General features: G+C 38.9%; 14 protein-coding genes across 18 annotated transcripts; 6 read left to right on the forward strand and 8 right to left on the reverse strand.

Moving 5' to 3' along the window:
• The first annotated feature begins 13,523 nt into the window (after positions 1–13,523).
• LOC131969601 (galactosylgalactosylxylosylprotein 3-beta-glucuronosyltransferase 1) lies at positions 13,524–106,451 on the forward strand. Of its 2 annotated transcripts, XM_059330685.1 has the most exons (8): positions 13,524–13,777; positions 64,226–64,454; positions 84,704–84,871; positions 87,930–88,072; positions 90,941–91,452; positions 98,596–98,892; positions 101,745–101,851; positions 102,908–106,451. In XM_059330685.1, the coding sequence occupies exons 4-7, from the start codon at positions 87,961–87,963 to the stop codon at positions 101,829–101,831; spliced, it is 1,008 nt and encodes a 335-aa protein (XP_059186668.1). In that variant the 5' UTR covers positions 13,524–13,777; positions 64,226–64,454; positions 84,704–84,871; positions 87,930–87,960; the 3' UTR covers positions 101,832–101,851; positions 102,908–106,451. The 2 variants fall into 2 exon arrangements, with proteins under 2 accessions (XP_059186668.1, XP_059186669.1); XM_059330686.1 differs by lacking the exons at positions 13,524–13,777; positions 64,226–64,454; positions 84,704–84,871 and having other exon boundaries at positions 87,525–88,072.
• Positions 106,452–108,091: 1,640 nt separating this feature from the next.
• LOC131970570 (beta-galactosidase-1-like protein 2) lies at positions 108,092–134,780 on the reverse strand. The gene is made up of 19 exons (XM_059331995.1): positions 134,304–134,780; positions 132,316–132,501; positions 132,022–132,090; positions 131,467–131,562; positions 129,717–129,825; positions 128,583–128,675; positions 128,284–128,365; positions 127,279–127,343; positions 126,287–126,371; positions 123,285–123,428; positions 122,072–122,152; positions 119,860–119,966; positions 116,179–116,325; positions 115,152–115,223; positions 114,694–114,772; positions 114,435–114,522; positions 111,373–111,487; positions 110,655–110,771; positions 108,092–109,157 (listed from the first exon to the last, which is right to left on the reverse strand). Exons 1-19 carry the CDS (start codon positions 134,384–134,386, stop codon positions 109,071–109,073), a joined length of 1,905 nt encoding a protein of 634 aa, XP_059187978.1. The 5' UTR covers positions 134,387–134,780; the 3' UTR covers positions 108,092–109,070.
• A 1,214-nt stretch (positions 134,781–135,994) lies between these two features.
• LOC131970058 (beta-galactosidase-1-like protein 2) lies at positions 135,995–143,072 on the forward strand. The gene is made up of 19 exons (XM_059331318.1): positions 135,995–136,006; positions 136,259–136,444; positions 136,567–136,635; positions 136,745–136,840; positions 136,937–137,045; positions 137,148–137,240; positions 137,343–137,424; positions 137,997–138,061; positions 138,580–138,664; positions 138,926–139,063; positions 139,184–139,264; positions 139,769–139,875; positions 140,338–140,484; positions 140,625–140,696; positions 141,143–141,221; positions 141,482–141,569; positions 141,869–141,983; positions 142,266–142,382; positions 142,547–143,072. Exons 2-19 carry the CDS (start codon positions 136,281–136,283, stop codon positions 142,655–142,657), a joined length of 1,818 nt encoding a protein of 605 aa, XP_059187301.1. The 5' UTR covers positions 135,995–136,006; positions 136,259–136,280; the 3' UTR covers positions 142,658–143,072.
• A 246-nt stretch (positions 143,073–143,318) lies between these two features.
• ilvbl (ilvB (bacterial acetolactate synthase)-like) lies at positions 143,319–151,322 on the forward strand. Its single transcript, XM_059332033.1, has 14 exons — positions 143,319–143,730; positions 144,255–144,456; positions 145,951–146,078; positions 146,169–146,419; positions 147,011–147,110; positions 147,269–147,366; positions 147,554–147,690; positions 147,860–147,994; positions 148,265–148,379; positions 148,739–148,908; positions 149,193–149,263; positions 149,347–149,418; positions 149,842–149,947; positions 150,036–151,322. The coding sequence occupies exons 1-14, from the start codon at positions 143,587–143,589 to the stop codon at positions 150,212–150,214; spliced, it is 1,908 nt and encodes a 635-aa protein (XP_059188016.1). The 5' UTR covers positions 143,319–143,586; the 3' UTR covers positions 150,215–151,322.
• Positions 151,323–153,952: 2,630 nt separating this feature from the next.
• Positions 153,953–164,754, forward strand: fam118b (family with sequence similarity 118 member B). Of its 2 annotated transcripts, XM_059331031.1 has the most exons (9): positions 153,953–154,477; positions 154,722–154,789; positions 155,040–155,129; positions 155,350–155,602; positions 160,200–160,427; positions 161,585–161,713; positions 161,899–162,196; positions 163,288–163,353; positions 163,651–164,754. In XM_059331031.1, exons 3-9 carry the CDS (start codon positions 155,047–155,049, stop codon positions 163,662–163,664), a joined length of 1,071 nt encoding a protein of 356 aa, XP_059187014.1. In that variant the 5' UTR covers positions 153,953–154,477; positions 154,722–154,789; positions 155,040–155,046; the 3' UTR covers positions 163,665–164,754. The 2 variants fall into 2 exon arrangements, with proteins under 2 accessions (XP_059187014.1, XP_059187013.1); XM_059331030.1 differs by lacking the exon at positions 154,722–154,789 and having other exon boundaries at positions 153,955–154,477.
• A 1-nt stretch (position 164,755) lies between these two features.
• Positions 164,756–171,991, reverse strand: srpra (SRP receptor subunit alpha). The gene is made up of 15 exons (XM_059331029.1): positions 171,911–171,991; positions 171,656–171,793; positions 171,265–171,348; positions 171,001–171,164; positions 170,647–170,807; positions 170,389–170,554; positions 170,092–170,242; positions 169,844–169,968; positions 169,552–169,673; positions 169,360–169,446; positions 168,534–168,706; positions 168,147–168,360; positions 167,840–168,003; positions 166,647–166,745; positions 164,756–165,819 (listed from the first exon to the last, which is right to left on the reverse strand). The coding sequence occupies exons 2-15, from the start codon at positions 171,776–171,778 to the stop codon at positions 165,691–165,693; spliced, it is 1,962 nt and encodes a 653-aa protein (XP_059187012.1). The 5' UTR covers positions 171,779–171,793; positions 171,911–171,991; the 3' UTR covers positions 164,756–165,690.
• A 1,454-nt stretch (positions 171,992–173,445) lies between these two features.
• tirap (toll-interleukin 1 receptor (TIR) domain containing adaptor protein) lies at positions 173,446–175,997 on the forward strand. Its single transcript, XM_059331767.1, has 3 exons — positions 173,446–173,662; positions 173,878–174,465; positions 175,414–175,997. Exons 1-3 carry the CDS (start codon positions 173,596–173,598, stop codon positions 175,563–175,565), a joined length of 807 nt encoding a protein of 268 aa, XP_059187750.1. The 5' UTR covers positions 173,446–173,595; the 3' UTR covers positions 175,566–175,997.
• Positions 175,998–180,946: 4,949 nt separating this feature from the next.
• On the reverse strand, positions 180,947–190,980 carry LOC131970345 (TRPM8 channel-associated factor homolog). The gene is made up of 12 exons (XM_059331718.1): positions 190,971–190,980; positions 190,232–190,871; positions 188,715–188,931; positions 188,025–188,322; positions 187,000–187,301; positions 186,569–186,743; positions 186,310–186,404; positions 185,384–185,594; positions 183,154–183,390; positions 182,388–182,608; positions 182,132–182,245; positions 180,947–181,608 (listed from the first exon to the last, which is right to left on the reverse strand). Exons 1-12 carry the CDS (start codon positions 190,978–190,980, stop codon positions 181,366–181,368), a joined length of 2,763 nt encoding a protein of 920 aa, XP_059187701.1. The 3' UTR covers positions 180,947–181,365.
• A 3,390-nt stretch (positions 190,981–194,370) lies between these two features.
• On the reverse strand, positions 194,371–197,475 carry LOC131970034 (proproteinase E-like). Its single transcript, XM_059331289.1, has 8 exons — positions 197,436–197,475; positions 197,231–197,319; positions 196,812–196,909; positions 196,409–196,534; positions 195,771–195,907; positions 195,006–195,148; positions 194,767–194,919; positions 194,371–194,654 (listed from the first exon to the last, which is right to left on the reverse strand). Exons 1-8 carry the CDS (start codon positions 197,473–197,475, stop codon positions 194,637–194,639), a joined length of 804 nt encoding a protein of 267 aa, XP_059187272.1. The 3' UTR covers positions 194,371–194,636.
• A 2,406-nt stretch (positions 197,476–199,881) lies between these two features.
• LOC131970775 (TRPM8 channel-associated factor homolog) lies at positions 199,882–210,937 on the reverse strand. The gene is made up of 11 exons (XM_059332220.1): positions 210,276–210,937; positions 208,939–209,152; positions 208,482–208,776; positions 206,562–206,863; positions 206,306–206,480; positions 206,120–206,214; positions 205,305–205,515; positions 204,490–204,726; positions 203,005–203,228; positions 202,078–202,191; positions 199,882–201,327 (listed from the first exon to the last, which is right to left on the reverse strand). Exons 1-11 carry the CDS (start codon positions 210,920–210,922, stop codon positions 201,085–201,087), a joined length of 2,757 nt encoding a protein of 918 aa, XP_059188203.1. The 5' UTR covers positions 210,923–210,937; the 3' UTR covers positions 199,882–201,084.
• A 1,919-nt stretch (positions 210,938–212,856) lies between these two features.
• pnkp (polynucleotide kinase 3'-phosphatase) lies at positions 212,857–222,871 on the forward strand. The gene is made up of 17 exons (XM_059332193.1): positions 212,857–213,261; positions 215,078–215,124; positions 215,396–215,677; positions 215,775–216,068; positions 217,462–217,541; positions 217,632–217,689; positions 218,308–218,415; positions 218,495–218,566; positions 218,788–218,836; positions 219,232–219,302; positions 219,538–219,630; positions 219,754–219,850; positions 219,942–220,003; positions 220,990–221,099; positions 222,058–222,145; positions 222,234–222,301; positions 222,512–222,871. Exons 1-17 carry the CDS (start codon positions 213,141–213,143, stop codon positions 222,630–222,632), a joined length of 1,821 nt encoding a protein of 606 aa, XP_059188176.1. The 5' UTR covers positions 212,857–213,140; the 3' UTR covers positions 222,633–222,871.
• A 3,308-nt stretch (positions 222,872–226,179) lies between these two features.
• Positions 226,180–232,103, reverse strand: LOC131970186 (CD5 antigen-like). Of its 2 annotated transcripts, XM_059331512.1 has the most exons (11): positions 232,013–232,103; positions 231,166–231,286; positions 230,816–230,848; positions 229,900–230,181; positions 229,305–229,610; positions 228,921–229,211; positions 227,696–228,010; positions 227,328–227,609; positions 226,932–226,973; positions 226,618–226,703; positions 226,180–226,516 (listed from the first exon to the last, which is right to left on the reverse strand). In XM_059331512.1, exons 2-11 carry the CDS (start codon positions 231,209–231,211, stop codon positions 226,466–226,468), a joined length of 1,734 nt encoding a protein of 577 aa, XP_059187495.1. In that variant the 5' UTR covers positions 231,212–231,286; positions 232,013–232,103; the 3' UTR covers positions 226,180–226,465. The 2 variants fall into 2 exon arrangements, with proteins under 2 accessions (XP_059187495.1, XP_059187494.1); XM_059331511.1 differs by having other exon boundaries at positions 231,166–232,086.
• Positions 232,104–232,595: 492 nt separating this feature from the next.
• On the reverse strand, positions 232,596–245,385 carry zgc:162872 (BAR_ACAPs and ArfGap_ACAP domain-containing protein). Its single transcript, XM_059331832.1, has 23 exons — positions 245,298–245,385; positions 245,058–245,143; positions 244,915–244,972; positions 242,677–242,796; positions 242,450–242,503; positions 241,894–241,952; positions 241,481–241,664; positions 241,316–241,360; positions 241,100–241,195; positions 240,905–240,979; positions 239,778–239,881; positions 239,635–239,686; positions 239,159–239,259; positions 238,972–239,083; positions 238,600–238,787; positions 238,266–238,335; positions 237,899–237,993; positions 237,228–237,304; positions 236,717–236,871; positions 236,059–236,168; positions 235,868–235,978; positions 235,186–235,247; positions 232,596–235,084 (listed from the first exon to the last, which is right to left on the reverse strand). The coding sequence occupies exons 1-23, from the start codon at positions 245,316–245,318 to the stop codon at positions 234,900–234,902; spliced, it is 2,220 nt and encodes a 739-aa protein (XP_059187815.1). The 5' UTR covers positions 245,319–245,385; the 3' UTR covers positions 232,596–234,899.
• A 1,420-nt stretch (positions 245,386–246,805) lies between these two features.
• ilkap (integrin-linked kinase-associated serine/threonine phosphatase) lies at positions 246,806–251,241 on the reverse strand. 2 transcript variants are annotated; one of them, XM_059331420.1, is made up of 10 exons: positions 250,959–251,241; positions 249,672–249,815; positions 249,431–249,548; positions 249,250–249,356; positions 248,679–248,772; positions 248,344–248,431; positions 248,095–248,234; positions 247,840–247,959; positions 247,632–247,713; positions 246,806–246,998 (listed from the first exon to the last, which is right to left on the reverse strand). In XM_059331420.1, exons 1-10 carry the CDS (start codon positions 250,999–251,001, stop codon positions 246,858–246,860), a joined length of 1,077 nt encoding a protein of 358 aa, XP_059187403.1. In that variant the 5' UTR covers positions 251,002–251,241; the 3' UTR covers positions 246,806–246,857. The 2 variants fall into 2 exon arrangements, with proteins under 2 accessions (XP_059187403.1, XP_059187405.1); XM_059331422.1 differs by lacking the exon at positions 250,959–251,241 and having other exon boundaries at positions 249,649–249,808.
• Between the last annotated feature and the right edge of the window lie 19,300 nt (positions 251,242–270,541).

Consider the following 270,541-nt stretch of genomic DNA (forward strand, 5'->3'; position numbering starts at 1 on the left):
ACGGCTGAGGTGCCCTTGATCAAGACAGGAAACAGCCCCTTCGCTCCAGTGGAGCTGCTGATTGGCCGACTGTGGTTGCGCTGGGAAACCCCCAGACATGTCGTTGCCTTGAATACATGTAACACTGTGTATATGAAGTGCAGAAAAAAAGACATGCATGGTAATAGGACTCGGGTAAAGGTTTAAAAGAAGGTGAAGAAATTATTATTTATTCACGACTGTGTGTGTGTGTTGATTTTCCAATTGATGTTTTTGATTTCTTTCAGCGCATTTTACTCTGTTTGAACACAAACTGGCTCTTGTCTTTAGTGAGACTTCTCCATGTGAATCTTGGCATGATGTCAATAATGTATCGTATTTAATGTACAGTCAGAAGCATAATTTATTTAAGTGCTGAAACAAGAATATCTCCCTCTGAACAATTGATCTTCACATCAATAAAGTGGATTGAATTACCTTTTTAACCTTGCCATCCTTGCTATAAACCTACAGAAAAGGGAAATCAGCAACACACTGAAGTGCATTTGCACTTAACACACATCCACATCTTTACATCTGGGAGCTGCGTTCAGTCAACCATAATCTTACCGCGCTGTCACTCAGCACATGTTGGGGGTTAAATGCCTGACTTCAGTGCTTGACATTGCATGCTGTGGAAGAGTTTCTCATGATATTACCGGTGGTTAGTCCAGGCATTCAGTTACAGCTGTATGAATTTTATATTTTATGTTTAAAACAAGATAATCAATATAAAACAAATGTTGTTCCCCATTCAGTTTCACAAGAATGCTCTTGTTTATTCTTGTTTTATAAATCCGGTGTACCCTGACTGTAATAGGTTGAGTATAGTTTAGCAAAATGTTGAATATATATTAAGGAGCTTTCAGTCAGTTTTGGTAGTGGTAGTGGTTCACTTTTTGTTAGGTCACTGCCAGCTTTGTTCACATTGAAAACCCCACAAACACAGTTCCAGCTATTTTTGAAAACAGGTCTTACTTCCGACGTCATTATGCAATATTACTGCACAAATCCCAAACTATTCAGGGACAGCGAGGGATTAGTGTTGAGATTTTGGGAATATGTAACATATGTCAGCTATAGTCCTTTAATCAGACACTGGCGACGCACATAATTCCTCATCTGTCCACTGTGCATTTCCCTCTACTGCATTTATTAAAGATCTAAAGTGAGATGAGCTTTGATCCTGTGATGAAACAAAAAAATGGCTGAATTCAATATTTCAGATTTTGTTTGTGCATGTGTGTGTGTGTGAGAGAGAGAGAGGCTGGTGGAAAGAGAGGGGGCTAAAAGGAGCGTCTTTGTTTGTTTGAAGCCAGTGCTTCATTGATTACCTCACCGGTTTCAAGGTAGCTGAGGATTTTCCTTTTCCTGCATTTTCTCACAAAGCTTTCTGCAGGTCTCCCACTGCACACCAGTAACCTCATCCATAAATTTGAAACAAACCTGCCTTGCAAGCAAATTGCGAGCTTGTGAGGCGAAACTGCAAACTCCATTCAAATGCAGAGGCTGAATGTTGTTTTTATGCTGCTGTTGCTCTTAGCAGTAATGAATATAATAAACATTCATATACAGCAGTACATAGTGTACGGTACAAACAATGTACTCTCTGGTTTTATCTGTCACATAAAGAGGCTTAGTTATGCAATTATTAAATATTAAGAAATTATTTCTCAATCATTAAGGATTTATTCTCAAGCATTTGAACATAATATTTACTGCACTGTATGAAATTATAATGTAAACTAAATTATTTTTTTATTGTAACTACCGGTCATTATGGAAGTCCATTTCATTCAATATTAAATAAATAAATGAAAATTCCTTTGAAAACCATAAATAGGTATGCCTATAAAACAAGTAAATATGCATATACACTAAATACTGAAACAGATAAATGAAGTAATACAAATATAAACAAATATAAACAAATATATACACAAATATATAAATTAGTCAATATAGCTTAATACAAAAAAAAGTTTATTTTATAAAAAAATGTATAAAAAGTTTTCAAATGACTACTTTTATTTATATCATGGGAATTTTATTTTAAAATTTTGCATTTATTTATTAAATTTCATTTTTGATTTTACAAAAGCCGCATTTATTTCATTAAGAAATATGAAATAAAAGTCCCCTGAAATGAGTAATAGTGTCTATTGAAATACAAGTCTGATAGCCCTGATATAATTAGGTAGTCCTTTGAAAAACATCCTTTTTTATCGTTTATTATTCGTATCCATTCGTTTATTTATTTGTTGGACTTTTCCAACTATTTTTTATATTAATTGCCTCATTTATTTTATCATAGACATATTTATATGTTTCAAAGGCATGATTATTTATTTATATATTTTTTTAAATGTAATATTGTATGAAATAGCATCACACGCTGTAACTTTTATCATTTGTTGGATGGAAAGAGATGTTTAATTCCACCCCATCTGTTTTCTCCACACCTATGAAACCCTAAAGCTCTCTTAAAAGGAGACAGGCGTATCTCACTTATGTATGAACAAAAATCCAAGCGTTGCCTTGCTGACAAACTCAGATAGAAAGTGCTGCCTTTGGATTTCATCTATTAGGGAGGAGCGAAGAGAAGAGATATTGCTTTCTCAAAACAGAGTGTGTCGGGTTTCTCAGATATGGAAAGCAGCGCTGGGGTCACTGGATAGATCCTCTAATATATGCAGCTGATGTTGAGTTCAGTTTTGAGTCATTCTGCCTGTTTACAGCTCTGCTTCCAAACTGCCAGCCATCGATGATCCTATTTTCTTGGACTCTAACCACTTGCCAATGCATACTGATGAAACAGCATCTACTCTGCGGCAGATGGAAACAATGTGATCGTATCCTATATCACCGCCTGACATCACACCTTTCACCACTTCTGAGCTCTCACACATAAAGCAGTATATTCTTAGAAAATTGAACACGGACTGTGGCATCACAATAGCAGCCCTGGGTGAGCATATTTAAAAGTAGATACCTCCCGTATTTGTGTAGCGGTGCATAATTCCAGGAAGTGTAGTGTTTGAATCTGAGATGAGATATACACATTTCTGTCCTCATTAATGATGCAGTGTAAAAAAAACCACACAGACTGCAGGTCATGTTATCAGAATAAAATGAAATAGAAGATTACGGAATTAGTTATGGAAATGTTTTTTTATTCTGTTCTAATCATCAAAAATGCATACAGATGTGTCAAATAAATGGTACATTTTAAGATTGCTGTGATTTTTTGTGTGAAGTCATGCACACAAACAAACACCCACAGAAATATGGTTGCATATATTAAATGATCCATCTCAGATCTCAGAAAAAACAGTGTCTGCTCAAGCGATATTGACCCATTTAACCATGCTTTTCCAGTGAGACCGCCTCTACACACAGTTAGAGGCTATAGCAATGAGGGCCTGATCGATCATTTTGCTAAATCATATTCCACCTTATGTTTGACCTTTGTGACTAATGGGCAAACGGCAATTCGCAGCTTCACCGTAAGAGGCAACGGAGTCAGCGATGGTGAGACAACATGACAATTTAAAAAGGTTTTCTGGTCAGGACAGAAAAGAACATCCTCATTATTAAGTTACAGTTGTCTGCTACACCAAATACATTCTTTCAGAAGGCCATGAGGTTACACACACACAGTGAATGATTCATAGGGTCTGATTTATCAAAGGTGGTATTAAAGCAGTGTGAGCACCTGCTCAGGGACCTGTCAGAGAAGGGGAAGGGTTAAGTCAGCTGTCAATGTAAGATGTCAGCGGGTTAGAAATATGGTAGACATTGGTGTAAGGAGGTTGCAATGGGCCCAAGTACACACTATGCACAACTGGTACAGGGTAGCAACTTGTTAAGAAGCACACACACACACACACACACACAAACACACACACACACACACACACACACACACACACACACACACAGCATTAAGTGTACATGTATTTTACCAACAATGTGATGGATTCTGCAGTCAATGAGTCAGTTGACATTGACAATTGCATTGGCTCATGTACTGGGAAGTACAAAGGTCAAAGATAAAGCTGACAAAGATTTTCCGTTCCTGGTTTGTTTTGTCTTACTGACACTTTCATGTTTGAAAGCATGACTGCTGGCTGTGCTTGAAGAGGTGCTCAGTTTGACAGATTTTCTTCCTCAACCAGCCATTAGGGACAGTTCCATCAACTGGTTTAGAGCGAATAAACAGAGCTGCATAAACCTACTTTGGTCAGACGATGGTAGTGTAATGTGTTGCTGTAGGCTAATCCATCAAATAAAAAGTAGAAGAAGTAGAGATTGAGCAAGAAAGAACTAACAACTACAAAAAAGAGGTTGCTAATCGGACAACTCTGGCCACCTGCGAGAGAAATGGAGAGAAGTCTTCAAGAATTGGATTCAATTGGGCAACTTCTAATTATTCTTTCATGTCAGCTTGGAAACAGCTGATCAGTCATGTGAGTTAAATGTTCAATACGTCACAACTAGTTTAGAAAAAGTGTTTCCATCTCTGGTTTGGCGCATTAAGTATTTTTCCCAAAAAAAAACAAAAAACACCTCAAGCGAGTGTTAAAACTTTTCTGCACATTTTAAAGTTTTATAAATTTTTGGCATTTCCATCAAGCTTTTCTCGTGCAAATCTTCAAAACGTGCATCAAAACTCGTTAATGTAAAAATGACTACTTCACACTCACATACACATACATATTGCCCAACACACATCATTGTATATCTATATAACAGAAATATAAAAGAAAATGGTAAATTATTAAAACATTTTGTAGTTTATTTATAGTTTTAATAGTTTATATAGAATAATCAGCAAACGGCACCATTTCTTTCTACATAAGTTCCTCTTTAAGCACAGGTATATTTCCAAGGTGGCAATGTGAATCACTTGCAAGGGCCCTTTAATTCCAAAGTAAACTTGCTTATCAAAAAAATAATGGCATTCACAAATTTGTTGTTCAAAAAAATGTGTCCACACCTGAACAGCTTTGATTTGCTTTGTTTTTCTCTTTCATTTTGTCCATTTGGAATGTGTTAAGCCAAAAGGACAAGCAGTTATAGGTGTGAAGTTTGGAATAAATGTTAGTTTCCTGATATGCTCAACTGTTTTTTTTTTTTGTTTGTTTTTTACAAAGACACAATTACTCAGATGCTACACCTTTAATTTATTTGCATGGAAAAAAGGTTTTGCATTCAGAACACAATGAACATCACAATTTCCGAGTTAGAGCACTTTAAATAAGTCATCAGGTCTGATTTATCCTTGAAGTTAACATCAAACCAATGACAGCACTGGCTTGGAAGAGTCTCTAGAAAAATCTGAAAAAATTCAGCTTTCTATGACAATTACTAAATCTACTAGTCACCTAATGTTTTAGTCGCAGTGATGAAAAACCCTAGAGATTCTGCATTAACAATTTTTTGGGGTAAGAAAACTTCACAGTTTATGAATAAGTTTTGTCATCAGCCATTAAGAACTGAGATTTTCCAGCTTCCTTGACTTCTACTGATGTCATTTTTGGTCTAGTGAAAAATAGTAATAAACCTCTAAAACTAAAGAGTAGGTGTCTACATTGCTGGGCTTGGTGGTGGCTTAGGAGTCTCTACTGTAAAAGGTAGAATTACAGACACACGCAGCATTTTTATCTGCACTAGTGTGTGTCAGCAGCTCAGCTCTCTTACAGATTCATGATTGTCATGCTGTGATTTCTAGATGTCTAAGGATTCGCCCTTGAATCTAAAAGCGTCCGACAGCTGTTTGTAGATGTGTCTGAGTCTCTTGTATGCTGAGGACCCTGTCCAACTGATGGTCTAATTCAATGTAAATACAGTCCCTCCTCAGTCTCCCTGCTGTTGCCAAAGACAGCTGTTCATCGGGCAGACTTGGCCTCCCGCCACTCCCCTCTGAGCTTTTGAAAACACTGTAAACCACATTTCTCCCATCAATGAAAGGATGATTCAGATTATTTTTAGTCCCATTTTATAATTGTCTTCATTCATTTAATTATGGTCATAGGGTTATAAATTGTTTTATAGTGGCGCTTTATGAACCTCCACTTTGGCACATCTACATATACTATATTGTTAACATTCTTGCCTATGTACTACTCGTGTTACTGGATGATTACACTGGACGGCACCCCCCAGAGAACTTAGAACGTACAGAACTTCTAGATTTGCATGGTGTTAACAACTCAGAAATTACACATCATACAGGTGCGGACTTGGTCTAGTAGCTTGTCTTCCAAACTTTCTGCCGAAACACGAGCGAATCCCCATACAAAAACATTTAAAAAGCACATTAAAAGCAAGTTTATCTCTGGCTTTATATGAACTGCTAGGTGAGGAAAGCTAATTTGTAAATTATTGTGCCGGGGGGAGTGTTTAAGCATTTTTTGGGGTTGAACTTTCATTGAATTCGTCACAAAGATGACCAAAACTCATTCGTAGCCAGGGACTCTAAATTGGATTTTTCACAAGCACATAATTCTGAATCCCACAATGTTTCTCAGCAAGAAGCATGTAGCATTCAAGCGCTAAGATTGGCCAGGGCTCCATACCCTAGGTAGTACGAGGTAATACGAGGTACTTGATCCCAGTTTATTCAGGTCCTATCACCTGACCAAAGGACAATCCTGTCCTTCACCACTCAAAGTCAATGCCTAACCTCAGCAAATCAGGCTGCTGTGCAGGGCAGGTCTTGCCATCCTAGGAGGTTTTATTTGCTAACTACAACTAATGAAATTAGCATTAGTACATAGTTTGGTCTCGGATAAGAGGTAATGCTGGAGTTATGTGTAAACTTCCCTGAATCTAATGAAGAGCAGGATATAACTGCTAATGTTAGCTTGAACTGTGATGACGGACTGTCAAAGACGAAAGATTTGTTCACCGATTCATACAGTGCTTAACTGGAGCTATGACTGCCTATCAGAACTCACTAAGCTGAAACACGGCAGAGCGTTCTTGAATACGTCAGTAAGCTGAGAATTCAGTTGGCTAAAGCTAAAATGTGCAAACTGAAAGCTGCAATAACAATCCAATAGTTGGCAGTACTTCTTACCTGAGCGACAGCAACTCTCACAGGGCTCCCATTCACTTCACTAGTATGTTCAGTACACAAAACGAAACACTGACTGAAAAACTGCATGCCTACAGGGAATGGCAGTTTCTTCGAGAGGGAGAGAGGGAACTCTGGGGCAGAAGGTGGCGTTAGTGCACCTTTTACGCTGGTTGCCAACCACCAGTAAAACACAACAAAAGAAGAAAAAGAAAAAAGAAGAAGTTTGCAGTGATGGGCGGGCTGGAGCAACTTCATGCTAACGTTTCTTGGCACTTACAAGCGAGACATTACTAGTATTTTTTGCTTTTCAGTGATGCAGGTCATTATTATCTTACTGTAAGACATTCAGCTGGACTGAGGCATGTGACAAAAACATGTGAAGTTTGAAATTAATTTATGTTAAAACAAAATAAAATAATACACATCAGTGATTAACTAGATTTTTTAAACTGAATTTAAATGTCAACAAAACATGATGGAATTGCTATGATCTTTAGAAAACCAGTTGTTTTAATGTTTCGGTGACGTACTATTTTGGGGGGAATTTGTGTCAACACACAAAGTATCATGTATGTTCCCAAAGCTCATGCTGCCAAGGGACAATCTCATAACCACACACCCATTCGACATCATTTCCTACATCACAGTGAATAAACATGACGACAACCGTCCAGCTGCCCACAGATGCACTACACCCGTCTGGACAAACACTGTGAGGAAGACTCAGTGATTCCCCGCCCAGGACAAAGTACAACTTTTAATAATAATCTGCTTTTACTCGTTTCTACTAATAAACTTTTTTTTTTACAAAATAGAGGTCAGAGCAGTTAATATTTTAGTCCAATGATAAGGTTTACTCTCACTTCCACAGCTGCTCTCTAATTCTGGATGCAGGAAGGCCACTATTTGTTATCAGGAAACAGGGCCAGTGCGTCTTCACTATCTATCAGTCTTGGGGCCTGTCTGAGGGGGTCACCTGGCAACACACTCACCTCCACGTAATGATACAGCCCAAGGCCGTAGACGCAGGGAAGCTATAACACAGGCTGTTATTGGGCCAGCCACCTGCCCATGTATCAGTTTAATGTTCTTTATAACCATCACATATGAGCTGGTGCCATTCATCCACACCAGGGAGAGTTTATCGTAGAGGTGTCTGCTTTAGAGACACATATGAGTCAGACATTTTGGGAAACAGTGACAAGCTGCCACAGCCTGTGTATACTCGCTGTTTTATTGGTCATATTTGCACTCTCTTGTGTGCTGCTCGGAGAAATAGCATAACTGTGTCTGACACGGGCCTGACACTAACCCTTTTCCATTCTCACTCTGTCGTTCCTCTTCCAAGGTAAGTGTGTGCCTCTAGGCCATCCTGCACGACATGGAAAACACAATTGTGTGAAAGTTAGTGTGAATTCAGAAAGCTTTTGACTATTTTTTTTTTTTACTGAAAGGGAAAGATGATCACTGTAATTGTTCAGACACTGCAGGGAGCTTTTTTCTCCCTCGCACCGAGATGTGGGGCACTTGAAAGATGTTTTTCTTCCAAATTGCCATGTATGATGGCAATTTCTGAGAAGCATAAAAGCAAGACATTGTTGTAAGAAAAAGCTTGTTTTTTCAGCATTTTGTCGCTGATTGCATGTTGTAATTATTTTTGTAATAATGTTCAATTGGGTTGTACTGCACATGCAATGTTTTTCAAATTAAAGTGAGTCAGTGTGAGCGAAGAGGAATTTGCATGTTTGCAAAAACATATTAGAACAAATGCAAAACAAAGATGTATGACAGTCAGATGAGTTAATTTGTTAATTATATATATATATATATATATATATATATATACATATATATATATATGTATATATATGTATATATATGTGTATATATATATATATTTATATATATATATATATATATATATATATATATATATATATATATATATATATTCAATTTGAAAACTTGCTTCGGATTGTCCTTACTTCAAAAGGCACTACTAATTTTTGCTTATTTATGTTTTATGTATTTGTTTTGTATGTGTACCTTAGCAGTACAAGTTGAAAATGACCAAAATATACTTAAAATTTAGGGGGGGAGATTGGTTTGGTCAAAGTTAAAATACAAAAACAAGACTGTATGTAGATCATAATGCAGCATCTGCTGCATTATGATGTTGAGTGATGTTGATGTTGAGTTAAATTATTTTAGTTGAAATGGTAAGTAACATCAGCCTGCATACAGCACTGATAACGACTTTTTAAATGAAGTGAACTCTGTTTCAGTGGTGTTAAATGATTAATTATTTTATTTCAAAATTAATTTTAAGTAGTTTGGAATGGATGATAACTCCTCTTATAACTCCACTTATCATCCACCAAAGAAATGCAATTGTGTAACAACTCCCAAAGTGAGTCTAGTTTGCCAGGCAAAGAAAAAGTGACATTCTCTGGATGCAAATCCCCGCTTCAAAGTCTGTCAGAACATTAGATATCAATGGACCCCCAGTGAGGCTAGTGGGGCCTGCCCACCGGGCCCGGGTCCAGTACCGGCAGCATATCGGGGCCCCTTCCATCTGTTGCCCTTGCCTTGTGTGTGTGTGTGTGTGTGTGTGTGTGTGTGTGTGTGTGTGTGTGTGCTGGCCTACTCAGCTCCAATCTCTATCATCTGCTGAACTCCAATGCCTTTCTGTTTCCCTCTTATTAGGCCTGAAAAGATGCACCAGATGGCTTGTGGGGAAAAAAAAAAGAAAAAGAAAAATCATACTCCTCCAAAAGGGAAATCGGCACCACCTACAGCCATGGTGAAGCTCTGAAAGATTTAAGACATGCATGGCATACTTGAAACACACACATGCATAAAGACCTCATTGGTTCCTGCTTGAGATGTACAGACTGAAGAAAGGATTGACAACAGGACATAAATCAAACGATCAAGATGGATTCTTGATATATCGACCTAGCACGTATGACCTTGACTCTGTGGCTGCATGGTATGTCAGGACAGACACTGTGTGTGTTCTGTCCGCAAACTGACTAGTCATGTCAAGTTTATTTATAGTACTTTACACAGGCATGTTTCAAAGGATTCATATATCAAACACACTCGAGCTCACATTCACACTGATGGGTCATTTGGAGTCCCCAGTACACCTGACCTGCATTTGAGAGCATGAAAACTCCACAGAGCATTTAGAGTGAGGCTTCCATTGAATTCACACATCTTTTTTTTTGTTTAGAGGCAACCAAAATGTGAGATTTTTGTCTTTTTTTTAATTATAAAGTAGATCTAGGTTCTATTTACTTACTGTGAACATATCAAAATGCTAAATCCATGAAGAAATCCAGCCCGTATTCAGAATCTGCATGCATTTAAAGACCCATAAGGTTGTGATGTTACAGCTATGCTATATATTTGTTTCGAAATTGCTGCTACAGTGCCTTCATTCCCCAGCTGCAATGATGGTGCAGGGCTTGAGTGCATAAAGTATAAGGTGTATAAATACTCAAGAATATACTTCCTCAATATGGGCCCAAGGAGCAAGCACACTATTGTTTCCTTCAACCAATCAATTTTACATAAGGACATATCAGAGCTATGTCTCAAAATAAATTAACTGCTGACAGATGTTTCATTCACAATGTTGATTTGTAAAAAGTCGTGGCATTGCAAGACTGACCTGGAAGTTCAGATTCCACGGTTTGGCCACTATGTCACATTGGCCTCTTGGCACTCTTCCTGGGGCTTAGTGCAGAGACGAAGGGAGCGCAGATATACAGATGACCCGGAAATACTGATAAATCAGAGCATATGTTTGGATGGCTCTTGCTCTTGCCTTTTCAGATTTATATTGTTTAATGAGTCCAGAAAGCCAGGTTTACTGAAGAGATAAGAACACTTTGATTTGCTAAAGCCAAACAGAAAAAGAGCAGGTTGTTGTCTTCCACTGTTTTGTAGTTAATCCTATGCAATGTAAAGCATTATAATTTGTAGGTAACCCACATATAGGGAGCCAGGAGTCACATTTCAGTTCAATATATTGAAATTTGTTGTTAGTGTGCCCATCTTTAGTGGCGGAAGTAATTATGACCTGAGGGAAAAGAGGAAGTGATGCGATGTAAACAATGGCTAAGAAATTACTTTTAGGGTGAGAAGTGGTGCGAACACAGGACTTTGATTCAGGAGACCCGTTTATGTGTCCTCTTTACAACCAAAAAGTCCCAGTAATTACAGTGCATACGAAAGGGCTTATTTTAACCTAAACAAAGTAATTTCCTGACCTTAACCAAGTTCTCTTGTTGCCTTAACTTAACCAAGTAGTTCCTTCTAACAACGTTAACCATGTATTATTAATGGTGATGTTTAGAAAAGCGATCATGCAACATTAAATACAATGATCATACTTTGCAAGAAACCATCCGAATCATTGTGCATACGTTTTTGTAAGATATCACACAAACCTGTTCATGAGAATACATTGAAAACAGTAAAAAAAAAATACTAAACTGAATCCTCTTTAGATGCTTTACTACAGTTTCATGATAACAATAATGGGAACTCACTGTTTTTTTGCACTTATTGTAGGTTCAAACCACACAAGCATCTAAGAAAAACATACATGCACTTTTCGACTAAAACACCCTGAGAAGATGTGATTCTCCCTGAACCCTCCAACAGCCCCTTTTTTCTCCAAATAATGAAGCCACTCTGGAACACTCATCCATTCCAGTAAATTGTTCTGTCGAACGCCCTTGTCACACTCTCATGATTTTTGATTCAGCAACTCAAGTCATGAGAGTCCGAGCCGACTGCCGGACCGAAGCTCAAAATACCGCATGACACTATGCTGAGAAATGTAGCACACAGTCATGAGATCATCTGACGGCTTTTCTTCAGGTTATCCAGGCTTACAGACACGTACATACCATCACATTAGTGGCTGCGCTCTTAACAGCAATTTAGTGATTTCAATTCCCTCTTGGCAGCTGCCTGCTTTTTTTCATTTGTCTGTAAGGGCGAGATGAAAGATTGCCTGTGAGGTTTCATATATTAGACGTAATTAAAAACACAAATGTGTTGAGATGTCTGTATATGGGTTCATTTTCATGCATGTGATACACTTGGGGGAATTCTTTCTTTCTCTATCTTCCTCTCCCCTTGAATTATGTCACGATGTATTATCCAAGACTGTGGTTCCCTTGAGCAGGGCCACCTCTGTGTCCCTCTCGTCTCTCTGGTCTGGCCGAGCTCCTCTCAGACCCAGGTCTGGTCTCCGGGCTCAGAGGAGGTGAGCTGGCCGAGGTGATGCTTTTTGATCCTCACACCAGACGCTGTCTCACCTCCACAGCAGACAGGCTCTTTATTCAGTGACGCCTGAAATTAGATGGTGCATGTTTTTTAAAGGGATGGAAATGTCGTGGTGGATTTGGCATTAAGTGAGCCCCTGTCAATCACTGAAACTAGCAGCTGCAGATACACATATCTGCTGTGGGCTTTCTACCATCCAGAACAAAATGACTTTTGTATGTGCATGCAGAATTTGGTTCATTTCACCCAATTTCAGCAATATGTTTTCTGCATGTGTGTTATTGTATTGTGCAGCCAGTCATGCATGAGAAAATGCTTTATCTGTGACACAATTGCAGCTCTTCCAGAAATAATTCACCACTGCCAAAACCAACATATGCTCTCGTCTTATACGGTGATTCTGCATATGTCCAAGCTGTTGTCTTTAAACGTCTTTATCAGGGATGAAAGATCTGTACAGTGAGGTCATGTGTGCATCTGCGAAAGGTTAGAGGAAGAAGGGTAGAGCTTGTACACTTTGTCACTTTCTTAATTATTACACATGAAAAAACAGGAATCACATTCAGTCTTTGACCACATCTTCACTACCTCTCTCTCTCTCTCTCCTTCTCTCCGAGCAACTCCCCCTCTCCTTTTTCTCTCTCTCTCCCCCTCTCTCCTTTCAGTGCTGCAGCCCACCCTGCTCCGAGCGTTAATGGTACATGCCATTAGAAAGCCCATCTCTGGAAGGGAGGAGGGGAGGGTGGTCTCAATCTCTGCTAAGAGGCTACTTTAGTCCCCCAACATAAGCACATTCACAGATGTCTCTGCACGCGTATAGAGCCGTGTCACCCGTCACGACAGAGCAGCCTGCTTCTGTGTGAGCCAACAAGCTGCGGACAGACAGAGACAGAGAGGGACAGAGAGATACAAAGAGTGGATAAGGGAGGGAGGCAGAGCAGGAGAAAAGAAGAGGTGAAGAGCCACGGAGCAAAAAACACATACATCGCTGCCACTCTGACGTCTCCCCCCTTTCATGCGCCTGTTTCGGCTTGTGTGAGCGCAAGAAGAGGAGAGAGAGAGGAGAGAAGGAGAGAGGGGAAGGGAGGAAAATAAATCCTGGGAGCTTGTGTCCTCTCTTTGCTTTTTATTCCCTTCTCTTTTTTTTCTTCATCTCCATCATCCAAGGCATGAAGGCGGGTGTCAGCTGGCACGGCAGAATAAAAGAAAGGGATGCTTTGACTGCTGCCTCTCTTTCGGCAAGGGACAAGGAAGAGGAAGGGGGGGACAACACACAGCAGGGACAAAAACAGGATTTCTAGAATGAATTGGAGTCCTTCTGCCGCATGCGCTGGGAATAGCAGTCTTACGCTGAAGTCTCTGAATGAGGTAAAAATAATGATACCACTTTATCTTCCTTTTGTTTGCTCTGTGTGTGATTGGTCAGCAGGGTCAGGTATACATCTCAGAGGCACTTTGAAAGCATGCACAGCAGTGTGATAGAGGTGAAGCAATTTCCATGCTGATCAGGTTTGGAACAGCAGAGGCGAGATTGCCATCTTTGTCCCTGGGTCGCTGCGTGCAGCAGCAGAGTGGAAGTGAGAGGGAAAATCTATGCATGTTGCATGCTGCAGAGAGGCAGCATGAGCCGGGGGAAGGGGGAAGAGTCAGTGTCGGCCAGATGAAAAGAATTGCTGATAATCCCCATGATGAGCATTTGGGTGCTGAGATAGCAGAGGAGGACGGAGGGAGATTTTCTCCTAACTGCCCAGTAGTGCTGCTGCAGCCGCACAAGGTCCAATTAGAGTTAAAATTCAGTGAGTTCAGCTGATAAATGCAAATTAAATTCATAAAATATGAGCTATATATGGATTTCACCCCCTATGGTACACATTAAAAGCCATGTGGAATACATAAAATATATGAAGACTCAAAAGAAGGAGAAAAAAAGGAGGTTGAGGGATAGAACAAAATAAAAAAAACAATTTGAAAGCAAAGTCTGACAGCACTTTCACTGGTTACCCTGGGGAGCGTACACTACCTTCCAGTCAGAAAATAACAACTTGTCCACGGGAGCGAACAAAAAAGGGGCACTGGCTTGAGAAAAGGAAAGCTTGAGTCGAAGTTAAGTGGGCTGTACGTTCTCATTTCTGACACTTACAGTAGGCTACCTAGGAAGCCCTGGCTGTTTGTGAAAAGATGCAGTGTAGTGGTAGTCTCTTTACCAACACAGGTGCATGAGCAACTCCCTGATCCTGGAGAGAACACAACAGTGCTTTGTTTCAACCCGTGCTCCACTTCTGTCCACTAATGATGCCATGTTTTGGCTGTTGTGGTTACGATTTGGAAAAAAAAAGAAGGAAGTATTGCTCCAGTAAAGTGGTAGCAGTCTTGAATCTGCATTGGTAATATCAATATTGCAGGGTTCAGTGCTTAATTATATGTATGTTTGTAGTAAGCAGGGAGTTTCTCAGTGGAAAATCTTGCAAAGTGCTGTTCCAGCGCCAAAGGTCTGGGCTCCTGTCCTAAGTCTTTACTCATGTGTCAGGAAACGTCAACCTGACTCTCCCTGGAAGTTCTGACTGGTCCAGCCTGCTGACACCCATCATGACATCAGGCATATTGGGCGAACATGCTGTCTCTCAAGCTCATATTTTCACAGACAAGCTACTGTTAAGAGAGGGACACATAACAAGTCAGAGGCCTTTGTTGCTATCATTTTTTGTGGAATTCTCAGTATTAGCATAAGCTATTTGCAGCAACTGAATTGGAGAAAAAAGGTGCTAGTACCGTTATTCAGCAGTTGCATGACATGATCATTGCACGTGTCTTGGATATATTCATGTTAGTATATCATGGTAATTTGGTTTGATTTAGAATAACCTATATATATAGCTTTTGATAAATATGCTATGATAAAACCAACTTTTGATATATCCTAAATATTGAATTGGATATTGAGAAGGAATACCAAAGGAATTTTCAGTTCCGTCAACACTTTCTATGATGCCAGTATCTGTAATGCAGTATAAACATACATATAATGTATTATAATGTGCTTATAGCACTTTGAAATTATAGTTATGAACACTCATAAATGCTCAATCAAATACAACCCTCATACCTCATAACCTTATAAGTCATTACAAAATTAATTAGAGTGATTATTGTTTTAAAGCATTATGAGTGCTATGATTATACATTGTTATAAGACTATAATGCATTATAAGTATGTTTAGACTTGCTCAACATTAAGCTAGCTATGTATTTTCACAAAGAAGCAGTAATGCGGTGATGTAAGGGTATTAATGTGGACAAAATCAGAAGTATCAGTGCTGATGAGCCAGGCACTGGCTATGTGATAGATATTATAGTGCATATGTATTACTGACATTATATAGGGAAATGAAACCAAATCTTTGGTGAGTGCAGAGCTGTGATTCTGTTCATCCACACTGAAATACAGAAATACAATAAACACACAAAATAGATTTCTCCATAGACAGCTGAATTTGTGCGGCTCCTTCTCCCTTTCCAAACTGCTCCTCATCTGTTCCACAGTCCACATACAGGATGGCAGCAACACCTGGCACCCGCTTCTCAGCCTGTGCTGTACAGTACACTCACATGTAATGAAGCTGTGTGTGTTCCCAGCTGCTCCTCACACGGGTGTTACCATGCTTCTGTAGCGCTGCACTCTCCGACCATGTATATATTTAGTTTCTGGTCAGTCTGGCAATGTCAGCAGATAACATCCAGATCTCATTTATGGAAGCGGATTGCTTGTCATTTCATTCTGTGTTCATAGTTGCCCCTCGCCTCGGCCATACAATACACAAAGTGCTGAGGGGCCAGAAACACACACACACACACACACACACACACACACACACACACACACACACACAAACATACACAAAATGCTGCTGCAGTTCTGCCACTGTAACTCAAGATTACAGTATGAAATAGAATAGAATAGGGCATACTTACAGGGTAACAAATGTATAAATTCTAATTTATTTCCGTTTGGCACATTATAAATCTATGAATTCTTTATCTGTAGTTATTCACCATTATAATTCATAAATGGAAATAACTTTGGTTTGTTACTATCATAAATACAGCTATTACAGCATTTTATCTCTTTAATCAAGATGGAAAAGCCCTATCTAACTATCTTCTATCTGGAAGAAGGTCAAACTGAAATTTTACTAGAGAGCTGAGCTATTGTGAAGTGGAAGAACCCATAACTCTGAATTAATAAAGCTTGAGACTCTATAATGAGCACTGAATTGTGAAGCAATAAATGTAAGGAACTCAGAAGGACAAAGAAAGCTCCATGGGCACACATACTGTTTCTACACTACAATGCATTATATAGTATCATTAAGTCTTAGTAAACATTTTTTAATGCCTTAATGGAAAGTAGAATTACAATTTACCATTTTTGCTCATATAGAGTAAAAAAAAAAAAGAAGGGAACAATGTGCAATAAATGTTATCATAATTATCCAATACAGAGATGCATCATCTTGTAGAAATGCAGGTGTTGCATGTCCATATGTGGAGGACACATGTTCATTACCGATAGCTCACCAGCATTTCACACATCGTTGCACAGTGTAATAATGTGCATGAAACCCGACAAGAGGAAGGATTAGACTTTACACAACTGCTTTGAAAGCTATTGACAAGGATGCGGAGGTTTAAAAACAGAGGGCAGTGTGTGGGTGCATGTAAAGCATGTCTACCTACACTGAGAGCCCACAGATCCAGGTTTCTGAACCCCTCTCCACTGGGCAAAATTCATTTATGTTTGATGTCTGTGCAGGGTTCTCTTTGAAGGTAACTGAACTTCTCTGCAGATTCACTCATGGAGCTGTCCAGCCTTAGGCAACAGAGGGGCGAAGGAGCCGTCATGAGAATAAAACATTGCCTTCATAACATACAAAAGATCTACTCTATATGGCTGAGCAACCAACAGTACAGAACTGTGTGTGCATATATGGGTGCATACATGCTCACACAAACAGCTACATGGGGGTCTTGCTATTGTAAATATGCTCTTTTGAAAAATACACCTAAAGAAGTGCAGTGATTGAGGCTGTATAAAAATGAAATAGTAAATAGACTGTATAGCGCTTTCTAGTCTTTGCAACCACTCAAAGAGCTTTAACACTCTAGACGCTGTCATTCATCCATTCACACACTTTCACACTGGTGGCCAAGGCTACCCTAAACGGTGCCACCTGCTACCATCAGGATTTCATTCATCTGGAGCAATTTGGGGTTCAGTATCTTGCCCAAGGATACTTTGACATGTAGGCTGCTGTCAGGGGTCGAACCACCGACCTTCTGATAAGTGGGCGATCGATCTACCAACTGAGCCACTGAAAGACATAGTCACCATGATAACACCCATAGGTTTGTGGACTCCAGTTTTGAAAGCTTGACATTGATATAGTACCATCTTCGTTTGTTGCAACCAGCGCATGTCCAGAATGAATCAGACGATAACCTATTTGCTAGTGCTAGCTAGCTGGCATGGTTAGCAAGGTGCTAAACATCTGTTGTTCAGAATGAACGGGTGACTCCTTGTGTCTTTAGGCACATTTCCATTAGGTATTTTTCCCTCTGGTGATCCGCTATGGGTGTGGCTTGGGAGATAGGATCTGCCAAAGATCCGCCCAACTTCACCAGATATCGGCAAAGGTGACTCAGGCCGCTAGTCGACGCTGATTGGATACGCTTGAGGCAGGATATAACGTGAGTAGAACTCAACACAACCACAACATTTTTAAAAGAAATAAGCAGAGCAGACTGAGACGAGAGAATCAAAGACCTGGCGTACAAACACGACAAACAGTAACATAGAAACCATCTCCTCTCCTTACATGTTGATGTCTTGACATCTTGTTTGGACTTGCCGCGTCGGTCTGTGGTCAAAATTGTCACTTAATAATCATGTCAGTATTGCAGAATAATTTATGTCACATTCAAACTCCATGGTTTAGCCCCTACAAAATCACCTGTATTGGAACAGAAGCAGGGGAACTAATTAGTGGACATAGCCAAAACACTCAGCTGCTTTCCAAAAAGTACTCAAAAAGTACTCGGTTGAAACATGCTTTACATTAATTACTCCATTACTCATTACTCCAACGGGATGCAAAACAAGACATTTTTAACCGACCAAAATGTTACAGATAATCTTGGAAGTGAAAAACACTGAAACCTCACTCCAACATACTCTAAAAAGACTTGAAACAAGTGATTGACACCATAAAGTCATTAGGGAAATGTTTACTGAGGTAATAAATCAAGTGAATTACAGGTCGGGTAAATTTCATAGACTTTTTATAACCAGTGGAGTCGCCACCTGTTGGTCATTAGAAGCAATGCAGGTTATTTAAACATACATAAAATATTTGTTGTATTTCCAAGAAAAAATCACCATTTTAAGTGTTTTTTTTTTCTTTTTCATTTTTATATATCAGCAGTCAATGAGTATTTATTATGTATGATCATGTAAGTGTAGCTTGGCTGAATCATGACTCATAAGGATCAGTATTTCGCAAAGCATTTCAGTTCACGGAAAAATAACACCGTAAGAATTTTAAGGAGAAGATTAGTAAGAAAATTACTTTTACTCATTTTACGACCTAGGAAGGCAGTAAAGAACATTTTGTTTTTCAAAAAGAAAAGGCAAAAATAATTGGCATTTGAAGTGCTATCCATTTGTGAAGTTACTAGCTCTGCCTGCAAATTCCTTTACAAGGCTACACTATCCTTTTTCACTTGTTTTGATTTGAATCCAAATTAGAGGGAAGTGAGATCTTTATTAATAAGTAAAGGTTGCTTGTAACAGCAGTGTTTGCTCAATAATGTAAGTCAGTCTGATTAACAATGTCAAAACTGAGGTCTAGATTATATGAAAATATGTGATTGCGTGGTTTCTTTATGGCCTGTGGTGGTCCCAAAGGCAAGGGCTTAAAACACATGCCCTTTTTAATGAACAGCTTAGAAGCGAAGTTATAACAAAACGAAACTAAGATCAATCTGTCGGGCCTTGCAGCAGTGCTGTCGTACCTCCATGGATTACACTCCACGGGGCACTTAAAATCTGTCTGGCTGCCCATTAAGACAGCCACTATCCTGGCTCATTAATGTCCTGCAGAGGAATTAGAATAAACTGTGCTCCACATACTTGTGCTGGCAGAGGCTCTCTGCCTTCTCTCCAGCAGCTTTTCTCCTTCCAGGGACAGCAGTTTGTTTGCCCGCGGTACATCAGAGCAGCTTGGAGTGACCAGCAGCACAGAATAATTAGATGTTCAATTCCTCCAAACTGCTGTAGCTGTTGAATTCATCCTGACTTGTTTCAGCAATTTCAGCAAAGGTTGCCAAAGATAATCACTATGTAGGACATCACCACTCACTTAAATAGGAAATCGGGTTTGAAAACCACGGATTATAAGAGGAGGATGGGACGCTATCCTGGAAGTAGTGAAGCAATACGAGTTGCAGTCAAGTGCATTAAAATCAAAGGGATGGAGTGCTTCAAGTGCGATAAAAGCTGTATTTTAATGCATTTTTTGTTTGTAATTTTTTTGTGCTGTAGATTTACATGTACAGCAGATGGCAAGTGGAACCTTGTTATCAGGCAAAGATGCATTAAACTAAATTCCTAACAATGGAAAATAAACCCGCCCATACACATGCTGATTGGTCATTATGTGAGGAAATCTGAGATTAGACACTATCGGAAGTTGACAAAAGCTGCAGGATTGCATTGCATCTCCAAGAAAAAAGACATTCTTTTTTACATTTATAACATTATTCGTTTTGAGACAGGACATTATATTACTTTAATGGTCAAATTCTTGCATTATTTGGTTATGTGCAATTGTTACATTTTCAAGAAATGATTACATTATTGCTACAAGGCTGCTTGTTGTTTGTGACACTGTAACTTTTGTAATCCTAGTCAAACTCGATAAGACACTAGCTACTAGAAAAGCGTTCTCTTAATTATTGCTCATTCCAAGAGAGGAGACGCTTTTGTCTGATTGTTCTTTTGTTGTTGCTGTTTCAGTTCAACTGAGTCAGCAGACCTCTACTTCACATTTATATCGTCATTGACAAATGAAAGTTAAAATGTTTTTTAAGCCACAAATAAACCATTGTGCTGGTTAGAACAGCTGCACTTACAGAGCAGTTTCAAATCTTGCAGAGAAATGTTACTGCAAATAAAGACCTGTAAGATGTTAGCAGATGACTGGTTTTGCATCCGCTGAACAAGTTAGTGTCAATAAAAAGAACAGTATAATTTGTGTTTCACAGGGATTTGCTGCTAAGGCTTGTAATGCTGTTTACTGGTTCAATCAGCAATGCTGTACGATTCAAATAAGTTTCCCCCTTTTTCTTAATGATTTTTTTTTTTCTATAATCTCATTATGTGTATTTGTGGTTACCCATGGTCCCCGGGGGCAAAACTACTGCGTTAGAAAAAAAAAGAAGGTATTAGGGACAGCTGGCAGTGTGGTATCAGTAGTGTTCACATTCATCAGGCCTGCTGGAGATTATAAGACGGAGCAGGGATGCTACTGGAGGCGTATAGTATGTGCAGTCACACAATGTACTGTATGCATGCACACAAAGACACACACAGTCTACACTGACGCATAAACACTAAGCGAAGCCCCTGACCCAGCCCCCGAGCCTTACCTCCCCCACTGTCAAACCATATTCTGCCACACACAGTGACCGAGAATAAAGAGGAAACCGTTCATCTCTCCTATCTTGAGCTATTTTCTTTGAGTGTTACAATTACATAACATAAGAGAGCAGACAGGAAGAGCCTACTCTGCGTTCATGGCAAAATGAGCTTAACCTATAATCAACGTGGTGGAGATGGCACAGCCGAGTGCTCCGCTCAGAGGGAGGAGGAGCGAAATGTGAGGCTTTAGTATACTATATGTTGTGCCTAACAGTAGGTGTCTGCAGGTCAGGAGACTGAAATGATCATCTCACATAATGACAGAGGGCTTCCCTTCTCGTCACCCTGTACACGTAATGATGATGTGACCTGACAGCGGTGATGAACACTGTGGGTGAGCTCTGTGTTAGTTAGACACGATGTGATGAATACATCTAAGCTGACCTCGAAAATCAAAATAACACGTTCTATAAGGCATGGGACACAATGAAAATATCATGTCATGATTATACTGACCAATATAATAGAAAACAATATTATCCTGATAATCAGCAATTAAAAATAAATGAATGCAGTAATGAACTAGACAGCTTTTTCAAGTAACTCATTAGGTATTCTCGATTATCTCGATAATGAAAATTCCCTAGGATAAAGTTATTGTGAGTGTTTTTATTGCGATTTGTGATAAAATGACGTATTGCCACATACCTACTTTCTATGAAGCCTGCAAGGTAAAGTCAAGCCAGGTTAATTTATATAGTACATTTCATACGACAGGCATAGACTCAATGTGATTCAATAAATTAAAAACAAAACAAACAAAAGAAAATAGGCAAATATATATAACAAAAGAAACAAAAATACAAATATAAAAGCAGACAGTATAAGGTCAGTCAACATGAAGTAGGTTATTAAAGATATAAACCATTAAAATGAACAAACATGTATGATGCAAATGTATTTCAATTAAAAGGATATACAATTTAAATAAAAGGGAAATTAAAAACCTAATTAAAAGCTAATGAAAACAGATATGTTCTAGAAGTCACAGATGTAGCAGACCTTATTTCGTGTGGTAGGAAGTTCCAGAGATTCAGGACATAATGACTAAAAGCACCATGAGCTGATCTCAAAGGGGTGAAATTTTCGGAATATACACTTTAAACTGATTTTGGAATACCTTTTTGTGGTGGCCCCCAATGTCACCAAACAGTAATAATTTTACCTAGCAGAACACAGGAGCTGATGGTGTACCGATGCTTTAGTTTGTTCGTGTTATTGTGTGACTTCCCGCCTCAGATCCAAACTAACGTGGCATCCACAGCAGTACATTGCTTAGCTTCTGTGCCAGTACTCTGCTTTTCTCAGCTGGCTGTGTACCGACCACTGAAGGTATTGCAGGATATATATGTAGCAATGTCATCATCCAAAAACCGAAAAAAAATTCAGGGCTTGGGAAAGCAGCATTTCAATGCTAAAACATGCATACTTTGTCCAAAACATAAATGTTTTATTTAATATCTAAGGAACACTGCTAGAAGTTACATAATGATAAATGTGGTCTTCATATAAAGTGTTACTGAAAAATGTGTAAAACCTAAACCTGAAGTTCATAATGGATGTTAAATGGAGTCTTTTCACAGCTAAGTCCATCAAATATGAATGATTTTGGCAGCGAATCTATTTTATGCTTTTTTTCGTCTGTTTGATAAACATCCAGTTCCTTCCAGGGATAGCTGCTGTAATCACTCACAGATTAGGCAACGGCAATGGCAAACACACGGCGCAACAAAAAGTCCTGGTTTTGAGGCACAAACAAGCTCTCTCAATTACCCTCTTGAGAAAATCCTCGAGGCTTTGTGGTAAATCCCCCAGCTTTAACAAGAACTAAGTGTCCCTCCACCTCTGCAGGGGGAAAGGATCACTCTATGAACATGCTGGGAGATTATTTCAGTAACCTCTTAAAGACAACACTGGCCAGTGATCATCACTAGCTGGTGCTGCTCCATGTAAACATTTAAAACAACAGTTGAATCTAATAAAAGAATCTAATAAAAGAATCAATGACTGGACAACACTCTATCCACAGTAACAAGAATATCCATCCCACTGAATAAAGAGATCATATCTTAAAGAGGCTGTCCTGTTACAGAAAGTACAATACACAAACAATAAACTCAAAGTGAGTGACATTTATAGATGAACATCTCCGTAGCACCCAATAAACCATATGCTGATCGACAAAATGGATCAGTAAAAGCAGTAATAGGAGGAAAGTGGATCGCAGACAGACAAGGGGACACGAATATGTCCTGCTCTAGTCAACTTTTCACCCCACAAAGTGTGTTTACACTGTAAAAATATCCATCTTTCCAAGTGTTGTTTGATCTCTTCAGTGGCGGACTCAGACTGTTTGAAGGGCAGGGGCGAAAAAATAAAAAGGGCACATTCTGCACAACATGGAGCCCCACCAGCACGCTAAAAGCCATGATGCATCATGTATGATAAAGTATTAGCATTAAGCCTAATAGATCCAGATCAAAGTAATTAATGATATGGTACTGACAATTAAAAGTATTGAACCAAACCAACTAGGGGGGTCTGGGGGCAATTTTCTTGCACTAGAGGGCACATCATCATAATTTATTATATGAAGGGGCACACTAGAGGGCACCAAATAATTTTTTGCACGTGTAAAGAGCAGCCAATAAGGCACTTCCTCTCGTTTTCACCACTCTAGAGGGCACTTTAGCGCAATTTTTCAACCATGGAGGCATGAGGGGGGGCGGTCGCCCCTCCTGCCCCCCTCTTGAGTTCGCCACTGGATCTCTTTCAAATACAAAAAACACAAGATAATTCTACTTTTTCGTATATGTGCTAGCGAACTAACACGTATAATTCTACTTTTTCAAGTGTAAACTTCACTCAAGAATTGGCTTCAATCACCAAAACTATGTGGTTAGGTTCAGGAAAAGCTCATGGTTTAGATTAAAATAAGTACATGAAATAATTTTGCAGCTTGTTATTGGTGTGCTGTTATTACTCTGAGCAGCATGCATGGGCATTAATTACAATAGCATTTTTCTATCTTTTATTTATCGCTAGAAATAAAGTCATTAAGAGGGTGTTTATAGTCGCTAAATCTAGCGAGAAAGTCACCAAGTTTGGTTAGGGTTAGTGTTAGGGTGTAAATCAACCTCATTCAAGAAATGACTCCGATCACCTGCCATTTGATTGATTACACACTATGGCATCAGGATTAATATTGCAAAAAATGCTCCACCCCTTTGACCACATTGGTTGTTTGTTTCCTGCCCTGTAATACCAACCACAAAAGAGTTCCCCCTAAGGAGATCTACGCATCCTTCTACTTAAATGTAATCAAGGCAGTTTTAAAAATGTGGTTAACTTTGTACAACAGCTGCAGTTTGGTTAGGTTTCAGCACCGAAACTATGTGGTTGTGGTTTAGATTAAAATAAGTACATGATAGTATAGTTATGCAGCTTGTTATTGGTGTGTGCTGTGATTACTCTAAGCAGGATGCATGGGAATTAATTACAAAAGCGTATTTCTATCTTTTCCCGCTATTGCTATATTTATCGCTAGAAATAAAGTCAATAAGAGGGTGTTCATATTCGCTAAATCAAGCAAGAAAGTCACCAAGTTGGCAACACTGTTTCTTTGGGGGAGGACAGCTGTACTTTTCTCTCTGTAATACAAAATAAGGGAAAAACAAAAACAAAACATGCCAAAATCTTTCTCCAGGTCATCTTGGCTATCCTCACCTCCTCGTCTTCTGTAGGAGGACTCCATAGTGTGTTCCAACTGTTGCCTTGCGTTGGTAGAGGACTTACATGGCCTGAAAGACTGAAAACTTGTGCAGATTTTTTCTTCATGGATTTTACTTGATATTTCACTGTACAGCAGCACAGACTTGCCATTGCTTTATAGAGTATTATGCAAATGTAGATGCAATGTAAAAAAAAGACACTCTCCTTGTTAATAAGCAGGGTCTTTATGTATGCTGGGAATCCATTGTGAGTGATAATGATGCTACCAAGATATAAGAATTCATCAGATTTTTATCACTGAATTATGCCTTTAGGCTGGATGGGGATGCTTAGTGCTTTCACAACCCAAGTCCATTTGGTTAGTCCGAATCAGAGTGAAATGAATACATTTGGATCGTTTTTTATTTAGTCTGGTTTACTTTCACAGTGCAGAAATGTAAGTGGACCAAATTTTTAAAAAAAGATTTGAAGAGGGGCGTGTGCGAAGGAAGAGGGCTGGAAAACTACTCCCACTATTACTTATTACTTATTGGTTGAAAAGTTGGTAGTGAAGAATGTAAACACGGAAATAAACAAAGCAACGTGGAACCGAGCGCAGACCGAGTACGTTTAATTATACTGGCCGTATTCTACTCTGGTGTTCCGACCAAAGAAACTCTCACAATGAGCTCCTGTTGAGGCTCCGGGTCGTCAATAATGTGTTGATCCATTATTTCCACAGACAATGAGCACCTGTATAACCAGGGAGGGCGAGCCTTAACCCTTTATCGGACGAAGAACTATATTTGGTACAATACAAACTCTGTTTGGTCGTAGAACCACATTAGATTAGATTAGATTAGATTAGATTAGATTAGATTAGATTCAACTTTATTGTCATTGAACAGAGTACAAGTACTATGACAATGAAATGTAGTTTAGCATCTAACCAGAAGTGCAGAGTAGTAAAGTGCAAGGTATTTACATATGAACACAGTGTATAAATATAGTGCAGGTATGAATTGAATATGCTATAGGATATGTCTCAGAGAAGAGATGAGAAGTTTTGTTTTGAAACAAAATTTTGAACTGAGCCATGTTGGTTTTGAAAAAGATGACTCTTCAGAATGAAACAGACATGGACTTGTACGAGGAGAACTTGACTATGATGGCATATTAAGGCCAAGTATGAATAAAAATAAAAATACAAACCAGGGGGGGAGTTGCAAATTTACTAGATTAAAGTGCCAAATCTACAAGAAAAATATGTGCAGATTTAAGAGATTTAAAGTGGCAAATCTGCTCAAAAAAGTTTCAGATTTACGAGACAAAAGTGAGGAAAAAAAACAAACTTTTTTCTCACATATTCTCCACTTTAAATCTCATAAATCTGCACATTTTTTTCTTGTAGATTTGACACCTTAATCTTGTAAACTTTTTTCTCAAAATATCACCCCCCTCCCCCGGGTCTGTATGTTGTTTTTTTTACACATTCTGGCAGTATGTAATATCCTCCAATATTCTCTAGGGTTGAAATTTGGAATTTACAAGTATTTCAATGAGTGCCCTATTAAGGGTTAATCCGCCTACCACGATCTGCTATTTTGAGCAATACGTTGATAATTCTACAATGACAAATTATCTTTAGCTCAGTGGTAGTTTACAGAGTGAAACTGAAAGACACAGATTTCATCTTTATGCTATTATCTGTGTACATTTCACAAAATGCCCATGCAGGTAGCCCACAATCAACTGCGTTTTGGTCCATTTCCTTTAATTGGGTCGGATTTTTGTTGGATTACGTTCACAGTGCAATGGAACCGCACTAGGGTCCGTTTGGAAAACGTCTCGGAACAATTGCTTAGGTGCCCACCAGAGTACAATTGGAGCGTTCACAAGCAACCAAACAATCCGTAACAAGGATTTAACCACACCAGAGTTCAATTAAAACTGATTCAACTTTGGGTTGTGAAAGCGCCCTTAGATGGCTATTTGTTGTTTATCAAGTGAGAATGGTGCACATCTTCGACTTACATACCATTTCACAGTGGGAGGAAGTAGGACAGTGTAGAGTGTTTCTGTCATTGCATTATGTATAATTTCAACCAAATGGCTGTAAACACAAACACATGGGTGTGACCCAAATTATCTTTCCAATTACCATCCATTTGCATTTTCTGTCATGCTTTTAAGATGTAGTTGTTTGATTGACTGTATTTCTGAGGGTGTTTGTGAGATGTGAAGTAGTTTGAAGTAGCGTGAACAAATCAAATACAGCTGCACACCTTCTACCCTGCAGCTCAGCCCAGCATTGTTGTGTAAGCTGCAACTCTGAACCTCTGCAAACAGCGGATGAGTGCAAAAGAAGAAGTGCCAGGTTTAGTGCATTATGGCTTCTATTTTGTAAATGATTTTCGAGATCTGAGACCAATCTGATTCACTAATCTACCCCATGGAAACACTATTAAAACCATGACAGTTTTTTTTTATTTTTTTATCCATCGACACTGAATGTGCTGAACTCATTTTCTGCCATGGTGCAATCATCCTTGTTACACAGTATGAAATAGGATTGGCACAGAGAGGGCTGTCTGGTTTTGCCATTCAGAGTTACTAGAGGTAATGTAGGCAGCAGTTGTGACTGTTTTGACTGAGTGAGATGGATAAACACTCATTTGCAGCAGGGAATTACTCTAGATTAAATATTGATGATTGTTTTTCCTTGTGGGGTATATTTACATTTCCAAGACCAACAATACCAACACAGCAAAAAAAACCAACAACTAATAATAAATACGGACGGAAATGTGTCAGTGCAGAGAGGAATTCATTTCTATTTCACTTCTGTTTCCAAACATCCAACTTTCTGTCAAGGCTAGAAATAGTGAAATTAATTGTGTGGAAGTTTAAACACTTTAAGGTGTGTGAGAGGTAGAAGAAGTCAGCGTTTCTGCAGCTCAGAGCTGCCAAACAGTGTCGTGCATCATGCTGAGGAGAGAGATGACTGGTCTTAGCTAGCCTGTTGTTATTGTTCTTGTCATTGCTTCCATGACATTTCATGTGCAGTAGGTGCCAGTTACCTCTCACTCAGTCTTGCATCTCTGAATCACACTGTCACACTAGTAATGAAGGCAAAGTGTCCCTGTGTCCCTCATGAATGCTGAGTAGCTGTCACTAGTATATCAGAGCAGTACTCAGATTTTTCTTGGAATTTGCAATGAAATGAAATATGAAATATTTACCCTTATTCCCTCCAGCACCTGAAGAGCAGAATCATCTTACCTGTGCCTCTAGAAATCCATCTAATTTCCAAAAAAAAAAAAAATAATTTGAAAAAGTTTAAAAGAACATTGTGACCTGTCTGAGCATTTACCATGCACATTTATCGCCTTTCTGCTTTGGACTTTAATTAATAGTTTAAAAAAAGCAATAAGCAGCAAGTCTGACCTGCCTTGCACCAGCATTAATTTGTTGAGCTCCTTGGCTATAAGAATTAATTACCGTGAACAAGCTGTAAAATATGGATACAAAATAAAGAGCTTAAACTGTTCATGCACATAATCACTTTCATAATCATTTTATAAGTGTGCTAAAGCAGATTGGCAAGGTGGACTTTTACTAATAGTGATTTAAGGTTTATTGATACGTTTTGATTTCACAACACATGGAAACACTGACAGATGCCCACCCTCAGCCCTCTAGGATAAATACTAACCAGTAGGTTTAATATACAGACCTGAGGGCTGCAGCGTGATGCCCCTCAGGCAACATCTACTGAGGCTGCCTGTACCATCTGACTACAGACATGATGAATCTGCATAATAACATTGGTCAGAATATGTGGGAATTATTGGAGCAGAAGTTTAGCAATTGCTTGTGCGGTCATAGTATGCAAGCAGTATCAACTGGGATTTAGTGCCCCCTTACAACATGTCCTTCACGTTCATATTAAAGGGACAGGTCAGATTTATTGAAGTGGGGTTGTATGAGGTACTTGACCATAGTCAGTGTATTACCAATGGCGATCAGCATGCCTCCAGTTTGGAGAAGCATGCAGGAGCACAGACACGGAGGCTAAGCTAAGGATGCATATTTTAGCCCCCAAAATAACTAAATAATATCGTTTTAAGTGTACGTTATATATAGAATATTTTCACTGCTTTACCTTGCCGTCTGACAGCCCTGTTTAAGTTCACATGGGGAGAACTAAAGCTGATTTATGCCCTCATCAAAGCCACTAGACTCCACTAACAAAACCAGTAAGTTTACCCTGCAGTTGAAGGTCTCTTCCTGCCTTGATTTCTTAGTTTGTTTGTGTTATTGTGTGGCCTTGGTGTTGTAAAGGAGTTCGGATTCACACAATAACACAAACAAACTAAACGGTTGAGTCAGCGGTAGACCAGCAACTCCCATGTTCTACAAGGTAAACTTGTTATTTTTGTCAATGGAGTCTGGTGGCTTCGACGAGAGCGCAGAACAACTTCAACAGGGCTTAAATAGGCCATTAAATGAGAATCCAAACACAATGACATAATTGTCAGCTACTGTCACTGAATCTTTCCATGATTTCTGAATGGCTCTGTCTCATTTTGTTTTTAACAGATCAGCAGAACTTTGCACTGAGGGACCGATTATATTCTCTCCTCTCAAAACTCTAGTACACTTTGAGAGCATTTCAGTGAGAATGAATCAGTATTGTAGTCATTTTGTTCCCATGAGAGGCTCAAGTGACTGTTTTGTTTATGTCTGCCTCGTCTTTATTAAGTACAGAGGGAACGGAGGAAAAGCATGTTGCTGGAGCCATTTGTGGCAAATTACTACTGCAAACCTCTGTTTGCTGAGCAGATAAAGTGTTTATTCCATTAAATGTCAGAGAAATAATTTGTTTGTGCTTCCTGGTGACGTACGTATGTGGCCATCCGGTGAATCAGGCAAAGGCAATGCTTTCAACACTTGACTTTAACCTGAACTGTAGTGATTCTGTTTCCAGTTTTTACCTCATTAATACCTGCTTTTGCATTTTTTGTTTAAATTTGGTGATCAAGTTTGATATGGTATAACCTCATAAAATGTGGGGAAATGGTTATGATTTGATAAAGTAGTAGTACATACTACTAGTCAAAATGAACAGCTAGTTACAGTAATTACTCTTCTAAGAGTCATGAGAACATGTCAGAATGAGTACAGGTGTGTGTATGTGTGCACATGCTTCATGCACATGTAATTTTTGTCCGCTGAAACCACATTATTGAAACAAGATCATTTGAACGATTGCCAAGAGCCTGTGCTCAGTTACATGCAGCTCAGCGTATCGTCATCGTTAAAGACAACTGTAGACAGAACAGTGTTTGCACTGAGGATAGGAGTTGAGTTATAATATGCAGTGGGTTGGAGGCCCGAAACAAATGCCCTTGTGTGATTGATTACACGCTACAAGCTAATGAGATAAACAGAGCTTGAATCGATTCAGTCGGGGAGGAATCATGCCAGAGGGGCATATGCAGCCGTGTGCAATGGCTGTATTGACACGCTCATATTCAAGAGCCAGTGAAAAAGACCAAGCTGCGCATTTTGGCTGAGAACAGATCTGTGTCCTCTTCCGCTGCATGGAGACGCTTCGCCCACCACTGCAATCAGGGTCAATGCTGCTCAAATCAAATGCTACCAATGGGATCTGACAAGTTGGGTACTTACCGTTTTACAATCACCGCTACGAAAACCTTTTTCTAGTCAAAGGCAAACAAGACATGGGCTGTGTAGCAGCCATTCTTGCATTAACAGATGGGAACCTTTAACTGTAGTTAGTGACAAAGCAAATTACAGTACGAGCATGGATGACCATCAGCCTAATTTAGGGACTAACTGCTGAAGATGCCGCAGTCCTTGGCTCATTGGCTAATGACAGACTCACTGATATTCCAAGTGGAGTGGTTAACCAATTAAAACTTTCATGCTTCACCAAGATGACTCTAAGAGGATAAGCAGGGCAGGACACCATGTGGGATGTTGGGCATGTCCTATCTGCACGCAGTGACAAGGGCAGAGAGGGAGCACAGGGCTCTGGAGAAGTCTTCTTCTTAACTGTTCTCTTGCAATTTAACCAGTGGTGGAATTTAACTAAATACATTTACTCAAGTACTGTGCTTTAGTGCAATTTTGAGGTACCTGTCATTTATTTGAGCATTTCTACATATGTAACTTCTACTTCTACTTCACTACATTTTAAAGGCAAGTATCGTACTTTTTACTCCACTAGATTTAGCTGACAGCTTTAGTTACTTTTCTGGTTGAGATTCAACATAAAAAAACATGATCGATTTAAAATGATTATGCCTTTTTTATAAATTAAACCACATAACAGTATATTAAGTAGTTAAAATTAGCCCTATATTTATTAAATTAAAATGCTGCTTACATCAATGCAAATGATCTCATAACATATTTGGAATATATAAAACAATCTGATTGGGTCCATTCTGCATAACGAGTACTTTTACTTTGATACGTTTAGTACATTTTGATGATGTACTTTTGTACTTTTACTTTAGTAAGTTTTGAATGCAGGACTTTTAATTGTAGTGGAGCATAATACTGCAGTGAAAATGCAATTCCTTTCTTCTCTCAAGTATAATTCATTTTGTGGTTGTGTTCTTCATAAATCAACAAGGCTAGGGTAAAAGAACAGTGTTGGGCCTAAAAACAACAACTTCAGCACTTAACAAGTTGGTGCAATTATGCAAATGTATTAAAAATTACACGTTCACGCTTTTTTCACAAAAAAAACACAAACGATTTCACAAAGGTTTCACAAAAGACACAAAGAACATCCTCCTGCTGTCAAAGTCAAATGTTTGTTTCCATTGAACTGAATAGGTGCCATCTTTGAGTCTGGTATCCAGTTCTTAAAATTCATCCATTCTACAATTGGACTTTTTTGCATCAAGTAGAGTCGCCCCCTGCTGGCCATTGGAAAGAAAGCAGGTTTAAAGCACTTCACTAGCTTCACTAGGCTGTTGCTTGGATTTTATGTTTTAATTTAAAGGATCAAGTTGTCGCTTAATTTTCACAAACAATGACGTTTTTTTTTTACGTGGAATCACCAAAGTGAATTTTAAGCCTTGTGATGCTCTTTTATAAGCATGACAGCAGAGAAATACGAAGACTCCTGGAAGGACATTTAGGAGGTGGGTTTAATTGATTGCTTTATGATTGTGTCACTCAAGTCTTGTCTACACACCAAAAGACACGAGGGAGCGAGTCATCAGTCACGGGAGAGAGAGGAGGAGAGGAGAATCTGGCAGCACTGACTCTTTGTTTTTATACACAGAGGACAAAGGGGCAAGAGTCTGTGTTGTTTATGTGCTACTAAACACTTGGAGGGAAACTACAAAATTTCATCAGTGTCCAATTGCATAAAAATTCATTTGCCGTAGTGTTTGATCATAAGCCTTGGGCAGGAAGGCAACAAGGGAGCAGGGGGGGTCAGTGCAATTCCTCTACAGTCGAGCATTTCAACGAAAAAGGCTGGCCTCTTTTTCATGTGATTCCAGATTTGCCCTTTGAGGGTGACATTTCCTTTTGCTGCAAAGGATTTAGTGTGTGCATGAGTGCATGTGTCGTCTATGGCCATTAGTCTTAATATTTTTATATGCTTTTTACACCCTTTGTAAAATTAACTTGAGAGGCTCATGTTTATTATGCAAGCTGGATTCCTGGCTGTAAATGAGGCTTAATTAAAGCCAAACGCATAAAATAGTTAAAGAGTAAAAACACAACAACAACGACCCCTGCTTCCTTTCAATTTACGAGCCCTGCATTCAAAACAGCTCTACATGCTTCTCCGAGTTATTCATTAGATAAACAATCTGCAAATTAGGCATCCACGTGCAAAAAGACACAATGAAGGAAGATCTTCACCCACTTGATGAGTCATGAAAACGCATATTTGACGACACATACGCAGCATTTGGAAAAACAGTTGTCACAAGAAACTCCCAACACAAGAGAAACTGTTTCCAGGGGATAATTAAAAGTGTTGCACTTGGCTGGGAAACAGCGCTCCATGAATTGTTATGAAGGGTTTGTATGTCTTACGAAATATAAAGCAATAACTGTTTTAAACACATTCATTTTGTGAGACATGGTAAGGCACCAAAACTACTTGGTTACGTTTGGGAAAAAAGAAAAGGTTTTGGGTTAAAAAACAGTCAAGAGGCAGTTATGTAGACAAGTTGTTGAAGATGTTTTAATTACATTTTTTATTAATTTGCTTGTGTTTTTGCCTATTTGAATGTTTTTTGTTTTGTCATTTTGCAGTGTGGTAAGCTCTCAGGGCCACTGTTGTAAAACCTAAATAGTGTTTTCTTTATTTCAAGATCAACAGTCAACATCATTATCCTTTACTGCTTTTATTATTAAAATTAGCGAATGAGGGATTTCCATATTTTTTGGCACATGTAATAAACATAGCAATAATACTCATAATTAAACTTTTTTTTGCCAAAAGTACTAGCATGTTCTCAGTGGAGAGTTAGAAAAATCCCACCTTACAAGTCACTGATCAAACAGCCTTTGGGGAAAATGACTTTCAAATAAAACAAAATCTGTCGACTCTATGGATCACTGGCTGTACAACGAGTTCACTGCACCAGTGATAATCACCTGTGATTGATAGGTACTGTCTAAATGTGGTTTCTAACATGCTGAATTCAAATAGAGAGGAGGAAAACAAGCTTTTACACCATGTACAAAGCAGGGGAAAGGGATGAAAATCAATATGGCTCCCGCCACGCCATGCTGCAAATGAAAAGCATGCATGCCACGATAATGGATATGGATTTCTGGGTGTGTGGCTCATGTTTTATTCCTGTGCAGTGCTGAAATCTTTATATATAGTGCTGCAAAAATTGATTGATGAGTGCACGAGACAGGGAGAGTAATTCTACATATTGTGACTTTCATTACAAGGTGTTCAGTCACTGGTTAAAGGAGCAGAGAAATAGCCACTTTGTGTGCTTTATATATATACCTTTTTTTAGTGTAACAGACTACATATACATGTACCGTAAATGTGGTTTTCTCTAGTTGAGGAGACGGCTGCCGGAGCTGCCAACTCTTGTATAATTAGTGGCTGTTGGAGGCTCAGGCAAAGACAGAATACAGATGAACTTATACTTGTGTCTAAACGGTGAGTGAGACTTAGAGAGAAAGCCAAACACTGTGTGGAAAAGTGCATCAAGGAATAAAGAGAGCGAGAGCGACATTACAATATTTACCATGCTGAGAGAAGCAGGATAGCAGCCTTGAGATGTCTCATATTGTTTGTAATCAGTAAGACACCCGCTCTGCATCGGGCTTCCTGGTGCGCCTTTGTGAGTGTGTGAGAGCCTTTCATAGCAGTGTGTGTGTGTGTGTGTGTGTGTGTGTGTGTGTGTGCGTGTGCGTGTGTGAGGGTCACACTGTTATATCCCTGTTTGTTTTGTTGAATAGGTTGTGTGTTATTTGTGGCTGTTGTGATGTGGTTGTCGTCCAACCCATCTTACATTTCAGTGATCCGGTCAGATAAAGAAAGGGACAAATACAATAGGACATGGATACATTTTCTGATTGGTTTACTGCATTAACAAAAGCCAAGGCATCCCTGAATTAATTTGAAATTCTGAATAGTTTTCAATATTTGTAAGTCCACCGCACATATTTATTGTGTCACCATCATTAGTGACTCATGGCGAGACTGACATATACTCAATCAATCAGCCATGGTACAGTATATTTACTGAGTGTTATTTATGAGACCGGGCTGCCTATAAAATGGGTCACACCTGCTCTTATTTATGTGGCTTTAACATGGATGTTGTCGTTGCTGCTATAACTCAGCTGAGAGTTACACATACAGTAATTTTTAAAGTGATCCTTTGTGTCTACTTGGTCAAAATGAATCACCAAGAAGAAAAGATTGATACAATCAAGAAAGTTTTATTTGAGATTTTTGTTGTGACATTGTTATTGCTAATTGCATTGGTGCAATATTTGTATATGAAGGCACCTAAAGTGTTGCTGTTGGACCCCAAGCTGGCCCCGATGCTACGTTCATCGGTGTGTGAATGAATTCCTGAAGGTGTCAGGTGGCACCTTGTAGGGTAGCCTCTGCCACCAGTATAAATGTGTGTGTGAATGGGTGAATGAGCGCTGTCTGTAGTGTAAAGAGCTTTGAGTGCTGTCAAAGACGAGAAAATCGCTATATAAATGCAGTCCATTGAATAGCCCCACAGTAACCATCCATTATCAAAAAGTGACATCTTGGTTCAGGGCTAACCATAGACTGCATAAACCATTAACTAGTTTCCATGATGCACCCATAAGTTTCTAAAGAGCTATTTTGAAGCAGCTAAGTGTGGTGGCTACTGTGAGGTGGAGCATGGCTGTCACTCAAAGTGGCTACAAACATCATAATGTGTTTTAAACCCTAATATAGTTGTGAGTTTTTTAAAAAATGAATGTCCCTCAGTGGAGAAGGACACCAAATCTGCTTTTTGTACTAGGCTGTAAACTTGTTTATTTGTGCTGACAGTTGGGTATTTTAACACGGGGATCTATGGGGACTGACTCACTTTTGAAGTCAGCCTCAAGTGGCCATTTGAGGAACTGCAGATTTTGGCACCTCTGCTTTTTCTCAGCTTTATTTCTCAGTGCTGAATTTTGCTATTTGGGAGGCTAAGGGGAGCTTCAACTTTCCGTGTGGCAAATAACATAAAGTTAGAATAAAATATTTGGAACTTGTTCCATGAAATGATTGTGACAATGTGATTTATTCTTGACAGATAAAGTGTATATCTTTTCAAAACATGATTAATCACTCACTTCGAAACATATCACAATGAAAATGAAACCACAATTAACAGAGGATTGTGTCTGAAAACAAAATTATTCCAACTTTATGTGCGACTGTGTAGTTAACCTAGCTTCTTTATTCTAAGTGGATTACAAATTTAACAGCATGATGGGTCCCCCAAATTATGAATGTTGTAAATGTACAAGCAGCGTAGTACATAAAATATAACAAAATTCTGATTAAAAACAACAGAACATCAACAAAAGTAAACTTTATAACTCACATAAAAGATATTAATTCTGTATTTAACACATTACCATAAGTCAAATTAGCATGAATGTTATGATGTGTGAAGAGAATTAAAATCCAGATACCATTTGCTTCATTTTTCAGCTTTATTCGGGACAAGATTACAACATTTGTAGCCATCGCACCTGGTTGAATATGACCTGTTCCATCACCTGCTCTCTAAATCTTCCCCTCAGTGGTGAGAGATAAAAATATGGATCAGTTTTGTTGCACCAAACCAAATAGGTGGAATCACACACTGATTCATAAGTAAAATTACCTTCACTCTGCTTTACAGAGAGAAATGTAAAACCTTAATTTTAAGGAGAATGGCATCACAGGGAAGTGTAGAGTACTTTTTTCACACTACATTTCTCCCTTTGGTTCTTCTGAAATGTAAGCCCCGGCTGAGAAGTTCCACTTTCAAAATCTCATCAACTTTCAATTCAGTGTGGGTACATTTCCCTTCCCTTTGTAAGGCTCTCTAGAAATATGAACTACACGGGAGAATTTGCTATTGGGCTTTGTTCACACTTTGGTTACAGTCAGAAGACTCAGGGTGGTGTTGGAAATGAGCTGTCACTTTCTGTAAGGTGCACTTTCAGTTCATCCAACTGAGTTCAAACTAGAATGCACTTTGTGCCTTGCGTAAAAGTATGTTAAAAAAAAATAGGCATTATGTATTTTTATCTGTGCATTATTTCAATGTTTAGTTATTCTATCAGAGCAACTAATGCAACAGTATAAAAACATAAGGGCAATGCAACAGCTGCAAGATATATGATACATAACTAATAAGAGCCTTTATTTAATAAAACCATACACAGGCTCAGCTTTCAAGCAGCTTAATGATTTCAGTGTAATTTTCTTTTTATAGAATATGCTTCCTCTAGTCCAAAACGTTGATGTATGAGACAGTATAAGGCCACATATAAGGTACTGTATATGAGATATGAGGTTGCAGCTGCTTAAATGAAGCAGCGTTAACGTTTTGGTTGCTGAAAGCTGTGTAATGAGAGGTTAGTGAGGCTGCACCCGGCACTAGTGGTGCATTACGTCAAACAAAGGGCTGAATCTAAGAAGGTTTAAGCCATTTAAATAAAGAGGAAAGGCCTTTAAAGTGTGGCTGGTGTTAAGCTTCACACCAATCTGATAAGTGCACTGTGCTCAAAGTAGCTTTGCATAAACTGATCTCACAGCAGCACTAGACAAGCAGAAATCTGAAGGTTTTCTCAAACAAGAACATGAGACTTTTAAATTCAAAGTCAGTATTGATCAATAAGTCATACAATATTACAGAACCCATTTAAAAAAGACACCCTGCACCCAACAGCAGTTTTGCTAACCACTCAATCAATAAAATCCCATTCACACGGTTCCTTATTGGCATCAGACACAGATTGAGACATCAGTGTTGCTTTTACTGGAAGCCAATCAAGACAATATTTTTCATCAAGATTTTAGCTGAAGTCACAAAGGAAAGGTCTCCAAGATGTCATCGCTAAATCATAAGACAAGCGATGATTTATGGTTTGACCTTTGTATCAATTAAATACTATCAAAGGGACACTGCATTTTTTATCCACAAAAACACATTTTATAAGAAAGAAAGAAAGAAAGAAAGAAAGAAAGAAAGAAAGAAAGAAAGAAAGAAAGAAAGAAAATACACAGTGGCTCATAGTTTTAACGTGTCCCATCCTGAGCCCAGAGGTGCCTTGATAACACTTCAGGCCCAGAGGCTACGGACGTGTTGGAGGCTCACAATATGTCATGGCAACATTCATTCAGAACCCTCCGTCAATGGACAGCAACATTTAGTTAAGGGAGTGCCTTCCTAATCAATTAAGAGCATCTAAAACTCATCAATATAAGGCTGTAGGGGTATCTGGTTCAGATACACATTGCCTCCAGCAGGGGTACCAAAATATTTAGAGGTAAAGCTAATTTAGGTCAATTTTGCTATCGGAAATTGACTAAATTAATATTTAATACTTTAAATGAATTAAAGTTACTCAAGGGGCACCACCTATTCACTTAGGAATAGGAAAAGATAGCAAATCATAGTTAATCAGTCTCATAAAGTTAACAAATTATTAATTTGGAACATTGATTATTAATTATGAATATAATTATAATCGAATTACCTTATTAATATTTAGTAACGGTTGAAGGAATTTTGAGTTCTTTTCATAGCAGAGGTTTAGCAAATCATTCATTCATGTGCAACATTAAAGGGAGAAGCATATTAATCCAAAAACATATTTATTCTAAATAAAGCAAAGCAAACAGAACACACAATAACTAATCTAAAAGACTATTTACAGGGGAAATGTGGTTGAGAAAGAATGTGTAACAAAATGGCGGCCGAAAGGCGGTCATTTAAATAAATCAAAATGGCGGAAGCCCTTTTGTTCTTGAAGAACAATAGACCATGCGGTCTTGAAGGTCTATGTGTTGTAGGAAGCCAGATTAAAGTATATTTCATGTGGATTAGTGTGTGAGCAAATCAAATGAGTTATAGTTAATTTACATGTACAACTTGAGATATGTAGAGCAACATTAATCATACAACTTCAAATGATCTAACTACACAAAATATCCCAACAAATATACTTAAACACACAACAGATCAACACTATTGATTAAAGCTTAACACACTTGTTCTTGCTTACTAACTGCCCAGTACTATACCACAGAGTCCAGAGTTGAAAGAGAAGCAGAAATCCTTTTAGAGAAGAATCTGGTTCCTGGTTGGGTTTTGGTGGTGGTAGCGTTGGTTGCTGTTGTTGGCTCCAGAAGCTTGGTGAGGGTCTCTGTGATTATGTCCAGTATAGATCACAGGCAGGAAACTTAGAAGCGTCGTGGTGGGCCCACTTGGTTTGGGCCTCACCGGCCTTCCCTTAGAGCTGGAGACAGAGGGAAGGTGTCTGATCTTCAGATCAGATCAGATCAGACCAGGACAGCAGGCATGCTGTTCCTCAGGGAGTTGAGAAGAGAAGAGAGGGAAGGGGTGGCTGCAGGACACTTTTGTGTCTCAACCTGGAAGTTGTATTTCCTGTTGGTATCAGCCAATGAGACGCCTTTAGGTATCTCCAGATACCTGTGGGGGTGGGGGTCGTTTGTCTTTGTTTGGAGGGGGACAAAGAACGACCTCCATCTTGAAGCATGGAGAGAATTTGTTGACAATAATAATCACTGCATTCAGTCTTTAATCCAAATGAACCTTCTGGAGTAGCTGTGAGCCCTACAAGGCCAATTTGCCAACAATGAGTCAAAAGCTAATTTATCAGCCAAGTAGACCTGTATGAACAGCAGCAACATGAGAAGAACCGTGTTTGCTACTAGGCTTAAACCTGCAGACATCCGGACTAGTATAAAAATGGCTGTTGTCTGACCTTTATGAGTTTGGTTTCTCCTGTAAGTGTAAGTTAGGAGGCAACAATCATATTAATGAAATTATTTTTGTGTAGGTTGTTGTCCTACAGCTTTTAGATTAGTAAAAAATAATTGTCTTTTTCAGTGTATGTTTGCCAATACTGAGTAATTGATGTACAGTATATGAAAGAATAGAATAAAATGTCCTCTGAGCTGTGATTGATAATAGAGATGCGCAAAGACCACAAATAATGTAATAGAATAAAAAATACATACGTAATGACCAAAACCGTATGCATGCCAACTACAGTCAACCCATAAAGACTACAAAGACGCACAAAACAACCATGAGAAACTGCTGAAATTGATGCAGATCGACTAAAAATACATGCAAAACAATCACAGAGATGAAAAAAAAAAAAACCAACCAACAACACAGAGATGCAAAAAGACACAAAGTAAAAGTAATTAAAAAATGATGCTAAACAAGGACACGGACATGCAAAATACCACAAAAGTTATCCAAAGTGATGTGAAATGAATAAAAAATAGATGAAATAATGACAAGGATGCAAGAAACAACTACGATTAAAAGTACAACCTCCACAAAATATGCAAAAGGACTAAAAATAGATGCAAAACAAATTAATAAAGTTACTTAAAAAGGATCCAAAATGACTGCAAGTCAACTCTTTTAGAGTTTGGGTGTCTTAGTCCTCAGTAAAAAGTGAGGCAAGCCTCTTGCATGTCTGTGGCTAGAGACCCATTGTCTCATAATCCATCAGTCTTAATCATGCTTGTTTGATATATAGTGCTGTCCGTGGTGCTGACCAGGCATCTGTCACAATTTTGTTAGTGACTTTGTTTGGACTAATAACTGACTCAGGCCCTGGACTGATTCAATTGTGGGTTTAATAGTGAGGTGATATTACGTGACTTGCAAAGGGGTGGACATTTTTCTTTTTTTTTTTAATATTACAGATCGGATATATATTGGAATTAACTGGAGCTTGGGGTAATTTAAACAAAGTGTATCATATCCAAAGATAAATCTAAACATTTTGTTTTGTCATAAGCAGACATCCATACAAAACAATACAATTATACATTTCAACATATTTTTTTAGAACTTTATCAAGTTTTAAATATTTTATTGAAAAGTCAATTTTTTCATTGAACAACAAAAACATGGTTGACTTAAATGGCCTCAGTAGCCCTGCAGTAAGTGCATGTGATTGAGGAATAGCAGATATTCAAGTGTACTTCCATAAAAAGTAGTTGTTTTAGTCAAGATTGTGCTAAAAATATATTTTTCCCAACTATTTAAGTTCCGTGTTAATGGTCAACCTTCAGTTTTGTAAATTCCCTGTTCATTCCCATGAATTCCCATTAATTCCCATGGAAAGTTTCCAACTTTGAAAATTCCCGGAATTTTGCAACCCTAGTGCTGACTGAGTGTGACGGCTCGTGAGGCTCCTTGAACTCAGTCGGAGGCCCGGGACTTTGGACTTAAGCCCTAGTATTAATGCATCAATGCCTATTTGTTTCTCTTTTGTGTGATGAAGTCTGTGGACTCTCTTTATTTCCTAATTGCCGACTCATTATTCAACACTCCCATAAAAGCTATTAAAAATAATTAATAAAACAAAAACAAGCTGTGAAAAGTGTGCTTGCGTCATAATCAAAACAATAAAACTAATAAACTCTGAAAAGTGGTATTTATTCCACCAGCAGTGACTGAATCCAAACATATTGTGCGATTGTGGAAGGAGGGGACATCCCTTTATCAAAACATCCCTGGTGGTCCAGAGGAAGAAGAAAAGACAAAGACTGAACATCGTCTTCCAGCCCAGATAAGCACACACGGCACGTAGCCCGCAGAGATACAAACACTTTTCCTGCAGCCGAATTATGACAGGAAATGTTAACTCAAATCTATTTGCCCAAGGTAATATCTCAAGGTTAAGAGAAGCCATGCATGATGTCTTTATTCTGTAAAGAGAGACCTGCTTCTTAAGGGGCACCAACCTACATCTCCAACCAGCCTTCTAAAGAAACGAAAAGGGTCTTCGTTCTGCTTGATGTGCTGAGGTTGATTCAGTGTCAGCTGAAGAGTCCCGCCACCGGTTGGAGGTCACGGTGAACACGCAGGTGTTTTCTCACATGGTGTCACCTTGACACAGCCACCCCTGATACCACTGAGCTGTAATGTAATTGCAACACAGCCTGGTGTTAGGGAGCTAAAGCTGGGATGGGCTGTCAGGATGAACGGACAAGAGGCAATATGCCCAGGCCCTATTACTGTTAATTGAAGTGGAGAAAGAAAGAGGGATGGGGACGACTGAGAGGCGTGATGGGGGAGACGGATAGAGAAAGAGGTAGAGAACCTGCCTTGATAGTACCCTTATCTCCAGATGAACCTTTGCAGGTATGCAAGAGGTTAATTCACTGTCATGTCAGGGAGATGTACAGGGTCCATTCTACTGTCTCATTCGGGAGATAGAGGAGAGATTGTATCCCGCCCCCCATCTGGGGAAAAAGCAGTTTGTTTAAGGATTTATAGCTAATTGTAGATGCATGAAATCCTAAAGGAAGCTTATGCATTTCAACTTGAAAATGAAGTGCCATCCACCATAATCCTCTGTCTCAGAAGTTGCAGAATAACAAGCTCACGAAAATTAATATTTTTTTTCCATAACCTTTTTTTTATATAAAGGGATAGCCAAGCTGTCTATAGATTATGATGCATTAATCCAAATTACATTTACACTATGGACATTTCCCAAAGGTGTGACACACAAGGGGGGAGAGGAGATGAGAGCCTCATTTATGCTCATACTGTCCTGGAGAGACTTGTGTTGATGTATTAGGATTTCTGCAAAACCTGGGCTCCATTTTTTATTTAAAGTTCTCTGTCGAAGCGGTTCACTTGCAGAATGTAGTGTTGACTTATCCGTGACACTTGAAGAGAGGTTGAATAAGCAGGACCAGTGTGTCCAAAGACCAGGAGACTCAAAGTTTTTACACAGGTTTCACATTTCTGAGTCTGAGCTGTCACAAAGTTTCCATCCAAGGACAACAGTCTGACAGATTGTGTAAATGTTTCACGAGAAACAAGCTTGTTTTGCCTTTGTAGCTATTTTGAGCGACACTTCCCAGAGAAAACAATTCAACCCTACACCTAACATATGTTTAGAGCTGCTACAGGCTAAGCAATGGGGGGAAAAATACAAAACATAAAATAAAATACTTCCATAGTGTGTATACAAGTGACATGCTTTCACTCTCACAAACCTGCTATACTGCAGGTGAAAAATGCTGCAGAAAAGGATGATGTCTGAGAGAATTGTATCACATGATTGTTCCTGTGGAGGCATCACGTGATGATGATATTAATCCAAATTCATTGGATTAAATTGTATAGAGGTTGAGTCATCAGGAAAGTTAAGCCTGTATTTTACTTTTTTCAGACAAACACATGGAAGTGTAAACAGGTGAGCACTGACACTGGCTAATAAAAAACTGTTTTTGTGGAAGAGCACAAAGAGAAAGCTATGAAAAAGTAGCTTGTGACCTCATACAACAGTTTGTATTATATCTTACAAAATATGTCTGCAGCCTCACAATCACTGCTTCAAACATGTGACAGTTGCAGTTTTAAACGTGTGGATAACGTCAAACTAAACTATTTAGGTAGGATAGGTGTTTAAGCTTTCAGTTTTTGTTGGACGATACATAGTGAAAAACTATATTATTGTCATTTCAAGACCATTCTATTATCTATAATATAATAGCATAATAATGTAAGTACACCCTTTCAAAAAAGCTTTTAACTTTTAACCAACTAGTAGTATTCAGAAATTGGAATTGTAATGTGAAAAAACATATCCTAAAAAAATTAAACATAGATAAAATACCACAGAAACAAAACAAAAGATAAAATGGACTTTGTTAACAAAAAATACACTGAATTAAATACAAATTTTCTATGAAACTATGACACTACTCATTGACTCAGTTATGTAGAACATAACGAAGAACATAATTCCATCCATATATCCATTTTCCTGCATCGCTTATCAAAACTCAGGTCGCGGGGGGCTGAAGCCAATCCAAGTTTGGCAAGAGGCAGGGTACACCCTGGACAGGTCAGACTATCACAGGGCTGACACAGAGAGATAGACAGTCACACTCTCATTCACTCCTACGGGCAATTTAGTGTCACCAATAAAACCTAAACTGCATGTCTTTGGACTGTGGGAGGAAGCCGGAGTACCCGATAAGAACCCACGCTGACACGGGGTGAACATGCAAACTCCACACTGAAGAGCTGCAGGCCGGAGATAACCTGGCAACCCTCTTGTTGTGAGGCGAGGCGCCCTAACATAGCTCAAGTATATTAATGCGTCACTTAATATTTAACTTTCTTTCACAGGGGATATAAACACCAGTCTCCTTGGTGAAAGTCCTGTATTTTTCGACTTACCTTCCCACCCCAACTTCTTTCCTTTGTGGACTTTCTTGCTCTTTATACTACATCACCTGGCTTTCATCTTTCCCACCATAATTAACCATAAAACCAAAATTGACAATAAGGATTACAATAAACTGCGCCTCCTGGTAATGATTTTGTGGATTAGAACAACCAGCTCTGAGCAAGGTATAGTATGTAGATGTGTTCAAAAAGATAATACATGCCGTGAAGTTTAAACAACCAAAAATACAAGCCCTACTCTAGCCAGAACCCGACCTGAATCTTTCAAGAACCATGTCACACCAATCTTGAACCAGATTCCCAGCAAGAGTTGTTTGTCTTTAATGCTGTACGTTCTCAGAAATTGATGGATTGCAGAGTGAGGACAGAAGCCCTCGCTCCATTCATCAAAACCAGACAACCCTCTTCGGGGCTGGTGGCACAGGTGACAAATGAGAACCGAAGCCCCTGCTGGGGGGTGAAAAGGGTAGAAGCTTTGGAAGAAATCCCAGCTTGGTCAAAAAGGACAGAGACCACTTATATTTGATCCATATGCTCTCCCTTAGCCGCTTATTACACCCAGAGTTCATGAAATGCCTATGAATTTTTTTGTCTTGAGCTATGAATTGCATGACGAATCGCTCTTTGCACTTTAAGCCGGGTTCAATAAGACCCCAAATTGGTACTTAAAAGTGTGCAGTGAGAATGACACAGATGCGTCTGAAGGAGGCTATGGAGACTTGGGTCGACGTAAATCACATTTTGCATTTGGAAGCGCGAGGAGGCGGCAGGCAGCAGGGAGAAGTGATTCTATTTGAAGCTCCGTATCAACTGGAGGCTTCAATGCATATTGTTAGAAGTCTGCTGAAATGGGAGGAGAGAGTGCTGGTCGGAGTGGAGAAAAGACGCATTAACTTTAACGTCTCGGCCGAGAATCAGGAATAATGCACGTTCCCTTCAAAGCCCTGAAAAGTCCTCTGAAAAATGACTGCTTTTCTAAACATCCTAATTCACCCATTCAGCTGCATACTGAGCAGTAACAGATTTACACTTTAAATATTTCATTCAGAAATAATAATTTACTATACATATATTTTTTATACCCTTAGAAGACAGCTCACTGTGTTGCTGCTAAGCTGCTAAACCTAGTAAAACAGTCTATTCTTAACATTTATGTTACAGCTTCACAGAGCCCATAAATAAGTTGAGGGGGAAAAAAGGGGGCTTTATTGCTTTCTTTACCGCCACATTGTGCTGTATATTGTGAAACAGAAGCAGAGCAGTCAAGGCGTTACGCTCCGTGTTACCGCGACACTGCCTTAGTGCTCCAATCTGCAGAGTTCTTTCCAGCACATTACGGGTCGACACAGGGAGAATGAGACCATGAAGACTGAATTGTATGATGTTCCTTTCAGCTGTCCTTATGTGGGGATAGGCTTAAAGGGAGAAAGAGACAGGCCCCTTGTTGCTGTCAGAGAGAGTGTGTTCTGTTTGCTGAAAGCTACGTAGTCTGAATCATGTTGGTCTGTCAGTGTTTGGATTATACTGGGAGAACACACACTTCATCATCACTTTGGGTTACGTATCTTATTCAAGGGCACCTTGGCTGTGATTGATGGTGAAGGAGCAGAGTCGGTTTATTTGTCTTCCTCATCATTATTATTATTACACAGCTACAGTAAGGATTCTCATCAGTCATATTTTCATGCCTTGTGCATTACTGTAAAACATTTAATTAAACTGGTTTCCATTGCTGGGCATTGAGACTACTTAAAGGAGCATTGTGTAGGATGAAGGGGGATCTATTTGTAGAAATAGAATATTCATTATTCTTTTTAATTATATTAACAAACCTGAAACAAATAATTGTTGTGTTTTTATTAGCTTGCAATTTTTCTCTACAGAACGGGTCCTTTTCCACAGAGTCCGTCAATCTGCATTAGTCCAGAAGGGACAAACCAAACACTTGATCTAATGGTGTTCTTTCGTGATTTTATATTACTCGAAAATCACTGTAGGTTCTCTGACATGCTTGGAAAGGGACAGAAAAGCAGATCAGTGTCCTGTTGGTTCCGATCTGCATCTCCATTATGCTCCATGACAGCTAATTGCTCACCTCATTCTTTTATTTAACTCAATAAGCTATATGATCATTTATCTAGTGGCTTTTGTTATCTTAAAGCTGCATTAATCATTGTGTGGCACCATTTGGACATTAGGGGTTGGAAAATTACCAAAAAAAGCTAAAAGGTACTCAACCACCACCACATTGCTAGCTAAAAGTTGTAATGGCTAAATTTAAGAAAACATTGCCTTCTTTCAAAACCAGCAGATATAAATTATAATTTTTCTTGCCTAAGGAATATAAGTCCATTATTCACCTTATTCTTATGTTCTCCACCACCCCCTGACTGGACTGTGTTCCCTAGCTAGTTGCTAGCTTTGTCTCTCTGACGCAGATAGTCAAAGAAATGTTATTAGCGCTTTGTCACATTGTCAGACATTTTGAGCAAAATTACAGCAGGTCTGAATTATTTTCATGGAAACCAATCCAACAGGTGTTATAAGAAGTCAGCCACACAATGAGTTTAAAGCCGAAAGAATGAGATTTTTAAAAAAAGAGGCTAAGAACCTTCATAGACCTGTTGGCATATAATTATATTATAATTATCATTTTAGCACTATGATCGACTCTTTCATGCTTCACGGTTATTCTATTCAACATCAGTATTAAAACTGATGAGTGATGCAGGTTTGAATTTAAATGTGAGGGGAAAACTGGTCACTTTCTCCATTTATGACAAGAGAGAAGAACTGTGCATGCACACAGTCTGTCTTACACACACATGCAAGGACATACGCAAGCACACACTTTGTGTCGACTTAATTATGAACTGACTTTGACTTTCATTTCGCAGCTAAACCCTCCATGTCCCAAATGCAAAGGAATCCATATAAGTCTTAAACTTCCCAGGATAATTCTTATCACTAGTGGCTCTGTGCAGTTTGGAGGATTGTTTTTTTACCCTCTGCATTTGTTTTATGAAGACTGATCTTGTTTAGTTTGATGTTTGCACATGTTATTGATTTTTGCTGAGTGCTCAGGGTGGTAAATAATCACAGTGGATATATTGCCTTCCATGCAAGTTTAGCTTTGTTTACCAAGGAGGGACTGTTTAATTGCTTTTTGTGCTTCATGCTCAAAACGCTGCAGCTTCATATAGCAATCTATTGGGTTTTAGAAATTTGTTCAGTTTAATTGAATTTATTCAAAAAGATTATTGGAAAACTGCAGTATCATAGCATTGCACCTCGTTTACATTATACAACCTCTCGGACCATTATGATGCACTTTAGTTGCTCAGTAAACTGAAACCAGCAGTTATCATGATTCCCCTCGGAGTCAACATGAAGCGCTATGCATTCTTAATATTCTGAGGACTTAATGACTGTTTACATTTTCAAATTGCAAAATACCAGCTAAACTGAGAGCAACTAATCTTCTCCACTTCTAGCATGACTGTCTTTAAGAGGCTGCAGTAGGCTCTATCATAAAGCTGAAATGATAACATATGAAACTAGCCAAGTTTGAGCACTGACACTGGCTAATAAAAAACTGTTTTTGTGGAAGTGCACAAAGAGAAAGCTATGAAAAAGTAGCTTGTGAGAACACTGAAAGTATCCTCATACAACAGTTTGTATTATATCTTACAAAATATGTCTGCAGCCTCACAATCACTGCTTCAAACATGTGACAGTTGCAGTTTTAAACGTGTGGATAACGTCAAACTAAACTATTTAGGTAGGATAGGTGTTTATGCTTTCAGTTTTTGTTGGACGATACATAGTGAAAAACTATATGTTTGTAATTTCAAGACCATTCTATTATCTATAATATAATAGCATAATAATGTAAGTACACCCTTTCAAGAAAGCTTTAACTTTTAACCAACTAGTAGTATTTAGAAATTGGAATTGGAATGGAAACTAGCCATCCATTGTACCTATCATGTCATGCTACTCATCCTGACAATGGGCCCTTTTAAACTGGAAAACACCACCTCTGATTGGCCAGCTCCACAGGTGGAACTCAGCTTCCCAGGTGGATCCCAATCAGGTCGTTAGTACCTGGGAAGGAAACAGAAAGGAGGGGGAGAGGCAGAAACACACACAACCAGCCCTCTGGCTTTGCTTGGCACGTAACACCACCTTGTTGAGAAGGGGGCTAAATAACTGGCATGCCCATTTTCAAAGGGGTCCCTTGACCCCTGACGTTCTTTGCATGCAGTACAAATGTGTTGTTTGTGCCTAATCTGTCTTGAATTGCATACACTGGATATTAGTAAAAGGCAGAGTCTCTTGTGGATTTAATGAGTTTTATTAATTTGTGAGCTTTAGTAGCCATTTCATTGTCAGGAAACATGTTTTTAAACTTGACCTTGCTGTATATAATGACCTGTTGTGACCTCTATGATAACCACAGCCTCATGAAACTGCACTATAGGACCTCACTACAAACACAAACTACAGATCGAGGGCATTCAGGAGATACTTTGCTTTCCATTATATATCAACAATAAAGGGGTTTCTACTGTTGACCAGCCATTGCCCCCTAAATATCCCTTGTCCCCCTTTTACAAAGGACAAAAATGGGTCAATGTCTAAACTGTGATCTTTGTTTAGTTGCTTAATGTTGTTCACTGGAGTGCAGCCACAAACAGCCAATGGATGAGACTGTAAATTAGCTGTATTTAGCTAACAACATGCACGGATGCCTTGGGCTGTGGAGTGTGCCTATGTATGTGTTTGCTACAGCTCAGATAGCGAGGGATTTTAAACTTGCCTAAAGCTCCAGTCGTTTTACTTATTATCCTGCAGACCCTCTCATTTTACTCCTGTTGTCTCACATATTTTACAAAAACTTTGTATGTGTCTTTACAAAAAAAATGTATTGTTTCGTGTTGCCTCTAATTTTCCCTTCAATTCAGTCTGTAGACACTTTGCAGAGACAGGTTTGAAATAAAAACGAATAGCTACACTTTCCTGCAACAGCAGCCTGTCTGTCGTTTTCAAGGCAACATATTCAAAGAAAAACATTTTCTCCAACCTTTGGAAGTGTGAATTTGATAGAACAGCCCTTCTGTTGCAAGAAATTTAAAGTGCATTTGCTTCTGTAGCTAAAGTGTGTGTGTAATAAGTAGAGAGGCAGCACCGAGAGTGTACTCCTTACCTGCTGATAAATGTTACAGCTGTGTGCTGCAGGCACAATAATATCGGAAATGCAGGCAGTACACCACAGATGCCCCTCTGAGATCAGATAAAAGAGTAAGCTTTAGACCTCCATGCCCTCCAATTCAATGTCAGTCACTCACACTGAGGCCAGTTTTTCTGCGGTAACACTGTGGAGAATTTTAGGTCTCATACCCGTCGCTGCGGTACATTCTATCAGTCACTTCATAAAGCTGCTTTTTTTTCACTTTTGCCTTGAGCGAGTGTTACGCGTGGCTGAGTGCCCACAGGGAGCCTCAGTGAACATGCAGTCTCAGTGTGACAGGTCAGTTCCCAAATAGAGGTTACTCCTACAACACTTAACCACTGAAGACGTACTTGTGTATACCTGCGTTAACACAGCACACTTCCACATACATATTGCATGTATACATACATGTACTATATACACATGTACTGTATGCCATGCTACAGAAAGAAAAAATCTTTTGGCCACTTTTCATATCCATACTGTAATGCATTATAATCTGTTTATAGCATTGTATGATTATAGTTAGTCCCCAAAAATATCATAAAGCTTTTTAACAATAATCATAAACAAATATAAAGCATTTTATTATGACTTATCAGGTAAATTATTATAATATTTCATAATTTATGGTCACTCATTGACTTTTCAATTATATGGTTAGGGTAGGGGGTTGAGCTAATCCTAATATACTGATAACACATTATAAGTGTGCATGTAACATGCATTTCAGTGAGTGACTAGAAGTTGTAAAGCATTGAGATAGTTAAGCTTATAATTATAATGCATTGTAAGTATGCTTATAATGCATTATAAAAGGGTTCATAGAGAGGTTAATCAGAATAGCTATTTAGATCAAGGTGGAAAATGCATGTGAAGTGCATAGTTGGGTAGTAATTAGATTCGACAAGATAATCGAAATTGAAATCTCTCCTGCCATTAATCTATCCAGTGAAATGTGCAGATCAGAGGATTTATCTTTCTTATGATCGACAGCAAACGGATTGTATATGTCTGAAATACATCCAGCCAGCTCTGTTTTTTTTCTTTCTATTCCAGTCAGCAATTAGACCACACTTCTACCTCTGATGTTTGTAATGTGATCTGCTTTATCGGCATACCCCTCCCTTCATTAGAGCGGCTGCCTCACAAAATACTTACAATTAGAGTGAGGATTTTCTTAATGGCAAAAAAAACTCATCCTGCAAGTGAGATGGAGGCTGTTTCTTCCAAAGGACCGAGCTGACATATTGCAGCTCTGCAGCAATTAAGTGGAAGGAACAAAGAAACCGATACAGAGTCATTTTCTCATGCAGGCTCTCCAGGAAACTGGCAGAGGAAAGGCGTCTTTAGGCCCAAATGATGGTGTGTCTCCTGGGTTTGATTGCTTTGAGCCTGGCTGTAATGGCCTGCACTCCAGAGATCTCCCATCTGACAAAAAGCTTTATGTTAAAGCCAAGAGCAAAAGTCTGGACTGGCAGCCATAGGGTATCAAATCAATTAAGCAATCTTTCAACAATCACCAGAGTGTTTTTTATTATTTGTTTAAAGATGACATACTGTAGAGTAGACACCTCATTATGAAATGATCTGACCATTTGAGAGGTTTGTAGAATACATTTTTAAAGACTTTCAGCAAAAAGAGACTCAGAGGAGCATAACATTTGCTAGACTCCGCATTTTAAAAACTTTCCGGTTGAAATAAGCACCCAAATCCTGTCGTCTCAGCTATGAGATGAATGAACCCATACTGTGCCTTCAAGATCTGTCAGTATGGATTTCACCACATGCTTTCTGCACAGTATGTTTCCCTTCTCCACACCCAATGGATAAGAAACGAGTGGCCACATTACTGTATTAAATCAAGATGAAATGCCTCTGTAACTCTCAGCAGCTTTTTCCACCAGTCACCAGCCATTGCACTGTGGTGTTGTGACTATGGAGGAAGCATCATGTAATAGAAAAACGCAGAGGTCAAAATCCCCTGATCGAATGTGAAGTAGTGCCTGAAAGAGCACTGAGTGAACCAGACAGTGCTCTGTCAGGCCCGCTGACGGCGAATGGGGGCGGACGCCTCGTCATTTGTCTCTCTTCTGATCGGAGCTGTCAGCAGGGATTCATCCCGTGAGAAATACGACGTCCGCTTGCGCAGTTTCTGTTACAAGTGCCTATTCTGTCTCGAAAACTTTGACTTAATAACGATAGATAGATAGATAGATAGATAGATAGATAGATAGATAGATAGATAGATAGATAGATAGATAGATAGATAGATAGATAGATAGATAGACAGACAGACAGACAGACAGACAGACAGACAGACAGACGGATAGACATCTTGAAGTATCTAAAACTTTACTACTTGTATATAATTGCAGCCGAGCATTACATAAAGCCCATTGTTATATTTAAACCTGGTGTAGGAGTCAGCATGCTGCTCACACCGCTGCCTGTCAGGCGATGCCGTGAGGGAACTGTTAACCACGTCTTTATCCAAACATGGCAGATTGTCCAAGCTATGCAGTAGCAGTGATCCAAGAAGGACATCCATGTTCTTCTTAATGCCTCCCCTCTCACTAAGATTACTTAAGCCCCCTGTTTTACGACTTGCGGAGCCCTTCAATTTCCCCAAGCCCCTGTAATTATGCAGACTGGGAGTATGAACCATGTGATTGTGTTCTACGGCAGAAGGTATATTACCTTTTTAGGGTGTCAAGGAGAGTACCTTAGGGAACAACTTATAATTGCAGCTGGCACAGGATTCCATTGTTAGAGCATGTAAGAGGGATTTTCTTATTGTTTGCTTGAGTGCACTGGCGCTCGTGTTCAGACTGCCAGTGTGCAGCTATGGAGAGAAACATGTAGGTAATATGATATATGATTAGAGGTCAGCTCTAATGCAGAGGCATCCATTGCTGTGCACTAACACACTTATCTGCCCCAACAGTTGCCAGCTCACTTAGGGGCTTCAAATGTTCCAGACATCTATGCACCTCATTAAATGTGCAGAATATAGGCTGCACCTACACACATTTATGGACACAATTACAAGTGAAAAGACATTAGTTTAACAGTGATTGCATTAACATTTCTCACAGAGGTTTTTAGCCATATTATTTATTACCATGGCTCTATAGAGCTGATGTCACACAACAGCACATTTGACTGTTGAAATCAAAACGATGACATATTGGCAGTTAAGCAGGAGTATCTATCTATAAAGCAAGAAGCGTCTGTGTGTGTGTGTGTGTGTGTGTGTGTGTGTGTGTGTGTGTGTGTGTGTGTGTGTGTGGATGTGTGTCTAGGGCATATCTCACTGACCGTTAGTCAGACTGACCTAAGCTTTCGTATGTGTCTTGCGCATGGCATGAAAGTGTGCATCCTCGATTTTGGAGATTTTTTTATACATTTCTCAAAATATCATTATTTACGTAGGACGTGTTGCGGCATTGCACTGTTTCCGATCGGACGTCTTTTAGGGGAGCTCCGCCCCATTGTCTGATAGGCCTACACCTGGTCAGTAACACAATTCACTCTGGATTTCCACCCTGACTCATCTCATCTGGAAGTCTATTTAGCCTACCTATCTCTCTGAGTTTTAAAGTGTGCTACAAGGTTTGATTTTCCAATAATATTTGAATAGCTTCCAGCAAATATCATTGTTCAATGTGTATGTGCTGGATGGTGTGTGTACCTTATGAAAAGTAAGTGTTTTATGGAGTTGCAGAAGTTGTAGTGTGGCATGTAATGTACGAATACATACTTCCTACAGGCACTGCACTAGTTGTTGAGCAAATAACTGCTAGCAGCTAGTCTTGGCTAGGGCAGCTGTATTAATACAGAGGAATCATGACTTTTGATTGATTGTGTATAATCTTGATAAATCAAAGATAATGTTATAAACCATGTCTCGGTCTAGAGCATTGATAGTTCCGGCTGATTCAATACTTTGGGCCATTGTGAGTATCGGTAATGTTTAATCCATTGTATTTTGCAATATAGCTTTCAATTTCCCTCGAATTAAAGTGCAGTTACAAATTTGAACTCAACCTGTTGTAAAAGGGCTCTGATTGGGACATACCTAATTGTCATCTTTGCTCACGCTTTTCCTGCCAACCTGGTGGTGTAAACAAAATGAGTCACGTGGCGCCCGGAGTCCTATGGTTGGCACTTTTGGTCTGTTAGATGGTCTGTCCACCATATCGGTCCGGACTGAATATATCTCAACAACTATGAGATTAATTCTCATTAAATTTTGTACTGACATCCATGGTCACAGGGGACGTCTTACTGACTTTCCCTTTGCACCACCACAAGGTTGACATGCATTGTAGAGTTTCTTGACAACTATTTGTTGGATTGCCAAATATCACTATGGGCATTCAAGAGGATTAATTGATCCACAAGTTTTTCAACTAACTCCATCATCAGGTGAAAATATAATTTTTTTCAATACTTTGGTTTATGACCAAATGATATGAAATTAGTTTCCCTTATATCATTTTCAGCCGTATTATTTATATAAATATAAGTATCAGATTAGACTGTAATGACGGATACCTGTAATCAAAGGGCTCTGATTGGGACATACCTAATTGTCATTGTGAGCAAATAGTAGCATGCTGATGTTAGCATTTAGCTGAAAGCATCACTTAAGTACAGCCCCTTAGAGCCACTACCATGGCTGTAGCCATAGGTCAAGCTATTTTTAAATGAAGTATGATATCTTACACAAGTGTAAGTGTGAAAGTGAAGAGTGTGGAGAAGGACTGGCACATTCGTAATGGCTACTTTCTTGTTAAATGCATCATGAAACAGCAGATTTTTCACTAGTGCTGAAAGTGACCTCCAGACATAAAGTTACACAGGCCCTGAGGTCAGCAGAGGTGTTGTGACCAATAATTACATCGAGTATGATCCTGTGAAATCACACACCAGGTGACAGGAAGTGATAAATATTTCAAGCAGCACTGGCTTGTTGTCTTTCGACAGCGGCTATACCACAGTAGCGATAATAGCAGCTCATAAACATTCATCACAGGAACAGCAACTAAACTGAAAGCCTGGAGCGTGTCATCACCTCCAAAGTTTCCTAAAGTGTCTGGTGGCCGCTCTTACCATTCTGCTGGTGTAATGCTTCCAACCAGACATGAGAGGCGAAGCTGCCAAGTGCAAACAACAGCAGTTACCGACACTGCCAAGAGTACAAATGACCCTCCCACCCCCCCTTGACTATCTCCCTGGGATCAATTGAACTCCTGCAGAAGCTGAAAATGACCCGGTAGCTTGAGCGACAGCTGTGAAGATGAAAGGCATCTAGAGAAAGGTTGTGGCTGCTTCTTCACTTTGGAAGTGAGTGCGCTATTTATGTAATGATACTTGAAACATCAACACCGGCCTGTCATATCAGCCAAGGGTAAAGGCACTATAGGGATGCAGGGAATTTACACAGCCAGGTGGTTTAAAGGTTTTCTTGTCATTAAAGGCAATATATATATTGATTTTAAAAATGGGAATAAATACATTGAGCTGCTCTTGTTAGTACTGGAAACGATATTCCAGAGTCGTGCTGGGTTCCAAAAGGACACAACCTAGAGCTATTATCTATTTTTACCCCAGAGACCAACTGAGATTGTGGGTGTTTCACCCAGCAGCACCTTCAGGCTGCTGATGTTATTCCTGTACAGCTCTGCAGCTCTGGCTGAGGCTGGAAATTCTTCACAGGGATCAGTGTATTCCAGAAATGCGGGTGGTGGTGTATATGTGTGTCTGTGTGTGTGGCAGGGGGAAGAGAGGTCATATTATAGGGGGATTGCCTGTAAAGCCACAACCTTCTCCTGTCCTCCGTCTCTGTCAGAAGTTCTCCCTGAGGGGGATCAGTAGGTAGTGTTAAGGGGAGGCTGTTCAAAAGTATTTGCCAAACTCCTGGAGGGAGAGGGCTGCACTTAACTCCTACTGCAGTACAAAAAAAATGTCAATTTAAACAAGTAATTCAATTCTTAAGTCAATAATATAAAAATGGAGCTGCCAGTGGGGGAGATAAAATGCTAGTCTTGTCTTTTTAAAAGGTATTTTAATGCATTTACAGCCAGAATGTATTTGATATGACGTATGACAATGGAAGCATGTTAAGTGGCTTCTTTCCATGTTTCATTTATCTAAAGAAAAATAAAAGTTAATTACGCTGTTGTTTGTTAGCACAGCCAAAGTTCAATGATGTAACATGTTTCGTCTTCATCGGGGCTTCAGACGCAATCACATGACCAGGATAATAACATGGCAGGTGAAATAAAATAAAAAACAATGAAAACAACAAAAAACACCAAATGAGATTACAGACATTGACTTGTTTTTCAAAAAGGTCTGTGGAGTCTACTGGTCCTCATTACCAGGTGAACTCAAAGCATCCAGTTGATGGATCCCAAAAAGTTTCTGTATTCCATTTCACTCCCCATTTGCTCAACATAATTTATGCGAAAAAATTCATCATGAATTTCACAATGCTAATGATTCCATATTGTGCACGACAGTGGTTGAAAAATGTCGGCCAGCTGTCTCTTTTTACATGGTGGGTTTATTCTAAGGTGATTTCTGAATATTTAGAAAAATAATTATACATTTTGACTAGTTGTAGGTCAATCAGTTGTAGGTATTTATTAATCATAAATAAAAATCTGTATTTTTGCACGAAAATGTTATTCCACGTCTCCTTCATCCCAACTGCTAATGATAGGTTTAATAGTTGGCTAGATTTACTGCAGTTCCTTACAGATTTGCACTGTTATACAGGTGTACATGGATTGAATTTCCATTTGTGTGTTCTAACTCGTGATTTATTGTTTGGCTCTGTTGCTGAGGTTTTTATATAAACTCTCTCGTGTGAATTTCTCCCAGTGGAACGATGAAAATAACCTTGAACCTTGAACCTATTGCTGCTGGCGTTGTAAAAAAGGCCCTGAGACATTATTTGGGCCATTTTAGACCTAAAGGAATGCAAGAAAACTATAGCCAAACTGCTAAGTAAGCACACAATATATGACAAATCCTAAATATTTAAACATTTTAGAGACTGTATTACATTTTCTTATAGTGGGGTAGTGTTTGCAGTTTAGTAGTCAGTATGTGGCCCGAGCTGGGCAGGTTTAATAGCTCTGGCTCTAAGCCAGAACATGGAGGAGCTTTGGCTTTGGAGAGCCACATGAATCGATGCAGCTACAATGATGCTGAAACCCTGCACCAGGTCCTGATATATACTCCAAGAAATGGCAGCCAGTGGAGCTATAATTTGTGTATTAATGTGTGTAGTATCAGTGGAACTATGCTTGGGCTGGTGGATGTAGTGTTGGAATCTGTGCTGGACTTCATTAAGAGTTAGATTTTTAGGACATGACACAAGGAATATGTAGGACGCACAGCATCATGGCCAATTTTATGTAGGACATGTCCTCCTCTATTCAGCAGAGTTAATTAAATGCAGTTGGACAACATGACGTTTTAAAGCCATAGTGGCAGTTCTTTTTATGTTTGGTATTTTTGTAGTTGCAAGCAGGTTCAGCAGGTGTCTCTTAACACAGTAGGTAACATGAGGTCTTACAGTGGTCAGGATGAAGACAGTAGTAAAAGGTAAATAAATACTTATTTTGAGTCAACCTGTGTTAAGCTTTTTCCAACACGCCATCAGTCGCAGCTGCCGTGCGTCACCATGGCAACCGATGGTCAGGCTATGCTCAGCATAGCACAGTTTTGGACTTGAGAAGAAAAAAAACATAAACAGGAAGGACAAACAAAGACTGCTCTGCAAATCTGTGATGAGAGAGCACAGCACGGTGTTATTGACACCAACCTGCGTATGCAAATGTGCTCGTGTGAAGTCTCGGCTGCATCCATCATTTGCATCTTGTGCTATTTCATTGTGTCATCGCACACAGTGTGCAATTAAGTTGTATACCTCACAGAATGTATGGGGGGCGTCGGGAGATTATCGCTGTAAAATCTTTCATATAAATCACCTTGCAGATAATTACATCACATCATTGCTTAGGCCTCTGACATTTCCTTTATTCTTTAATGTGAGTATAATGAGAGGCTAACATTAAATTCAACGTGCTGATAATCGACTAAATGGGTAATTATGATTTAACTGGATGGCTGTGCGTTCGGGGGGCTGGAGGGCGACCAGTACGCTTGATGATTGTTCTTGTAAAAGGACATCCTGTGCTCTGCGGCTTGGCCTTCATTGAGCTGTCAGGAGCTGTGGGGGATGCAGCGCTGTCAGCCTGCCTGCCCACCTCCACCATCCATGGGATCGATCACGCCGCCGCCTTCTAGAGAAACCCAACCACCACAGCTCCTCCAATTACTGCTGATGGGCCACATCTTTCTATCAGAATGGGCGTCAGAGCCATACGGCGCCTTTCAGAGCCAGGGACAGAAAGAGAGAGGAAAGGATGGGGCAGCGGAAAAGAGGTAGAGAAAGAAAGAGTAAGAATGTGGTGACAAGCGTGCGCAGCTGGTGAAACCTCCTATGTTGAACTTTGCCAAGACGGATGCTGAACTTAGACCCGCGTGTGCATTATTAATATTGACCACTTACACGAGAATAAAGAAGCATTTACTCACCAACTGACATCCCTGAATTAATCATAAAGCCATACTCAAAGGCACGATGAATTCTCTTTCATGACAAACCAGGCAATTTTCACTTAAATGACAGATGTCCTCAGAATGAAAAAAGGCCACCGGGTGTGTCATTATCTCTGGCATTATCAAAGATTCAGCAGACGACAGGCTTTGTTTTTTTTCTCAGCAGGGCATTTTCCACTTGCAGATATTATTTCTCAATAGCAGTCATACATACCTTAAGAGAAGAATACTGCAATCACAAAGTGTTGTATGAGCAGAGATCATCAGTGATGTGACTGATGCATGTCGGGGGAGTTTCTGCAGGGGAGTGCAGCAAAGGTTTGCAAAGATACACATAAAGTCATTTACTACAGTATAGTGGATTCAGCAGAAATAAGCATGTGCTTCTCTTGCCTTTCTTGCCTTGGGCTAGTGAGCCCCTATGTCTACTCTGCTATATATTGCTGTGGGTCCATCTTCTTTAACAGTGTGTGTGTGTGTGTGTGTGTGTGTGTGTGTGTGTGTGTGTGTGTGTGTGTGTGTGTGTGTGTGTGTGTGTGTGTGTGTGTGTGTGTGTGTGTGTGTGTGTTATACTGCACATCACATGGCTCCCTGAGGGTCCATCAGGTGAAAGCAGAATAAGAAAGGATTGTCCCCTCAGTGCTCTCATGGCTTCCTCCTCCAGACTCTGTTAGATTAGAAAATATATAAAAAATCAATCAACAGTCAGGACATATAGAAACATAAATCACAATTAAAACTACATAAAGGAAAAGTGTCAAATAGATGACATATTATTGTAGGCCAACCTGTAGGTTTGGATTGGTTCCTTTTACAGAAAGCCCCTGGGATATGTGTTGATATTGCAGGAAGTAAGTAGTAATAAGTAATAATATATAGAAAATACATTTATGTTACTTCAACAGAAACATAGAATTTTCATAAATAAACATCATCAAAAGAACCTTATAGTTTTACAGTTGTGTCACCTTTTAAGTGTTTATGAGTTTAAGAGTATAAATATATTCTTTTAACTCAATTTTTTTTTAAGTGATATTGGGGCTACATTTAGTTATTTTACATTAATGTATGTATACTTCACCATATAAAATCAAACAAATTTATCATGGTTTAAATATATAATGACACTTTTACAATCAATGTTCATATAATGATTGATTTTGCACAATATATAATATTTTATTCAAACCAAAGAAAGAGGTAATTGAATGTAAACAATGGTAAAATAAGCATGGTAAAGATTCAGGTCATCTTGCAATTTATTTTTTAAATCAGTAATGCACCAAAACAAAACAAAGTAACATTTGTTTTCCATATATTAAATCTTGAGCAATAAAGATTAGTTTTATATTATTTTAGAAAAGTTTTTTTTCCCGTCAAGACAACCTTTGCATGAGAAAGCATCAATTAAATAAATCTCTTTTCTAAAGGGCTACATTATCAGGTTTGAAGTCAGTTAATACCAACACCAGCCTGCCTGGTCTCTCTCTCTCTTTCTTCACTCCATCCATCCAGTCGTCTTCATGTTGTGTCCTCCATCCGTCACTGTCAGATGCACAGACTGGCCATGGCTGCGGTGGTCAGCCCACGTTCGAGCCACAGCTCGCCACACAGCATGAGCTTGTCTGAAAGTGTGCGAATGTGTGTTTGCGTATGCATGTCTGCAGGCACCCACACCAGTCAATTGTGTGTGTGTGTGTGTGTGTGTGTGTGTGTGTGTGTGTGTGTGTGTGTGTGTGTGTGTGTGTGTGTGCGTGCGTGTGCGTGTGTGTGTGTGTGTGTGTGTGTTTGGTGTCTGGTCATAGAGCAGAACATGACAGAATGGAGTCACCTGCTGCAGTCCACAGACTCTGAAGAATGGGGTTTCAGCTGTGACTCCATCATGTCTTGAAGGAGTTAGGGTTAGGGTATTACAGATATTATTAACATGTGAAATGCATCACACAGTCCCAACATATCACAATAGGCTGGAGAGAACTGAAACACAGCAACTGTCTATAATTAAAAAATACTGGGTAACACCACAGAACTAGAATGATTCTAATTCTATGGATAACACTTTCTACCATGCCCATGTCTTTATTGTATCATAAACAAAACATACATAAAACATAGCACTGTATAATTACATTTATAAGCATTCATAATGCTTTATAATAATACAATGCACTGTAAAGCATTATATTTGACTATGATATCTGGTCACTTACTGACAGTGTTTAGCAAGCCCATGTCTATAATGGGTAATGCATTATATGTGTTTTAGAGTAAGAATCAGCCTCACACCCTACACTTAACTCTGTAATCACATTGTTATGCATTATTACAGTGATTGTAATGCATTATACAAATATTATAATATGTTACAACTTTGCAAATACTTGCAAAAAATGTCAATGAGTGGCCACAAATATGATGTAATATGATACTTGACCATATGCCATTGTAAAACGTGGTACAGTTGTTGCTATAAAGCAATTAAAGTATCTATAAAAACATATTACAATAATTATACAGTGCTATAATGTGGTTATGATGTGTGACATGTGATATGTTTATAATGCATTATAGACATGGCCTTCATAGAAAAAGCAGTTATGAAGCAATACAATACTTGACCTTATAAATCATTATAAAATGTTATATATAATGTATATAATGTGTTATTATTGTAATATACAAATACTTACAATATACTAAGATATTTATGAGTGTATATACCTATAATTATATATACCATAAGCTGATTATAACCCATTATAAATGTATATATAATGCATTATAGACATGAGCGAGAAAGTGTTTCCAAATATTAAACTGGAGCATGAAAAGAAAAATTGTTGCGAGTATCTTTCAGTATGTGACGTGTGTTTTTGGTGTTTATATAAGCAAGACAGTTCTTTCAATTCATCCTTTGTCAGGGTCTGTATTAGCAGCCATTCTCTTGTAAATAGAAGGGGCCACTCCCAGTTGTAGCTCATGAATAATGAAGTTATTATATAAATGAGCCCCACACAGCCTGAAGCACACAGACATGTGGGGGGGATTCGGAGTAACTGAGCAAATGTATCAGTCCGCATAAAACATTTAAATAGCTTATTATCCATCCTCATATAAAAATGACATCAGCTTATCTTAAAAACTATCACTATCCTTTGCTTCTCACCATATCACACCCCCTATCAGCAGCTGATTTATATTCAGTGGAGTAACCATAGCTACGCATGGCACAAAAGACACATTTTGGGCTGGTGCCTGGTTTTATCTCTGAGCTTTTAACCCCCTATGAGCAGAGGCACAGCTTGAGATCCTTGGCCTCCTTTGGTCGCTCCACAGTCTAAGCTGACAATTATTGCTGTTTGAGCTTTTTCTATCATAGTCCCTCGGCTCTGAGATGACCTGCTGGGCAACTCAGTTTCCTTTCATATTTTGAAAAACACACTTTTTCAATGCTTCTTTGACTTAAAAATCTGTTCTTGTTTACATCGCATTCTGGGCTTTTGTGCGTTTTTGAATCTATTGAAATTTCATTCATGGCACACAGAAAAACACTGTTATATTTTATAATTATTATTATTATTTATTTATTTTTATTTACCTGACATTTCTATGAAAGGGGTGATGCTGTGATGTATTATATACCTCTGCCATGCAGAAGGTGCAGGTTTGAACAGGTCTTTCAATCTGCATCATGTCAAAACAGAACACAACATGGTGTGACAGTGGAGGAAGGAGTGTGTTTGCGTGTGATGGTGTGATGTGGGCGTGTGGAGTGGGCCACAGGAAATAATGTGCACTTCTTCCAAGTCTTGTAGTTGCTCAAAAATATTTTTAAACAATGTATGTTTGAAGTTACAAGCAAGTTACAATACGTTTAAAATATACAATATGTCAAGAATTTACTCAACTTAACTTTTAAATTACATCAATTTAAGATGCATTAAATTAAAGTTGATGTTGCAATATAATTGACATTAATTGAGTGTATTTATGTACTTTTCCACATTTACAGTTATACTACAGTCTAGCATTCACCATCATCTCATAATTGTCACTTGTGGCCATAGTTTCACTTCAAGTATATTGTTCATTTATCCAAGTTGTGTTATTCACATTATCGCAGAAAAAATAAGCTTTTGCACGCATCTCCTTCATTATTTAGTGTGGAGTGTGTTGCAGCTGATCTGGGCAGATCTGCAGAATTCATAGATGTGCAAGGGTGCAGCAGAAACTTGTGTTTGCCTTTGTGGGCACAGCCAATCATTGCAGACGACTGGTTCGATTGAAAGATGGCTAAAAAAACCCGAATGATTTCCTTCTGACCAAAAAAAATTTGCTCAGTAAAATAGCAACATGCAAATGCAGCCAGGTTTGTGACAAAAACTCTGTTTAAGTCTATGAAACAAAGCAATAAACTGCTAACGACATTAGCATTGTAGCCACATCACCAAGAGTTATGGTGATTAATATCATGCTGACCAATGCTGAATGTATTTTGCAAGACCCTTTTCTTCCCAGAGTAATGACACATATTTACATTGTTCCAAAACAATCTTTTACAGCATTTTATGTACCTTAATTTGTGAACATGAAGGTTGTTATTTTCCTTATATGTACATTTAGAACACTTCACATGATCTCTTCTCTCTGTTTTGATGTTGTCTTCCATGTAAAGATAAGGTTTCTTTACTGAGAGTACTGATAATAGGTTTTTACGTTCAGAAGCCTTTGCAGTGAAATGAATGATCACAAATCTCAATGACACACTAACAGAGCCTGCAGATGTTGTTTTGAATGGGAATCTATATGTTGACCCAGGTAGTGTAGGTTGTTTTTCTCTCACTTTCGCTCTGCGTCCATGTTTATAGTTCAGGTCTTTTGTTGTTGTAATTTGAAGCGATGTAACGCTTGAAGCAGACTACTAGACAACTAGACACAGTATCGACCTTTCACCACAACAAGAATCACACGACCAACCCAGACCTGCCTTGTTATACACTGGTGTCAGAGAGGGGGTTTTGAATACAGGGTGATCTTCCTCAGTATTTGAACACAGAGCAATAGACTCTGTTTAAAATGTGTTTTTATGAAACAAGCTTTATTGAACAACATGCCAATGTGGAAATCAGTAAACTCACTTACTGTTTCATTGTGGTGTCATGCATACCAATGCACTACCAAGGGTTTGACCAGCAGTGTATCAAATATTTTCATAGTGATTCAGTGCTTCAGAAAGCTTCATTCCTCCATCACCAGTAATTTGACTCAAGAGAGCATGTTTAAAATCATGTGGCTCAGTTCCAGATTCTACGAGTCAGCTGGATCTACAGAAGGGGTGTTCCCCATGGTTTGGAGATAATTACTTTCTTCCCTTATGACAACCGTATTGAATTTAGATTAGGACAATAACAAACCTGCGACACTGCGTGGCCTCTGCAACGCGTCTTGTCGATAGGCCGTTAATGTGCCCGACCCTTGTCTCATTTTTTCCTCGCATGGCATCAGCTGGTTCCCTCTGCAACCACAGCGGCTGCCCGCAGGCGAGTACAACCACCACGGTGGCAGATGAGGCAGACAGAGGAAGTCTCATCAATAATTGAGAGCGGTAGCTGGGGGAGAGGAATTGTGGTGATGTGAGTGAGAAGTGCAGCTGGTGTGTTTGTCTTATTTTTTTCCAAATGGAAATTTTGAAATGACACTCCCCAGAGGCCATGCGTAAGAGGAAGGAGGCTATTAATAGCTGATAGGCTGAATAAGTTGTGAAATTTGTGTTTAGATATGCCGCTGGCCATATTTCAGCACTTTTTTTCTTTGCTGTTCTGTCATAATTTCCCCAGGGTGCAGGACAAATAAACTAATAAATAACACAGGAATGAACAGAAATATTACAGAAGAGGATTAAAGAACACATCTGAAGAATTAATTTGAGTTCTGAGTTTATAGTCAGAATTCTGAGATTAAAGTCAGAATTTTGAGATTAAAGTCAGAATTTCGAGTTTAAAGTCACAATTCTGATAATGAAGACTTTAAACTCAGAACATAATTTGATCTAAACCTCCTCTGCAAAATATATCCTTTCTAAGTTAAAAGTATTTAGGTGACATTCATATTATATGAGGACAATGTGAAACACCCAAATAATTACAGAGTTACACTCAGCTACATTGATGTAGTCCTAAAATGCACACCCCACGAAGCCAAAAACAAAAATCTCATCAATTCCCTGTCTGTCAAGCCTCCCTGTAGCTCATCAGAGTCCTCAGAGTAACAGACACACATGATGAACTCTCTTGTCAGCTGTCCACATGCAAACAGAAATGCCGTCACCGAGGCACTGAGAATGACCCGGTGGCTGTTATAGTACGGCAGCATCTCCTCCCAGCTGCCATCCTGCTCATTCCCTTTTCTTCAATGCCCCTCATTGTATTGGGAAGAGGAGGCCCATTCTTACTCACATCTCTCTCGTGCTCTTGTTTCTCCAGGGGCCAGCCCTGAGGAAGTGAAACTGTTGGGAGAGTTTGGATGTCACCGGTGACACAGCTTCCCCAGTGCGTTTGACCACCTTCAACTGCACACATCTCTGCCCTCCAGGCCGCTCCAATTAAGGCAAGGTTGAGACAAAGAGCTGTGACAGTATCAGACGACACAAGGAGGAGAGGAATACACTGGAGGAGGGGCCTGTGGTTGCTGCAGACGAGCAGAGAACTGCTTGTGAGTATCCTATTGTTCTCTTATTGTTGTGGGGGGATCACATTTACATACAACTGACCATTCCCACGCATTTTATGTTTATTTTTTTCAGTAGATCTATAAGAATTTAGTAACCAGCATTCCATTTAAGGCCCAATGCAAGGATTGATGTCTTTGTTAGGAGTAGTGTATTTCTATTCAGAGATTTTTTCACATTTGTGAGGATATTGCTTCATCTCTGTCTAATGCACCGAGACAGCTGGCCTGACCTTGACAATCTTGCTTTGTTCTTTTTCCCACTGTCCCTTGCAACCCACAATAACAAACACAGAGAAGCCTCATTTCTTTCTATTTTTTCTACAAGGCAGCTAAAACTAAAACTCTGAGCATCAAAGGACACGGTTAACGGTAAAAGAAGGATGCAGGTGATAGCACCACCACCCACAATCTCCCTCACTTTATGTCTAACTCTATCATGGCTGCCTTCCTGCTTTCCCTCTCGCTTGGTGTCCAATAGATGTTCCATTTTCACTAGGATATCCAGTAGAGGAATTAAATGGAGGACAGGTGCAAAATGATCTGACAGATCCATTTACCTCCGCTGCCTACGATCCCCCTGGCCTGCAATATTACCAGAGGTTGATATATATGTGGGCATAGTGCACGAGGTGAAGAAGATGGGGAGGGGGGAAGGTGTGAGAGCTCAAGAGCCGATGCTGCTGATGACAAAGCCGAGGAAATAATCTTAAGGTGTGGAGGCAGCAAATGATGAGATAGTGAGGAGAGGAGGGAAGAGAAAAAGAATGAGAGAGGCTTGGCTGTTAAATCGCTTGTAGGCTTTGTTGTCTTCTCACTACCAAAGAAAATATCATGATTTCTTATTGGCAAGCCTAGGGTAAGATGAATCTAAACCCCTATACTCTTATATTACCTTTTGCCCAGTGCAAACAAACACAGCTGAAATAAGACAAGTTAGCACACAGATCTATAAGACTTACATAAACCACAGTGCCCTGGGATCACACCACCGGTCGATAGCAATGTTTCACACTGCACCAAATATTAAGCTTTGTATATTACACCAACTTGTCTCAGACAATGATAAAGAAAGGCATAACAGAGAAACAGAATCGAAACTTTTGTTATAAGGCATATAATTCTTGGATATGCTTTGACAAACTGTAATCATGCAGCATTTTACAATTTTTTGACAATTTTTGGCTTCTAGTGGAATGTCTTGACAGCGAGTGAATATATCTCCATGAAATGTAATACAGATATTTATGACCCGCAGAGGATGAATCCAAATGACTTTTTCTCTAGTGTCACCAGTAGTTCAAAGTCACTTGAAGGTGCAGCATGCGACCATTGAGAAAGAGAGTTGATTGTTGAGTCTCATTTCTAGGTTGGAAGTCGGGCTGAACCACCAACCTATGGCACTGGTATTTGATTATCTGGGAATGAGACTGACCAAATGTCAATATTCAAGGACCGAATAAGACTCACCAGTCCAAAGCCTTGGTATTTGACCACCTGGGAATGAGGCTCGCCAATCTAAAGCATCAGTATTTGAGACCTGGGAATGAGGCTCGCCAGATCAAAGCATTGTCTTTTGATGACCTGGGAATGAGACTGAGTAAGTAGTGTGGGTGTAGCATGGGCCAAAGTAGCACCCATTAAATAAAAATTTGGAGTGGGTCCCAATTATGGGGTCAATACACAAATTATTTTTCACTTCATCAGCAATGCAAGATAAAAGCATTTCTGCTGTGGTGTTGGAATAATTGAGTTCAAGGAACATTACAAGTGGCAGACCTTGGCTTTACAATACAGACGGTGCTCATTCACCCATTCACACACACATTCATACTGGTGGCCGAGGCAACCCTAAACAGTGCCACCTGCCACCATCGGGAATGAATTCACACACTGAGCATCGGTTCGACCTTCCAATCAGTGAGCGGCCACTCTACTAACTGAGCCACAGCTGCCCTGTAGTCTTGTTTGAGGACACAGTTTGTTATGTTGTTTTATTGGGCTTTGATATTCTGCAACCATACTGCATTACATTAAACGTTGTTGCATGCAGTATTCACACAGGCAGCCAGAATTTAGGTGGCTGTCAAACGATCTGTTGGCCTTAATATGTGTTTAACTTGTGAGGCAAGGCACAATTCCATACCATCTTTATGATCATAGATTTATTTACAGTCTCTTTAACGAGCTTTGAGCAGATAGCATATGTTATGTAATAATTTAGATAACACTCCCAACCTCCTTAATTGGTGTGAGCTGAATTAACACTGACTAATCAACATAGCAGCCTCTCATCACAGATTTATAGATGGCTATGATTGCTGCCAGGGTTGAATTAACTATTTCAGTCTGTGGGGATGTGTGGAAGGATGCCTGGCTGAAACACAGTGTGTCCCTCTCTCTCTCTCTCTTTCTCTTTCTCTCTCACACACACACACACACACACACACACACACACACACACACACACACTCACACGTATATGCAGATGAGACTTGTCTGTTCCTTCTGGCTGTCTCTGTAGAGCTGTCACACATGCTGCGTCTTGGAGCACCAGGAGACCGGGGTTGACTTGAATTAAACTGAGAGGATGTCCTTTCCAGATCTGCAGAGGGCCACAGAGACACATCCGCCCCCAGAGAGAGCCAGTCAAAAAGACAGAGGGGGAGGGAAAGAGAGAGAGATGAATGGAGGTAGAGAAGGAAAAAGGGAGGTTGGAGATGGGGTGGAGAGAAGGAGGAAGTACATAAAAAAAGGGAGCAAGAAACTGTCTGTGGGAGAGAGGGATGGAAGATGAGGTCGAAAAAGAGGAGGACACTGGAATAAGAAGCAGGGAAGGAAGATAAACTTGTGTGTGCGTGTGTGCGTGACACAGTTTGATAGAGAGAAGATGAGAGAGAAAGCTCAGAGAACCTAAGGCCACCAGACACACCTACAATATAAATTCTCTTTTCATTCTGCTCTGGCCAACTCTGGCCAAAAAGCATACACATTAAATACATTAAAAGTGATAACAGCTGGTTCAACAGGCAAATGTAATACCTACTGTTATAAGATAATTAAGGTATTCAGATTCCATCATCTAAGACATTTTGTGTATGGAGACCCAGAAAGCTGAAAATTTAATACATAATGAGACGCTAACGCTTTATTTTTGTCATACTGCACTGAAATGATCCGTTTTAGAGCGTGTCTCTTTAAGCCCCCTTCTGCTCTGATTGGTCAGCGCTTCTGGGAGAAGATACACCTTCAAAACTCCTTCTGTCAGAAAGCTTTTCTACCACATGGTTAATGTTGTGAAAGGGTCTATTTTAACACAAACACGATATTTTCCTAAACTTAACCAAGTGGTTTTTGTGCCTTAACCTATAAACTGTGACTGAAAACTGAAAAGAAGCAATAATAACCATAACCATTACCGCCACTATATTACTACCACCACTATACTACTACTAAAGCTTTCAGGCTAAAGGCTTTATCTCACAAAGCCATATCTCCCATGTGCTCAAGCCGTGGGTGGAGAGACTAATATGGGGTGAAGTATATTTTAATGAGCCTGCATGCGAAGGGGAGCCAAAGATGTATGGCTTCTTGAATCCCATTATTTTTTATGATTTAAGAAGACCGCAACAAAATGACTGGGTTGTCATATTTTACAGCTTGTGGGTTGCTGGGCTGTACTCAGTTATCCACAAGTTTGTGTACAATCGCTGAAAAAGTGAGTTTTTTAATGATATGTTCCCTTTAATTTGTATTGTTCTTTTTCATTTTGTCATTTCTTTAAAGTCGGTTTTGGACACTTTACATTTATAGTTTGCTTAAGATCTGCGAAGAGAACAGAGAAAAAAATCAGATGTACTCTTTGTTAGATGTACAAAAAAAACAACACTGTGTATTTTGTGTGTTAATCTGCCTCAGCCTTTATCACAGCTGCAGCCTTCACACTAATCTCCCAAACAGCGGTACACTGTACCAGTGTCTAAAGAGCTAAGTATATACAGAAAAGTGCAGTGTATGTTTAGAATAGATTACAGTAATGTATGTCCTGACCTAAGGCTGCACAAGAGATTTTGAATAGTCCATCATTTCTATATCCCACCTCCAGGCATTGTGATTAACATGAACTGCATTCCCCATTCGGCTGTACTGTCCTGCGTCTTTCTTGCCCTGGATGATAAACACGCTAGAGACCAAGGTTTTTGTAGAACAAGAAATTGGAACATAAATTATTAAGTGAGGATGCGGCTTCCCAAAAAAAGCATCCATTGTATTTTCTCCTTATGCCTGCAAACTACAGTAATGCTGGGATTTTGGTGAAAGGCTGAGCTTGTTACTTTTAATACAGGGAACACACAGCTCATCATTGTCTTCCCTCCAAATCGACTGTGAGCTCTGCGCAGCACATCTTCTGCCCTTTGTTGCACAATCTCTTTGTTCTGTAATGACACAAACCTGCTATGCACAAGTCCTACAGGCGACGTTTTCTCATTTTAATTTCAGAACATTAGCTGCTGAATTATTCTAAGATTAATGATGACATTCCATGCATGACGCATAATCATCGTATGTGATTACTTACACGAAATGAGAAGTTCAGAGATATTAACGCACGCATTTGGTGGTTTTGGGGAAGCGCTTAAATGCATCAATGTTTACTTGGTTTTTCCACCTACACCACAATTACATTTGTCCCCTTGGCAGTTTTCTGGAGCATTAATTCTCACAAGCCGAGTGAGCATACAAATGGCTGACCTAAAAACTTGTGGTGGAAAAAGCGGCTGCTATAAAAATGCTTTGTGAATGCGTTTTTGTGCTTTTTAGTTTATCTTGTATTCCACCAGCTATTTATAAATGTTTTTCAAACCAAGGCAGACATTTGGACTTGTAATTAAGCCACCCACTAATAGCTAACTTCTGAAGACATCCATGGCTTCTTTTTAAAAAATTAAAAAACAGAAAACATGCACAAAAATGCTGAAATTTGTTATTTTTAAATACTTCAACTTACTGTACGAGCTGCTGAAATGACTGTGTGCAGCTTGCAACAACCTCTAAAGCATACTTGCAAAGACACTGATTTCCCAGACATGGATAATGTTGTGTTGTAAGGTTAGAGAGAGGAAAAAAGTGTTGTGGCATGATGCAACTTTTTGCAATTTCATTGTTATCAAGAGAAATGTCTCTTAACGTTTCCCTCTCGAACATTGAATTATTCAGTGCACAGCAACCTGGTTTTGGAGTGTAAACCATTCGCAGAGGAGTTGTATGGCACAGTTACTGTAAAAAAAAAAATCATGCAGAAGATGCCAAACAGAATGCCAAATCGTGGTGAAAAACAAGTATTTTTTAGCACACAAAAGGCTAAAATGAGCACAGTGGATCATTGGAAAGTTCAGCATTTCAACAACTCCATTCCACCCAAACCAACATGACCTAAATAAGTGGTTCAGTCTCCTAGACATTTTGGGATTTATCCACAAGCCAGCTGGCTGCAGCGCTGTATGGTACCTGCACACAGTGAGCTCCTGCAAGATTAGATAACTAGGACTGCTCCAAGACTCAGCGAGGTCCTGGGGAATTGTGAAAGTTGGCGTTGAGTTGTCTGATGAAACCCACACACGTACAGACAACATGCAGCAATATGTGAGCACACAACAACAAAAAAACAAAAAATATCCACTTGCACAGACACACAGAGCTGAAGGCTTTTATAGAACTTAAATCACCCTGAAGCCCATCAGACCACATCAATGTGTATGTGTGTGTCATTAGAGAGCCCTATGGCCAGCCCAAACTAGCAGCAGTTAGCAGGACAACAGCCTTAACTAAAGCACAACCCCCTCCCCTTCCAGACGTGCACCATCTCCGCTGGGAAGCAAACAGGGATACACCAGAATTGTCTCGCCCTGCAGCTATACAGCAACAACAAACCCCTCCGTGCCAATTTTATCGCTCTATTTTCTAGCCCAGCATATGGCCATTGTGTGTGATGTGTGGTGTTTTGGAGAAAAGACAAGGTATTTTTTTATTCCAAAGTATCACAGCTTTGTGCACTGAATTATAGTAAGTCCCTTTCACACATGCACTGCAACCCTGAACTTATCTAGGCATTGCCCCCAGGAGCTCTATGTGAGAATGCAAATGTCCAATTCAGTTGATTTGGACATTAAATGGACTTCACCCTGCCAGCCTGTGAGTACAAAGTCAATCTAATGTCCGTTTGAGCCCATGTGTGAACAAAGCCAGTAATTGGAAAATTCACGGCAAGCAAGTGGGTGTGATGTTTCTGTCATATGATAGGCACAAACCTGAAAGAATGAACAACATTCGAAGGGAGAAGATAGAGGAGGGATCATTCACATGAAGACAGCAATAAAATGTGTTATTGGAGAAATAACATCAGCTCCTCCAAACCATATGACCGCATATGATTTTTGTTTCCTAAATTTCTTCTTTTTTTTGTGTCACAGCCCAGGCCCCAAAGCATCCTTTACTGTGTGCATGAGACGCACCAGTCTTCCCATTGACTGTAATGTTAACCCATCTGCGGCAACACTATACAACTAGAGTAACAGAAGTAATACAAAGAGTGCAAAGGTTTGCTCAGAGTGGACAGAAGGGGAGTTGGATGGAAACCCCCAGACTTTAACCCAAAAGACTGGTGTCAACTTGTGTAACAGCATGTAACTAATCATCCCGACACATCCAAACCTAACCAAAAGGGTTCTGTGTACAGCGGTATCACAAGCTGAGGGTTGTGACAAAGCCGTATATCAGAAGTTGGGATGCATTGGTAAGACATATAGCAATTGAACTCAAGCCTCCGCAGCAAAGACCTACCCTTATTGGCACATCAGTGAGCCACCAGGAAGCTCCAGCATTTGTTTTAAATAAGTGTCCCTAAAGCTGGAAGGAAATCAATATGTTGTCATGCTTAAACGTAAAAGTAACTATTTTACAGTCACAGTGTAAAAGAGTTTGTCACAGTTTGGTTATGTTTAGGCAACAAAACTACTTGCTTAAGGTTAGGGAAATTAGGTACAGGGTTATGTGTTATAAAAGATAGTTAACATAAATGGACGTAACTACCAGAAGTTTGAGGACATAGTTAGTTGTTTGCCCAAATAAACCATTCTGATCTTGAGTGACGGGTTAGCACAAGTACTGAGCCCTGCCACATTAAGGAGCCACAGCACCTCAAAGTCTGCTGTGCACTGAAATTGGTGGTGCTGGAAATATTTTGTATTGTCATCATTTCTGCAGGTGTGAAGGGAGCTGGAAGTTGTGACGCTGCTGCTCGGTCAGCCATGTTTGGAAAAAAGTCTTGATTTACCAAGAAGTTGTGGCAAATTAGTCCTACTGAAGAACTGAACAGCTTTGTTGAAGCTGTGAAGTAGACTTTTGGATTCTGACAAGATAGATCTAAGCCACATTCAAAGTACTTTGTCTCCGTTAATGAAACCCTGTTGTTTTCTTGGTGAGGACAGCCTTAGACAGGAGTGGGAAAGGTTCATGTCAATGTCTCAAGGGAAGAGAATGCATTAATCATTAAAAAAAAAAAAAAAACTGACTGTCTGTTGAGCCTCATCAGACAACCAATCAAACACAGCTTGAGAGCAGGGTTTGGGATGGTCACTAATAATAACTAGAAAATTTCCTCTGGGGAAATTCTGAAAGGGCCACGGGGCTACTGCCGGTGTGTGTACACTATGATGAGATTCTTCAGAGATTTCAAACTATGCCCTTTAACCTCAAAATGTGTGCTTACGCGCATGTGTGTGTGTGTGTGTGTGTGTGTATCTGTAACTATAATCACATCAAAGATCAAAGGCAATCAGATCAAAGCAATCAACAGAATTAACTGACACCTGCCAATGTCCCGGAAGAGTGACAACAGCCAGAGGTGGACAGATTTTCTGGCCTCGAACAGAATCATTGATCCGACTTCACCTTGAGCGTCCTGAGTTCTTCCTGAACGTCTACATATGTTGTTTTTTTTTAAGAAAAATGAAAAAAAAAATAGCTTTGTTAGAATGATCTAAAAAAAACTGTTACATCTCCCTTTTTATCTCTGTTTTTAATATGGGAGCCAATGAGGCTGTCGCGAAAAATTCATATTCTGTAGAGAAAAGTAATAGCACACCGATCCCGATCAAACCGCACGTTTTGATATATAATTTGTCCTGCAACTCTTCAAGTTGTAGGACTAGTAGCGGGACGAAATTGCGTCCGGAAGAGGAAGAAGAAAAAATCCACAGTATAACAGTAGTGCTCGGAGGCTTCGCCCTGGTCCCTACAGCTATTGCTGTATGGGACCAGTGCTCGGTGCAATTGCCCCGAGGCCCCAATAATAATAATAATAATTTAATCTACCAGGTGAAGTGCCTATGGGTCAATCAGTAACAGCTTGTTTTGGTCTGTGATGATTGTGCTGGGAACAACAGCCCAAAACCCAATACTGAGCTGCATTATTATGCAGTTTTGTCAAATTCACACGTCAGTGTCTTCAGATTGTCTTCGGATGCACAAGCAAAGAAACAAACAAGTAAATTGATGAGGATTAATAGTTGTTCTCTGATTTTATCATAGAACACGATCAAAGCAGAGAGGGTGATAATGAACAGCGACATTTGAATGTTCTGAGCTCGCCAACCGTGACAGAACAAACTGACACACAAACTCATCTGGTTTGTCGATTGGTTAAGATATAGATACAGACAACCACACACACATAGAACTGAAGCAATGGCAGGGAAAAGCTGGACAAAGCTGCTTCCTCATGGAGGATTACCATCTGAAAAATGGGATGTGCTGTATGTTTGAGTGTATCTCGAGTTCTCAGTTCTGCCTCCACTCAAAGCTGCAAAAAACCAATGTGTCAGCCTGAATTGGACAAAGAGGCTAATCAATAGTAAGCTGGTGAAAATCCTTTGCGATGCTCAACCAGAGGTTATTCCATAATGCAACAGCATTAGAGACAGAGAGGGTCATTTCTCTGCCCACTGGCATCTCTAAATGCTCAAGACAAATTGAGCATGAGCCAGGCTGGGAAAGCACATCCAACTCAAAAACACATTAAAGGTCTGCTCCACAAATTTTAAAACAGAGGACATGAGGTTGTTTGTTGAAAAGCTGCCACCACAATTTTGGCTCCGTTGTTTGAATGATTTATCACACACAGATAATTCCTGGCATCTGCAAACGAATCAATTCGTAGAGATTGTTTTGTTAAAAAACTGACAGCACCTGAAAAGTAACAATGAGAGACATTTACAACATCAGTAATATTTTAGGTGACATAAAGCAATTGACAGAATGAGCACTCGTGAAAATTGTTAATCAAACCACTCGTACACTGACATTATTACATGACTACAACGCGATGATTGGTTGTGTAAAGCCAATGACCTTTCCTCTTGTGTAACGTCTATACTCCATCCATCCAACTAGAAATCCTAATGCTCTGTTAAAGGTCAAAGGGCCAGAGGGGTCAGTCAAACTTCAGGGATACATTCATCAAACTCATGATGACATGTCGCCTTCAAGGGGTCATAAAACACGTCAGTTTTTTCAGTTACCAACCAAGAAAGATCTGCATTTCAGAAAAGGCTTCACTTAAGGCTAAAATTATGGTAATTATGATAATCTGCAGGCAGACTAAAATGTAATTCAAATGTAATATGTATGTATGGCCATCTGATGTTAAGCTATAACAGTCAGTGACAGTAAAGACACAATTAGTATCATTGTGCTTCAACACGAGAAGCTGTTTGCAGGATTGACTGTGCAATGATATGGGTCTTTAAGCTTGAGGGGAAAAAAGCCTTTGATTTGTGCAATCAGCAGACTTTAAGCAGTGAAAGGAGGCACATGCTAAGAAACAGTGATTGAATGCAGCTCTGATAACACCTGATTGTTGCTCAGTGCCATCGAACAACCTCCCCTCTAACTTTGCTGTTGCCCAACCCTCCCTGGACTTTCCAGCAAGATGGCCTAATTGGAGCCATTTCCACATATAATGTGTCAGCCCCGAGGGGGTTCATTATAGATACTGGGTCGACCCACCTCAGCTATTCTTCAGCCGCCCCCTCATCACGGTCCTCTGGTTCAGCCTAGTGACGGATACAGTTGGGTTTCCCTCAGCCTCCAGGCTATTGATCACCATTAGGCGGAAATAAAGTCATGCTGGCTTTGGTGTGTGCCTGTGTTAGTGTGTATGTGTGTGTCTGTGTCACTACAGGCACAGAACTGCACTGCAGAAATGACTCACCTCCCATGCGTCAAAACTAAACTAAAATGAACATCATAATGGCTGCAGCAGATTTTGATGGAAAAAAAACAAACAATATAGGACTATGGCCAAGATACATGGTGGCACAGAGCTGGTTCAAATACGTAACATTGGAAAATGCTAAATCTTGCTTGATAAAAGTTGACAATCTAATGGAATGGTTTAACATTTTGGGAAATACTATTTCTTGCTGCTTTCTTTTCAAGAGTTAGATAAGAAAATTGATACCAATATAGTATTTGAGGTCTGCTCTGATCATGAATGTGTTAAAGGTCACATTTAGAATGTTGTTTTGGTGTGCTTGAAGTCATGTCCCAAATTATTATTATCACTATGACACAGTATCAACTGTATGTTATCATGGATGCTTGCACAGCACCCATAAAGCTGAAAATCGCCAATGGATTTGGTGGCGGCGTTGCCGTCAGTCACCACCGTGCTCTTTATCTCAGCAAAGTCATTGCTCCGTTGAGTCAGTGACACCTCTGTAAATGTAGCATCAGCAGTCACACAGTCGCTGTGTCAACACTGTTCTGTCGGTGTCATCTTTCTGTGCCCCCGGGTTGCTATTTGAATGCGACTGTGCATAACCGCATGCAAGCAAAGGACAAATAATAATAGTAAGTGATTGGCAATGATTTGAAAGGCTAGCAAAGAACGGATTATCAAGGCTCGGGTTGAAATGTCAAAGGTGCCTTGTTTTTACATTGAGCTGGAAACTGTGCTGACTTGCCACTTCATTAGGCCTGCATTCAACATCATCACTTATTTGACATTTTACCAGAGATCTTTAAATGTCAGTGCTTTTATGTCGGTATTCAAGAAATACCATTTGTGTGAAAGTGGTGCATAGGTGCTAAACTGTCTTTATTAAGGAATTTGAAATAATATGGGATGACAAGCATGTTAAAGTGTTGCTAAGAAGTATTTATTTATGGGATACATGTGCATTAATGAGAATGGGACTGTGTAACTGATACTGACATTGCTTTGCATGTCTAATTAATTCAGTGTTTGGATTGCAGTCATGTCAGCACAAATGGAAATATATCAACTATGACAGAAAAGGTATTTAAGGCTTTTATGTAATCATTGTGTTCAAGAAAAACACTGCAAATGCAATTAGAAACTGGAATAATGCACACATGCAGTAAGCATGAGAAATAATAATAATAATAATGTTGCATCCACTAATTACAAAAGCTATTAAATGAGTCTCCACCACAAATTAGCTGTCTCCTGTGGGCCGTGTTTTACTGGCAGGTTCAAAGCTAATGACAGCATGTCATAGAGGGAAATCACATATACCAACACTCTGACTAATTATGTAATTAGGGAAACACCAAAGATGGACATGAGAAAACTGGCAGCGTCATTGAGTCCATAATTGCTATGTGCCAAGTTCATCTGCATCAGACTTAAAACCTCTACTTATTGTGGGAAGGTTTTGCTGAGCACACATGCTGTCTTCATGATTTGGATCCACACATGTGGCCACGCTGCACTGCTACACACTCTTGACACTGTGGAACCACCCAGTTTACTCATGTTGGTCATGAGGCTCCACTCTGTTATCCCCACTGACTTTTCGGTCCAACCTGAGGCTACTGATGGTCCCATATGCCATTTTACATACCATATGTCTTCCATCTCATTATTCCTTCTTTATGGCCGATGCAGATTAGGGCAAATATTAAATATTTCTTATTAAGTTCCCTTTGTTTGATTGTGATAATTCCTTCAGATGTCAAACAAGCTGAGAGTTTTCTTAACAAAGACTCTCCTTAAGGAAAGTCTTCACGTCTCTTTTTCTTCTCTATTTACACCAATTATTTCCCATCCCAAACAAAACTCGGGGGCTACGCTGTCATTGCATTGGAGCCAATCCCCTAGGTTTAATTAGCGATGATCAGATTCATAATTATATATATTTTCCCTCCACAAGGGCATATAATTGGGGGACTTTGACGCTGGGGAGTTTTTCATTGGAGAAATCCATGCTTCTCACCCTCATTAAGGAGCTCAGCAGAGATAGCATGAAGTCTGAGCGCGAGAAGGTGCAGTAGAGAGTCGAACACCTAAACTCCCACTCAGGAAGCAGCCTTTAATTAGCTAATGAATCTGGAAGTTCCCTCTGCCAACCTTTGACCTTCTGCTGAGACATAATAAGCCTGTTCACTGTGCGAGTCATGTCACATGTGGTTGAAATCAATGCCCTGTACACTGAAACCGATTTTAATGAGATAAATGCTGCACTTTCTCTTTTGTTGTTAGGAACTGTTGAAGTCCACATTCATGAATCATTCCTGGAGCCTTACCAAAGGTTGTACTGTATTGATTAAGTGTCATTTCCAACAAAAGCCTCCTCTTCATGATTGATATTGTTTGTCATGCTGATGGCACACAAAGGATCCAAAGACAATTTGTAATTTACAGTGGAACCAAACCTCTAATGGCAGCGGTGTGAAAACATCAGTGTAAATGTAAGAAAAAGTCATTATTAACATACAAGTTCATTCTGCAAATTCAATTTTGGTCAGTGTTACTTATAAGCAGCATTTATTTTGATTTATCAATTATAAATAGAGTATTTATAGGATTTAATTTGACATATTAGCAAATACACTTTTTGCTTACTGGTGGAGAGCTACACAAGAGTATTGATCTCATATCTATACAGTAACAATAAAACTAAAAAACATTTGGATCGTTCGTTAATTTGTTCGTTAGAGTTGTTTTTTTTGCAGAACAGATGAGAGGAGAGTAAAATAATCCGTGTATCATTTGTTCTTTCCATTTTCAATTGGCAATCAAGAATCAAATAATGAAAAATTGACTGGTTATTTTGTTATTTGTTTTTTATTACAACACAAAAAACAAACAAAATGCTTGTTTTTTCATATTTCAATATTAGGCTCAGATCAAAAATACGAAATGAAAAAACGGGCTGAATTTGATTTTAATATTTAATTATCCGTAGTCAAACCAGCCGTCCCTATATAATGTTTGCCGTATGCTTCCACTAGCTCTGCAGTCTGCTAACACTGCTCTTTCACCGGACAACCTAGCGTGAGCAGCATTTTTTTTTAATGGTAAACCACATTAATACTAGAAATACTAATCACAATATAAACCTTCCTCGATCTGTAGGTTAAATTTACAAAGTCTGAGATAGTTCTTTGCTTTGATGGAGTTGTATACTTTCAATAAGTCTAATCTGTACATCAGTTAATGACTATTAATCAGCTACAGCCTGTAGCAGTCAAAATGAGGAGAAACTATGAGATGGGCTATTTTCCGCCGCTCCCTGTGGTCTCCCCAGGATGACATCTCCCTTGACTCCCTTCTGATCAGAGCTGAGCTGCACTGACCCGACATGGCAGGTCCAGATCTCAGTGGCAGCCTCTGCAATCCTGGCGGAGCCCCTTCAGTCTGCTCAGCCAGCTGTGAGAGGCTGCATCGTGCTCCCAGGTCCAGCATTGGAAATGTGCCCTGGGTGAGCCGGACTATAAATTAGTCAGGATAAGTTAAGGGCAGACTGTGCCGGGCTATCCCCCACGGTTATCAGCAGAGGAGAACCTGCCTGAAGGTTGGTGCTCTTAAATCTTTCATCATTGCTGAGGCAGCCTGATCCAGGCATGGACTGCAGCCATCAATCAGGGCCAATGCTCACAGCTAATGGGTTATTCAAGTTTTCCTGAAAATGAAACAGCCATCCTCATCATCTAAATCAAGCATGCATAACAGCACTTACAGCCGCACTCTCTGGCTAATTTTTTTTTATCAAACAGCATTTACAGTGATTGGGATAGCTGCTGGTCTTGTGCTCTGCAAATAGTGAAAATCTGGCAGATTAAAGGTTGATACGTTCTCTAATGGTTTACATCTGTTAATCACACTTCAGACACTCTTTGAATACTAATTGCTGCATGAATTATTACCATTGTCAGTTCAACTAATATGTTATTACTGTTAGCATGATTTAAGGTAAACTTGACAAGATGGCAAGATAATAAACAGCATAACTGTTCCCCTCACACAACCACAGTATTCATACAGTAGCTTTGAGTGTCTAGAAAAGTGCTATATAAATTAAATACATTATTATTATTATTATTATTATTATTATTATTATTATCATTATTCCCTGCTTTGCTATTATTAGCTTGTATCATAGCAGGTAGTTGTTTCATGTGGAGAGGATCAAATTTTGAAGAGACTTGCTCCACGGCAGGTGTGAATTGGATTGATGAGACAAGTAACACAAAACTAGCATGAGGGCGACCTTTCAATGAACCCAAACCTAGAATATGAATAGCATAGCATAACAAGCACAAACACAGCAGACATAAAAAGATGTACTTTAAAACCGAGGAAATGCTTCCCCCGACAAATTCCTTTTCCTGTCAAATGAAGATCTTTTGATAGTTGAATGGCTCTTTAATTCCAAGAACTTTTCACATTTTGAAAAGTGAAATAATTGCCAACTCTACTCAAGATTTCAGATTAACATTGTACAGTATGTCATCAGTTCCCTCTCTGCTCTAAAATGAGTTTAATTACTTGGTAAAATAAAAAATAAAAAAGACGGAAAGAATTCAAACTGCCTCAGTGCACCCCGCTGTTTAAAACACAACATCCTGCTCAACTACAGCCTCTAATTGTGTTTTTATCCATTTTACAGTTTCTCTGTCTGAGCAGGAAGAGAAACTAATAAACAAAGCCTATTAATAAAAGTGATTCTATTATATGTAGCAAAGTCCTCCTAAAGTCCACTTGCTGCTGGTCGCCAATCACAGCAAAGATATAGTGAAGTAAAAGAACCAATTATTATTTCTGGGCTTCAGTTTTGTACAATTAGTATATATATATATAGTATATGAATTAGCTTAAGAGGGTCTACGAATAGTGCCACATATAGTAAAACACAAAATTCAAGGTATGAAAATATGGCATATAATGCAGGAAGGCCCTCAGGCATTCTGTATTTTACACATGTAGTCTCCATTTCTAAACTCTGGAGGACAGAAAATACAATTCGCCCAAAGAAAAGAAAGAAAATGCTTCATTCGTGCTGTTGTTTATTTGGTTTGTATTACTATCTAAATGTATAGATATGAAACCCTGCAGTTTATTCAGGGCTATATAAATTGCCCAGAAAGCTGCATATAGAGAGGACAGATATAAGTACAGCAGCATATGAGAAGTGCCAATGTGCAAAACGTTTGTAAGTGAACCATTGAGTACTGGGCCACTTGGAGCACTGCTATGATGTATTTAACTGTGTAACATTGTAAGCTGTCAGTTTACATAAAAATGTACCACTCGAGTAACCAAGCCAAACACCTGTACGTTTATTAAACTTTGTGATGATTTTATGATGATTCTGGGCCTGGAAATCTGCTCCTGGCTTCCTGTACATCAAAAGCAATTAAGCCTGTTTGAATCAATGCCCACAGATTCATATTCACTTTTAATGACACCTCTAGGCGAAGCTTTTTGGGGGGCTGTGACAGTAACATCAATAATGATATATTGCAGCAACTTGTCTTCCAAGGTTCCCCAGATATCCCTGAAAACTGTTCTGGGTTTTAACCAAGCTTGTCGGAGACCAATGAATTCATAAACGAACGATTGGACATACCAGGACACACGATCTCCAGAGAGCCTCTTTTTCCTGCCGACTGGAGAGTACATCAAAATGATGCCACAAAGCAAGCAAGGAAAAGATGATCTTATTACTGGGTCCTCGGGAAATAGGAGATGGTCGGGGCCAGGGGAGCTCAGAAGTCAGAGGCAGACTTGATAACAAACTTGGAAACATGCCCCCGCTTAGTCTTTGAAGACTCAACTTTACAAATCTGAGGGAGAGGAGAAGAAAGAGGGAGAATATGTGAGTCTGCCAGTGCTGATCTGATGCCTCTGATATATTTGTCAATGTGAGGGAGTAAGGAATATATTATCAGTTAGGCCTATTAAGGTATTTCTGTGGCCCAAACAACAGTTATATATTTCTATAATGTTGTTAAATGTTAATGGTTAAAATCCTATAAAAAATATTGGTTTAAATTATGCCCATTTCATTACGTAGGATATGTAACTATATCAAATTTTACACCATGTAGCTCACTGCATCATGTCATTACGAGCATAATTATTTTAACCCAGACCTAGATCTTTTCCCAAAGAAAACCAAGTATTTTGGGGTTCCAATAATCAGAAACACTCCTATTAGGGATAGAAAGACTAGGCAGGGTTAAGTTTTCATCACATCATTGTCAAACAATGTTGAAAGTAAATCACATCACATCAAGTTAAGTCCATGACAAGAGAGAAAATTCCATTCATAGAGGAAGACCATGAGATATGGTTGAAAGCCACAAGAAAAAAACAAGTAAGTGGATCTTGAGTTTAGATATTTGAACTCCATGTTAAAAATGAAAGTCTATATCATGCAGTCGTATTAAAGACATCACCAGTCAATTTAATTCAGCAAAGACTTTCAAAGTTATCATTACCAACATAACACTTTATATATTACCAAATAAAACATGGGACATGCTAGAAGAATCCATCTTTACAGTATATGAAATGGAATAAATCTGTCTTAATAGCCCACAAAAAGACACTTGGATCCCTTTTTGTTCCAATTGCTGCTTGGTGAATCCTCATAAGATATTGTTAAAGAATAAAAGATACTTTCCAAAACAAATGAAGCTAGATTCAAAGGAAAGTTTAATGAGGCTCTCTGTATTCTTGTGTAATAGCTTGGAGGTGCTGCATAGTACAGTACCATGTGTTTTCATTATTTTAAAGTTGATGCTACTTTGGGTCTAATATGTTAAGATTTTAGAATTTACTTGATAAGCGAGAGGGAGGATTTAAGATTTAAAATCTCCACAGGAAGGAGCTGCCTTTTTGTTTTTATGTATGCAAAATGTCATCCAATTTATTTTTCGAATAATAGTCAACTCAGTTATAGGAAGGCTATCTTGTAAGATTAGTCAGAGATATGAGGACATAAAACCACATAAGCCCCATCTCACAGAGCACCTGAGACACACAGAACTACTAGAGAAATATGTTGTTTCGCCCCTCACCTCTTGGGACTAATGGTGTTAGTTCAACAATCAGTACAACAGTTTTCACACGTAGCATTGTTGCTGTGATTCTTTATTAATCAGCGGCAGGTGTTCCCTTCACAGCTGGTTAACTCGTGCTGATGTGAAAGGCTGTCAAGCTTCATTGTCTGCCATTGGCTGCTGCAGTCTGTGGTGTGGGATCGACTGTCTGTATTCTTGCCACATCATACAGTTCAGGTGCCAGAGACACAAACGGGCCATCTGAGTGCCTGCTTACTGCCTCTTTACATGACTGTACTTTTGCTTGTGTGTGACTGTTTTGGCGCCTCTTCGGCAGAGATCAAAAGGAAAGTCCTATATTAGTAAGACTACAATTGATTATAAGGCAGTTTCTGAGGAATGTAAGCTACATTATTATTATCATCCACATCAACTTACAACAAAGTCTGAGAGTCTCCAGCAATGTTTGCAGCTCTGAGGTTATACTTGAACAACAGTGCTTGAGCTGAATAAGTTTGAATGCTAATGCTGTTTGTTCCTAACCTCTAATACAACCTAAATTAGCACCCCTACTGGTAGAAAGGCATTAAGACGTTATAGAGTTTTAAACCCATGCCTAATATTGTCAAAACTGTTGTTGGTGGCAGTTTGGTTAGGTAGAGGCAACAAAACTACTTGGTTAAGTTTAGGAAGAAAGATATGTTGGTGTAAAATATGTACTGAATGACGCAAAGTAGTGATTTAGGGGACATAAGACATAATGTTGAATGTGATGTTGCTATGCACGAAGCAGTGTTAGGTTTTGGTTTCACTGGGGATATTAACACCGGTCTCCCAGGTGAAAGTCCAGTTGTAGTCTGACCCCTTTCACTCTCTTTAAGTGGACTTTCTCATTCTTTATATCCTACATATTCACATGCACTTTTGTTTCGGTCATAACTACTTTGCCTGCGTAGCATTTAAGCTCTAGTAATTGGCGAGGAGTGCATGCTTGCAAAGGGTACCAGCATTCAGTCAATACCTAACCTCAACCAATTGGGTTACTACGCAGGGCAGGTCTGGGGTGGAATTCACAATAACGCCCACTAGAGGTCGACACTAAACAGAAACGTAAATATAGGTCGTAATCAGCTGCTATACAAGCAACTTATGGGGTCGTTATGGGTTGGGGGACACTTTCTTATGTTTAGCTGGTAGAGTTAACCACGGTCACCATCTCACTTGAACACAATAGCACTCCAGCAATTGCTAATCAGAACTAAACACACAGAACAGCTGAGGCTGATGGGAATTGGACCAGTTAGAAATGTATTAATGTCAAGATACATTTTCCTTTAAACAAGACGTTATGCATGGGACCAACCCAACTAAAATGTGTAAACAAGTCTGCACCAAAGAATTAATTTAGACTTTTAGTGAATGCATTCATCATTTCACAAAACAAGCATTTATAACTCTGTATATTCTGCTTACATAACAGCAATATGAGTTCCAGTTCCCTTCAGCTGCCAGCGCTTGCTACATTGGTTTATTTTCCAAACATTTTCTTTTTAAAAACGTTTAGCACTGAGATGCTGCAGTGGCCTGTTGGAGAGTCTGAGATTTTGGCAGGTTGTTGTATTATACTGTGTTTCCCTCTGTTTCGCTCCATCACAATGTGTAGAAGAGGGAGTGTTGTACAGAAATCACAGCGACAACACTGTCATTGCGACTTTGCATGCATGACAGTACTTGGCAGCAACTGCAAAGCCTTTCTATCGCGCTAGTGTTTAGTGTTTTTGTCTTTTTTCACGACAGTACTTGCTTGTCGCTATCGTAAAAAAGCAAATAGCCTCCTGCAGAAGCGGCACTAACCCATTAAGACCGTTTCTCTTATTCATCTTTTATTCCTTCAGATGCATGATCCTTCAGTTTGAGGAATTGGACAATGAGTCAGGGCAATCTGAAAATAGATTGTTTTGAAATTTTGTGCCCATCAAGCACAAACACCCTCTACTGCATTACTGGGTCATAGGCAATTTTCTTCTTTATACAACAGTGTGCCTCAGTAAAAATGACTCTGGGATTACTGCTGTTCATTCCCCAAAACCTACATATTTGCAGTTTATATGATTCTCTATTACAAAGCTCCTAAAAAAATACTCTCTTCAGCTATCCAGTTTTGGAGCTGATGCAGCATGCAGACATCACTGGCTGACTGAAGCATAAACCTCCATAGAAGCAGCGCTCCCTCAGATGTATTTGAATAAGACATGATGCCAGTTTATTTTTGTAACATCCCCCACCCAAGACTGTTGGCAAGCAATGGAGTTGTGACTAACCCTCTTCCATTTTCCACATTAGGCGTGTAGAGAAAAAAAAAAGAAAAATAAATACTTCACTGTCTGCTCAGTTCAGATTGGAGTCAATGAGGTAAAATGACTTATCAATATTTACGGTTTCAACCATTTCACACATGAGCAAAAAATGCAGCATTGTAAAGCACAGGGGGAGCGATTCCTGCTCTGAATGTGAATGATGTGCATCCAAATTAGAGTTCATTACTTGATACTGACACATTTTTCCTCTGCTGCATTTTGAGCCCATGCTCTTTGATGTTAAATAATGAATAGGCGTCACACAATGACACCGCTCACAAAAGGTGTCCAAAGCCAAGAATCTCTTTAAGGCATTTGACTCTTAGAGCCTGTCCAAACTGCTATGTTTAAACCTGGCTGACTGTCCTCGGATGTCTCATGCTGGTGTGAGTGAAAGAGTCGGGGGGGCACATGAAGGTACACACTGTGAAAAAACACAAAGAGAGAAACACTCGCAATCTGTCATCACTGAATCATATTCACTGAAGTGTTCTTCTTTTACAGGTCAGGACTCAGTGTCGCCTGTCTGCGTGAGGAGATACGGCAGAGGAAGAGGAAATGGTCGGCTAAAGTGTCATGGAGGACGTCACCACTACGTAGCTCATCAAGTACGCAGTGTGGCCTTCCCAGCTGCGCATCAACAGTGGTGCCATGATCCAGTTATAACTGTGGGTGAGCATCCAAAACCTTTCCTCATTCATTTAGATGTATTAATTACATGCATCAATGTTATTGAAGGGGCATTCCACTACACATCAAGGTCAGTGACAGCGAGTACTACCAAAAACTGCAGTTCCCCGACTGGCCACTTGAGGCTGGCTCCAAACGCCATGTAAAAATGTCAAACTTTACAGCAGAAATAAACATGTTTATAGCCTGCTACAAAATAGTTGTAAATGTTTTCTGTGACTTGGGAGGAGCTTTGTTTGGTCTGAGAAAATAAGCTTGATGTCATAATGATGTCATCAGGGCTATCTCATCTTTGGATTACATACTGCAACTGTAGACATTGGTGTGGAGTTGGAAAAGATGCATTTACCAGACAGGGAGAGGCTCTCAAATTGCATCATGGGTAGTGTAGAAAAGGCAGCAAAGGGCAGACTCTATGCTGAAAACTGGATTTTTGTATTTTGAAAAGTGCCTCGGATAATGGTATAATTTGAAGTTTCTCCCATTTTTCAGTCACCATTATGAAGGTAACAGAGACAGACACTTTGCAATAACAAGGGTATATTCACAAGGTCAAGGAATCCATTACACATAAAATGTAAGCAATAACAATGATGTGTGACGGGTTGATGTTCAGCATTAGTGGGGGATTGTGCTCCCAGAGAGCTATCCAGATTGCATTGTGAATTACTGAAAAGAAGTGTTAGAAATGACTGTATTCACTTCAGAGTAGGCACGGGGTTTACATATTTATAGGCTTTAAAAAGGATTGTTTGCATTTTCAGCGTTTATAAGAAGGTCTAAAGTAACAGGTCTAAAAGGCAGTTTATTCCTCATCTGTGGCATTTACATGGTCACATTTATTTCTTAAAGAAAATCTGTTTCCCATATCCCCCTTCAAAAATGTGTCTCAAATGGATGCATTTACTGTTTTTTATCAGTGAAATTCCTGTATTATTAATTCAACTTTGACTGTTGGTCATTTTCTGTACAACTTACTGTACTGTAGCCGCACACAGAGGACTTTACAGTAAATCACCTTTCCATTAAAGTTATACAGCTTTGTAACTCTGCAAAACACATTTTTTATCAGCATAAAACACTTAATATGGTATATTATATGGTGTGTCAGAACTATTTACGCAAAGGCTGTTCTCAACTGATGGCTTGAGCATTAATGGTGTATTTATTTACAGAGCTTAATAAACATAATTGGCATGTACGATTATGTTAAGCCTCAATATACTGCCACCTTCCCCAGCAGTAGGAGCAAGATCACTGTGGGAAATGTGATGACTTGCTTCCTCATGTGTAAAGCTGTAATGAATACGCCAAACACCTGTGCTCACATTATGTCTGTTTTTCTCCTTTGTTTAATTGAGCAGATCAGTTAATAACTGCATTTTCCCAGTTAGGGCTCGGCGTAATGCCAGAAGCCTATTATGGAGGAGGAGAGACAGTCCCTGGGAGAGACGGGGAGGTCTGTCATCCTTAAATTCAACGTAAATGAGCTACGTGGCAATGATGTAGAGAAGAAGCAGTGGACACAATAATACGCCGGAAATATAATGATGCCGTGCAAAACAATCTGTGAAACAGGATGTGATCATTTTCATTGAGACTGTGTCAGAGTTTTGGGTGAGATTATAGTGAATGGAGTTTATGTCATTATCTTTTTTTCTTTTCCAACTATGTAAAATCTATGTAGCCTCTTGAAAGGCCAAGTCCTAAATTGTTTATTTGACCCTATAAACAGCAAACAAAATTATGAATTTTTGTACGCCAACCCGCAACCATTATTCATATTAATTATTATATTAACCATGATTATTCTCCGATTTTGGATCATGGCAGAAAATAAGTAATGACGTTTAATGTCCCCGACAACCACTGTAGTCTCATTTAGCCACTTTTTAGCAACCGCTTTTTTAAGGACAAAACTTCTAAATTCACAAGTGGGAGTATACAGTAACATATTTTATGTCGTACAACAAAACATGAACCTGAATCTCTTCAGCTTGTGTTAACCACAGACCATATTTCAGGCATCTAACCGAAAACCTATTCAAAATCCTCATTGAGTTTGAGAGGTTAGACCCTGTGGCACTAAAATGCTAACTTACTTCCGGGTTTAAGAACTCTTTCCTGGGGCGCCTCATAGAGATAGAGCGCATTTAAGCCCCGCCCCCAGCAGGGGGAAAATAAACCATCCCTCGCTATTGACTTTGTATTGAAACATGGTACCTCCTTGACAATTTAGCTGCCTGACTGAAAATAATGAACTTGAGAAAAATGTGAGATCCTGAAACTCAATTTATTTAATGTTAACTTTTAGACAACTCCTTGGAGAGACTTGCTACCACTTTTAAATCAAATTGTAACGAATCATGAATAAATGTATTTCAATTCATTCCCAGTGAATGTCTTTCATGCTGTAATTAGATTTTTCAAAGGGATACAAAGTTGAACCAAACATTCTGGACTCAGAGGGAAGGGCACATTTCCCAAACAGTCAACCCGCAGTCTGGTGACATCGTTTCCTGCCATTTGGCCAGTGAATAGCTTCAACACTGGGCATGAAATCACTGCCCCGTCCTCAGTGATGGCACGGATGAGCTCATCTGGTTGGCAGAGGGCACTAGCTCCTGCTCGTTGGCCTCCTCCAGTGCCTTTGACGCCCTTTTTATTTTAACAACTTTTATGCTTTTAACTTCTTAAGGTTTTCTGCAGAGGTTGAACAGCAATAACCTGCTCCATCACCTCACTATAACTATGTTTTGGTGAGGCTGTAATGCGTCTACTGCAGAATCATATTTTATTTCGTTTTAACAGCTCCGAGGACACTATAACACTTTCTGTCAATGACACTTTGGTCCATATGAATAGAGCCTCCCCATTCCAAAGTAATGGAGATTCAACAACTTAAGTGTATGCTTGAATCTTGAACTTGTGTAACAAAAGCACTTCATGGATTTTTTTCAAGGTTCTTAAAGTGACATAACCTGAAACCCCTGTGTGTCATAAAGTACAGAATGATAATACCTCCATCTCTTTCCGCCAGGTAATGCCGAGCCAAATAACCAATCCTGGAGATGCCGAAGAGAAGAGATATTCTTGCCATCGTGTTGATCGTGTTACCCTGGACTCTGCTCATCACTGTTTGGCACCAAAGCGCTATTGCTCCACTCCTCGCCATCCGCAAGGGTACGCACTTCACTGGCAATATCAAACCTGAAGTGGGGTCCTTGAACGTAACACTGCACTTCAGGTTTAGACAACAGGCCGTTCATTTAGAGGCACTCACTAACCATGGCCATCAGCTTCATCAGAGCTCAATAACACTTGTCCAGCCATTGTAAACCTCATCACTCTGGACTATTTAGTGAAGACTGGGAACTTACTATCACAGATTCTCTTTCATATATCTAGGAATTATTTTTTCAGTCCACCAGTTGAACAGAATTGTTCAGCTGTGTCTAATTTGCATTCATCATTCTCGTGCTGGCTTCCAGTACGTTGCAAAATAATGTCCTTTCACAGCCATTTGCAGCCTATGTACTAACATGCCTTGGCACATCAGTCCATAGGCATGTCCAACATTTATTTTATCAATTCAGGTTTCAACTATTCCCCAATTTCACTCACTAAATGTGATGTGAATTCATTTCAGAGTTTATTTGAATCATTAATTTGAATAATAAATGTCTGCTCAATTAGCTTTACAGAATATCCTGCATCCACGTGTAATATCATGTTTGCACACCAGTATGAGTCACCAAGACACGCACTCATGAGCCTCCCAATCGTCCCCCAGAGACCACAAACCAACAGTGTAAAATGTCAAGTACGCTGCCGAGTAAACAAACCCAAATTAGAGCCACAGCAAATCAATAGAGCTCATTGCCCTCTTCTTATAATGTCATGAATGCACATACAGGGGTTAACAAACAAAATAAGTTTACACAAATGCCCCGAGGCAGTCTGGAGTCAACAGAAGCTTCAAATTATGCTAAATAATTGGTTTTCTGCATTTTATCCTCACACCTAAAATAGTGTCTGAGTAGCTGACAATCATAGAAAAAATGCCCAGGTTGTATTAAAACATTTTTTCCCCTCACAAATGTATGTTTTATGGAAACGGTGTTGACAATTAAAAAACAGTGAAGACTATTTTTGCAAGTGTTATCTGACCCAGCTCTGCCCACAGGCCTTCTTTTGTGTATTCTCTTAAAAGAGAAGCTAGAGGGTTTTTTGGCAGCGTGCTCGCTGGCAGCCTCTGTCGAACATCTGGCCATCAGCAGATTGTGTTAATCTATGTGCTGCAGAAAAGTCCTCCTTATGTTGGAGGTGCAACTGAAGCTCGGGCAGAACAGTGACAAAGATTGCCATTAGCTGTGGCACAATGAAAAGAAATTAACTACCTTAATGATTCTATAATCATATTCTATCTGTCATGAGGAAACTATTGGGGCCAGAATATCACCGCCTGTTCCTCTGGAGTCACCTCAGTGTGTTCAAATCCGTTTACATACAAGTCTGAAACAAGTGGTCATATTTTTCACACAGCCTAAAATTGCATTCACCTTATTTCAAAAGCACAACATTGACTCCTGTACTGCAGCAGCTGCTGGGAGCTTTGATTATTCATTCTCAGAGTGACTGTCAAATGCCCAACATGGCCTCAAAAATAGTTCTCCAATCCCAGAGTAAAAAATACAAAAAAAAAAAAAAAAAAAGCAGTTTTCATATTTTTTTAATTTGCTACCTGAATTCCCAGACTCCAGATAAACACTGTGTATTAAAAGCCAGCAATGTGAACATGCCGAACTCCCACACATCAACCCTTTTCTATGGAGTCAATTGAGACAAAATATTTTGGTAGTGCAGTTTTAACCTGTTTTTGATGGTGTTTAGTCCATGCTGACAACCAAGCAGAACACAGGTCTGATTTTCAAGGCCCATACTTGCCCCACTTCCTGCACATATGACCAATTACTTCCCTAATCCAACCTGACTGGAGATCCGTGGCCCGACCCAAAACATTGAATCCCATCGTCACCATGCGTTGTTCCAATAATCCAGTTAGGTTGTTTAAGGTGATCATTTTTGGCCAAGTCATACATGTGAAACTAAGATAATACATTTTTAAAACAAAGGTTATTCAGAAAATACTATTCGAATGTATATTTTTCTTCTTAATGTAACAATTGAGCAGCACATCTCCACAGTTAAGTTGTCTTTTAGTGACACTCCTGAATGAAGCAGCTCACATATTCCAGGTGATGCAGAACAAAGAGCCGACATACAAAGGAATAATAATATTAATGTGGTGAATTAATTTTCTAAATTATCAAAACATATCAAAATAGCATGAGTTTGTTCGTTCACCCCCTTGTTTGACATTCAAAGGATTTATGCATTAAAACATTAAATTGAATATATATGACCATGTCTTATGTTTACCATACCTAGAAATAAAATTAAGATAAAATACCGCCCATGAATCATCATTTTCGAAGGTCACCCGGAGAGTACACGACCCAGTGCAGGACTCTGCAACCAAGTTATCACACTGAAGTTAATAAAAGCAATCTTAATCATGTTTAAGGATCTCTTGGGTAAACAGATAACTCCATGTTTATTGGAAAGTAGTGTAGCAGTAATAAGTTGGTGACATTAAGAGACAGGCATAGAATGAGGTGAGAATGAGTCTGTGGTGGAGTCTAAACATAAAAAGAGGATGCACGTACCCACATTTTTCTTACTTGGGAAAGAAAAGCCCAAAGGCGGTGCTGGGGGAATAGCAAGGCTCATCTCTCCCCTGCCTTTCCTTGCGCTGTCTCTCTGTCCATCAGCTGTGTTATCCTCTCACGGTGCCTGCTTTCACTTTTTGCAGCCTGTCACCACCTAGTAAAAGAGATCTTTATCATTCCAGAGAGGCTTGCAGTCCGCCACCATCGGCTCTCAGGTACACTTTACCCCCATTGGGTTTAAGTCACCTGAGGCAAATATACAAAGGGCAGCCCAAGGTTGCACTAATGCTTACATGTCTTCTTATCCCCAAATCTGCAGATGATGGAGTCGAGGGCAAGAGAGAGGCTGGTGGCCAGGCGCAGGACTCCAAGGAATACTGTGCCTCTGATAAGGACATTGTGGAGGTGGTGAGGACAGAGTATGTGTATACGCGGCCTCCACCCTGGTCCGATGTGCTGCCCACCATCCACATCATCACCCCCACATACAGTCGACCGGTGCAGAAAGCGGAGCTGACACGGCTCGCAAACACCTTCCTCCACGTTCCCAACCTGCACTGGATCCTGGTGGAGGACTCGCAAAGGAGAACGCCTCTTGTCACGCGTCTCCTGCGAGAAACAGGGCTTAACTACACCCACCTCAATGTAGAGACACCCAGGAACTATAAGCTGCGGGGTGACACTCGGGACCCCAGAATCCCCAGGGGGACCATGCAGAGGAATTTGGCCCTGAGGTGGCTGCGGGAAACCTTTAACGCCAACAGCAGCCAAGCTGGGATCGTTTACTTTGCAGACGATGACAACACATACAGCCTGGAGCTGTTTGAAGAGGTTAGAGCTGGTCAAGTTCATTTCATGCAATATTTACAAAATCTCATGAATTAGCTAAAAGAAGATCAGCAAGATTTGGTGCAATGACAGTATGGTTTGATATTTGCTAAATGTTCCTGAATTAGTGGATGTTTGCTAAGTTACATCACCAGCAAACTATGGTTCCTATTTACACATAGCTGAATCATAACTTTATCTTAGTTGATTAAGTCAGTGGTTCCAGAATTGGGGGGTGCAGCAGCCCCTCGAGGCCCGGAGTTATAAAAAGGGGGGTTGCAGTAAGGCTAAATATAAAAGATGCATGGTTCTGCACTGCGAGCAAAACACTGACAAGTTTGTGAAAAAACTGCTGGCTAAAGTCAAAGCAGTGGATGAATCTACACCAAATGGTAAATGGTAAATGGACTGCACTTATATAGCGCTTTTCTAGTCTTTGCGACCACTTAAAACATTTTTCACTACAGACAGCGCTCATTCGCCCATTCATACTGGTGGCCGAGGCAACCCTACAAGGTGCCACCTGCCACCATCAGGAATTCATTCACACATCGATGAACGCAGCATCCGGAGCAATTTGGGGTTCAGTATCTTGCCCAAGGATACTTTCGACATTTAGGCTGCCATGGTCGGGCGACCACTTGACCAACTGAGCCACAGTTGTTCTTTCAGATCCCAATGAAACTACGACTACAAATGGAAGTCCTGCCCACATTCTTACCATAACCCGATGACCTCTAACCTTAATAGGGTGGCCATTTCCTTCATATCAAAAAGGAGGACACTTTGTATACACGGAAGCAGATATTTGTTTGGTGTGATCTGGTTTTAAACAGAGTTGTACTCCGATTAGCTTGATGCTTGTCAGTGCTAGCATGCCTCGATAGCTGCTTTGCCTTTGCTGCTCACATCTACATCGCTTCAACATAATGTACAAAAAAAATGAAACTCATCCCTCTTACTTTTTGTAACAAACCCATGTTCTCTTGCCCATTCCGGGTTAAAGGAGGTCTTTCGTTTGGCATTTTCAGACTGGCTCATTTGAATATTCAAATGAGCCATGTGTTGATAGGTCATGACAGGAAAATGTAACCAATGAAATTTCTTATTTTGACACAGCTTTTTTGACACACAATTTTAGCCAATAAGTATTAAACTAACAAGGTAACGTGTCAAAAGGCGGACCTTTTTGTTATTTTCTCAGAAGGAGGGCAAATGAGTGTCCGGATTAAGGCTGCGCCTGCAGCCGGACAGGGCATTTAAAAGCCGGACTGTCCGGCCTATAGCCGGACGAATGGCCACCCTAAACCTTAAAGGAAACATTCACCCCAAAACAATATGACTTGTAGATAGTACTCACTTCACTAGGTTCTTAATGGTCACAGAAAAGATTTTCAAAAATGAAAGCTATCAGTGCAAACAGGCTTTGATGGAGGACCAGCATAAGACTGAAGAAAAGGTTATAAAACAACTGAAAAATGTTCTGAAAATTCCTGGGAAGCATTATCCAAGTGTCTAGTGTCCATTTGTGGCCTCATGGAAGTCCAACTGCAACTACCTCCCCTAAATAATATTGCTAAACAAAGCATTTCTCGATCATCCCCCTGTAAAGGAATTTGCATGCATGTTTACTTGCTAATTTTGAACAAACCGCCTGCCTCCAAGTGGGCCGGCTTTTAGCCTAACCTCTAAAGTATTTCCAACTTTATGTATAAATTATCTATCAAATCATCATCTTTGCATAGTCATTTGTAATCTTACACAAAATTTAATTCATGGAGCTCAAACAGGTAGCTTGTACTCCCCAAGTATGTTGACAACTCTACACGACTATTGAAAATTCTCAAGCGTTGCACAGTGCAATGCTGATTTCCACTTGAGTCTTTGAAAAACACACAAACCATGCGAAGACGATCGAACCCTTCCCAGCAAAAACACAGAGGCCAGCGAGTTTTGCCTGTTTAGAAAGCATGAAAGCTCAGCAGCCCTTCAGCTAACAGAGGAGTGACTGGAATTGATCAGGAAAGCCAGAAATCAGTGAACCCTCTGCAGTATATTACAACCATTCTGTGCAGAGATCGAGGAAAATAAAACTGACTGCACTTTTTTAATACGCTCTTGGAAAGGTTGAGGTTGATTGAATATTACACGTGTCCATGATTAATTAGTGCATGGCATGAATGTTTGTTTAAAAAAGGGATATTGCCAATGATATTCTCGACTATATATATTTCTTATAGTATTGCATTGGGGGAATAAAAAACATGTCTACACGCACAAGCGTACATTTTTACTCCTTAAATTTCATGCTTCTTTGTGCATCCATCCCTATAATTTCACTTCAAGTAAGTGAAACATACAATCTATTATATGGCACTTCCCAGCTATGTACTGCAGACGTCTCTGACATGCTATTTAACAGCGGGTTGAACTACACATTCTCAGTAACTTGCGGCCTTTTTTCAGCTCTTAACAAGCATAGTCAGGGATCTGGAGCTGTTGGAGTTTGGGCATGTAATCAGTACATCTCAGGCCATCCATCTTAACATCAGCTGAATTACCTGAGCGGACACGGTCTAGGTCCTCTGAGTATTAGCCTCAAGTCTTGTTAGTAGTGCAGACGGGGTCCGTAGTAAATGGAGCGCCCGGTATTGACGGGGCCTGTCATTACCTTTCTCTGGGAATCAGCCGAAGTGCTCCGTCTCCCTCAGAGGCCCTCCATCACCTCCAACGGGCCTATTTATGGGCCAGAGTAACAGCCCTGAGGGGGAACGAGAGAAAGAGGTGGAGAGGTAGAGACAGAAAAAAATGAGAGAAAAAGAGAAGGTGACAGCCAGATAGACAGAAAGCAGAGAGTTGACTGCAACTACAGTATAGTTTACTGACACCGTAGTAAAAATTCAGTTGTTTGCTGACACCATAGTAAATATTCTTCTGTTGAAACAGATAGGTGTTTAAGTCTCCAGGGTGGAGACAAAGCTGAAAGACTGACGTTCACTGCTCCACTCGTAATTCTCTCCTGGTTAATCTAGAATGAGTTAATTGTTTTTAATTTGGAGCAATTCAAATATATTTTGTACTCTAATTGTAAGAAAAATTATAAGAGCAAGTTACGTGCCGATGAGCTGTTGGCATCAAAACAAATGAAAATGTCAAAGGAAAATAGTTTAATCACAAATTAAAACCCACTACTGTTTAAAAACTACAATTAGAAGAGACATTGAAGCACATTTTTATTTGAAACATTTTGAATTAAGTCAAAACTACGTCAAGAAAGTAATGCCAGTACCACAACTGGACATAGAGACTGTATACATATGTTTAAATTGCAAAAATTGGGCGCCACAGGAATGAGTCCTGAAACCCCGGAGGTAAGTTAGCACTTTAGTGCCATGGGGTCTATGCTGTCAAATTCAATGAGGATTTTGAATGGGTTTTTGGTTAGAGACCTGAAATAAGGTCTGTGGTTAACACAAGCTGAAAAGATGTTTGCGTTTTGTTGGAGGACATAAATACCCACTTGTTGTCTGGGAGTTTTTTACATGTCCCTAAAAAGGCGGTTACTAACAAGTAGCTACATGCAGCTACAGTGGTTGTCGGGGACAGATGGCAACCATCTCATTAGTCCAGCTTACAGCCTCTAGTCGTGTTTTTCAAACTCAACATGTCCTTAAAAAGGCGATTTCTAACAAGTGGCTAAATAAACGTTACTTACTCACTAAATGAGACTACAGTGGTTGTCGGGGACATTAAACGCCATCATGCTGGACACGGACGGCAACTTTCTCATTAGTCCGCCCTACAGCCTCTAGTCATGTTTTTCCGTGCTCTTGCAAACTCTTGTAGATTGTTAATTACGGTAATAAGCAATTTATTAGGCTATGGACTCACAAGCTTGTCAAAACTGCTGGTTAGCTTGTCGGAGACCATCTGAAGCTAATGGTAGTGACGTTTAAGTCACGCGACCATGGTGTTGTTCGCTATATCATCACGTTAGCTTTTTACTTTTGTCAGCTGCATTAACACTTTAAACATTATAAAAGTGGTGCATCAGAAAGATGTGTTTGCTACATAACTTATTTTCTGCAATGATCCAATGATGCTACTTCTGGGTCTGGGATCATTTCGTTTGCTCTCTCTCTATGTATATTTTTTTTTTCATATCATATAATTAAAATTAAAATTGGTCATACATCATGTGATAATATATAGCCTATTATAAAGAGGTAGTGCTAAAGTAGTTTGCAAAGACCTTCATCTAAGTTACATTAGGACAAATGCACAGGAAGTGAGTGCTGTACTAATTTGGCGTGGCAAAAAGTTTTAAATTTGAATCAAGGGTAACAAAAGTGTAATATCCAAGCATTAACATTACACTTTGACTACTGACATGCAAATTAAGCCCAAAATTAGGTGGCATTGAGAAGACTACATAATAGCAAATTGCTAACCAGTCTTGTCCGCAGTTCTTGTACAACAGCAGCAGTGACGTACGGAGCAGCAGGAGTTCACCTCGGTACAATTCAGATCACTTCCCTCTGGCACATACACTTCTTTATTAAATTCATACTTTTTAGGTCATGCCTTAATTAAAAGTAAGGGGAAAAAATCATGAAAAATGCATTTCTTACCGTTAAAGTACATCACCCTGTAAAGAACCACATTAATTATTTAGACTTCATAAGAAATGTTTATGTTTCCAAACTGTTTAGCATATGCTATTTTTCACCAGCGCGCTCTGTTCTCAATTTCAACTTTAAATGTCAACAACTTAATTTCAAGAGAATGAAGCAACGACATAATCAGAAAGTCTGCATTAAAGCTGGATGATCAAATATATAAACATGTCAGTACCAACATATCATGATATTTGTCATGATTTTTTCATCATTTAGCTGTTTAATTGAAAAAAAATAAGTGATCATCATATATCTGTTAAAACTCTGCATATTATAAACTTTAATAAATATTTTATTAAGACATTAAAGGGAAACTCCTCCAATGGCAGAAGTGGATGACAATTCTGCTTTGTTTCTTTCTCTCTGCACCCTTAAGGACTGATTAATGTACCTGGACGCCTGCTTTCTTTTCTCTAGGAGAGTTTGGGATTTCTTTTCTTTGTATTGCTTCTCTGAAACACGGCCACTTTGTCTCTGAAGGCCTCTCTCTAAGTGGAGCAAAAAATAGAGCTCAAATGCCCACGCTGGCATTCAAATACAACCTGTAGTAACAGTAGGAAAAAAAAGAAGCAAAAACACACACCAGAATTTTATTGCATTTTCATTTGTTTGGGTGGGTGTCAGAAGAAGAAGGATTTGTGCTGTTTTAATGTTTGGCTGATATTTCCACTAGAGGCAGCAGCTGAAACACAATTACATTTGGAGCATAGGTAAAATCACAAGCCTCTTCACACTGGTGCAGGGGGCCTGATTTATACTTGATTTATTTTTTGTTTTTTTAAGTTGTACTGTTATCTGCGAGGGACACGGGTGTATGTGTATGTATGTATATGCAGGTGTATGTTAGGGCAAACAGAAAGAGGCTTACATCAAAATGTACTTACTGGGAAAACATTAGCAGTCAAGTCTGTCTTTTAGTCCAACTGAACAAGACATTTTTAGGCAACCAGACAAAAGAAGAAAAAAAACAACAACAACTTTATGGTCAGTTTTTTACAATTACACAGTGCCATGGATATTAATTTCTACGCTTTTATCCTGACTGACGGTATAAGGCATACCCTACTTTATCTTTTTTACTAAAAATGGGTATTGAAGAGAATTCAAACTAGCGTTTGAGACCAAAAATGTGTTTTTATAAATGTTTACTGAGGTGATAAATCAAATGAAAAATAGGATCTTTTGTCATCTTTTGCCTTCTTTACAATCTCCAGCCCTGCTGGCCATTGAAAATAATGCAGGTTTAAGGCACTTCGGCATTGGCTTCAAACCTAGAGGCTATGTGTCCACTTCTTTATACATATTAAGTTCGCTTTGTGGAGCATCTTTCTGCAGTCTTTGTAAACCTGTACTTAGGGTTATGGTTAGTAAAGGGTTAGGGTTTGGAAAAGGGAAAGGAAATGGTTTGAGCATTGCTGAAAGAGCACTTGTAGGACATATAACAGACAGCAAAAGAAACATGATCTTGTGTATAAAATTATAGCAGCACATGCACACACGCATGTAAGCACCCGATCTCTTGTGCACCATTAACACCCAGAGCTCATTAAGACCGCTAAATCTTATCTGGGTGCCTGGCACAGTTTTTTCCCCTAAAGCTCAAATCTACAAATTCCCATAAGCCCCAAGCCCACTTCATGCTGTTCACACTCTGCTGCTCTCTTATCCCCTCAACTGACCACACAGCGGCCCATCAGATCACACACAATCTAACCCAGCAGCACGCATGCACAAGGTCATTTGCATGCTGCACAAACACACAAGGCTTGCTTTAACAAATTGAAAGCAAGCTTGCGTATCTTACACTATGGACACATACTAGATATTGTATATGTGCAGTTGCACCTTTATTTTTAAATGGACCTTCCCCCAGTGAGGCCCCTGCATCATTATTTCTGCTGCATTGAGCTTGATTAAATGACTGAATGCTGTTTCCTCTTCCCTCATTGTAAAAATGTACCTTTTATGACTGCAGCAGCTCCCGCTCGAATGGGGAAGACTAACTGAGAGGCAGACAAAGAAAGGGACGGCAAGGATCGTTTGATGCTGGAAGATTAAAGGAGAAGGGAAAAAAACGGTGGTGCTCTACCTTAAAGTATCTCCTCAGCCAACCAGCGACTAGAGCCACTTGCTCTAATGGCTTGGCTCCTTCAAACTCTCTTGGCACCGCGCTCTTTAAAGATGGTTGTGTCTAATTATCTCATTGTAGGGCAGCTGTTGAACAACGTGTGTGATCTGCTTTCATCTAACAGTGTGTCAGCTGCATACGGCACAATGGCTTGGTCAATATTCACCATCTCTCAGAATGAATAATAGCGGCAGCTCTAAAAACCCTCCGTCCACGCTCTGCTGTAACGCTGGCAGCTGATGCTCAAATACTGTGTCTCACTGTCATGTATGCTTTTTCAGATGACTAATTCGCTGTCTTCCTTCCTACATTTCTCTTTCTTGACTCTCCTCTCGCTAGATGAGATCGACCAGGAAAGTCTCAGTGTGGCCTGTGGCCTTTGTGGGAGGCTTGCGGTACGAGTCCCCCAAGGTCAATGCAGCTGGAAAGGTCTACGGTTGGAAGACGGTGTTCGACCCCCATCGGCCCTTTGCCATCGACATGGCTGGCTTTGCCATCAACCTGAGGCTGATCCTCTTCAAGCCGCAGGCATATTTCAAGCTTCGCGGGGTGAAAGGAGGCTACCAGGAGAGTAGTTTGCTCCGGGAACTTGTCACACTCAACGACCTGGAGCCTAAAGCAGCCAATTGCACTAAGGTAATCCCCCTTTTTCAATGTTTACTGCCCTTAAGCAGCTCGACTTGAGCTGTTAGAAGTGAAGGTATTTTCTTAATTGTTTGTGAGGATGGTAAAAACTGGTTTTGAAGGAATCAAACCTCCTGGAGAGGTGGGTAAAGAATTAAAAAATAAAAATACCAATTATTCATGCAAAAGTCCTCCTTCACAAGTTCATGTCCTGCTTTCTAAATTCAAGTATAATCTGGAAAATGTACCCTAGACATTCTCCATTAGGATAATTCTGATACATTGGTGTGTAATTAGTTTTTTTGCTTTTTGTATGGTCATAATCTATTGGAAACAAGGTTTCCAACCTTGGAGGTCAGCTTCCTCTGAAGGGTCAGAAGATACATTTGGGGGATTGTGAGCTCCATTTTCAGCTTTGCTCTAATTTTATTTTTTTGTGAAATATTGGAGAATTTGTTTTGGCCTGAGTTCTTTAGATCAAACCATCTGAGAGGGTTGTGTCTCTTTAATGGATGTGCTAACAAAAAGGAGCCACAACTACACACCGCTTTTTGTGAGAGGTCATGAGCCAAACAGCTTGGGAACAACTGGTTCAGCTTTAATAATACATTGTATTTGTAAGCTTGCCATATCTGTTCTGAATGAAATATCTGTATCTGCGAGGTAACAAGTAACAATGGCTGTAAAATATGTGTAGCGGAGTAAAAAAGTACAACATTTTACTTTGAAATGAAGTGGGGCAGAGGTGAAAAGCCGCACTGGCTGTAGCATACTAATGATATAACCTTAAAAAGCAATATCTGTGTGCTGAACCATCTTGGTAAAATATATATTTTCCAGTAATTAAAATTCTGAGGAAATTGGAGAGAAACAACAATCTATTGTTTCAGTGTTCCCTCCCCTACACTAAATATCACCCTTAGCAACAGAGAGAATTATTAGGTTTTCATAAGTTATGTAATAACTTACAACCAACAGACTTACAAATAACAACAAGCCCACTGTCTTAACGCAGTGCAGTACTACTCCTTAGCAAAAACACAATGAGGACGTGTGAAGCTTCCCACAAACAAATTAATAAAGAGAGAAAGAGAAACTTCTTTCAACAGTTATACACAATGTGGCTCTCTTATAATGTAGGGCATAACCATTATAGTTCATAATTTGAGAAATTATGCCTATTTGCTTTCTTGCCTTCTTGCCAAGAGTTATATAAACTGTAGAGGTGCTGGTAGGCCGAATCTGTTACGTCTCGACAGCTACTGTAGCTTTGTATTTATAGCAGACGGATATGAGAATAGTACCAATCTTCTGATCAAACTTTCTGCAAGAAAGCAAAGTGCATTTTCCAAAACAACTAAATATTTCTGTAAAAGACAATCAAAAGGACACTGAATCACAGATCTTGTTAAAGATAAGAAGAAAGTTTATAGTATCACACGATTGGTGTTTGTTAGCAACAAATGAGCTGATTTTTCACTGATCATCAATCAGGAATACAGGTCATATGATGCTTCAAATGTACTCGAAAACACTTTGCCATCCTCCCCAATTTTTGTCTTCAACATTATTCAAGGCAACACAATTTTATATTTCTTGACAAAGATGAAGAGCATAACAATGAAACTAATGGTTACAAAGTAAATCAATCTAAAGTTGTTGCTTAAAAGTCTGTAATCATTGATTATATTTCTCACACTGCCCACAATCACTCCTGCACACACACACATTTCATTAACAGGCTTGAGGGCAGCAGCAGCAACAGCAGCAGTGTTTTCCTCCATGCCCACTCCACCATTCCTGCTTACGGCCCTTGGTCTGGGTCACATCACTAAGCCTCTCTTTGGGCAAAGAGGAGTCAGCCAGAGGGCTTTAGCTAGCCAGGATCCACAACCCAATCACCCCTACACACACACATGCACACACACACAAAGAGAGAGAGAGAGCGAGAGAGAGAGAGAGAGAGAGAGAGAGAGAGAGGCAACAGGCAGGGAGAGCGTGATACTTTCAGCCAGCTTTTTCTCCTGCTCTCCCCCAGCCATTCAGAGGGGTAAATGAAAAGAGGGGATTCAGGGAACGGCTGAGAGAGCGGAATTGGAGTTGGGATGAACGGGGAGGTAGGGACGTCACACTGATTACAGATGAGCGCGGGGACGGACAGAAGGGCGGGAGGGAAAGAGGGAGAAAGGAATGGAAAGTCGTGCACGGGCATCTCTTTTTCTTATAATCTACCACTTCAGATGGAAGCGTGACTATTAACCTCCCCCTACACCTGAGCAAAGTGGGAGTGGGCTCCTGGCACATCTCAGACACGCCTTATGCATAATTCATGGGAGCCGCCACGGCGAGATGAAAGGAAGGAGCGTTCCGACAGAGAGAAGAGTGGAGTAAATGAGCTTGACACTTTTTTTCTCCCCTCCCCTGTTTCCCTTGCCATCCTTTTCCTGGATGTTTGTCCGTTCTCTGGGGCCAAATGAACCCAGTCTGAAGGCTTGATATCGTACCTAGAAGAACTGTGCAAAGAACTGCAAAAGCTCATATATATATATATGCTATGTTGAAACGTCTTCAACTGGCTGTCATGTGAGGCTAGCCATTATCCTATGGGCAGAACAGGACTTTTTACAGGCCAAGCTGAGAGGACTGTGTCCTCTCTGGTCCCTCTTCACTTCCTTCTAATGCAAGGTTCATGCTCAAGTAGTTCTTTACACAGACGGGCCCCGTGGTGGTGTGTGTACCGTTGGACTATTTTGAAGAACATGAGGCAGAGTGGGGGCTGAAAGGGAGAGCAGACTGAATGAGTGCATTAAGGAAGAAGCATGTTACTAATGTTGCTGCTGTTTGTGTTGTGGATTTCTCACCAGATACTCGTTTGGCACACGAGAACGGAGAAACCTGTCCTTGTGAACGAGGGTAAAAAGGGATTCACAGACCCCAATGTGGAGATTTGATCACGTCTCCTCAAACCACGGTAAATAATATGCTTTATACTTAAATAAATAAATAAATTATACACAGTGGTGGTTCTAGTCCATTTCAAAGGAATAAGATACATATACCTTCACAACACAATCTGGCGGATGTGTTATAAATAAATACACACTCTGTTACCCGCTCATCACGAACATCATGAACCATCACCCCGCTGGGGGTTTTTAGGGGGAGTTAGCAGGTCAGCAGTAGTTGCCACCAAGAAGTGGTTTACATTATCTGAAAGCTAGGCACCTGAAGATGAATTTAAAATGCAGCTTAGTCATAAATGTAAAGTTTAAATACATCTGTTTTGGTTAGGTGCCTCATCTAATTTTGAAAGTTTGTGTGTGTAAGGGCCCAATTGATCATACACTATGTATGCAATTATGGTATTTAGTTACCTCAGTTTGCAGAAATATTCAAATACAATAGGCAAAATAACATTTGGATTGCATGAGAAAATCTGCAGTGGGCTGGAAAGGGGAGACTCTTGGGTACCCATAAAACCCATTGCCATTCAGATATTTTTGGGGAGACATCAAGGGATCCTTTTGAAAATGCCCATGCCAGTTTTTTCTTGCCACAATTTATTCAAACTCAAATTGTTATTTATCTCCCTTCCTGACAAGCTAAATGTGAAATGCTTGGTACAAATGGATCCCTTAGGTAGTTTTGTATAACGCCAATATCTCCATTCTAGTGTTCAAACAGAGCCCACTGCAGCCTCTTAAATATGTTTTGATGTTTAAGGGGGGCAGAGGGGAGGGGGAGGGGAGCTTTATATTACAGAGATCCTCTACCCCCTCTTTGCTCCATCAACATTTCCTTCGGAAGGGGAAATGTAATGATCATTTTCAGCAGGTCTCAAAAAGAGCAGGTGTTTTTAATACGTCCTATTTAATTGTGCATCCATTTTTTAATGTGCTTTCTGTTAGGGCACAATTATAGCAGCTGTTGGCCATTATTAAATGTCACCTATGAAATAAACAGGTTCAATTAACTTAATTAAGGCTTAACGCTCTTTCTCACCATATCTTAATCCTTTCTGTTGCAGGTGGTTGGCCTTGGACCCGTGGAGGAAGAAAACGGCTGAGTCTCTCGATAAGTGCAACCAGCGCTCATGTCTTAATCATTAGGAGGAAAAAAAGGAAATGGGGGCCTTTGAAGGGGGATTTAATCCTCTTGACTGAATCTGACATTTTTAAAATATGGACTAAAACAGTACAAATGTACCATATTAAAGCACAGATGAGTAAGAGGCGGCAGTTATTCGTCAGGGAAGTGCAGAGGAGACGACATAAAGGAACGCCTGACATCGTTGGTGTTGATTGACGTGACCTGCACCTTCACGGTACGACGGCCCGCTGAGGACAACCTAACAAAAGAGACAGCACAATATGACAAGCATACAGCCAGCGGAGTCAACCAAACAAGCAGGTTAAAGAATATCCTTCACCTCAAAAAAAAAAAAAAAACTAAGGAAAAATAAAAACACACATTGTCTGCATCTGCACATAGTTCAAGAGAGAAGTCCCTCTTGGATTCAAGGACTACATCATCAGCCTGGATAACAACACGACTCCAAGGACAATTACGTCTCATGTGGATTTTCCTTTGAGCAAACACAAACATAGAAAGGGAAGGAATGTTCTTTTGATAACTATGAAATGTTTGCTTTATTTAATTTAATCGGTTTGGGTGTTTCACAAGCACTTGACTTGCTAGTTCAATACTACTGACTCTTACCTACATTTAATCTTGGGTTATCATTGTTCATTTTATGGTGTCATTATACATTTAAGCCACCTCCGTACACTTGAAGAGACACCGCTGTTTGAAATGTACCCCTTGTTGTGCTCGGGAGCTGAAACGTACATGTGAACATCAAAATCCAAACACTTCTTAGCACTTAAAAAATACACAAATGATGTTCCTTTGTGGCAACATGTGTAAATAGTAATTCAACATGAGAACAATCAGGATTGATGACAAATTTTGACAAAAGCATTGTAATTACTGTATTTATATGTAAAAAACAAAAAAACAAAAAACTAAGTCTCTTCTCTTCCCCCCCTGGTAAATTCCTCACACACACGACAAGGCACAGGTTCACTCTTGGTTCAACACATGGAAAGAGTAATAGCACATCACCAATTTCATTTGGTAATAGGAACTCCAGTTTGTGACACATTCATAATGCTTAGACAAAAACTTCAGTAGACTCAAAAATGCTGACCTAATTGCCATGTAAGCTTTCATATAAAGTGTCATTTTTGACATTGCAGAGGAAAAAGTGTGTCACTTTAGAGAGCTAATATTTCCCCTTGTCTATGCACACTCATATGTCCATGAGCCACTGGTTAACAAGGGTTTGCTGTGTTTTATTGTAAAAAGAGAACAGGATGAAACAGCATCAAAGCCCAAGAACTCAGTTTCTACTGTCAGTCCCTCTCCTCTCTCTAAGAATACACTTAACTGCAATGTGAAGAAGACAGAATTTCCAAAAAATTATATTTAGCAACACATCCTCCAAACCATACCCCCACCTATGTCATTTGTTCCCTCTACAACTCAAATTAGTCCCTACTTGTTGCAGGAGATTAACACATTCTTATACCAAAACAGTTGCTGTTTTAAACATGGTTAACTGTGGAATATTCCCAGTTTGGTTAGGTTTAGGCAACATAACTACTTGGTTAAGTTGAGGAAACAAGAGTACATGGTTAGGCTTAGGAAGAGATAGTATTCCACAACATAACTACTGCTGGATGTGAAGCTCTTACAGTAGTTACGGTAGTTACTTGCCTGAGGTGCTGAAATTAAAGCACCCCTCCACACAACGTTTTATAGGATGTAAAAATAGTCCGCTATGATTAATATATTTTTTAACACGGTTTTCCTACATAAAAGGTAAAGAAAGTAAAGAAGAAAACTTTGAGAAGGGGCTAAAAGCACATCTACTCTGTTTTTGATCTCTGTTATGACAAGTCTGCTCTGCGCTGGAGCTTTCAGGTTCTTTTACGGCTTTGATTGGCTCTTTGAAGCAGTGACGTACTGTTCCGTATCCAGCGCACCAGGCATATGCTTGAATCTCAGATTTAGGGAAGTGCACACAGAGATCTCCCCATTAAGTAGAGGAATGTGGAAACTCCTCACTAGTGAAAAACTTGTACAGATCCAGGTCAATATAGTCAAGGTCAGACATTTTTGGGGTCATAAAAAAACAAATGTTTGAGTGGGACTTAATTACACAAAATAATTACCCTAAAAAATACACATAACTACACAAATAACCTAAAATAACAACAATGACTTCTGGTTTCACTGAGGACATGAACAGTGGTCTCCTGTGACAAAGTCCTTATGTTCATTTGACCCAACCCCCACCCGTCCCACCAACTCTACGTGGACCTTGTCATTCTTTATACTCACTTCCACCTTCGTTTTTACACTCTGTAACATCACTTCCATCTTGGCTTCCACCATAACTACTTTGGCCACTAGAGAGCGCTGCCTAACATAAAAAAATAAAAATGGGTAGTCATAAGCTGCTGCACAAATGACATATGGGGTTGTTTTTTGGGGGAGAGGACAGTCTCAAATCTAGATGCTCAGGCCACATCTGCTGACATTTTAATACAGCTCACCTCCGAACAGCTGGTGCTGGTGTGTGTTATGAAGGGTAGATTGAAGTAATTTATGCATGGCCCCAAATGTTCTGTTTTAGGTCAAATCTTTGGCTTACACGTATGAAATGAGAATGTCTCAGTTGACAGTAGGCCAATGAAAAGCACAACAGAAGTAAATCTTATTTATGCTAATGATCTGGTAGCAGTGTTGACACGCCATCTTCAGTATTGCGGATTGATGTCTCGTTTGTTTGTTTTTTGGCATTAGTATCCATCTGTTGTACATTAACTGGATCACAGAGGGCATCACCACACCTCTAATGATACACATCAGCAGCCATGGTGCTGTACGGTTGTAACACTGTAACAAAGTTATTCTACACCTCGTATAATAGAATCTCTCCTCTACTTGATAAATCATCCGTCTAGTGCAATACACAGCGGTGGTTCTTATCTAACATTGCCCAGCAGAAGTAGCTGGAGATAATTCAAACACTGAGCCTCTGTACTGATGCCAGATTATCTCTGTGCACCCCCTCCTCCCCGCCCCCCCTTTTCAACACACACAACCCAAAATACACTGCTGCAGTATGAAAACTTACAAAGACATTACAGCCTCTCGGGCTCATCAGCCGGGGAAACCGTGTTATTACATATTTCACTTGGAATACGATAAGATACACATTCAGACAATGGCTGTATTGTATCTTTCATTCGACTGGCTTGTTTTCATCAACTGCATGATATTACACTGCACAGGGCTCGGTCGTGGAGATCGCAAACTATCTTCGGATTTGTTCTACGCCTCAACTCGCCTCCCATTATTTATTAAAAATCAAATTTAATATATTTATTTATGTATTTATTTCAGGTGTGGATGTGCAATTGAACCATAGCAGTGTTTGCCCTTAAAACGGTATTATTTCAAACTGTTCTCTAAAAAAAAAAGCATGCACACATAACAGTTTAGTGTACACTTTAGTTATCATACAATTATAGGCTACCAACAGGCAGACACACCTCTTCTATAGCATTGCTGTTGATCTTCTTGATTGGTCGTTATTGGCTTTTAATCTAAAAGAATGAATCCACCTGAAATGCTTTAGCACTGAAACAAATTAAAAGTCCAAAATAGAAAAACACAAGCGTGTAAAGGACTACATTTGAACACTTTCCTGTAATTGAATATGTTGTATATCATTTACTTTTCAAATAAAACCAAATTCCCGCTCTCATCTTCTAAACGTTGCTCTTGTCAAGTGGCATACAGGTCAGCATGTGGTTGATTCTGTGATGTCACTCTCTGGTGTGTCCTCAAGCAGCAGAACAATTCAAAAGGGCTTCACCTCGAAAGTGATGTTGTTACAACTTTGTCCAACCTCTAATTTAAAAATGTTCTGGCTTCAACAGATGAACGTATCAAGCAATATCTAATACTCACAAAGAATTTGTCTTCTAGAACCAACGTACCTATACATCAACTTTAGCAGTGCAGGTTATTCAGTATTTAATGTCAGTTAATGAGCGTTACCCTCTGAGGGGCTTCTCTAAGGCACAATACACACCTAAGGCACAGTCCTCTCTTTTCCTCATCTCCACTGTCATCCCCCAGCCTCATGTGATTCACATTTTATGCATGTGACTCTTAAGATTGTTTATTTGCCACAGCAATTCTGTCTCAGAGAAAGATGTTAGTTGAATCAAGAGAAATAAAAAAAACTGAGAAGAATCTAATTTGTGCTGTTTTGTGTTTGTACGCTGGATGTCTTTGCACTGTGTTGTGCTACGTGTGTTTCGAACTGCCAACACTTTTAATATTTTCTTGAATTCACCAGTGGTTTTATAAAGCTTGTGTCAAGTCCTTCATGAATTATAAGTAACAACGAGCTAGTGTCGAACTAGTGGTTTACGCACTACATCAGGTTCAGAAAGATCACGTTGCCACACAGTGAAACTGTAGTGTCAATTACTTTTTAAGGAAAACATGGTTTTTTTTTCTGGATCACGTTTGTTTTGACATATCACATTCTGGTGAATCTGGGTGGATGGGAAGCTCTGCGTATCTTATTTTAACTTAAAACATAAATGTACATAACGCAACACACACCATGATCTTTTTCCCAAACCTAGCCATGTGCTTTAGCTCAAATTCACAACTTTAATCACATTTAAAAACTGGACTATCGTCCAGAAAATACATAGCTGAGAATGCAGTTTTGTTGGATTGGATTGAGATTTTTAGGAGATAGCATTGTCAGGTTGAACAATTAACACATGAGCTTAGCCAGAAAAGTCTAGTAATATGTAAACAAAAACTGATATAAATGATATATTAAAGCATGTGCTAATCCATTGTGAAAGTATGTTTGACTTTTTTTAACACATACATGGAGAATTATGCGTTACAGAGTAAATAGCATTAATGCAGTTTTAATAAATAGGAAACATCCAATTATGCTAACCCAACCCACGTTATTTACCATAACAAGACATTACTTATGAAAAGTTTATTTGAGATTTATGTGAAATTTATGTAAGATGTCATTTAAAATCTTCTCAGTTTACGTCATTAGTAAACAGCATTTCATCAGGTGCCAAGTCAGAAGTGTTTATTACATATTGCTTCTTTTATGCTTTATCATTACACACACTTGTCAATCACAAGGTAGGCACACCCGAAAGTGGCTTTATTGTGTATATTACTCTAAATGGAACCATCATTTACAAAAGGAGCATCATGCTGTATTGAAGAAGGCTTGAAAATACCGATTGAGACCATAAACTTATGGGGAAAATGTTAAAGAAGTAATAAATAAATAAAGTAGGTGGTAATCATTTTCTCATAGACCTCTACTACAACCACTAGAGTCACCCCCTCCTGGCCATTAGAAGGATTGCAGGTTTTAAGACACTCAAGTAATGCGGAAGTCTCCACCAAAATCTTACACTTTTGTATATAATTAACCTTACTTATATGAACAGCTAGTGCTAATGGGTCCAGGATTTCAGCACCACAGGAAACTATCAATATTTAAAATCACCTATCCACATTGTACAATGCTATTTGGTTGCTTTGTATTCAAATGTGATGGCATATTTTCACTGAGGCAGCAATCTTTTAATAATTGTGATGGTATCCAGGCTGGTTAGCACCACACACAACAGATGATTTTTCAAAAACCGCTCTTCAAACAAAGCTTGTGATCTTGACTTCTCTGCGGGAGCTCCCCACATATCATAAGAAGGTTTGAAAAAGTAATAAGTGTTTATATAAAACAGGCTCTCAGTGTGCAGGATAAATAAAAGCAGCTCACAAGATTCCTTGGGTGTATTGAAGCAGGGGTCGAACCCGCTTTTATTCATCAACTCATAAATACAGTCATTAAATGAAAAACGAGTCTGGATCACTGCTGTGTTGGTGTCTTCTGACAAGACACAAATGTCATATTCACTGACGTGTGTCACTTTTGAGTGTCGCTGGTCGCAGCGTGGCGTGCAGTGGACTAGGCTCGCCTCAGTCGTGTCCTCCCCAGATACTCTCCCATCATCCTCCTCTCCTCATCCATGCTCCCCTCTCACCTCCTGTCCTCACTGGACATCAACTGTCATGCCATAATCTGGGCTGCTGGTGAACAGAATTTTACCATCTGTTTCCTGCTCTTCAAACACTATGACCTGTAATAAAGCAAAAAATACCAGCTAAGCTGAGGTCATGAAAGGACAGTGAGAGTGGGTGGTCAATATATGCACAGAAAAGAGAAGTTGCAAAAGGCAAGGAGGAGAAACACAGAGGGTACATTTGACGTAGCAAAGGCCTTTTCCAGAAACTGCACCAGAGTTCAACAACATTAAAGCTACACGGTGATGAATATCAATAGCTGTACACTGTAACTGCTGACCTCTGATGTGCTTTTAGCTCGGTGTGAAAGTGGAGGTGTGAAGCACGTGTCTGAGGCACTAGATGGCACTTAGAAAACGTGTACACATGCGCTTACATAGATGTAAATGACCGCTTTTGACATTTTCAACATACAGCTTTTTTCTTGTTTTTTTATATATCATGATCAATGTACTATTCTTAAGTATTTTTAGGCATTTTTGGACGAATGACACAATATATATATATATATATATATATATATATATATATATATATATATATATATATATATTTATTTATTTTGGACATACTATACCACGATCAATACTATTCCAAAGCGTTTTAGACATTTTTGAACAAAGTACACTATGACCCTTTTGTGCCATTTTTGTTTTTGGGATATTTTTGGACATACTATACTATACTATTATCATTATCATACTACTGTATGGCTTTTTTCTGGACACACTATAATATGGTGTTTTTCCTGGGTTTTTTGGACACACTATAGTATTGAAATGAACGTACTGTTCTAAAATATTTTCAGGCGTTTTTGGACAAACTACACTATGACAATTTTTTGACATTTTTCAACATGTAGTGTTTCTTTTTTATTTTATGGACTTACTAAAATATGGTGTTTTTAAAAATATTTTGGACAGCAAACCCCTTCTTGCTACTCTCTCTTCCTCTTTCTCTCACAGACACATTGACAGTGGACACATCTGTGGATTGCCCCTCTTCTCCATGCACACTCTGAAACAAAATATGGCTGTGCACGGGAGAAGGGATTGTTGTTGATTTTTCCCTGCAGAGAAGACGGCTGGCTGAAATCCTGGATAGATTGAATCTGGAGTTCGTCCAATGCTCATGTATTTAAATTTACTCTGATATGTTTATTTATCTCAAGACCCAAGTGTTCAAAAAAGTTATTAGCAAGCATGTAAGGAGCAGGGCTAGTAAGGACAGCTATAAGTTAATGTCAGAATACAGTATTATTTAAAAGTTAATTTAGGAAAGCATGAATATGCTTTCTTCTGCGTGACAAAAATACTTTAATTCTGTGGGAAACACTGTCATACATAATAAAAAGTTCATGCATGGCCCATGGCCTAACTCTCCACATTAATATAATGTGTTTAGGAGATTTTTAGATATCCTGTTGACTATGACTGAAGATACTTGGTTACAAGGGTGGTTGAAAGTACATAACAGCACATCACTAACAATGATGACATCAGGTCATCAGTACTGACTGACTGGCACATAAAAATAAAACAGAAACACTGTACCTGGTTGTCCCCTCTGTGCAGCCAGGGGCTTGGGACATAGAGGGTTTGCTGAGGACCGATGGACCAGTAGCGTCCCAGATTCTTGCCGTTGATAAACACTACACCTTTGCTCCAGCCCTGTGAACACAACCAGCGACTGTTCACCATGACAACAGGCAGGTTCAGCCAATTAAATGCTGATGGGTTATACCATGTTGAGGATTACCAACAACACCTGGCAAGCCTTCCTTTCTAAAATAATTTCCATTTTTTACATTCTGAAAGAAATCTGAGAGATGTACAGCATAACTGGAGGGTAAGGAGGCACTTATTCAATCAATAACTGCATTAACCGGATCATCAACAGAACCTTTTCCTATGAAGGGCCTCTCTGTGCTCAATAATGCAATAAAAGTATTGTATCCAATTAATTATATGTAAGCCAGCATTCAGTAAAGCTTCACAAAGTGCTACTCTCTGGAGATAAAATCTTTAATAATACCTTTTTATGAGGTAGAGACTAATCCATTATAAAATAATGACTAATAATAGTAATTTTGAAGCTATGAGAGGCAAAATAACCCAGTCAATATACAGTATCTCTATCCAAAAATACAGCCCCTCACCAAGTACTACGAATATGTTCACATTTTTTCAAAGAGGTATTGATAAACTTAATGTCAGTTTCTGAGGGTGTAGTTTGTAGTGCTGCGATTGGACCGCAGGCTGTCCTACTCACAGGGAGCTTGATGAAGGTGTCTTTGGGAAAACTGTTCACATAGAGTCTGGCCTGGAAAAACCCTGGGAAGGAGGGCCGCTGACGCATGGACATCCAGTGGCCTCCACTCTCAAGCCTGCAAAAGGAGAATAAATTGCACTTTTCATTCATGCTCAAATTACAGGCTACACTTCCCCAAATACTGTATGTGTCATGGTCTGTGAGCACAAATCTTAATTCTCTTATTTATTGTTAATATACAGTCTGCAGCAGTTTGTCTCACAATCTCAGCCTTGACTTTGAATTGTTCAGTCTGCAGTACCCAGTGTATCATGGCATTCATATTTATACGCCTACAGGAAATGTCAAGTGAAACTGTGGACATTGATGGCGGGGGAAATATTCACCATCACTTATCTTTGTTTTGGCCATAGGTTATATTTTGCCTCTAAGTAAATTCAAAAGGGTGCCATGATGGAAAAAAAAAGTTCCTCGGTTATGTGTTGTTTTTTTGTTCACTCATACAAGGCTTCAGGCTTTGACATTTTCAAGGCAGTGCTGAGGTAGAGAGATTGGAATTTTTCAATACATGAGGAGGGATCCAGAAATGGCTTGAAAATATATGTAGATAGTCCACTACTAAGTACAAATACAACACCTCTAAAGAAGCTAAAAAGAAGTCAGATAATCAATGGTAGAAATTCACTTTAATTTGGTGTTCATGACACTAATGTTGCATATCATCAGCAATATACAGGAAGGCATTATAACTGTGTAATATGGAAACATCATGCGGGATATGATCACCACCAGCTCCTTCCAAAATGACCTTTTAATGACCCGGTTGTTGTGGAGAAACTACCAGAGCTAATGACTTTTATGGGATGGGTGCGACATTACAGGTCTCCCACCATGTTTGCAAATTGGCTAAATATATTTTGCCTCAAAGAGAGGCTTTTACTTTATTTCACTACATAATCACTGACTCTAACCTACCTAGCATATTGGAAATATATCCAAAGGTGTCAGGTCTATTTTTAAAACATTTTAGACATATTAAACATCAATTATCCATACATGCTGCTAAACTACTATATGCATTCAACAATCCTTTTACATTTATCCTATTCCGCTACAAGCTGGTTCCAGGCAGGTGTGACAATGCTGAAACCTCTGTATACCCTTTACAAACAGGCTGTGAAAGTTTTTGATAAAACACCAAAAAACTACCACCACTGTACCATTATTTAAAAAAACATAACCTGTTGACATTTGACAGTTTTCTCTGGTTTGCTGACATGTACTTGGTGTACAGATTGTTTACACCACCACCACTCAAGCAATGCAAGTCATTTTGCAGGGACAATGTAAGGGTATCCAGGTCATTGTTCCACCAAATTTAAGAAGACCTCTTTTCGGCAATCAGCATTTTCATTCCAAGCAATAGGAAAATGGAACTCAAAATGTTTCAAAATGTCTCTGAAAACATGGCTGAAGGATAATCAATCATGCGATCATTGATCCTTACATAGAACATTAAATATATGTAAGTATTTGTATGATTTTTACTCTGTAATGTTGCTAATGCAGTTGTTGTCTTGTCTCTGATATTGTCTGTAATGTATAGTATGTGTTTATTGTCCTTTCTAACTCCCTGCCCAGGTACCACAGATGGAAATTAGCTATTCAGCTAACTCTGGTATAGAACCTGTCCTGTACATGGTCCCTGTCAACTAAACCAATAAACTAAACTAAATTAAATAAAACATAGCAATCAATGTATTTGTGTCTACTAGCACCGTGCAAGGGCCTGAAAGCTAGCTAAAACAGTTGATTTAAGCATATCAAGGGATTATTTTAGCACCCTATGTCCTGTACAGAGAGGACAGGTTAGGTGTTAGTATGCTAATATTAGCTGTGTGTGTGTGTGTGTGTGTGTGTGTGTGTGTGTGTGTGCGTTTAATCACTAAATGAAGCATCTATAGTCTGGTGGTAGTAAGTAGTACTGGAAGGAGTAATGGTAAGAACTGGAAGGGGGAGACAAGAACCAAGGCCACGGCGCTAACGACGCCAGGAGAAATGCCCAGGGTAAACACTAAGCAGTTGTCCTTCAAAGCTCTGCCAATTAAGAATGAAAAGGTGATGGTTTTGAAAGAGACACATGCAGGAGTATGTGCGGGCCTTCTCAGAAATAATGGTGGAGGGGTCGATAGTTCAGCAAGGGGAATAGCTAATAGGTGGACGAAGAAACGACACCATTGTTTCCGAGGCGTATGAGTTGTCCTTTTTGGAAAGATGAGCACAAGTGTAGCCCACCAATGAGGAATTGTGTAGGAGGAGTTTTGTATGGTATAAAAAGTGTAACTCAGCTGAAAGTTCTTCAGTCAATCCAGGTCTGGACGATTGACTCAGGTTTATGTCTTCTGTACAGGAATAAACTCTATTGCCTCAAACCCTTTTTTTTAAATCTCCTGGGCACTTTTTATGCTTGCATTTTGTAAGTTTTTGTTAATTATTTTTGGGAAGGAAGTGGTGCATATGTTCGTAAGGTAAAGTGGTCCAGTGCCATCATCTGGACCAGGCTTGGTCAACTGAATTTTGCCACAACATTTGCAATAAAACGCTTTCTGCACAGTATGTAATGTTGAGTATCAGTATCTTACAGTCCTAGTTATGGGTTGCTCACCCAATTGGTACTATACTATCTGTTGTTTGCTAGCAGACAGAATTGACAAGGAAGCAGCTTTATGCAATACAAAGTCAATGGAGAGTGATGAATTTTTTTCCACTCTGGTTGGGGCGGGCTTTGTCTCAATTGTGTCCCTGAACATTGATAACAGCACAGGTCTTAACTGAATCCAGCTGTGTGATTTACCTCCTGTATTGATTATGATGCAAGATGTTTAACACGAGACACTGGATTGGAAGGCTGTGTTTTGATTTCTGCATTTTGCCATCATGTTCCCACTGTAATTATGTTAAGCAGGGAGATAATCAGCTGGATTGAATCAGGAGCAGGCAGGCGTAATGACAGAGAAACACAAACACGGAGGGAAACTGGGTAATAATTGAAAGACACAAACCTGTTTACAAAGCCTGGCTTCATATCCAGACTACGAATAATGAAGTCACGGAGGGGGTGCTTGTTCAGTTCGATGTCTCCAACAAGACCTGAAAGATGAGTCAAAGCTGCTTTCATTCTTTTGTTTTGTTTTGTTTTTGAGGATCTTTAGACACTGTTAATTTGTTTCCTCCAAGTTATCTAATGAAAAACATTATTTGGCAACAGTTACTGACTTACTGACTGGAACATCTACAAAAATATCAGGTTACAACTCGCACCTTTGCGCTGCTCATCCAGAGTTTTCCCATAATTCACTCTTCCACAGTTCTCCACCAGCAAACTTAGAGTTCTTTTGCCCTTCAGTGGAGAAATACATAAAACATGAGGAGAAATCCTGCAGTAATCCTAAATGGAAAGTATTCACACACAAAAAACAAGGAGGGTATCAAAATCCTTTCAGCTGGTCTGGCTTTAGTAATTGATCAAGGCCGACCTGAGTCTGCACTTTTCTTAAGGTTGAAGTTGACTTTTCAAATTTGTTGGGATAAACAGTCGTTTGAAGGTTTTTTGTTGGCTTAACGCTGGGACCTTCCTGCCAAATACATCTATCAGCATCCCCTGAAGCTTTCACAAGCTGATAAATATTAAACAACGTTATGCTTTTGAAAGTAGCTAACAGCAAACTAACTTTTAACTACAGTACAGAAGGACACACACACACACACGCACAAGTTACCTTCCCATCAGGGAGTGCAAGTTCTTGCGTCTTATAATCCAGAACACCAACAAAATGTTTGTCCACAAAAACCTAGGACGAAAAGGAAACAAATATTTTTAAAAATCAAATACATCACATCAGAAATCTTTTAACTAGATGTTGATGGTAGAATAAATACTTTTTACTTAAAAAAACAACAACAACAAAAACCAGTATCAATACCACAATGTAGGAATACTCTGTTAGGAGTAAAAGTCCTTAATCAGAACTTTTAATTAATTGAAACACCAATATAAACTTAAAGTAACAAAAATAAAAGTACTCATTACGCACACTTGCCCATTTCAGAATTAGATTTAATTAGATTTATTTGCTTTGCTTAACCCTCCTGTTATGTTGCAGGTCAAATTGACCCATTGTAAAGTTAACAAATAAAAATAAAAATATATACACACAAAATGTTAAATATAATATAAACAATGTTTGTTGGGTTTTTTTGGTTTCTGACACTTTTGGATAATTAAACATGCCTCAGGTCGAATTAACCAAAGAACATTACTGCTGTTCCTGAGAAACGAACATAAAAAGAGGGTTAAAGTATAACAATATAATTATGCTAATTTATTAGTTGATTTAATTTTGTACTAATAATCTTAATCTGCAAAGTAACTCGGAACTAAAGTAACACATACGTTATTATTACATTTTGAGATGTAGTGGGCATTTTGTGATTGGAATGTAGTGTAAATTTCCATTATAAAATAAGTGTAACACCTGTCCTTAACATGAAGTATTAATGTATTTGCCTTCACATTACATTCAGTCTTTTATTTGTATTTTCTGGACATCGACTTTTGAGAACTCCAGGCTCCTTGGACTGTTTTACATGTACACCAGATGAACTGGTAGCCGCCTGAGCTTGTTAATTGTTCTCCACAAGTACACTGATCGGGGGTGTTATTTCTAACAGCTTTCCACATTCAATTAATCTCGCAAAGAAAAAATGTGTGATTGTGGATGTCGGCGTCTGTCTTCCTGTCTTTACCAGTGCTCTGTCTCTGACATTGTTCTTTGAGTTGAGGCTTCCTTGGCTGTTGATGGTGGTCTCATACAGTGTGTAGCCATAAGACTGACCATTGTTATTGTTGACGGGGAGATTCTCCATGTTCACTGGCTTCTCTGACTTCAATGGCTTAGAAAACAAAAAAGTGCAAATGAAGAGACAGACACAAGGGTTATACAATGTACAAAACCAGGTGTTTAAGTGTGATGTACAAATTCATATTTATAAAAGTCACCTATTGTAAAAAATAATAATAATAATAAAAAAGGAGAGATTTCCATGACTTTTTTGATAGTAAAGCAGGACCACACAGCTCATATTCAGAAACTGTTTAAACAAGTGAGTATGTTCTCCGCCCCAAAAGCGACCCCTTAGGTTGATTGTACAGGCAGCAAAATACGACACATATTTAAGATTTACGAATGATGTCAAGGCGGACTATAAAGGACAGTACTAGCAAATGGGGTGGGTGGTATGGGTCGAACAAACTCTGGACTTTCACCCAGGAGAACGTTGTTCGTGTCCCATGTGAAAACAAAAGTAAACAATATGATTTAAACATCACTGCACATGCATTTATTTACGGTTGAAACTTTATTTTATAATGCTGAACCAGGAAGCCTTTTGCCTTAAACTAAGATAAGTGGTTTTGTAGCCTAAATTCAACGAAACTGCTGCCTTTTTCTACAACAGTGAACCGTTCCTGTATATATAATGACGTGAGAGCTATTTTTAGAACGCTCTGCTCTCTACCCTGAAACCCTCATGTGGGTGATTATGGGTGGTATTGACAAAATCCCGATTCTGTCGTTTAGGTTGGAGATCTTGTTGAACAACATGTCAGAACTATAATATATACATATATATATATATAATTTTTACAGAAAGTGTTGCTGCAGTGCTGTTGCTTGTAGTTAAAGTGAACACACAATCTCGAAACCTCCCTCAATAAAGATGGGATCTTATGAATCTGTCGCATAATCTCCCACCTGCAAGATGGCTTCACCCAAAGTGATGATTTATCAAATCTAATGAAGCATTCCTGTCTGGCGTTCAGAGCAATTCTTTTATTCAGCAGCATTCCTTTGCATACCCTTGGGAGGTACATTATGCACTCTTCACAAGACAATAAACACTTGCTGCTATGACACGATTAACCACGTATTTCCAAACACACAGAAATAATATCAAACTCAGACATCCCACTCAGTCTCTCTGAAGCCTCTGAAGAGAAAAAAGCTATTTTTTAAACGAGGGCGTGTGGCTGGTCAGGGGCAAAGTAATTGTCGTCTCAGAGGGAAGCAAATTATGGCGACGGGGAGTGAATTATTAATGTTGTAAGCGACTGCCAGACGTGCTACATCTGGTTTGAACAGGAATGCCCCTGAAGAGCATTGTGTAAATGGCTGAACTAGACTGGTGGACATGAAAGCGAACAGACATGATAACACCCTCCAAACAGGTTTCTAACCAATCTTTTGGCGAGGGGAGATTTTCTGTTGCATTCATGTTTTATATCCACAACAACCTGCTTTACAGTCATAAAGCTGCATACAGTTGTTTACTGCTGGTCCCTGAGCAGGCCACTAGTGCAGTTAGGAGAAAAAGTCTTGCTCAGGGGATCCTACTCAGCAGTTGTTCATTAAGGGAGGAGTGTTAGTCATTTACTTAGACATCCTCAATGGGTCTAGGAGGTTGGTGGTGGACGATGGCCTGAAGCTCACTTCTCTTACTTTCAGATTACCACAGCTACATCTGTACTAGTGTTGGGAAAATATAATTTTTTGATGAAAAAAAAAAACAATTCAAGATATTTGAAATGGTTTCAACACTCATTTCCGTCACTGTTGATACACGGATACCAGCTGTCCTTCCTAGGACTCCCTTCTCTCCTGGTTGGCACACACACCGCTGCAGTGCCCACAGAGCCCCGCCTCCTCTGATTCACTCACAGTGCTGTCTTATTATCGTTCATCTAATTTGCTCTGGTTGAATATAATAATTTGTAGGTTTTGATATGGTGTACGTCAGTGGTGAAATGTAACTAAGTACATTTACTCAAGTACTGTACTTAAGTACACATTTAAGGTATTTGTACTTTACTTGACTATTTCCATTTTATGTAACTTTATACTTCTACTTCACTACATTTTGAGGCAAATATTGTACTTTTTACTCCACTATATTTAGCTGACAGCTTTAGTTACTTCTCAGGTCAAGATTTAACATAAATACATGATACATTTAAAATGATTAGACATTTTTATTTTATTTAACCTTATAAAAGTGTATTAAGTAGTTAATATGAGCCCTATAAAAAATAACACTGCTTACATTAATGCATCAATACAAATACTCTAATAAAATATTTAGAATATATAAAACAATCTAAATGGTGGCCATTCAGCATAACGATTACTTTAACTTTTGATACTTTAAGTACATTTAAATGCTGATACTTTTGTACTTTTACTTCAGTAAGTTCTGAATACTTTTTCCACCACTGGTGTACATTAAAGACAGCAGCAGGAGTGTTTGGAAATACTTCGCATTTGAGGAAATTGAGCATCGAAAGGCAAAGGATACAAGCAGGCTCATAGGCAAGCATTGCTAATGAAAGGTGCTTACAAAAAAATTAGCATAGAACCTGTAGGATGTGGGATATCTATATTTTTCAAGAAATTCCAGTATTCTGATAATACTAGTCTGTACATTACCTTGTGAGCTTCAAATTACATTTTATTCTAGTGTTTATCAAAAAATTGCTCATAAAGTTAATTTCCATGAAAGGATTCTAACAATGTGATTTATTCTTGACAGTTAAAAGTGTATATCTTCTCAAAACTTTATTAATGAATCTCTTCCAAACATATCACAATGAAAATGAAACCACAATTAACAGAGGATTGCGTCTGAAAACAAAATTATTCCAACTTTATGGGCGACCATGTAAAATGATTCCACATGGGGGGTTGGTTTATGTATTAGAGGAACATATGCTAGTAGTGCATTCTGTACACACTGTGGGCAAACCAGCATTGCTAGACACAACAATGTCTGGCAGGTGTATTGCTCAGGACTCTTGCCTGTTCTGAACGGACACATTTTGAATGAGCACTGCACTAGAATTCTTCAAAACCTGCTCAACTCAATAGAGATACCGAAGAAAAACTAGGTCATCGGGTACATGATTGTGCATGTGCAGCTGTGATTATCTGTGTCATTGTAACTTAATGCTGACCTATATCATGTGCTAATGTTGATTGACTGTTAAATATGGCTAGCAAAGCTGCTAACAAAAAATAATAATAATGGAGCTTGTGCTACTGTAACTGTAGCTACTGTAAATATACATGTCCTCAGGCTACAACAGTCTGAGAGAATCACACTTGAGAACTTCATGTGCTATGCAAGGCTATTTGAGCAGAATAATAATATATTTTTAAAGAAATACACAGACTGCACATGCTGCACATCCACATAAGCAACAGCAAATTCTCTTTGAGTTTATTTGATTGGCTTTTGCGTAGAACATATGCATTAAATATTGCCTGTTGTTGTCTGTCAACAACCTCCCCACTCGGTTTTGAGCACTGCTACATGGATGATGATTATTATTTCTGTGTCTCCAATTTTGGCACTCTCTTTGTGTCTGTAGCTTACCTTGTCAGTGAAATGCAGACTGTCCCACAGAGACAGGTGCTGCTGGATGACAACAGGCTGGTACGCTCTCCTCTCTTGATGAGAGGGCAGTTCAGGGAGAGGCTGGGCTGAAAAACAAGGAGGGAAAATAAGGGTATGGCGCAGTTTGTCTGTCTGAATATGAATTAATTTTCATCTTCTTTATCCTCTCTTTTCACAGGGGATGCAAACAACTGACCTACTAAGGACATTTTGAAGTTATCACAGCATGATGTATACGTTGCCCACATGTATTGTTAAGCATATGCATTGGGTGAGCCATTTGTCCTCCCCAGCAGCACCCAGTGTGTGCTCCATGTTGCAAAACAGCTTCTTCACAACAATTAACAGAGGTTGCCCATGCCCTCGCACTGCTTTTAAAGGTGTTAAAGCATGCAGAGACACCAGCGGTCCCTCTGGAAATGGCTTGACAGTATTTCCTTATCACCAAGTGGTAACAGCTGGATCACTTAAGGAAAGCTTTGAGGATAACAGCCAACACTTTTCTACTAAATGGCTCTCTACAGCGCTTACAAGCCAGAGCCTTTGTTAGTATATATATTGTGTGAAATTGAAAAAGTTCCCACAACAAAATTATTATGTTCTGTACAGGAGAGATCATGTGTCGCTGGACAGGAGAAACATGCTGGTAGGGCTCAAATGTGGTCGTATTTTAAATGAATTTAATTGTCTACCTCCAAAGTACGAGCTGCCTACTGAGCTTCTGCTCTCACTCGGGAGAGGGACCGCAGCAGAGAGACACAGTGAGAAAAAACGCGGAAGAGCCAATATTTTCACATCTAACTCAAATCAAATGACTTATTGATAAGTCAAATAAGGGTTTATTCAGTTGGTGATTGTTGGAACATTGCTAACCAAGATAGGTATGGTGAGTTTTATTTTGTTTGATTCAAGTGGTGTAGTGGTTTGCACTCTTGCCTCACAGCAAGAGGGTCGCAGGTTCAGCTTCTGTGTGGAGTTTGCATGTTTTCCCTGTGTCAGCGTGGGTTCTCTCCGGGTCCTCCGGGTTCCTCCCACAATCCAAAAACATGCACTTAGGTGTAATTGGTGACTCTAAATTGCCCATAGGTGTGAATGAGAGCAAGAGTGATTGTCTGTCTCTATGTGTCAGCCCTGCAATAGTCTGGCAACCTGTCCATCAATGAAGTATTTTATGATAAGTTAATAAGAAAATTGAGCTAATGAAAGAGAGAAGTCTGAATTCAGAAGGTGTACATTTGTATTTTTCGGTTTAATAAGGAAAATAGTGATTAAACATGAAGTCAGGCAGTCAAAGCTTCACTTGAAAATCTAAAGAAAAGCTTTGAATGTAAAGAACTGACATTCAGTACAGCCTTAGTAGCATCAATAGTGAGCTGGCAGCCTGCAAGTGATTATATACTGTATTGCAAGTTTTGACAGCTTTATCATAATAAGACAGACCCCAAAGCATATATGTCACTGGTCTACTTTAGAGTCTGTGTTGTTGCCAATGATTTTTGACAGATGAGACTGAATCCATGCCAGGTTATGTCAAAACAAAACCACAGGGCAAAGAGTAAATGACACATGGTGCATGCTTTGACAACCAAACAATAATAAAATATCAAAATGATCTAATTAAAGAAATGGGTCATGTGTTTGTAGTTGCTGAGCAGAACACAAAGCCTTCTCAGACTCATATCCAGGCCACTGCTCATTGTTCAGCAGACTACAAAGCATAAGGATGAATCATGCACAGGCAGCTTTTCAAACTATCTTCAATCACCACAACTCTGGGAAAATTATTACTTTGTTGTGCTGGATTCAATCCCAGATTGCCAAAAGCTACATTTTCACTCCTGGCCACAACACACTTGAGACTTCTGCCCCCAATCACAAACCCTTGTTTTTACAAATAGAAAAAAAAAACTGCATAAGCAGTTAACATGATAAAAGGTCTAGCGTGTAATTTTCACAATGGGCAGTAATTGAGGGTCTTTGACTTGGGCAGAAATCTCACACACATGCACAAACACACACAAAGCCATATCTAATCCGTGCTTGTAATCATATGCAAAGTTATCCTACTTTAGCCAACAGAGAGCAGGTTTCTACAAGGAGAATTAACTTAAGTGGGGAGATGAAAGGAAAGGGAGAGAAAGAGAGACAGAACATGTGGGGCCCCGACTCAGCAACAACACACGACACTCACCGTGGTACTGGCTGAATAAATTCCTCAGAAGATGGTACTTGGTGGTGTAATCCCCAGCCTCGGATAATGGAGCATCGTAATCTGAAAGATAATGCGCTATCAGAACAGCAGGCTCGGGAGCCGGAGAGAGGCGGGGACGCCTCTTACCGTGGCAGATGGTTTCACTGTGCTCCCCTATCAAACATCTTGAGACAGCAGCGGGCCGAGACCCATTTTGGGTTATCTTGACAGAAAATGGAGTCTTTTTTGAGGCAAAAAAAGGTTTAAAAAAAGCATTCAGAGGAGTAAACACAGGTATAAGACGGCTGCTGAAGGTCAGAGGTTCTCTTCCTCTCCCACCGGGGAGCAGTTTTCAGAATTCTCCTCTTTTCTCAAGAATGAGGTCATTACAATGTTAAGTACCCTGGAGGAGCATATAAAACCCATTGTACCACCTTTCATTTACATTTCCCGTGCATTTTATTAGGTAATGAATTCATTAATGTGCATATTTAAATTGCAAAACAGCTGAAGGTCAGAGGCTCAGGAGTAGTGATAGCGCCATCTACGGACATTTTAAATATCCTAATTATTTTATCTTCATCTCCTTTGAACATTTGCTTCAAGCAGATGCTCAGACTGTAAGGTTGCTGATTGATGATTACATGTACTACTGAGTCAAAATAAATTTTATAACCTTAATAGATTATTTCAGCCTAAACAGAATCAGTGGGCTTTAAAGATAGGATAAAATTAACAAAAGTGAATATTAGTCAAAGTATTACACGCTTGATTCCCAAAAAGTTGGGATGCTGGGTAAAATGTAACACACCAGTGTGTGTGTGTGTGTGTGTGTGTGTGTGTGTGTGTGTATATATAAATATATATATATATTGATTAGATATATTGTCTTCATACTGTATTCAGTTGAATGTAGGTCGCAAAGGATTTGCAAATCATGGTATGTTTTTCACAATGTCCCAACTTCTTGGGAACCCGGGTTGTAAAACAATAAATTAAATTACATATTAGATAAATTATCTGAGAAGTGGGGTCATTTTCTCATAGATTTCTATACAATAGGACATCTATGTATTTGCAACCAACGGAGTCGCCCCCTGCTGGCCATTAGGAAGAATGCAGGTTTAAAACACTTCCACATTGGCCTCACACCCAGAGGCCTTATCCACTTCTTTAACCAGTCTATGGTCTCAAACAGACTCAATACACTTACCATAGCTCGTCACCATAGGTTTAGGTGATGGGATTCCTTCAGCTAACGACCCACTCATGAAACCAAAATTTGTCCCTCCGTGGAACATGTAGAGGTTGATGGACATGTTCAGTTTTAGGATCTCTGTGACCACAGGTATCATGTCTGTAATGAAAAAAATAAAAATAAAAAAAATAAATAAATAAAAAAAAAAATATATATATATATATATGATTTAATAATTAAAGTGTATAATATGGCTTAATTATTCTGCTATAATCAGTGGGTAAATCAAAGAATATCAGAAACAAAGTGAAACATTTAGACTTATGAGTAACAAAAAGGGGGGAAAAAATCCATTTGAGCTTCAACAAGCCACTGTTTCAATAATCCTATTGCCCTCAATTCCACTTCAATTGAAACATGGACAGACCTCAGCCACACATCCAATTACAGGTTAGTATAATTCATTATGGGCGACTTACACTTTTTGCCTACCACCCTGCACAAATTAGCTACCTATATTTTGCAGCGGCCATAGCAGAGTGAGTAATTAACTATTCAAATTGGACTTCAGTCGTCAAATTGGACTGACTTTAATGATTTGAATCAAGGGCATGAGCCTTAGTGAATAACAATTGAGCAGGGTGACTGACAGAGCCGGTTGGTTTCATTGTGGTGGCACTAGCTGTGACCAACTGCTGGGTATGTTGCAGTCTGCAGAGCACTGAGCTGTCAAGGACATGAATCCCCTCTGAATATCTCAGCGTTCATTTCATAGCTGTGACACTTTATGCATGGAGAGGGTCTTTTTTCCCTCTCCTTTTTCAACCTTTCGCGCTGAGGAGAAAATACATAAGGAAGCCTTTTCTTTTCAGAACATTTTTGTTAAGATGTAGATGGCTGCTGGGAATGACAGAGAGTAGAAAAAGAGGGTTGAGGCTCTGCGCTGTGAGTTTGAAATAAGACGTTTCTGAGAGCACTCGAGATGGTGATAGCAGGGTGTGTGACTTCCATTAATCTTTACAATTGTGAAATCATGTATGTCAAGACTGTACATTACACTAAAAATATCACCTTCCTGGCTGCAGCATGCGAACCATGTTATCTGGTGTGTAGGAGATACTGTGCAGCACATATTGCTAGCCGCTGGCTCTTTTATAATAATATTGCACTAGGACTCTTCTTGCTTTAAGGGCCAACAGCCAGGACAAGGTTATCCAAGAGCGAATTGAGTTTGTGACATGAGAATTGATTTTCAAAATCCATTGATTGTTTGTTATCTATTAAATAGAATAATTAAATTCTAATTAAATAATTAAATTAAATTTAAAGAATTGGTGCTTTTCTATGTTTTGTATTATTCCAAACTGGAATGGTGCTCAGATTGCACAGACCTCTGCCAAAGGCCAATGGTGCATTCATGTTCTCCTCTAATCATACATTAGGAAGTCGTTCTACCCACTTTAGCGTGTTCATGAGCTTAAAGTTGTAATGTGGAAAGAACCTGAACATTACAAAGAAGATGTGTGTGTTCTGTTTTATTGCTCAGACCATAAAAATAACATGCTGATAACTTTTTACAGTATTTGCATCACTACAAAAATGAAAGGTAATGGATCAGGGGAGCTGAAAGGTTTAACAACATTTTCGCAGACTTTCTGATTTGATCCGACTTAAGGGGACAAAGTAATATATGCATTTATAACAGCTAAATTTACAAGTTACTTTAATATAATAATAAAGATGTTTTATACAAACAGATCAAATTATGATGTATTTGTTCCCTGCAGATCTATTTATACAGTCATTAGTTCATGATTTAGTCAAATTGAATCTTTGTATAATCTAGTGCTAGGTCATTATTTGCACAAAAAATGTCATAGTCAAGTGTTCCAGTTTTCAATGCAGATTGATTTTTTATTTTATATAATGAAACCTTGATATTAAATACCTTTTTTTAAATTTAAGATTTCTAAATTACTGTCTTATTCCTTTTACTTAAGTAAAGGATCTGAATCCTTCCAAACCACTGCATGTGGGTGACATGATACACAGTCCTGCCAATGGTTTCACACTATCATACTAATCGACAGTTGGTGCATCAAGCAGCCAAGAAATATAGCAATGCACCAAGAAGAAGAAGACTGATCGCAAGTTACCATGACATTAAAAGTGTATTTTAAATTCTTCCAAAAAATCTGTTCAGCAAATCTTTTGAAGAACAAGTCTTACACGTTTCATCATGTCTTATACTCATGTTTAACCAGAAATATTGTCGCAAATATGCAGCCTGTTACTAAAAAAATGTGTATGTGTGTATGCAGAGGAAGTGCGAGGCCATGAGATGAATGTGACTCCTATAAAATGTAACACCTCCACCTTGGTTCAGTCCAGTCAGTGAGATCAGTGGAGCACATCTTTGAACAATCCTGCACAAAGAAGTGTTTGAAAAATGTGGCCTCTGAACATCAAATATATAGCCCAGGGACAAAGTCGAGAGGATAGGACACAGACTCTGGTTTGTGATACTTAAGCTTGCAACCCACCATGCAAGAAAAGTATATAAGTCTCTGACAAAGCCTCAAAACAAGGAAGAAATGACCATATGCTAAGCTGTACATCCCAGCTGCACTGAGTGGGCTCTGTGCCTTTTGTCAAGGAACCATCGAGACTGTCTTACACTCAGTCTGGAGAATTTTTCTAACACAACCTCCAAAGCAGCGAGCTTGCCCATACCCTGTCTTTCCCCTGGCACAGAGACCGTTTTATTCTCAGCGAAAAAGGCTTTTCTTAAGCTTTTCTTACCCTAAGGCACTGAGACTCTGTCTTACCCTCAAGACAGTGTGTTTTACCTTCAGAGGCTAGCAACACAAAACCTGTCTTACCGCCGTCTCAAATCAACCAGCATTATCGACCTCCTGTACAGAAATAAACCGTCTCAGAGGCCTGTCTTAGTCTTATCAGAGATCCTATAGCTCTCTGTAAAGAATACCTGTCTACCCATCCTCAGTCTGTCTTACCCTCAGCTGTGTACACATGATGAAGGTCGCCCCATAGATCAAACCAGCCAGACCAGAACTCCATCACCATCTTAGGCTTGTGGGGCTAAAGGGAGAAAGAAACGGACATTTAAACAACACATATTTCTGAATGGCCTTTTAGTTTCTTTCAGTGACTAAAAACATGTTTTTAACATTCATATTCTTTCATGTCTCTAACCTTTCCTTCTATAAAGAAAAAATTGCCAACTTTTATGTAGATGTCCTATCAGCTTTGATGGTAAATACAGTCAACTGAAGCAATAAAGGTTTCAGTGCGTTCTATATTGACCGAGAGTGCTGAGTTCTCCTGCTGCTGTGCCGCCACTGTCTGCATGTACCAGGATGCATTGGGTGCAAGCTACTGAAGCCCAGCAGAGCGTTAATAGATTGTACCCATTCTTATGCAGGTAATAAAATAAGAACACAGAGGCACCATAGTCTGAACAAGCGAGAACCAAGAAGGCAACAACTCATTATTTATCGCATTGTAAACAGCAGCACATTACAGCTTCACAGCTTTTGTTTTTGCCTTTCACAATAAAAGCCATTGGCTACCCTCAGAAATCCAAGCTAAAATAGCCTGTGGTTCTCCGTGCTTCCGACTACTTCACTGTCATGTTAAATGACAACATTGGATGCAGAAAGAACAACAGATTTTGCTGCTGGAGAACTCCACTCTCTTGATATAGCATACACTCAGGAATCTATTGCTTCAATTGACTTCATTTGCCATCAACACTGATTGGACAACAACATTAACGGAGTTCAGTTTCTATTTAAAGGTAACTACAAAGTTTAACCCAGATTTACCTAGACAGTCTATTTATTAAGAGCAAGGATTGCTAATGATGGCTCTGTTTGATGTTAATATTAATGTTTGATTAGATCAAAAACTAGTAATGACTGACTCCAAAAACAGTGATGAAATAACAATGAACAATATATGAAATCAACACACAAATAAGACTTACTTGTATCTCATCCAGATATGTGATGCCATGCTGGTTCAGTTTCTGGAAATTGATGGTTTCTAGTGCTTTGGACACAAAATAGGGAGAACAATATTTTCAACAAACAAGATGCAGAGCATCAGTTCAAACTAATACAAAACCTGCTTCAGAAAAAACTTCAAGGAATTATTTTTTTAGTTGTACAATCTTACAGATCTCCATTTCATTATCTTTAGTCATTGCTCTTTTCTTTTCTTTTTTTTACCATAATAATCGTTTACTTGTGTTAGCTCCGCCTTACTTCTTTGGCAGACCTACAACCACTGGGTGATGCAACACTTATGATTTTTCCCAGGCATTTCACCACTGACTATAACCCTCACATGCTTATTTTTTGTCATTGAAGAAGCATAAGCATGTCACCTCAAAATTTCCTAAAAAGTTAAATCATCTTCAAATCACAACATTTATAGGCACTAAAAATGTCTAGTGTAAGTTTCTGCTTTAGGAATCAGCCATTTTCAACTGTCTACCTATGACATGCAAATCAGGTTTAATAAATATGTATTGGTAAAAAAAATTGCCAAAGGAGGGTTTATTATAGGAATACTTATTATGATAATGACAATGTGTGGTTGTCAATGCTAATAAAACAGAAATACACTTCAACTCAGTGAAAAGCAACCTTGTTAAGGCTTAAACACAAAGTTTTCTAATGTGTGTGCATTAAAATATCCTGTGTGTCCTAAAAAATACTTTCATAATGGGACACCATAATCATTAGGGTTAGGGGAAGGGTTTAGGTTAGGAGTGTAAGTGTTAGGGTTATAATGTTTATACCAGTGTGCATGTAAAAAGAACATGCTGGTAGAACACAGAACCCTGTGTGAGTAGGTCTGAACTGCAGCTGCCTTTGGCTCAGACCACCAACACAGAACACAGAAACAGAACACCAACTTCCATACTGTATATAAGTGTGTGTGTGCATGGACAGTCTTGTTTGTCAACCAGTTCATCTGACAATACCTCCTTTCACTGCTCCACGCTTTAGTCCTCCCATGTTGTCTGAGGTCAGCAGCAGCTCTGTGATGCCCCTCGACAATATCGCCTGGACGGAAGGAGGATTATGGAGGCAACTAAAAAAACACTGGGAGTTCTTTCTGAAATATAAATATTAATATATACATATTTCTGACACAGTTCTTTGAGATTGTTTTTATCTCAAATTGAGTGAAAGGGAGAGCAGGCAGCCCAAAGTGAGTAAGTGCACTCTCATCTATGAGCTACCGATCATTGTTCAAATCATATACAATTTAGTTTCTTACCTCCTTGATGAAAGGCATGTACTCTTTGTCTTTAGCATAGGAGCCATATTCATTCTCCACTTGAACTGCGATAATTGGGCCACCCTTGGAGTACTGCGCATGAATTAGTCAATGGATAGAACACATATTAGAGCCTGGCCCCAACTTTTGACCATTCATACCCTCAATACAGCTGAATTTTAAAACCACTTGTGAAATGGAAATGAGAGCTTGTTCAATGATGCAAGGAGCTGATAAAAAGAAAATATTTCTGCAAGGACAAAAGTTGTTGAGTGCATATTGCATTGTAATTGCTAATAATGGTGAAAATGGTAACCCATTGCCAAGCGGTCGGCCGACGGCCAGAATTTCTGGGATACTGGTGTAGCCAGCAGATATCCAGATAAAAGACATCAAGACCTCCTCTTCAGTTTACCGTCATTGTTTACAGTCTGATAACCAAATGTATCTATACTTTTTACGGTGTTTTTAGGTCCAGGTTACAATTTGGCTAATCTCTATTAACAGATATCTGCATAAAAATACAGATATACGTTTTTCAAAACGCTAATAAAAAGCTAAATTTTGATCCGATGCTCATTTTATGGGCATTCAACCAAAGCGTGGTCGGATGTGATTGGTCAATAATAATGGTCGACAATCTGAAAACGAAACGCTTCTGATACCAAATTCTTGTCCTGTTACCAACAGATTTTGCATTAATATGCAGATATCTGTTTATAGAGATCAAACAATACTTGATGACACATGATGACAAATAACATGATTGTGAGTACAAAGATTTTATCATGAAAATAATTCTACTAAATGGGAATAAAAACTACTGGGTTGAGAAGGGGGTAGCATGTAAAAAAAAACCCAATCCATCACATTATGGGGTGAATACACTAATTATTTTTTGCTTTCATTAACATTTTATGATAGTTGTGCATTCATGCTGTGTTAGAATAATCTGAAAATATTAGTTCCTGTTCATTTTTCATGGCTCACTTGATCCGTTTCATTCGCAGTGTGCACTCCCCAAGTACTATTCTAGTACAAATACTTGGCTTTGTGTACTGACAAATATAAATATTGAAGTGTGTATGATTCAAATTAACCTTTACATTTCCATTGTGCTGGAATGGCAAGTACCTGATGTGGAACAACTCTCTTAATGAGTTGATTAAAGAAGGCGTTGACTGCATCAGTGAATCCTGGGTAAGTTGTTCTCACTTTCATGTTGTGATCCCGTAGAAGCCAACTAAAAAGAAATCACAGCAAAACCTTTAAAGCGTCCAAAAAGCAACTCATCACACGAGTTCTCCAGAGTGCAGTGCTGTGAACTCTCTTTAGGATATTTTAGCTATGTCGCAGATAATCGCACCAACCTGAGCATGACTATCATAAAGTGCAGTGCAGAGAAAGTCATGCTTCACTGCGTGCCCCCAGAAACACTCTGTTTTGATGATTATCAAATAAATATTACCTCAACCTTACATTCCCTTGAGGCAAAACTACTCCAAAAATACCTACTTCCACTCTTTTTCCCTGCAACATTATCTGTTCACATCTATTTTGATTACAGAACTAAATGAATTCAACCCTTTCAGGGAGCTATACCTGTCAGATTTAATTATTGTTCTCTCTAATGCCTCACTAAAAGTCTGGTAAATCATCAGTGCCTTTCATCTGAATAACACTAGAGGTTACTTACATGCAGTGGGGGAAGAATAGTCAGATCCTTTATTAATGTCGCTCTATAAAAAAAGACTCCACTACAAGTAAAGGCCCTGCATTCGAAACCTTAAGTTAAAGTATTATCAGCGAAATGTATGAAAAGCCAAAGTACTTATTGTGTAATAAAAGGTTTCCTGTCAGATTTTTACTATACCATATAATGTTTTGGGATTTTTATTACTGATGCATGAATACATTTTACTGCTGTAGATGTTTCAGGTTGTGCTCATTTTAGCTTAAATGTACTGCTGGGAATATTACAGCAATGCATCATTTTTCTTAAGATCATCATGTTTGTAGCACTGTCCTGTGAGAAGCATGTATGTCCAAACTGTTTTCATGGTGTGAGAAAAACAGACCTGTTTTCAGCTTTGTGATAATGCATTTCCAGCTGATCTAAGACGGTTTTGTTAAAAAAGTAAGAGCATTTTATTAGTTTATCAGAAACATTCAAAATCAAGTCAAAATGATCTGTTTCATTCTGAAGCTTTTTCAAAATTTTGTTTCAACACAAAACTTTTAATCTCTTCTCTAACATGATTTTGACATCATGATTTCCTGCCATCTCACTTCACAGTGATACATGGTTTTCAGTAGACAAGAAGGGGATGACAAATTGTAATCTGAAACGTAAAGCTTTCACACGGATAAAAGTACAACATTTACCTCTGAGATTAAGTGGAGTAAAAGTATAAAGCAGCATAAAATGGAAATACTCAAGTACAGTACCTCACAATTGTACTTGAATGCAGTATTTGAGTTATATTCCACCACTGCTTACATGATGCATAATTGCCTGTCTTACACTGCATGTAAAGGCCTGTTGAATTTGTATCATACTGTACGTACAACACAGTAAGACTGAAAAATCTCACTAAAATAAATTCTCTGTTGCACAGTATGTCGCAACTCTGAAATAATTCTCATAACTAAATCATTTCCACACGTTTAATGGATTTAGCCTGCAGCAGAGATAGGGCTAACAAACAGATTACCTGACTGAACAATTCATTTCAAAGCCAATTTAAGGAATTAATTTAGCACCCCACTGGCTATTCGAACATAATGCGCTATTATTATATATTATAAATGTTACTATGGCTGTAAGGCATACACAAAATATCTGCACAGATAACACTCATTTGTGGGTTTTGTTTTTTTTTACCTGGGCAGTCCTCCGAAATCCCACTCTGCACAGATGTACGGTCCTGGACGCAGAATTACCCAGAGGCCCAGGCTGGCTGCAAGGCGGAGGTACGCTCTAAGAGAGGAGAACAAAATGTGCAGTGGATGAGGTCTATTAATTATCAATACAGGTTATTTTAAATGTTTACTACAGGAGATTGAAAGTGGGGGCACATGCTTATTTTCATTTAGAGCAGATGTTCAATTGCATATTATATGTCATTCTTTCTCAAATATTTCACTCAATTTTCATTTTCAGATCATATTTTTTTGTTTTGGAGTGACTGCTCTGCTTGCAGCACTAGACTTGACAGCAACCAGCACATGTGATGAATCAGCACCATCTTATCAATAAATCAAGAGTCACTGATACTGATTGAGTGTGCAGCTAATTCATCAGAAACATGTCTTAAGGGTAAACGTACACCTTGTCTGCAATATCAAATTATCCAACTCTGTCGGAAGCTAAGCTCTTCTGCAATGCAACAGTGCCATCTGCAGGAGTTTTAGAAGTCTCTCCTTTATTGTTTCTTACTCTAAATCCAGCTGATCCTCAAAGTTGAACACCCCTCGCTCAGGCTCATGCAGGTTCCACGGCACATACCTGACAACAGAAATCAATTTTTTGTGTTTTAATGGTTTTGCATTTCAGGTATTTGTCAGACTGCATTTAATTCTTGTAAAAACAACCAACTACCATGTCATCTGTTTTCTTATGATGATACATTTTGTCTGCTCTACTTATATTTTATTTGATCTGTGTATAAAATTCTCCTGACACAGTTCATTCAGTGTATCCAAACAGCCATGAGTTGCAGTGGGAGCCTACGTTGTGAGAGTATTGAGGCCACAGGCCTTCATCTTCAGCAGCCGGTCCTCCCAGTAGGCTCTGGGGACACGGAAGTAATGGATGGAGCCCCCCAGGATGAGGAAGGGTTTTCTCTCCAGAGTGAACTGAGAGGAGTTGGCTATCAGACCCTCCGTACGGCTCATTCTCCCTACTTCATGGCGTCTCCTAGGGGTTAAAACACAGTTTAGAGTTTAAGAAGAACTCATTGAACTCTTCCGACTGGATCAAAGGCCATGAAAGATATAGATAAGACTTTCTACAGTTTGATGGGAAGCAACTTGTGAAGGAATATACCCTTGAGCAAAAACTAAACCCAGTTATACCTGTTCAGAAAACTGTTGTCACTGCAAATGAATGTTATCATAACAGGAGAGGCACAGCATGGGGCTGAGAATGTGTTCTTCATCACCTTACAAAGTTCATATGTAGCTGATTATAGGGTTTAACGAATTCTTAAAAAATAAAAATTTTGACTGATATTGCAATATGATTCACAAAACTGGAGAGAAAGGTCATTTTTGCGTGCTTGCTTCCTTGAAAACAATCAGGGTGTGAAGACTTTCGCTTATCTCTGTAGAATACAATTTGTAGCCCTATATATTTACTTTTTTTGACACATATTTTGTCATGCTTGGCACATCCTGCCATTAGGATTAGGCCTCTACACTGCTGGTGCTCTACTGGAATATCAGTGGTTCAAAGAAAAAAGTTAAAGAAAAATTACAACGTCCAGACATCCGGACCCAGGGGTGTGTGAGGCTGTGAGGAAGCCCACTCTGAATGCCGGCCGTGGGCTAAACCCTCAGCCAAGCCTCCTTCTCCCTCTCTGGAGCTCAGGTGGAGTACCAGAGGCGCAAAAAAAAAGTTAAAGAGAAGTGACTAGTGCATATTATGATTCCAAATCATTGTTCAGCCCTAGCAGATTATTCTAAAGCTATCTGATTTTGACAACTAATTAATTTAACATATTACAGAATCAGTGGTGGAAGGCAACTAAGTACACTTACTCAAGTACTGTATTTAAGTACAACTTTGAGGTACTTGCATTTTACTTGAGTATTTCTATTTGATGAAACTTTATACTTCTACTCCGCTACATTTTTAGGCAAATATTGTACTTTTTACTCCACTACATTAAGCTGCCAGCTTTGATGAATTTACAGGTCGAGATTTAACATAAAATATATGATCAATTTAAAGTGATTAGACTTTTTTTTTATTAAATCTTATAACAGTATATTAAGTAATTAAATGAACCCTGTCTTTACAAAATTAAAACACTGCTTTCATAAAAGCATTAAAACAAATATTGTAATAATATATTAAGAATATATAAAAACCGTCTGAGTGGGTCCATTTTGCATAACAAGTACTTTTACTTTTGATACTTTAAGTACATTTTGATGCTGAAACTTTTGTACTTTTACTTAAGTAAGTTTTGAATGCAGGACTTTTACTTGTAGTGGAGTAATTTCACAATGTTCAATTAGTACTTTTACTTAAGTAATGTATTTTGTATTGTATTTTTTTAATGTATTTTTTTCCACCACTGTACAGAATGCTATCTTCTACATATGCACGTGGTATAATGATACAATAACATGGCCTCATTCTGATTAGGAGAAAATATTTATGACACTTACATGACGATTTGACAGTCAGTCTAACAAAGCGGCAGAGAGCTTATGTGTACAATGTCCACATGCCAACAGGTGAGCCAGGTGAGAGTTCACAGGTAACTGGGTTGATTTCTTAGGAAAAGTCTAAATATTGTCCGTAAAATAACCAAGAAAATACACTCAGGCAAAGGGCAGTAGCCATGGAGAAGCTTAACAACATTTCTGAAGTGTCAGTGGGCGCGGTATATTCATACAGACTTCATGCATGACTCTGGTTAAGAGTTCACGACTGGTTAAGTAATATGGCTTCCTTCAGACTGCAGTTAGCTACTCAAGTGTTTGCCTTACCTGGTAAACTGATAAGCAATTATCGCTCCGACAGCGAAACACAGCAGGAGACAATATCTTTGCTTTAACGACAGACGAAACATTGGTGAGCTTTCTATTGACGACAACAACACCACTTCAGGACCAGCTGCCCCCTGTTCGCTTCTTGTGTTTATGCTAATTAAAATGCATATGTTTTGTTTTTCCAATGCGCTCGAGCGACTAACTAGAGTCCTGTTGCGATGAACGTATCACATAGCGTGCTGATCCGGTTTAGTAAACCTCTAAAACTTGCATTATAACTGCAAGGAAGTTGAGCTAAGTTACCCGATATTTGCATAACTGTAGGTTATTTATAATGTTACGTCCGTATCAATAATTCAAAAAGCAAACACACGTTGGCTGTGAAAAATAAAATAGTTTAGTTTCCCATTGTGATAGCTGGTACAACCAGTATTTCATAACAGAAGAAGCGAGCGATAGTGTAGTCCAAAAGTAGACACGAACAAACAACCGACTGTGCTGCTGTCAGTTATAGGGACCGTCGCACAGTTACGCTGCTGACGAAACGCAGAAAAATAAAAAACAGTTAAAACGTCCCTTGCATTATTATTTTTATTTTTACAATTTTCTTTTGGGTGCCATGAATGTTAAATTATGATGCCTTTTTTCTATAACATGCCTAAGTTGAAAGGCAATATTTATTATATATTAATATTTAGTATTCTACATTAAATTATTTTTAGGGTCTACATCCTTAGTTTTAATTTCATTTTAATTCGGTTATTTTGTCTTTGTCTTGCATATTTGAGCAAATAAAAATAATGAAATATCCCAGTCACCATCAGCAATCCCAATCCCCAGGATGCTGTCTATGGAGGGGGAAAATTACATTTAGTCTCGTGTGTCTTATTCTCACCTTTTTGATCACCCCATTCTTCTTCTTTACATGTCTCTAAAACAATCCCTGCCCCATTAATTTTTTCTTTTCTTTTATGTAATCTATGTCTTCTGTCGACTCGCCTATCCCGAAATGCTGTACGATCTGCTTAATAATTTGTGATTAATGATGACAGAACAATGTCAGCAGCAGACAAAAACATAATCATGAAAGCATTTTGCAAATTACATTTTTGTGTATGCTGCAACATTATTGAATGTTTCTCTGGAAAAAATGCATGATGATTAACGTGCAGTTTGCAGAACTGACAGTTTTCTGTTGTAAGTTTGTCTATTTATTTAAGTAGTTTTTTGTGTGGTGCTCCTTGTTTTATAGTTTTGACTTAATATTGTATCAGTAACTGTAAAATGTTTATGTGCTCTAAAAGGCATTGGGGGCCAAAACACCCTAAATGTGGGGCAGAGAGGAGGAATATCATGAAACACACAATATACACACACCTTCTATCACACACTAACTTGTGACCACAGTCACACACAGTTCTTTATTTGTTGGCTGTGTTTACTTTTAGAATCACTGAAGGGCATCAGAAGGCTACATTCTTTATGTAAACTATATCATGAGGCCAACATTACTGTGAACAATGTGATGCCACCCTTCTCTGTCTGAGAGAGAGAGAGAGAGAGAGAGAGAGAGAGACAGACAGACAGAGCACTATTATATTTTTTGTTCTGGAACAACAATAGTTGGCCTTATCCACAGTGTTTGAGGCCTCCCAGCACCATCCTCCCTTCAAATGCTCCCTGGCCAGCTCAGCTTCAAGGTACAATAATGTTTTCCACATAATTGGGATTTTGTTATTGTGCATTTGGGAATTTTCATGTTAAGTCTTGGTGAGTTTTTATCTTTATTGTGCTCATATAAAAATTGAATTGATTCTATGCCATTCATGCTCATTCTATGTGCTGTATAACACTGTTTGCAAGGTTTTCTAACAGTAACACATGTATTCTATTATCCAACCCATATGACATGCTTCCTATAATATTATATTTGATCTGTTTTCCCCCATCAGACATCATCCTAAAGTGAGAAGAATGAGCCGTGCGGAGGGCCTGAGGGCCAACTTGTCTCAGTTCACTCTGGAGGGAGAGCCCTTCCTCATCCTGGGGGGCTCCATCCATTACTTCCGTGTCCCCAGAGCCTACTGGGAGGACCGGCTGCTGAAGATGAAGGCCTGTGGCCTCAATACTCTCACAACGTAAGCAACTGCAACTTGACTGTCACGATTCTATTACTGGAAGGCGGCAAAACACAGATTAGATTCATTCAAATATGTTTGTATGAAATAGAAAATAAAGCAGGTTTTTCTTGCTTTTTCAGATATGTGCCATGGAATCTGCATGAGCCTGAGAGAGGAACATTTAACTTTCAGGATCAGTTGGACATCAAGTAAGACTTTCATGTTCTTCTTCCTCTTTGTAGCTTCATAAATATTTCCATAAGACACACAGAATAGTTATTTTTGTAATGAAGCAGAAGGTGTGTTTGCCTTTCTCAGGGCCTATGTCAGTTTAGCAGCAGAGATGGGTCTGTGGGTGATCCTGCGTCCTGGACCTTACATCTGCGCTGAATGGGACCTGGGCGGGTTGCCTAGGTAACGCCATCTGCCCATTGCTTTAAAGTCTTGCTATATATACATATATATATATCTCAACAGTATGCCAAGTAGTTGTTCTTATGTTTCTTTCAGCTGGTTGTTACAAGATAAAGAGATGCAGTTGAGGACGACTTATCCTGGATTCATAGATGCTGTCAACCTCTACTTTGACAAGCTTGTCTCAGTCATCAAGCCTCTGATGGTAGGTCACATTCAAGTCCCGCTTTTATATATCCTGAAGAACAACTGGAGAGTTCAGTGGAACAAACACTTATTTTTCACTTTAACTTGTTTGTTTGCTCAGTTTGAAGAGGGGGGCCCGATCATTGCAGTTCAAGTTGAGAATGAGTACGGATCATATGCCAAAGATGAGAATTACATGCCTTTTATAAAGAACGTGAGTTTACTGATGTATGGTATGCTTCTTTTTCAATGATATTGACTTTATAATGTTGTGAATTCAATATATTATGCAAAATATTTTGTTCTTCTCCTGCAGTGTCTCCAGTCCAGGGGGATCAAGGAGCTCCTGCTTACTTCAGACAACTGGGAGGGCCTAAGATACGGAGGTATGGAGGGAGGTAAGGAAGATAATCATTGAGTCTGCCTGAAACATTTATCTTAGTGTTTTGTAATTTACTCCTTTAAATGTATTATTTTGGAGCATATCTTTTATTGTGCTTGCGTTTTTGACTAAGAGATGATGGACAATATTCACCAAGGTGTGGGGACTCAAGTGAGATTGAGTTACATACTTGATAAATTCAGACTCGACTTAAAATAAATAAAAACCTTGCAACTCAACATGGAATTTAACACCAATGACTCGTGGCTTCACTTGGACTTGCTATATGCTATGAAAGTTCAATCGCACTTGTTTTAACAAATAAATACAGAATTTATAAAGCATTCATAAGTTTTGTAAATGTAATATTAATTTATTGTTCTTACAATGGCATTACTTTTGGTGGAGAGTGCATTGCAACTTGTTTAGGACACGAAACTCAAAGTTTAGGATGTGGGACGTGACTTGGGAGTTGAGTGCAAACACTTGAGACTTACTTGTGTCGTGTAAAACAATGATTTGGTTTTCATACCAAACTGTCATTGTTTGACTTTGTCCTTCATTTGATCTAAATCTTGCTTGTTTCAGTTCTTAAAACCATAAACCTTCAGAGACTGTCGTTCGGAGCTATCCAGCACTTAGCTGACATGCAGGTGGGTGAAAGTAACAGGTAGCTTTGGCAATATGGCTTTTGATTGCTTGCATCAGTGAAAAAGTCCTTGTTTTGTATTTCTACTTTTGCACACTGTAGTATTGTATCAGAACATTGGATAAAAACCAAAAGAAATATATCAGATATTGCTTCTTGTTGATGCCTATGGCTCTTAAAGGGACAGTTCTCTCCATAATAATCAACAGACCTTGTTGTGAGCAGTTTGTTGTAGGAACTATTTTCTCTCTACCAGTGTTCCTACACTGCTCAAAACAAACAAAACAAACTGTGATCTATCTTGAGGAACAAGGTCATGATTTCTGGAAAGAGACATTGCTGTTGAGGGTTTTTATTTATTTATTTTTACCACTTTAAACACAACAAGCTGAGTGCCATCTAGTTTAATTATATTCGAGAGAAGGTAGACATCTCTACCATTAATATCTCCAACATTTTGCAACTCACACCGAAACAATCTAGATAAATATTTAATACAGACATGTGTTCTGCTTTGTGCAGCCCCAGAAACCTCTAATGGTGATGGAGTATTGGTCTGGCTGGTTTGACGTCTGGGGAGAACATCACCATGTGTTCCATGCTCTGGGTACTGAAACATTTTTCGACCATCTTTTTTTTTTCAATGAACATTTTTCCTGGGTCAGTCTTAGCCTCACTCTGCATTCTATTCATTCTGATACACACTTACAAGCTTCACAATGGACAATGACAAAGGAATCCAGATTGTCACTGCTGAGCTGTTGGGTTCAGGGATTGTTTAAGGACAACAGAGGGAGAAGAGCATTGCTGTATATTACTTTTTGCTTAACTTTGTGTATTGTGTCATCCTTTACTATGTGGTTTACAGATATGATAGCTGTTGTGTCACAGATCCTGGAGAGAGGCGTCTCCATTAATCTGTACATGTTCCATGGGGGAACCAGCTTTGGCTTCATGAATGGAGCGATGGACTTTGGCACATACAAACCTCAGGTCACCAGTTATGGTTGGTAGGAATTACCTGAGAGTTTAGAGAACAAAGAACAATGGATATTCATTTTATAAATATGATTTTCCTTAACAAATGTTTTGCTTCTTACTATTTTTGTCAACATTTCCATTGCAGATTATGATGCTCCACTGTCTGAGGCTGGAGATTGCACCCCAAAATATCAACTCTTGAGGAATTTATTCAGCCAATACCACTGTAATGTCCTTTTAAGAATCATTATGCCTAGTATACATACTGCATTCACTTGAGAAAAAAATGCCCTGTTTATTAATTCAGTAAAACTCAGATAATTAACCCATGAATTGAAAAAAACAAAAACCACCCCAGGTAATTATTTATTTTTTATTTATAATATAATATAAATATATTTTTAAAAAAAGTATTAAAACATTTTGCATAATTCCAAGACAATTATCACATTAATTCAGAAAAACACAGATATTTATCTAATTTATTGAAAACATAGATATTTATCTTAATAATTCAGAAAGAAAAAACATTTCAATAATTAATTTTTGATTTAAACCATTCTTGGAATTTCAAGACAAGTGTCTCATTAATTCAGTCAAAACAGAGACATTGATTGCAATACAAATTTGATGAAAACTATCACCTAACAATTAATGTGCTGACTGCATTGCCTAGAGTAATAAGTCTGCCCATAATTGTCGTAATAGAACATTTTCTGCCAACTTCCAGCTGAGCCTCTTCCTGAAGTGCCCTCTCCTCAGGAGAGGAGAGCATACAGCTCTGTTACCATCCAGCAGCACCTGTCTCTTTGGGACTGCCTGCACTTCACTGACAAGGTAAGCTACAGACATGCACCTGTCTGTTGTGACAGTTGATTATATAATGGAAAATGTTTTATCCATGCAGTTGGTTAAGGGGCACCGCTGGGTTGAGAGTAAAATGTAAAATATGGTGAGCTTCAGTCAGACAGAGCATCTCTGTTATCAGCCTGTGGGTCTGCTTCTCTGTCTCCACTTGTGTAGAGATGTAGCAATATGCTGCTTAAGATGGATGTCTCACACCTGGCAGCCCAGGTTTGGTCATGCGTCAAGGTGTCAGTACACCTCCTTTTTCTTTTTTTTAGAAGTATCTGTTAGACGCTGTTTCATGCATGCATACCCCAGCAGCAATGCTATCGTGTCCAGCCTGTAAAACTATGCAGATACACAGTTTATTTCATTTCCTTCAGAGATGTGATGCATAATGCATTCTGCCAGATTCTTCTATCTAATATGTCAGGCTGGTGACCACTCATCCAGCCATACAGGTCAGAGAGGCCGGTGAACATGGAGAATCTCCCCGTCAACAATAACAATGGGCAGTCATATGGTTACACACTGTATGAAACCACCATCACCACCGGAGGAACCCTGAACTCCAGGAACAACATCAGAGACAGAGCACTGGTGAGAAGGATATAGTTTAAAAAGTTTGTTATGAGGTTATAAAACATATATATATATATATATATATATATACGTATGTTTGTATGTATGTATGTATGTATGTATGTATGTATAAGCCTGTCGTTGTTACGTTTTTCTAGGTTTTTGTGGACAGACGATGTGTTGGTATTTTGGACTACAAGACTCATGAGCTGGCACTCCCTGATGGAAAGGTACTGCCTCTGTTCTTAACAGTACAGGGCCTTGTCCTTAGCTACAGGAACAGATAATTCCTGTAATATTCAATGTCACTTTTCAGTCAGCAGTCAAAGGTATGCAGCTGCTCCAAAGGAAAAGATGTGTGTTTTGCTGAGATGGTGTATGATAGGGTTGTTTAGTTCTTGCAAAGCAAAAAAAATGAGTTTTTTTTTTTTTTTTAAATTACATGTTTCCTGCTGTTAAGGATAGTAGGATATAACAATATCCATTTTATGTAACATCCTTGCCAGAATTCTAAATCATTATTGACAAAATAATATTTTTTACATATTATCTTAAGGATTATGATAAATTCAGCAAGATGTTGCAACACCAACAGTTGGCAGTCATTGTTTCACTGTGATCACACGTCTTTAGTGAAACTAACTTTCCAAATGACACTCAGATTTGTGCGTTAAAGGGAAAGACGACGTTGAGCTTGCTTGTGGAGAACTGTGGAAGAGTGAATTATGGGAAAGCTCTGGATGAACAGCGCAAAGGTATTCTGCCTTCAAGAGATGGAGAGTGAGAACACAGTGCAACATTATTGTTATTATTGTTTCACAAGCATTAACTCTGTGTCAACCCTGGCCTGTTACAAGCTAAAAACTAGGAAGTATCAAAACAGTTCAAATATTTTGGACACTGAATAATCAATCAAGTCAAATCCCTGCCTCTGTGTGCAATGACTGACTTTCTATGTGTGGTGGCTCACCACAAAACCTCGTATTGTATTTTGTTTATTGTATCCTATATACAGGCATTGTGGGAGACATTCTGTTTAACCACAGCCCTCTGAGAGGATTTACCATCTACTGTTTGGATATGAAGCCAGGCTTTATGAGAAGGTTGGTTAACTGAATTATATAATACATTCTGTGAAAATACCAGACTACTAGACCTCTCCATGATAACTAAAAGGCATTAGGTAATTGCAAATTAAAGGGCAGACTCACCATAAAATTCTTAAAAATCTATATAGTAAATCATATTATAATTAGAATAAAATTGCAACGTAATAACTGTGCTGCAGAACTCAGCCATCATTTTGCAAAGTCATTCTTGGCTCATTATGTCCAGATTGTTTTCAGTTTAATATAATTACATTACAGTCAGTGTTTCATATGAATGTTTGATCTTGTTTCAGATTAATGAGTTCAGGTCAGTGGATGTCCGACTTCCAGCCGCCCTCCATTCCAGGATTTTTCCAGGCCAGACTGTGTGTGGATGGTCCTCCCAGAGACACCTTCATCAGACTCCCTGTGAGTTATCCTTTACATTAAACAGCATCTGTTACAGCCAGGAAATGACTTATACTATAATTTATATCACAGTGCTTTGCATTCATGTTTAATAAAATCATATACAGTGTTATGCAGCATTTAAGTTTTTGTGTTACATATGTATGCCTGCTTTAAGTGAGGCATTTTGAGGCATTCTCAATATGTCTGACACATTCTGATGCCTTACATTTGGCCGTGTACATTAATTTGTATTTTAGTTTTAGTTTGAAAACAATATTGTCCCTTTGCTGATCACACCAGGGTTGGGGTAAAGGAGTCGTGTTCGTCAATGGGCAGAACCTTGGACGCCACTGGTGCACTGGTCCCCAGCATTTCCTCTATGTCCCAGGACCTTGGCTCAGAAGTGGAGAGAATCAGGTAAAAAAAAATTAAAAAGTGAACCTCTGCTTGCTACATTTTTAATATTATATCATATATATATATATATATATATATATATATATATATATATATATATACAGATGAGTTGTGGCAGGTTGTGTTTGTACAGTATGTTACATGTGTTTTATGTTCTCTTTCAGATTATTGTTTTCGAAGAACAAAAAGTGGATGAGAAAATACTGTTTGCTGAAAATCCTGATCATGGAAAGACAATTGATGTTTACAAACTCCCTTTTTGCACACTGCTGTGAAAATAATGTGAAACACACACTTTTACACACAAAAGGTAATAGTGTATTGATACTGACCATTATTATCACATGATTTGAAGCTGCTAATTTACTAACAAAATGTAAAGTGGTATTATAGGACAACAGCATTCTTTTTCCTTCTTCAAGTGTGAAATCCAAAGTTACATGTTGCCATTGATTCTTTTGCATTAAAATCAAGAATGCAACATCATCTGATTTGTCTTGTTTTCTCAAGTATGAACTTTGCTCTCATTACAAAAAAAAACGTTTTTTGACCTTTTGACATGGATACGCCCCCGCGACCTTCTCATTGGACTATTAGGCCTGTCCTTCACATGAGCTATTCATAAAAGACACCTATTCGCTATCCATACACAGCCGTAGCCGGAAACGAGGTCCTCTGTTCCTTCACAATAAAATGAAAACATTTGTTATACTGGCGTCTGTCTATATTTGAAATAAAGTTTTAATGTCAAATTATTTTGACATTATAGTGCAATTTCACTACCCATATGAAAGAGAGTGAAAACAAATGTCATACCATCAGTCCATCGTGTAATATGGACATGTTGTTCCAATGACAGACTAGCGCCTTTGAGTTTATTTTGAAAGAAATTACCGGAAGTTTTCCATGTAGGTTTTGCTAACTCGACTTGTAAATATATCCGCTGCTCTGTGTCGTTACAGTAATTACAGGAAGAGCACTCGGTCATTTCAACTTATAAAGGAGCCGAATACATGCCCTTAACAGCCTTTTGTCAGTATCTTAATGTTAGCTAATTTCACAGTGAATGTACTGCTGAAATTACGACTTTCGAAATGGGAGCATAGTGGTTGTAAGAGCAGCTCCACAGTATCTTAGCCTAGCAGCCGAGCTCAGCTGCTGGACTGGACGGTTTGGATATTAAGTTTAGCTAAGTTGAGTTTTTATGAATAAAGGTTTGCTTCCCCACCCTGACATGGAGTCATTTGGAGCCATTGGGACCTTTCTTGGATGCTCAGCGGGCATTGCGGTGGCAGGGCTTGTGTTTGCAGCCTACAAACTTGGCTTACTCTACCAGTTGTTTCACAGGGTAGGTTGTCCAGATATTCACTTTGGTATTTAGAAACTTAATGCTTAATTGATTGCTTCTCCACTTGCAGTTTTATCTTAAAGCATCATTGCACAGAACAGCCGTAGTAATTAGGCTACCCATGCGTTATCTGTGCTCACCTTGAGAAAATCACCTGTAGGCTGTCACAGGTGAAAGGTAAGATGGCCACTATTCATGTACACTTTGAACAGCCCTGTGGTTTTCTAGCTCAAAGGCTATCACAACACCCAGGCTGTTTGTGGGATTGCACAAAGGCCAGAGGCACTTCACCTCCGCAAGCCAGAACAATATGTGGTTGTTGTGAAATATGAAAGACCGATGGCCTGAAGAGATAGTGTGGCAGGCGACCTTTAGAGAGGCCAACTCTCATCCCTCATTGATAGTACTTTATCTCTGACAGAGCTCCTTTTCTGCCTAACAAAACAGTTTCTCAATGTTAAATCAGTAAAGTAAGAGGGATTATCTGAATATTCTCTGATTTATCTTTTATTCTGTCCTTTCAGACTGAGACGAAGAGCCCACGACATGGTGGCGAGAGTGTAGCAGAGGTGCTCCGTGCCCACGGTGTCAAGTATGTTTTCACTCTTGTCGGTGGACACATCTCACCCATCCTGGTGGCTTGCGAGAAGGTGGGCATCCGCATTGTGGACACCAGACATGAGGCCACTGCTGTCTTCGCTGCTGATGCTGTGGCGAGACTCTCAGGTGCAGATCTATGTTACAAGAATTAGTTTTTATTTGAGCTCGTATCCTGTTACCACCGGTTAAGCAGAATAAAGGAACTGGGTGTGCTGTTGCCTTGATAGGTGTGTCTAAGTAAGAGGTTTTCCCACTGAGGTTCTTTCAACATGTCTAACAGGTGACTAACAGGTGTAACCAACAGCATTAGTGCGCCAGTGTTTTTGTCTAGTGTAGTAATAAGTTTAGATAGAAGTGTTTCAGTATGTCAGTTTCCATCCAACTGTTTTTATGGGCATTTTCAATTTGCACATGAAAAGACCTGAATGAAAATGAAGATTAAAAATTAATAAATTGAAATATAGTTTTAAAAAAGTTTCTACGCTTGACTGAAAAACATTCCTCACATGAGGCGAAAACATCAAGTTATCTGCATTGTTTATCATGCTACATTGCTTGAGTTTTAACTTGTGGTTTTTTAACCCTCAAATCCACAAAATTGCCAGCGCATTACTTCTTCATGACATCACAACGTACAAACGGAGCAACGTAGGGCCCTGCTCTCAACTTCCTCTAAAGTACTGGCATGAAACTCCATGCCATTTTTTGTTTGATGATGATGGGCCAAGTAAAACCAAAGATACGGTCAAATATATTTAGTTTAAAAATATAGACTGAGGTGTTACCCTTTACATATTATATGTTATATATGCAACTGTGTTCACATTTGCAATATTGAAAAATCTTTATTGAGCATAAAATATGTTTTGAAGTAAAAAATCTGATTTTATGTAGGATTTTTTTTTGTTTCACTTAGGTAAAAAAATCTTGAGCCAGTAAGTCAAAGTGAAAAAATGATTATCAGGGCATACAGAAGAGGTTGTGCTGAAAAAATTATACCAACATGGCATGGTAAACCATTTTTCAGTGGCAGAATGAAAAGTATTAAAAAAACTGACAAAATAGCCCAAGACTCCAAAGGGTTAATTACTTGTGGATTCCAATACACATACTAACACACTATTTAGTATTGCAGAAAAATATTTAGTATGCCTCCATGCATAGCATGTTGCAGCATGCAACCTAGCAAGCTTTTCTGGTTATTCTTACCCACAATCCTTTGCAACACATACGTGTGAGCAAGAGGGTCAAACTTCAAGGCATCATGTTATGATAAAGTAATTCCCGGTTGCATGAATACTGCATGCAAAAGTAAGGGCGGTTGCATTAAGTACTTAAAGTGTAAAGAAAATGGGTGATCTGGTGCACAGTTTACATCATCTTGTTGCGCCCTCTTCTTCTTCAGTGCTACACTGGTTGTCCAACTAGAGAACTGGCTCCACCCACTGCTTATCTCAATGAACCAAAACCTTATAGTCACATAACGGTAGTGGATGAAGAAAGCATCCACTCACAATTTCTCATGCCATTTTTTTCGAAATTCAGTTAAAATTTGGATGTTGACCTGGTGTCCAGTTAGTTCCCTGAGTCAGTCAGCTAACTTGATTGTCTCCTCTCCAGGCACTGTTGGCGTAGCAGCAGTGACTGCAGGCCCAGGCCTCACTAACACAGTGACAGCGGTGAAGAACGCTCAGATGGCTGAATCTCCATTGCTGCTCATTGGAGGAGCTGCTGGTACACTACTTCAGGTACAACGGGACTTTAAACCTGTTCTGCTTCATCTTAACCTATCTCAACCTCCATGTCTAACCTGTCCATCAACTGTGTTTGTGACACAGGGCAGAGGAGCGCTGCAGGATATCGACCAGATGTCTCTTTTCAAGCCGCTGTGTAAGTTCTGTGCCTCCATCAGGACTATCAGGGAGATCGTGCCTACGGTCAGGAAGGCCCTGGCCATCGCCCAGTCAGGAACTCCTGGTCCTGTTTTCATAGAGTTCCCCATAGACACGCTCTATCCCTTCCATCTTGTGTCCAAAGAGTTTGGAGTAAAGAACCCTCCCAAAGGCCTGATGGGAAAAATTGTCTCATGGTATGTTATCACCTTGTCTTGTATACACTTCCATTTTGCTTGAGGCCTATAACTAATTTTTCTTTTAAATGTTTTACTTCCAAAGTAACTGATTTATTAACTTAATATTAGATTAACCTGGTACAAAGATTGACATAAAGGCCTTTATGAATATAAATCTGTTATTTTACTGCATTAATAGTTGCAACTACATTTCAGTTGCAAATGCGAGTTTATACAATATTAAGCATTACATCATGCAGTGGGTCATATGTTAGAATGATTCATAAAGATAAGATATAAACATAAACTGCTTTTATCAGGAACAGGCTTATTTAAGGTCTTTTAGTGTGACACTTGTTTCGATAAACAAGCTCTATTTTGATGTTTTTTTAAATGCACTCTGGCACCTTATTTACGGTCAAAGTAAAAAAAAAAAACTTTATAACATTGATATGAGAATTGTTACACTGTTAGACATACATTAGTAGCATGTGGGATGTTCTGGGATCCCACATGTCTAGAACACATACCTTGTAAACTTAGCACTAACTTTTGTCATATATACATATAGTTGAAAAATTTTAATGTGCAGTTCTGATTTCTTTCAAGGTACCTCAATAACCATCTCATGAATCTCTTTGCTGGAGCATGGGAGACCAGAGATGTTTCTCCGCTTCCTGTTGACATTCCACAAGCCACAGACGATCAGGTAAGACTGCTCTTAGGACAAAGGCTTGATGATAATTCTATGTTCTTGCTAATGTAAAAAAAAATAATAATTCTGCAAATACATAGCAGTTCATCCCTGACTGAATCATAAATGTTTAAAATGCTTTACTGTTGTTTCTTTCTTTCAATGCAAATCAGGTACAACAGTGCATAGAGCTTGTGAGTCGAGCCAAGAAACCTGTTATTCTGCTGGGTAGCCAAGCAACACTACCCCCAACGCCAGCGGATGACATCAGGTAGACAACAATGTGTTTAGCCCCTGGCCCTCCTTCTCTGCTTTTCTTTCCTCTGTTACTGTTTACTATTTCACTGCTCACTCTTGATACTAGATAATACTCAAATTTCGCCAAACAGCCCTAAAATGTTATTGGTAGTTTTACTAAGCGGTGCTCATCTGGGCAAAAATGTTTTCGTCCTTTATAGGAAGGCATTGGAGGATCTGGGCATCCCCTGCTTCCTCGGGGGCATGTCCCGAGGCATGCTGGGTAGAGACAGTCCCATCCACATCAGACAGAACAGGCGAGATGCTCTGAAGGACGCCGACTTGGTGCTTTTAGCAGGTCAGGCATACTGTCCTACAGTCTAAATGCTATACATCAACATAGCAATTACATGTTTGAAAATAACTTTACGTTTGTTGAAATACAGCTGGAAGTCAAACTGTATCAGTAGCCAGTATAGCCACAGGCTATCCAGAATCCCGAGAGAAAACTTGTGTTGTGTTTGCAGGCACCGTGTGTGACTTCCGGCTGAGCTACGGCAGAGTTCTCAACAGACGCAGTAAGATCATCGCTGTCAACAGAGATAAGACGCAGCTGCTGAAAAACTCAGATATGTTCTGGAAACCAACTATAGCAATTCAGGGTATGTTTACAAGTTGGCGTCAATGTGCCATTTAAAAAGTTTAAAAAAAACATTTCGTTACTGGCTCCAATTTCTACACTGAACACAGATTCTATATCATTTGTGGTTAAAGAGTGATCGCAAAAAAAGTGTGTATATGATATGTATTGTTTCAATATTGTGACTTAAAATATAAACTTTACTATTGATTCCTAAGGTTGGACCATATGGCAAATACATCAATTAAATGGTCTAAAATGCGTCTAAAATTAAAACATTGCTCTATTTTAGGTGACGCTGGCTCATTCTTAAAGCGGCTTTCCAAAGGCCTGAAGGGCCATCGCTGTCCAGAAGAATGGCCTCAGAGCCTCAAAGCAGGAGATCTGACCAAAGAAAATACAAACAGGTAAGAAAAGGTGATGATGCCTTGTCCCCGTTAAGCATGTATCATAAAAACCTCTATGCTTTATGATAAGAAAATGTTTCTTTTCTTTTTTTTAATCCCAGATGAGCTTTATTCTTTTGTAATTTTGTCAGTTCTAAAAAGCTAGAAAACTACCTATATACTCAAATTTCACAATTCATCGAGAGTTTAGACCATAGAAATAACACATGAATTTTGAACTTGGGTGCACTTCGCCTTTAAATGACGTGAGATCAAACACAATTGTAATAATTTATGTAATGTTTATGCAAATTGAACTTCAATTTTGTAACTCCAAAATCATGTCTCTGTTACATAAACTAGAGTATTATTTATTTCAGGGCTAAAGCTGATGAGAAGACTGACCACCACTTAAATCCCTTGAAAGTCCTCCACCGTGTGGATGAGCTGATGGCAGAGGACAGCATCATTGTTGCCGATGGGGGTGATTTTGTTGGAAGTGCTGCTTACATAATGAGACCAAGAGGACCGATGCGTTGGCTAGATCCAGGTTCGACCTTGTAATTAAACAAGACTTTGTTCACGAAGAACTATTTTGCTTAGTCAAAAAAAGGTGTTATTTGAATGTGTAAGGGTTTGTAATTTCAAGTCAAGTCAAAAGGTTACAGGAGTGTGCACTTTATGCTTTTGTAGTGATGTCAAGTTAATTTATGAAGTCCAAAATCACAAGAGTGAGCTAATAATCTCAAGTCATGTTTCAGCTATACATTCTGATGAGTATCAGACTTTCATGCAGTAGTAGTTACACAACTCTACTCTTTCTTGTCCTTTCAGGAGCCTTTGGGACTCTGGGAGTCGGTGGAGGATTTGCCTTGGGGGCAAAACTGTGTCGGCCTGAATCTGAGGTATAGAATTCACTTAGAAAGTGCTTCTTCCTGATTATGTATTGATCATGTATGAGTAAAATGCTACTTTGTGTGCTTTTCAGGTGTGGATAGTGTATGGTGACGGCTCCTTAGGATACAGTGTCGCAGAGTTTGACACATTCACTAGACACAAGGTAAAATAATGAATCCTAGTATTTATATTATACATATATAATAACCATTGTTTGTTTTTATTTGTAAATGCATTTTTCACTGTGTTTTTGTAAAGTGTCTTTGAGTAACATGTAAAGTGCTCTATGAATAAAATGTATTATTATTATTATTATTATTATTATATGTAAGCAACTCTATTATTCATATAGTTGTGCAGTAGAATAAATATTTCTGATATGATAAAATGATGTGCTAGCATCAGGATCAAAATACTGTCAGTAAAGTACACCAGAAAGCATTATGTGTGTGTGTGTTCAAAGAAAGGGTTACTTAATAGGATTGTAGTAACTTGGCCGTTTTAACAGATCAGTCAAGTTCAGTTAGCAGGTTTTTTGTCTTTGTTTGCTTTTGTTACTCTATATTTTTCTCATTTTTTTTCTCAGACACCAGTTATAGCTGTGGTGGGAAATGACGCATGTTGGAGTCAGATATCCAGAGAGCAGGTTCCTATACTTGGCAGCAACGTGGCGTGCGGCCTTGCGTTTACAGGTACGGTCTCTACATGTGGCTTATAGAATGCATGTGCAGGTTATATCCCACACTGTTAACAAAATGAATTCCCTTCTCCTTTTTGCAGATTACCATGTAGTGGCAGATGGTTACGGAGGTAAGGGCTACCTTGTAGGACGTGAGGACGAGGACAGGCTAAGCGACATCATCAGACAGGCTCAGAGGGAGACCCAGGAGGGCAAGGCAACACTTCTCAATGTTATGATAGGGAAGACCAACTTTAGAGAGGGCTCTATCTCTGTATAGAGCAGCTGCGATTTCTCAAAAGTTCTTTGTTTACCTTTGGCTCTTCATAGACTTTTACTACCTATCAGGTTCTATGAAGGGTTTCAGAGAGTGGGAAGATACTGTGAGAGAGCCCAACCCTGACCAGACCTATGCTAATCCTTTGTGCCCTTAAAGCCATATTTCACTTTGGTAAAAGGAAATTACAGTATGTTCATCTCCTATAAGGGTTCATGAACCATCACATGAGATATCACTTAGACCAGTCAAAAATCATACTAATAAGACATCAGCAAACACCAGAGTCATGACTCTGATATTTCAATATCAAAGAGTGACTGTTTATAAAGCTGCAGTCACTGTTATTTACGATTTAAGTTTTACTTCAGTGAAATATACAGCTCCCGATCTGCCAGCCTAGAAACTAAACTTTTGCTGTGTGTCATGAAACTTTCAGGTTCATGTTGTGCTACTTCAAGATAATTGCTGCATTTTAAGAAGGGAAAGGGTGAAAAAGTGAGATAATCTTGCTTTAAGAGATAATACCTCTTCAGAAGCTTGACCTTTAAACAGCCTATTTAAACTTTCTTGCAAATAAAATGAAAATCATTCATGAAAGATTGAGAGAGAGCTTTGGTTTATTAAGTTATCAAATGCGACCAGTATGCCTTTTCTCCTGTTGTCAAAATGAACACGGAGCCTTTTTATGAGGAGACATGAAACTTTACAGCTGTAATATTGTTTATCGGTTGATGATTTGGAATAATAATGTGTTAAATGGAAAATATTTTTTGAATGTCGAATACTGACAAATGGTATGCCTTTTAATGTTTGATTGTGTCTCAGAATACATTGATATGTGTAGATTGAAAATGTGTCTGCTGATTAAGTTATGTATTTTAATGATATTTAATACTAACCTGTATGCATTTATGTGGGCTATCATTTCAAATATGCCTATACACAATATGTATTGCACTATGATTATAACTTATTTACTCACCAGGTGAACACTGTAGATCATCTCAGTATAAATTGCTGTTTTATTTGCTACTTTTGAGGAAGGTATGTCAAACTTGATCATACAATTGTAAATTTGGGTTAATTCTCAAATAAACTTTTAAAAAGACATTGATTAATGAATGGCTGTTTGAATTTTACAGATCACCATGTAGTTATTTTCATTTCTCTCTTCTGTTAAAACATAATGACTGCACTCATGTAATCTAACCATCTATATCCCTCATTATACAGTTAAAGTATTTATCCTTCCCAGCTTGTGTCAACACAGCCACCCAAATGTTCATTCTTGGTTTGAAAAATGTTGAACAACATGTGAAGGAAACTGACTGTGCCTTCAGAGGACAGCTGCTTTTGTTGAAGTTAGCAATTTAGTTTGACATACTTTTGTCACATAACTGAGTCATCTGTGTTTAATTAAAAGGGGGAAAAGACTCACACCACCCAGATTATGCGCAAAGTAAGCATTACACTGCCTGCAACTTGAACTGAAAATCTGCTGTGTTATTTAACAAACTTTGGAACTCCTATTCATATTCATGTCAACACTTCTAATTGACCATAGTAAATAGGTAGGCCTTCTGCTTTACGGCATCCCTAATAATGCACATGCTCTGTAACACTACAAAACATATTACAAGCAAGATTTTTATGTATTAATTAACTACTAGAACGATTAACGCACGATTAACGATTAGTATGTAATTCATTTTGCAGCATTTGACAACCCATACAACCTGGTTTACATCAGAGAAAACATATTTAAATAGTGAATATTTTGTTTTTGTTAAGGGATTTTAGGCCCCAATACTGTACATGCAGTTTCCATTTGTAAACAGGAGATGGCAGGCTAGTAGTAATTTTCCTGAAGTAGTGACATGTTACTGTTTAGCATAAGCTGTGGGAAAGGAAGAAAATCATATGTTTTATGGAAAACCAAGGGTGGAATTACATTTACTCAAGTACAATTTTGAGGTACTTGTACTTTACTTGAGTATTTCTATTCTATACTACTTATTCTTTTCCTACTTATACTACTTTATACAGCCCCATTACATTTTGAAAGGCAATATTGTGTTTTTTACTCCACTACAATAAACAATGTTAGTTACTAGTTACTTTGCAGATTCCGATTATCAATGCTAAATATAAATCGACTAATGAAATATGATTAAGATTAAGCAATCCAGCAGTATATTAATACACAGTTGAATAAAATATTTTCACCTCTTTCCACAAAATGATTGTGAGAATGTGATTTATTCTTGACAAAGTGTTTATCTTCTCAAAGTCTTATTAATCAATCTCTTCCAAACATATCACAATGAAAATGAAACCACAATAAGGAGAGGATTGTGATCTGATGATTTCATGATCTAATACACAATAGCTTAATTCGGAAGGCTGTGGAATCAAATGTATCCCGAATTAGAATCAGAAAGCTCTTTATTGTTATTATACTTGTTACAATGAAACTGTGTGTGGCTTCTCTCCATGCATTTAGGGTGAAAAAAGAATACAGAAAATAAAAAATGCATACATGACATGTATCTGTCTGTCTAAACGGCCTTATTATTAGACTGTTATGTTGGAAAGACTTTTCAGAACTGAGGAAAATAGGTATGGTCACTAAAAGCACTGTTGTAGCTACATTGTCATTCATGTTATACACAGACAAATGCACATTTTAACAAAATTTTGATGCATTGGCTCACAGTAATTGTACTGTGGAATGTAACAAACTCTAGATAAATATAAGTTTAAATGTAAAAATATAAAAACGATAACATTTTATTGCACAGAAGTGTAGCAGCAGAAAGTTTATTGCAAGTAGAGACAATAAATAAGACATGGAAAATAACAAGAGTTCACAGTGCTGTGTAGTGCAGAGGTAGTGAAGGTTGGGGGTATGTAAGTCCAGTGTGAATGTGTTTATGTATGTGATGTGTGTGTGTGTGTGTGTGTGTGTGTGTGTGTGTGTGTGGGAGGGTGGGAGGTGTTATTATGATACACCAAGCAGCAAACATTTTCCCAGCTGGCCTGTTTTCTCCAGTGGTGGAAGAAGTACTCAGGTCTTTAACGTAAATAAATTAGTAATACCGAGGTGTAGAAATATCTGTTCAAAGAAAGAGTTTAAATCAAAATAAAAGCAAAGTACCAAAAGTACACATAATATCCAATTTCAAAACAATATTATGTAAAATATCTGGATTAGTATTGTTGATGCATGCATATAGTTTAAGCAACAGTTTATGGTGTAAATAACAGCTTATGTAGTGTATTGTTCTGTGGCTTGTTGTCTGCTGTCTAGCCTCTTAGCCTCTTTAGCCTTTTTTGACGCCAAGCAGTTAGAGTCTGGCCTTTGCTGCTTTCAAATGCTCTTCGTAATTCGCCACTTCCTAGCTTTAAATTTGTAAATAAGGGCTTTGATTGTTGTAATAAAGTAGTATTCATATATATATCGTGATTCAGTGAAAGACGAAAAACTATAATATCTACACAGACGTGGTCACAACTAATACAACTGATTCACCATTTATAAACCATATCACCTTTACCATTGGCATGTCAGAGGGTCTGGTCTTGATATCACTTGCATGAAAATTACAACTTATCTGTCACATCTGTGCATTGTTTATGTTTCTAACTGATATCAACTTTTATTCAGTTTTGTCTGTTGTTGACAAAGACTAATTTCCCTTGCCAGATAGAAAGGCTAAACTCGCACAGCACTTGAAGGCCTCACGAGACTGGGTGCCCATCGCCACAGGCGGTGACTTCAACAGCTCCGCAGAGCTGAAACATAGACGGTCACCGTGGCAGCCGGCAAGTAGAGAGCATTTCTGTTGTATAACGGGATTCCGGGGAACTTACCTGGCATAATTATAACTAAAGACATTGGTTAACAACGGATATCTGCTACTTTGATTACTCTATCCTCAGAATGACAAGGAAAACAGAGGCAGTTTCGGGCTCTTGACAAACTTGGAGATAGCTAACTTAGCTTAAAGCAAAAAACAAAGTAACGTTAGCATAACGCTCGTTGTTTCCTTGTCCGTTGGTGACACAGTAACGGTTAACTTATCACCAGGCAACCATTAACACCATCAGAAGCTCACAGATCTGAACTATCCAAGCTATCTAACGTGGCTCACGTTAATACAGAACCAACTTCGTTGATTTTGAATCAAAGGGATTTTTTTTTTTTTACCTCAACGGGAATAAACATTGGATATTAACTTGTCTTTACCTAGCTATATCAAGGTAAGTAATGAAGCGTTTTGTACGTTTTTCTTTTGAAGTAACGGTGAAACTATTGTGTGAACTGTAAGTTTTTTCTTTAGATATTAATGTTGATATTCAAAACTGGGTTAAATGTGCACGCTAATCTACCCCATGTGCTTGCTGTTGTAACGCTGGGGCATTGACTTCATGCTAGAGTTAAAACATTATGCAAACATTATTAGCGATTTAACAAAACGTGCTAACATTTCCTTATGTGTCACAGTTGCCAGGAACAATAGCCTCGCTGTACGTTCTGTATTTGAAAGGGTTTACAGCATGTGTCATCACCAGGCAAGTTGTGTTGTTGCCTGGAGGAAAATTATAGATTACTTCCTGTTTACAAAAGGATGACGGTGTTTAGTAGGAGCACCATTTTTAAATGTCAAGTCACTCTGACCTGGCAGTGGTAGTTATAATTTCTAATAAAACATGCTTCCATTATGATAAGGTCGTTAAGAGGAAAGTGTATACTGTTGTTGTTTTGTGTTGCTTATTGTTAGCCATCAGAGCTAGCATGTGGTTGATCATGTTTCTGTTACAGGACCTGAATGGCCTCCGTTGTTGCAGTGAAAACTGAGAAGCGACCTGCAGCTGATTCTCAGGATGCAGACTCCAATGCAAAAAAGCCAAGGTAAGTTTAGGTGCTTCTTTGGAGCCAGCAGCACACTCTTGCCTACAGGGCTGATTAAAATGTTTGTTTTCCTGAGCTTCTCACCAGCCCTAAATAAAGGTAGGTTTTAGTTTCACACTGCATGTTATCCTGCCTGAAAATCGTTTAATGCAGCATGAAAGGATTTGGGAAGCACCATCTTTGTCAATGACTTATCTGTCAATCTGTGCCTGCCCCAAAGGAAACTGCTGCCCAGCCTGAAGACCAAGCGAGCCCCCGAGCTTGTCCTGGTGATTGGAACGGGGGTGAGCTCCGCAGTGGCCCCGCAGGTCCCTGCACTCCGCTCCTGGAAAGGCCTCATCCAGGCCTTGCTTGATGCAGCAAATGACTTTGACCTACTAGAAGAGGAGGAGAGTCGGCGTTTCCAGAAACACATGCAGGAAGATAAGAATTTGGTGCATGTGGCCCATGACCTCATTCAGAAACTTTCCCCGGTAAGACTGCCTGAGCTTTTTTCCTTGCCTTTCCTCACTACACTACCCTGTCACACATGTGGAAACACATGGCAGACAGACAGACAGCTCACTGTCCTTTCCTCAGCCAGGCACATTTTGTTTCACCTCCGTGGATTGAGATAAGTCATCTTAGCCTTATCTCCTCAAAAGACCTTTAACTAATGAAAAAAGGCTGGTTTGTCAGACTTTTTCTTAGAAATAAATTTCGGTCAATACAGTTTTTAGTGTGGTTATCCGTTGATGTAGAATCAATTACACATGCATGAGGCAAGTTTGTTTCTCTGTTTCTCATTTACTGGGAAAAACATCCTGATGAAGGCACATGAGCTGAACCACATTCATGTTTTACTTTTTAACCCCCCTAACCCTCCTTAATCAAGGCTCAGCTAATTTACAGTGAACAAAAGTCTCTTCCTTTACTAAAAAAAATGTTAAAATATCAATTGTATGGTAGTTTGGGAAGTCACACCACTGACATTTGGGTTTCATCAGCAAACAGATGGCCACATTGTGAAGAACTTCCCCAAAAAGTTAGAGAAGCAGTGCCAACTTGTAAATGTTCCTGGTGTCTGGTGTTCACTTTGTTCCTGCCCTGTGCTTGGTGTCTTAATTTATTCTCCCAAATTACAGTGAAAAATGAAAATACAAACTGGACATCATCTATGGTTGAATAGAAGAAACTGAACCACTCACTTTTTAATGTGGATTTCCCATTAATTAGCTATTCCAAACAAGGTTGCAGGTTTGAAATAAATTTCAGTTCATATCTCTGCCCTGTCTCATTTTCATAGCTCACTCTAAACTTGCATCAATAATAGACACGACTGTGTTACACCATGTGACAGAAGAGAGGACAGACACAAAAATAGTCTAACTTGTGTGAAAGAGACTAGAACAGTAGAAAAGAAAGCTTTTGGCAAGCCAAATCAAAATAAAGGTAGTTTGGGATTTTAAGACAGCAAAAACGACATTGCTTTGTCAAGCGGGACTGTCACAGCTTAACACCACCTAAGAATTTGATGAGCCAACAATGCCCACCAAAACTAACAGAAAATTGGTGGCACTTTACCATACAAACGCAACAAGGTTGCAGCAGGTTACCAGTTTCACACTACCGTGGTATGAAAATTTAAAAGTTAACGTACCATGTGCATTTGCTTATCTACAGTGTAGGGAATTTTTTTTGTATTTCTTTTATGTATTTCAAAAGGGGTACTTTTAAAAAAATTTTTTTACAAATACTCCCATTAAGAATGTTAAGTGTTTGTTTGACCAAAGAAAGCTTGAAACCATGACATTTTCTGAGACAGTTAATTGTAGTGGGACAATTTCATACCATCACAACCCTTCACAGGGCATCCTGTCCTCTGAAAAGCTTCACAGGCTGAGGAACAAAAGAACAAAACACAGGCAACATTTGTTTTAATTGTTCCCTAATAAGTCAGAGAAAATAAATGATTTCGTGAATTTTTTTTTAAAAAACCTGTTTGCAGCTCTACAACAGTTTAATTGTTACAAATGAAAAGAATGAAATGGATAAAGACTTTTTTTATTTCCATATGACTCAGTTCTCTTCCTATATTGGACTGGTCTGGTCTGGAGCAGGGCTGGCAGATGGGAGCCTTAATACAGTTTGCCTCCTGTGTTAGTCATGTCTCATCGCACCTTTGACATTGATAAAACGCGCTTTGTTTCTGCCCTCAGCCTGTTGTCACAAAGGGAACAAGCAGCGCTTTTATGGCTTTATCCATCGTGTTTATTTCAATCCACAGTCGTGTAGACACCAGCCCAGTGCTGTTGGCTAAAGACGCAGCAGGCTCTAGCATGCAGAGGGGGAAAAAACAAGCATAGAATAATGTGAACCAGCAGCTTTCTCAGCTTAAATTTCCTTTCAGACAGAGTTAAAGCACCACCCAAACAACAAGCATACAGTAAATTACAGTAGATGACATACATTTATAGTGATTCCATTCACAAAACCCATCTGCAAATACTATACAATATACCCTAATATCAGAATAGACTAAGGAAACTGAAGCATATGAGAGTGGTAATTCCACTAACAGCTGTGAGTTTAACCCACTTTTCATGGTACTGTGTATCAGATGTATTATGGTGGTTTGCAGGCACATAATGAGGGTAATCTGAAGTTAAAAACTGCCAGAGAAGGGTTTTTTGCAAATCCTCTCACACCTTTGGCAAAAACAAGACTAATAACTTTGCTCTAGCTCTCTAGTTCTAGCTCAGACAAGAACTATAAACTTTTTTTTTTTCACAGGGTCAGTGAAGGAAACATTTAATCTTCTGTTGATAGACATTTCTGATGATACTTTGAAATGTGTAAACGGTCCAGCCTTCTATATGCTGTAGGAAACTGGTTTATTTTTCCCCAGGCAGCTGTCATGATGGAATTTACCTTAACTGCCTGTGGAAAAACATCAAGCATCCTGGTCTTTGTATTACTGCATTATGGGAATTTTTATATATATTTTTATATTTACATATTTATAAGCCAGGGTTGTTTACTTGCACTTCATTAGGTTATTACATAAGTCCCGAGACAGTCCAAGGACACAGTGATCAAGATGGGTGCTGTAGACACTAGATGTGGATAATGAGCTTCTTCCTGTGGAAAGGACTCCCGCTGTTTAGCCCATTAGAGATGTAATCTCTGGGAGTCAGCGGAGCATTTCACTGTGTTCAGCTCACCTTGGTCACTGCATCTCTACACTACTTTGCTATTCTTAGCCGCCTGACTCTTTCTGCCTCTCTATTTTTTTTGTGTGTGTGTTTACGACATGCTCTTCCAGGTAAGGATGAGATTTAGACCGTGTAGTCACAGCCCATAATCTCTTAGCAGACTAAGCTGGTGTGTATGATGCTACTTGAAGAGCTGTGGACAGGATCAGAGAGAGTGATGGAGTGCTTGATACTGAACAAAGCTGGCCCTGAGTAGATGTTTTGAAAACCAGCGCACACTTGAAGCCTCACTTGAGACTAAGTTGGGGCCTTTAGGGTGTCTGTTGGAATTCCTGTGGAGGGCGGCACCAAGGGGAAGTCCTGGTCAAAGCATGTTAAAACAAAATAAATAAGGCCTGGAGTACATGACTACACATGGGTCAAGTTAGCTCTCACGTTTGGGTCTAAAGTCTTGACTGAGGATAATAACTAGGCCGAGGCCTTTACACCTAATGAGTGTAGAAATAGGAGCACTGTTTGGACTATATACCCATGCAAACAAAAATCAAACCTTGGCCTACTGTTTCTCTAATTTACCATTTCATTTCCCCAGTGTTTTTGGTAACTACTCTGGTCTAGCACACTTCCAAGCTCAAAAGAAAACTATCTTTCCACTGTTGCTCAACCTGGGCTCAAACACACATATTTATTTTAAGACACACATCAGCAGGTCACGTGTAAGATAAGTAAGACTGTGCACTGAAAGCGTTCAATCCCATTAAAAGGCTGCTTGTTGTGGGTTTCTGATATCCCAGTTGTGGTAATTTGACAGTGGCCTACTGGTATTTACATATTTTACCATGAAATACTTCCCTTAAAGCTAAGATACAGTACTATTGCTCGTGTTCAAACAAGTTAAACATGCTATTTCCTGTAAATGTGGGAATGTCAATCACTGACAGAGTCAGGGTTAAGGCCACCCATACTAAAAATACACTCAGTACAGTAAAGCTTTGATAAAATGAGAATCCTTTGAAATTACCTCAAAACGACACTTAATTGTGTCTCCCTTAATTGTTGTGGTTAATTCTACAATATGAATCAGTTTTCACTCAATACATGTAGCATTATTATTTATTTATTTTACTACTAACCTGTTTTTCCTAAAAAGTTTGGATGCTGTGAAAAACCTAAATTAAAACAAGATACAGTAATATGCAAATACTTTTTGACCTGCATTCAGTTAAATACATTGCAAAGACAAGATAGTTAATGCTCAAATTGATAAACTTTTGTTGATCATCGCTGAATGTTGTGCATTCTCTTAATTACGTTTTACGCAGCATCCCAATTGTTTTGAACTCAGGGATGTAGAATGGCAAGGATTGAGCTAGTAAAGCTGCTTACATTGCAGTTAACCTGAAAGACTTTGCAGACCTATGTTTGATACTTTTTAACCTCAGGATCTGTGCTCCAATGATGATCTATTTTTCATCTCACAAATTTCACTTCCTGTTGGCACACTTCTGTGGACCACAGTGCTGTTCATTGTTCTCTGCACTTCCCTTTTCACCTGTCATTAAACTACATCAGTACTGCTTAACTCTGATTGATTTCTCAGTAGAAGTCGGTAGACAAAGTCCATATTGCCTTCTGTCTTTAGTGCATTGTGCGCAATATAATGTCTTGAATGTCAAAACATACTATTAATGTGTCATGGTTTTGTTCTGCAGTTTTAACACCAAATTGTACCCCTCCACATTAAATGTTTTAGTTATTAAAATATTTATGATGTTTACACTTTAAAACATTGCTGGTATAAAATAACTATAATTCAACATTACTATTTCAAGCATTTTCTATATTTCTTTCTAAATCAAATTATTTTTTTCTACAGAGAACAGGCAATGTCCGATCCACGTTCTTCAAGGATTGTCTATACGAGGTGTTTGACGATTTGGAGTGTAAGATGGAGCATGCGGGGAAACATCTACTGCGCTCAGTGCTGCAACTGATGGAGAGTGGTGCGCTGGTCCTCACTACTAACTTTGACAACCTGTTGGAAATCTACGCAGCTCACCAGGGTACCAAGCTGGAATCTTTGGACCTTACGGATGAGAAGAAGGTAAACAGTGCTTGGAGTTTGTTAAGGCTTTAATTGATCTTTTCTGCCACAATACATCCAGTCGACTTTTTCAGTGCAAAGGTCACTAAAACAAGTACTTTGTCTTAGGTCAGACTCAGATTGTGTGAAGCATGAAAAGCTTTTTTTAACAGATTTTTTATCTCAAATCACAAAAAAAACACTGGTCTGGTGGGGAAAATCACAGGTAAATTTATTACAGTATTCTTACCTATTACAGTATTTTTATGTTTATATTTCCTTATTATAGGCCCTTTTCTTGTTTTATGTCTTTTGTTAGTGTCCTATGCTACCCATAATTTTGTTGCACACTGTGCAATAACAATAAAGACTATTCTATTCTAAAGCAGAACCTGAATAGTATGTGTCCTCTGAGCAAGCAGAGTCGGTTACATTTATGACACTGCCTTTTCGTAGAGTTCCTCATTGACCGGTTTTAAAGAAAATAGATACTGCTTTGACCTGAAAGAGCCTTTTGTCTCTGACAGGTGGAGGAAGGTTAAAGATCTAACCAGTACTCTGCTGCTGTCACATTTTATAGATTGAACAATATTTGCTTTTGGCTTAAGACTGGACTGAAGAAGAAGAAGCGTGAGTTTTCCCATTAAACAGCTTTGTTTCACTTCTGAACAGTTTCTCCTCAAAATGTTAATTGTTCAATCAAGCCATTTATGCCCCAGTTCATTTAAAGTTACTTTATTTGTTAAATAGACCACCCGTTTGCAAGAATTGGTCTGAGTTTTCTGGGAGACCTGCTGCTTTGCCTCTCAGTTCTGGTATTTATGCCTTGTCTCCATCAGGGCTAATATCCTCTAACTGCTGTTCAGTGATTTTACTCCCAGCCCAGCCAGAACAGGATTGAGTGCAATGGACCGTTAAGTGTGTGTGTGTGTGTGTGTGTGTGTGTGTGTGTGTGTGTGTGTGTGTGTGTGTGTGTGTGTGTGTGTGTGTGTGTGTGTGTGTGTGTGTGTGTGTGTGTGTGTGTGTGTGTGTGTGTGTGTGTGTGTGTGTGTGTGTGTGTGTGTGTGTGTGTGTGTGTGTGTGTGTGTGTGTGTGTGTGTGTGTGTGTGTGTGTGTGTGTGTGTGTGTGTGTGTGTGTGTGTGTGTGTGTGTGTGTGTGTGTGTGTGTGTGTGTCTAGGTGTTGGAGTGGGCTCAGGAGAAACGGAGGTTAAGTGTTCTGCATATCCATGGTGTTTACACCAACCCCAGTGGTATTGTACTGCACCCTGCAGGCTACCAGAATGTACTGAGGAATACTGAAGTCATGGTGAGCCCAGAAATTGTTCGCTAATGTTTCATAAAAGCACTTTATTCTGTAAGATTCACTATAAATGCCTAAGTGTAAATCACTATATTCATTCTGTCCCTGCACTTTGAAGTGTTTGAAATGGCAGCTTTTGTAAGTAAAGTTATCAGGTGTAATATTATATATATTTCTGCTGGTTTCAACAGCGTGAGATCCAGAAGCTGTATGAGACCAAATCGTTCGTGTTTCTCGGCTGCGGGCGCACAGTAGACGACACAACCTTCCAGGCTCTGTTCTTGGAGGCCGTCAAGCACAAGTCGGACCTGGAGCACTTCATGCTCGTACGGCGAGAGGACGTGGGTGAGTTCAAGAAACTGCGCGACAACATGCTGGACAAGGGCATCAAGGTCATCTCCTATGGAGACGAGTACGGCGACCTGCCAGAGTACTTTGAGAGGCTGGCCAACGAGATCTGCAACCGTGATGTGTCTACCAACGGCTGGGGTAAGGAGGATTTAAGTCGGTCACTGTTCATTTGTGTTTGTAGGAGAGGACGGGTTCTGCATGTTAGCTCAATGGAGGTCTTTTAATGCATCATTTTGCCTGGTGATTATTTAGATTGTAAGGTCAATCTGTGGAAATACTATGTGGTCCCTAAAATAGCTGTATAATGTCATCTTAGGCTCTGAAGGTGTTTTCCAAACTAACACACCCTGATGAACTCATCAGCTTGGGCTTGAGAGTCAAAGTATAGGTGTGTGGTATTTAACAGGCAGGCAGGGCTAATACAAGAACATGTTTGGTTGCATTTTTGGATAATATAGAATCCACTGTTTTTGGAGTATTACCTAGATCTGTACTAAGAGCTAAAAGTCAAAATATGGGAGCCTCTGCTGCTTCAATTTTGACAATTGACAGTTCCAACCAACTTAATTGCTGAAGTACCCCCTTAATCCTTAATAGAGCACTCATTGAAATACTTGCAAATTCCAAATTTCAACCGGAATGCGTAGATCCGATATTCAGCAGTGGTATCGGGTCGATATTGGCCCCAATCACTGGATCGGATATCAGAAGGGGGAAAAAAAGTATATCTGATCCATAAGCCTAAACTATTACGTAAATGCTTCACTTTACCTAGGGTGACGTGCAAAACAACAAAAACTAAATAAACAACATAAAACATTGGTATTCAGTATTTCTTAGCATAATTTAACAACACTGAAACTACTATCCTTGTTACTAATCAGCTTAATTAGTGTACAGTAAATGTTTTTTTGTTTTTTTTGGACAATTTAAACAAAAGATCCTCAGTTTGTCTTGTGGAATTGACTGTTCAAGTCGCGTATTTGCAAGTTTGTTAATTGATAATTATTTGTGAAAAGTATCCAACCTTTCTTAGCGTATAAGGGAACTAAAACAAGCAGGGCATTATTTTAGTCGAGCGGATAGTTATAACATGGGCTGATGCAGAGTTGAAGCATTAAAAGAAAAGAAAATGTCGGATGTACTTCATTTTGGTTTAATAGATCTGCTTAACTATTTAGCTCTTCAGCCTGTATTTGATCATTGTGTTTTCTCATCTTTATCTCCAGGGTCTCCTTCACAAAATGGGGAAGAACAGCAGAATGGCTTTAACACACAGAAAAGCCTCCTTCAAGGTTAGGACTGAATGCTTCTCTATGCCTTGAGGCAGTGACCACTTGAAAGAGACATTTCCAGAATAATACAATAGAGCACTGTCCACTGTCTCGTTTTTCTTACTGCATGCTGGTAGATAGAAAATTCAAGTCTGTTCTTGATTTTCAGTATCAAAAGACCTGCTGGTATTTCCTTTACATAAAGATACAACTGGCTTTGCAGTATTGCATGTATGGCAGTCAGTGGCAACATTGCAGTTGATGCTCTTTGTTTCCTAACTTGTTCACCTAAGTCCCTTCCTTCTCTTTTTGCCCCAGACCATCACTCATGACAGGCACACAGTCGGGATCAATATCAGTCATTTTGCTCCACAGCTCCGTCATGAGATCAGTGTACTTTGAGCGGTACTTGAATCTGATTTCAGACAATGGATTTAGGAAAACTGTGGGCCATGGGAGACCTTAAAGCAGTGTTTCAAAGGTGTATGTTTTTCCTCTTTTAGTTCTGGTTTTAAAGGGAAAGGAGAAGTTTAAAATAACCGTCAACTCCAATACCCAACCTCAAAGTTCAACTGCACTGGATTGAAATGTTGGGACAGTACAGTCAAAGAACGTTAAGAATATGCACATGATGGTATGGTTTGTTCTCATCTCAACCTCACAAAAATAGATCCGAATCCACTGACAGTTTACTGTGCTGCATTGATTGACTGTTTGGAGTATAGTTATGCAAAGAAACTGCATCACCTTGACCTACTTGCCCTGTAAGAGAAGTTGTAGCTGTAACGCACATTACATGCTCTTAACTGAACGCAATCCTGTGTTATGTCCAGATTGTATCTATCATGCCTCCAACCTGAAACCAGTAAAACTTGATTTGCACACTACTGGATGGGTGGAAAAAATTCTCAGTGATGGTTACTTGGTTTGCAAACACATTGTTATGATTGTTTGCAAAAGTTCAGGAGTATGTTTTCATAGCAGAGAGGCTCCCAGCCAGTAGCAATCACTTTGCCACTCCTGTGCTGAAAAATGTTCTTTGTAAGCCTTTTTTTTTTGTATTTTTAATACTTGCATGTGTTTTCTGATATAGTATTTATAAGTACTATTTTCAAAATAAAGCTTTTGTCCTAAAAAAAAAATAAAGCTTATCCCATTTGTCCTGTCCTGTTTGCATGTCTAATTATGATCATACCGAAGCGATCTGTACAGACCATGTGCCTTTGCAACGTGTGACAACAAGTTCCACTTCAAAGGCTGTCATAGCATATAGCAGCTTTATTTAGAAATGTTTACATTCTCATAAATAAGCTCAAATTGTCTTGATTCTCTCATATTGCATTACCACACATTAAAGGGGGCTAGAGATATTTAAGACTTATAATTCCTCTTGTAAATGAAGAGTAAATCGGGGGGGGGGGGGGTATAAATAAAAAGGCCCATAGGACTTCACACAGAAGGTGTTGTCTGAAAATCTAGGGACAACCTTTAAGAACTAAAAGAAATAATTTACAAAATATCTTTCCAATTTCCATCAACTAAACTGAGGAATCAAAGTCTCCATTTTGTAATGAAAAGTGTTAACAGAATATTAGGTAGGCAAAGAGCTCGATCCAGAATTAGTGTACCATGTTTGTAGTCTCCCCCCCCCCCCCCAATTTGACGGGAGAACAACATCTACTAACTTAATAAGTACTGATGTTCATGCCCAATTTATGACGGCGTTGTAAACTGATTCAGACTTGAACCGAAGGGGGTTCCTGTCCTGAACTGCCATGGTACTCTTAATGTATAACTCCATGTAGTGAAAGTGTTAACCAAGAAGACAGGAGACAGATAGGCACTATGGTCACTAAGCTTTCCTCGGGCACAGGCCGCTGCTGAAATGTCACATCCAGCAAGCTTTCACCACCTGACCTCATTTACATGAAGGGGAAAACTGACTGACAAAATGCCAGGTCGGGAGTTGATTTTTTTTTTTTTTCTTAAAGTCTTTACTGTGGAAACCAGTAAACTGACGACATATACAGCCTAGGTCCATTTAGTCAGCTAAAATGTCATTTGGATGTGACTTGTGGCTAGTCTGAGGTGCTTTACACTGCAGGCCCAGAAGTTTAGATTCAAAGGGAGATCCCTCTGTTGCAAAAATGTTCTGTCTTTCACAGTGCACACTTGTCCTTCACTGGGAGAATAGTCCTGTGCGTGACATGAGTTCTTTATTTGATGCAAAGTAGAGAGGGCAGGACAGGAGGATGAGAAACGCAGGTTAGCAGGGCTGGAACATCTCACAGCAGCGTGGCAAAAAGGTATTGTTTGGCTTTGTTGCGATGACGAACACACAGCAAAACATGCAGCCACTTAAGCCTTCATCAGGGCGCTGACCACGGCGCGAGCGTTGAGGCTGCGCAGGTCGTTGTAGGTCTGCCCCGTGCCCACAAACACAATGGGCTGGCCCGTGATGTACGTCATGGAGATGGCAGCACCAACCTGTGAGGGAAGAAGGATGACGCATGAGAGTTTTCCATGTGCAAATTATTCATAAAAAACAGTCACACAAATAAGTAGGCTTGTTTGAGATAAGCCAGACTGACGCTGGCCTGCTGAGCATTGCATGATGGTTATTCATTTTGTCTGACTTGATCTGGCCGCTCAATTGCGTGGGAAGTGGAAATCTCGCGGGATGAAGTTGCACGTAGTGTCTACAAGAACTAATGCAGTAACAAATCTATTCATGAGTAAATTTCCAATATTTTCTATTTAACACGTGTGCATTTTCCATAAATACAAACTGGTCAAAAATCAAAGAATAAAATTATTTGGAAAGTAATAAGCAGTTATGCTTTTGACTGTCTTCCACTCCCCTGTATTGATTTATTTTAACACAATAATTTGTAGTGCCGTTTTTGCCATCATCTTCATCACTGCTGCAGTATGTCATCTTCACTTGATTTTTATACTTTATTTATTTATCATAATATATGTGTGTTTTTCTATCTTGTTTGTTTTCTATATCCTTATTACAGTCTAATAAAGGGAAAATCAGTAAGGAAATGGTATTGCACTTTTAAATTTATACTGATACATGCATGAATGGTGTTCATAATGTCCATCTCCGTACAATAATACTGGGACTTCTGTTGCATGTATTTTCACAGCTACATCTGAAGCTAACTCTGAACTGTTCCACTTGTAGATGCCTCCCTTGGCTACTTCGGTTGAACCTCTCATCTCTAACAAGCCTATTAACGGCATCAAAAGTTCCTTTAGAGGCCACATGCCATGATTAACTCTGGCTAGGAATATACATAAGTTACCTTGTCGTCGATGGTGTCAAACTTAGTGAGAACAATTCCATCAATGAGGCGAGGCTTGTCAGACATGGAGTGGTCTGCCAGAGCCTGATTGAACTTCACCTGAGGACACAGGGGGGAAAGAAAGACGAGTCATTAGTGAAAACTGATGACACCAGAGTTAATATGTATAACACCCACTTTCCATCCTACTGTGTTAGTGAAGAGGGGGAGAAAAAAAAAACTGTCTGCAATCATGTTGCCAACAGATCCTTGGAGCAACACTGACCTCTTTTGGAGAGTTCAGGAATATATTTTATCCTGTAGCATTTCCTCAATCTATCATTATAGGCATTCCTAGCAAAATATATCCCTAAGGTTTAAATGGAAGTTTAAACTTAGCCTTGTAGACTAGTCTGCAAGTAAAACACCTGATAAACAGTCAACATTGGGCACAATTCAATCTTTCAGGTTAAACATGGTTTGAAAAAGTATCGCATGTGAGATCCAATTAAAATTGTTCAATTGTTTCAATTACCATTATTGAGTATGTGTATTATTAATTCAATAAATAAATAAATAGTCATTATGAAATAACCACATGGTAAAACGTGTTTTTGTTGACTCCAGTCCATACTGCATGTAAGCTAAACAGCACCTCAGGCTTAACATTCAGAATGGAAAGCATCATCCACATGATGCAATATTGCTGTAATACCGTTTGTCAGACACATTGAGATAGAAACAATATAGAAAAATAACCCGGTGTATGGACAGCAGCTGGTATAAGAAGCTGCCACTGCCGCAGGAGGAGTGACATAAAATAATAATATTGATAGTATGTTTAATCGATTAGTATTTATGTTAATCGACTAGTCATGCACATCCCTAGACTTCTAATTAATGGTGATCTCAACAGGGGCCTTTGGTCTGTGCATAAATCCCAAACTAACATAAAGGCTCAGGGTATTGCATATGCTGCTTCTCACGTCTGTATACCGAAACCACAACTTCCTGTTTCAGTCAGTACAGACTTCTCGCAGCTGATTGCATAATTTTGTATGTGAATTAAAAGGATTTGAAGTGTTCTTTAATAGTTTAAAAGTTTATTTTCCTTCAAGTTTATCCTCAGTCATCAGTTACATTTCCTCTCAGTAAATAATATGTTATATATGTTTCAACAAAAATTACTATGAATTTGAAAATTTGAGTCTTACCAGCTGGTCAACTGCCTCATTGCCCACCAGAGCCTCTCCAACAAACAGTACTAGGTCAGGCATGTTGACCGCGATAAGTTTGGCCAGGGCTGTCATTAGGGGGGCGTTGTCCTGCATACGCCCAGCAGTGTCCACCAGCACCACGTCAAAGGCCTGGTTGCGGGCTGGAGGGAAGAAACACAAAAGGTGTACGTGGGAATTCACCATATGGCTGATATTAATCATTAATGGAAATGGCGGAGTGGAATCAATAAGGAACCACAGGGTTACAGTTAATAATTACTCCAGAGCATAGCGAGTGTTTTACCATAGGCAATAGCTTCCATGGCAATCCCAGCAGCATCCTTCCCGTAGCCCTTCTCATAGAGCTGGACTACCGGGCGTCCTCCGTGCTTCTCTGGAGGATGAAGAGAGTTCAGGCGGCGCTGATGAGTGCGGAGCTGCTCCACGGCTCCGGCACGGAACGTGTCACAGGCTGCGATCAGCACGGTGAAACCATTCTCTATCAGCCAGAAAGAGATCTGGAACAAGGTAGAGAGACACATGAACATGGGTAGGACACAACATGGACATGTTGAGAAGGATACAACAAATACATATAAATATTTCAAAAGGAACACTTAAAAGTAAGATATCCAGCAATAATTGTCTATTTTGAGTGCATGGCATTGCCCCTTTAAAAATGACAACTCACCTTGGCCAGGTTGGTGGACTTTCCAACCCCATTGACACCACAAAAAGTAATGACAAAAGGCCTTCGCTGGCTCTGCGCATCCATGACATCTCTCAGAATATCCACCCTTCTCTTGGGCTGCAGGATCTGCACCAGTGAGTCCTGCAGGGCCTGCTTTACTGTTGAGGCCACAGCTACACACACACACAAACACAATCTGTTATGGTCTCCGTACATCAAATCAAATCAAACTTTATTTATATATCAAACACCCATACTGTTATATATTGCTATTGTTGATCATATATAGTTACAATAATTATTTGCATCATTAGCCTGGAGGGGATCATGCTTGTGGCTGTGTGAACATGTGTTTTTATCTTTCTGTCTGTCTGTATGTCCACAGCTACTTACTACTGGACCAATCAGCCTAAAAATTGTCTTGCATATTTATGACTACATGCTAAAGGACCACTCATGGATGTAGTGATTCTGCATTGTTGATAAGCCAGTTTTATATCGTCACTGACTGCTGACTCATCACTCCTCCAGCTGGTAAAGGTCACAAGTCATCAACAACTGCTTCAGTTACATAGCAAAGGCCTTTCCAGCAATCGGCTGAGGTAAAAACAAGCTTTTAATCCATTTACAGCTGTCATCAAACCGACAGTGTTGGGGAAAAAACATTGATGTAATCACATTATTTCCCAGCATGCCAACCAGTGCTCTTGGAGTAGCACAAGTGACGGCAGAGTGGACTACATTGCATTAAAACTAATCATTGCAACAAATGATAAATTATTTTAGAAGGTGGGTGAGCATTACAAGTATGTAAAAGTTTACTTACTGGTGAATGTGCCCATAACTTTGCCCTCCAGTTTTTTGGCTACAGAGTCACAGAGCTGGGCGGCGATTTCAGCTGCTACATTCTTTGCTGAAGGAGATCAGAGAGGAGAAGAATGAACAACAGGCAGTGCACTTAAAAATGGAGCAGAAAATCAAAGAGGAGCGAGTTAGAAAGAGAGCTCTGATAACTTACCAATGAGGTGATCCTTCATCTTCTCCAATACTGACTCCATGTCCTCCCGGGCCAGGCTCTTGGAGCCCACCAGGCCCTTCAGCATCCCAAACATGCCCCCAAAACCGCCCCCCTTTTTAGAGCTGAAATCAACAAACAAAGCTGGATTGTTCACATTGAAACTTAAATTTAACACAGAATAATTCATTCTTGCTTGTTTAGCACAGCTTCTTTTTTTTTTTTTTTTTTTTAAATTGGGGCTGAATAATAAAATACCCTTAAACAGCAATCCAACAGCTGATCACTCCCTTACCTTATCTTTTTTGTCTCACTGACAACCACTTTCTCCTCCTCCTCTTCCTCCTCCATCTCCTCTTCCTCACTGGACTCATAGTCCACAGCCAGCAGGTCTCCCTTCATGGAGTTTAGCTGGATCCCCTGAAACACAGCCAGGACATCAGGAACTTATTACATTATTATTATTATTATTATTATCACTAGTACATTTGTCTTTAATTATAAACCTCTTTATGGTTGGGTGGAAGGGTGTGGGGTACATACCAGATCAATTTGTCCGTCCTGGTTCTGATCGCCACCATTTTGGGAACCATCTCCATTCCTTCTGGTGTAGTCCAGCTCCTTGGTGCTGTTACCGCCCATGTCCCAAACACGCATTTGTTTCTCCTTGGGCTTCTGGGGCTTTGGGGACTTACTGTGAATAGAATAACAGAATATCAGAAATAAGCAATCAAACATACTTTATGATGGGGGACTGACAAAACATCTGCTGATAAGGACAAGCAAACCATTTCTGTAACCTACATCTTGCTTGACATTCATGATTGTATTTTCTCTTACGTGGGTTTTTTTTCAGTAGGTACCACTGTGCGCTTGCGAAAGAATTCCTCTCGATTCTTCTGCATGATCTCATCAGCAGTCATGCCCTGGTTGCCATTCTCAACCGTCTTCTGCCCAGAGGATGGGGCCTTGCCTTGATCCACTTTGACAGGCTCAGCTGCAGGAGCTGGTAAAGAAATGGGAAAAACAAAAGTCAGGGTTGAGACAGAAAATATGTCACACTAGACATTTAGAACAAGCATTTCCAACAGTACTCACCCTCCTTTTTGGCATTTTTATTCTTCTTTCCACCCTGTTCCTTAACTTTTTCCCCACCCTTGGTCTCAATCATTGACTTCACAGTTTTTTGGGATTTCTCGGACTCCTTAAAGGAGCGCATGGGGGCGGGGTTCCGAGCTCTGCTGTTCTCCTCCGCCTCTCTGGTGGTAAACATTTCATATATGTCAAAATAGGCAGACCATAACAAGATTTTGAACTTCTATAAATGCTGTTCAATAAACTTTTGTGTCTCACAGCAAACACAATCTATTTTTTTAAGCATTTTATATATATTAACGCGAAAGTTCTTCATTATGAGAAATCGCCTCCATGAGAAACACTGTATGTATTTACCTGAGGAGTATGTTGAAGTCATCCTCAAAGTCAAAGTTGTTTTTGATTAGCTTCAAAGCCCCCTTTTGCTCCAGCTCATTCTTATAACGATCCCTAAAATGAAGCTGGACGTCATCTATGAACTTGTCCACGTAGGTCAGCGTCAGGATCTTTTGAAAACCCACCTGGACAGTCATGAGGAAAAGAGATGGATCATCAAGATGTAAAAACGAAAAACACGAGTATTAGTTTCATATTGATTAAGTGTCCTGTTGAGAAACTTACCACAAAAATTAACTCGAACTCATTATCGAGCTTGTATTTCAGACTCAGGGCCTCATGAGTATATGAATTGTTCCCACTTCGCTCCTGCAACGTCATAAACATCGTTGACATGTCAACAGGAGCTAAACACACATGCTGCTACAGCTAGCTCTGTGTCTTCCTAACAATGACAAAAGGCTCCCTGGACACAAACTATTTCAGTATTTAGCGCACAAATCGTAATCAGATTATGTATAGGCTTACTTTCACCTTAAAAGTGGTTTGTTAAGTTCACTAACGTTGCGCAATAAGCTAACGTTTGCTACCTATTAGCTACCGTTAGCATTAGCGGTCCAAGCCATACCAAACACAGACAACTTTCACAGGATTTTGAGCTGTCATTATTTCCCACCTGAAGGATCACGGAGCGGATCAAAGCGTTGACGGGCCCGGTGAAGGATTCAGTGACCCCGGCTCCCTGAAAACACCACAACACTATCCCCCCTTTGCTGAAGATGGAGAAGAAATCTAGCATCTTGACACCACGTATCTGGATTAAAGAAACATATACGGGGGGGAAAGGTTAAACAGAAGCCCTGCGATAAATGAATAGGTCTCTAAGTATTTAACGTGCCACTGCCTACTCTTCAAAACAGTTGAACCTCACCAGATATTAGTCCAATAGATAATAAATCCCCCACGAGTAAAATCCACCACAAGAGCAAAACTGTTTTAGACACGTCAGATGCAGAATCAGGAAGTGACGTGTTCTTCCGGGGATTTTTTCTTTTCTTTTCAGTTTTGCGCATGCGCCAATTCAGTGAGGAAAATGAATTGAGTATTATGGCCTCTCAGTGCACCAGAGTGAGTAAATAAGGAAATGTAAAAAAATAAAAAAAATAAATAAAGTACTCAATTGCTGTACTTAAAATAAACATAAATGGAGAAATTTTACTTTACGTTAGTAGCTTATTTCCATTTCTGCTAGGCTACTTTATCCACTATATTTCACAGGGAAATTTGTATTTTGGCCACGAGGCGGACTCAATTTAGTTTATCTGGCAGCTTAGACTATGTTACTTGACAAATTAAGATTCAACATGCAAAAATATTTTCGATTTATAAAATTTGATAGTAGGATAGATTAAACTATAACCCAGTTCATCAGTAATAATCATCCACAGTAGACTATAGCAACCAAACTGGCCATTTTTCCTCAATTGAATACTTAATACCTAATAATGTAAAAATGCTACTTTTACTAAATTACTTTACAAGATCTGATCATTAGCCAATGGAATAAATTGCCTATTGGTTATTGCTTAATTACTCTCTTCTTTAGTATTTCTTTTTACATGTTTTAGACGTGTCTTTGTAGATAGGACCATTTCTGTCTACTTTGTTATATTCCATCTGATATGGTGGCTCTAACTCTGTGGTTAAATAACCCAACCAGAAAGCCTCACCATAAAGTTAACTACTTCTCCTAATGTAAAAATGCTCCAGTGCTTTTGTTTTGAAATTAGCTGGTAACCCTACACTGGGCTTGGCAGAGACCACACTTTCTACAGAGGACTTCAGCTTTTTAACTGAAAGTGAGAACTGGCTGCATAGTAGATGATGTGTCTTCAGGGAGGAGCAGCAAATAGCAATTTCCAGATTTGTACTTAGATACAACAAAGATGTCCGCAGATACAAACCTTATCTCATCTTTCACATATAACGGTAGAAAACTTTCAATAACATAAATATGTATTGTCTTGTACTTACAAATATCACCAGTTGTGTTTGTATGATACAATTTGAAAAATTTCCCACACAACAGAAATTAATAACCAGTGCAAAATATGTAAATTGTGATAGCTCTGTTTATTGCCTTAGGGATTTGACATTCACTTCAGTAGTTGTGAATTACAACGGATCATGTGTCCTTCCTCTTATTTCTTCTTTAAAATAGAACATTACTATGCAAATCAGAAAGTAATTTTATCATAGCCTATGCAATGTTCGTTGAAGATCAGCAGAACTCAGCTATATTGAATTTCCTTTTTTTGTGTGTATATGCATGCTTTTTACCAAGCGGTTAACAATCTGCTCAGGGAAGCAAAACATTTCATACACTTTGCATTTGAAATTTGACTGGATATATTGAGGCGTCTTTTTCAACAGTTACCAACTTCCTCTTTTTTTTTCATGTGATGTCAGTGAGCATTTTCACTTTGTCCTTGTTGCACTCTTGCCTTCGGATTATGTCACATTGTTGCAACAGTTATTTGTTCAGCTACAATCTCAAGTAAGTAATGTGCGTGTATATGAGGCAAAGACGATCCTTTTAAGCGATGAGATCATACAATGTTGATTTACTGGAAGGATTCTGGCGAGGCTTTGAACAGACATGATGACGTTTACAACATGCATGGTAAGTTAATCATTTCATATCCGTCTAAACTTTATCTTTATCTGTTTGAATACTATTTTTGTATTTTATCTGTAAAGGTGATTTATGCATTACCTTAATGTTTCCATAGCATGTATGATTTATAAGCAGAAAAGGAAGGATTTATACATATCAATAAGTATAATTAAGTCAGAAATATGTAGAGTTAAGTCAGAAATTGTCTTATTTTGTTTCAGGCTGGATCCAGAAACTCTTTAAATCAAGAGCATCTTCACATTGTGAACAAGAGGCAAAATCTACAAAAAATTCAGTGTCTTCCTCTGCATCATCGTGCTCTTCTTCGTCATCATCATCACCTGGGAAAACCCCATCGAAACCACTTAAGCCAGAGGCTGCTCTGAGCTCACTGCTGCGACTAAGATTAAAGTATGACGTGTTTGTGTGCCACAGCTCTGTACACAGTGACACTGAAGAAGCTGAACGATTGGTTTCTTTCCTAGAGGCTTCACCCCGCAGTCTACGGTGCTTTCTGTTGCATAGGGATAACAATCCAGGAGGGGCAATCTGCACAGAGTTATGTGAGGCTGTGCAGAACAGCCATACACGAGCTCTGCTTATCACTCCTAACTTCCTGCAGGATGAATGGTGCAAGTATATGATGTACCAGGTTCTGGCAGAGGCACCTATGTCCAATCGGATTATCCCCTTGATTCAGAACCTGTCGCACTCTCAGTATCCTCAGGAATTGAGGTTCTACTACTACATTGACCTGAGCAAGAACACTGACCGAGGTTATAACCTTGTGAACAAGACTGTGATCAACTGTGAGTAATCGAAAAATTATGTTATTTAGGACACTTTCATAAAGGAATTGAGCTTGGTCTCAGATCTAAAAAAGGATATATTGTGGTTTAACCTGCAAATGATCCCACATTTTTGGAGGGCAAGCCATCTTTAAAATGGATTTGATCCTATATAGTAGTATTTCAACTTGTGCAAGAATGACATGATTTACTACCTGCAATGAAGACACTTTTCTTTTTCTTTTCTTTTTTTGGAATGCTAAAGTTAGACACAAATTAAATCTTACTATGTAATCATAAATTTATAGCGAACTTCCCAGAGTAAAATTATGACCTATTTTAAACTGGGGTGTGAGGTCTACATGATCTTGAGGATGCTGCCTGCTAACTCCACAGCTAAGCTAAGTCTGCAATGTTTTTGTACTGCCAGGTCTCCAATAATTTGCAGTCTTATGTCGTCCAGTTTATTGACGAGAGAGTTGGCATTAGTGAGAAAGATGCTAGGATGCTAGTCTGAATATGGGCTCGCCTGCCTCACTTCTGATTCCTCTTGCTGAGCAAGTCATCTATGCCAGGATTGAGCTAGACTCTCCAAGGACTTGTCTCATGCACTGGTCTATTCAATGCAGAATCACAGTTCAGGTTTGGGTCTTATTTTTAGTTTTAGCTGCAAAGCTGCTAACTGTTGTAGCGGAAACGGTGTAGCTACATCTACCTCTTTGTCCTCTCTGAGGGCAGACTACTGTGACTCCTACCTCTCGAGGCACAGGTGGTATTACAAACAGGACAGGCGAGGGATAACTAGTTAGCGTGCTAATTTCATAAGATATCTCTGCAACACAATATGTAGGCTTCTTTGACATTCTGTTAATAATGATAACTGATACATTTTTGCATGTTTAAAACTAAATATTTGGCAATATTTTACACAATGCACATTTAATAATCTCCTCTTGTTGTCTTCTCCAGACCTGATAGAGCTGGTTAAAAAGGACAGCATGGACAGCTCTAGCAATGGACTAAGTGGAGAAGACAGCCCCCAAAAAGACAAGCCAATGTCAAAGTCTGACCCCGCTGAGATTTCAATACCACTGGAAGTTATAGAGACAAAGCTTCAGTGACGTTTGCTGTCACCATCAACAGTAATTAGACTCTGATGAAGGGTAAAGGCTCTGAATGGAAAACGACTGAACCAACTTGGTTGCGTGTGTGTGGGAAAGGATGTTCATACAGTGAACAGGAAACAGCTGAAGCCCAGCAGCGTCGGGTCTTTTTTCCTGTATCAGATCTAGAGAAGTACTGTAAGTGCTGACCTAGTTAACAATAACTACTGTTAATAAGCACATATGATGGCCATTTCCCTTCATAGTCTCAGCTTGATACACGCAATTCAATTCAACTGCAGTCCATAATTTAAGTTTACAACAAAGGGCACTTCAATGTCATAAATGCATGAGAAGTAAAAAATGACAGTTTACTGGAATAGGTTGTAAATATTGCGATACAAAGTTTACCCAGTAGGTGGTGTATTTCCCTTTTCTATCCTGTCAACAGTGAGGAGAAGCTTGTTATGAAGTAATTAGCTCTCAGGTTAATTTTTCAAACTTTTACCGTCAACAATAACTAAAATAGCATTATGTGTTTTGTGTGCATTTGTGTGTGTTTAAGAGAGTGTGAGTAAAATGGAAACAACCACCCATGACCAACTAACCTTTTCAACCCCATTAACAGAGGAAGTGTGATTCCTACTGAGAAAAGGCACAATTTTATGTTTCCTTCCACTGTCTTTTAATTATCTCACATGTGTCCCTGGTGTGCTGGTATTAATGTTCTAAGTCACAATATTTCTGACTGAGTTGTTTTAGCTCAGCCAGTTGGCACAAAGTCTGAACATGTTGAAAAATTGGAAGGGACCCTGTTTCTTTCCTCCATCCAAACAAAACACTTTCAGCTCTTTGTTAGGTGTGATTAAATGTCCTTGGCAGCACCTTCCTTTATCAATCAAGCACATTGGCAGTGCTTCATTTCAGATAGTTGGCATCTGGGCCACTTGATGTGGAATATCAGGTATTCATTGATTCAACTGGAGCATGACATGTATGATTATGATAAAAAATGTAATACAGGCAAAGGTTTGTTTTTTTTCTCTCCACCATCTGTACTGTATTTGATTTTTATTAATGGTGTATCATCCTCCTGCTCCCCCATCCCTCTAAACAACAACAGACATGTAGCACCATAATAAAAGACCCTTGATAATTGCTTCTTTTGTGGCAAACCAAGATTGTAACTTCTACTAATCAATGAAAGGCACAGATGTGCTACGAGGCTTTCATTGTTACCATAACAAATCCTCTTCCAGATGACACACAGATAGTGGGAGCTTATTGTCTTCTGAGACCACCAGATTTGCATGTATCATATACAAATTGATAATGATAGTAAAGACATACAGATTTAGCACATCATCCTCACTGGAATATGGCTACGTTTGGTGGAAGGTGGCAGCCTCTAGTGGCCGTCATTACTTTTCCTAAACCTAACCAAGTAGTTCAGTTTTACAAAGTTAACTGGTGGTATTATGAAGGGTATGCAGGTATAAGGGATATACCGAATTCTTTTTGAGGCAGTTTACAGTATACCCACCTATCAGCCAGCAAACCATTAGAATATAATGGTATACAAACCTTGACCAGCAGGGGGCAGAATTCACTCTGCAATATCTCTGTAAAGCATTACTGGTGTAAAATCCCTTTAGACTGCCTGTGGAATAATGCAGATGCAATACAAATTTTAACCAGCAGATGGCACAATTCCCCTGTAAAAAAAAAAAAATCCCTATTAAGGGCATTACAATCTTTAAACTCAATAAAAGAAATAAGAAAACAATATAAAGCAAATATAAAAACATAATATAAAGGAAATAAAATATAACAAATGATCAAATGAAGGAAAATAAATATAATACAACAAAATTATGAATCAATTGGCTTGAGACACACCAGGGCTTGATCAACCTTGGCTGGGCCTCCCTCAGGTGAGGGTGTCTAGTGATAAATGGCCGAAAAACACCCTGTGATCTTTGGGTCCACTACTGAGGATGTGTCTCACAATCTGGATTTAGTCCACATTGAAGCTTTATTGAAAACCAGATGAGATCTCATCCCAATACAGGATAAATTAGGTAAGAAACAAACCAGAATACACATCCACCATGTGACTTCATAGAACAAAGATACCACATCCCAATACAGGTAAATGATGTGATGTACAAACCAGATTATACCTCCACCAGGTCAAAAAAAAAGAAAAATACTCAAACCAGAATACACGTCCACCTTGTGACTTCATACCACATCCCAATACAGCTGAAATGATGTGATGAACAAACCAGATTATACCTCCACATGCCGCCTTTAATATGTTAATATGGCGATAAAAAACTTATTGCATTTTGTTTTTTTTGAAGGTGTGGGAGATTGGGGGTGCGTCAACCCTGTTGGGACATAGAAGGGGGTGCGCGGCTAAAAAAGTTTGGGAACCGCTGCCATAGATCATTACAATTACAGATGTCTGCCTATGGTTAAAGCAGGTTTTTATTACACAAGCAAATACTTTCAAGAGCAAAGATAAGAAACCATTTCTGAGGAAGCTGTTGAGGGTTAAGTGAGGACATGCAATGATGTACACACCAAGTCACACATGAGTAGCAAAAACTCCACAGTAAAAATTAAACATGGTTGAGCAAAACACCAGAATATTATTATTTCCATTACACTGTGGTGTTCCAAATGTCTTGATGTATTAATGTAATATTCTGGAGGTTTTATTAACCATTTTAGCCATTCATGATGACTGAAAAGGGCATAATTCAGCACCAAGTGTGTTTCATTGATTAATTTAGTCATTTCTTTTTAGATTTATGAACAGAACAACTTGACACAGTGCTGAGCTGAATCCCAAATAAATTTTCGGATCCTCAGCTTTCAGATGTGGATCTGTGTGGCACTGTTGACCTGCTATCTCCCCCTAAATCACCACTTCCTACAACCCCCAGTTCTCAATAAAAGTGGGCAGAGAGAGATAAAGAATGCATGAGAAAATTGCTTGTTGGTCAATACAGAAAAGGTTTTTTTTGTTCTCCTTTGGTAGACACCTGAACATGGACACCAGCCCGGTTGTGCAATCTGTTACTCTGTCCAGTCAAACTTGCTCTAGAATTGAGCTGTGAAGGGATGGAGCAGACGTTAAATAGGCAGAATGGGCTGTTTCTCTCTCTCCCGCAGGAAAGGCTGTCAGTCAAGCTACTTCTTCCTCCTCAGCAGGAAGAAGGGCTGAGCTGTGAGTTCTGGCCAGGCGAGATGAGACCACTTAGACCACAGGCTTATAGACCTATGGTAGCCTGTGTTTCACATATAGCTCACTTTTGGGATCCTGAAAGTTGGGGCTGGGTGAGAGACAGCTTGGGTGTATGACTGGGTAGTGCTGCAAGAAAGATTAGTTCATCTCTCTCCAAGCCAGTGTACCCATTCCTGAGGAACTATGAGACCCATTGTCTTCCCTGTGGCCTGTAGGACCACTTGGTGGAGACGAAAAATATGCCATTATTATTACATTATTACAGGGATTTCCTAGCCCAAGGTGGTACCTGGTTTAGCCACCATGCCCTCTGCTTGTTCACATTATAAGACTGTGGGGTAATTTTTTTTGTATGTGAGTGCCAATTGCGGGTCAATCGCGATGTTTTCCAAAGTAAAAGCGTTTCATTCATTTATTTTGTTGAAACCTCAAAAATCTATTTCTTTTCATATTTAAAGTCATTTCAATGTAGAATGGGGGACATTTACTTTAGAATACATCTGAAATTGAACAATTAAAATGCTTGGCTTTTAGTATACTCCAGTATCTGTAATCCTCTTTCCCCTGTCTCACAATGTCTTGTTACTGTAAAGAACAGAGGACAGCTGAGAGAGAAAACTCTCTGAATGAGCTTCTCATAAAATGTGATCTGATCTGCATCTAAGTCCCAAGTATAGACAAACACAATGTGCTAAACTGAATGCCACACAAACAATTATAATATTTCACATTATTATTGAACACATCCATTAAACATTCATAGGGATGGTGGAAAAAGTAAGTGAACCCTTGATTTAATAATGGTCGAACCTCCTTTGGCAGCAATGACATCATCCAAACGCTTCTGATAGCTGCTGATCAGACCTGCACAACGTTCAGGAGGAATTTTGGGCCATTCTTACTGACAGAAATGCTTCAGCTCAGCCACATCCTTAGGACATCTGGTGTGACAGGCTCTCTTGAGGTCAGTCCACGGCATCTCTGTTGGATTGATGTCGGGGCTCCAACTGGGCCACTCCAAAAGGGAGATTTTCTTTTTTGAAGTCATTCTGTAGTAGATTTACTTTGATGTTTAAGGTAATTGTCCTGCCACATCATCCAATTTCTACTGATCTTCAGCTGTCAGACAGCCCCCCTGACATTAACCTGTAGAATTCCTTGATAAAATTGGGAATTCATTTTCCCCTCAATAATAGCAAGTGGTCCAGGCCCTAAGGCAGCAAAGCAGCCCCAAATCATGATGATCCCTCCATCATACTTCACTGTTGGGATAATTACACCATACATAGAGCTGCATGTTCTTCATGTACAATTCAGCCTTAGTTTCGTCAGTCCATAAAACATTTTCCCAGTAGTGTTGTGGAGTATCAAGGTGCCCTTTGGCAAACTTCAGTCATGCAGTGATGTTTCTTTGAAAGCAGCGGCTTCCTCCATGGCGTCTGAGTTTTTCCAAACACACAATCTTGTGTGTGTGGAAAACTCATGACTAGAGATGTTAACCAGCTCCAATGATTCCTTCAAGTTTTTACTTGTTACTCTGGAATTCTTTTTTTTTTTTTTTTTTACCTCACTGAGCTTTCTGTGTTGGGCCTTTGAAGTGAACTTGGCTGGATGCCCACTTCTAGGGAGAGTAGCCACAGTCCTAAATCGTCTCACTATGGACTGGTGAATGCAAATCAACAATTCTTGATCACAGGTCTTCAGAGAGATATCTTTTTTGCGAGGCATGGTTCACATGAGCAGATGCTTTTTAAGAATAGCAAACTCAAAAAGTTTGAGTATTTTTTTTTTTAGGTCAAAGTATCTGTACACCTCACTCAAATCTTATTTCATGTAAGGACTCCAAGTTTGCTAACTCCTGACTCCAATTAGCTCTTAATGGAGTCATTAGCCAAAGGGTTCACTTACTTTTTCTATCAGCATTATGAATGTTTCATGGATATATTCAATAAAAACATGAAATATTATAATTGTTTGTGTGGTATTAGGTTAAACACATTGTGTTTGTCTTTACTTGGGGCTTGAAATGCATCCAAATCTTATGACAAATTAATGCAGAAAACTAGGTAATTTCAAAGGGTTCACATCACTTTTTCTTGCAACTGTATAAAGTGTGAAGTGAATGTTTATTGGTAGAGAAGGAAAATATTAACATAAACAAGCAGTAAACATTTGATTCATCTAGTAAACACAGCCTGAATCACTCAAAACCATCAAATATAGGGAAGCATTTCAATTCTGATTCACACATCTGTAAATTATGGATTATTGGCAATCACATATGTTTCAAAAGTGTTCAGATGATTAATTGAAAGGAAGATTATTTTCAAATGGAGTTACTGAATCAAAAAGTTGTATAAATCTATCACTATGTAACTCTTATTTCTTTTATAAAACCCTGCAGCAAATCTGGTTTTAAAAAAACAAAAACAACAACAACAACAAGGAGCAAAAGAAGAAAAAAGTAAGTAAATTTGAATTTCCTACAAAATACTCAATGTGAAGAATAGGTTTCTCATTTAACCGATCGCTCTGCACTATTAATAAACGGCAGTCTGAAGTTCAGTTGTACTGGGCCATGGGGTGGTCACTCCAGGGAGGCAGGTTGGAGAGTGTCTCCTCAGTAGCTCTGGTTATGGGCCAGCCCCAGGACTTAAAGAATCCACACAGGTCCATCTCTACAGTGTGGGAGAACGTCTCAGCATACAGGTTCATCTTTCCGTGGTTGTCCTGTGGAAAGTTGTTCATCTCGTGGTAGGCAGCAAACACTTTCTTAAAGGCATCCCAGCCAAACTCATCCTGGAGCTGCATGGAATGAGACAGATGTGGGGGGTAATGAAATTGTAAAATTAATAACATCTAAATGTGGCGTTCAACAAAAACAAAAGAAAGTTGAGCCACCTGCGATGACAGAGAATTTAGCTGCATTTAGAATAGAATAGAACAGAACAGAACAGAAGAGATTACAATAGAACAGAACATAATAGAATAGAATAGAATAGTTTTATTTGTCACTGCACAATAGTACAGCGCAATTAAAAACAGCAGCTCTGGTTTTAGTGCAACAGAGTACAATAATTTAAACATAGTAAAAAAAATATAAGGAAACCTATAAAAAACAAAAGAAGAAGAAGGGGAACAGCAGGTTGGGATAATTACAGGGACAGAATCAGAGTTATTGCACATGAAATGAATATATTGCACTGTTGTTCCACAGTATTGGATTTTTTTTTTTAATGTCATGGAGGCGTTCAGGGCAGTGACAGCTCTCAGGTAGAAACTGAAATGCTCAATTCTGTTTGAATGCACAGCTTAAAAATACTCTCACCTGCATGTACGTCTCAAGGGCCGTCCACATATCCCATTTGTTGAGGTTCTTTCCCCCCTTAGCATACTGCTCTGCTCGAGCATTTCGATATGCTAGAGTCATCATTTCATGAGCCTGCAGTGAACACAATGAAGTGATATAATTGTTAAACCATGTAAATCAAGTGAAAAAACTAAAACTTTTATCAACAAAATGCAAAAAGGTCAGGCTTTTCTAGTCATTGGTCTAAGTTTTTTTGTCAAAAAATCTACTCCACCTTTTCTCTGCTGATCCCCAGCACCTCTTCATGCACATACACTGACCACAGGTTGCATGTTGCCTCTGTTGTGTGTGATGGGAACTCCCAGCAGCCTCTCTGTTGGTTGTGTCCCAGTTCATGGATGACGCCCCACAGGTTTCTAGCAGCACCATCAATGTTGACCAGATCAGCTGCTGTGGACTTATGTGCCATAATAGGATAACCAGCATGCATCCAACCTGGATGGAGGAAACAGTCTTATAAGATAATGTGACCTCTTGTTCAATAACTACTTTCACTGAAAAGTTTTTTTGGTCTGAAATTTTGAGCCATTATATCAAAATATATATTTTTTTTAATGACAAGAGTGACTGGTGTTGAAAACCATCCCGGCTGAGAAAATATTAATTCAGGCTTATTTTACAGTTAAATTCTTTAAAAATACAGATGGTATATGTTGGGCAACAATTCTTTAACATAGCGAGAGATTTTTTTTATTTGTCAGTGTACAACAGTCAAGCACTCTCCAGGTCCTCCGGCTTCCTCCCACCGTCCAAAAACATGCACTTGTTTAATTAGTGATTCTAAATTGCCCGTAGGAGTGTATGAGAGTGTGAATGGTTGTCTGTCTCTATGTGTCAGCCCTGTGACAGTCTGTCCACCTGTCCGGAGTGTACCCCGCCTTTCGCCCAATGTCAGCTGGGATCTACAGGCCCTCGAGACCTGAGTGTGGATAAACGGCTAAGGACAATGAATGAATGAATGATCATCCAAGCAGACTTACCATGGGAAATCTGCACATCAGTCACAAAGCGTTCTTTGCGAGGGAACTTGTGTGGTATGGCAGCCAGGTCAGCGATGGCCCTCATCATCTTATCCCAATGTGCTGCCAACTCGTCAGGCCGTTCCAGATTCCGAATAAAGTCTGACGGTACAGTGAGGATGATGTTTTCAAACTCTAGCTCTGCCCAGGGTGAGGGAGCTGTACGCAGCAAGGACCACTCAGCAGCTGTTGTCACACCTGAAGAGAAGAGAGAAGTATATGTATACTGTTTGTGTATTTCAGTCCACTGACCTACTGAGGAAGGCAGAGACCCTACAGTTATAGGTCTCCCTAGTCTCCAGCTTGTACCCCTTTGTAAAAGATAAGTGTTCTTCTTTTCATCTGTTAACTCATCTCAGTCTTACATAATATTTGGATATCCATGATAATGAAAACATAAGCTAAACTGTTAAAAAAAAATATGGATAATACACATTGAATATATGTATTAATAAAATGTATATGTAGAATAACTAATATTGCTTTTTTCTTTAATGTAATGGTATTTGGCGGTGGAAAGTAACTAGGTAAATTTACCCAAGTACTGTGCTTGATTAAAACTTTGAAGTATGTGTACTTTACTTGAGTATTTCCATTTTATGTAACTTTATATTTCTACTCCACTATATTTTGAAGCAAACATTGTACTTTTTTATTCCACTACATTTAGCTGACAGCTCTAGTTAATTTTCAGGTTGAGATTTAACATAAAATATATGATTGATTGATTGATTATCAATCGATTGATTAATGATTTAAAGTGATTAGACTTAATTAATTAAGTAATCAAATGAGCCCTATCTTTACAAAATTAAAACACTGCTTACATAAAAGCATCAATAACAATAATCTAATAACATATTTAGAATATATAAAACATTGAGTGGGTTCATTCTGCATAACAAATATTTTTACTTTTGATACTTTAAGTACATTTTGATGCTGATACTTTTGTACTTTTAATTCAGTAAGTTTTGAATGCAGGCTTTTTACTTGTAGAGGAGTAATTTCACAGTGTGGTATTAGTACTTTTACTGAAGTAAAGGATCTGAATACTTTTCCCTCCACTGGACCATAGTATTGTTCAAATAATTGATTATTTTCTATATTGGTAAATGATTTTATGCTTGAGTTCTGCTTCTCTGTTTGACTCCCTGGTGTCTGTCTCTGTTGTCTGTCTCTGTGTGTGACGCAGGTCACTATCAAAGGTTGAGTGTAATATCTCTCTCTATGCATTTATATTAAATCAGGCAATATGATTTTGATACAATTATTATGTTTGTGTGTTAATGTTTAGAAACTTTGTTTACATATATTTCATTGTCTGTTTCATATTTTTTAGACTTTTAGAATCCATGTGAGACAGTGAAAATCATTTGACTCTGTAGACATAATATCTTTGTTATACATAACAAGACAGAATGTTTTTGTTGAATGTTCTGGAGAAGAGGCCAGGTCAGGATGGCCTTGTCCGGGGCAGCAAGCAACCAGGTGGCATTGACGTGCCGTTGTATTAATTAAAACTGGCGAATCAGCGATCAAGAGGGCGGAACTTCCTGGAGGAAATCGACAAGCATGTTTTGTAAACAAATGTTAGTATTTTAATGGGTTCAGGGAGAGAGACAGGGTTCAGACTTCACGAACTGAAACCCGTCTGTGTGTATCAGGGACATGAGTTATTGAACCTGGAGAATCTCTGTAAAGTGCACATTTTTTGACGTATTGTAATAAAACTATGTTAAACTGAGAACTCGGATGTCTCCAGCTCTTCATTTCCCCATCAACGAACTGCGCAGAAAAATGGTGAGGTTTTTTTCTGTTGGTGACAGATTATCAATTTTCAAGGTTTCCTCATGCAATTTTTCTAACAGTATCTTGGATGAAAGAATGACTTGCTGTGCTTTACACTCTGTTTCTTTGCATCCCTTTCCGTTTTCACACTCTGTAATGTCATCTCCTCCTACAACCAGTGGGTGGCGCTAAACAACACATATTAATGCAGCTGCCCATTAGATGAGCTGATGATGAGCTCGTGGCCTACCATCAGGTGAAGCAAGCCCCTACTTTCCCATTCTCAAGTGCTGAACACCACTCATATGACCATTCAATCATCTGTCAATCATCCCCTCACCACCATATAACTGTCACTAATGCTCTGAACAGTCCCGCCTCTAATCAACCACAAACTCACCAGATGTATAGTACGGCGCAGGAACAGCCATCTGCACTATGACCTCTGCCCCATCCACTTGTGTGTTGGGTGGTGCCACCAGGTAGATGAGTCCCCCCCACAGGTTAGACACCTGCATCATCTCTGAGGTCACTGGGAATCGCTCATGAACCTTCCGTGCCCTCTTCAGCTCTGCAGCATCCAGGTAGTCTGTTTGACAACCTATTTGGATCTGAGGAAGATATGGAATTCGTTTGACTGCTTTAAAAGAAAAACACACTGTAAAAACTGTAAAAATAAATATATAAAGGGAAAAGTCTGGAAATATAGTCTGGAAATGATACAGCAAATATCTGTATTTGAAAATAGAATAAATTGTATTTTTTATTTACATTAATATGACGGTAAGTGCTTGGCAACTTGTGCTGCCAGACTTTTCACTATTTTTTACGGTTTCTTTTTACATTTACATTAAATTTGATTTATCATTAGAAAACAGAAAGTTGCCTTAATTTTGCATTCTTAGATAAATCTCACTGTAATTTAACCATTAAGCAATTGAATAATACTGGTGTGTAATCATTGTATTAATTTACAGATTTCAACTTACATTTTATGGTTATAAAATCTGATCTATCTATAATATCTGGAATAAAATGAATTACCTTTTTTATGGCATTTGCACTCAATGTAGAAAAAAGCATTTCTGGAAAATAACACTTTTTTTTACAATGCAGAATAAAAAGTAAAGTATACTTTGTATCGAAGGTTGAAAGACTGGCAAGATCGATAAATAGATGGAGTAGCAGCCATACATTTAACTGACATGAATAACCGATTGGCTCGATTTAGTATTTAGTATGGTTAGTTTAGTTATTTTGCATGTATTAAGCATCTAACTTGATCATAATATCTGTCATGGTAAAATTTTATTTTATTAATTGTACCTTCCATCCCTTGTTGACAATCTCTGCTGGGATGGCCATGTAGGTTTTCATACCAGGAGAGAGGTAGAGACCTGTACTGATCCACTCATCCCCTCCTGACACAAACAACATCTTTATATCATTGCAATGCACAAGCACAAAGATTATCGCAATATAAATTCAATTTATTCACACAACAGAACAATCACAGTTCTGCAAATACAGTGTATTACCTGTAAATATAATTCCATAGACACAAATAAAATAAAAGAGGTCTTACTTTTTGTGTTGGCATTAGTCTTGATTCTGTGGTTGTACCAAACTGGCATCAAGGGGTTATCCTTGATGAGGTAGGGCAGGAGGGCATCAGGATTTGGGCAGACCTTATAAACCTCTGCCCCCACACTGAGGAGGAGGTGGTCTTTGGGACTCTTCACAGGGCAGCTGGCACACACCTTGGAAATGATAGATGTTATGAAAGAGGTTGCATACAGTATTGCAGTACATACAGTTAACAAAATCAGACGCCATATTGTTCTTATGGTATAACTTTTTGTGTGCTGTGGTCATTATTGGCCTATATTCTCAATAGAATATCTTCCTCTCAAGGCCCTGAAAGCCGGAAACTAAATTGAATATACTGAAACAAAAGGGAAATTTTCCCTTCCTAAATCTAATTATAATCAGTCTATAAAGTCAATCATGGCCCACCTGTGGCATGCCCGACTTTTTTAAGACGGTGGTGAGTTTGGACACCACATTCGTATAGGAGGAGGAGTCATGAGCTTCCATGTGCAAGAAGTTGGCACAGTCACAACCCAGTTTATTAAGGCACTTCTCCTCACGCTCTGTAAGTTTCTCCCCCTGGATGACGTGACCAACGAAGCGGTGTAGAAGGTGGCGGAAGCGGTACGTGTCTTTGAGGCCCTGGCTAGGCTCAGGGGCCGTGTAGGAACCTTCCCAGATTATCTGCTTCAGCAGGCTCAGGCCCATTTTGTTCAGGATCTTGTTTCCTGAAACACAAGAAACCTGATTTTTTAAAAATCTGAATCTCACCATCCCACCAGCGGGTTTGAAGACAATCAATAAAAATCCAGCATTCATCATAGAGAGAAAGGTTGAAAAAAGGCCTTTTTGTCGAGATTTGGACTTTCCAGGAAAGGAAAGGAAAGGAAAGGAAAGGAAAGGAAAGGACACGTTGTAAAAATGCAAATAGTTGAATATGTATAACATGTGGAAACCCATTTTTTTCCAATATGCATGACACTTGTGGGCACTTGGAAAAGTGTTGTTTGAATAAATTCCATTTCATTCCATTATTTAAAAATTAATTAAATAAATAGAAAATTATCTGAGAACTTTGACTGTTTTTTTTTTTAATGATTTTCTGTCATTATAACTGTGTTATACTGCACAAAAGACATTTTCGAGTTGTTCCAACATCTAGCCATGATTGTTCTGATTTCACAGAGCTCTTTTTAGCTTTTTCTAGCTGCTCTGCTTGCTTAGTTGGTGTGCCACAAGCACTGACTAACTTGAAGCAGATGGAGGTGACATTACTTTTGCAGATAAATTATTAATAACTTAAACTGTAACAATTCATTAAAGTCAGCTCTGGTACAATACACCAACTGTTTTGAGTTAGTTTTATATAATACATGGTCTCTTACAGATTAAATAAATGAATGGATGTTGTATTACAATGGATTGAAAGTGGCAGCCTTGCATTATCATACCTGAGAAATCTGTCATCAGGTTTTTCCCAGGGTGAACCTGTGCCCAGTTCCAGGCATGTCCACCAATCAGCAGGCCTCCTCCCTGGGCTACAAAGTCTTGGATTTCCTCTGCATGTTTATCACTGTAGGCTGTGCACACATATACACTCAGGTCTGCCTTGAAGTCTGTCTTCTTGCAATTAAACTCTGCTTTGCTGAAGAGGTTAAAGGCATAGTTGAGATCTGGAGCTACACCAACAACTCCTTCCCGACCTTCGTCCAACCATCGAATGGCATTGTTCCAAAATGGAGCTAGTGTCTGTGATGAAGGTTTCACCAAAAAAAGAGTCATTTGTTAATCGTATAAAATATATTTGGCTGATTAAGCACTCATTGTCAAGCATACTACAGGTAGCCAACAGCTTGTGGTCACAAATGAATGAGCAAGAAACCTTTCTGCCAATAATAACACAATGTTAAGGAGTTAATGTTGCTTAATTTTGGGGGTATTTTAATCACTTGATTAGCCAAAAAACATCCAAGACTACTCATTTTACCTATATTGTTATGATATCATGTACTATACTATATCATGTACTATATATTTGAATATACAGATGGGTGGCAGAAAAACAATGGCATGAAACCTTCAGTCACCCCCATATTTATGTTTATGTATAAAAAGATTAAAATTACTAATTAAAACCGCACCTCTCGTCCCAGAAGTCCTTCATGTGTGATCACAACAACCCGTCCCTGCCCATAGTAGGCTCCTGCCAAGAAGGCGTTTCCATTATCGGTGGTACCAATGGGGAAGGCTAGTGGGCTGTGGACCAGAACCTCAGAGGCTACTACCCCATGCTGGAGGTCGAACTCTGACACCCCCTGGAGTAAGAACTGCAAATCGTCATCAAAATCTTTACAGATTCTGATTTTGAACAAGGGAAGAGGAGTGGGAGACAGAAATGTAAAGTATGAGAGGTACATGGTATTATATGTAATGATTGTGTATTAACATGTATAATAATTACTATGTATAATTATAGTGATGCTGTATATTCAAACCTAACCTCATCCTAACCCTAACCCTAAACTCTTAACCCTAAACCGAACCCTAACTCACACCCTAAACCCTAACACAAACCTCAACACAAACCTACCTGTACCTAAACCCTTGAACTCCAGAATCATATAGCCTGGAACTTGCACCTGTACCTGAATGTAATCCGAATCTGTTTATGCCTGCTTCTCTTTGGGAATGGTTGTACCAATTCTTTTCAGCCACACTAGGGGCGCTGTTCTAGTGAACTGTCAGTACGTTGATCCACCACATCCACACAGACTGAAAATATCTCCAAGTATTTGGTGGAATGCCATGAAACTTTGTACAGACATTCAGACAGGTATGAGAGATGCATGGTACCAAAAGGCTGAATCATAATTACTTTGTGGTAGGTCTAACTTCCAATCTAAAACTGCTGAGTTTGAGGTTTCCAGTGAAATACATGGTACAGACATTCTTGTTCCCCTCAGGATGAACTTTGGTGATTCCATGACTTTCCATGCAGCACTCTCATCCATTTAAAAATAATTTCTTTATAACCAATTCGCTACAAAATAAGTGACATGCTCATCAGGCTCAGCTGTAAGGCTACTTTATGTTCATTGCTGATTAGCAAAATGATTAGCATCTAAAATACTTAACTGAGATGGTGATCATGTTACAAACATGATGCCCACTAAACATCAGTATGTTCGTTTTGGTCATTGTGAGTATTCAGTTTAAAGCATTGTTATACCAAAATACAAGAAAATTTAAACGGGTTATAAAACAAAAAATGTACCTACATGACCTACATAAGCAAACAATGAGAATATTTTCTATTTCAATATAATTATTCTTAATGCCTGCCATTGGATTGCGATGAAATTAGACAAAATCATGCAGGTTCTAGATCAGACCTCAGACCACAGCAGGGTCTCTGACAATTTTGCTGGCTGGCTAGACAAAAAAGACAAACAGAAGAAGCAGAACTAAGACTGACTGGAGCTGATTGTCAGATACTGCTGCAGTAAAACAAGAGGTTCACTAATGGCAGTCTGAACCTCATGGCAGCACTCAGTTTGGCCTCAGGGGTCGCCAAACACAAAACAAAAAGTTCCTTCCAACTGCTTTAACTTGAAAAACCTGTTAAAACGTGCAGCACAAATATGTAGCAAACACTTACACTTCAGCCATCCGGGAGGATGGGATCTGTGGGTAGACAGGCAGAGACTCTCCCTCAGCGTGTTGCTCAGAGAAGTAGATCCCTGACACACCAGACACCTTGTTCCCCTCAAACCGAAGCAGCGTGTTCTCCTTTGGGTGAGTTGAAGCCCAGTGCCACGCCTGCCCCCCTATCAGCACTCCCCCTCCAGCTTTCAAAAACGCTACCAGGTCTTGCGCGTCTGGACCCACGCTGTAGGCATCAGTCACATACACACCGACCCCAGGACTGTCACTGAATTTCCCCACAACTTGGGTGTCGAAGCTGGACTTGCTGAGGTTATCAGCGACTCCCTGGACGCCATTATGGACCCCGACAGACAAGTTCTCAGATCCATCTCCTCTCAGCCAGGTCAGAGCATTCTCCACCAGAGCAGGAAAGGTGGTCAGGTAGGCCTCATGACCCAGGACCACAATCCTTCCACCGCCGTACAGAGAGGCTGCCATGAGGATCTGGCCCTGGCTGTTCATTGCCAAAGGAAAGGCATGGTCTCCACTCAACACCAGGGTACTGGGAACACAGCTACCAGTGAGGTCCAGCTCTTTCAGGCCTCTCATCAGGGCCATGTAGGCCCCTTCATGGTAGGACTGGGTGGGTTGGTCTGACATGGTGAGAACAATCGATGCTCTGAAGATAGGATGAGACAAGACAAGAAAGTTATGTCAAGTTAGATGTAAACTGTGTTTGCACAAAAGGTTACAGTCGGACATATTTGAATGCATGTTGTGTCAGTTATGGTACAACATGGGCAAAGAAAAAAACCTTGATCCTGATTGGTTTAAATTAACGGTACATCTTTGAAATCATTGGTCAAAGTCTGTATTTCTGAAAATACTAAATTCTAAAAAATTAAACATTTCTTCACACCGCATGTGTTCACATTCAATTAATTCAAGTTGTTAGGAGTCCATAGATACCAAATACTTAATTTTGCCAATTTTCTTATCATACTTAATTAAATCTTTGGGCACATGGGACTACTGGTTTTCTTAAAATGATACAAAAAGCAGAAAAAAAACAGATGCACAGAACTACTATTATTAATGAACTATTAGTAGTCATACAGCAGGAGGACCCATTTCCCCTCATTTCAATAGTTTTCAATGCATTTTGAAGAAGTATTTGCTTCTATTAAACCACTCATCGTGCTTTTCTGAGATAATGGTATGACTGATTTTGCAAATTTCTTCACAGAGTTCAGGCACACCCAGAAAACACTTCCAACACAAGAATTTCAAAATTTCAATTTCTTCTTTTTTTTAACACATCATATAACAATAAAGTAGAAATGACAAAATCTCAACCTACAACCTTGACTTCAGAGAAAAAACATGTCTTGTTATGTTTAAAATACAAAAACTCTGCTGGCTTTCATCACAAACAATTCAACAATTCAACAATTTAAAGCTGAAAGGTCAGTTTTTACCTGAAAAGTGAAGTTCTGCTTGGTGTCACAATGTAATAGCTCCCCAAACTGGCAATCCTCCAAGAGCTTCTCCTGACTGGAGAGAGGAGAGGATATAAATGAGGAGAAAAGGGGGCGAGGGGGAGGGGCTGTAACAGCAAAAAAGGTGAAGGGGAGGACTTCAGCCCAAACAATTCAAGGCTGTAGTGTGATAAACAGAACGGCCATACGTCAGACAACACAATTCTGCAAACACTCTGTTGTTGATGTTGATTTTAAAAGCTGAAAGCTCTCATATGTGGGTTGAGACAGAGATATGTCCTGGCTGTCACTGTATAAGAAACCTGTTCATCCAGTCAGTGAATGTCAATATTTGTAGCTACTGAGGCTGCCATGATCAAGTATTGACTGTGTCAAATGTGTGTATTAAAGCTAACATCTTCACAAATGTATACTGTGATTTTGCCACAAAAAAATCACCAAATCCTTGGCATCACAGGTGGTGCATTGATATCAAGTCAGTTATCAACCGAACACTCAAACCATCAAGTTACCCCATGCTTTAGTTAATGGGGCAAAGTCCAACTTATAAAGGTCTCATATCAAATATTCAAACAAAACTAATAGCCTTTATTCCTGTGTTAGTGAAATAATGCGGATGTTTGCTTGCTTTGCTTGCACAGACTTTGGTTACAGTGGCACACAGTAACCAGACTTACTGTATGTAGGACATTCAGAAAAGTCTAAATCCATCAAAGGATGCAGTGCTTGTACAGTCCTTACTACTACCTATTACTCCTTCATGAAAAGATGGATCCAAAGTCTGAGGCTCGATATTGGGATGAGACAGTTTTCTTCCAAGAGAAGAAATCCCTCTTACATTTTCTGTGTGATACACATCCATCTGGTTGTTATTCATTTTAGTCTGCATTTCTGTAAGAAATATAACTCTAAAAAACAACAACAACAACAACAACAACAGTGAAACAGAAAACACTCAAAGCAAGAAAAAGAACTTCAAATATGCACCCTTGGAAAAACCTGCTCTTCCTGACCTGACACACAGTATGCAGTCCTGCAGGTCTTGACACGTCTTGCCCTTAATTATAAGGGTACAGTAACACTTTACTTGGAGACAAGTATTTGGCTCCCCTTGCTACACTGTATGACACCAACCATCAGTGGTGGAAAAAGTATTCAGATCCCTTACTTAAGTAAAAGTACTAATACTACAATGTGAAATTACTCCTCTACAACTAAAAGTCCTGTTTTCAAAACTTACTGAAGTAAAAGTACAAAAATATCAGAAATTGTACTTAAAGTGTCAGAAGAAAAGTAATTGTGCAGTATAGCCACACTTAGGTTGTCAAATATATTTCAAATATATTATTAGATTATTATTTTTGATGCAATCATATAAGCAGCATTTTAATTTTGTCAAGCCAGGGCTCATTTTAACCGCTAAATATACTGTTATGTGGTTTAATTTCATAAAAAAATGTCTTGTCACTTTAAATTGATCATGTTTTTTTATTTTAAATCTTGACTGTAAAAGTAGCTAAAGCTGGCACCTAAATGTAGTGGACTGTGGTAAACACAGCGTTCAAAAAAAAAAAATGTGAAGAGAAATGAGAAGAGAACCCCCCCCCCCCAATTTACATTGCAGCGCACACAGAGTCAAGCAGCTAATGGTGTGTTCAAGGTCTACACGAATGTCACAATTTTCATTGTTTTTTCGAGCTCCAAGTAAGGACTTTCAGTGTTAATATAACACACCATAAGGCGTTAGCTTTCAAAATAACAGCACATGGATGTGTTAGCAGAGTCCACCACAGAATTTGCAAGAAGACTGTCAAAATATAATGCCTTAAATAAAACATAGAAGAATCCTTATTCACCTTTACAATAATTCATAAAAATATGGAATGATTAAGATGGAATAGTGGCATTAGAAAGTGCGAGAGGCCACCAAATTTAGGCTTTTAGGGCCAAAATGTTCTCCGGGGGAGCACGCCCCCAGGCCCCCTACTCTATTTGGGTCCACGTATCATAGGCTCAGAAAATCCTGACAGACAAGAAAATTGCCCAGCAGCATGTTCAGGGTAATGAAAGGAGGAGAGATGTTTTTGGGTCCTTCATTGAGTCAGCTTCAAGTCAGTAACTTTGTTTGGCTGCACTGGCAATTTCATGTACAAACTTCTTTTTATTTATGTAATATGTTGGTTGTTGTTTCCACTACAGTTCATTTAACCAGTTACTATTTGGGGTCCTTTTTTTTTTTTTTAGAATTGGTGGTTGTGGGCAGTGGATGTTTAGGGGGAGATAGCAGGTCAACAATAAATGCCACATAGAAGTGGCATTTATAACTGAACCCGTGAACCCTGTCATAAGACGAAATATACCCTCAGATCTGAACTTGTTTCTATGCTCGTTTGATAAATGAGGATGTGTCCTCTTATCGGTCCACAGACAGACGGCTACAAAACTGCCACACCGGCATTGATAAAATATATATGTGTGTGTGTGTGTGTGCTGGAACATGCCATATGTATCCCTGTTCAATTTCTCTATGCTCATGCATTTATGTGTGTGTGTGTGTGTGTGTGTGTGTGTGTGTGACTTATTATTGTATTAGATATTAAGCGTACACAAGAATTCAACATACTTCAGGAAACTGTGACATAAACCTCACAAACTGACATCAACTTTTATTAAATTTAAATGTTTTGAATATTTTCTGTTTTAAAATATTCTATTCTATTAATTATCTTGATTGTTGCATTGTGTTTATTGTCCATATATTTGCAGAAAACGTTTTTTGATTCTGACACAATACATACTCAAATCCTACTGATGGTACTGCTGTCTCACTTTGGGTTTTCTGCTTGTACCATCTAAAGAAAATGAAATGTTCTGTTGTTGATGAAATTGATTTATTGACATGGAAAGGACTCCAGGTCTTCAGTTCTGCAGCATCGTCTGAAAGGTAAAAACAAAGGAATGATTCTATCTTTCCAGTAGAGATCAGAGACTGAAGGCACTTTTCTTTCTATTTGAATCTTTTTTCTCAAACGAAATATGGGAAACTCACGTCACTGATCCACTTGGTGAAGGAGGATGTGCGAGTGAACACTGTGGGCTTCATGGGGGTGTTGCATCCCCGAGAGGAGACGAAGCTGGTCACTCCCTGCACGAACCACCTGCCGTCCACACCCTTACAGTTCAGAGGACCTCCTGAGTCTCCCTGCAGAGACACAAAGATGACAGATGAAGGCAACAGAGCCATAAAGTGATGTAGTCCATGTTGTGAGGAGGAGCGGCGGTGCGTACATGGCAGCCGGAGCGGATGTCCCCGCCTCCACAGATCATTGTGGTTTTCACGGTGCTGCCCCACCAGCCGCTGCTGCTGCAGACGCTGTGGCCGACCACAGGAAGCAGAGCCTGCTGGAGCTTTGAGGCGATGGGACCTCCACCTGTAACACGGGATTACAAATAAAAACACACAGAACATGGTCGACTGGTGTCACGTCACTCAACCAGAGAGACAAAGTAGACAAAATCTGAATTTTACAGTTTAGACATATTCTGCAGCCAAAGCAACTTTCAATGATGACAATGGAGTCAACAAAAACAAAAATGTCATCCTATTAATGATATTAATGGATCTTCACATCGAACTATCTGCAAAAACCTAATAAGACCATTTTCCAAAATGACAAACTATTCCGTTAAAGTTTCCTAAAACATAATCCAAAATAATTTATCTCTAATATGATTAATGTATTCAATATTAGAATAAAAAAAGTATCTGAGAGAGAAATAGTGTTGAGATGCATTTATTGGGTCAATAGAGCGTCATCGTAGCATTGTGAATGGATAGTAGATTATAGATTATGATTATGGATTATAGATTATGGATTATAGATTATGGATTATAGATTATGGATTATAGATTAGAATCAGACTGACTGAAAAAATGATAATGCAAATAAATAAATAAATAGAATCAGACTGACTGTAGATTCTCCGGCAGCCGGTGATGTAGCATTGTGAATGGATTATAGAGTATAGATTATAGATTAGAATCGGACTAACTGTAGATTCTGCCCCAGCCGGTGATGTAGCAGGGCTCGTTGTGAGCAGTGACCTCTCCACTCTCGGGCACACAGGAGGGCTGCACCTTGTCGTTGAGAACGGCCGGCGAGGCCAGTTTGATCATGGCGATGTCATTACTGAATCATGTTGAAACACAGAGAAACATGTCATGGAAAGAAAGAATAATAACAATAAGGGAGGGCTTGTTGTTTGTTTTTCTACATTTCTTCAGGATTTTTATTTCGTCTGACTGTGACTGATTGATTGACAGCCGATGGGCCCAAGGAGGAGGGGCCATTTGGTCAACCAAACATGAAATTAAAATGAAGTTGAATTATTATGCCAGATGGCCCAGGGAAAGGTAGTTTGGGCTAATGAGGGCTGTCCCCCAAAACAACTTAAAAATATCTTTGAGTGGATTGAGAGGTTGATTTGTTACGTGAAAGTACAGTAAATGTGTTTGATAAGATCATCAAACTTAATCTACCAAAAACTAAAACCTTTAGAAGCAAAAACTGAAGAGTCAATTTGCATCCAAGTGTCTAAAAACATCAATCATTGCAGCTTTAAATCTTTCAGTTTTTTTTTTTTTTTTCAAACAAGCTGAAAACAGCCTCATGGAGGAGTTGTGAACTTACCCACAAGACAGGCAGTTATCATCCCAGCGAGGGTGGACCACGATCTTCTCCACACTTCTGGTCTGCTCGTAGCCCTCCTCTCTGGTGATGTCGAACTCACCCAGCACCACGCGGTAGGTTCGAGGTCTGACACACACATACATATGCACACATTAAACATTAACAAAGTATCTATCTATCTATCTATCTATCTATCTATCTATCTATCTATCTATCTGTCTGTCTGTCTGTCTGTCTGCCTGCCTGCCTGCCTATCTATCTATCTATCTATCTATCTATCTATCTATCTATCTATCTATCTATCTATCTATCTATCTATCTATCCATCCATCCATCCATCCATCTATCCATCTATCTATCTATCATTCTCAGCTAACATCATACAGAGTGAAGCGTGGCCCACCCGATGCAGTGGCCTGCAGTCAGGACCCAGTTAGGAGCGAGCAGAGTTCCTCCGCAGGTGTGACGGAAGGTGGAGCCGCTGAGATACTGCAGAGAGATCTGAGAGGACAACATCATTTTATTCAAGTCACTGAAGAAGTACTGAACTTCAGACTATTTACAATTTATACAACTTTGTACTTGTAATCTACTACATTTATATGACAATTCATAATCACGTATCTGTGGTTTATTCATTTATTCTGGCGACTGGGTTTAAAGAGGAACTTCTTCTCTTCTTTTACTTATTATTATTATCATTGTTATTCCACCGCTGTAATCTCTTTAGATTAACAAATAGAGTTATATTGATCCTGTGTGTAGTGAAAGAAACAACTTATTTAACTACATATTTGTATTACTGAGGTCACTGTGACTGACCTGCCAGGGCCAGCTGTAGGGCCGAGCATCTACTCCGTTCACCACGCGGCTCACAGACGGCTGATAGCTGGGTGAGCCACAGCCGTGAGCTGCAGCACAGAGACAACTGGAGGTTCAAATACAGAATAACTGAACAAGTCTCTTAGTTTTAGCCCTGTCAGAGGCAGAGATGTTGCTCTTTAGATGAGGAACAGATGAGACTCACCGCAGGCAGCAAACAGCAGGACGAGGGCTGCTTTCATCATCGTTTCTCCGGGTGACTGTCTGAGAGTCGTACGCCTTTTATACACACACACACACACACACACACATACACACACACACACACACACACACACACACACACACACACACAGTCCAGTATTTGGGCTGGGAATCTATGTTCCCTGCTGCATCTGTCTCACCTGTCCTCACCTGACCCTGCAGAGCCAAATCTGCATGTGTACAGAATTATAACTAAATGTTTAATGATTGGGGTTAATTTATACTTAAGAATACTAATAACTATAGTGATGAATCAAGTCGACATTTGGTGCTGGACCTGGAGAAAAGAAGAATCACAGTGCAGAGCTGCCAAAGATTTTTTTTTATTTTTCTTTACAAAGAATCTTCAAATGGCTCATGAAGTTTTTATTGTTTAATACAAAAATGTGTGTTGTTGACAAAGAGCAAACCAGAGTGAAAAGAAAATAATTTACCTCCAGATGTATGATTTTAGTTTTTAGCTGCAAAAGTCTCTCTACACCATTCATCGTCTATTTCATATAAAGTTATTATAGGAATCATATTTTAGTCTTTGCAAGATCAAGAAACAATCTATTAATGTTATTGACGGTGGTCATTTAAAACATTTGAATGATTTGGGTTAATGATGTTTTGATATTTTCCCCATGTGTCTGTGTCCTTGACACTGTCAGGGAAATTTTTCCAGCATGCACAAGTGGAAAGAGCCGAGTCGTGCCAAGACCTCGTCCAGAATGGCACCAGGAGCCAAAACACACAGCCTAAGAAAACAAGACACACAGCACATACACTACATATATATGCTACCTATAACCTATAACTATAACCTGACAATTACAACTTTAATCTGTCTGTGTCGAAAATTGGTATCACTGGTCCCCAGGCACCCTGGAAATATTAGTTATTATCAGTTATTATATACTAGATATTATTCCACTGTGCACAATGAATGAATGAATGAATTTTATTTAGGACAGACAGTACAGAGCCATTAAACATTGCAACATGAAACATGAGACATGAGAAGATGAGAAGACAAGCTGAGCTTGGACACACAAAGATTCACACACAACAGGACACAACAACACATTTAGTGCAGGAGAAACACTGACTGTTATCAACATAAAGTGGGCATGTCAGTAAAAAAGAGAATTTTTTTCACATGCTTCCAGACACTATGGCATTAACAGGCATAAACACATACACACACACACACACACACACACACACACACACACACATACACACACACACACACACACACACACACACACTCACACACACACACACACACACACACACACACACACACACACACACACACTCACACACACACACACACACACACACACACACACACAATAGCCCTGCAAATCTAATTGTGAGCCATTTCTTCTGAGAATAGCGCAGGGTGGGTGCAGCACCCGTAGGGAGCTGGTTAAATTTTTTTAAATAAAACATATTTGGGTTAAGGCTTGGAGTGGAAAAATAACTCATTGAGTTGAAATCATTTGCTGACATCTTCGTCCCCCCGAGTTCAAAAAGCCCATCTGCACCCTTGGTACACCTTGAAGTGATGCAATGTACTGAAATTATATAGGAGGCTCAGGGTGACACAATTACTAGTTTCATTTTACTCAGCTCAGTATGTTTTCTTTGAAAGACCATCAAAAATACACCATTTAACTTAGGAAGAAACTGCAAAAAAGAGGCAGACTCCTCAGCAACACTGTGAAGCCATGATTGATTCCGCTGAGACGAGTGGTCACGTGGCAAATATTCACTGAATATCACATAACAATTTGTATAAAATGTGGAGAACCAACTAATTTCTAGTATTCATGAGACTTGTGGGCACTTGGAAGTGTTGTATATATGAATTAAACTTTGACTCCATTAAAAAAATATCAGAGAAATTCAACTTGTTGTTTTTATGATTTATGTCATTAAAACTGTGTTATCCTGCACAAAAGACATTTTTAGTTGTTCCCAGTTATAGAAAGAGAGAGGGAGAGAGAGAGAGAGAGAGAGAGAGAAACCCTTAAACGGCTTTAAATTCAGAGGGTTAATTCAGATTATTATTTTCAGATAATATATTTAATTCAGATGATTATTCTGTGGTAACAAGATTTAATAATTATTCATCATGTCAACTTTATCATTTTGTGATATCAAGAAAACAAGTGTGTTATGGATAATAAAAAGAAAAAAGAAAGTAGCAGAGGAGTAAAGCAAATGTTTATTTGTGTCTTTTTTCCATTGATAATAAAGGCAACTGTCATTGTAGTAAAATTAAAGATGTGCAATCCTATAAACCTGAGTAAACTTATTGTATAATATTAAGAAGGAACATTGAAGTATATGATGTACCAGTGTCCTAATTCACACAAGAAACATCCAACCATCTGTAACAGAATAAGTATAGAATTAGTGTTATTATAACCCTCAAACAGAACCTGTTTTCTATAAGCGACATTAACTACAAGTCCTTAAAAAGCAGGAGAAAGTCTATTTTTCTTAAAATACATAATAATTATATAAATTGCCAGATTTCAACTTACATTTTATATTTGTAATGAAAGTAATTTACTTTTAATGGCATTTGCACTCAGTGTAGAAAAAAAAACAAGAAAAACTTTTCTGGGTGTAGTACTGTGAATTGAAATAACTCCATTATGTGTACAGCACAGGTTACAGTGCTAGTGCTACGTACTACTGAGACAGGTGGAATGAAGTACAGCCGTCTGATGACCTCTTGGTTTTTGGTATTTTTTTGTTTTAAAGCATTTACTTTTTCTTGTTGTTGTTTTTTTCAAATGGTGCGACTGAATTTATTTGTTTTATCTGTATGTTACTATGTAAATCTTGTTTGTTTTTTAAATATTAATATAAATATGATAAAAATACAACAACAAAAAAAACAAAGTCAGTTAACTAAAATGCCCAAATTGTGCATCACTCTGCCCAGTCTCACAACAGAAATAACAATAATGATATAAGAATAAAAAAAACAACCTTTAAGTTTTACCATTAAGTGCAATTTTCAGTATTTTCGTGTGTGTCTGATTGCAGTTATCCATGTAAAAGAATATAAATGCACTTGAGGGGTGAAGCCAGAGTGACACTTCCATCCAAACCTCCCAAAGGCAGTTAAGAGAGAGGAAATAAAAATAGGATTGTAAATGTAAGCAGGATTTGGGAAAGGAAGGAGAGGGCATAAATTATTTTCTTTATAAAGCCTTCTTTTTCATTAATTTTTTTCTCATATATTTTCAAAAATGACATGGAGGGAAACCTTATTCATTTTAGCTGTGATTGCCTACTGCGTCTCTACATCCTGAATGAAGAAGAAGCAGATATCTCTTTTAAATATGCTCAATTACCACCAACTTTGTGCAGTAATTAGTGCTGTTTTTTATGAATTGGACCAATGTTCAATGAAGCTCATTTCTATAGAAGGGAGCCAATTTTGCGAATTTTCAGATTTCTTTTTGTCTTATTTCTGTCTGTTTTGTGGCCTGAAAAGCTGCACAATCCTCCCATGAATTCACCCGTCATTGTCAAGTAGTCATTAAACCCATCTTCACTTTTAATCAGCAGCAGTCTGAAGTTCAGTTGTACTGGGCCATGGGGTGGTCACTCCAGAGAGGCAGGCTGGAGAGTTTCTTCTCAGTGTCTGTTTCTATGGGCCAGCCCCAGCCTTTAAAGAAGCCAGACAGGTTCATCCCCACAGTCGTGGAGAAGGTCTCAGCATACAGGTTCATCTTTCCTTTGTTGTCTTTTGGATGGATGTTTATCGTGTGGTAGGCACCAAACACCTTCTTAAAGGCATCCCAGCCGAACTTCTCCTGGAGCTGCATAGAAAGGAGACAAAGGTAAAGGAAAAGTAGTAGGGTTGTCTCTTCATGTAACATCCAACACTTTAGTGTGAAATGAGCATTAAAGCCTCATCGGCCAGAATGGGGCCAGAGACTTTCAGTCTTATCAGGGTTCAAAACTGAAGTGGTAGAACACTAGTGAGTTTCTGCTTTTTTAGCTTTTAGCTTTTTTGAATGACTGAGTGAATGTGAAAAGCAATTTTTAGAAGCTTTGTCCGGTATGAGAGAAGCACTATAAACATTTGTTTTGAGATAAATTGGGTGAGCATTGTGTTTAAATGCTGACTGCTGTGTTGCAGAATTTCTCTACAGCAGGGGTCATCAACTACATTTGTCCATGGGCCAGACGTTTTCTTAGCAGACACTGTGGGGGCTGAACTCTCAAATAAAGAAAGTATAATGTACTTCTGCCTAAATTCATGCTATTTTTATTTACCTATATCAGTGTCAACAGACTCCTAATAAACATGGGAAATCCAGAATGATAACTAGATAATAGAATAATAGAAAATGCTCTCAGACTTACGCCAAGGAGGCAGTTCACTCAGGAGTGATGTTAAATATGCTGAATACCAGAACACATTTTTTTCCTCTGTGCGTTTTCTGAATTTATTAGGCTAGTAGCTGGGCTGGAAGCTTCGGAGGGCCACATGTGGCCCATGGGATGCCAGTTAATGATCGTTGTTCTACAGGCTGCAATATACATATAATGTACATTTCTCTCACCTGAATGTAAGTCTCCAGGGCCGACCACATGCTCCAACTGCTGAGGTTCCTGCCTGCCTTGGCATACTGCTCTACTCGACCATTTCGCTTTGCTGAAGTCATAGCTGGATGAGCCTGAATGAAAAAAGATGCAATGATTGTTAAACAATGTGATCCCATTAAATGGCAAAATACTTAGTCCCGGCCCTACTTATTAAGTAGGGCCGGGACTAATTAAATTAAATTAAATTAATTAAAAAATTAATATAATTAATTAGAGGCTTTGTAATTAATTAATCGAAATGAACCACATTTTAATCGCATATAAATATTTCACCTGAGAACAGTGAGAAGTAATTTTTTTCACATGGATTTTTAGTATACCATTGAATAATGACTGAATACATAAGATTAAGCAACAAAAATATTGTAATAATACAGACGAGTGCAATTTTTGCCATCAAGTGTAGCAATAGCATATTTAGCTGCTAGCTGCTATATGTTTTGCATTGAGGTGATACTTGAGGCTCGATGTGTTGCGGTGATTTGTGAATTCCTTGTTGCATAGCAACACAACCATGCTCTTATCGACGCTTCCATCCGTTCGTTTTTGGAACAAAATTTCCCATCATCCACGGGGCCAACCAAAGTGCTCTCATCAGCTTCTTCCTTCATGTTCACTGTGGTTTGTTGTTGTCTGAACTCATGAACGCTAGTTGGTGCTCCAGTATAATCGGTCCACCTGAAACTCATCCAGTGAGAAACGTTCCGTGGTGCAAAAATAAGTGCGATTAAAATGCGTCAATTTTTTTAACGCGTTAAAGTCCCGGCCCTACAAATAAGTTATCTTTTATGACACAGTGATATGAAAACATGTCACAATATATCTTAAAAGCAGGCTTTTCTAGTTATTGGTCTCACAAAATAAATAATAGTAATTTACTCCACCTTTTCCCTGTTGATCCCCAGCACCTCTTCATGCACATACACTGACCACAGGTTGCATGTGCCCTCTGTGGTGTGTGGTTTGATCTCCCAGCAGCCTCTCTGTTGGTTGTGTCCGAGTTCATGGATAGGGCCCCACAGGCCTTTCTTCGTAATATGGTCAGTGCTGACCAGCGCGGCTGCTGAGCCCTTGTGTGCCATGATAGGATAACCAGCATGCATGAAACCTGAATGCAGAGAAATCAGAGAATGCACATTTAGGACTGTGTGCTCAAGGGCACCTCATAGTTGTGATGACTTTCTCGATCTCCACTGACCACTAGCTCTTCCAGTCAGTAGACCGCTAGTAGACAACTTCAATTACAAAACAATGGCATTTAAAGCTAAAAACAAGCCCCGTGTCCTCTGTTACATGCCAGAGTTGGCCTATGCAAGTAATATGCATTGCAGAAGTTCTAGCTTTTCCTTTTGGGGCGCTGTGAGTTTGACATACATTAATGTAGTTTCATTTCAGTGTTTCAACTTTCAATTTTTAAAATGTGGCCCAAATTACCACTGCTGCCAAACGCCATTATGTCTGGAATAACAATATAAAGCAGATTTAACATGGATATGCAGTCTCTGTTAACTGGAATCTAAATTGCTCAAAAGTGTGTGAATGTGAAGGGCTGTCAGCATATTTATGTTCAGGGCTTTTTTTGCTCTTTTTACATTTAACTTACTGTGGCCTTGTATTTCACTGCAACATATAATAAGTCCTGCACCTTTATGGAATCAGCACAATCATGGTGAGAACAACTCAAAAATGTAATTTGTGCAGAAAAACACAGATATAATGAAATAAATCACAAAAAAAGAAAAAAAAATGCAAGTTGAATTTCTCTATAAAATTGAATGTCTATATCCAACACTTTTCCAAGTGGCCACAAGAAAAAGAAACTTTGTCTCCACCTGCTATACGTATTGAACTATTTACATTTCTACAACCTCTCATGACCTCTCCTCTCTGCTCTGTGTAAACAGCCTGCAGTTCTGTCTGATTCTCAGTGAATATTTGTCACGTGATTGTTCTTCTCAGCAGATGGTGGGAGCAGATGCTTAATACACTGATGGCCTGCCTCACACCTGGCATGTTACCCCAAACCTCTGGAACTCCCTCCCTACACACATCTCCAATTCAGACTTACTCCACGCCTTCAAAAACAACTCAAAACCTTTTCATGATAGCTTACATGACCTGACTCCCGTCGCATAACATGAACTCATAATTTCTCATCTCTGTTTTGATTTTTCTGCATTTTGTCATTGTGTGTGTCTCAGATTTATTATGTTAAGCGACTTTGAGTACCTTTTAAAATCACTATAATAATCAAATGTATTATTATTATTATGAGAAAGGACAGGTTCTGTCCTTTCCAGGGCTTTCAACAGGATAAGCAAAGAGGGAGAGAGGGAGAGAGAGAGAGGGTCAAAGCCAAAGACCGTTACCATGGGAAATCTGCACATCTGCTACAAAGCGCTCTTTGCGAGGGAACTTGTGTGGTATGGCAGCCAGGTCAGCGATGGCCCTCATCATCTTATCCCAAAGTGCTGCCAACTCGTCAGGCCGTTCCAGATCATGAACAGCGTCTGACGGTACAGTGAGGATGATGTTTTCAAACTCCAGCTCTGCCCAGGGTGAGGGAGCTGTACGCAGCAAGGACCACTCAGCAGGCGTTGTCACACCTGAAGAGAAGAAAGGGATGGATCTATTCAAAACTGAGCTCGGGATTATTACACGTTTATTGTGAGATTGACGTACCCTTTCACACAATATTTATTATTATTTTCCAAAAACGTACTGTATTGTTTCTACAGGGGTGCAAATGCCATAAAAAGGTTATTTACTTTTATTGCAAAAACAGCATTATTCAATTGCTAAATAGTCTATGAAAATATACAAACATACAGCATATGTCAAATTAAGGCAATTTACAGCAAAACTTTAAATTACATTTTTTTTATGTAAAAAGAAAACACTATCATATAATAAGTGAAAATAATGAACTTTTTTTATTCTATAGATATATTTTTAAACAGATATTTACTGTATATTATCCATATTTTTAAAGAAATTATCTGTAAAATAACTTACTGTTGTTTACTGTTTTTTGGCAGAAAGTATGGCATCTGAATTCGCATTAGATATTAAACAAGATATTCTTACTTCCACTCCTCCGAATGATCAAACAACCATATTAAACCTGACATGCTTTTTATACTACACGCCTATACGACACATAGCACAGTGTCACCAGACTCACCAGATTTATAGTATGGTGCAGGTACAGCCATCTGCACCGTGACCTCTCCCTGCTCCAGCTGTGTTTTGGGAGGGGCCACCAGGTAGATGAGCCCCCCCCACAGGTTAGACACCTGTATCATCTCTGAGGTCACTGGGAATCGCACATGGACGCACGGCGCTCTCTTCAACACAGCAGATTTCAGACGGTCTGTTTGACAGCCTACCTGGATCTGAGAAACACATACAATATGTGTTACTGATTGTAAGTACATTTTTTATTATATCTAGAAGGGCACTCAAAGATCAGGTTACTCACCTACTCGTTTTGTGCGTACCTGAATTTAAGTCAGTTCTGGAGGTCTTTTAACTATTGTCACAAATGCATATATATATATATATATATATATATATATATATTGCACACACATATATATATATATATATATATATATATACACTCATAAAATTGTAATAAAAATATATTTTATAAATATATTATTGATTAATGAGAAAAAAGTGTCAAATCTATGAGAAAAAAATTATGAGAAAAGGGGTAATATTTTGAGAAAAAAGTTGCTAATTTATGAGATTAAAGTGGAAAATCTACGAGAAAAAAGTAGCAGATTTCTGAGAAAAGTCGGAAAAATAGTGTAGCGGATGCCTACCTCTGCATTGAAAATTCATGAAAATATTAGTTTTCCATAATCCTGCTGACAAACACACAAACAAACTAAACCAACAGAGAGGAGGAGGTTATGCATGAGGTGGGCTGGACCTCAACTTGAGGCCTAAACTTTAACAGAAACACACTCAACACAATTTTGTGAACTGCACCTGCCATCCCTTGTTGACAATCTCTGCCGGCAAAGAAATGTAGGTCTTCATTCCAGGAGAGAGGTAGAGGCCTGTACTGATCCACTCCTCCCCTCCTGACACAAACACACATAGCAGCAGCAGCATAATGAAACACAATGAACCACAAGTGCAGACATTCTCTATATACTTTCTATGAAGTCTTACCCTTTGTGTCAACCTTAATCTTGATTCTGTGGTTATACACAACTGGCATCAAGGGGTTATCCTTGATGAGGTAGGGCAGGAGGGCATCAGGATTTGGGCAGACCTTATAAACCTCTGCCCCCACACTGAGGAGGAGGTGGTCTTTGGGACTCTTCACAGGGCAGCTGGCACACACCTTAAAAGAAAATAAAGTATCAGCTCTGCGCTGCTCTGTTGGAGTGTTTTACGAAGCTTTCATGTTATTTTTTCTCCTCACCTGAGGCATGCCTGACTTCATCACGAGGTCAGTGAGAGTGGATACGACCTGTGTGTAGGAGGAGCAGTCATTGGCCCTCATGTGCAAGTAGGTGGCACAGTCCTGGCCCAGTTTAGTCAGGTGTTCCTCCTCGTTCTTGTTGAGCTTGTCCCCGTTGGTTACATGACCGGCGAATCGGTGTAGAAGGTGGCGGAAGTGGTAGGTGTCTTTTATGGCCTGACTGGGCACAGGGGACTTGTGTACACCTCCTCTGATTATTCCTCTCAATATACTCAAGCCCATTGTGTTCAGGATCTTGTTCCCTGAAAGACATTCCAGCAAACACAATTGATCTACTGTGGTTTGCTGATGAAACTGTTATATTGTAGTTGGGACTGAGTTGCTATTAGGTTTAGGTTTATGCAGGTCTGTTGCATACAGTATATTAACAAGAAGGGCCTTTATGTTCTTTGTATGTTCTTCATATTTTCTTTTGTGTTTTTGCAGGTCTTGTCATTCCTGACTTGCCCACATGATGTCATCAGTGTCTGCCTAACTTCCTCACCAGCTGCAGTTGGTCACACAATCTATAACGCCCATGTCTATAATGCATAATAATCAAATTTATACTAAGTTATAACCACTTATTTATCGTGTTTATAAAGCTTATTATCGACCTTTCTACCATGTTAATAGTGTATTATAATACTCATACTGCTAATGGGTTGTAATATTTTTGACAATGCATTATAACCACTGATAAAATGCATTATATTGTGATAGAGGTAGGGTAGCTGATCCTAACCCTATATTGCAATGTGATATTAATGCATTATAGACTTCAGCTTGCAAAAACAATGACGGTGAGTGATCAGCAATCATTAATTATTATGATACTTAACCTTTTAAGCCATTAGAAAATGCTTCATAATGTGCTATGAATATTTTTATAAGGCATTATGAACATTGATGAGTGCTATAAGCTGATTATAATGTATTAAAAGTATGCTTATAATGCATTATATACATATTGATCTAGAGTGCCTATTATAATTACAGCTGAAATTATCCTGTGCAATTATTCACCATGAAAATATCTGTTTTAGTTAGTTTGTTTCTGTTTTATCAGCTGACTCTGATCTTACTATAAATCTCAACCAGCCTAGCATTAAACTTCAATTAGAATAGCTTGCTTCGCTTCACTTTGCTTGATTTATAAATATTGTTTCTTGTCTTTTTTTACAGCCTGGTACAATTCTTAGAGGCAGATTTCCCACTTTTCTCAGCTGAATCCAGCCCAGCACTTCAGTCTCCTTGGTCATCTGCATTCAAATGTATCTGAAGTTAAAATCCCTGTACCTGGTTTCCCTGGTTTTGATGATGATAGTCCAAGTAAAGCTGAAGTTAAGGTCAAATATATTTTGTATAAACCAGATGTTCTCCTCGTTTTACCTCTTATATCTTATATTTACAAGCAACATTTGAAAAATTCTTCATTGAGCATAATTGTGTTTTTTTTTAAAGTAAAAAAAACATCATTTTCAAAATCAGATTTGATTTTTTTGTGTATGTGTGTGTGTGTTTAAAATATTAATCCAGTAAGTCAAAGGCGGAAAAAATATATCAGGTCATATAGGTGGGGTTGTGGTGAAAACAATGATAACAACATTTAAAGTGGCCAAAATATCCCAAAACAACAACATTTTATGTCCTGAGTTGCATGTTTTAAGTCGTGTGCAGAAGCTTTTTTAGAATTATTATTATATTTTAACCTCCATACTCTGCAAATGTGTTTCTCACTTGCACAGCAACTTCTCACAGCAATGACGATTATTTGTCTGTGGATGTACCTGTTCCAGCTTTGGGCTGTGTCATTGTGTTATATTATCACAGCATGAACTGGCGAGTATATAATAAAACTCTGGTGGTGCATTACTGTACCTGGGAAATCCGTTAACTCATTTTTCCCCTTGTTTTTCTGTGCCCAGTTCCAGGCATGTCCACCAATCAGCAGGCCTCCTCCCTCTGCCACAAAGTCTCGGATTTCCTCTGCTTGGGCATCGCTGTACGCTGTGCACGCAAACACACTCAAGTCTTTCCTGAAGACTGTCTGTTCACACTGTAACCCCGACTGGCTGAGGACTTTGACAGTTTGAGGTTTATGGGACACACCAACGACCCCTTGCCGGCCCTCATCCAGCCAAAGAAGGGCATTCTTCCAGAAGGGAGCCAGTGACTGTGATAAAGGTTATTACAAGAGAGGCAGTAGTTTGTTAATGACAAAAACAAGTTACATGTAATCAAATAAATTGGCAAAGTATTCACATTTAATTTCTGAATGACATCATACTAAGACACTTTTTATACGCAGGCTGAGTGAGTTCAATGTAAACTCTACCTCTCGTCCCATTAGTCCTTCATGTGTGATCACAATGACTCGTCCCTGCCCATAGTAGGCTCCTGCCAGGAACGCCCGTCCACTCTCAGTGGCACCGATGGGGAAGGCTAGTGGGCCATGGACCAGAACCTCAGAAACTATCGCTCCAGCCAGGTCAATCTCCGGCACCCCCTTGACTAAGAACTCTAAGTCATCCTCAAAATCCTTACCGATTCTGTGTTTGAAAGATTCAAGAGGAAAGGGATAGACAGATACTAATGTGTGGGTAATTTTATCAATTAAGTGTATAAATTACATTTTTTAAATCATTGTTGTATTCTTCATACACATTGCCACAAAGGTATAACAAAAATAGTGAGTCCATATGTTATGTATTATGTCTATTAGATAGATATCTATATCTTTATACAATAGATGCAATAGAAAATATTTACAATGTATTATACAAAATATTTAGAAATGCTATGTACAAATAGTGCAAGGTAAAAATACTAGTATTCTCTAAAATACTAGCAAGAAAAATACTATAATCATTGATTAATTATTTATTTAAAATTATAATGAATTAATATGTTTTTTCCTTTTTTCCTTGTTCCTTGCCAATTTTATCGGATATGGAAAAATCTGGAAAAAATTGATACATGACCATAAGAGATAACAGCTATGACATACACTAATTATGATATAATTAAAATAGTAATTATAATATCATATAATTTATTATATATTATTTGTATTGCATGCCAAAAAGAATGTCAGTATTAATAATACTTTCATAAGGGGCCAAATGTGTGGAGAAGTTTACAGATTTAACGTTGTCACCTTTCTCAGTGTGACACTAACTATGAAGCCCATGTCTATTACGCATTATAAACATACGTATAATGTCTAATAATTAATTCATAGCAGTGTATCATTGTAGTTTTTAGCATGCAATTATCCTCAAACCCTGTAACAATACTTAGCACATTCTAAAGCATTTTATTATGACTCATAAGGTATAATTACTAGTGACTCACTCACAGCCCATGTCTATAATGCATTACAAACATACTTATAAGTTATAGGGTTAGGATAAGCATCAGCCCCATAACCCTGTGACCCTCTGTAATCCTAACCCTATAATTAGAATGTGTTATAATGCATTATAACAGTGATTTCCTCATAACCTTAATACTCATTATAACTCAAATGCTTAATAATGGTCTATTGTTGTTGTTATAAAGTATTATTAATATTTCTATGTGCTTTTCACTCTTATTACACTGTGCTATAAGCAGATTATAATGCATTATAAGCATGGGCGCAAAGACACAAAGAGGACAGTAAACACTTACACTACAGCCATCCACGAGGTAGGGATCTGTGGGTAGACAGGCAGACGCTCTACCTTACACTGATGTTCAGAGAAGTAGATCCCTGACACACCAGACACCTTATTCCCCTCAAACTGAAGCAGCGTGTTCTCCTTTGGGTGCTTTGCAGCCCAGCTCCACGCCTGCCCAGCTATCAGCACTCCCCCTCCAGCTTTCATAAACGCCACCAGGTCTTGCGCGTCTGGACCCACGCTGTAGGCATTAGTCACATACACCCCGACCCCAGGACTGTCACTGAATTTCCCCACAACTCGGGCGTCGAAACTGGACTTGCTGAGGTTATCAGCGACCGCCTTGACGCCATTATGAACCCCAACAGACAAGTTCTCAGATCCATCTCCTCTCAGCCAGGTCAGAGCGTTCTCCACCAGAGCAGGAAAGGTGGTCAGGTAGCCCTCATGACCCAGGACCACAATCCTTCCACCGCCGTACAGAGAGGCTGCCATGAGGACCTGGCCCTGGCTGTTCATTGCCAAAGGAAAGGCATGGTCTCCAATAAGCACCAGGTCCCCGGGAACACAGCCACCAGGGAGGTCCAGCTCTCTCAGGCCTCTCATCAGGGCCATGTAGGCCCCTTGATGGTGGTCATGGATGGGCTGGTTGGACATGGTGACAAGGATCGGCACTCTGGAGGGTGAGTGAGGAGAGCAAGATAGCAGAAAGAGGTGTGTTAAGTCAGATGTACGTTTGGTTAAGTGAACGCAGTTAAACAGTTTTATACCAATCAAATTACAACAATAAAATGTCAAACAACTGAGACCAAAACTCAATCAGCTGCTCTCCACCTGCTGCCACCAAGGCCCCAAAAAACCTAAAAGCATAAGGTTTTGTTGTTGTTTCTTTTACCTGAAAGTCAAGTTGTCTTTCTTTTTGTATTGTTAGATAGTTTTCCCGGCAGGCAATCCAACAAGGACACTATCTGACAGAAGAGAAGACAAAATATAAATGAGAGTGAGAACCGGATTGAGGATTTCATGCCAGTTGACAACAGAGGGAGGGACTCCAGTGGACACAACCCAATGACAGGCTGACAATGAGAGCCAAGATCAAATACCAGTGGATAGTTTGGATGACACCACCCACCTGTCAACATTCTCAGTTTATAAACACTTCGTTGGTTACCCACATGTGGTTTTTGACAGAGATACACCCAGGATCAGACTGTATAAAGAACCTGCTTATCCTGTTTGGTGTTATTCAATATTTGTAGATGGTGAAAGCACAAAACCACATAGTGGCTGTGAAATAAACCAAAGAGATGGTGTTGATGGTTGTTTGATGACTATTAAAACTGACTATAATAACAACTGTAATTACATAATTATTAAATGATAGTTCAAGTGTATCGTGTTTTGTGCATGCAAGCAGGAGCCTAACCGTATTAACATATTGTTACATGTAAATTGTGAATAAAAAATATAAACAATGTAAATGAAATATGCAGCTTATTCTCTCCTTGAACATGTTGAAACTTTTCCTCAAAAAGATCGCCAGGGATACATTGTTTATCGTAGAAAGAAACTGTAAAAAAAAACAGGCTTTAACAGATCATAGGTAACGTAAGTTTCCATTAAAAGTCACCAAAACAAAGCTTTAAATTGTGACATTTCTGTCAAAATCGCTTTATTCTACATGTCTAATTTAAAACGTTGCCAAAAATGACCAGTTTGGAATAACTAGATTCTGTTAAAATTACTACTCTACTGTATATGTGATAAGATATAAGAAAAGATATGACTTTATTTATCCTAAAGTGGGGAAATTTAGTTGTATGTATATGTCACAGACATATGCATGCATTCTATATTTCAGCGGGTTAAATTGCTTAAATAGGTTGTTGCATGTAGTAGTATGAACATTAATGAATAAATATATTTAAATATATGCAGAGGATATACAATATATATATAACACTATGAGTGAGACCATTCTGCATAACAAGTACTTTTACTCTTGATACTTTTAGTACATTTTGATACTGATACTTTTGTACTTTTACTTCAGTAAGTTTTCGAATGCAGGACTTTTACTTGTAGTGGCGAAATTTTTTCGGTGTGGTATTAGCACTTTTAATGAAGTAAGGGATCTGAATACTTTTTCCGCCACTGTACACAGTATAGTATAAGTGGTTTATGGCTTATATAGAAAAAAATATAGAAGGCCTAATATATTCATCAACACATTTAACGTTTTTTTCCGGACAGCATAATAATAGGGAAAGATGGCAGCGCATTAAGGCTAGATCGGTCGGTAGATGTCTAGCTTTTGTCATCTTGTCGTTTTTTTCCGCATCCTAGCTTTCTGTCTCCTGTCTGACTGACTGGGTGGAGGAGGAAAAAGAGCGAGTCACTCGAGTACAGCAGGTTAATGTTTCAGCTGCGCAACGTTCAAAACAAGGACACAAAACTTTCTTAATACGATCAAAAACAAGATAATAGAGAGAAACAGTCTACTTTACCATGCAGGCGCGGCCTTCCACATTTCATTACATTATTAGTCAACAAATCAAGATTTTTAAAGCGGAAAAGTAGTGTCATATGGGCGGAACCTTCGAAGGATATTACGTTTGTACACGAACATATTTTTCCGATGGACTGGAGAAAGATCCCCCTCCGGATTTTAAACTCAGATTCAAAGAAGTTGTGGTAAAAGTAGCGTCGTTATATTACACACAGTGCGTTATTTTATAATACAGCCACCCTCGTGTTTTATATTTTATTATTATTGTGGTTTCGGTTCATAAATTTATGAAACGAGTCTGTAACAAAAACACCATAAAAGGCTCAAAGTAACGCCCGTGGTCTTGCTGTGGGGTCGCTCGCTGTGATGTCTTGCACGCTGCTAAGCCCCTCAGGACTTCAGGTCCCTCTGGAGAACGGACGAGCTGTGATCCTGGGCCGGGGTCCGGAGACCGGGGTCACCGACAAAAAATGCTCCAGGCACCAGGGTGAGGGGTAAAAACTGTTTGACAAAAAATAATTACACTGGAGCTTTAAAACCCCCAATCATTCTTCACCCTTTATTGTGAATGTGGGGGTTGCGGGAAGCGAAATGTTAGGGGGGGATAGCAGGTCAACAATAGATGCCACATAAACTGGTGTGCAATTTTTTGGGTTGATACCATTTGTTGCACACATATTTTCTGTAATGACTGGATAAAAATGGTCAAAAACCACCCCAGAATATTAGATGAATACAACAAGGCCTTTGGAACAACATAGAAAAATCAATGCTTTGATTTGGTTTAAAAGATTTCAGACATTTTGGGGGGTTCTGTATTTTTCGGCGATTGGATGGCGATCACTTCTGTTCTCCAAACTGCTGAGAAACCCCCTGATTGTCATTATACATCCCCTGAATGCACTTTAGGTCTTTAAGGCTAATACATACTCTGCAAGAACAGAATGATGTCATTCTGTTCTTGCAGCCCACAAATCTCTCAGTTCTTGAATATATTCTAAATATGTTATTAGGTTCTTGTTATTGATGCATTTATGTAATCAGAGTTTTAATTTTGCAAAGATAGGCCTCATTTTAACTTCTTAATTTACTGTTCTAAGCTTTAATTTAAATAAAATGTCTAATCACTGTAAATTGTTTTATGTTAAATCTCGACCTGAAATGTAACTGGAGCTGTCAGCTAAATGTAGCTGAGTAAAACTACAATATTTGCCTCAAAATGTAGTGGAGTAGAGGTATAAAGTTACATAAAATGGAAATACTCAAGTAAAGTACAAGTACCTCAAACTGTACTTAAAGTACAATACTTGAGAAAATGTACTTAGCTACTTTCCACCACTGGCTAATACAAACTCTGCAAGAACAGAGAAATGTGTTCTCTCCGAGGGCTGCAAGAACAGAATGATGTCATTTTGTTCTTGCAGCCCTGGGATAGACACATTTTTCTCTTCTTGACACATGATCTGGTCAGAACTTTGTTCTTGTGTGGTGTCCAAGAACTATTGTGCGCTTGGTCAGAAATTTGAATGTGAATGAGACGTGTGCTGCTGTGGGAGGGCCCTATAAGGACTTCCCAGGAGTTCTTCAGTGGAGTTTCTCGTGAAGTAAAGAAACGTCCGGGCCAGAAATAACTTTTTACTTGTTCTTGTCATCTCAAGAACAAGAACAAATTTCCCTGTTCTTGTAGAGTATGTAAAGGGCTTCAGTTTTTGGTTGTAAAGTTTCATGAGGAGCAGCTCATTTTATACAGGGAGGTCAAGTTTCAAGAAATGCTCTCGCTGCAATGAAATATGCAGACTAACCTCATCACTCGTGAATAAAATTGGGCTCATTGAACCCACATGAGTCTCAGCTTTGCAGTGATACCCAGTTTATGCAATTCACAGGCTCTTTATTGACCGCAGCATGCAGAAATATTCACATGCAAAAGGTGAAAATAATGCATGAGAAAAACAATGTGGTTTTTGCCTCAAACTGCATGTTATCATCATAAAGCAGACGTGTGTAAAGAGGAGACCTGGCTACATGGCCATTTTTATTCAAATATCTTAAACCCATGACAGCCAAAGTCATTACTCATCTGGTCTATAAAATATCAGAAAGCAGGAAAATAATTAGGACAGCCACAGCTGACATGCAAATTGTTTGTTTTTGCATTATTGCTTGAAAAAAGGGATTCAAAGTATTGGATAAAATGTTTGTAAATTAGTCATCAAATCCTTTTAGCTCTAAATAAATATCCAAATATGCGAGTTCAAGTGTGTGAGTATAAATGATGGTAACTGTCCTTGTGCTTCTTTCAGTGAAGGTGGTGGCTTGCTATGCAGACCAGGATGTGGTTGTTACTCAGGTATGGAAACAAAGCCCAACCCAGTGTCACAGTTAATAATCCAGTTAGTGTCCCTGTGAAGCAGTCGGGCTAGAAAAACACCCCTGACACACCTGGCCAACGCCACAGAGAGTCCACGGAGCAATGACAACATGAGTTTGAAATCCGGATGACAGCACACCTTTCTCTTTACTGCCTGGACGCACCCTGATTATGTAACAACGTATAAACTCACTGTATCTGTATAAAGGCTTCAGCCCAATGTCCACTCATATCTTGTTTTCTACCACAGCTAGGTCCCAATCCCAGTTTCCTTGACGGTGAGAAGCTGGGCCGTAGCCAGTCTGGTAAACTCACCCATGGAGGCACCCTCTACCTGGTTAATCAGAGCCACCCATTTAAAGTACACTACTCCCTAAGCTCAAACGGAACAGCCTCGAGCAGCACGCAGAAAGGACTGAAAGCCACAGATAAGACAAAAGGAGGAAGAAACGGGAGAGAAGAAGAAGAGCTGCAGTCAAGTCCAAACCCAAAGCGCAGTATAAAGGATTTCTTTTCTTCCTCTCCAATGAAGGTATCACATTTTGTGAATCTTATTTACTTACTTATTTAAATATGATATGTTTCAAGACAAGGTGAGGTCAAACAACTGATTTTCTCTGTTTGTTTAGTCATCCAAAAGACGGCTGAGCCCAGAGAGGGGAAGCCCTAAAGGGAAGCGCAAAAGAAGAGATGAGGAGGCTTCAGATGGACAAATGAAGGAGGAGGAAGAGGAGGAGGAGGAGGAGAGAATGGCAGAGGAAAAGCTGAAGCAGCTGCAGGAGTTGGCAGAGAAGTCTATGACAGAGAGGAGTACCCAGCCTTCATCATCTTCATCCTCTTTGAAGGGCTGTCTGAAGAGCAACTGGCAGCAGATCGGAAACCTGATGCTTTATACTGCTGCTGGGGTTAAAGGGAGTGACAAGGTGGGGACTGTTTCAATACAACAGCTTTATTTACTCAGTTATTATTGTTTCACTGTCTCAGATCAGAGAATGACACATTTTACGCAATAAAATGTGATAAATGCATAAATAGTTTGAGGTACAACACAACACAACACAGTGTGAGACATTTTCCCAACTTTTGATTGAGAACCTGGCATTTCATCACCATTTCTATCACACTAGAATCTAGTGTGATAGAAATGGTGATGAAATGTCAGGTCATCATCATCAATCATTGATGGATCTAGTGACTAGATCCATCAATGATTAGTCAGTTAATTGTTCAGTTTGTCCAAAGAAAATCTATTAAAGGGATAGTTCCAGTGGTGGAAAAATTATTCAGATCCCTTACTTAAGTAAAAGTACTAATTACGTAGTACTGATACCACACTGTGAAATTACTCCACTACAAGTAAAAGTCCTGCATTCCAAACTTATAAATATATTTAAAAAATAAAATAAAAAAAAATAAAAAATATATATAAATATATTTATATATGGAAGTACTCAAGTAAAGTACAAGTACCTCAAAATTGTACTTAAGTATGGTACTTGAGTAAATGTACTTAGTTACATTCCACCATTGGATAGTTCAATAGTCAGTGTATTACCTTCAGCAGATGGCGGTCAGGACAACAATGTACTGCTGTGGACCAATTTGAGACACTAAAAAAATAAATATCAGTGTACCCCACTTCTTTCAAATATAGTTTTTGATATTTTACATAACTGGAGTAATCAAGAAAATAATCAACGATTAATAAAATGTGGGAAAAAAAACTGTGGTTGCAATTCCAGTCACAGGAAAATAAAACCAATTATCTGCTGAACAGCAGTACGATAAAAATAAAGGTCAGATAACACATTTTAGATGATGTGCTATTCTTTTTAATATACGGGGTATTCGTGGGGTTTTAAAAAGTCTTAAAACGTCTAAAATCCAATAATTTAAATTTAAGGCCTTAAAATGTCAAATTCTCTTAAAGTTTCATAAAATGTCTTAAATATAATTTTGAAAGGTCTTAAAAATGTATTAACATTACTTTTATTTAAAACAAATGAATAAACTTCAGTCTCGCTATTAAATGTTTTTTTGAGGACACTATAACATAACTACAAAACAGAACTAAGTCCCTGTGCAGTCCGGTCACAGTTTAAGCTGTGAATTAATTCATATACTTCGCAAGTATTTCCAGTCTTAAAAAGTCTTACATTTGACTTGAAACCTGCAGAGACCCTGGTATATATAGTTTTCTTATAATCACAAAAATGCTGCATAGGGTTTTATTAATATCGCCTTACATAATTTCTGTTTAGACCAAGCAGCTCATGTGTAAACGTCTGAACATTTCCACTTCTTGTTGTTCTAAAGATTGCTGGGTTCGACATTGATGGCTGCATCATCACCACCAAGTCTGGAAAAGTGTTTCCCACTGGGCCGGATGACTGGAGGTCTGTCTGAACTCCTGAGCATCCACTTTTAAAATATCTCCTGTCATGGTTTGTGTCTAATATTTATCTCTTTGTGTGTTTAATTAACAGGATTTTGTATCCTGAGATTCAGCCCCGGCTGGCAGCCTTGCTCAAGAAAGGATACAAGGTAGTGAGGAGAAAAATGCAAATGTTTCTAAAGATTTTAAGTGAAATTTAACCCTCTAAACTCCAACAAGCTGTTTTAGATTGTTTTTTGCCCGTTTTACATTTTACGCACTGTGGCCTTGTATTTCACTGCAAATATAAGTCCTGCAGCTCTATGGAAACAGCACAATATGAGGTGAAAATTGTGTTATACATATTGAACTTTTTGCATTTTTACAACCTCTTCTGTCCTCTCCTCTCTGCTCTGTGTAAACAGCCTGTGTCTCAGCCATTTATATACAGTCTATGGTCTCAGCACAATCAATCATGGCTCCACAGTGTCGCAGAGGAGCAGAATTTAATGTTTTTAATAGGATCTGATTATTCCAAAGGATTTTGGGGGTATTTTTGGAAATTTTAAATGAGACATGTTGAATAAAGTGATCTTGACATTCTGGTAACTTTTCTCAAACAGAAACTTTCATAACCGGTCATTCCTTCAATAATTGTAAGAGCGTTTTTGACAAATGTTAATGCCTTCTTTTACAGCATTTTTACGTGGGGTTCAGAGTGTCAAAAATTGACAGCTTGTCAATTATGAAACTTGATTTCCGACTCTACCCTGGCTCTTTTCCTTCAGGTGGTGTTCTTCACCAACCAGATGGGCATTGCAAAAGGCAAACTGAGACCAGAAGCCTTCAAGTCTAAAGTGGAGGACATCCTCGCCAAGCTGAAGCTGCCTGTGCAGGTTGCTCATGTTGTGGGTTAACATTAATCTTTCTCCTAATTATTGGACAGTAAATTGACCTTTCTGGTATCCGTCTCAGGTGTTTGTAGCCAGCGGTCCTGGCATCTACAGGAAACCAGTGATGGGAATGTGGAATCATTTGTGTGAGAAGGTAATTGCCAGTAGAGACATGTGACACACACACCCATATTATTTAAGAACCACACCTTATGTACAATATTTGCACTGACAGTAGAAAGATTTAATTACTGCACACCGTATAGCTGAGTCACAGGAGCCGCCCGTTTATCTCATCTCACATCATGTTTGACAATAAATAGAGGATTCTAGTTTGACCTGTGAGTATTTTTGCACGTGTGTTTTCCTGCACAGGCAAATGATGGCGTGACTGTTGACAAGGCACAGACTATTTATGTCGGAGGTGAGTGATGAACACCCCATGCTTACAGGTGGCTATGTGTTCTCAGTTATTTGTCACAGAGATGCACATATATTCATGCATTTAACTAAAACCCAACTTTAAGTTCAATGCTTTTTTCCTAAACCCCAAAAATGATCCCAAATATTAACCATGTCACTAACTACCTTCCAAAATCCTGTATATAGGTTTATATGCAAACCTAAGCCCAGAAATGATAAGAAATGAATCCCTTCAAAGTGCAAAAATGCAACAAAAACAACCACATTTTATAGACTTTTGCAAACCTTACTCTTGCTTTGAGACCTTTTAGTCCCCAGAAAGACAGAAGTACTAGAGCACACATGCAAAAAAAACAAACATGCACACACATCTTCTGACTTTACCTCTGTGTACAGATGCCGCAGGTAGGCCAGAGAACTGGGCTCCAGGGAGGAAGAAGAAGGATTTCTCCTGCAGTGACAGACTGGTAAGACCTAAGATTCATATTACCACTTTGTGCCACTCCTCCTCCTCCTCCTCCTCCTCCTCTTTCACCTACTTCTCCTCCTCCTGGCTCGATTGTTGTGTGTGTCACCTTTAAATTCATTAAAAGGGTCAGGTAAATAAGCATGACTCAGTGTAAATGGGGGTAAAAAATTGCATAAAACAAATAAAATGTGAGCATTACGTACCCATTACTGTATTTGCTCTATTTTTTGTAGTTTGCTCTGAACATTGGATTGCAGTTCCACACCCCAGAGGAGTACTTCCTGGGCTGGAAGAGCGCCCCCTACAGCCTGCCTTCTTTTGACCCTGTGAGTACAATGAACATATTTGCTGGGTTGCTGTTTTTTTTTTTTACTGTGTATGAGAATACATTTTTGGGTTTGGTTTCAGTCTGTATCTTTCTTAATGTTTTTCCTTATGTGACCCTGTAGAGGAAGATCGAGTCCACTGGGAAGCTATACGACCCGCCGTCTGCCTCGCTTGCCTCCAGCAAGACTGAGGTCATTGTTGCTGTTGGTTTCCCTGCATGTAAGAAAAAATTGGACGGTATATCACCTTTTTTGTTCTCTCCTCTAAACAATGCCAGTCTGATCTTGTTCCCTCCTCTGTTTCTGCAAAGCTGGTAAATCCACCTTCTTCCACACCCACATCATTCCAAAAGGCTATGTGTACGTCAACAGGGTGAGTGGACTTCAATGAGCAGGGCTCCAGCTATTGTGTCCAGATCATTTGGTTTTTATATACAGCTAGATTCTCTAGCCGTTTCAGGGCGTTTTTTTTTGTTGCTCTATTTATATTTTATTCACTGTGGCCTTGTATTTCACTGCAGTATACAAGTCCTGCAGCTCTATGGAATCAGCACAATCATGACTAAAAGTGGGAACACTTCAAAATGTATTTTGTGCAGAATAACAGTTATGACAAATCATCAACAAAGAAAAAAGTGCAAGTTGAATTTCTCTGATAAATAATTTTTTTTAAATTTGAAGAAAATGCACTTTTCCCAGTAGCCACAATTTTCATGAATATTGGATAATACTATTCTGTCTGATTTTCAGTGAATATTTGTCACGTGACCGTTCGTCTCAGCAGCGTCTTTTGTCTCAGCCATAATCGATAACTGATATGATGGCCGATATAGTCTATGAAAATAGACCTTTTTTATGTGGATTGTGCACTGATTTCACCACTCTGCGAAGGTATCCTGAGAGCTAATTTCTCAAACAATAAAACATTATTAATAATATTTAACATTGTTATACATGATACAAACAATGCATTAAATTGTCAGCCAATTCTATAAATGATAAGTGAGAAAATAAAGAATAAATAGGAATAAAATAAAATAAATAATCGGTCAATTAATTGCTGACTATTTAAAAAAAAACAAAGATTAAAAAATGCTAGCACCATTTCTAAATCATGCCAAGCATCATTTTCTGCATTATATATATTATGTAAAAAAGGTTTCATAACGGCACATATCGGACAGCATAAACACCAATACCAATAGGCCTTTGATAGGCCAATATCGGCCAATAATATCTGTCAAGCGATATATCTGTTGGGCTCTACTTCTTTTGAATGAACACATAACTGTGTTACAGTTTTACAAATTGTATTATTGCAATAATCGTGATAGCTGTCGTGTGTCGTTTCACTATCAGGACACACTCGGTTCATGGCAGAAATGTGTGTCGGCATGTGAGGGTGCCTTGAAAGAGGGCCGCAGTGTTGCCGTGGACAACACCAACCCAGACCTGGAGTCTCGCAAACGGTAAATCACATCTGTATCAGTATGTGCTGTGTAGATGCATTTCTGTGTGTGTTTCAGTATGCATACAGTAAATGCTCATGATCCACCTCTCTAAAGTACAGCTTTATACTAGCAGGCTTAAAAAAACAATTTTAAGAGATTAGTGTTGTACTACCAGCGCCTAAGATGATGTGCTCTTCAAAGCTCCACACCTTGAGGATCAATTAATTCGATGAACTGTTGTATTATATCCTGCTGTACCACAAATCCCATTTGAATTGCCCGTAAATGTAACCAGCGATATCCTTGCATCTGATGCAGAAAAGCTCTCACCTCATCCATATCAGTACGGTGTTTTCTTCTGAATAGGCCCAATTCACGACAATGTCTCTTCAAAGTCCGGATACTTATGATAATACGGTGATTCTGGGCTAAAACCATGAGTATTTCCTTATTGCTAAATCCGTTTGCAAAGTATAATTTGATGAAGTCTCTCCCTGCATACATATTAAACGGCAGGAGCAGCTTCTGTGCTGATGGCGTTCCTTAAAAAACATAACACTAGCCTATTTTTGCTACTTTTTTCTCATAGATTAGCCACTTTTTTCTAGAAATATTACCCCCCTCCATCCTGTCCATTTAAAAAAATATATATATATATACTTGGCCCTTATATGCGGCCATACTTTCCAGCAAGGCTGGTCTACATCATGTAAATGTATGGGCTTCATATTGGTCCCTTCCTCACCCTTCAAACTGGTTCAAACACAGCATTATATTAGCAAGGAGACATTGAAAGTGACTATTTAACCTTCATTACCACAGTCTTAGAAATAGGTGCATTTAATACTTTAGGTACTGATTGTATGCTGCTGCTGCTGCTGTTGCTGTATTTTGGGGTGTGAATACACTTCTGCTGGAGTATTTGCTTACATTTCTCTCTGTTTGTGTAACTAAAACAACTGTGTGTATTTCCCAGGTACGTGGACGTGGCCCAGGCAGCAGGAGTGCCCTGTCGCTGTTTCCACTTCTCAGCGTCTCTGGAACAAGCCAAACACAACAACAGAGTATGACTCTCCTCTCCATAGTCACTTTTTGTTGTTTTATCCTGGCTAGTGATGACATGTTTTTTAAATGTGTTATTGTTGTTTCCAGTTCCGTGAGATGGCTCCATCAGACAGCAAACATGCCAAAGTCAATGACATGATTTTCCACAGCTACAAGTGAGTTGTACCAACCTTTCTCCTCACTCTCACCAGTTATAGCCCAAACTGTATGCAAGGTGCTTTAGTTTTCTATTTTAATACATTAAAATAGTTAGGTCTTACACAGTGGTTTTGAGTTTAATAAAACACTTGTTAGTAATATCTCTGTTACTAAACATGCTACTCTCTCTCTCTCTCTCTCTCTCTCTCTGTCTCTCTCTCCCTCAGGAAGCACTTTGTGGCTCCAGCTCTCTCTGAGGGATTCTGTGAGATCCTCCAAGTCCACTTTGTGCCGAACTTCAAAGACAGCCAATCAGAGACCTTGTTCCGGCAGTTTTCTGAGGGCTGATTGGGCAGCTGGACTTTCCAACACCTTTGACTCCCACATTGCTGTCATGGCTGTCACAGAGAAAACCCAGATGAGCTGTGAGATCCAACTAACAAGTTAACAACCCCTGCTGACATCTTTGCATGTATGTCTTAGCTCATCTGCATACTGTACAAGTTACAACCCTGAGTCCAAAAGAGTTTGGACCTTCAGTCTAAAACATAAATAAAACAGAATGTGATTCAGGTCCAGGACTGACACCCAACCCGTGCAAAACAGAATTTTAATCTTCTGAATTTGATCTGATTTTATTTGCACAGCATCACAACTTTTTTGGATTCAGGGTTGTAAGTCCTGTGATGTTTACTAGACTTGCATTGAAGCAGAGCTTTATTAGCAACCCAACAAAATGAATGACACAAATAATTTCATTAGATTATAAACGTTTATACATGTTGAGTGTAACTTGTAACTTGTAACTTTTTTTTTTGTATATGGCAAAAATATCTTCCTTTAGAAATTAATCTACGGCATAATGACAATAAAAATAATTTTAAAATAAAGCTTTGGAAAACACTTGATATTACTGTCTGTTATTTGGCTAGTATTATTCTAACAGAAAGTTTTGGGTGAAAAATTGCTTAATTTTAGGCATTATGATTTTAAGGTTAGGAATATAATCTGGTGTTTCATCTACAAAATGACTCATGAAAACCAAACATTTTTTAAATATTTGAAATGAAACAATCCCACTGCCGTATTTGTTTTTTGTCTCCTGCTGCTTTACTTAATCATGAATTTATGTAATTATATAATTAAAACATACAATCAAATTTAACATAAACATCTGGTAAAATAAAATAAATAAATAATAAATTCTGTAAATTTTATTTTTCACAACTGAATTTAGTAACAATTTAATGAAAGGCTTAGAAAGTCTGCACATTTCTGTTCATTCAGTGCTTTAATTTTACTCTTTAAACGCTATAAGAACTCTGTACTGAATTCTTCACTCTGTATAACATTATTGTGACTTAATGTGAGCAGTTCTCAGCTGATCGGTCACAGATGTTCTCAGTCTACATCAGGAAGGAACTCGATCTCTTTGCCCGGATGCTGTTTCAGCCACAGCATTATCTTGAACAGGTTGATGTGAAAGTGTTGGGCATCAGCAGGTGGTTTGACGCTGGCGCCCCCTTGGTCACATATGTGAGTAGTGCCCCAGCTCACCACTCCCACCTGTAGGTGAAAGTAGGAGAAATGTCCACATGGTGCTGATCGCAGTGTGTATCAAGCAGTGGTGGAATGTACATTTACTCAAGTTCTGTACTTAAGTACAATTTTATGGAACTTGTACTTTACTTGATTATTTCCTTTTTTGTATCTTTATACTTCTACTCCACTACATTTTAGAGGTAAATATTACACTTTTTACTCCACTACATTTAGCTGCCAGCTTTAGTTACTTTTCAGGTCAAATTATTACACATTTTATCATTTAAACCACATAACAGTATATTAAGTAGGGAAACCAGCAACGCTAACTTGACAATATTTAAATTTTGCTTATATAATACATCAATAATATTACTATTATGTTTGGAATCTATAAAACAATCTGAGTGGGTTCATTATGCAATTATACAATTACTTTTACTTTTGATACTTTAAGTACATTTTGATGCTGATATGTTTGTACTTTTACTTCAGTAAGTTTTGAATGCAGGACTTTTACTCGTCGTGGAGTAATTTCACAGTGTGGTATTAGTACTTTAACTTAAGTAAAGGATCTGGATACTTCTTCCACCATGGGTATTAAGGCTTTTTAAAGGGACCTGAAAATAGCACTTTTCTGCAGAAACAGGGATCCACCAGAATCACCTATACAAAAAGGGACAACATGTATTAATGTGAGTCCCATGTTGCTCAAACATGTGGCCTCTATGATGCAGCTAGTGCAGAGTCCAGGCGAATCCCCCAAAACAGAGGAATCCGTCTGGTACATACTCCTCCAAAGTCACATTGGTGGGCTCTTTAAGTGTTTGCAGCGCCTTCTCCACGCAGCTACGCCTCTGCAGACATCAGATCAGTTGCACTGCAGCACTGGCATAGACATATTTCCTCCACAATATATAAGCATCGACCCTCTGAAACCAAAGCTGATCAGGGCTTGTTTTGCTTTAAAAGGAGCATTAAAAAATGTCTTTTATGCAGTATAACCTAATTTTTAATTGTTTTAATAACATAAATCATTAAAAAGATAAAACACAAGTTGAATTTCTCTGATAAATATATATATTTTTAATTTGGAATAAACTGGAATTTATATATCAAACACTTTTCCATCTGCCCACAAGTGGGAAAAAATGGGTCTTCATATGTTTACATATTGAACTATTTGCATTTTTACAACCTCTCTTGTCCTCTCCTCTCTGCTCTGTGTAAACAGCCTGCAGTTCTGTCTGATTTTCAGTGAATAATTGTCAGGTGACTGTTCGTCTCAGCAGAATCAATCATGGCTTCCAGGTGTCTTGGAGGAACAGAATCTAGTTATTACAAACAGTTTATTTTTGGTGACGTTTTAAATGAGACGTAGAATAAAGTGATTATGAATTTCAAGCCTCATTTTGGTTGCTTTTTCCAACGGAAGTTCAACGAAAATGCCTGTTTCCACTGTTTCTTTCTGTGATAAATGGTGTATTTTTGGTGATTACTCAAAGGAAACATCCGTTTAATGCAGCCCACAGTCTGAAAATCCCATCAACTTTCACTCACCCAACTCTCTGTTTAAATATATATATTTTCCCATGATTCGAAAATGACCCTCCTCATTCAGAGTAATGCCTCAATTTTGCTTGCCTGAAACATACTGAAATGAAAGCATTTTTTTAGTATTGTTACAATTTATGACATCTTTATTAATTATTAAAATGTATTTTAAATACATTTTTTTCAAATTTTGGACTTCTCAAAATATGTTTTTCTGTTATTTCTGGAAAAGCCACCTTACTACATGTATCAACATACTATAATAAGAACATTTTGAGGGTATCGCGGCATTTAAAAATGTAATGACTTATTCTTGAAAAATTATGACATGCTACAAACAGCAATTACAATCACATGAAGAGCGCACATTGGATTTCCCAAGATTATCCTTTAATTGAGAATTGTGGGCAGTGGTTCTTTAGGGGGAGATAGCAGGTCAACAATAAATGCCACATAGAAGTGATGTATAACATCTGAAAGCTGGAGATCTGAAGATTCATTTATTTCCACATATTGTTTTTTATTTTTATTACAAACATAAGGCACACAGTATTATACAACAAATCAGTTATGAGTAAACATATTAATTATTACAAAAAAATCAGGCAATTGGAAATACCACTTGGAAGAAGAGACATCATCAACAAGAAAACAAAGACGAAACAAAACAAAAGATAAATATATAAACATTAAATTAAATATAATAATAATAATAAGTATTATGTTTAATTTAATGTTAATATATTTATTTTTTGTCTTGTTTTTAATAATAATAATAATAATAATAATAATAATAATAATAATTATTATTATTATTATATAGAAAAATTTAAACCAGAAACAATTTAGAGTATACTGTCCTTTAAAGAAGAAGTTATCGTATTAGATATTTACACTACATAGTACAATACAGTACATGACAGCTCTGTCTCTGAAGTGTTTGGGGTTATGTAAAAAATTGATGTCTTTACAAACTCTCTGTTGTGTATCCAGCAGACTGTTGAGATCAGACATTTTTTTAAGTAAACCAGTTTTTTAAATGAGCATTTGAGTTCTTCAGCCTTCTTCTTCTCTAACCAGCGAGGTTATAACACTCCAGTATCCATCTGTCCTTCTGACGTCTGCCCCTTGTTGGCCTGCAGAGACACAACAGCAGAGTCACTTCTCTCGCTGAATGTATAGAGGCTGAGTCTTTAACTAAACTGAGTCATATGTGAAATTAAGCTGTGAGCATTACCTTGCAGGTGGAATAAATGCCGACGATGTACAACAACAAACTGAGCAGCAGGAGAATGACAGCAAAGATGAAAACTGGTTGAAACACTGAAACAGAATATGAATCATCACATCAGATCAACGATTAGAGTTCATTAAATTGCCTTCATTTTTTAAAACCAAAAAATACCATAAACATAAACAAACGTATGAAATGCCTACATCAATTATTTAATGTCATGCTGAAATCATCAAATTGTTTATATTGCATATTGTTACTTCTTTACTGTGCAGTGTACTGAATCACCAACAGTGCAAACCTAGATGAACATTTACCTCCTTGACTTTGCTTTAAATTCTCCACTGGGAAGTCTGAAACTGTGACAGACAACAGAGAGGTTTTTAGAAACAAAATTATGGGGGGAAAAAAGCAGTTGAACACCAGTTCACTCCCAAAAATGTTGACCAACATCAGTAAAATGTAGAAGAAAGCACAAGCAGCCCACGCTGACCAATCACAGGTCTGGTCATCTCCAACACCAACCTGATTGTAGTTCAAAAGTTTTTCCGAGTTGTGACCCCCAAAACAAACAAACTACAAATCAAGTGTCATTGTCATCATGATGCCATTGTCCTGATTAACTTCACAATTCAGTCCAATGGAAAACACTGACTGACAGTGTGACACACTAGAAACATTACTGTCAGATATGACATCACTGATGAACTTACTCGAACAGGTGATCTCCAGAAGGTAGAAAGTGGAATATGGCATTACACATTCCCTCACAGCAGATCCAGAATGAGCACATTCAGATGTTATCAGCCATACAGGTCTGCGTGACTCATTCCTCCATTCTGTAGAAACAGCAGGGCCACAGTCCAGCTCTCTGCAGACTGTACCTGCTTCCTTCAGGGTCCAGCTTTTACTAATATACACTGGTCTCCATTCTCCCTGTTCCATCTCCAGTGTTCCTGCACAGCGACTGGATCCTCCCACCAACCTGAGAGGTTCTGAACAAGAGAGTCATCAGTAAAAGACAATGTGAGTTTCAGTTAAACAAAACTGAAGCAAATCAAAGCTGCAGCTCCTCTTCTACCTGAGCAGGTGAGTCCAACAGCTCTGCCAGGTGAGCAGGTGTTTCTATCTGAGCCTGAGCTTCTACAGTCCAGGAGAGAGGACTCATTTCCTCCACACTGGAACTCTTTGGTCCACATTGGAGTCTCCACTTCTCCATAGAGCGCCCCCTGGAGGACTGAAGGAGCCCCACAGCCAAGCTCCCTGCAGACCACCTCTGCATCCTGCTGGTCAAAGTCCTCTTCACACACTGAGGACCAGCTCTGGTTAGACTGGTCAGACTTCACCTCCAGTCTGCCTGAGCACAGACTGGTCCCATTCACCAGCCTGACAGAGTCTGGAGAGAGAGAGAGAGAGAGATGTCGATTAGCAGCAGTGACACACAGCTGTTGTTTGTTTTGTTTTTATTTTTATTTTTTCTTCTTCTTTGCTGGGACAGTTAGATTGTATGAATGATAGATTGATTGTAATTCAATGATTGTAAATATTGCTTTCTTTTATTGTTATTAGTTTTTCTTTTCTTTTAAAATTAATAATAGAATTATGATCATTTATTGTAAATATTGCTTTCCTTACTGTTATCTTTTTTCTTCCTGACGCTTGCTATGGCAATATGTACAGTGCCAATAAAGCCAATTGAATTGAATTGAATTGAATTGAGAGAGAGAGAGAGAGAGAGAGAGAGAGAGAGAGAGAGAGAGAGAGAGAGAGAATTTCAGAATTTGAGAGAGATGTAACATCCTGAATGTTATGCACATTTGTCATTTCTCCCACCGAGGACCTCCCATCAGCCGACCCTGTTCATCACCTGCCCCTGTTTTCTACCTGCTCATTTCTGTTTATAATCACTAGCTTCCTCGAGTTCTTCACCACATTGTCTTTGCTCATCCGTTGCTCACAGCTTTTTTGCATTGCTAGTGATACTTTTCATGGTTTTGGGGTTTTGCTTTGTCTTCTGGTTTTGAGATCACTGCCTACTGCTTGCCTTGTATTGTTTGCTTTGTATGGACTGACTACCTGTGTATGATCACTTGGTCTTGTTTAAAAACACTGTGAGCTAAAATCTCATTGTGTCATGTGCTTTATTCTGTGATTGAGTTTTATATCTGAATCATTACCAAATAAGCACTAAGCCTCCAGGGAAAATGACACTTTTAGGATGTCGAAACCACTGACTGTCAGTGTGACAGAGGAAGGAAGGAAGGAACACACTGGGAATATTAGTGTGATATTACTGATGGACATACCTGAACAAGTTATCTCCAGGATATAGGGAGAGGATTCTGATATTACACATTCCCTCAGAGCAGATCCAGAGCGAAAACATTCAGGTGGCATCTGCCACACAGGTTTTTTTGAAGACTCCTTTCTCCATCCTACTGAAACAGCAGAGCCACAGTCCAGCTCTCTGCAGAATAGAGCTGCGTCCTTCAGGGTCAAGCCATAGTTCCAATCCTCCAATGGTCTCCACTCGTTCTGGCTTTTCACCTCCAATGTTCCAGCACAGCGACTGGATCCTCCCACCAACCTGAGAGGTTCTGAACAGGAACAATAGCATCACAAGTTAAAGAACAAAGTGAGTTTTAGTGAAATAGAAATTAACCAAATCAAAGCTGCAGCTCCTCTTCTACCTGAGCAGGTGAGTCCAACAGCTCTGCCAGGTGAGCAGGTGTTTCTATCTGAGCCTGAGCTTCTACAGTCCAGGAGAGAGGACTCATTTCCTCCACACTGGAACTCTTTGGTCCACATTGGAGTCTCCACTTCTCCATAGAGCGCCCCCTGGAGGACTGAAGGAGCCCCACAGCCAAGCTCCCTGCAGACCACCTCTGCATCCTGATGGTCAAAGTTATCTTCACACACTGAGGACCAGCTCTGGTTAGACGTCACCTCCAGTCTGCCTGAGCACAGACTGGTCCCATTCACCAGCCTGAAAGAGTCTGGAGAGACAGAGAATTAGTAGTAGTTCTACCATTTCAGACTGTAGAAGGACCACTTTATGTCTCTGGTGTCATCATCTCTGCCAGGTGTAAGTCTTAAGGGTATCGCGCGTTCGGTCATGTGCATGCATGCAAATCAGTCTGCACAACTGCCCGTCTGTGTCCAGGCAAGCAAAATGTTTTAACATTGTCCCGACTAACTGTACAGTCCAGTCCAATTAAAACCAATGACTGTTACTGTGACAGAGTAAGGAATACATTGGAAGCAGATATGCAATCACTGACTTACCTGAGCAGGTGATCTCCAGGTTGTGTGTGGATATATCAGATTTTACACAGTCACTCAGAGCAGACCCAGAGTGAACACATTCAGCCGTGATCGTCCACACAGCTTTGTCTGAGGACTCCTTTCTCCATTCTGTAGAAACAGCAAAACCACAGTCCAGGTTTCTACAGACTGCAGCTGTTTCTCTCAGGGTCCAGAGAAAGCCGTACACAGGTTTCCACTCTCCCTGTTTAATCTCCAATGTTCCTGCACAGCGACTGTCTCCTCCCACCAACCTGACAGATTCTGAACATAAAACAGAGGAGTCATCAGTAAGACAAGAATAAGACATTCATTGTTAAAACAATCTCATTTAAAGCGCTGCTAGAAAATTTGTGAAAGATGTAGATGTGTGTCTGCACAAATGTGATCTCAAATGTGAGAGGACCCAGTTAAACAACCACTAAAAATTGTAATTCTGTCATATTTTATTTAAGCAAAATGATCCAACATTAATTATCTTTGTTGAAATTTTTTTGCTTCCCTTGAGCAGCAATAACGTAAGCCACGTCAGTTTCTGTAAATGTTGATCAGTGCCACACATCGACTTGGAAGAATTTTGGCCCATTCCTTCACAAAACTGCTTCATCTCAGTGATGTTGGTGGGCTTCCTGCAGGAACTGAGCATGGACCTTCATTCAGCTATTTCCGATTTTTTTTCACTGGTTTGACCATTCTCTGGTAGAATGACTTCTGTGTTTAGGGTCATTGGAACTCTTGCATGAATGTTTTCCTTTATGTCTTGTTCTTACACAAAGCAATAAAAAGAAGCCTAGTTGTTTTTTCCCACACGAGAATGTTGATTATTCATAATTTTGAAGTTGCCTCAACAAAGCAACACATACAGTAGTTCTCCATGTATATATATTTATAGACATACCATTGTGGTTGTTGATTTCTTCTACGTGGACACCTGAGTCAGGGAATTCAACAAAAAACATCTGCTTAGATTACAGCATTATAGTGATTTGAAAAGACTGTGGACAGAATGCAAAAAAATCAGCTATGAAGGAGATCTGGAGACCTGTATGAAGTTGGGTTTGGGGGTTTGCAAGAATGTATTTGTCTTAAAAAGTATTCTCAGGAAAGGTGTTGGGGGTCTATTCATGTGCTGATACATGTTAATGTGAGGAAGTAGTCTCAGGACAATATATCACATTACTAACATGCTGAATTCTGCACATTCAAGTGAAAGTTACTGTCACATTTCAGGTTCTGTCTGAGTCCTACCTGAGCTCCAGAGCAGTACCAAGAGCACCATCAGTCTGTGATCCATGTCACCATAACAAGGTCTTTCTTTGTGTGTTTCTTTATTTTTAGTTGTCACGTGCTGATGAGTTATGTCACTGTGCTTGCAATCAGAGAGGATAAACAGAAATATGTCAAGAAATGGATACTCCAACAAGTAACTCTTAGAAGAAGTGTTTCCTAAAGGGCGTGTTGTCGTCTGCCGTTTGGACAATTAGATGTGTGGATTCTTAAATCCATGGAGAAATGCTGGGGTGTATTATGTTATGCAGCCTTTTATTTAGTGGACCCCTGCTGACCGCAAGGGGGCTCCATAAATCAGGGTAAATATCCAGAGAAAGTTACATCTTTGCAATGTCCCATAAGCAAAAGTGTGCAAGCATGCAGCCGTTTTAGATTTAATGTTGGTATCGGATAAACTTACTTTATTGGATAAATTATAGAATGTCTGCGGGCTTGATAGAGTTGAAACATGTTGTACATTTGTACAGTCTATGAATCTACTGTACCTGTGGGTGTGGGAGCCGCCCATTGTGTGCAGCGCAGCTTGAGTGTTTGTGTTAGTTCGGAAGCGGGAGAAACTTGCAGGGACATGCACTGAGCAAAAGACTCACGCACAGAAAAAGTTAGTAGCCTATTCCAGTAAACGTGTAAACTATACAGACACTCAGCCTGCTGGAGCTTCTCTGAGTCTGAACAGTTTGGAGGAGGAAAACCGTCAGTCTGCTCCTAATTACTCCAGATGTTCAATAATTAAGTTAATAAAGACAAACGTACTTTAGGGTAAATCCACTGAAGCGACCCGGAGCGGGCTGACATGCAGGGTTACCTTATTCTCTCACTTTTCTTCTAATGATGAGTGTTGCAGAATGAAAGTCTCATTGACCAAAGCACAAACAATACTATCTATCAAAAATGCGGCGAACAATGTGGTTAGTGCAAAGCTAAACATGTGAGCTGCATCCGGTTTTCAAAATAAGAGAAGACAAGTCTAAAAATACAACTTTTAGAAAATTATTAAATCAGGATATGTACAACTAAGAATATAAGCAGAAATGAAAACTTAAAGACACTGTAAAGTGACTGCTGTGAGAGTAATAGCAGCTCGGCAATAATCATAAGCTAATGTGATTAAGTAATGACACAATCTTATCTGCATTAGAAGCCATGCAATAGAAATATTATGTTGTACGGCCCTATAACATATTAACCTTATGTAGTGTGATATACAGTAGTACACTATAGTATAGTATTGAAAAGGTTTTTTATATATCGGCACACATCAGACAACATTTAAGTTATGGTATATTGGTCAGGCTCTAATTGGACCTGAATGTCTCCACTGTCTAAAGGTCATAGACAGTAATGAAGAATACAAAAGACAGTCATCAATATATATTAACAGGCTTTATTAAGCAGTAGCATCACATTAGTAACAGTCTAGATTTAAGTGAAAATCCACCCTGAAGCAAAAATGCACACGTCTTCCTGCTCCCCCACCACTTTGTAATGATGCAGTGAAGTTTTTCAGCAGGTCTAAGGCTCTTAGAATCCAGAACTACTGGTCAGTGAAAGCGTGATGTTCTGTAACAGTAGCTGGTTCTGCTTCAGGGCTGGACTTTATTCTTACAGTCTGTTGGTCCACATTAGTCTTTATTTGTAAAAAAAAAAAATTTTTTAACCTGGATTATCTCAAAGAAACAGCAAACTGGTCTGAAACATTTTTGTAAAAACATTAATAAAAGTAGCTCTGCAGCAGCTACACATTAAGTCCCTTTCCTATACAAATGGCAAAAAACCAGATGGGAGCAAAACATAAAATTAAAATTTGTAAACACTCAAACATCAAACATTCAGGTCTTCACAGACCGACGGACGGGTCGCAGGTTTGCATCCTGATTTGGAATTTATTTATTTTTCTGCATTAAAATATCTAAATCTGACTATATCTACTGACTGACATATTTTGTTGAGTTGTTTACTCACTGTACAACATCCCAAATGTCATTTGGTCATATCCCCTTTGTGCATGTGTCAGTGTAGTGGTTGTCTGTCTTTTATCCAGTTTTAAGACTTTTTTTTACACTAAACTTGTTGGATCTTAGTGGTTTGTTCCTCTATACTGTAACCTAGTAAGGAGTTTTAGTCACTAGACTTCTGGTCCTGAAGTTATCAGACACACAAGCTGAGCAAACATTAGCAGCAGCTGAGTCCTGTGTCCGCTGACCAGTGTTGGAGAAACACTGATTTATAAATTCAAACTGCTTTATTCAGTGATTTATCGGTTTAAATGTTTTGGAGGGAGGAGGCCTCTGTGGATAATTCAGCTCCCGACAAAAACCTCCTGAACGATGAACACTGAAGGAATTCTTAACCGGAAAAACTGTAATGATCCCATGCTACTTCATGACATCACCTAACTCCATTATTTGTTTTCATTTTGATTGAAAGACCCCCTAGCAGCAAAAATGACATATTTTGTATTTAACAATAAATCTGGCATCCTTAGAGACCCGGTAAAACAGCAGATACAGTGTCTTTTCTCAGAATAATTATTACAAGAGGAATTTTAGAAATTAAATGTACATGATGACTTAACAGAGACAGAAGTGATTTTTACTGACCAGAGTAATTCATATTCTTAAATAAAGTTTAAGGGGCAAAGATTCATTAATCTACATATACATGATGGGGTCTGAACAGGTAACATCCTCCCTTTGTGACATCATCACAGTGTAAACATGCATGAGGTCATAGTTCTGTGTAACGTTGCTCTGACAGTAACTGTGTTTAAATAAATGATTAAAGGAATTGTTCAACGAATTGGTTAGGTTGTGGTTTGCCAACTAAGCATAAAGACTGGAACTATTGGGAAACAGCTATGTACCTGTCAAAAGTTTAATTTGTACATGAATACAAAAGTAACAGTATTTTTTTCTGCATGCTAGCATTAGCTCTGCTATTAGCTATGCCATAAATTCTGCAGGTTTTTGGTCATAAACCAAACTATTGGACACAATAAAATGAATGAATAAAATCATCAGAGTTAACTGTAACATCATGGTTGCCTTAAAACGTCGTGTTCAGTATTAAATTGTACTTTTTCTAAGGAGCCGGCTGTTCATTTTTCCAGTAAGTACATTTGTTTTAAGCCTGTTTTTCACGAGCCAAAATAACAATCAATGTAAATGAAGGATGCACCGTGCTGCCACACCTTTCTTTTACACAGTCTTTGTATAACACACCTGGTGTTATACAGTCACTTATTAATCGATCCACTGAAAATTAATCAGCAACTGTTTTGATAATTGTAATGTCGTTAGTCTTTTTTTTAGGGTAAACTGCAGAAAGTCCTGCCATGTGAATACTTAAGTCAATCTGACAGCTATTTCACTAAAACGATTAATGGAGAAAATAATCTGCAAATTAAATGATAATGAATATAAGTTCCTCCTCCATCATTGCTAACACTGGTGAAACTTCGTCCAACCACTGTAACTGTACATAAAGTATACGTGTACTTTCACTGTTATCATAGAGTATACTACACTATATCATCATAACTTAACATAATGTTCTGTAGATTTTCAGTCACATGAAGCTGTCAGTCAACTGTTCTAAAGGTTAAAATGAACGATGCCCGCTCAAACTGTTACCGTGGTAACCGTGGTTTTGGAGTGGAGGTTCTGCAGCGTGATGGGCTGTCACATTTTTTGTCATTCTGACGTCTTTTCAACACTGTGTTGGCTGTTCACCACTCCTCCTCCTCCACCTCCCTCCATCTCCTCCTCCTCTTCTTCCTCGCCTCTGCGACTGAACTGCCGTCTGCTGAGCCTCTCCGGGTCATGTGACGCCATGTCGCTAAAGTCACGGAAGATGTCCTGAAACGTCTCATCATCTCCTGGGGAATGACAGAAGATTTACAGTTAGTGTGCTGCTGTTTACAGACTGTAGAGTGTGTGTGTGTGTGTGTGTGTGTTGTTGCTGTGTGAGCATACTAACCCACAGCTCCAAAGACTCCTTCAGAATCTCGCATCTCTTCATTCATCCTGGCCATCCGCAGTCTGAAACATTAACATGAACCGGTAATTTAAAACCTACAGTTGACTAAGAGAATCCTCGATTTTATAAGGATAAATATTAAAAATAAAAATAAAGTTCATAACATTTTAAATCTATATCCTCACCATATATTACCACATATTACATAATGTTCATCATTTATAAACAGTCATTAACATTTAATCATTACATTTTCTAAAATGTTATTGTTTCATTGCTGTAACTTTTAGCCTTGTAAATTTGCATGTATTGTTGTTTTTATTTATCTAAATCTTTTGACTTTAATAACTGATTTTTAATATTTTACTGTTGTAATTTTTAGTCTTGCAAGAACCTAATATCTTTTTGTATAGTTTTTATTCTTTTAATCTTTTATTTATTATGTTTTCAATGTATTCTATGGGCTTTTATTTATTCATTTTGTGTAATTGTAATTCATTTTCTTGCAAAATTGTATACATTGTTGTTGCTTCAGTGTTATTTGTTTGTCTGTGTTGTTTTAAGTTGTGGTATGTGAAGCACTTTGGGCTGCATGTTTGTATGAAAGGTGTTTATATATAACACACAAACAATGAACTATAAATGCCTTTACATACATTTTTTATGACCAGTGATGACTCACAGTGTGACAATATCAGCGTTAGCTGCTTCCACGGCGATGGCCAACGGGTCCTGTCCTCTCTCGTCCACAGCGTACTGATTGGCTCCTCGTTTCAACAGCAGACACACCTGTCTACACACAGCCAGTGAACATATGTGGTGTTTATTCCAGTTTATTTGTCAGTGTGTGTGTGTGTGTGTGTGTGTGATTACCCAGTGTGTCCAGCGGTGGCAGCAGCGTGCAGCGCTCCCTGTCCTCTCAGGTCTCGGTGGTTGACGTTCGCTCCGTTCAGCAGCAGGAACTCGCAGGCCAACAGCGAACCCTGCAGACAGAAACACAACGTTTGAGAACAACAACAGGCAACACATCCTCCGACTTGAGGCTTCACATCACCTGGATCTGACCTTGTGAGAACCCTTTGGTATAAGGATCGCCCTTGTCTTAAAACTGTTTCAAACCCAGATAAAGGATGAAGAGTTCCTTCATGCGCTGAGAACAATCTTATACTCCTTTGGCTGCATAAATTATTTAAAAACCTTTTTGGAACATCTGGAAAAGTCACAAGGCTGAATAGCTGTTTTCTCGCCATTTTATTGATATGTGGTTCTAACAGGACAGCAATGCTGTATAAATATATGATCTTATAGAATATGATGCCTCTAGATTAAACTACACAATTATACATACAAGAGTAAAAATGTGCACAGATTTAAACATCTACAGCTGTAAAATGTAGCAGGAATAACAGTAAAACACCGACTTACTGACAACATTTGACTGCACAATTAATGCTTTACTTTTTACAACATTTTGAAGAGAAGAAGGACTGTTACTTGTAGTGGAGTATGATGATTATATTTTGTGTCTCACCCCGACAGCAGCTCCTATCAGAGCCGTGCGGCCCCCCTCTTCAGCCATGCTCCCGTTGACCTCCGCCCCCTGGGCCAACGCTGCTGCCATAGCAACCAGGTCTCCTGCCGATGCTGCCTGATACAGACGCAGCCCAGCTTCGCCCTTACCGCCGTCTGAAACAGAATTCAAATACTTCACTTTATTATTGACATTAAATGTAGATACTCCATTCACAGTTTAGCTGTTAAAACGGACTTATTTAGACTTATAAAGGATAGTTGAGCCTGTGTAGAGGTAATCTAACCATGGTGAAATGACAAATACAAAGCAAGGAGGTGAAATTAATTAAAAAATGCAACTGCTTCTCAGCATTATAACTTAGTGAAATGTTAATGTGCAGACATGAAACACACATTGATATCATACACTAATAAACAATATACTAAACTATTAACATATGCAACCTTCAATTTAATCGGAGGCTTCTTTTTGAGTCAGTGTATGAAAAACAGGTAACTGTTGGACTTACGAGCTCCACCTGAGCTGCTGTTCTGCACAAATCTCTTCTCCACATATTTCTCTTTGATCCACATCTCTTTCTCTGCTCTGGAAGGAAGAAAAAAACAACATCATTAGTAAAACAAAACAAAAACATAAATACGTGAAAATACGTGGAAATACGTGGAAATACGTGGAAATACGTGGAAATACGTGGTGGTGACACAGAACGGATTAAAATAACATGACACCACGACTGAAACATTTTAGGTTCAGGCATCAAAACTACTCGGTTAGGTTCTTGAGAAGTTCATGGTTTGGGTTCAAATAAGTGAGTTTGTTAAAAAAACAACCCCGATTCCTAGAAAGTTGCAACGCTGTATTCTATTGAAAGCTGTACAAAAACAATATACTTTAAGTTGAACCCGATAACCCTATCCAACCCTAATTCTGAATTTAATGCATTCTGTTTTCATTTACATTTTAGACAGCATCCCAACTTATAGTCCAGTGTTTGACTCTGTTTTTACTGACAGAAAAGCAGACAAATGTTTAAAAAAATTTTAAGCTTTAAATAACAATTGAGACATGATGTAAAACAGGAACCCGAAGCAGTTAAACACATGATAAAATTGTGTTGACTGTTTACTGACTTATAGCTCAGTAAAGAGATTAAATACATAAATTAAATAATTATTTTACCGTGGGCTGTCAGCTCTGGGTTTGACGCGGCCTTCCTCTGAACATCGCGCCTCATAGATCTGGTTCATGACATTATTCCCCAGCACACACAGCAGCTAAACAAAATACAACACATTTGTAGCGTCAATGTTGTTTCCACACTGAAGTTAAAGGACGAGTTTTCAGTCACTAATTAAATCAACTTAGGTCCACACTCTCCTGGATAAGTTCGAGTTTTATTTGTTTTATTTTGCTTAGCCAACTTACAATGTATGAATAAAGGTGAACTACATTATTTTCTTCCTTGCTTTTCTTACACAATGTCAGCAGTTAGATGTTCAACTTGTTCGTGTATGTGTGTGTGTGTGTGTGTGTGTGTGTGTGTTACCTTCAGCTGTTCAGCCTCCCATGAGTCCAGAGTGAGAGATCTCACCTTGGACAGGTGGACCCCCAGGCTCCTGGAAACATTAAGACGTCATATACATTTTGTTAGACTCATATTGTAATATATAATATATATATAATATATAATAATGTTGTTATGATGAACGTATCTTCTCTATATTAAATTATGCCTTGGAGATATCAGGTTCCAAAGAATGTAACAGAGCACACTTTACACAGAACAGAGCTGGTTTTTAGGCATGCAACTGTTCAAAGTGATATTATGATGTTATGAATCAATAAGTATCAGTTAACACTGTGACATGGTGTGCTGTTACCTGTGTATGCCAGAGCACTCGATGCACATGGTCACTCCCAGGTTGATGGAGGACCAGCGAGGCTCATCCTCCCCGCAGTCGCAGCAGTGCAGGTTCCCGGGGCCCCTGAGGGCCACGCCCAGCGCCCTCTGAACAGGGGGGCCTGGGGAGGGGTCCTCACCACACAGGAGAGGGGGGAGCTCTTTAGGCTGTACGAAAAAAGCATGAAAGTACCATTCAAGTGCTGTTTGAAAGTATACCTTCTACGTCTATTCCACTACATTTATCTGACACACAAAGCATATGAAGAGTTTATGAACTGGATGTTTTGTCATAAATTAACCTCAACAGAAATAACACCAAAGCTGATGTAATACACGAGAGTGGACGTGCCTGTGTGAGCTGAGTGTCGGCTCTCTCTCTGTAGGCGAGGTCGATGCTGCCCTGCAGAGCGCTGAGCCACGCTTGCTTCAGCTGCTCAGAGTCCGCCTGCAGAGCACAGCACCTGACAGACACATAAACTATATGTGTGAGGTGTTTCTAATGGTAGCGTGTCTCTGTGAGTGTGTGTCGGACTTACTTCTGAACAGAGAGCAGCTCGAAGCAGAAGCGTCGGTCGATGTGCTCCAGAGATTTGACAGCACACAGTCTGAGATCCTCAAACAGAACCAGGGCCTCCTCCTGAAGCAGCAACACATTATTTGAATTTTTTTGAAAATGCTTAATTTCTATGAAAAAGTGTTGAGCTTGCATAAGAATAGATTGTCTGGGGACCATGACTGTCTCTCTTTCTTCTTGGATATTTTATTTTTGTGTTTTAAATTGTTTTTCTTTAATAAAGCCTCCAGAGTGAGAGTATTTCACATGATTGTATAACTGGAGTGACAAACGTTTCACCAATTTTGTATTTTCTAATTTTAGAAAAACAAATAAAGACTTCGCTTTGAGCATATGTGCCCATTTTAATAAATGATTATGACATAAACTCTGTTTGTATAACATTTTGGTTGAACTTTATTAACAGTTCATCACTTTATATAATGATTTAAAAAATACCTTGTGTGACTTTCTGTAAATTAGTTGGTTGTCTCTGATGGAAAACCAGCATCTGAAACAAGTTCAAATATTAAAATTAAGTCCTGCTCACACTGCAACATGACACATTAGTGTTACAGGCGGACGCAGACTTGTGTCTGTACCTCTTCCAGGTTTTAGATTTCCTCCTGGAGCGTTTGAAGAGGTAACCTTGGATGATGTCATCACTCCCGGGACAGGGGCTGACCATTGGCTCTCCTGAAGCATCCTACACACACACACACACACACACGCGCACACACACGCACACACGCACACATACACACACACACACACACACACACACCAAAACAACAATTCACTGTTTTAAAGGTTATGTGCAGAAACTATTTCTTGTTAACACTCTGGTTTTTCAGTAAGTTTTAGAGGTGCTGGGTGGTGAACTCTGTTATCTTTCCAGTCTATATGCTAAGCTACGTTAACTAGCCTCATATTCAGACATTAGAGAGGTTTCAATCTGAACATCTTAATAAGATAAGAAAAGGTAAATTATTCCTTTATTGACAATAACCACATTCCCCAAAATGTTTTCCTCCAACACTATAAATTGCAGTTCTTGTTTATCTATCAGCAGGTCTACAGACATCAGCAAAGATATGATTCTTTCTATTCATCTGCTGAACTCTTTTCAAACCTTTGTTTCTTTTTTCAAATATAATGACTCTATAAAAAAACAGTGTATCCAAAATACAGACACTGCAACCAATTAAAGGTCAACTTTGAGGGGAAATAGGAGTAATTAGAAAAGCAACAATTGATATTTTACATGGACTTACAAGTTAACAGGTGAGACTCTTTAATTTAATACTATGCAAAATAATTAATAATAATTATGCATTAAACAAACAAACAGTGGCATTGGGTTATGAAAATGAATGAATGTTTGGTCATTATAATTAGGACTGATGACGGTTTAAAGATTTAACTCACTGAAGGCAGAAAGGAACATAAACATACAGCAGCTGGACAGCACGTTTAGGAAGGAAGGTAACAAAGTTTTTTATCTGACACACGGCACAAAATGAAAATGCATTAAAAATGACTGTTGTGGATTATCATTGACAACAGTAAGTAAGTATAAAATCAAAACATTTGCTATGAAAATAAATGAAAATATTTGGAAATTATGATCGGAACTGATTGTGGTTGGTTAAAATATTTATCTAAATGAGCGTGGAAAATAATATTTATATTTTTGGACAGACATGGGAATAATAAAGAGAGTCCTTACTCTCTGCTGCACCAGCAAGTGTGTGTTCTCCAGGTCTTTTCTTTTAACTGCACAGTCGACGGATAACTGCGACAACTGATGAGCAGAAAACAATAAACATAAAAACAAGCAAACATTGGCTTATCATATGCATTTTGATCTTTATAGATCAGATGGATTCAGTGGGTTAAAGGTCAGCGGTTTAGCGGTCAGGACCTGTGTTGCCATGGTTTTCATGGTGGGCTCCAGGTCCCTGAGCAGGTCGAAGCCTTGGTGGAAGAAGGTGAACTGGGCGTGGACGAAGGAGAACACCTGACAGCAGACAGCAGAACACGTCAGTACGATAAGAAGCCAAACACTGTTTCCCAACAACGGTGGCAAACAACAACATACATAAATATAATTCAGCTTCACAGAAACAGGTCCACTCACTGAGTTTAAGATGTCGATTCTCTGCTGAGTCTTGAAGGTGTTGAGCTGAAGACAAAAGTTTGCAGAATATTTCAGTGTGTGATATTTAAACATGTGAATAAAACATCCTGACAGCAGCTGTGTGTGTGTGTGTGTGTGTGTGTGTGTGTGTGTGTGATTGCGTACCTGCAGACAGTAGTCCAGGGCAAAGTGTTGGTAACATTTACGTGTGGCGAGCAGCAGATGACTCGCCCGCTCGGCATCAGCAGCTTTATGGCGAGACACCTGAGCGTTCTTGATCGCCGCCGTCTCCAGATCCTCCCCGATCCGCACAAATTCTTTTCTGGTCTCCAGCAGCTGGGGCAGGAACCTCAGACACACGATGACATCATCATCATCATCATCATCACCATCATCATCATCATCATCATCATCATCATCATCACCATCAGGGTATTTTATGTCCGTTTTATTACTCAGATGCTTTTATTATACAAATACATATATATATATACACACACAGTAATGGTGAGTGTGTGTGTGTGTGTGTGTGTGTGAGTGTGTGTGTGTGTGTGTGTGTGTGTGTGGGGGGGACCTACTGTGTACAGAGGTTGGTCAGTTGCTGGCTGATGGCTCTCTGAGTTTGATCAAACAACATCTGGGGACAAAGATTTGATTCATCCATTTGAATTGTATATATTTCTGTATTATTTAAAAAAAAGAAAAAGGTTAAAAAAAATGCAGAGGAAAAATCAACTCAAATAAATATAATACATAAATAAATTCACAAATATTTTTTTATTTAAAAAAAGATGCTAATGCAAAATTAATTTTAAAATGATATAAAAATAATAAATAAAATAAATCGCCAAAAATTAAAGGAATGTAAATAGTAGTAATATAATAATAAAAATAATAAATGAAGAAGCAAATTAAAAACATATCAATTTATGTCACACTTTCTTAGTGGAATAAATGCCTACATGTATCATAGTATACATTTATAGGCATATCCATTTATTTACCAAGCCATTAACTTATTTTTTACATTTTGGCAGCTTTCGTCCTCCACAGGATGAAACATACAGCACAATTTAGGCAGTGTGTGTGTGTGTGTGTGTGTGTGTGTGTGTGTGTGTGTGTGTGTGTACTCACATTGTGGAAGCTGACCATTTCCTGGAGGCCCTGGTTGAACTGGTTTAGACAGTTCTGAGTTGGAAGGAAACAGGAAGTCACACTGAGAAACAATTCACAGGAAGTGATGAAAACAAACAGCGGAGACTCAGCCTGACCTTCTGCCCCCAACTAACACACCTAGATACAAATGTTACATTCCACCATTGACTTCTTTATGATTATATTAGCATTTATTGGCTACATACGGTGATGACGCCGTCCTTCTTGTGGTACGTGGAGAGTTCAGCCAGGCTGCTCAGGAACAGCTGATTGGATGCATTGTACGCTTGTCCCGCCTCCACCATCTTACCGCACAGCTTCATCACCTGATTGGACAGAGACACAGATCACAGACCAATGAGACCGCTTCACAGCTACTATAATGAGCACACATGTCTGCTGATGAGCCACAGCAGAGAAAACACATGGAGCTGCAGAACTTGTACCACAGTAAAAATTGTAAACAAATGGCAGATGCCAATACATCATCAGCATAGTCTTGTGATTGGATTGCCTTCTCTTTGAGAAAGCACCTGTCATCAGAAAGGTGTAACCCATTATATGCTTGTCCCTGTCCCTTTTTCAGACGTTGTCCACTTTTTTCTCTGTAAACCATAGAGCTGGGTTTTAGATCAGCAGTGAAATACAAACTGCTGATCTAACACGTTCAAAGTCACTTCAATCACCTTTCTACCCCATCCTGATGCTCGCTTTGAACTTCAGCAGCTCCTCTTCACCATGTCTACATGCCTAAATGCATTGAGTTGCTGCCATGTGATTAGATGTTTGCAAAAACAAGCAATTGAATAGGTGTACATAATAAAGTGGCCGGTGAGAGTATATGTTCCCTAAAAATGCAATCCTGATAGTAGAAAGCGTTGTTTTTTCCGTGAGCCGCGATAAAATCGTATATCGCCTTGTCCCTTAGAGGTAGGGATGATCTCAGATGAATTAGCCTACAGAAATAAGGTCTCCTTGCTGGTTGGCTGGAGCTGTAACTAATTTATCAACATACCACATGGTTTACCATGCAATTCTGGGACGAGTGTTTTTTTAATTAGCCAATTCTCATTATTTTAAGACCAATCAAAATGATTGTTTTAATGTAAATTGAATGTGCTGGACGGTGGCATCAGGACTGAAGATGTCAGCAGACTTAACAAGCTTCAGACGCTCATTTGTGCCCACTGCCATCAGACTGTAAACCCAGTGGACCCCACAGACTGTCATCATTCTGACCAGCCCCCTCATTTCACAACAACTTTTAAAAAGTTCTACTCCCACCCGCCACTTTCTCCTGCACTGGACTCAAGTGAAACATTGCACATATGTTATTACAATTCACTGCCACTTTCTTATGCTTGCACTACTAGTTTTGGTTTTCCACGAGTGGATATAGTGTCTTGGTTGTTTGTTTATGTCTTAAGAGTTCTAATTTACTTTATTATTAATAATAACTTATTTATTACTATTCTCTGATTATCTAAATCTGTTCACTCTGTAACCGACTTTATGGTGATCAATAAAGGAACAATAAAGATTACATTTGTGTCAACAACATAATAATATGTTTGGTGTTTGGCTGCTAACATGTAAAGAGCACAGGACGCAAATTATTTATCCCATTTATTTATTTATCCTTATATATCCTATTTTAGCTGATGTACAAAATGATTTTACTACTTACTTCACCCGAGCAGTTGCAGCAGGATTAACAGTAGCAGAAGTGATGGCAGTGGCAGTAATTTTTTTCTTTCTTTTTTTTTTTCTGAAACTTTATTAAAGCAACATGGTGCAATACAAGACAATACACCAACAAAACGCCGTCAGCGGGGTTTCAACAATACAGAGGCAAGCTTTCATACAAAAACATTGTAAAGTGTACATAAATTCAAAGTTTTTATAGCTTTCATGTTGGAAGATTTCTTAATAGACTTAATGTATTGTTTGGTTTCATTTTCAAAGACAAGAAAGAGAGGTTTTTGATTAACATAACAACATTTATGGATATGCCATTTGGCAAACTGTATCATGAGATTGATGATATAATATTGTTTTTCTTTTGCAAAAGGAAAGTCAGTGAAACCAAACAGTATATGTTCAAAGCACAGGGACAAATGAGGTTCAATCAAAAAAAGAAATCAGGTTACAAATATATTTCCATAATTTAGTTGAGAATGGGCAAGACCAAAATAAATGAAAAACATCTTCAGGGTGTCCTTCACAGAAAGAACAGTTTAAGTCTATGTCTTTCTTAAATCGTTGTAAAAAAAAAATAGATGGGTAAATTCTGTTAATTATCTTGAAAGATACTTCTTTAACCTTATTATTGATTATATATCTGGCAGGTCTTTTTCCAGTGGCAGCAGCAGTAATAACAGTGTCAGTAAACAGTGTTAACACTAGCAGTAGTTGTAGGTGTGGGAGTATAAAAGCATTTCTACCTTGTCTAGGTGTGTCTCGAGCACAGAAACATCCGCCTCAAACAGCTCCAGCTTCAGTCTGAAGAAAATAAATAAAACATCGTTACAACTGCTGCACACGCGCAGTTTCGAGATGCTCTATGTGTGTGTGTGCGTGTACTTACCTGAACTCAGGTGAGTCTTTGACGCACTCCTCAAAGTCCAGCAGCAAGTCCATGATGTCTTCTGTTTCTGTCACCGAGTCAAACTGCTGATAAAGTTCATAAAACCCTGTTTGACTGCAATTAGCCCGTTAGCTCCATTCAGCAGCTACACTCTCACTCCTCATATTTAACACCTTCCACAAAAACACAGAAGACCTCCGATAAACTTCTTCCACGAGCCCAGTCAATTGTTTTACATACGGCCGATTGATGAGGCATCATGCACGCGCGCAAGTCAGTCACGCATGTTGGATAAAAGTGTCAATAAAAGCGCGTTTGTTGTGTTTTAGTGTAACAGCTGTCCGTGCATCCTGCAGCCCGCTGACTGCTGCTGTTGCTAGCCGACAGCTTCCACCAAACATCCGGGTGGGCCGGATCCAAACAGCGGGGAAAGAGCGCTACCCCGCGGCCAGGAGGGAAATTGATCGATTCCTGTTATGTCTCGACATGAATGCATACATATTTTCTTTCAAAATAATGTATTCTTGTAGTTTAATACATTCATGTAGTTTATTAATGTAGCTAAACAGTTCAGTACAGGTTATTTAAATTTATTCAGCTATGACTTTGCTTGAAGAACATTCAGATTAAACAAAAAAAAAGTATCTATAATCAAATTCTGATCATTTACAAAACATCACTGTGGTGGAGCTTATTTCAACCTATTAAATAACGATTGTGTTAATTATAATTATTTAATTATAATATTATATATAATCATAATATATAATTATGAATTTAGCAAACCCATACATTTCTACCGATGAAATGACTTTTTGTCTTTGCATGAAAATTTTCTTTGATTATTAAATACTTTTTTTTTGCCAAAATCGCTGTATTAACACTTTAAGACAAAGCCGATAAATATTGATTTTTAAACATATTTTAGGATATGTCAATCTATTGTATTTTACAATTTCACATTTTTTACAATAATATCCCACAGCCCGCTTGGTTTTTTTAAATAATTTTAAAGTGTTCACAGGAACTGCTCATATGCTAATATATCTGTCTTTGCACTTAATCGCGTGTTCACTGTTCTCTAGTGGCCACAGAGTGTAACTACACTTGGTTCTATGTAATTACACCACTAGAGGGCAGTAAGGACCCATGACTATAAAGATTTTAATGATAATGTTCTGCATTATGTGAAACTTTAAGTGTAAAGCATAGGTGAGTAGTGTATAAACATTTTTATTTAAAACTATTTAAAACGACAGTATATTTATATACATATATACATGTATATATATATATATATATATATATACACACATACATATATATAATATATATCATATATATATATATAAGTCCCTCATGGCAGGTCTGCCTGCCAAAGCCATCCGACCTCTGCAACTCATCCAGAATGCAACTGCTTGATTGGTCTTCAATCTTCCAAAATTTTTCACACACAACACCTCTCACCCCTCCTCCCTCCCTCCACTGGTTACCAGTGGCTGCGCATTCTCTTCAAGACTCTAGCTCTGGCGTACTCCGCTGCAAACGGTTCTGGCCCAGCTTACGTCCAGGACCTTGTCAAACCCATAGACTGTATAAAATGGTTTCACAGAGAGGATTCTGTACTATAAAGACTAAAAACTTGAATAGTGCAACTCAACAAACACAAACATTCCGATCAATAAATCACAACTCCAGCAGAGATAGAGAAGAGTTTTTATTGGAAAACACAACGGAGAGCTCAGCCATATGCTGTGTGTGTGTGTGTGTGTGTGTGTGTGTGTGTGTGTGTGTGTGTGTTCAGAAGCCAATAGAAAGCAGGATCACAGTGACGTTGTCGGCACAGCCTCGTCTCACCGCCTCACCAGCCAACTGTTGGCAAGCAGCTTCAAACCTCACCTCCTCCTCGGTCAGGCCCGGCTTCAGCTCCACACAGCCCTCCTGCGGGGGGGTTAAGATAAGTCAAGACTCTTCACACGGACAGTAAGGACACAAAGATGCTGTCAAGAATCATGTTACAATCATGTTACAAGGTAAAAGAATAATTCCAATTTATTACAATTACAACTACAGTTCCCATGAGGCTTTGGGGGCCATTAAAAATAAGCACAATTATCTCTCTGCAGCTCTTGTTTGCAGTGTACAGACAACTATCACTGAAAATACTAAAACACACTGAAAGAACTTAAAAGCATGAAGTTGTGCAGTTATTACACAACAAAGACAATAGTAACTTCTGCACCATGTGTGTTTTTTTGTGTTTGACGCCTTATTTTACTTAAATAAATAGATAAATTAAACAATCACCTTCTCTTGAATCAAAGACATTCACACTTTCTAAAATAAAATACTCATTAATGGTCTAATTCTGTATAAGTCTGTATAATTTGACTAAAACTAATACTCATTTTCTTCAAAAATACCAAAGTTAAATCAAAATAAGGCGACAAAACATGTGACCTCATTGAAGAGAAAACTGTGAACACAACTACACACAGTACGGTAATAGACCCGATCCGTAAGAGTCGTTTAAAATAAAAAAAAAGAGAGAGAGAGAGAGAGAGAGAGAGAAACCTGCAGGACGCCGAGGACGAACTTAACGGCTTCATCAGCAGAAAACACTTTAAACAAACCGTCACAGGCCAGAATGATAAACCTGCAGAGGGAGGGAGAGAGAGAGAGAGAGAGGACAAACTGATCAGGCAGCTAAGAACCAGGCTAGCTGTTTCCCCTTGTTTCCAGTCTTTATGCTAAGCTAAGCTAACCAGCTATGTATTCTTGCCTGTCGTTGGCTGTGAGCTGACACCTCCTCAGGTCGGGGGATGAAATCACTCCACAGCGTTTGTACTGACCGTCTCCAATAGAACGAGACACCTCGAGGACACCCAGGACCCGGCCGTCCCTGCAGCACAAACACAGAATCCATTAAGAGGATAACTGTTTTTATAAAGCTGTTTTATTAATATGTCTGGTTTTTCATTTAGGAGCCATTTCACGATTCCTCTTTGATTTTTCCAGTTCATCCAGGTAAAGGTACCTGACGGTGCCTCCTGCTCTCTGGATCCTCATCCTCTCCTCGTAGATGGTCGGGTTGTGTTCTTTACTGAGAGCCAGAGTCACCGGCCTCCTCCGCCCGTCTGCTGCTGCTGCTGTCGCCTCCATCCGACACAACATCGCCTGGAGACACAAACACGGACTGAATTACAGCACGAGGTCCTGTAGAAGTTCATCTGACAGAGACAGACGGATAAAATAACAGAATGAAAATAATTTAACCCCACTTTACCCTGCTGTCTCCCAGATTAGCCACGTACACCATGTCGTCCACCACCAGCACACAGGTGGCCGTGGAACCGTCCTTCCACGCTGGTTTCCTGTTCCACAACACAGAGACAAAAGTCCATTCACCAAAATGAGAACAAAACCCTTATATTTGTTTACATTTTCTCATACAGTCTCTTAAAAGTCAGCTGAAGGATCTATATTTTCTGCAGTTAGAAGGAACATCTTTAAAAGGATGCAGAGAGTCAGGATGGAAATGTTAAAATACTTAAAAGTATAATGACTTAAAGTTATTATTCCTGCCCTGTGATGATGTCATTGAGCAGTTGTGAATCTTACTGGCTGGAAGCTTTTCTCAGGAAATCGTCATCTGTCTGCCGGAAAGTGTCCAGGAGACATTTCTTAATCAGCTTGTCCACGTTCTCTGTTTCTCCTGAAAGAGACAAAACATTTCAGCCACTACAGAAGAAGCACTGTTGTTTATACAATACAATCTGTCAAAGAAATTCAACTTGTGTTGTTTTCTTTTTAATGGCATTATAATCAATTAAATCAAATCAATCAAAATTACTTTATATATCCCTGAGGGGAAATTCAGTTAGTCTGGTAGAATGAGACAGCCTGATGGCTGTAGGAGCGAAGGATCTTTTGTATCTCTCCGTCTTGCAACGGAGAGAGAGGAGCCGTCCACTGCTGTTTTTTTGGTCCATAAAGGTTTTGTGTAGCGGATGATCTGAGTATTTCGGGATGGCCTGTATTATACTATACAAAGTTGAGTTCTCCTTCTCCTAGCCATCATTGTGCTGATTCCACAAAGGAGCAGGACTTAAAGAGTTTGTATTTTGAGGTAAAAACAAGACCAAAGTGAAAAAACTGACACTGCTCTGGGGTTCAGAGGTTCAACACTCACCGCTGGGAAACTTCTTGGCCAGATTGTGGTGAAGATGCTCTGCAGCGAATCGAGAAGCTCGAGCTCCACCGTGACCGTCAAACACGGCAAAGTAGGAAACACGAGATCTGCAGAACACAGAGGACACATCAGAGACGCTCACTGATGACTTCGTGCTGAGAGCTGCGGGCGGAGGACTCACACTTGTTCTGGCAGAGCAGACAGAAGGCCGCTCATGTCCGGCAGCAGAACGTGAGCATCCTGCATCTCCTCACGCTCGCCGCGCCGTGCCGCCGCGTAGCCTTTCAGCATGGGGAGGCCTGGACCAGGACACACAGGTCAGCCTTTAAACGCATCATCTCTACAGATCATATTTCCATCTAGTCAGAGCTCTAATAAGAGGAAAAGAAGCAAACAAACATTGTGGTGGAAGAGCTGAAGACCTTCTTTACAAACTTTCTTGACCTCCTCCCTTCGCTCCACTCTTTCATCAGCGGGACACTCTGCATCTTCTCGTTTTCGTTTTAATCTTTTCTCTTCACCCTCTTCCTCTTTAGGGGACCGCTGCCGAGCTGCTGGAACCGGACCTGAGGAAGAACCAAACTAATCTCAGTGTGACGAAAAGAGTTTGAGGAGCAACAACAGGCTTCATGTTGGAGACGACATCCAGAATATAAAATTACAAAACTGTTAACTTTCTTTTAAATCAGAAAAAGTAACTGTCATTCTTCAAAATACAACAGAGGAGGACCAAAGAGCATCTCCTCTTGAGTGCACGAAAAAGACAGAAAATAACTTGACAAGAACAAAAAGACATCAGCAAACAAACAACAATAAATGTAATTATTGTGTAGGAACAAATGGAATTATTACCCTGGAATAAATGGAATTATTACACTAGAATAATCAAATTATTGCAATACAATAAATGTAATTACTACCCTGGAATAAATGTAATTATTACCCTGGAATAAATGTAATTATTGCCCTGGAATAAATGTAATTATTACACTAGAATACATGTAAATATTACACTAGAATAAATGTAATTATTGCCCTGGAATAAATGTAATTATTACACTAGAATAAATGTAATTATTACACTAGAATAATCGAATTATTGCAATACAATACATTTAATTATTACACTAGAATACATGTAAATATTACACTAGAATAAATGTAATTATTACCCTGGAATAAATGTAATTATTACACTAGAATAAATGTAAATATTACACTAGAATAAATGTAATTATTACCCTGGAATAAATGTAATTATTACACTAGAATAAATGTAAATATTACACTAGAATAAATGTAATTATTACCCTGGAATAAATGTAATTATTACACTAGAATAAATGTAATTATTGCCCTGGAATAAATGTAATTATTACACTAGAATTAATGTAATTATTACACTAGAATAAATGCAATTATTGCACTGGCATAAATGCAACTAATGGTATAAATATGGCACATTTAACCTTCTAATACATTTTGTCAGCTCCACAGCTCCACTAAGTAATCAGTATCATCATTTATAAGCTAAACTAACTAACTAAGCTAAATATCCTGCAGTGCAGAGATCAGCTGATAATGAAGGCAGTAACTCTACCGGGTAACGTTAATGATGCTGTCTCCATCATCAGCACTAAATGCACCGTCTTCTCATTCGAAGCAACATTTGTCTGATTAAATATAAATGGTGATTGGCGTGAACTCACCGGAGGTCTGAGTCGGTTCTGGCAGGTCGTCGAAAAGATCCATTCTGCTCCGTTAGCTCCGCTGCTAGCCAACGAGCTAGATACAGAGCTAGTTAGCCGTCGTCTGTGTGCACCTGTCCGTATGTAGGATCACGGAGTTTACTTTAAACTGTGTCATTAAACTGGTTCAACTGTTCTGTCACTCCTATGTTCAATAAGTGAATTTATTTTAGAGCAGAATCATTTATCTTTGGCTCCAGAGTGAATCCCTGTGCAGCGTCAGTCACTAGCATCAAGTTAGCCACAACATTGAAGCTCAGTTCCGGTCACAGCCTTCAAAATAAAAGATCAAACTGCAACATATAAATAAGGAAGGCGAAAACGATACATTTCTGTCCCTGTGCTGTCACCAAAAGCCAGAGGTGAAGACATTAAATGTGTTATAAGTTCCAAGTAAAAAAAGATAAAAAGAACCAAATGTAAAAATAGCTACTCATGATGCAGAATGGCCCATTTCAAAATAATGTAGGCCTATATAATATTACTGGATTGTAATTACTGATGCAATAATGTGTTTATCACTTAAATGTTTCAGTTGATAAAGGTGGAGTTCATTATTTACTTCATACACTGCTGGGTAACATTAACTTTACCATGGGATTCATAAAATGTTTATCCTCATTCTTAACAATAATCTATTTGTTAATTACATTTTCTATTTATTTGGCAACTTTATTTGTAAGTTATCAAATAAATGTAATGAAGTAGAAAGTACAATATTGCCCTCTGTGGTGTAGTGGAGTTTAAGTACAATGTAGTAGATACCTCAAAGTAGATACAAATATCTCAAAATTGTACTAAAGTAAATGATCGCAGCTACATTCTATTGCTGCCTAAATACTAAAAGCAAGTTTGTTTTAATTTATTGTGAATAGGCTACATCTTATCTTTCATATGTAATAAACAAGACATGTTAGTTAGTAGCCTGGAACAATAAAAAAAAAACTAATGTATGACTAAAACTGGTCTTATAATAAATAATAATAATAATAATAATAATAATAATAATAATAATAATAATAATAATAATAATAATAATAAAATAAAACGGTAATGCTTCAACAATTTAAAATTGTATATATTTTTTTTTATTTACTTTAAATCTCAATTTATGAGTTTGAATTAATGAGTAATAATAACAATAGTTATATCCCTGCGATAGTCTGGTGACCTGTCCAGGGTGTACCCCGCCTCTTGCCCAATGTCAGCTGGGATTGGCTCCAGCCCCCCGCGACCCGAGTGCGGATCAGCGGATTAGGATAATACATGAATGAATGAACAAAAGTTATATTGATAATGATGATGGTGAAGCTATATTGATGCAGTTCTTGATTGAAAAATCCAAAATTTGGTTATCTCTTCTTGTAAATGTCGTCTATAAAAAAATAACATTTTTTCCTTCTCATTGCCATCAAAACAAATAAAATTCCTTATCCTGAAATTGATCAGTGTGACTTTCAAAGCTGGTTAAATAAAGTTTAATATGGTCCTATTTTTAAAAAATATATAAAAAAAACAGATACCTTCTTCAGGTTCCTTCCTTCTGGGTTGTTATTGGTTACTCAGAAGCTCTTTTGCCTTCAGCCAATAGATTTAGAGAAGCTGATATTCTGGGCTCCTATTGGCCGAGGAGGGAATAAAGCCGCAGGCCAGAGACATGCAAACTTTTAATCAGTCACAGTGGACGTTCTCAGTTAACAAAGCACCGCGATGCATCATCCAGTGATCTGATTGATTATAAAGTATTGATCTCTCTCAGTCTTCAGACATGCAGTTGTCTCTCTGGTGCGTTTGGATTGTAACTGTTCACACCGCAGCTCAGCATCCTCCGGACCGGGAGGAGGGAGGCGTGCAGCCCGGCTGGAGGAGGCAGAGCATCGGCACACCGACACCGCGGCGGCCGGACACCAACAAGCCGGCGGCGGTGAGGACAGCCGGGGAGAAGCTGGGCGGCAGGAGGGCGGCCCTGAGCGGGTGAGCAGCACAACCGCACGTTTATATTTATTTAGTGGCTTTAGTTAAACTTTATACTTTTCTAGATGATTAAATGCCCACTTCGTTACTTTCTAATCAGAGAAAAGAGAGAAACCTGCTACACCGTTTAGTGTTTCTGTGTTCAGTTATAATCAGTGATGACATACTTTATCAAATTCTCACACAGTTTTTTTTTTACAGTGTAACAGCTAGAATATTAAAAACCTATTTTATTTTGCTGTGCAGCAATATGTCAGCATGTTTTATAAAACTGCTAAGTTTGTTAAATAGTTCAGCTGGTTGTCACTAGGCTGTGTTTAAAACATAATCAATCATTTCATGTTCACATTTATAGACACAAGACTATATGTATGTGTGCAGAGAGATGACTGATGGATGGAAGACTTCTCATCTTAGCAGCCAGAGACATCAACATTAAACAAAATACAGTGACAGCAGGAGAGGGACAGAAACATGACATGTGAACACCTGAGCAGCAGCTGCAACTGTTCAGTGACAGTGGTTCAGGTGGTCATTGATGGACACTGGTCCCAGTTAAAGCCTGTTAGTGGAACCAGAATCTGCTCTGTGAATATTTGCTCTGTTCAAAATGAATCCAATTCTTTTGGATTTTTCATCACCACACCACCAGACTACAAAAAATTTCAGCCTGTGATTACTCAGATCAATATTTATTAATTTCCTGCAACAGGAACATGACATCACATCCTGTTCTGGGTCCAAGTGCAGGACAGATTTGTCCCATGTAAACATAATGATCCTGTAGATGATTTTAACATGTGTTTCTGTGATCCAAACACAAGTGGAAAGCCGAGAAACGTCGTTCTTACACCTTGTGTCTATCAGGTCTAAAAGGTCAAAGGGCCCTTACATATTTATTACGTTCACACTCTTTAGAGTCACGTTAATGTTTGTGTCAGTACAGATGAGATATCGCTTCCAGAGGGCAAAACGATGGACGGTCTCTAACACTTTGTCCAACTAAAATTGACAAGTTTATAGAGCTGTCACCAGAACAACCACCACGTCCTGCTGGGATTTCCCGTTGCATTCTTGTTGGTCCCTCTGACCACATTGGCAAGTGGTTTCAGTGATCAGATCACAATGTGTCTTGGAGGTAATTTACACTTATGTTTAGTGCTGTCTGCTTGTGACCTGAGACTGATTTTAAAGTGTAAACAGGGTCACCTTCAGGCTGTTCGGGGAGACCGTTTGTGAGTTGCTGACATGTGATAATTTGAGGCTGAAGCTTTGGCTCCCATGCAAGCTGTCCTCCGGCATTTTCCTGTTGGATGACTTTGAAACAAACATGAATTCTGTATTTCAGCAAGATCAATTTTTGTGGAATCCTCTGTCAGTATTACAAACTGTTGTGTTGTTTCATGACAGTCCATCCAATAATTTTCATTCATATTTTATTTAAACCACAGATGTAAATCTGATGGTGGCTCTGGAGATGAATTTGGATATTTATTAAAGTGTGTAGGATTTGTCCTCTGGGGATCATGAATATTTGAACAAAATTTAATGAAAATCCATCGAGTAATTGTTGAGATATTTCAGTCAGGACATGAAGATCACCTAAGGACAACTCAGTCCCCGAGACATTTTACCATCCAGCTGCTATCTACCTTAGTGTGTGTGTGTGTGTGTGTCAGACCATAAAGTATTCAACCAATCAGCATCTGTCAGGTGTGTCAGACTGCAGACACCTCAGGAATGTGTGAAATTCTGTGCGTTTGTGTGCGTTTGTGTGTGTGTAACTAGCCTCAAGTGCAAGTCTGACTGACGGTCAAGTGATGGATGCAAAGTCAACACACACTCAAACACACAAACACACAAACACACACACACACACACACACACACACACACACACACACACACACACACACACACACACACTAATCCTAAACTCTGTGAACTGACTGACTTGGCTTATACTGTGTGTGTGTGTGTGTAAACGGAGCAGATTTAAAGAGGTTTGTATGAGTGTGTGAAAAGAGGAAAAAGTCCTTTTTGACTTCAAAGTCCTGTTAGACTGTTAACACACACACACTGATCTTGTTTTGGTGTCACTGTGAGGACTGGAAGTTTAAAGTCCTCGTGACCTCTTGACCTCATGTAACTGAGGACATTTCAGACCTGCACCCCCTCATGTTAATCTGTAGACGATCTAACGCGATGTCTCGTGTCTGAATGATGTCCAGAACCAAGTGCAGTCAGAGAAACATAAAGACTGCAGCAGCACAGGATGCACAGTCAGGTTAGTATCCTCTCTTATGCACAAAGTAAAAACCATGAAACACAGTGAAAGAGACTCCAGTGTTCTCCTCGAGTTGCAAAAGTTAAAGATCCTCACATGTTTTAAGACAGGGCCCCACCTGGTGGAGAGTGAAATCACAAAAACACAGACTGACTCTGTTCCTCGCCATGTTTGGATGTTTGACACACTTTTTGAAAGTTTTAGACCATAGTTGGGTCTGCGGCCCTTACATTTAACAGAAAATGTCTTTCTTCCTTATCATAACATCTTTAACTCTCTTAAATGTTTCTCAGAGTTCAAAACCCAAATAGATTCTATTTACTGAGATAGACAGAAGGAGATATAATCAGCATGTTTGATTCATTATGTAAACAATTTGTCAGTTATCAGAAGAGTTGATTAATTTTCTGTTAATCCAATTAATTAACTCTAATCCTTTCAGCACTACTTGTTTTCTGTTTTCTTGTTTTATCTCTACATAAAACCAAGAAGGAGAAAGTTCAGACAGATCACTGTTTTTATCTTGAGTGTTTAAAATCATGAGCTGCAGTTTTGTTTTAATTTGATCTTTAAACCCAATAAACCCAAAGCAGTGTTGGGTGTTTTTCATGCAATATATAAGTCAAAAATGTATTTTGTGCAGTAAAACACACACATAATGCCACTGATAATACAAAATTTGAATAGGGCGTATACAACATTTTACCAAGTGCCCAAAAGTGTTTCCAATATTGGAAAAAAGCTCCACATATTCTACATATTGAAGTATTTCCATGTTTCCGTCCTCCCTTGTCCCGTCAAGTCATTTTGATTGAATATCCTGTTTTTAAGATTAGACTAAATTATTTTTCCTGATGGAAGCATTAGAACTGGACGGTCAGAAAAATGAAAATATAACAGAAATAATCCTGTTTTTACAGTTTCTGACTTAATTTTGGCTTTTTGTTTTATTGTGTTAGAGAAAACATGGCTTGAGTTGTAGTTCAGAGGCCCAGTGTGACTGAGGTGAAGTTTCTGTCTGAAGGAACTGTTGAAGATGAAAAGTGAAGGCAGACAGACAGCTCAGTGTTCCTGCAGGAAGAAGAAAGGAGGACCTTTTAATTGAAGTTGAAGGTGTTGTTGAGACTGTAGGCGAACACAGACGTTGCGCTGTTACTAGATAACTTTCTGCTGACGCTTCATTTTCTCCTCACAGAGACTTTCAGTGAGCGGAACAAGAGAGCATCTGTGACTCACTCAGACCTGATCCCTTCATTTAAAGGACCACACCGCTGTTTGTGCACCTTTAAATCAATCTGTTGACAAAACTATGATGCAAATATTTAAAAACAAGACTTCTATCAACCAGCAAAATGCATTTAAAGTACTTCAAGAAAAAGAGTTTTGTATTAATATTCCTGTATGATGCATTTTCTTGCTGTAGATGTTTTTAGGTTGTGCTCATTTTATATCCTTTTTGGTAGTTTAATCTGCAGCAAGACATCATATTCTATAAGATCATCATGTGTTTGTAGGGTGTCCTAAAAAGTCAGTAGCTGTTTTCAGCTTTGTGTTGATGACTTTTCCAGCTGATCCAAGTGGGGTTTTAAAGGGTTTATTTAGCTGAAGATGGAGACTTTTCTCAACACACATAAAGGAACAGTTCATCCTTCAGTTTATCACATCAGCACATCTGGAGATACGTGGTTTTCACTGGACAGGAAGGGAGGAAAAACTAAAGAAACTAAAACTTAAGCGAAACTTAACATGTTTGTAATGTGGCAGCAACTAAACAGGCAGGAGTTATTTATTATAATTCTTATACCTGCTTAATCAGGTATTTTACTTCAAGTTTTCCATTTTTAGAGCACAGGTAGTTCAGGTGAGACAGAGGAGAGATGTCAGTTTAAGTTCTTGAAACATTCTCATTAATTTTATTATCATTTAACATCTACAGACAAAAGAGGCCTATAGGAATTAAAACCAAAATCAATACTCATAGATAACATCCAAACATACACACCACACCAAGGGCTCAGTAGAGCTCTATTTATTGAATAGGGAGTGATTTCACAGACTGGGACTGTGACCAGACAGTCTGTGTGTATACAGGTTGTGTGTGTGTGTGTGTGTGTGTGTGTGTGTGTGTGTGTGTGTGTGTGTGTGTGTGTGTGTGTGTGTGTGTGTCTAAACAGAGCTTTACCATTAACACACACACACACACACACACACACACACACACACACACACACACACACACACACACACACACAGGTTGTGGTGTGTCAGTGAGTGAAGTGGGGCCTCCTCTGCTGCTACAATACAGCCAGTACACTGTGAGTAATGATTAAATCCTCTCTGTGTCCACACTGCATTTAAAAAACAGCCTTTCTCTCTCCGCTGTGGCTCTCCGTCCTCCTCTCTGTTTTAACAGTTTAAGCAACTATGAATCCAGTGTGGAGCTGGTTTATTGAGTCTTTTCAAAACTGTTACCACATCTAATAAGGTTCTGTTTTAAAAAAAAAAAGGTTTTACCCCCAGTTTAGACCCATTAACACTTTATCAGACACATAAAAATGAAGTTTAACTGCCTTCAAGGTGTGTTTATGTCGTTTGTCATGCTGAACTGCTAAAACTTTCATTGATTGGGCTCAACCTTTAAATAAGCTGATGAAAATCTTCTCAAACAAGCCTATTAGCACATTACACACACGCACACACACACACTTCCTGTTACACACAGCTGTGAAGTCACTTTGATGAAGGGGTTCGGGGGGGTAGTTTGACCCAGTGTTGATCTGCTAATTGACTCATTTTCAGAGAAGACCGATGGGCCGGCAGTCTGCTAGAATAAAAAAATCCAGGTTTTTATTAAACACAACAATCGAGAAAGACAACAAACAGCTGTTTAATAAGTGAAAACAGACTGGGCATCGGTTTGTCTTCATGTGAGAGGAACAGATGACAGAAACATCAGTAAATCCATCAGTAACTTCACAAAGAACACGATTTCAAAATCCTCTCCAGATGGATGAAAATCTGCTGGTAAAAAGTTTTTTACTGGAGAATAATTTTCCAAAACGAAATCTGCTGCAGGTGCTTTGTTAGAAGTCTGATGCATATAAAAGAGGCGATGACTGACACCTGCGTAGAAAGCTGTGGATGTGGCTGCTGGAGTCTGAATGCATGTGGTAAATGGCAGTTGTGTTGTCAATCAAGTTTCAAGCAGACTTTTGAAGTGCTGCAAAAAATAAATGAGCGTAAGCTGCGTTTGGAGCGAATAAATAGTGTAGTTTCATCAGAGGTCGGTGTAACACATCACTGTTATCTGCTCATAAACAGAGCCAATGAATAGTTCATATAATATCTAGTTAATGTTAAAATATTGACCATTCTATCCAACGCTGTGAAACACTCACACAATCTTTATGTTAAACATGTGGTTAAAATAAACAGAACTACATGGTTAAGTTTGGAAAAAACATCATGTTTTGTTTTAAAATGAGTACTGTATGTAACGACTGCACACCGTTATGTAGGTCAGTGGTTCCCAACCTTTTTCTTGAGGGACCCACATTTTTACCATTGTAAACTTTGGCGACCCCCCCATTGTCCATTGCTTCTATGAAGCCGAACTCAATGTGACTTTCATGGTACCCTCTCTTTTTCTTTTTGATATTCAGCATTTTCGTCTCCCTGACGCTTTGCCATTTTTCCATTAGCTCTGTGTTTCTGTTGTTAGGTGAGGTTACCGCTAGGTGAGGTTACCTCTAGGTGAGGTTACCTCTAGGTGAGGTTACCTCTAGGTGAGGTTACCGCCAGGTAAGGTTACAGCTAGGTGAGGTTACCGCCAGGTGAGGTTACAGCTAGGTGAGGTTACTGCCAGGTGAGGTTACTGGGGATGTTACACATGTCCTTATTCTCGCGATATAGCCTTTATTTTTAAACTTTTCTATAGTGATAAATGTTTAATGTTGCCCTTATTTAGTAGTTTTTGTCCCACTAATGAATTAAATGCTGACTCATCTATATTTAACACATTAGATTTATTACATCCCTTAAAATCAAGAGGACTTCGCGACCCCCCGTGGATCTTTAGCGCCCCCCCCCCCGGGTGGGTCGGGCCCCCCCGTTGGGAATCACTGATGTAGGTGATGTTACATGTTTACATATGGAAGTTAATTTACAGTTAACTAAAAATGACAAAGGTGACTTCTGGTTTCACTGAGGACATTAAGAGCGGTCTCCTCTGTGAAAGTCCAGTCTGTGTTTGACTCATTCATCCATCCCGACATGGACTTCCTCCATCTTTATACCATGTCACTGACTTCTTTCTTTGCTGTCATTGTAACTGTGGCCACTAGAGATCGCTGTCTAACTACAAACACCAATATGTGTCAGAAGAAGCAGCACTTCCTGGCTCACAGTTACATGTGTTATCCTTTTGGTTGGATATCTTTTGTTGATTCCAGTTCCAGTTCTTTTTATAGGTTTCGGTTCTTTGAAGAGCAGCATGAAAACAGGTCCCATGCATATTTCACAGGGAAAAATCAGGAGCAACAATGTGTTACTTCATCTGCTGTGTAGACGATCTCTTGCCCGTGTCCATCTCACTGTCCCGTGGATCCCAGTGCAAAAACAAAATGTTTCGTTTTTCACAGTGTCATCCAGTCAAAGAAGAGTAAGAATATAAGTCAAAGTAAAATGAGTAAAGTCAGAATAGACTTCAGGGTTTATTCAGCACTGAATAATATGATACATTTCTGTATTTGGAGGTAAAGTGAATCCTCTGACTATTTTTATTAAGAATTTAAGTGTTAAAAATAAACTCTCTCTCTCTTTGTAGTCCTCATGTCTGCGGAGGTCGATGTTGTGTCGGATGGACTCTGTCACCAAAAACCAGACGATGCACCAAACGTGAGTAAAGACAGCTGCACACGTCCAGATCATGAAAACGCTCTGATGGAAACAATAAATGTGAAATATCGAGTCTACTTCTGTTAGATTGGTGGGTTAACGTTAACATACTAATGGGCCATTTCAGCCACACCCCCACACTGCTGCACCCTGCCACCGGATCTCATGTAAACGCAGCTTAATATCATTAGAAATGTCTTCACACCTTCACAAAGTGAGCTAATCAGGCCCACAGTCTTTAGTTTGACCCCACAGTGCTCTAGGAGCAGTTGTGTTGAAGCAGGTTGCTCCATCCTGCAGGTGAAGCTGCTGACTCTCTGCAGATGTGATAGATGATCACAGGTTTTATATCCAGCTGCAGAGTGATGCTGCATCACTTCTCACAGTTCAAAGGTTGACTCCAGAGTCCACACGCAGAGCTGGATTTATGACCGGATCAATGCTGCTTAAGGGATTTACAGTGATTCTGTACTTTATGGTTACCACACTGAGTTTATACAATCCACATGCAGAGCTGACAGCGAGGCACTCAGACACAAGAGAGCTGCTGTTTCTTTTTATTTAACATCAAGGACTCCATGTACGGTTAATAAAATCTACCTTCTTTTTCTTCTACCTTCCGTTTCAGCCAGCGGTGCAGGAAATATTACTAAAAGTACTTATCACACTGTGAAAATACTCAATGTTCCTTCAGTAAAAGTATAATAATACCCACTTACATTACTGATGATTATTTATTTAAAACTTCATTGTGTAAATATTTAGGGAAAATCATTAGGAATCAGGCTTGTAACCCTTGATAGGTTAAATTCAGAGTTTGAATTACCCCATTGTGGGATTGATAAAGTAATTAATAATGATAAAAATCCCAATAGTCAAACATATTGCAATATAGATATTAAGTTATTTGTTAAAAACAAGTATTAAAGTACTTTTTTCAGTCTTTAGTTCAAAGTGCAGTTCACGGGTTAAAATAAACTAGTTCATGTCAATTTCTTAGTTTTTTTTTAAATGCTTCAACTTGATGTTTTTTTTTCCCATCTGCTTTTTTCAGACCTGGCAACAGGTTACACAAATATTTCGATTTTTTTTTCAGTTGGAATCTGTTCTTATTTGTTCTTAAACCTTCTAATGTTCATATGAGCTTCAGCACGTACGTTCAGGTTAACGCTCTTTAAGTGCACAGCAGGACTTTAATTCTCCTGAGTTACATATTTTCACTTTAGTGGCAGTTACAATACAGGATTTTTAACAGTAATGGAGTATTTCACATTGTGGGAAAGGGCAAATTAAAAACCTGGAAAAGACACTTTCACCATATTATATAATAACATTGATAAATTACCCAGCTTTAAGTTCAAGTATGAAAAGTTAAAAATGTCTCTGCAGGCTGTGATTGTTATACTATAAAATATGACATCATGAAATTATTATTACTCATACATGAATTCTAAAGCAGATTTTATTGTGACTGGAGCTCATTTGAAACTATTAACTAATGATTTTTTCATTATGGATTAACCTGCTGATTATTTCCTCCATGAGTTGATTGTTTGGTGCGTAAGAATAGTGAGAAATGGTGTCACAGAGCCCAAAATAACACACACACACACACACACACACACACACACACACACACACACACACACACACACACACACACAGATCCAAATGGTTTCTTTCAGATCAGGATTATATAGCTCGGCTGTGAATGTCCTGCAGAGAGCAGAAACTCGTGAATGGAAACAGATTTACCCACTCTGTCTGGAGGCTTACACACACACACACACACACACACACACACACACATACATGTATACACACATTCACTTAAGTCCCATTGGGCTCACAGCCCACAGAGTAAAGCTTTACTGTTTGGTCACATTGTTCAGAAAAGTGGTTGAGAGTCTGGAAGCACACACACACACACACACACACACACACACACACTACAAACAACCAGCAGAACAGAGTTGTATAGAACACATACCGAGAGACACTGTCTGTCCGTCTGTCTGTCTGTCTGTAATGCAGATCAGCTTATTTTTTCTAGAAACTATCTTAAACATATTTTACATTCCTGAAGAGTTTGATGGTAAATAAGTCTTTCTTAATAAATTAGAAAACAGAAACAAAACAAAGATGTTTCATAACTTTAGAAACAGTTTTGTTTGAAAGAAGTTGTATTCTCCATCTTCTCTGATATTTACTGTAAAGTTCTGTTCTTTTTTCTTCCTTAATGTCTCATCTCCTCTCCTCTCCTTTCTCCTCCTCTCCTTTCATCTCCTTGTCTCCTGTCCTCTCCTCTCCTCTCCTCCTGCAGCCAGGTGTCTTCCTCATTGCCATAACGGTGCGTTGTGCCGGCAGCCTAACCGATGTGTGTGTCGTCCAGGTTTCCACGGTCATCGCTGTGAGTTTTCCATGCTGACCATCGTCCAGCCCACCAGCGCCCCACACCGAAAACCCACCATCAACTCCTACAGAGTCACCAAACCTGCTCAACGCCTCGTCACCAGGAAGACGAGAGTCCTGACAGCTCGCTCTGGTCCTGTTGCCATGTTAAAGCCACCTGCCTCCACCAGAACAACCATCAAACCTAAAACAGGAACCACGAATCCCCCTTCCACTCAAGCTGAGACCAACAACAAAGAGGAGAACGCTAAGACCCCTTACTCTGGTCCTGATAAGTCTCCAAAGTTTGTAGTTAAAACTGAGGACATCACACCCAAAGGAGACGTTTCAAATGGGCTACTAATGCAGGACGAGAACCAAGCCTCCCCAAAACGTCCACAGACGGGACGGGGAGCAGAGAGGACAGACACACCAGAGAAAAACAACCTCCAGCACTGGACAGGAGACACCAGAGACATGTTAAAGTCTGATCCAGAACAAAAAGAAGAGGAAACCTCAAATGTGGAGTCGAACCCAGAGAGCAAAAGATTTACTAAAAGCCCAAATCCAGAGTCTCTTTCATGGTCCCAGCCTGAGGGTGAGGTATCTCTGCATTCAAAAGAAAACTCTAAATCAGAAGATAAAAGTGTAATCCGACAGTCTGCTTCAGAGACTCAGAGGGTGGAAAGATTAATGACCTCTAAAAATCTGGAGTCGAGGTCTAAAGGAGAGGACAGAGTGAATGTCGAGTTTAATCCTGGGCAGAGTAAAGAGAAAGTACTTAATCTAGAGTCTAATCCAGGTAGGAGGGGGGAGAAAAGTGTGGATGATGGTGAGACAGGAGAGAAGAAGAAGAAGAAGGAGGTGAAGAGCGGAGGAGTAAAGAAGCAGTCGCTGAGGTAAGATAACTACATACAACTGCATATTAACCTATTAATCATAACACCTCCAAATGTTTGCCTTTCTTTTAGTGTAAAGAAGATTCTGAAAAAAAATACAATTAATGAACAATAGATGAATATGAATCGAAATAGATGATGATCAGCCTGAGATGTGTTCAGAATAAAGAGAAATGTCAGCATTGTGTTGCCACATTCATTACTCTCTGTTATTACATGTGCATTAATATTAACACATCACAGCAGATCAACAAGGGCACAAAACATTTAGTCACATGTTTTGAACTGAACAACAAAACTGAATTTTACTTATTCATGATTTAAACAAATTGTCAGGTTATCTTTAATTATAAGTCCAATGTTTTGGAGCAATAGGGTTCTGTTATTATTGTTTTCAGATAGAAGTCTGATTCTTTAAGCTGCTGTTCAATGTTTTATAACTTTAAATATGACCATAAAAAGGGTTTGTTGTTTTTCAGAGAACTGTATTCTGTCCCTGCAGGTGGAGACTGTTCTACTAATATTTATATCATTATTATTATTATTCATGCATTAATGTAAAAGCAGGATTTTAATGTTGGAGTTGATTGAGGTTGAGCTCATTTTCAGCTATTAATGAATTATTATTTTCATTATGAATTAATCTTCTGATTATTCTCTCCATTCATTTTATTGATTTAATTTCAATAACTGTTTGAACTGAACAATATTTGCAAGAAATCTGCATTTCTTTGTTCAGACAGCAGGTGGCGGTCCTCACTTAATAATACACACTGTAAATAATGTACAGTTACTGTACCACACACTGCAGGCTACAGTGGAGACCTGAAATTGAAAATGTATTTACATTTTTAATCTATTTTAATTATTATAAATTATTTGTTAAAACCCCCCCAATTAAAACAGACAACAAAGAAAAGACATATACTCCCAATAAAGAAGTACACTCATATTCACTAAAAATGTAAAAACGGCCAGAGACCAAAACCAAAATACCTTTTACATGATAATGCATCAATAATAATGATCCATATTATGAAATGACACTCATTCTGAAAAATGCAGCAGCAATATTAATCCAAAAACATCTGAATAGTAAAACACTGACAGGGAACGCTTTGCTGCACTAAACTTTTACTTTAAGAACTTTAAGTTAATTTTGCTGATTACATATTTTTACTTCAGTAAGGTTCTGAATGTCGGGCTTTTACACATATTAGTACATTTACTGAAGTAAAGGATCTGAACACTTCTTCCACTACTGACCCACAATGATGTTTTTTCATCCATCACTTTAACAGCTTGATGAAATCCACAATATTATTGTTGAGTTTAAAATGTCCCCTCCTCCTCTCTGAGAAGATGTTTGGAACGTTTGAGTTTTTGGTCAGTGTATAAGACCGGGTTTCCCTCAAAGTCTCCTTCGTGTTAACAATCGACACAACTCTGAGTCAGAGGTCAAAGGGCGCAGAGGTCAGGGGTCAGAGCCAGGGTCAGGACAGACTGTGGGAAGACTGATTCTGGGTTTAGTTTGATCTTGTGTAAACATTTACCATCTTAACCGTTTTAAAGACTTTTCTGACGCTCAGGAAGACAAAATATTCTGTCCCTGAATACTGAAAAATATTTACAACTCATTTCTGAAGTTGCAACCCTTGTTTGTAATCTAAGTAAAGATGGTAGATATAAAAAAACAAACTAATTTCTTGCTCAGTTTGTTAAAACAAGGATACATCTGGTTATCTGGGAAATGTCTCAGCAGCGACACAAAACAACATCAAAATGACCACAAAAGAGACACAAAACGGCCACACAGAAATGTGAAACCACTGAGAATAGATACACAATGACAAAAAGGATGCAATGAACACAAAGAGGCACAACATTACTGCAAAGAAACAAAAAAATCACTGAAGATACCGACAATGCAAAACATGCAAAACGACTAGAAATAAATGCAAAAATTACCACAAAGAAACACAAAATAGCCACATAGAAATGTCAAATGACTGAAAATAAATGCAAAATGACTGAAGGGATGCAAAAAAGACACAAAATGACTACAAAGAGACACAAAATCGATGATCTATGGCAAAGACACACAAAACGACTAAAAATAGATGCATAACAATCACAGAAACATACATCAACCACAAATCTACCACTAAGAAACGTTAAAACAATAAAAAAAAAACAGATGCAAACAACTCTACAGACAGGGTGGGGGCTCCAGCATGTCTGCTCCAGGAGTCTATTGTCTCATAATCCATCCAAGTTACTAATAAGCAGGAAAGACAGAGTCAGGTTGAGGCTGATGGGAATGTAGTAGACACATTAAAGTGTTGACCTGGTGATGGCCCTGGAAGAAAAGTAAGATGATCATCAAAGATATTATAATTCATCCTGAGGGGAACATGAACATGTGAACCATGTTTTATTACAGTTGTTGAGATGTTTAATGCCAGATTGGAGTTTTGGTTTCATTCTGTGTTTATCTTCTGGAGAAACACAAAGCTGATCTAATATTCAGAAGTTGCGTGCTAGAACATGATTGTTCTGTTCAAATATTTTCTTTCTTGTCCAATAAATCCATATCAGTACCCCAACCAGCTTCTCGAGCTCAATCAGCCTGCCTTGGCTTTGTGTAACTCACTAATAAAAAGTGTGTGTTAACAAACCAGCAGCTGTAACGTTTGAGTTGAGGGATGAAAATAACATCAGACTGCAGGGCGTCTGTGTGTGTGTGTGTGTGTGTGTGTGTGTGTGTGTGTGTGTGTGTGTGTGTGTGTGTGTGTGTGTGTGTGTGTGTGTGTGTGTGTGTGTGTGTGTGTGTGTGTGTGTGTGTGTGTGTGCGTGTGTGCATGCGCGTGTGTGTGTGTGTGTGTGTGTGTGTGTGTGTGTCACTTATCAGCAGGGCAGATTAATGTTGTTTGTTCACTGAGCTGCAGCAGCTCTGAGCTGCTTTTCATCACACTATTTATGGACATTTTAAATCATCATGACTTCAGAAACAAACTTTAGAGAAAAATAACTTTCTCCAGTTAAGAACATTCTTACCTACATCAGTACCAGTCGACACATTAGTGGTCAAACACAGATGCACCATAAACAGTTAAAGGATTATAACTTTTATTCTTTTTTGATCTGCATTAATGAATTTACGTAGACATCAAACAAACTAGAGCTGCAATATATGATTTATTTCATTTTTTGTCAGATAGTGAAACATGTCCATCACATCTTCTCAGAGTCAAAGGTAATTTCTTTAAATGTCTCATTCTGTCAGTCCAAAATCAAAAAATACAGCTTAAATGAAATAAAACGTATTATACCTCCATATTGGAAGTGCTTTAAAAAAAACAGCATTTTCTGCCTTTTTTGCATGAATGTTTCCTCAATTATCAAAATACATTGGGAATAGTTTTTTGCAGATGGATTTATGGCTTTGTCAGTTTATCATTGCAGCTGGTAAACAAAAAGCAAACCAGTTAAAAAAATACAATCACACAAAAGTTAAATACTCCAAGTGAAGACTATTCAGTTTTAGGTTATGTTGCAAGAGATTTGATCATTTGAAAGCGTCTGTCCAAGATCAATCGTGGCACAAAGAACCTGAGGAACTTGAAGTCACTGGAGTCAGTTAAAGGTGGACCAGAGTTCCATTGTGACAGAGTTAACATGTTATATGCGATGGTTGTATTCCAACTAAGGCTTTAAAGATATACAGATGTGTGATGATTAGAGGCAGAGGCATTATTATAGAGGACACAGTGGTGAGTATTGTTACCATCAGCGATGATAAACAGTCCAGTGTCTGGGTGTGGAGGCACCAATGTGTCTGTAAATTATATCCACATAATCCAGAATTTCTGGGAGAGATGATTCATCAGTCCTCTACAGAGCAAAGTAAGCTGGAGAATCTTCTTACGTAGTTAAAATAATAAGTATTTAAATGCTTCAATTTGTCATCAAGCTTTTTCTTGGATCTTGAGAAAACCATGATTTTTTTTACTTGCATGAAGTACCACCTTAACCCTTTATCAGGCGAAGAACTATATTTGGTAACTTCAGGTAATATTTCAAGAAAAAAGTTGCAAATTTACTAGATTAAAGTGGCAAACCTACAAGAAAAAAGTTGCAGATTTAAGAGATTTAAAGTGGCAAATCTGCACGAAAAAAGTCGCAGATTTACGAGAAAAAAGTGGGGAAAAAGCAAATTTTTTTCTCCCAGATTCACCACTTTAACCCTTAATAGGGCACTCATTGAAATACTTGCAAATTCCAAATTTCAACCCTAGAGAATACTGGAGGATATTACATACTGCCAGAATGTGTAAAAAAAAAACATACGAGAATAATATTTTGAGAAAAAAGTTTACGAGATTAAAGTGGCAAATCTACGAGAAAAAAATGGCAGATTTATGAGATTTAAAGTGGTGAATCTGGGAGGAAAAAGTTGCTTTTTTCCCACTTTTTTCTCGTAAATCTGCAACTTTTTCGCGCAGATTTACTACTTTATATCTCTTAAATCTGCGACTTTTTTTCTTGTAGGTTTGCCACTTTAATCTAGTAAATTTGCAACTTTATTCTCAAAATATTACCTGCCTCTAACTACCAAATATAGTTCTTTGCCTGATAAAGGGTTAAGATGAATATTCCTCCAGAGAATTATAGAAAGTTCTCCATGACCTGTTGTACAGAATCAATATACAACAATTTCAGCAGCATAAAGACTTCACAACCATTCAAAGAAAAGACAATATCATGGGCCCAAAATTGCTGATAAATTAACTAAGAAAACCAACTAAATAACAAATGATGTACAAATTAAGTGACAGACTAACAAAGTGACTAAGAAATGTAACTGTGTGTTTTCTGTGTGTGACAGTCTGCGGGAGGCCCAGGCAGTGCTGCTGAGGAAATCTCTGTCACAGGGAGGAAGAGGAGACAAGATGGCCACCCTGCTGATGAAGCACATCGAGAAGGAGAGGAAGAAAGCTCTGGCTGTGACCTCCTCCTCTTCCTCATTCAACTCCTCCTTCTCAGCAGCACCAGTGTCCTCAGTAAAAACCAGCGTGAAGACTTTCTTCACTCAGAAGGGCCAGTACACCGTCCACGTCACTACACCCACAGGTCAGTGAATGTACACGTCACTTACACAATCAAAGGTTCAAACCAACACCTGGCTACATTCAAACATAACACATTTAATAGAGTCACTGCTGTTATAATCAGGGTCCTCTTAATCTCTACTTGTACCCTGAAGTCCTCGGCCAACATTACTGTTTTTAAAGTGATTTTAAAGACATTGGTATCATATGAAACAAGGCAATTGAAGGCATCCACTGCCATCTTGTCTGGAAAGGGAGTTAAAAAGTGCTCCAGAGTTCGGCAAAATGTTGGCGAGGGAAAATCTTGCATGGCTGTTTGACCTGATGATGTCTGAATGAAAATGGGTTATTATCAAAAATAATGCAGGTCTTTTATTGTCCTATTATTTTCACTTATTGTGTTATGATCTTTGTGCATCCTGGGGTCCCTAAACAGACTATTAGCTGTATAAATCTGACTGGAATGCTTAGACTCTTGTGGATCCAATGAGCCCAATGTTCTTCATGCGTGATGATGTTAGTGAGTGAAACTTGAGCTCAGTGTATAAAATGAGCTGCTGTGGATACCTCTAGGATAATCACAGCCTCATGAAACTTTGCCATACAATCGCAGAAAATACAGAAAGTTTTAATCTCGGCATGGATTTTTCTATGTTGTTTCTCAAGGTCTTAATGTCTCAATTTGGTATTCTGGAGGGATTTATGACCATTTATAGCAATTCTCTAGAGGTCAAAAAGGGTTGAATTTAGCAACAAAGCTGTGTAACAAAAACAAAAAGATACCAGTTTCCATGGTGCCTTGTTGCTAATTCATAGAAACTAATTTTTGCCTGGAAAATATAGGTATTATTTATGTGTATTTATTACATTATACCGTATGTTTACAACGTTTTGTCTATGACCAAAGCTCAATGTGTGTATTCACTGTGTGTACTGTTTATGTGGTGCTGTAGGGGTTAAAGATATGAGAGCAGACATTATAATCAAACTGTCTGGTGTTCAGACATGTTAACACGAACTTCCAGTTTGTTTAACACACATACCACAACACATGGGTCATTATTTAGTGTAATAACTAGTGTGAAGCTGATACGGTGGTGCTGAGAGATAAACTGTACACTGACTCAGGTTATATCTGTCAGCCATACATTGTTGGAAAAACAGGCCAACTGTGATTTAATGAAGCTGGAATGCCAGTGTTTTACTGTGTGTGAGCTTCAGATAAGGTGAATGTTAATACAGTCTCATAGTTCAGGCCTGATCACTGTGATTAGACCTGTAAACAGTTCCTGTTATTGTCCAGCTGTAGAGAGAGCTGAGTGCAGAGCTGCTGCTTCAGAACAAAACTGTCGAAGAAGGCGTGAAATATAAAAATGAGCTTATTAATTCGTCACATATGAATTCCTGAGATACTGCTATGAAATGTGGAACTGGGGTTCACCATCTATTGTGCCAGAAAGTCCTAACTAATGGTTAACTAATGATGGCTTCACAACAAACAACATGAATAACACGAAGCAAATAATGTGAATGTTGTGTAATGAAAGATTTTGAATTGTGCATAGCCCTGAACAAACTAAATCCATTGAGAAAACATTTTAAAAGTAGTTTTCTTGTGTTCCTGCAGACAGACCTGACAAAACATTAATTTTTCCACATCAGCATCATGTTGTAGTTTTTTTTATCCATTTATTAACATTATATCACAGATACATTACTTTATTTTGCCTTCATACTAATGTGTTAGTGCTGTACCAGCAGTCATTCAGAGTAGTATAATTTTCCCATGATACCTGGGACTTCCATAACCGGTTAGAAAGAAATGACCAAAAGAAATGCTGTTGGTATTTACACTGGCGCGTTTTGTGTAACATGAATGGACTCAAATAATTCTACACATGAATAAGGTGAGGCGAATATTCGCTTTGCGAATTACCTGACTGTACATCCTGCACCCAGGACCAGATCACACACAGTAATATAGTAT

This window comes from Centropristis striata, chromosome 4 (assembly GCF_030273125.1).
Source record: "Centropristis striata isolate RG_2023a ecotype Rhode Island chromosome 4, C.striata_1.0, whole genome shotgun sequence".
NCBI classification, from domain to species: domain Eukaryota; kingdom Metazoa; phylum Chordata; class Actinopteri; order Perciformes; family Serranidae; genus Centropristis; species Centropristis striata.

What these genes read in the sequence shown, in the direction of transcription:
- LOC131970775 (XM_059332220.1), bottom strand. Translation starts at nt 210,922, where the DNA reads ATGTCCAACCAGCCCATCCATGACCACCATCAAGGGGCCTACATGGCC. An exon ending in ACCTCGTGGATGGCTGTAGT is followed by an intron (nt 209,153 to 210,275) that starts GTAAGTGTTTAC and finishes TTTCAAACACAG; the next exon opens with AATCGGTAAGGATTTTGAGG. An exon ending in TGCACCATACTATAAATCTG is followed by an intron (nt 204,727 to 205,304) that starts GTGAGTCTGGTG and finishes TCTTCTCTTCAG; the next exon opens with GTGTGACAACGCCTGCTGAG.
- LOC131970186 (XM_059331512.1), bottom strand. Translation starts at nt 231,211, where the DNA reads ATGGATCACAGACTGATGGTGCTCTTGGTACTGCTCTGGAGCTCAG. An exon ending in CCTGGAGATCACCTGCTCAG is followed by an intron (nt 229,611 to 229,899) that starts GTAAGTCAGTGA and finishes CTGTCTCTCCAG; the next exon opens with ACTCTTTCAGGCTGGTGAAT. An exon ending in TGTTGGACTCACCTGCTCAG is followed by an intron (nt 229,212 to 229,304) that starts GTAGAAGAGGAG and finishes GTTCCTGTTCAG; the next exon opens with AACCTCTCAGGTTGGTGGGA.
- ilkap (XM_059331420.1), bottom strand. Translation starts at nt 251,001, where the DNA reads ATGGATCTTTTCGACGACCTGCCAGAACCGACTCAGACCTCCG. An exon ending in AGAACCGACTCAGACCTCCG is followed by an intron (nt 249,816 to 250,958) that starts GTGAGTTCACGC and finishes GTTCTTCCTCAG; the next exon opens with GTCCGGTTCCAGCAGCTCGG. An exon ending in GGCCAAGAAGTTTCCCAGCG is followed by an intron (nt 248,773 to 249,249) that starts GTGAGTGTTGAA and finishes TGTCTCTTTCAG; the next exon opens with GAGAAACAGAGAACGTGGAC.
- LOC131970345 (XM_059331718.1), bottom strand. An exon ending in CCTGATGACAGATTTCTCAG is followed by an intron (nt 187,302 to 188,024) that starts GTATGATAATGC and finishes CTTGTGTTTCAG; the next exon opens with GAAACAAGATCCTGAACAAA. An exon ending in TGATGTGCAGATTTCCCATG is followed by an intron (nt 182,609 to 183,153) that starts GTAAGTCTGCTT and finishes TCCTCCATCCAG; the next exon opens with GTTGGATGCATGCTGGTTAT.
- LOC131970570 (XM_059331995.1), bottom strand. Translation starts at nt 134,386, where the DNA reads ATGTTTCGTCTGTCGTTAAAGCAAAGATATTGTCTCCTGCTGTGTTTC. An exon ending in ACCTATGGTGACGAGCTATG is followed by an intron (nt 122,153 to 123,284) that starts GTAAGTGTATTG and finishes ATTATCTTTCAG; the next exon opens with ATTACGATGCTCCATTATCC. An exon ending in ACACCTTCATCAAGCTCCCT is followed by an intron (nt 110,772 to 111,372) that starts GTGAGTAGGACA and finishes TTGTGTTCACAG; the next exon opens with GGCTGGAGCAAAGGTGTAGT.
- tirap (XM_059331767.1), top strand. Translation starts at nt 173,596, where the DNA reads ATGTTGATTTACTGGAAGGATTCTGGCGAGGCTTTGAACAGACATGAT. An exon ending in TGACGTTTACAACATGCATG is followed by an intron (nt 173,663 to 173,877) that starts GTAAGTTAATCA and finishes ATTTTGTTTCAG; the next exon opens with GCTGGATCCAGAAACTCTTT. An exon ending in GAACAAGACTGTGATCAACT is followed by an intron (nt 174,466 to 175,413) that starts GTGAGTAATCGA and finishes TGTCTTCTCCAG; the next exon opens with ACCTGATAGAGCTGGTTAAA.
- srpra (XM_059331029.1), bottom strand. Translation starts at nt 171,778, where the DNA reads ATGCTAGATTTCTTCTCCATCTTCAGCAAAGGGGGGATAGTGTTGTGG. An exon ending in TCCGCTCCGTGATCCTTCAG is followed by an intron (nt 171,349 to 171,655) that starts GTGGGAAATAAT and finishes ATGACGTTGCAG; the next exon opens with GAGCGAAGTGGGAACAATTC. An exon ending in AGGACGGACAAATTGATCTG is followed by an intron (nt 169,969 to 170,091) that starts GTATGTACCCCA and finishes GCTGTGTTTCAG; the next exon opens with GGGATCCAGCTAAACTCCAT.
- LOC131970058 (XM_059331318.1), top strand. Translation starts at nt 136,281, where the DNA reads ATGAGCCGTGCGGAGGGCCTGAGGGCCAACTTGTCTCAGTTCACTCTG. An exon ending in ACCTCAGGTCACCAGTTATG is followed by an intron (nt 139,064 to 139,183) that starts GTTGGTAGGAAT and finishes TTTCCATTGCAG; the next exon opens with ATTATGATGCTCCACTGTCT. An exon ending in ACACCTTCATCAGACTCCCT is followed by an intron (nt 141,984 to 142,265) that starts GTGAGTTATCCT and finishes TGATCACACCAG; the next exon opens with GGTTGGGGTAAAGGAGTCGT.
- fam118b (XM_059331031.1), top strand. Translation starts at nt 155,047, where the DNA reads ATGGCCTCCGTTGTTGCAGTGAAAACTGAGAAGCGACCTGCAGCTGAT. An exon ending in TCATTCAGAAACTTTCCCCG is followed by an intron (nt 155,603 to 160,199) that starts GTAAGACTGCCT and finishes TTTTTTCTACAG; the next exon opens with AGAACAGGCAATGTCCGATC. An exon ending in TGAGGAATACTGAAGTCATG is followed by an intron (nt 161,714 to 161,898) that starts GTGAGCCCAGAA and finishes TGGTTTCAACAG; the next exon opens with CGTGAGATCCAGAAGCTGTA.
- pnkp (XM_059332193.1), top strand. Translation starts at nt 213,141, where the DNA reads ATGTCTTGCACGCTGCTAAGCCCCTCAGGACTTCAGGTCCCTCTGGAG. An exon ending in AGGATGTGGTTGTTACTCAG is followed by an intron (nt 215,125 to 215,395) that starts GTATGGAAACAA and finishes TTTCTACCACAG; the next exon opens with CTAGGTCCCAATCCCAGTTT. An exon ending in GACCTGGAGTCTCGCAAACG is followed by an intron (nt 221,100 to 222,057) that starts GTAAATCACATC and finishes TGTATTTCCCAG; the next exon opens with GTACGTGGACGTGGCCCAGG.
- LOC131969601 (XM_059330685.1), top strand. Translation starts at nt 87,961, where the DNA reads ATGCCGAAGAGAAGAGATATTCTTGCCATCGTGTTGATCGTGTTACCC. An exon ending in GCCTGGAGCTGTTTGAAGAG is followed by an intron (nt 91,453 to 98,595) that starts GTTAGAGCTGGT and finishes TCCTCTCGCTAG; the next exon opens with ATGAGATCGACCAGGAAAGT. An exon ending in AAGCAGCCAATTGCACTAAG is followed by an intron (nt 98,893 to 101,744) that starts GTAATCCCCCTT and finishes ATTTCTCACCAG; the next exon opens with ATACTCGTTTGGCACACGAG.
- zgc:162872 (XM_059331832.1), bottom strand. Translation starts at nt 245,318, where the DNA reads ATGATGCCTCATCAATCGGCC. An exon ending in AAATCTAAAACCTGGAAGAG is followed by an intron (nt 239,687 to 239,777) that starts GTACAGACACAA and finishes AACTTGTTTCAG; the next exon opens with ATGCTGGTTTTCCATCAGAG. An exon ending in CCCAGAGCTGACAGCCCACG is followed by an intron (nt 237,305 to 237,898) that starts GTAAAATAATTA and finishes TCTTCCTTCCAG; the next exon opens with AGCAGAGAAAGAGATGTGGA.
- LOC131970034 (XM_059331289.1), bottom strand. Translation starts at nt 197,475, where the DNA reads ATGATGAAAGCAGCCCTCGTCCTGCTGTTTGCTGCCTGCG. An exon ending in CCTACAGCTGGCCCTGGCAG is followed by an intron (nt 196,910 to 197,230) that starts GTCAGTCACAGT and finishes TTGTCCTCTCAG; the next exon opens with ATCTCTCTGCAGTATCTCAG. An exon ending in GATAACTGCCTGTCTTGTGG is followed by an intron (nt 195,908 to 196,408) that starts GTAAGTTCACAA and finishes AACATGATTCAG; the next exon opens with TAATGACATCGCCATGATCA.
- ilvbl (XM_059332033.1), top strand. Translation starts at nt 143,587, where the DNA reads ATGAATAAAGGTTTGCTTCCCCACCCTGACATGGAGTCATTTGGAGCC. An exon ending in CTGCTGGTACACTACTTCAG is followed by an intron (nt 146,079 to 146,168) that starts GTACAACGGGAC and finishes TTTGTGACACAG; the next exon opens with GGCAGAGGAGCGCTGCAGGA. An exon ending in GTGCGGCCTTGCGTTTACAG is followed by an intron (nt 149,948 to 150,035) that starts GTACGGTCTCTA and finishes TCCTTTTTGCAG; the next exon opens with ATTACCATGTAGTGGCAGAT.